The sequence below is a fragment of the Equus przewalskii genome, chromosome 9 (assembly GCF_037783145.1).
Source record: "Equus przewalskii isolate Varuska chromosome 9, EquPr2, whole genome shotgun sequence".
NCBI lineage: Eukaryota > Metazoa > Chordata > Mammalia > Perissodactyla > Equidae > Equus > Equus przewalskii.
The window spans coordinates 32,981,507-33,269,864 of NC_091839.1; the positions used below are offsets into that span (position 1 = coordinate 32,981,507).

Sequence of the window (288,358 nt, forward strand, 5' to 3'; positions counted from 1 at the left end):
GGTGTGAAGAGGAGATCTCTAAATAATTAAGGAGGCTTAGGAAAGTACAGTTGAAGTGACTGACTGTAGTATTCAATCCAAGTTGGAAGAAAGTGAAGCTAGAAGGAGGCTGATAGAGCAAAAGACTATATGAAACTGGATGTTTTAATGGGGTTAAAGGGAAAGTTGAGCAGGACTATTGGTGTCGAAATGGGAAAAAGATAGGAGGTTATGCTTATGGCGATGGCAGTATAATGTAGTGGTTAAGAGAGGGTTGTCTGGGTTTCAGTAGCAGCTCTGCTCCTTACCAGCCACATGGCATTAGGCAAGTTACTCACATTTTTTTCTGTGCCTCAGTCTCCTCACAGGATGCTTTGAGCTACCTTGAAGGATTTTTGTGATGACCGAATGAGTTGATATACATAAAGCTCTTAGGACAGTGCCTTGCGTGAAGTGTTCTATGGGTGTAAGTTGTTACAACGGCAGAATTTATGTGGCCGTGGAGACGGTTGTTGAGGTGTGAGGAGATGAGCACTGCAGATGGAAAAGAGGCTGAGAAACTGGAAGATGGGGGATTTGGTGAATCATCAACATGAGTGCTGGGCATTCGCAAGATGTGAGGAGAAACAGCAACAAAAAAGATCATGAGCCAGCATGATCTCCTCAGTTGATGTGGTGGGATCATAAGTAATGACCACGAGGATGGGAGAGGAGAGTGGCATAACTGTGGCATGAGCTTCAGAATTGGTAATTTAGTAGTCTAGAAAGCTTGTCTACCCCCACACCTTGTCGTTGAGACACAGAGGGCATGAGAAAATGAACACCTTCCCCTTTCAAGAGTTTTCAGAAAATTTTATCAAGAAAAAGCCACGTTTTTCTCAATGCAAAGAGGAGGAGAAAAGTGGAAGTTGCAATTAAGCAAAATCTTGGACACATATGAAGGAAGAGTCCCAAAGTCATTTTGGACAAGATTTCTTTATTTTTTTAAAAAGCAGAACCAGTAAGAGCAGGATGGGAGAAAGAAAAGGAAAGGGGCTTTGTAAAGGGGAATGGGAGAAGACACACCTTGAGCCGTTATCATGATGTAAGAGGAGTGGAGTGGAGATACCTTTGGTTTTCAGTTACCTCAGCTTGACATAGCCATTTTCTAGTCTACATTGACCATTCATAGTATTTTTAGAGTGATATTTTCTTATGTGTAATCAAGAGCTGACTGTGGGGCTCTTTTATTATGTATACAAAACATAAGTGAATTTAAAATTATCGAGGAAAAATAATTCCAATGTTATTTAAACTATTCCAAGTCATAGAAGATGATGTCGAGCTTGTTAATACATTCTATGAAGTTGGCATAATGTTAATAGTAAAGCTAGATAATAATAATAGAAAAAGAAAGTAATAGTCCACTTTCACTTAAGAATATAGATGCAAAATTATTAATAAAAAATTAGCAAAGTACAGCAGTCTTTCAGTAGTGACCTAGTATAGTTCATTGCCAAGATGCAAAGATGGTTTCATATCAGGATCTCTTTCTATACCATAATTTATTACACCAGCATATTAATGGATTGAAACTATATTAATAGATGCTGAAAAGGCATATGGTTAAATTCAGCACATTTCTTCTAAAACTTCAATTCAAATAGGAATAAAAGGAAACTATCTAAATACGATAAATACTACTTATGCAAAACCAACAGCAAACATTCTAGAACTTAACCCAAGAGATTCTATTTTAAAACTGTTATAAGGGCATTTGGTAACATGCCTATATACACAATATCTATTTTGAAAGCAACAGTGTGGCTCTATACAAAAAATAATCAGATAGAATTAGAGATGGAAAAATAATCCACATACAATAATAGGAAAAAGTTTAAAATATTTTGAAATAAATTTAATAAGAAATGTACAAAGCCTACAGAAAGAGAACCATAAAATTTTATTGAAGGAGCTGAACAAATGGAAAAACATACCCAGTTACTGCAAGGGAAGACTGAATTTTACAAATTTGTCAATTCTGCTTATATTGTTATATACATTTAATGAAATTCCAATTAAAATCTCAACGGTCTTAGAAAGTAGAATTATCTTATATTTTATACGGAAGAATAAATGTCTAAGAGAAGCTAAGAAATATATGAACATGAAAAATAATGACGAGGTCCTTGCCAGATATTAAAATGTTATAAATTTAGCTTAATCAAAGTTGTTAGCTATTAACGTGGGGATAAACTAATCGATTAATAGACCAAAACAAAAATTACAGAATGCATGGGAACTCAATATAGGATAAAGGTGGTATTTCACTTCAAAGGGGGAGAGAATGGTTTAGTAAATGAGCATATTTTATATTTTCATATTAGTAAATAGTAATTAGCTATTCATCTGAAAAAAGTTAAAGTTGGACCACTACCTCATATGATATATAGAAGCATTGCGTCCATCTTAAAGTTAAAAAGTAAAATAATAAAATTTTTAAAAGATAGAATTTAGGAGACCGTATGTTTAACCTATATGTTGGGGACACCTTTTAAAGCAAGTTAGCAACCCAGAAATTATTAAGAAAATACATGATTGACCCTTTGCAAATATTAAAGTCTTTCTTAGGGCAAAAAATACCTGTGTTAGTTAGGATGCATTCAGCTTCAGGTACCAAGGAGTGCAACTCATACAGGCTTAAACAATAAGGGAATTAATGGGCTCACATGCCTGGAAGGCCAGGGGCAGGGTGGTCTTCAACAATGGCTTAACCAAGTGTCTTTATCCAAAGCACTTCTCTGTGTTTCTCTCATCTTTGCCCAGTTTTTTGAATTGGCTTCCTCCTGAGGCTGGCATCAGGATGGCTGCAGCAGCTGTTCTGGAAATGGCATTTACACTTGACAATGGCCAGGAGAAAAAAAAAGCTGATTTCTCTCAGTGACTTATTCTTAGGAGTGAGGAGAAAACCTTTCCACAACTTTCTTCTCCCATCTCATTGACCCCAACTGGCTGCATCTCTGAGTCTCTGCGGCTAAGGAAACTAATGGATGCGCTCAGGCCTAGGTGTGTAGGCACAGAAGGATTGTCACAAAATTTGGTTTTCTCAGTGTGGGGGATTTTGTGTAATTTTTACTTTCTTTAATATCAGATTGAACTTTTAGAAGCAAACATTTGTTATTACTATAATGAGAAAAAAATGATAAAGGTTTTTTTTGTGGAAAAAAGTTATTTCATAATAACATGGCTGGAGAGAGTATGAATTTATATATATTTTCTCTTTATCATTTCATTTCTGTCTTTGTCCTGGAAGGGAGTCTCTTTATTTTTTTTTAATGTGATCTTCCTTTAAAAATGGTCCCCAAAATATTATGCATGTATGAGAAAAAATTTTCCTCCAACAATTTGCAATAAGTTTAATTATGTTTGTTAAACATTAGCAGTTCAATTAGCATTTATTCCTCATCGAATTTCTCTACTTAGTTGGGACAATGGTGTGGTTGACAGACAAGCTTGAATTATATTTCACCCTCAATGATTACACTTGTTTTATGCCCTTGAAACAATGATAAGTTATGCTACTCACATCTGAGAAGAGGAAACACGCCAGTTCCTTTGATCTCATCAAAAGTCCAAGAGTGACTATGAACATATTCCTGCAGAAGTCTGAGCATCTTAGCAGTGGGTGCGGGGCAGAAGTGTAGGGTGTCCCCACACTCGCAGAATTTGGTCATCTCATCTCACCAGTTGTTCTTACTGGGACTCTCATACCCCAGGAAATGCCACCGGTGCTACCACACATGATGGGCTATTTTTAGCCCTGAGCCCGCCTGGGGAAACTGGAGAACTAACACTCACTACGACGACGAGGAAGTTGAAGAGAGCAAAGGCTTACGAGAGAAAGATGAGATGCCTTTTCTTTTTTTCCTCCTGTGATTTTGTTTGGCAGCCAGTCATCCAGTTAGCAAGGTCTAGGAGATAACAGAGAGAAAGTGCTGAGTAGTGAGAGAAGGCTGGGAGAAGGGAAGATAGCTGGCAGTGGGAAGGAGCATGGAACATTTTACTTGGAGAAGAGGAAAAGCTATGGAATTGAGTTACTTAAACATAGAGGGAAGGTTAAGGGCAGACAGGCTGTTTCTGGAGAAGTCAGTAAAGACCTGAAGTGAAAATCTTTAGAAGTTTTGAAAGAGTGACTAAAAAAATTATATATGACTTATGATAGCTTTCCAGCCATGTGAATTTAGGCAAACTACTTAAACTCCTCTGAACCTCAGGTTTTTAATTTATAAAATGTGAGTATTTAAAACCTACCTCACAGGGTTATGAGGCTTAAATGGGCCAAATGTATGTAAAACACTCAGCATGGTGCCTAGAACATAGGAAGCACCTATAAAGAGCGGCTATTATTACTATTTTGTTTTAATTTCCATGTTCTGAATAACATTGCTCTAGTGTTCATAAAGACGCAAAAAATAATAAACTATATGGCAAGGGGGACATTCTTGTTTCTCATACACACACACACACACACACACAGGAAAACAAATTACAGATGCGTTCTTGGTAGCATAATCGATCCATCAGGAGGCAATGCTCCGAAGAGTTATTACACTACGCTATTCGGACACGATCCGCCTTTGTTTTGTAGTTGTTCAGAAAAGAGGGAAGAACTTCTGAACTATGATGAACACGGGTTAAGTGTAATATGAGTCTGAGGGCAAACCAAAGTAAATCCAAGTATCACCTCCATGCTGAGCAAAAGTAATAGATCCCGGGGCAAAATTAAAGAAAAGATTGAAATGCATCAATATTAACACAATCAAAGAACAAGAAAATGCCATGTACGGCACAGGGCCTCAAGTTCATATTTAGCAAAGATTATTAGTTAAACTTTAAATGAAGAAAATATAAAATTAATATTAGAAATATAAAGTAAAATAACTCACAGAAGATACTCCTGCACTGGCCAAGACTTTAGACTGTATGACTTCTCAGATCTTTCCAACTCTCAGGAGAAAGTAACATCACTCCTTTGCACTAAAAAAAGCAACCAATGTTTTCTCTTTTGATCTTACCTTTTCTTCAATTTAATTTTCTTCAGTTTTCCAGTGAAAAGCAATTGACACTAAAAGTCTTGGCATACATATTTCATAATCTGCATAACAAACAACCAGCTCTACTCTTCAAGATGACTTGTTATTTTGGTTTTTAGAGAATTTTATAAAATTTTATAATTTGCACTTAAAAATTGTCAGCAACTTTCATTTACACTTCTTATTTTTAATTCTACAAATGTTCCCAATGTATATACACAAAATCCTTCTCAATGCAATCTAGAAAGAAGTAAATGTGCAAAATTTTTTGTCTCCTTTTTCTTTTCCCTTTCCTTGCAAAAATATCCCCATTGAGTGTATCCAAAATCTAAGCCTAATAGAAATAAGCTATCATTCTTTTCCCAGGTGACTTGTTTGAAGGAAGACTCTAAGCAACTGGAAATTCTTTCTCCATAGGTTTCTGGAACTAGGAGATAGAATGATGGAAAAAAATGTAATCGCAGACAGAAGGAGTCTAAAGGTGGCTGCTGCACGACAAGCTTCCCAGGAAGTAGACTCTGAGACAGAGATGTGTGTGCAGAAAGTTTAGTGGGGACTGATCCTGGGGACGACACTGATGGGGGAAAGGAGGGGGGCAGGCTGCAACCAAGAAAATGGGCTGTAATGTAGTCACAACAAGACTTGAGCCAACTCCTCAGATTAGGTTAGCAGAAAGGGCTGGCCTTTATACTGGATATGAGATGCCTAAGGGAAGGGGCTGAAACCCAGGCAAGGAGGCTTTACAGCTGAGAGCAATTCCCAGGGAAAACTGAAAGCTGGTTCCTGTCAGCAGGCAAAATTCCTAGCTCCTGGGAGAATAAGACCTTTAGTCGTAGAGGGAGAATCTAGGCAGCGCAGCACAGGACCCAGGACGTCTGGAGAACAGACGTCACCCTTGGGTCAGGTGCTCCCTATGAATGTGAGGGGGACTGACAGTTGAGATAACATTTGTTTGGCCCCCTCCCCCACATACACATTCCTATACCCCATACTTTTCTGCCATTCCATCTGCCATTATCTTGGCAGAAAGATGAAACAGCAGGATATGGAGAACAAAGGGATCAATTCTTCACTTTTGAGTTTCAAAAACTTTGGCCTTGGCAAAGACAAAATATTTGGAAGAAAGCAGGAAGTGTAAGAAGAGAAGGTTTCTCAACCTCTCCCTGACTAGATAAAGATTCCCCGGGGCTTTGGTGAGGAGAAAAGCAGAAGGGAAAGTGAAAACACCGCGGAAGACTGTGGATTCCCGGGGAGAACTTGGGGAGCTGAGAGCACAGGAGAGAAGAAGACAAGACATTGTCCATGCCCTCAGGGAGTTCACAGATTCATTCAACAAATAAATGCAATAAAGCAAACTGACTATTATGATAGAACATACAGGAAGGGGACCTAACCTGGCTTACAAGTCTAGGAGTGACCTGCTGAACAAGAGATATTTAATTGGGAACCTACAGCACAAATAGATATTGTCTAAATGGAGAGTAGAGAGAAAAACTGTTTCAGGGAAAAGGAAGACGTGGAAAAGTGTGGAGGAGGAGGATGTGGCATATTTTAGAAATCAAGAGAAGTCCAAGATGATTGCTGGAACGCAGAAAGAAGAGGAATGGTAGGAAAGGTGGGTAAATCCATTGAGAGCATAGTGTTGTAATCATAAGGGAAGGGATGATTACAGAACTCAGGAGGAACCCTGGGAATCTAGGAAATCAGACGGATTGGAGAGATCTTTAGGAGGCAGCATTGATGAGACTTTGTGATCAATTGCTGTGGGAATGAGAAAGCGCTTGTGGCAAGAGTGAAAGATCTAGTAGGATTGTGGGGAAGTATCAAGGACCCAGTTTAGTATGATGACCAAGAACTTTATAGTAGCACAAATTATCTGGGAATATAACATATCTAATATCCATGTATTCATACATGCCTAAGAATCAGCTTATTTCAGAAGACCTCTCTGCCTTGGTCTTCCATTCCTATGGAGTTATTTTATGTTTCTTCATAGACCTAGAGAGAAAAAACTACCTCTATGAGTTTGCTTAGGGACCCAGCCTCCTGCAGCCACTTCCTAGAGGAAGGGATTTGCTGGAGGGAGATGGAAATAGGACAGAGGGAAGGGAAAGTTTTGGGTCCTAAGGAAACTTTCTGGCCTTCCAGGTTCCCCCCTTTTCTCCTCTACTCTTCTTACTGAGTAAGTCATGAAGGGAAGCAGAGGCCTGTAGCAGTCGGAGCTTGGCAGGAGTTGACCTCTCTCTTCAATTCTCCACTGGAAATACTTGAAGTCTTAGATCACCGAGATATGCAGAATTCTATTAGAAGAATAAAATATTGCAGTTAGCTTGCTCAGTCATTTGCGAGGTGTACGACTTCAGGTAAGTTCTCTCTCTAGCCTTGTATGTATAATTAAACTAACATGTGATTGATGAGTAGAGATGAATTTATTAAGAAGCCTATGAAGCTTACTTCAAGGCCCCTCATCTGCCCAGGTCCCTTTCCAACACCCTGTGAGTGGCCATGGGAATTTTGCATTGTTTTCTTAAAGATCTACCCACCCCCAAATTGTATAAACTTGAAGCCCCACCAAACCTAGCTCTGCCTGTACTGATAGGGTTTTGAGAGAAAGAAAGAAATAGTGCGTGTAAGGCACTTAAACACTGGCAGCTATTGCTGTCACTATTATCATTATTAATACTACCAAATTATTTATCTATAGAAAAGATAGTAAAAAGCTTAATCAAAATTTAAAAATCAAACTTCAAAAGCTGTTCAAACAAATGAAAATAGACATTTTTCCAGTTTTTATAAGGTTTTGTTTTGTAACAGTAACAATATTTTTCAAATATCTTCAAATTCATTTTTTAATTATAAAAAATAGTGTGCTTGTTATAAAAAGCCAAACAATATGGTTAAAAATAAAATTCTTGAGTTAAAAATAAGAATCTTTCTTTTTCTCCGTTCCCTCACCATTGCCCCTCCATCCCCAAAAACACTCTCCTCCCAGGGTAACTATGAATTACTAGTTTGGTGTATATTTTTCCAAATCTTAAAATGTACTTTACATTTAAAAGTAAAGATTTCAATTTTGCAAATAATAGAAGAGAAATTTTTTGTTTTTCTGGAGTCTTCCTTTAGTTGAAAATTGGCACAGAATAGCAACACCAAACAGATAACTAAATGGACCACACACACATTCTAGCAGTTTCCACAATCACAAAGCCCAGAATTTGAGGACTGTCTTCTTAAGGATTTTGCCAATTCATGAGAGAGAACATTTCGGTAAGTGTTTTCAGAGAGCGTTTGTTGAATGTCAACTCGTGCATCACCTCATTGTCAACCCTCGCTGGAGACCAGGGCTTTGGGTTCTACGCAGGTCAGGGAGTGAGAGGCAATGGAAAGCAGCCTCAGATGAGGGGAGGGAGCCGGTACCAGCCTCACGTCTCCCTTACCTTTCTTATAAATGTTATATACATAGCTCCCGTATTGAGGAAGAAGTAGAAACTAGTTGCCTTTGTGTGCGTATTTTTTTAATTCAGGAGTATGCCAAGCAGAGAGGGAGGCTGCCATATTAACTGTTGGAAAATTGCTTAGAATATGTGTACACGTATTATGCAAAATGTGTATTATGGGCAAATTCTTGGTAAATGTTTGCTACCATTATAAATACTGCCTTAGAATTATTTCCAGTGCTTGATGTAACATTCTCTCTGCGAAATATACATCCACCCAAGAAAGAGTTAAATAGATTACACCTTTTAAAACCTCACAATCAAAAAGGCAGATGGGCAAAGTCTCCAAATATTATTTCTTGAAGACCTTTGTGTCATATTCTTCCAAAAAATTATCTTTGAGAGAAAACGTAGATGATTGTTCTAAGGACTTTTCATAAAAACTTTTTTAAATGAACACTTTTTATGAACCTTCTAATTTAATTTATTAAGTGAAATTTAAAATTAGAGAACAGCTATACTTCATAGTAAAATCATTAACATAGGATTTACACAGAATTTTGCATATATCTATGTATTCATAAAATGTAATATTTTTTAGCTTAATATTAATAAATGTGAATACATTAAGCTACAATTACATATTATTTTCTCTAATTTATGAATTTGATTTGTTTTATTGTTTTACTATTACCTACATATATAAACCAGTTTAATTTAAATATTAAATTGTAAGGGAAATATACATTTGGTTAGTTAACAAAGAACCTAAATTTAAAAATGTATAGTATAGAGAAAAACCTGTAATATTGCATAATATGTTTTTAGAAAAGAGTTACGACAACTTTAAATATGCAAGGGAAGCTTTCAGTTGATAATTAAAATTCCAGACCATCTTAAGATACAGATTCCCACGGTAAAATCGTGGTTGGCCTGTTTTCCCTTTGTACACATTGGAGCTCAAAGTCTATTTTCTCTTGTGCAGTTATACACTTAGTAGGTCACACATGCACAACCTTTTCCACAGTTACTTCTTTTTCTGCTAGTTTGGTTTGCACCCACCACCATGGTTGAAGTCCAACCACCTCTAGGGTTTGACTGCAAGCAGTGAAAACAAACTCTGCCCAGTTAAATATAAAAAAAGTTTGTTGGAAGGACACGGGTTAGCTCACAGAATCGAAGGGAAAGCTGCTGAGGAGCCCTGGGAAGGAGGATCCCAGAGCAGTTCCGGGGATCTCGGTAGGAGGAATCGGGGGACAGCGTCCTCAGAAAGCTCGTTGGAATGGATCTACACCCACTGTTTTCTGTCTCAGCATCACTCTGCTCAGGATTCAGATTCCCAGGCAGAGAGTTCACAGGTCACACCTTGACTAGGGCGGTCTGGGTATCTTCACCGAAAGTATCATGAAGAAGGCAGGCAGCTGGGAAGACATAGATTCCCAAAGGAAAGTCAAGGTGTGGGTACCAAAAAGAGAAAACGATTCTGAGAAGCAAAGGCAGTACAGGTTCTTAGATTCTAAAATGTAGCATACCATAACAACTATAACATTTATTTGCATTTGCTATATATGGCTTTGATCATTAATAGTTGAAACATTCATATGGGAGGATATTGTAACCAGAAAGGCTTTCATTAAGAATAACGAATAAGAAAAACAAGGTCATTTCTTATTTATCCTATTTCTCTTCTCCATCCACTCCTAAGCTTTCAAAGGAACATGCAAACCTTATATGGAAAATTTCTTTGTACTTGAATAAGTATAGACTACAAGCCAGGAGACCTAGATTGCATTTCCAGTTTCTCTAAGATGCTAGGAGATCCTGATGAATTGAATCTTTTTAGGGTTCCATTTCTTCATTTGTAAAGTGAAGGTCTTAGAGTACAATAAATTCCAGCTACCGCTTTCCTTCTACGGTTAGATGACAGAAGGCAGAGCTCTCTGCTATTGGTTTCTGCCTGGGTCAGACCCTTTCCCAGGGTCAGGCCACTCGACAGAAGAGCCATGGGCCTTGCTTATATTTCCTGGAGGTTGACTAGCGGTGGGAGAATATCCAGCCCTTGCTGAGGAGTTGGGATGAGTTCATTCATTCATCCACTAATTCAGTCAATCAATCATTCGCCAAGCCTACAACATGCCAAGAAATAGGGGATGACGGTGAGAGCCACTGCTCTCAGGAAGTTCACAGATTTTAGTTCATAGTAATTCCTAAGTAAGAAACATGATCTTGTGAATTTGAAGAAACCTGAAGAAAAAAGAGAAAGAGTCATAGTGATTGGGTATTCATCAGGGCTTATGGGAGCAAGGAAGCACTCTCTCCCATAGGAGAGGCTCAGAGGACCAGGGATGGTTCTGAGGGAACTTAAAAAATAAAAAGGAGTTTGGTTCACTCATTCAACAGTTTTGGAGCACCTTTGTGAAGGCACTGTGTTAAGCAATGGAAATTGGCCAGGAAAATGAAAGATAGGCTAGAAGATGGGCGTGAAGGAGGAAGGAGGAGAGGAAAGAAAAGACGTTTTAGGCAGAAATGTCAAGAAACAGCACATCTGCAGTTATCACTACATAAAAACAGAATAATGCTAACACTTAGTGCCTGTTCTTTGCTAGGCACAAATTTAATTGCTTTCCATGTACCAATTTATTTTTGAGACTGGAATTGTTATTATTCCTTTTACAGCTGAGAAAACTGTAGAGAGTTTAAGCAGCCACCCAGGGTAACGTAGCAAGAATACAGAAGGTTTGGGATTTGAACCCAGACAAGTGAAAGTTTCCAGGGTCTGGGTGTTTAAACACCGTGCTGTACCACCTCTCTGCACATATGGAAGAGCTGAACAACCAGCCAGTGTAAATTTAGTAGGGCTGGTCTATTTTAGACCAATTCAAAGTACAGAGCCAGTTTAAAAGAATAAATTAGTACCCACAGCTATAAATATTCTTCTTAAAATTACACTATCATTTCCTTTATATAGCTTCTTCTTTTATCCTAGGTCTAAATGTCCCCCAAATTCAGCCTTTATGACAGAACCTATGGCCAGAAATTAATATTTGGCTAGAAGGGGGAAAAATCTGATCTATTTGGGTTTTCTTGAGTTAGAAAAAGAAAATTTCTTTTGAAAATTAAAAAGTGTGGTTATTTTGTTTGTATGAAGAATAGTAATTTGGGTTCATAATAATTCCTAAGTGAGAAACAAGATCTTATGAATTTGAAGAAAACCTGAAGGATAATAAATTAATGTACTATTGTAAGATAATCCAGTCACATTTTTTCTTTCAGATTTAAGTTGTAACATTATCATTGAGTTATAAACTTTTTTATTCAATTACAGGGTCTTTTGTTTTCTTAGTACCACCAGTTTTTATAACTACGAATTTATATAAATACATTATCTGGAGACACACAGTCATGCAACCAATTTTTTGGGTTTTGTTGGTTTTTAATTGGTAACTAAAAGAATTTAGGGACTAAAACCATTAAAAATTAAACAGCATGACATACCCAATCTCATAATAGAGTTACACGGCACAAACAAGTTTGAGTGCTCATAAAAGAGACAACTTTTTGGTCACTATAGAATTATTTTCCATTAAATAATGAGAATCTTAAGTCTAAAGCCTGAATTTTTCTCTCAGGATTCTTTCTAGACCCTGAAACCCACAGACATGTTTCCTTCCTCTGAACTTCCATGACATCCACTGCCTCTTCAGTATGTCTTTGGCCTTGTCATACCCTGCCTGAATGACACGTGACTGTTGTTTATGTTTATGGTGTTATTACCTGGCGGGAGTGTACGACTGGCCAAGATGGGGCCAGTGATTCGAATTCCTCTGTGCCCTCTAGGGCAACCTAGCACATGGTAGGCCCTGAGCGAATATGTGTTAATGAGATATTTGAGCAACAAGATACCACACTGGGTAACTTAGGCTAAAATATTTCATTTGAGAACATTATTTAAACAGTCTGGCAGTTTATGTTGAATCAAATGGGTGACTTCAAAGTGCCAGTTCACATTAACTGTCTACTCCACACACAAATATATCGGATTAAATGCACTAAGGAAGTCAGATTTAAATCAAACAGTTGTTTTAACTGTAAAAACAATGTTGACACATGTGGGCCATGTCATCTATTTCCTTTATGTATTTTTTTCTCAGCATCCAGTACACTCCCGGGAAAAGCCCGTTAAATGCTGTGTGATTTTGAATGTATAGCCATATGACTACAGCTTTGCAAAACTTGTTTAATCATGGTTTCCACAAATGTATTCTGATAGACTTCTACACCTCCTTTTAATACTCTGTTTCTCTCTCTTTTTTTGGTGAGGAAGATTGTCCCTGAGCTAACATCTGTAGCAATCTTCCTCTATTTTGTATGTGGGACCTTCCACAGCATGGCTTGATGAGCGGTGTGTAGCTCTGTGCCCGGGATTTGAATCCATGACCCTGGGCCACTGAAGCAGAGCATGTGAACTTAACCACCATACCACTGGCCCGGCTCCAACACTCTACTTTTAATAAATAATTTGAAGCAGAAAAAAATCAATAGTCCTCAACTAATGTTAGAAAGTAAAAAAAAAAAATCTCTTTTCTGATAAGTAAGTCTCATTTCTAATATGTCACTAAATTCCAATTCTTCTCTTTCTTTTTGGACTTTCTACTGGTTTTTGGAGTGTTGTATGAATGTGGCTGATGGATCTAGAAGTTAAGTTTTGCCATTAATACAACGTTTAATAATGTCAAAGTTTGTCTGGCATCTGGAATTAAAGTAAAACCTCCAAATAGTATTTTCATACCTATTTCATACCATTTCCATACAAATAGTTTTCCAAACTCACTTTTCACAAGTGACAAACACACTGGCCTTGATACAGAGTGCTCGCCCTCTGGGACTTTGCCAACCTATGAATATGTATGGTAGACAGGAACTTTGAGGCATTGGATCTGGTAAACAGATTTCAAATGCTTAGTTTATATCACAATTCCCTTGGAAGTTTTGTAACATTATGATAAAACAGAAACTCATACATGGCAAGACAATTGTCTTTTTATGAAAGGCAGCTCTCTGTCTAGCTCCAATGATTCCATTTGCATCGAATAAAAAGTCCACAGCGAACACAGAGCATGTTGTGCGGTGTTTTAACAAGAGCCTGACCTTGCAGACACCAGCCTCACAGCCAAGCAGCGCCAGCCTTGGGCAGGCAGTGATTGCACTGGGCCCTGTGGTCAGTCAGGGCTCGAGGCCTGGAGCCGGCTCTCCAGCCCATGTGGTTCTGTTGAGAGAAGGACAGTGATGAACATTTCAAAATCAAAGACATTTCTAAGAGTATGGCAGTTTGCTGAGCTTAAGCCACAAGTTACTACACAGCTGTAAATTAAGCCCCAGCTACACCAATCAAGGTTGTTCCATGGTAGTATTTTCCAAATTTATTGACAATGAAAGATGGTCAAAATTTTAGTGTTCTTGTATGCTTGGATGAAGGTACATGGTAAAGAAATGACCTCACATAGACCTTAAACTTACACAATGTTTTATATGTCAATTATATCTCAAGAAAAAAATATTAAAAATTTAAAAATTGGAAAAAGAAATGACCTCACGAATTGAATTCTGCAAGAAATGGTTAAAATTTGATTTATGGCTTTAAAAAAACTATACTCAGGCTCTAATAACAATAATAACAAATTAGAGAAATTAAATCATTTTAATTATGAGCAAAAAGAACAATATATAAAGTTAAAGTAAACATGCATTTTATAATTTTGTCAGAAAACATGTCATACAAAAAGACCCCAACATTTTAAATCAGTAAACTGATTTCTTTCTTAATTACCAAGTACTTATTTAATATTAGGAATAATATTCTTGATTCGTACTTTAAATATATTTCAAAACTTTGTTTTTATGATATGGAATTTGAAAAATAAAAGCCATTTTACACAGCTCTATTGAAGAAAAGAGAAGACTTGAACACTATTTTTCAATAGTCGGGAATCTCAAATCATGCTGATCTGCATCTTCAGCTGGGACCTTGTTTTAGAACTCCAGGCCCAAGCAGCCAACTGCTTCCCTGGGCTCCGCTTGGCTCTCTCTCGGGAATTTCAGATTCAGCACGCCCCCGCTGAACTCCGTGTGCTTTCACCCACACACGCTCGCTGGGTCTCCCAGGTAGCTTCTCAGGTAAATGGCCCCACCAGCTGCTCAAGCCAGAAACCTGGGCTGGTTCTGAACTCTTCCTCAGCCCTGAAGTCCACTCAGTCCCCAAGCCCCATCCCTTGTTCTTCCAAATAGCTCTTGCATCCATCCTCCCGCGCTGCTCCCTGGCCTCTGCTCACTTCTCCTGCCTTATCCACCACCTCTCCTCCCACCTGTCCTCAGGGCACAGTGAGCCTTGCCCAGACCCTTCAGTGTGCAGTTCTCTTCCGTTTCAGGGCCCTATCCATGCTGTTCCACCTGGAGCACCTTCACCACTGGTTTACCTAGCTACTGCCCACCCCTTCAGGTCTCAGTTAGATACTGCTGTTTTCAGGAAGCCTCTTCCGGCACGCCCATTCACTTCCATGTCCTCTAGGTCAAACTGCCACATGGTAGGCCCTAGGTAAATGTGCTCTGAGACATTTGTCAACTAGATAGCACAAAGCCTTGTTCAGGCTAGAAAACATCATTCTCTCTCTGTTCCTCCTCTGTGCTCCCCATATCTCCCCAATATTGTGCATTTGTTTTAAAGGTCTATTGACTTGTCTATGTTCCTACTGGATCATTAGCAAGGTCCTCTTTCTTACCTATCAAAGAACCTGGCACCTGTTAGGTACCATAAATATGAAGTAATTAACATATAGTCCATCAGAATCCCTGAACCTTTTTTACCCCACATTCTTGCAAAGACTTTATTTCCACAATTTGAAACTTTGAGGAAATTTTCCCACAAATTAATTATCCTAATCTCTTTTAGTTTTACGATTTAACCTTCTCGTATTTCTCTATCCTGACAAGATGATTCTTAATTTTAACTCACGGTTCCCTCTGTGAGCCCCACTCTATTGCACACCTTCAGTGAACCTGCTTTTAGATCTTCAGTATTCTACGTCATACATTTAACTAAGGACAACATCAGATAGCACCAGGTCCTGTGTCCTTCCTGGGGAACAGACCTCCAAGTTGCCTCCCCACCTAGGGAGCTTGTGCTCGCTTCTGGTCCTCTGCTGCCGCTTGGCTCCCTCTCCACAGCTTCTCTGCCGAATCTGCGCCTCTGGACTCCCAGCTTCTTCTACCTGGCACCTTGTAATTGGCTTGACTTTGGCTTCTTGTCTGTGTTCTCGCCTCCAGGCCCTGAGCTGAGGTGTGCGTGCTGCTTGTCTGCTCCCGATCCCACCACGCTCAGGGCAGGCGCCCAGCTGCCACCGTCCTTACTGCAGTGAGCGCTTCACTTTTCAGAGTTGCTCCCATCAACTGTCCCATCTGATCCTCCTGGCAGCCGGGGAGGGAAAGGCGTCCGTCATTTTCAAGTCCTCTCTTTGTGATAAGGTTGCAAATTTAGTATCTTTGTCTCTCATAAATGACTTACTCTTTCTCACCTACTGGGTAGAGAGTGTATTTTAAATTTATGGATTTACTATAACTGAGTTTTTGGTGGTTTAATCAGTCTCTTTTGGACATGTCAATTTCTTTTGGGAAAATGCTAATTATTTAAGATTTTCTCTTCTTCCCCTTCCTCAACTCCAAGACACTGTCATGATGTCATGTGAGGGAGTTGGTGATGGGGAGAGCAGTGGTATGGACGGGCTTTGGATTTGGACGGTGACCTCAGTGGACCCTTTCCGGTCTCTACAGTTGAGTGCCTGGTCTGGTTCCTGGACTTGTGACTGCCAGTAGCTCACAGTCCCATTTGCCCTGTGGGTCACTGTGTGAGCACCCACCACTGGATCATTTGCTTCTTTCCCTCATTCCTGGATCTTGTCAGGCCACTGGGCCTTCTTGGATCTTTGCTTCCCCCACCGGGACACACAGACACTTCTGGAGCCCCTGCTCACTGCACACCAGCCAGGAGAGCAAGGAGACCAGACTCTTTGGTCTAGGTAACTTCGCTCCACCTAGTGCCATTGCTGAGCCACTCGGCCCGTGTCTCCGCCCTGGTGCCACAGAGGAAGCAAAGCAAAGGCCCTCTGCTTTCAGGGTCCTCCTACATAGTAAAAGGAGCACGCCTTCGGGCAGGGCTCCTGCCTGCAAGGGGATGGTCAGGAGTGGGTCTACCATCCTCTCTCTGTTTCTCTTTGCTGAAAATCTCCCCTGAGCCAAGAGAGAGAGCCTGACCCCTCCTTCTCCTTCTCTGTGATCTTCCCAAGGTACGAGGTCTTCCTTCGGATCTCATCCTGAATTCTGTCTATCCGGGCATTTGATAACTTCCATGGACAAAGTCCACATGGAGCTAAAAAAAATTTAGAAAATTGTGGAGTCTTTTGACAAAGCCTGGATTTCAGGATTATTTTCTTGCTGCAAACTCAAAACTTCTGCTTTAGATATTAAAAGCTGAATATCAAAACTCTCTTTATTTTTGTGTTCCAGCTATAATACAATCCTAATGCCTTGGGCAGAATGAGCAAAGGTCACATGCTAAGAAACGCAAAGGAGAAAAACTCATTAATATATAAAAATATTCCCATTACAGCATTGATTTGGAGAAAACATATTAACTATAGCAAAATTTCACTAATTTGGACCGAATGGTGAAGACAGTCTGAATTAGCAAAATGTTTAAGTTATGGACTATTGCTAAAGAAAAGTAATATTAAAGTATATAGAAATAAAATAAAATACTTATAGATTAAAAAATACTTAAAATATTAAAGATAAGAAAGGGACAACTGTTATTGAACATTTGGAAGGGCTGGGCTCTAGATATTTTGTGTGTGTGTATATACATTACTCATACATGTAGATACACATACGTGTTACACATCCATGTAGATACGTATGTTACATATATGAACCAATTTATCTTAACAATTGATTTTACAGAGGAGAAAGCAACACAGAAAGATTGACTTTCCCAATGTCAAATAGCTGGTAAGTTGTTTTGCTACATTTGCCGGGCTTTGGAATCCCAATGGATGACTTTCATAAATCGATCTTTAAAAAATAAATTCTATGAAGAGAACTTTAACCAATAAATGAAAAAAATTCAAGTAATATATTTTCTATAGAAATGACAATTCTTGAAAATGTTTTATTCCAGTATTGGAGTTAAAAATTTCCATTTTTTATTTTCTTAAACACTTCATAAATTTTACAATAAAAATTTTAGCTTCTGGTTTACCTGGCTATTCAGAAAATCTGTCTTAGAAAGATTCGCCTTAATACATTTTTACTGTATGATTTCCAGAGAAATAAATGTAATCTTTTCTTATGATATTTGCCATTTTATCCACTTTCTCTGGGTATTTTGTAATTACAAGATGTCAAAATATTTAGTCAATTCACTAAAAATTTAAAAAAAGCAGTCAAAGGTCACAGACACGTAGCATCACTTAACCAAATAGCCACTTGAACTGACTGAATTGGCACTATGTAGAAAAATTCAAATTTTCAGACTCAAGATTTAATAGTAAGATACATAGAAACAAAATATGTGTGTAAATTACTTGCTTTAAAGAAAAGGCTTAATGTTCAATAGAGGCAGATGAGCCTATATTCTTAGACTAAAAATGACTTTTGAAAATTGGAACTATAAAAAAATCAAAATTTTATAATAGCAAGTTATAGCAAAAATAATTCTGAAATAGACAAAAAGGCAGGAAAAGAATGATTTAAAAATATTTTATTAAATTTGGTGCCCAGATCTTGGTTTCTAATATCATTCTCCAGTATAAGAAACCCAGAGATCCCTGGAGAAATGGCCGATTCTAGGATGGGGGCAGGGAATACACATGATGAGCTGGGGTAGCTTATATGCCAGAAAGTAAGGAAATGCTTAAAAACACGCACATACACTCACAACGATAAGTGTGTGACAAAGGGACACAGTAGCCAACTGAAAGGGCTCCTAATGGCCAAAGCTGGGACAATTTGAGCAACAAAATAAAATAGTGCTGTATAGGATTATATCCAAAGTGTAAAATAAATATCCATGAATCATACTGATAGAAGTAAATGATTGATTGAATGAATGAATGAATGAATAAATAAATAAATAAATAGAGGTGAAGAGACAGATCTCCCATGCAGAATTCAAAATAATTTCTGTAAATACTCCACCTGAAGGAGATGGAGCATAATTCTCCACTCTGTACAGAGTTTCAGACAGAGCTTTCCTTCCAAAGGGGACTGTATGGAAAGGAAGGAAACAGTAACTTCGTACTGGAGAAGCCTGACGAACACCGCCTCAGCCAGGGGGATCAGGGTTAACATCCACAGTGAGAAATCATGTGTGTACTCTGTACTTTTGATGTGATGGGAGGAAAACGGCACTTTACCTCTGTGATCTTCCTCCCCAAAGCCCTTAACCCGAGTTCAGTCATGAGAAAGACGTCAGACACGTCCCAATCGGGACACATTCTACAAAATAACTCACCAGTGCTCCTCAAAACTGTAAAGGTCATTAAAAACAAGGAAGGTCTGAGACACTGTCACAGCCAAGAGAAGCCTAAGGAGACCTGACAACTAAATGTGCCATGGGATCCTGGAAGGGATCCTGGAACAGGAGAAGGACACTAGGTAAGAACTAAGGACATCTAAATAAAGTACGGACATTACTTAATAATAGTGCATCAATGTTTGTTTATTAATTGTAACAGATGCACCATGCCAATTTCAGATGCTAATAATACGGGAAACTGGGGGTGAACCCTCTGTGCTATCTTCACACTTTTCTGCAAATCAAACTATTCTAAAATAAAAAGCATTCTAAAAAAGCTACATGTGGATATCACATTGGACAGCACAGTCTATATCCAACTACTAATATTCAGGAAGCACGTAGGACTGAAAAACATGTTAAACTCTACCACAGGATACACTCAGCGAAACCCGGGCTGTAGAAAAGACCACAGGACAAATGACCCAGTTTCTTCCGCAGATAAATTTCAAGGGGAAAAAAGAGAGAGCTGAAGATTAAAATAGAATTTAGAGACATTTCAACCAATTGTGATGTGTGGAACTTATTTGAATACTGATTGAAACAAGCTGCAAAAAATTATAATATTATAAAACAGTTGAAAATGTGAACACACACTGAATATTTGATGATATTAAGGAATTACTGTTAATTTTATTTTGGGTGTGCTAATGCCATTGTGGTTATTTTTTCAACATCTTTATCTTTTAGAGATACATATTGAAATATTTAAGGATAAAATTATGTGATCTCTGATGTTTGCTCCAAAATAATATGGAATAAGGGAGAGTTGGGGGGGCACAGGGAAGCTGAGTTAGATGTATGGGGACTCTTTATACTGTCTCATATGCCTGAGTACATGTTTAAAATTTTCCATAATAAAATGTTAAATGAAATAAAAACTACAAAGTGAAAATAACTGCCTAATAAGCTTTACTGTATAGTACTCTATTTCTAAATAGTAAAGTGTTTTCCACCTACACATCACCAATTCTCAAAATAGCAGCTTGAAGATAGAAAGTGACATTTAAGCTGTGTCTACAGAAGCCAAAAACCTACTGGTTGATTTGATTAATTCAGACAAAGAGCTAGTCAGTTTAGAAGAGGAAAAAAAAATCAAACTGCTCAGTTTGCTGAGTTTCCTGAATAGTATCTTGTATAGCGCTCTGCACATAATAAGAGAGTAGTATTTGCTGGTCAAGAAATCAGTGAATTTAGCATTTGCTCTGGCACCTTAATGAAGACATGATCTGGCAGTCAACAACAAACATAAGAGAACGCGGAGAGAAAGGTAGAAGGCTAGCTCTGGGCAAGAGTGTGCAGAAGGCAACATTTACCTCCCAAGTACTCCTGTGCGACGAACGTCACTGTAAACACACGAAGAGGATGACGAGAGCCAGATCACAAGACTAGCATTAGACTAAGTTTTGATCAAATTCTACCAAGGGTTATAACAACAGATACTTGTGCTGAATTGATGCTTCAACAATTTACATATTGCATATATTTTTAGGCCTAATGTAAGGACCCAAATGTAGAGAACCCTTTAAAATCTACAAAGCACGATCATATTGCAATATATCATGTTACCTCATTTGGTGAATCAGACAAAAATAGGTAACACTATCTCTGTTTTTCAGGCGGAGAACAGGCTCCAGGAGGGCTGCCAGCGTTGTCAGTGCCAGAAGCAAAGGAACGGGGGCTGGAACCCAGGTGTGCTGGCTCCCAGGCCCGCGCCTTCGTTACACTCAGCTGTCTCTCAAGGGGAGACTCGTAACACGTTCTTGTTGCTTCTACTCAGATTGTGGTGGAAAGAAAGTTGGCGTGAATAAAGATTGCTAGTTTAGGAACACAAATAATCTTCCCTTTCATCAATTTCTAGTATTTAAATCATATCTGTAAACTGGTGCTTCTTTTTTTTTTTTTAAAGATTGGCACCTGGGCTAACAAGTGTTGCCAATCTTCCTTTTTTTTTTTTCTGCTTTATCTCCCCAAAACCCCCCTGTACACAGTTGTATATCTTAGTTGCATGTCCTTCTAGTTGTGGGATGTGGGACGCCGCCTCAACATGGCCTGACGAGCGGCGCCATGTCTGCTCCCAGGATCCGAACCCTGGGCCACCGCAGCGGAGCGTGCGAACTTAACCACTCGGCCACGGAGCCGGCCCCTGGTGCTTCTTTTTAATGACTGTATTTATAAATAGTCAATATTCTGGGCAAAGTAATGCTCCATTAATATTACATTCTGTTTGTTCAGTGATGCACAGCTGAACCCCAGAAATTAAGCTCTGTGAGGATACTAAACTTTCTTCTCACGTTATTAAATTCTTTGATGTTGAAAAAGAATATGTATTAAAGTATATTAAAATATTTTATAATAACTTTATAATGTCAATTAATACAAAGCTCATTATTCTGGCCCATTATTTGGCCAAGGGTTTTATCCTTTCACGGCATCTTCCTCCGGAAGGACTGCAATTTGTCCTCCGTAGATTTAGTCCATTTATTTATCACGCCTTCACTGCTGCTTGAATCCATTTTCCACTCATAATAGCTTATGTGTGACTTTCTCACTGCCAGCCAATGATCATTTCCATTCAAACTATTTTAAACAATGTTTTAGAGTTAATCCATCCCTGGCCTTTGCACACATTCTACATCTTTTTCTAACTTTCCCCAATGACTCGCTTTTGCCTTTGTTTTTAATTAAAAGTTCCTCTTACGATTTCTTCCTGACTGGCCCCTTTGGAGCTAGACAGATGCTTGTTTTGCACAGCAGCACGTCCAGATGAGAACAAAAGTATAGACATGCGTTGCAACAAGGTTTAAGTGGATTTAATCAGAACGCAGTTCACCAGTTGAAATAGCTCCATGATTCAAGGCCCACATAAGAACTTCACATTGTATGTTCAGCAAAGTGAACAAACCAAGTCATCAAACACTGTACCAGTATACATGGAGGTACTTCCCACATCCTTTCCCCGATCCACTGCAAATAGTCTGATCACTCGAGAACACGCCCCGAGGGGACGCCAAAGTGTATTTTCCCACTTTCTCTCCTGCAGGATAATTAAGCCAGGAGGATCTGTGACGTCCCTTCACAAACACAAACTGAGGGAACTGAAGGAGCTGAACTAGGAAAGGCTGCTGGGTTGGAAAAAATGCCTGGTGGGCTGTGAAGAGCGGCAGTGTTTTTACCCGGGAGAGCCCCAGAAACTTGGGTGAAGGTCAAAGAAGAGGACTTGGTGCTGAGGTTTGGGGAATTTGATCTTCCTGGAGCATTCACACCAGGGAGTTAAGGACACCATCTGCCTATGTCATCAGGTGACTCACATCCCTGCTTCACCTAGAGTATTAGTTTTTGTTTTGTTTTTTCTTTCTTGGTGAGAAAGATTGGCCCTGAGCTAACATCTGTGCCCATCTTCCTCTATTTTGTATGTGGGATGCCACCTTGGCATGGCTGGACAAACTGTGCGTAGGTCCACCTGGGATCCGAACCCGCGAACCCTGAGACACCAAAGCGACGGGTGAGAACTTAACCTCTGCAGACACCAGGTCGGCCCTCAGGAATATCAGTTTTTTATTGCTGCAGTAACAAACTGACACAAACTTAGTGGCTTAAAGCAACACGAATTTATTATCTTACAGTTTTGTAGGTCAAAAGCCCAGTAAGAATCTCATTGGACTAAAATCAGTGTGTCAGCAGGGCTTTCGGAGGGCGGCAGAGCAGGCAGAATCTCTCCCACAAGTTTCACCCACCCTTCTTCTGTCACCACAGCTGACCACAGCCAGCAAATGTCTTTGCCTTTAAGGATTCATGTGATGAGTTGGGGCCCACCTGGACACTCCAGGATAATTTCCCCATCTCAAGGTTTGCAACCTTAATCATATCTGTAAAGTGCCAGGTTCTGAGGCTTAGGACATGGATTCCTTTGGGGGCCATTATCCTGCCTACCACACCAAGTGAAGAGCAGAGTGATAACGGCTGGAGGTGCTTGTTCTTTCTGGCCTGCCCTCTCCAACTTATCCCTATGTCTTAACCTGCTGACTGAATCTGGGCCTACCACCACGCACCCCAACATATTCTAACCCTATACCCTTCTTATTGTTTAGTTTCAGCTCACCTGGCTGGAAAACCATACCGTTTATAATTTCCCCCATTATTCTTAACAATATCTAGGAGCGTGGAAAATTTATAAGAAATAGATTCCTTTTTGTGTTAACTGAAAAAAATATGTTAATTCATTCTTAATAAACATCTTACACCTACACATCAGCTACCTTCTGGGGGGGGAGGGGGCCAGAACTGTTTTCCAAAATTAAACATATTCATTACACTAGCACCATGAAACACGTCATAATATATTTAACAATTGTATAGCCAATTTGTATTCTTTGAATAAATAAAACTGTGAATAGATGGGTTTCTTCAGATGAGGTTCTCCAGGGAATTCCCGCCTCCCTTTTTGTCTGTGACTTGTGGCCTCAGGAGGACAGAAGATTATCTTATTGTGCTCTTAAATCCAAATAAGTAAATATTAATATTTTAATACTTTTAAAAAAATTTAATTTAATAATTTTAATAATTAACAATATTTTCATAATTTTAATATTGCATATTAAAATTATGATATTTTATTTTTAAAGAACTGTGTTAATACAAGTCTTGAAGTGTAGGATATAAATTTTGCTACAATTTTATTGATGAATGGAATTGGATTTTTTTACATTATATAATCTGCAGGCAAAATCAAATTTACCTTGAAGATAAACTTAACCTTCAAGGCCTCTAATTTTGTAGTAGTATTATTTCATCATATTTTCTTTCTTTCATTTTTGTTTTTTTAGGAAGATTAGCCCTGAGCAAACATCTGCCACCAATCCTCCTACCTTTGCTGGGGAAGACTGGCCCTGAGCTAACATCCATGCCCATCCTCCTTCACTCTATGTGTGCGACGCCTGCCACAGCATGGCTTGTCAAGCGGTGCCATGTACGCACCCGGGATCCGAAGTGGCGAACCCTGGGCCGCCAAAGCGGAACGTGCGCTCTCAAGAGCTGCACCACCAGGTGGGCCCCTGATCATATTTTCTTAAAGAGGATCGCTAAAATTGCATATGTTTAGGACCTCATAAAACTTGGGTCCACCACTGACTGGAGGAGGTTTCTGTTTGAACTGCATAAGTGTTTAATAATCGTAATATTTTCTTAAAAATATATATATTTGGCCATATCATTTTGTTGTTTTCTACATTTTAAGTGTGATAGACTATTTTATTTGTCCACAATTTTTCATTTCTCTCCATCCCTGCCATGTTTCTTTGTAATGCAGCATCCTTTGTGGACCTACTGACTTTGAACTTGCTTTGCCAATGAATTGTGAGCAGATGATCAACGTGCCATGTCCCAGCAGAAAATTACAATGCCCTTGTGTGGTTTGGCTCCATCCCTCAACTTCTGCCCTCCACTATGACTGTTGCAGGTGGCTGCTGCTTCAACCTGAGTCCCAGAATAAGACACATAGAGCCCAGACAAACTCAACACAAGCCCTCATGTAATGAGAGCAAGAAATAAATGTCTGCAGTTGCACTGAGATTTGGTCATTACGTGTTACTGTAGCAAAAGCCAGAGTGATGATTATTCTGCCTACTTTTTATTTCACCATAAACTGTCTATTCTCTCTCTCTCTCTCCATCTCTATCCACACTAGTATTTTCCTGGATTTACAGTATGTATATTACACTCTTTAGTTGCCTTTAACTAGCATACTTATTGACGGTTGCCAAGGACTGAGTCATTAAATGCATACCTTCTCTTCCCCAGAGACAATCCTTTGTAAGTGTTTTTTTTCTTTTTTAAAGTAAATTAGCAGGTGTACACAAGGAAGGAAGCTTGCATCACTGGGGACTTCAGAAAATGCAAAATCCATCTCTGTCTGTTTTCTTGATGTTATTTTATAAAATATGTGAGGTTTTTTCCTAATTATCTTTAATTATGCCCCTATAGAATTAGTGCAAATTTCCGCTGCTTGTTTATCTGAAAACCCATTATGAGAAGCGAGGCTGTGTCCCCTGATGGGCACTATTTACATTTTAAAGCATCTAAACACGAGTTTCTTCTGCGGATCCTCTCCAATGTGGCCAAATTAATGTCATTTCAATTTTTACATTTCCACTAAATTTCCCCAATCAGTGATAACAGAAGTTGTTTGTGTGTGAGCTTATTAAATTTATTATTTCCTTAAACATACAAGATTATAAAAAAATCTATCCCTTATCTAAAAGGTGCTGTAATTCTAAAATATCAATCTCTCTTTTGACTCTCTGAAACGTATCGCTCTTGAGACACTGTAACATATATCTGTTGAAAACCTTTGTCAGAGGATGAGCTGTCTTTGAAAAGCAGCGAGATTTTCTCTTTATTTCACAGCTGCTTTGATGGGTCTGACTAAATGTGCACCCCTGGCCCTGTTTCAAACCACTCCTACATCTGAATTGTAAAAAAGTTTTATTTAAAAAAAATTTTTTTAGAAGTAGCCAGTTGCAGTTATGTAAATCCTTAACGCTATTTAAAACATCCTAAATTTAAGCGAAGGAAAAAAGTAAAACAAAAAGTTAACATTCAATAAATTAGGTTAAACAATAATTCAGGATGTAGAGAATGCCAGAAATCGTTATACCTTTTTTTTGTGGTTTGTGTGTGTGTGTGTGTGAGTTCAAATGTATCCATACTGTAAATAAAAATGTCCAAAATAGGGGAAGAAAGACTCCAAGGGAGGTTATACCATAAATTATAGTAGGTACTCAACAAATGTTAAGAGAATAAATTGGACTGAGCTAAAGAAATGTGCCTGTTTTTTTAGGAAATAAGAAAATGAAAGAAGGCACTTTTGGAACATTGTGTGAATATCTAACTTTAGGTTAGGCTGACACCTATTTGGAATTGATAGTGAGAAGAATACATTTTATCGCTGGGCTATGTGTGTTTTTTCTTATATTAGATTGAATGCTCCTTTATCAAAGAGAACTTCTTCTTTTAGGTCAGACCAGTGGCGTGTACGAGGTCACCTGTGAACACTGTTGTCTGAGGCTGACTTCTGCATTCGCAAGGACAGTGCCGTGTAACTGACCGGGCCCTGGGCAGCCCCCGTCAACACTGGTTCTGAGTGTCAGTGAGCCTCAGGGCCAATCTCAGCTGTGGCATAGGCCAGGATGCTTTGGCCAAGGACTTATTCTTTCTAAACTTCAATTTCTTTACTTGTAAACAAGGGTAATGATGACCCATGACAAGACTGCTAGAAAATTTAACAGGATTCTGGAAGTAAAGTGTAATGGGCTGAATGGTGGTCTCCCAAAAGATACCCACGTCTCAATCCTTGAAGTCTGTGAATGTTACCTTATCTGGAGAAAAGGTCTTTGGATATTTAATTAAGTTAAGCATCTTAAGATGAGGCGATCATCCTGCTTTGGCCAGGTGGGCCCTAATCTTACAAGGGTCCTTATAAGAGTGAGCAGAGGAGCCGGCCAGGTGGTGCAGCGGTTAAGTGCGCACATTCAGCTTCGGCGGCCCGGGGTTCGCTGGTTCAGATCCTGGGTTCAGACATGGCACCGCTTGTCAAGCCATGCTGTCGCAGGCATCCCACATAGAAAGTAGAGAAGAAAATAGAACCCAGTAGAGGAAAGTAGAGCACAGATGTTAGCTCAGGGCCAGTCTTCCTCAGAAAAAGGAGGAGGATTGGTGACAGATGTTAGCTCAGGGCTAATCTTCCTCAAAAAAAAAGAAAGCCTGAGGCAGAGGGATATTAGACAGGCAAAAAAGGAGAAGGTCATCGGAGGCAGAGATTGGAGGAAAGCAGCTACATGTCACAAGTTTGGGTTTGTCACAATCTTGACGACAGTCTTCCTCAAGCAAGAAGAGGAAGATTGGTAACAGATGTTAGCTAAGGGCCAATCTTCCTCACCAAAAGCAGAAAAAAGTCAACAAAAGAGTTCAACATTATAAAAAAATATAATTTATATATTTGTGTACTTAAAATTATATATATGCCATCTGAAAATGTAAGATGTAACGTAAATTCTTAAAAGATAGATATAATGTATCTCGAATGTATCTTCAATTAATATTTTTAAAAATTATGCTTTGCCAAATTAGAAATATGTGTCAAAGCCTTAATATTTATAATCTCTAACTCAGTTGTGCCATTTCTAGGGATCTCTCATAAGGAAAAAAATCTTAAATATGACCAAAGTAGTATACACAAAAATATGCATTGCAATATCGTTCATCATAATACAAATTTAGAACAACCTAAATGTCCAACAATAGAAGAATAAAGAATGGTCATGTAAATTATGCCACATCTAGATGACGGACTCATATGCAACAATTAAGAATGATCTTACAAAATATTTTTAATGATATCGGAAATACTTTTGAGAGTAAAAAATGGTATATAAAATTCATTCTGGGCAGAGGAACTGAATAGACATTTTTCCAAAGAAGAAATACAGATGGCCAACAGGTACATGAAAAGATGCTCAACATCACTAATCATCAGGGAGACGCAAATCAAAACCACAATGAGATATCACCTCACAACTATTGGAAAGGCTATCGTGAGAAAGACAAGAAATAACAAATGTTGGTGAGGATGTGGAGAAAAGGGAATGTTGATGGGAATATAAATTGGTGCAGCCACTATGGAAAACAGTATGGAAGCTCCTCAAAAAATTAGAAATAGAACTGCCATAAGATCCAGCAATTACACTTCTGGGTATTCATCTGAAGAGAACAAAAACACTAACTTGAAAAGATATTGGCACCCCTGTGTTCACTGCAGCAATATTCACAACAGCCAAAATATAGAAACAACTTGAGTGTCCACTGTTGGATGAATGGATAAAGAAAATCTAGTGTGTATATATACAATGGAATATTATTAAGCCATGAAAAAGAAGGAAATCCTGCCCTTTGCAACAAAATGGATGGAAATTGAGGCCATTATGCTAAGTGAAATAAGTCAAAGAAAGAAAGACAAATACTCTATGGTCTCACTTGTATGTGGGATCTAAAACAAGTGAACCCAGCAATACCGAGAACAGATTGGTGGTTGCCAGAGGCAGGGGGTCGGGGATGGGGGAAATGGGTGAAAGTGGTCAAAAGTACAAACTTCCAGTTATAAGATAAGTTCTGGAGATGTAATATACAGCATGGGGACTATAATTAACAATACTGTATTGTATATTTAAAAGTTGCTAAGAGAATAGATCTTAAAAGTTCTCATCACAAGAAAAAAAAATGTGTAACTATGTGAGGTGATGGATGTTAACTAAACTTATTGGAGGAATCATTTTGAGATATATCATTATGTTGTAAGACCAAAATGAATACAATGTTATATGTCAATTATATCTCAATAAAACAGGAAAATAATTTATTTTATTTATAAAGTGTTTATTGCATCCAAATCAGAAAAGAAGAAATAAAATTATCCTGTTTGCAGATGACATGATCTTATCTGTAGAAAACCCTAAAGATTCCACAAAAAACTGTTAGAACTAATGAACAAATTCAGCAAAGCTTCAGGATACAAAATCAACACACAAAAATCAGTTGTGTTTCTATATACTAACAATGAGTAACCTGAGAGAGAATTAAGAAAACAATTCCACTTACAATAGCATGCAAAAGAATAAAATATTTAGGAACAGATCTAACAAAGGAGGTGAAAGACTACTACACTGAAAACTACAAAATACTGCTGAAAGAAATTAAGGAAGACACAAATAAATGGAAAGACATCTAGTGTTCACAGATTGGAAGACAATGTTGTTAAGCTATCAATACTACTCAAACTGAAACTACAGATTCAGTGCAATCCCTATCAAAATCCCGATGGTGTTTTTTTGCAGAAATAGAAAAAAATTCATCCTAAAATTTACATGGAATCTCAAGGGACTCCAAATAGCCAAAACAATCTTGAAAAAGAACAAAGGTGCAGGTGTCACACTTCCTGATTTCAAAACATATTACAGAGCTACAGTAATTGAAATAGTGTGGCACTGGCATAAGGACAGATGTGTAGACCAGTGGAATAGAATAGACAGCCCAGAAATAAACCCTTGTGTATATGGTCAAATAAACGATCTCCGACAAGGAGTCCAAGACCATTCAAGGGAAAAAGGATGGTTTCATCTGCAAATGGAGCTGGGAAAAACTGTATATTCACATGCAAAAGAATGAAGTGAAACCCTCGTCTTACACCATGTATGAAAATTGACGCAAAATGGATTAAAGACCTAAACGTAAGACCCCAAACTATAAAACTCCTAGAAGAAAACATATCAGAAAAGCTTCACAACATTGGATTTGGCCATGATTTCTTGGTTGTGACACAAAAAGCACAGAAAACAAAAGCAAAAATAGACAAATGGAACTATATAAACCTTAAAAACTTCTGTGCATCAAAGGACACGTCAGCAAAGTGAAAAGGCAACCTATGGAATGGGAGAAATTATTTGCAAATCAGATACCTGATAAGGGGTTAATATCCAAAATATATAAAGAACTCCTGCACCCCAACAACAACAAAAAATGTGATAAAAAATGGGCTAACTTGAATAGCCATTTCTCTAAAAATGATATACAAATGGCCAAAAAATATGAAAAGGTGCTTAACAACACCAATCATTAGATAAATGCAAATCAAAACCACAGTGAGACAGCACCTCAAAACTGCTAGGATGGCTACTATCAGAAAACCAAAAAATAGCAAACGCTGGCGAGGATGCGGGGAAATCAAACCCTTGTGTGCTGCTGGTGAGATTGTAAAATGGTGCAACCGCGGTGGAAAACAGTATGGTGGTTCCTCAAAAATTAAAACTAGAGCTACCAAGGGATCCAGCAATTCCACTTTTGGCTATCTGTCCAAAAGAATTCAAAGCAGAGTCTCAAAGAGATGTTTGCACATCCCTATTCATAGCAACTTTATCACAATAGCTAAGAAGTGGAAGCAACCCAAATGCGCATCAATGGACGAACGGACAAACAAAATGCGATATACACATACAATGGAACATTACTCAGCTTTAAAAAAGAAGTAAATTCTGCATTATGCTACAACATGAGTGAACTTGAGGACATCACACTCAGTGAAATAAGCCAGTCACAAAAAGACAAATTTTACACGATTCCACTTATATGAGGTATCTAAAGTATTCAAATTCATGGAAACAGAAAGCAGAATGGTGATTCCCAGGGGCCAGAGGGAGGGGGAAGTGGGAGTTATTCAGCGGGTATAGTGTCTCAGTTTTGCAAGATTGCAATGTGAATATACTTAACACAACTCAACTGTACACCTAGAAATGGCTGTGATGGAAAAGATTATTTTGGAAGGACTTCAGAGTGGTTTATATAAATACACATTTCTAAAACAAGATTAAATATGGAAATAAGAGAATATGAAGAGGGTAAAAGAAATCTGAATAGAAAAACATAAAATTAAGCTAGAAGTGAGTTTTGTCCACCATATGAATGTTGTAAGGCCTTGTGCTCTGGACTCCAGGCTTTTTTGCAGCTATTGCCAACAAGAGACTAGTTACATGATTCCTGTAATCTACAAAACAATTTACTATATGATCTCAATTGAGTAAAGAAAAACCTATATATATATATAAAACCTTGGAAAGAAATATGTCAGAATGTTCAGAAAGGTTATTAGTAGGTAGTAGTTGTATTTTCTTCTTTATACTTTTATATATTTTCTGAAATTTTCACAATTGACTTACAACTTACAATTAGGAGAATGCTGTTGAGCCTCGTGAGGACTTCGGCAGAAATACGTTCAAAGCCTCAAAGGGAGAAAAGGAAAAAGGACCGAATGTGCAGATCTAGTGCCAGGTAAAACTGACTGCAGAGGGAAAAGGGAAAATTGCCAAGAAGGGGCACCAGCTTTGGTGTGGTTGACGGGCCACAGCCCTTATTCTCGGCACAGAAGTAAAGATGTGAGAAGCTCTCGGTCCTTTATGGGGACAGAGCACTGGGAGAAACAGCTCCTCCTGGGCCACTGTCTTATTCCACATCTTCCTGCCATGAGCAAGGAACGAGGTGCAGGAGAAGACCCAATGCAAGCGGGGAGAGAGGGCTGAGGTTCTAGCATTTCTCCTGAGGGAAGACATACAGTTATTGTTTGCTTTTTGTTTCTAAAGAACCCAACTTTACTCCCGGGCTGTAAGATTCCATTAATTCGGGCAAATTTTGGCAAAGTCAAATGGAAAGTTATGGAGTTCAGTTCATGATCTGAAAATTTTTAACAGTTTTATTGAAATATAATTTATATATCATAAAATTCAGCCAGTTACGTGTATAATTCAATGGTTTTTAGTATATATACAGAGTTGTGCAACAGTTACCATAATCTAAGTTTTCATCACTCCAAAAAGAATTCTCATGCCTATTAACCATCACTCCCCATTCTCCTTCATCCCAGCCGTAGGTAACCACTAATCTATTTCTGTCTCTACAGATTTGCATCTGTACACATTTCATAGAAATGGAAACATATAATGTACGGTCTTTTGTGACTGGCTTTTTTTCACTAAGCATAATGTTTTTTGAGGTTCATCCAGTTGTAGTATGTATTAGTATTTCATTCTTTTTTATGGTTGAATAATATTCCATTGTATGGCTATACCTTTTTTTATTTATCATTCATCAATTGATGAGCATTTGGGTTGTTTCCGTTGTTTGACTAGACTCTTAAACTGCTAATAATTTTTCCTCCATGGAGCCTATTTCTTAAAAGTTGTTTTTATGGAAGTCTTATTGGGTGATTAACTCATTTATATTAATCAAAGACTGTTATTCAGAGTTTCCAGATAGCATGAGATAATCAAATATCAATCAATTATCCTCTGAGATAATCAATTGTTATACTAAGCTGATGTTCAGTTCAATCAAAAAACAGAAGCTTGACATTTTAGTTAGCTCACACAGCTTTAAGTTCAATGCCCCATTTCTGGAAGGTTTTCTGATAGAAGGAGAATAATGCACAGCTTCCCATCACTACCTCGGAGGCCATCGAGGAGCCTGGACATAGGACCTGAGGTTGGGCGTCCCTGTTTCAAAGCACAGAAGAGTATACCAGGCACTTCGCTTGATTGTTCCCAATTACATAAAGTAACAAGGACTGATTTGCAAAGCATTGGCATAAACCTCCCCAGGGGATCTGGTTTAACGAACAGCAAAAAGTGATCTACAATGAACACATTTGCTGTTGTATAAAATGGTGCTTTGAAAGAGCTTTAGAGTTTTATTCCTACGGAGGTGAAATCTGTTTTAGCCTATTCGTGTTTGGGGTGCACAGAAGGGTCTCCCACCAGTGCAGTCCGTCTCAGTGCCCACTGTCATGGTCCCCAAAGGAGCGAGCACGAGTCCCCTCTCCCTGCCCTCTTTCTGTGCTGCTTGCTCCCAGCCCAGGTGGAGGGGCTGATCCCAGCGACCTGAGTTCATCTCAGGGAAGGGGCTACTCTTGCCAGGGGTGGAACTATCAAAGGGGTTTAAAGGTCCAGCAGTTGCTGATGGAGTCCCTTTTTTCCAACTCCATTTTAGCTCCCTTTTCTCTTCTCCATCATGGTGTCCAACTTCACTGCCCTGGTCTGAGAAGCAGAAGCAAAGCAAACAGAATGGGAACTCTTGAATGAATTTTTGAAAAATGGGTCTGATGTTGATGACAAGGTAGGTAAAACGTTGTGAAAAGAAGGCTATTCAGCGAGCGATGCCCTTTTTCTCACTCTCCTACCAATCCAACTAGGCCTGCCCCTGCCCACAGGCTAGGTCTCCTTGACCTGATTTTCTTTGCCTTCACTAAGACGATCTGTAGCAGAAGGTGCAGGTCAGCTGCGTGGGTCAGCCTAACTGCTGTAACAAACGGTCCCAGACCTCAGTGGCTTAACTCAATAAAAATGTATTGCCGCTCACATCACAGTCCAATGCAGTTGGCAGTCATTCAGGAGGAGCTCAGGCTCCTTCTGTCTCGTGACACCACCATTGTTAACACACGGCCTGGTCATCACAGAAGGGGTGCTCGTGCCTGTAGGTAACATACATCACGCTCTCCAATTTCCATTGGCCAGAACTCACGTGGCCCCAGCACAACTGCAAAGGGGCCTGAGAGGAAAGCCCAATGGGCTGGGTAAACACTTGGCAATGTCTCTGCCTCACCAGCTATGGCTTAGGGGAATGAAAGATATTTTCTATTGCTTTCTGGAGATCTGATTCCATCATCTCTGGAAGAGACTCCTTGTCACAATCTGGTAGTAAATTCTGAGTTTTGCTTTGAATTTAGCGATTAATGGGGATTCATCTGGGGCTGGATCCTTGGATATTCCTGCTTCTCCAGGCTGAAACACCCTCTCAGTAGCTTCTAATAGTACCTAAATCAGCAGTCAGAGATTCTGAAAAAGTAAAACTCAAGAGCCTTGCTGGATCCATGAGGTGAAGTGGATTTTGTTTATTACTGTAAAGGTAGGAAGAATCCAGAAATGCGCTAGTGCTTCAGCTCTCTCCTGATTTATCTTGCTGGATTTTTTTTTTTTTAAAGATTTCTTTTATTTTTTCCTTTTTCTCCCCAAAGTCCCCCGGTACATAGTTGTGTATTCTTCGTTGTGGGTTCTTCTAGTTGTGGCATGTGGGACGCTGCCGCAGCGTGGTCTGATGAGCAGTGCCATGTCCGCGCCCAGGATTCGAACTAACGAAACACTGGGCCGCCTGCAGCGGAGCGCGCGAACTTAACCACTCGGCCACGGGGCCAGCCCCTGGATTTTTTCATCATTGAAAAAAGTTTCGCCTTTGGCAAACAATGTTGTTGGGATTTTCATTTAGCCTGTGTGCACAAACAACCATAACCTGACTACAGGGAGGCAGTAAAGCCCAGTGGTCAGGAGCACAGGTTCTCAAGCAGACTGCTTTGGTGTGACCTTGGGCCATTTACTTAATTCTCTGTGCCTCAGTTTCCTTATCTACCAAAAGGGGGCAAGAAGATGGCAACGACAGTACCCACTTGGAACAGGAATGTGGACCGCCTTGCTTATCTTAAGTTCTACCTCCCTCCTTGGGTCCTTCCTCTCCTGCAGAAGTTGAAATGCTAAAAATCTGCATTTCTCAAGCCCCTTTGCAGCTCAGGGTTTGAATGTGATTTAGGACCTGTCATTTAGATGGATTTGTTTGAAATTTGGTAGCCAGACGTGAGGAGGCCATCCTCCCATCTCACTTGGCCATTTTTCTGCGGGCAAGCAAAATCCTGGAGACGTGAGGTGTCCTCTGCAGTGGGGTTCCAGTATCCTTTTTCCAGCTTCCTGGTTGTAACAGCTGTGGCAATGGTAGCAGCTTCTGGAATCTGGCTTCCTAGTCTGGGACGTATTCTTGAATTTACCATCTCTAGTGACATTTAAGGTAGTTGCTCTCTTAGTGGGCCACGTCTGTATTTCTCTGAGAATTACTTCCTTAGGCCCAGCCTAGAACCTACTCCTCCTGTCCATCTGACAATTTTGTAAACACCCAATTTCTTCTGTCAATTCCCATCTTGCTTAAAATACTTTGAGTAGTTCCTTTTTTCCTGTAATGAATCCTGATGGAATCAATTATCTCATAGGGTTATCATGAGAATAAAATAATAGCTGTAAAGCACTAAAGCCTGCTATATAGTAAGTACTAAATACCTGTGAGTTTTATTATTATGCAGACTAACGACCAAGAAAGTGAAATGAGCTCTTACCGGATCCTCCGACGAGTTCCATTTTTGGAGATGAATCTGGCTATAGCAGTATGTCAGCCAGCAGCAAATAAAGTGGAGTTTAGTCCTACACGGTCAATCTGCCCACATTTCCTTTCACATGCTAATTCGGGAAAAGCTATTTGGCCCTCTGCTGGCCCCATTACATTGGTAATTGCCATTTCACCCGGTTCTGAGAGGGCGCCACCCCAAATTTCTCTTTAGCTCTTGATCTCTGTGAGGACATTGTGGATGGAGATACAGATGCATCAGGAACAGAGCTATTTCATTAAAACAGCTCTCTTTTAACATCTATTTAATTTCAGAAACCAGCTAAGGAAAAACAACTGGCTATTCTAAAACAAATGCTCATATAAATGAAGAAAATTTGAAACAATAAAATTGTATTTGGTCATTCATTTTTTTTTTAAGATTGGCACCTGAGCTAACATCTGCTTTTATTCCTTCTTCTCCCCAAAGTTCCCCAGTACATAGTTGTAGGTCCCTCTGGTTGTGCTACGTGTGATGACACCTCAGCACAGCTTGTCCATGTCCGCGCCCGGGATCCAAACCGGCGAAACCCTGGGCTGCTGAAGCTGAGCACAGGAACTTAACCACTTGGCCACAGGGCTGGCCCCCGTATTTAGTCATTCTTTATGAAGCTTCCTTTAAGACTTTAAAGGACTAATTTAACATTCGTTACTTCATCTGGAAATTCATTCAGATAAAATAATAAATTACTTTACTTTCTTTTTTGGTGAAGAAGATGGGCCTTGAGTTAATATCTTTTGCCAATTTGCCTCTTTTTGCTTGAGGATGATTGTGGCTGAGCTAACATCTGTGCCAACCTTCCTCTATTGTCTATGTGGGACGCCTGCCACAGTGTGGCTTGATGGGTAGTGCATAGGTCCATGCCTGGGATCCGAACCCATGAACCCCAGGCTGCTGAAGTGGAACGCATGAACTTAACCACTACACCATGGGGCCAGCCCCATAAATGATCTTTTTAAAGATGCTCTTCATGGAAGCCACCAGAATTGTCTCTTTTTGCTGTTCCTCTTACTGAGCCCATATTTTTATTCCAAAGTGGCCATTAACTTGCCATTTATGAGGAATTTTCATAGCTCAACATCATTAATGAAAATTGGCTTCTTTTTGGCAGATGTTTGTCATCGGTTATGAGAATGGTGATGATTTTTCAACAAAAGAGAGTTTAATTAACTAGCTTTTCCAGAAATTATAATAATTCATTTTCACGTTGACACCTTTGCAGAACTTCACATGCATTCTCTATCATCCAAGAAGAATTGCTGCATGCCACATAGAAGAGGATGGGTAACCCAGAGGACCAGGCGGACTCTGATGAGATTCTCGCTACAACTTTTATTACCAACTTGGGGAAGAATTATTCCTAAATCCCTCTTTCTTCATCCACAAAATAAGAGTAATAGTTCCTGCTTAGATTTTTTTTTTTTCCCCGAGGAAGATTAGCTCTGAGCTAACAACCGCCAGTCCTCCTCTTTTTTGCTGAGGAAGCCTGACCCTGAGCTAACATCCGCGCCCATCTTCCTCTACTTTATACGTGGGACGCCTACCACAGCATGGCTGCCAAGTGGTGCCACGTCCGCACCTGGGATCCGAACTGGCGAATCCCTGCCGCTGGGAAGCAGAACGTGCGCACTTAACCACTGCGCCACCAGGCTGGCCCCCTCCTGCTTAGATTTATTATGAAGATTAAAGGTCATATTGTATATAAAATGCTTAGCACAGTGCCTCGTACTGCAAATCTATGAAGCTGCTCCCTGTGACCACAGGCAAATTGCTTTATTTTTCTCACTAAAACTTCTTTGCAGAATATTAAGACAAGTTTGTGTGAAGACTTAGCACATGTATGTAGCTATTATTATGCGTATTATTCTTCTTTACACGTAGTCAACTGTCTTGGAACCAGAGTATTTGCTTAACGCAGTACTCCTAAAATATGGCAAATAACAAAAGATTGCTGTATTTTTCATAAGTCTCTCAATATTTCTCAAAAATAATAGATTAAAAAACAACAAAATAAAGCTTAAATAAAAATGGCTATGGGCCAAAATGCCATAGAATCAGTTCATGAATTACATTGTTGCATTAAAAAAAAAGGAATATTTTTTTCCTGTCAAGCACCAGTTTATTTCAATCACCAAAGCATGGGAGATCGTATCTGAAAACTTTGCTTCTCAGCCCAGAATCTAAATTTACTCCATTGATAGTTTTCATGATATTTCCAGACAGGAAATACAAATTGCTCACAAAAGTATTAAATATTCTTGAGGTTGTTTCTGGGAACATTTTATGTTTACAGTTGTGATTTGAATTATAATTGTGTAGGGCTTTAAAAAGCCCAAGGCAGAGGGCCATTGGTGGGAATCCTGCCATTGAAATTTTTTTGTCCCCCCCGCTGAGGAAGATTTGCCCTGCACTAACATAGGTGCCAATCTTCCTCTATTTTTCAGTATGTGGGCTACCAGCACAGCTTGGCTGCTAATAGAGCAGTGTAGGTCCACACCCAGGAACCAGGCCTGGGCCGCTGAAGTGGAGCACACTGAACTTAACTACTAGGCCACTGGGGCTGGCTTGAAATTTTCTGCAATGATCGCTTGTAGATCCTTACGATTGCGTTTTCCTCTTTGTCTGCAATGACGGTGAGAGTTGTTGAGAGTTGACTGTTGTTCTGAGCGTTCTGTTTGTTTTGGACCAGGACACCTGTTCTGGTCCAAAGTGCTGATTGGGTCTTGGAAGTCAAGGAAGCAGTTTCTTTCCAAGTGCCCAGGGCCTCTTGTATCTGCAGGGTGTTGTGACCCACGCAACCCCGAGGAATAAGGATCCCGACCCCCCAGAACTGTCCTGACTGCCTGACTTCACCTTTCACTTCCCCTCCGTCACATTTGGTCACCAGGCTCCTCAGTGCTCTGCCAGATAAACAGCAACACGAGCGTGACTGCCCCAGTTCCACCTGCTGGTGTCAGCGAAGAGGTGGACGACACCGCTCACCTCACTTCTGCTCTGGAAATGGCCTAGAAATGCCCCAGCTGGGGCTCCACCCCTCAATGTTAGAGTATTTGACACCAGAGATTACAACATAGAAATTAGGAATAAATAATGAGTAAAATTCTCCTTTCATGGAAAAAATAATACCTTTTATGTCTTTTTGACATCCTCTAAATTTTAAAAACTTTATTGGAATACAATTTACCTACCATAAAATATATTCATTTTAAGTGTACAATTCAATGATTTTTTGGTAAATTTACTAAGTTCTGCAACCATTTTCAAAATCCAGTTTTAGAGCATTTTGGATTGTTCATTGCTAGTACATAGAAATACAGTGGATTTTTGTACATTGATCTTGTTTCCCAGGACGTTGTTGACTTTTTTCCTATTAGTTCTAAAAGCCTTTGTGTGTGTGTTGCCTAGGATTTTCTATACACAAGATCCTGTTGTCTGTGAATAAAGAAAGTTTTACTTCTCCTCCGATTTTTAATCCAACAATAGATGTCAACCCTAGTGTTGCATGGGAAGGAGGTGCTGGCAGGAGGTACCGGGCTTGGCCCGTACAGGCCTCTGGAGGGTGTCTGTGTGCCAGGCGATGAGAACCAAGAACCTAGTCCTTGGTTCCAGGAACAGGCCACCTCTTCATAGTTATTTCCTTGTAACTGTGGTTATAATTATTTATTGATATGTATTTATTTATAACTGTGTTTATTTACCGAAGTTAATGAGGATGTTTTCCTTCTTAGGTTGAAAGAGAAGAGAAATGCAAGACTGGTGATCAAACGCCTTTCCACGGCAGTTACAGACATAAGCTCTACATTGCAGACTGTGCTCTCTACCAGGTGTTCATTGCCATCAGTTCTTAACTGGACAATGAAGAATTCCTCACCTCCCTCTCCCCGAAAACACTGTCTCCTCTCTTTTCCTTCGTAATTTCTCAATAGCACTTGATCTGATAACTTCATAAACTCCCTTCAACTTCATGTCCATTACTAATTTATTGCTAAATCTTACACCTCCTCTCTTACCATATCGCTGCTGAAGGCTTGTCTCTTTCAACTGTTCCTCTCCCTTTTTCTCCTTGACCACCTAGAAAGTCAAAGATATTGTTAGAGCCATTCAATATTCTTGCAGATAAAATATCAATCCACACATTTACCATTTTCCATCTCAATTAATGTAAACTTCTGTTGGTCATATTTACAAATCATATCCAATCACCAAAAATCATTTTCCGTCTTTGTTCTTTTTCTTTACTGGCCTCCTCTTTTGTTAACTCCATTCTCCTCTCAGGATCTTTGTTATCTTATGAATCTAGTTTGTCCTCCATGGCTATCTCTTTCCATCTGTTTTGGCTAATGTTTTCAGTTTTAAGGTGCAAAGCAAGTCGAATCGGAGAGGACTTGGACTCTGTGGAGGGATCCTCCTAGAGCCGCTGCTCTCCTATCCATTCCGGAGAGCAGCGCTCCTGCGCTCACGGACTTACCAGAGCGGACGCTGGGTGGCCAGGGAGTGTGTTCTGTCCTAGTCGTCGGTGTCCTCCCAGCACTTAGCACAGCTCCCGGCACAAGGCCGCTTCTCACGTTCACATTCCCAGACCACCAGCACCTTCTATGTGCCTGATGACCTGCTGGGCTCCGGGGACAGAAAGAGGAAGCAGAAGCTGCCCAGGGCTTTGACGAGCTCGTGATCCAACTTCAGACAGCGTGAAAAGAACAACTACGATTCGCTGTGGTGAGTGCTACGATGGAGGTGTGGATGAACCTCTGGGGACTCAGAGAAGAGACCTGCCTGGGGAGGGTCAGCAAAGGTTTCCGGAAGAAGGTGCCATTGGAACGGGGCCTTGAAGGAATTTTTGCCAAAAGGGAATCCAAGGAGAATAGTCGTGTAGACACTTTAGCTGTTGAAACAAGGTTGAAATCAACAGTTGTTAAGAGCAGACATCCTGGGGTCTAGTCTTATCTTTGCTGTGTTAAAGTCATGTGACGTCGGGCACTTATCTGTGTTCTCATTTCCTATCTTTTTTTTTTTTTTAAAGATTTTATTTTTTTCCTTTTTCTCCCCAAAGCCCCCGGTACATAGTTGTGTATTCTTCGTTGTGGGTCCTTCTAGTTGTGGCATGTGGGACGCTGCCTCAGCGTGGTCTGATGAGCAGTGCCATGTCCGCGCCCAGGATTCGAACCAACGAAACACTGGGCCGCCTGCAGCGGAGCGCGCGAACTTAACCACTCGGCCACGGGGCCAGCCCCTCTCATTTCCTATCTTTTAAATAAGAACAACACTAATGATATCCCTCTCAAAACTTCTGTGAGGATCACATGTAATGATACATGTGAGAACTCACTTGTAAATTCTAAAACATTACATGAAAATAGCTTAATTTGAATATATGCTGTACATATGGTGTGAAATTTTATATTCCCTATATGAAAGCCAAAAGGTAATATTTATGATTACAAATTATTTTAACAATATATAATTTAAAATTATTATGATTTAAAAAAAATCAAGCCCTGGGGGGGAGAAAAGCATATTCTTTAGAATTACAGAAGCCAATACTGAGGAAACACCTGGGGGTATAGGCCTTCGGGGAGCCTGGGGGAGGAAAGTGGCAGGTAACTACTATGTACTGCTAGCCTCTCTAAACATTTGATTTAAAAAATTTTTTTAATTAAAATTAAAAAGTTAGAGTGGAGAAACACAGAGGAGGAAGTTTGCTTGTGACCTTGAACCCTCCGTTCCGTCGTTCTCCCCAAATGAGCCAAGACCCCACCCTTGGAGGCCTGACGTCACCCCCAGACTCCCACTCGACCTCACAGGGTTGGTGGCCCAGGTTCTGGAGGCTGTGTCATATGCGAGGGCAGCTGTACTGTACCCTCAGAGGGTGTTCTGGTCTTTTGTGGAGTCATCATTGTCACAATGACCGGAAGTGGGATGTGGGAGAAGGGGCTCTGGAAGAGGTTCCTGGCATTTTCTGGGCGGAAACCAGGGATGCTAGACGTCCTACGAGGTGTGAAGAGCCCCGCACAACGCAGCATCGTCCTGCCTCTCTCACGCCCTCTGCACGTCCCCCAAGCATTCATGGAGATTTAAAAATCCTGTTTCTAAGTTTCTAAGCCTAGAACCTAGCTCTGTTTTTACACATGCACACTGAATATTCGGAATACTTTTTGCACAGTTTTAAACACTGTGCTTGGTTTGGAACTTGAACGAATGTCATGCACCATTTCAGTAAACCACATTGTCAACAGCAACGTGTGAGGCGCCAGTGCGGCCCCAGCTGCTGCGTCACAGTGACTGGAAGTGGGAGGCCAGGTCCTTCTCCCTGGCCTGGAAGCTCCGCCGATGACCCTGCTGGTGTTCGAAACACCAGTGGCACAGCTTTCACCGTCACAGCAACATGCAGCCACCACAGTATGACACTGACAGGCGGTGGTGTGTTTCCCTGATGGGAGGTGACCGGGCGCAACGGTGAGAGCGCCAAGCTCACCCTCCAGAAGACCAGGGCCGGCTACACAGAAACATAGTTATCCCCCATTTCAAGGTTTCAAGTATAAAGGAGGCACGTTGAAAATTCACAGAATGTGTGTTATTTTTCTTAAATTCAAACTTATTTTGTGCATCTCTCTGCTCTGTTATGTCTTCTTGTGAAGTCATGCCCAAACATTTACATACCAAAATACATAGTATGTTACAAATTTCTTTTCTTTTAAATTCCTCTTTGTTTTGCAGTTAGAGCAGTGCACTGGGTTTTTGAAATTATGCCTGTAGGTATGTTATATTGTCTATGAGCTTTAGTTCAGGATAGGAAAAGGGATGTTAACAAACGTTTTTGAAACAAAGTGGGAGGGTCTGACCGGGCGAGTACAAAGGCTGTAAGAAGGCCTGGAAGTTTTTTGTGTTAGACCTGGGTCCCTTCTGTCACTGCTTAATGCCCTTTTCAATTCTCAGTCCTTTCCCCCGTCCCTGTTGAGATGGAAAAGAGCTACTCAGAACCACCTCAAAACTTTCTTTTCAAGGCCCCAAGTGTAAATGATGCAATATCTAATGCCCACTGCGTTTGGCATTACAAAGCCTTTTCTGGGTATAAATATAATTTTGCATGGCTCAGAGTTCACAATCCCCATTCCCATGGAATCAGCCAAAAGATGGCAGCAGCTTTTCTGCAGTCGCTTTCCTGAAGCCTTACTTGAGTGTCCTGACCAGCTGCAGGACTGGTCCTGCTTCGTGGTCTGTGGGGCCTCATGTGTCTCCACCCCCAGAGCTGGGGCCCCCTGCACTCGGCACTCGGGCCTTCGCACTGCTAATTCACCAAGCTAATTAGGCTGGTTAAGGGTCCAGAAAGGCAGAAATCTGTTGGAGTTTAGTCTCATTCATTTCTTTTAGAAAAACTTGCAAGGAAGCTCCTGTCAGCTTTTGGAACGGGAACAGAATCTCAAAGGCTTGGCATAAGAAACAGTGGAAGGCGCCAACCTTCCAGGCCAGAGATTCTAGTCACAAAGAGTCCCAATTCAACTTTTTCCCTTGAGGCTAAGTTCAAAGTATGCAGGAATCAAAAAACTCCTATAATGAAAATAAACCAAGGGATAACACACTTAGCTGGGACTTGCTGGGAACACATCTCTCCCACTGTACCTCATTCCTCTCTGCCCCAAGCTGCCTCACAGTACTTAATTACTTGTAAGGAGGACAAAGGCACGTTTTCTGATGTTCACCCGCTTTATTCCACTTGTGCCTGCAAAGAGGTTTTTACTTGTATTTGAAAAATTTTATTAAACAAAGTTATATAGTTTACTGTGTTCCAGGCACTGTTCTAAGCACTTTAAAAATATGAATTCATTTACTCTTCATGACAACCCTAGGAGACAGGCACTTTTATCATCCTTACTTTACGGAAGAGAAAACATATAAACACTATTTCCTATTTTCCTTTGGTGGTTTTGTCTTGTTTTGTTTGTCTTTTTTCTACATAAGGTTTTAGGACAGTGCATAACTATGTTGTGGAAGCAATTTTTTTTTTACTGATTGAAAAAAAATCAGAAAATGACTATAGTAGAGATCAGAGCAAAGCATGATCTCAAGATGCAATGCTTGGAGTTGTGAGGGGCTTTTTTTGTTTTAGGTGAAATATAAGCCACTTAAGGAATTCCATAGAAGGGCATAAACTAAAACCTCTTAGAGACCTGTTTGGCCATTAGGCTCAATTTTGCAGAATAAAGCAGCACCAGAGGTTTGATCTCTTGCATTTCTCTTGTTTTTATGTGCTCTCGGCATCGCCTAATTTCCGCCCCCCCCCCCCCCCAACTAGGGAATTGCTTACCCCCAGGCTTTCTGGGGGCGGTGAGAGAACAGCACCCTCGCAACCATGTAAGGGCGTTGTTCACACATCACTGCACGCATTCAAAGAGCAGAAGCCCAACTTCGTGACTACTGCCGAGGGTCATTCACACTTTTTGCTTGCACCTATGTAGTACTATTTATCTGGAAGCTTTTTGACGATTTGATTCAAACTTAATGCACATTCAGCTGGTTGGTGTAAATAATGACCAAAGTGCTTGCAAAGTCTTGAAACTTGTGTCCTGTTAAAATTAGATCTTTCCTATTAGAACATTTTGAATTTTGCAAAAGAATAGTATACAGGAGCTTGACTTGTTAGATGGATCTTCTTCCCTCATATCATTTCTTCCGGGTATTGAAATTTTTACCACCCCCGATTTTGATTTCTGAAGTACATGCCATTTAGATTTGGATTATTGTCAACTATCAATTAGTGGAGAGAGGTGTGGTTTCTCTTCTAAAGCATTTTTTCCATGCCACTGAAATTTTACAGCAAGGCTCCTATTAACTGGAATGGTCAGAGAATGTGGAGGTCTGGTTTCTTGGATAAGGGAAAAGTTTATGAGAAAGCCCATTCTGTTAGAACTCTTGGACTTTTTAATAAAATTAATTAGTCCACTTAATGGCCTTAAAAAAGTGTGTAGTATTAAGCATGACTGAATCTTCCTTCCAGGGCACAGTGTCTCACTGTCTTCATTCTGAAGGCCCATTGTTATTATACAGAATTGCAGTTAGAGAGTGGAATAGACAGGACTCAACCTGCATTGCTCCCTGGACCTACCTACTCTGGAATTTTTTTCACTTATACCTTGATATAAGCTTGTTTCCTTATCAGCAAGATGCATAAGCTTCGGAGCAGCCTGCCGGGGTTTAAATTCTGGTTCCACCATTCACTCACTGTATAACCATGGGCAAGATAGTTATGTGTTCCTAAGTTTCCTTATCTGTAAAGTAGACCAAATAGTGGGTCCTATCACAACTTATTAATGCTCGTGTTATGAGCATTGAATATTCATATGAAATTACTAAGGAGAAATACAGTTTATAATACTGTATTGCATATCTGAAAGTCGCTAAGAGAGTCAATCAAAAGTTCTCATCATAAAAACATTTGTAGCTATGTATGCTGACGGATGTTAACTAGACTTATTGTGGTGATCATTTCATCATATGCGCAAATATTGAATCATTTTGTTGTATACCTGAAACTAATATGATGTTATATGTCAATTATACCTCAACTGAAAAAAAGTACTAAGGAGAGTGCCTGTGCCGGGTGTTAGCCAAACGGCACAGTCTAAGGGCACAGTCCCAGGACTGTTCTAGCTTCTGACACAACTGCAAGTTCAGGGGGTTCTCAAAACCACCCCTAGGTTTGATAATGGGAGAAAACGGGAAGGACTCATAGACCCCACTGAAAGCTATTACACTCATGGCTACCTACAGTCTATCACAGGGAAAGGATACAAGTTACAGTAGGCGAAAGGAAGAGACACGGAGGGAAGAGTCTAGGAGCTGTCATTGTCCTCGGGACGTGTTACCTCCTTTTACTGACGTGTGACAATACACGCGGAGTACCCAGCCCGGGATGTTCACCACCCCTTTGGTGTCCAGAGCTTTTGTTGGGGCTTCATTCCACAGGCATGACTGATTGATTGCCCATGTGGTTGAACTGTCTCCAGTCTTCCCCAGAGTTTGGGCTGATACCACATGGCCCCAGGGGCCCACCATGAATAACAAAGACCCTCCTGTCACTTGGGAAATTCCAAGGGTTTAAAAGTTACCTTTCAGGAGCTGAGACAAAGGCCAGACTTCTCTTTGGGTCAGCCTGACACAAAGTACTCTTTACTACACAGCCTGGCACAAAGGAAGTACTCTCCTGATGTTTGCGATTATCATTCACTGTCCTTTTTCTCCTGTAAGAGTATCAAAGAGAAACATATTTTCCCACTTTTCCCCAAATTTTTATTATGAAAAATGCAAGCAAACAGAAAAGAATAATATAAGGAAGACCTGTATACTCACCACTAGATCCAACAATTAACATTTTGCCGTATTTGTTGTAATTATGTAGATGTATATATGGACATACATGTTTGTATAACATACATTAAATACATGTGAATTATTTGAAAATAAGGTGCGGCTATCACAACTCTTCATCCCTAAAAGACTTCAGCACACATTTCCTAAGAATAACTACAATACCATATTACACCTTAGAAACCTAATAATAATTCCCTAATATGTAATATCTAGATCATATTCTAATTAAAGGGAAAATATTAGTTAATCGAGGGATCCAGTTAGCTGCGATTCCCCTCCGCGGACACCATGCCTTTCCCTTGTGGAAGAATCGGGGGTGGCTCCGTGTTTCTGGCTGAATCATATCCAAACACTGGTGACTGCCAGTCAAGGCTTCTAGGACCATGTGGATCTCTGCCGGGCGCCGTGCTGAGTGCTTTACGTTCACAGCCTCGGTACCCGCCGCTTCCCACCATCAACCCTCCACGCCGGTCCTGGTGTCTCCCTGTCTTTCCACACAAACTGTTGTGGGGACCTGAAATTGGCCACCCCAAGATATGTCTCTTTGGCGTCAGGATTATTTGAGGCTGATTGCTTTTGATAAGCTGGGACAGGGAAAGAGGAATGGAACCTGCCCTTTGTTAGGACACATTTACGTTTGTAAGGTAAATCTCTGTCTGTAAAGGTGCCTCCCTCTCTGTACCAGGAAGAAGAAAGGAGATGACCTTCTCTCTAGAAACTCTTAATCAATACCAAAGGCAAGGACTTAAATCTGCATTTTATTGTGCTAGTCTGGTAACCTCCTGTAACTGACTTCCCTCCCCCTCCGAACGTTGGCATTTCTTTAAGGATTAAGCATCTTTCCTTAGGCTAGGAACTGATTGCTGAGCTCACCTGTGACCGCCCAGCTCCAGACAATCGACTAGCCTCCTGCTACGCCCTCTGAGATAGCAGACCATTACCTGCTGTGTCCATCAAGCGCTGTGCCGACAGGGCAATCTTGTGACTATTGTGGGAGGGACATTTCAATCACATGTGAAACACCCTGTTTGGGGGTATATAACCACTATGTGCACCCCACTTCTTTGGTGCCCTTTCTTCCTTCAGGAAGAATAGGCCCTGGGCCATGGTTCCTCATAAAGCTTTGTTTAATTTTCTCTTGCTATTCTGTCTCATGTGAATTTAATTCGTTCTCCGGCCAGACGAACCCCCATTTGGGAAGAGGAAATGTCTTCCTCCCCTACACTGTGCATGGTGATAGTTGGGAGGAGCCATCCCGTCACCCAGGCCTTCAGAGGTCCTCCCCTTCAGTAGTCTTCAAGTTGTGTCCCATGGGTTCAGCCGATGAGCCTTAGGAGCTGCTCCAAGCGGTGAGGCGATGGCCAAGGGGTGGGTCATACACATCCTGCAATTTCCCCAACCACCATCAAGAAAGAATTATTGGTAACCTACTGCTTTAAAAAAATAGTTTTAAAAGCCATTAATCAAATCCAACTTAATCATTTTACAGAAGAAACGGAAGCAGGAAACGATGAATTGAATTGCCCAGGTATCGGAAACAAGGTTTTGGGAGACAAACCTACTCCAGGTGTATTTAACTCCATGCTCTTCCCTCCAGGCTTTTCAACTGCCATTACCTTGTCGGACAGATCCTTCAGCTCCTCGGCAACTAATCTGTGCCTCCCTGAAAAATCAGGAGCATCTATGCTTTCTCTACCGTGAAATCTTTCCACAGCTGCTCAAGACGGTTCCCTCCTCTGGTCTCCTAGAGCCCATTTAGTCTAACAGCACACGTTTAACACTTAATTTTGTACCCTGAGTCTTTTTTCCTCTTTTATGTGTTTTAGTTTGGACTCCCTTCAAGGTCAGTAGTACTTTGAAAGTCAGGAGAACAACTTGGATTTTTAACTTAGTCCACCTAAACAGGTTAATAAACCTTCTTTGAGTAACTACCATGTACTGGCTCCAGGCAGGTGATTCGGAAAATGTAAGGATGAAAAGCTCTGCGATTCTAGAGGCTCAAATTCCACTTGAGGAACTAGATAAGGAAATATTGTTTTACGGTACCAGACAGAATGAAGTAAGTGCAAAATATAGGTCAAGAAAGGTACTATGAGAATGCAAGAGGAAAAGCAACTCATTGCAACAGATAATGCCAGTAAAGTTTCCATTTGTTTCTGTCCACCACGGGGCACATTGTGGACACTCACCAGTTGTTAACTGAGGATTTTACTCTATGTCACTTTGTGAATCAGTTATTCAACTTGCTGTAAAAAAATCCACAAGTGGATATGGCCAAAGGTCTGTCTTCTCTCACAAGAACAAACCCCAAAATGACATCTCTTCTCGGGATTGTTATGAATTCTGCAGCGAAGTTCTCAGAACATAGGAGCTGCTTAACAGTTGCTAGTTAAACGCAGCTCACGGGTTACTCTGCTGAGTAAACTGGTTTTTGAGAGTACCATTCATTATCAACTTCTCAAATTGAATTCCATCAAAGAGAGTGAATGCAGATTTTTAATCACTTTATGTTCATTTAGAGCCTACTATTACAAGACGTCAAAGATTTCACAGGAACAAAAGCAATTATTTTAGAATTCAAAGGAGACTCAGTTCTAAGAACAAACTATACCAGATATCCACAAAGGTCAATCCCAGTTCTGTGATTTCCAACTCTGAGGCCACCTTTCTCCCAGCCACCACTTCCCCTAAATTCTATTTTACCTGTCAAGTCATTCAAATTCCACAGGTCATTTGTGTGAGAGATGGGAGTATTATGGTCTAAAAAGATACCAGTAGAAGAGCTACAAGAAGTACCCAGGACTAATTATTTCCTGGAAGTACAATTAAACATTAATTATGCCAAGCCAAATTATGATTTTGTCACAGGCATTCTATAGAACCCAGGTGAATACTACTTTAAAAATGCTATTCAATAAATTATTTAGTTTTTTGTGGATTTGTTTGTGGCTAATGTATGTTAGGGTCACTGAGATACAGTTGTTAAAATGAAATCTATTAGAGGATTTATATGAAGAGTTTACTGTGGAAGACGTTAGGACTCGGTCATGGCTCTTATAAACATACATTTATTTGTGTTACTAAGTAATTAATGGTGGCTTCCCCACTAGACTCGTAAGAACAAGGATACTGACCTTCTCACCCCTGTATCCCTAATACCTTGCAAAATGCCCAGCATTTGGATGTTCAGTCTATTTCTAATGAATGGATGACCCTGGAAGACAGACTTTGGTGCAGTCCTGAAGTGCTCTTTGCCTGCTGAACATACTTAATAGAGGTCAAGATGGACTCACAGAAGATACACTAATCAGGGGCTGGCCCCGTGGCCGAGTGGTTAAGTTCGCGCGCTCCGCTGCAGGCGGCCCAGTGTTTCGTTGGTTCGAATCCTGGGCGCGGACATGGCACTGCTCATCAGACCACGCTGAGGCAGCGTCCCACATGCCACAACTAGAAGAACCCACAATGAAGAATACACAACTATGTACCGGGGGGCGTTGGGGAGAAAAAGGAAAAAAATAAAATCTTTAAAAAAAAAAAAAAAAGAAGATACACTAATCAAATTTGCAGAGTGGAGAAAAACCAGGGAAAAGTGTAGGTTGAACCACATGAAATTGCTGTTTTTGAAGGTGTAAAAGAGAAGATACAATGAGCATTTCACATAGTTCAACCTAATGTGATCATTTTGAAAAATTTCTGCTCTCATTTCTCAACTGTCTGAATTTATGAAACTAATTTGAATGCATTACCTTTTAAAGAGATCTATGTCCTAAGACCATAATCTATAAGGATAGGTGAGAGAAACCAAGGTATTTCTGACGGGTAACAGGTGTCCTCCGATGTTTGAAGCACTGCTGGGGGAAGAATCAGTTAGTTCTGTGTGTCCCTGATCCCAGCAGAACGGGGATCACTAGCTGGAAGCTGCCAGGAGATGGTTCTTGGCTCAACAATAAGAAAGTACTTTCTAACTCTCAGAGCGATTTGAGTGATAACTTCGTCATGACTGGAGGTATTCAGTAAGTGTGAGAAACTCTTTGCTGGTCCTGTTGTAAAAGGGAATCTAAGCCACATCAGAGAGGAACTAGATGACCTCAGAGGTTCGTCCCATTTTCAGAGTTGATGACTTGGCTTCAAGGAACTCAATGATACTCATTACTCTAGTGCAGGTGTATTTATCTCTAAGTGAACATCTCCTGTTCAACTGTTAAGTACTTTGTGATCTAGAAAGAAAGGTATTACAGATCATGGTGTAATTTTTCTAGAAAAGTGAGGTTAGGTCTAAATTAAAAGTAAATATGTGAGTACACACGTAGAAGACTATTGTCCGCAAAATAGTACCACAACCAACAGAAAAATGTTCCTGAAATTGTGGTATTAGTGTTTTAAAAGGCTTTGGGTTAAATACAAACTCAATGAAATAAAGATGGTTTAATTCTTGCATTAATTTCAAGGAATATTGCCTTCTAAGTGAAGCACACTTTTATTTGTTTTTTGAGGAAGATCAGCCCTGAGCTAACATCTGCTGCCAATCCTCCTCTTTTTGCTGAGGAAGACTGGCCCTGAGCTAACATCCATGCCCATCTTCCTCTACTTTCTATGTGGGACGCCTACCACTGCATGGCTTGTCAAGCGGAGCCATGTTCGCACCCGGGATCCGAACTGGCAAATCCCAGGCCACCAAAGGGGAATGTGCGAACTTAACCACGGCACCACCAGGCCAGCCCTAAGCACACTTCTTTTTGCACTGTTCAAAGAGACTCGCTGACCTGAGGCTGCCTGCCTATGACAAACACACACGATACACACTCAGCCGAGTACGTCTACCCAGCCCATTCCATCCCATCCGTATTCATCCAGTTTCAATTCAGCTGGCATTTATGGAAAACCTGCTGTATTTTAGACACTGCACTAGGAGATTTCACAGTGACCATGTCATCAATCCTAACAAATAAATATTGTCTCTATTTTAAGGATCAGAAAACTGAGAGGCACAAGTTAAAGGACCTGTCCGGATTCACGTAATTAGTGAGAAAAATAGTGCTGCAACTTAAACGCAGACCTGATTCTAAGCCCTGAGCCTTCAGTAGCCTCATAAATGTCATTTTCTTTAAGCGTACAAGTCAGTGGTCTTTAGTATATTCAAAGATTGTGCAACCATCACCACTAATTCTAGAACTTTTGATCATTCCCAAAAAGAAACTCTGTACCCATTATCAGTCACCTCTCCACTTTCCCCTCCTCTTAGCCTCTGCCACCACCAATCTACTTCCTGCCACTATGAATCTGCCCATTTTGGACATCTCATATACATGGAATTATACAATAAGTGATTTTTTGTGACTGCCTTCTTTCACTTAGCACGATTTCAAGGTTCATCCACGTGGTAATATGAATCAGTGCTTCATTTCTTTTTATGGTGAACAATATTCCATTGTACGGATAGACTATATTTTGTTTATCCACTCATCAGTGAAAGGACATCTGGATTGTCTCCACATTTTGGCTATTATAAATAATGCTGCTATAAACAGTCATGCACAAGTTTTTGTGTGATCACATGTATATACCCAGGAGTGGAGTTGCTGGGTCACAGATAACTCCATATTTAACTTTCTGAGGAGCTTCTAAACTGTTTAGGAGAGGCTGCACCGTTGTACATTCCCGCCAGCAATGAATAAGGGCTCCAACTCCTCCGCTTCCCCTCCAACACTTATTTTTTTAAATCGTCATCCTAGTGCACGTAAAGCATCTTATTACGGTTTTGGTTTGCATTTCCCTAATGATTAATGATGCTGAGCAGCCCTTCATTTACATATTGGTTATTGATATGAAACTGTTTTTGGAGAAATGTCTATTTTAAATGTCCCTTTTAAAATTGTTTTTCAAAAATTGCTTATTGTTGAATTGTAAAAGTTCCTTATATATTCTGAATATTTGACCCTTATCAAATATATGATTTGAATACTGTCTCCCATTCTATGGGTTTTCTCTTGACTTTCTTCAAGTTTTTAATTTTGACATTGGCCAATTTGTTGGTTGCTTGTGCTTTTGGTGTCATACCTAAGAAACTATTGCCTAATTCAAAGTCACGAAATTTATGTTATGTATCATTTTAAAACTGGGCTTTCAAAGACTTCTCTTCTCCCACTACAGAGATATGTAGGCAGTTGGCCCTCCGTATGGGCGGATTCTGTATCCGTGGATTCAACTGACCAAGGATGGAAAGGCTTTTGATGGTTGCATCTGTAGCGAACACGTACAGCATTTTCTTTTGTCATTCCTCCCTAAACAATGCAGTATAACAACTATTTACATTGTGTTAGGTGTTATAAGTAATCTAGAGATGATTCAAAGTATATACAAGGATGTGTGTAGGTTACATGCAAATACTATGCCATTTTATAGAAGAGACTTGAGCATCAGCAGATTTTGGTATCCATGCGGGGTCCTGGAACCAACTCCCTGAGGACACCAGCAGACGACTGAAATCACAAAGTTCCCTTTGCAGTTTTAAAGGAAGCTAAACCTGAATTCAGCATTGGAAAATTGGGCTTACTTTAACTAAAGGATGGGAACATTATATTAAAAGAAAGAATTTACAAATTTTCTCCCCAATTAATTTATGTAAAGTGCTTATTACAGGGCATCAAATAAATTGTGGCTATTTACTATGATTATCTTAATCATATAATTATTATAAAAGATTTTAAATCAATGCTCTGAATAAAATATTAAGTACAAAGTAGTAATAAAAGTGTGGAACTCATGATTAAGACAAAACAAAGAGAAACATTAGGATACTTGACAGCTAAAACCATGTGATGACATCCCTGTGCCTGCAAGATTGGCAACCTAAGGGACAGCACTTGCACCTCTAGCCAAGAGTGAAGCCTCCCAAAATCTGAGGACAGGAAAAAGCCTTGGTTTCATAACCTTGTTTCCAGCTCCTTAATCATGTACATGTGCATTCAGGATGCTATAGCACAGTTCACCTATCGCTGCACCAATGGATCTTGACCTTTGGTTCAGGTGATCTTCTCACAGAGTTTAAAAATGGGAATTTCCGGGCTTCTTTGTCCCTCAAAGCCCACTCTATACCACCACAATCCATGGGGCAGCCTCCAGGGAGAATTTAAGGACTACCACTCATGACGACAGGTGACGCCAATTGGCTCAAAGTCATCGTAGACTCAGGGTTCTTAGGATTTTGCAGCAGATTAGCAGACACGTGTTTTGGAGAAGGGGGCCCTTTTCCTAACATGTATAAATTCTCCAAAGGGGTAAGCAATGTGGCAGTAGTGGGTATTCCCAAACCCTCCATGTATCAGGTCTTCAAGTTCTGGGGAACCACTCTGAGTGTCCTGGGCTATTGTGGTAGCCGTCTGCTCTACAGTATTCCCTCACTTTGTCAATGCGGCAATGATAAAACTTTAGTAGACACATACCAACGGTTGACAGAATCTCTGATCTTTGCGTGTTTGAAATATAAGTAATGGCATCAATGGTCACTGCGAATAATGATTTAAAACACACTGACTCCCAAACAGAGTAACAGAAAGAAATCACAACTCACAGAGCAAATTCAAACAACCATCAAATACATGAAAAGCTCAGTTTCACTAGTAATGAAATAAATTTAAAATTAAAAGTGAGGCATTATTTTCCACTTATTAGACTGACCAAAATAAAAGTGGTGGTAAAGGTAAGAAGAGATGGCATTTATATGCTGTCATGCCACAGAGAACACGATATGCAGTGATTATCTCAGGGACATACAAATGGGAGAAAGGAGGACATTTTTCCACTTTGTATATTATTGTAATGTCTGATTTTTTTAAAATACCACCTGTAGCACTTTTGTAATTTTTGAAAAAGTAAACCTATGAAGTTTATACTCCCTTTCTGAACTGGAAGCTAGCCAGCAATGTACTTCAACTATGTACTAACTACATACTCACAATATTTTTGTGAAGTGTTCACAGGATACCAGCTAGTTTTCATCGGGGTAAAAGTGGATTTCAGCATGTCCAACAGGAACTAGGGTACATTTCATAATCAGAAGCCAAGGAAACTCTGAATGAGATTACTCTGTCTGTAATACGGTTGATATCTGCAGCACATTAATGACAGACTTGGGACAATCACCCAGGTGTACTCAGTTCTGAGGAACAACAGCCTTTCTGCGAGAGTCCCTGAGCAGTGCAGGCACCACTCTCCATCTTAAAAGATTCACTTCTTCATCTAAGAGGAATCCTCAGAATTCAGCCTCCCCAGGGTGCTCGTGCCATTACCAAACTTCTCAGGAATGCAAACCAAAAAATACATTTACAGAAGAGCTCCTCAGTTTCTGGCACCGCTACGTCCTTCCAGAAACAGAGAAACACTGCTACGGGCTGAACGTTTATGTCCCCCTAAAGTTTGTATGTTGAAATGCTAACCCCAAAAGGTGATGGTATTAGGAAACGGGGCCTTTGGGAGGTGCTGAAGTCATGAGGGTGGAGCCCTCACGAATGGGATAAGTGCTCTTATAAAAAAGGCCCAGAAAGCTCCCTAGCCCTTCAGCACGTGAGGATACAACGAGAAGTCTGCAACCTGAAGAGGGCCCTCACCCATCCACACCAGCACCCTGATGCTGGACTTCCAGCCTCCAGAACGGTGAGAAATAAATTTCTGTTGTTTATAAGCCACCCAGCCTGTGGTGTTTTGTTATAGCAGCCTGAACTGACTCAGACAGACACTATGTTTAAAACTGAGAAGACCAGGTTCAAGTCCTGGTTTCTCTCCCCCCTGTGGGCCTGATGTGAGTCACATACTCTCCATGCCCCTATTCTTTTGCCTGAAAAGGAGCGTTAACAACACCTGTGCCAATGCCTTTCTCAGGCTGATGCAAAGCTGAAATGTGGTTAACGTGGGCTGAGAGCTTTCAAAGCTGTGACGTCCTCAATGAATGGGACTTAGTAGGAGATTTTCAAGGATGACACCTAGTTTACGTTTTTTTCCCGAGCTCTGGTTTAGCAGAACACTATCCTGTTTATAAGGACTTCAAAAAAAAAGCAGAGTTTTATGAAGTTTTACTTTGCGGTAATCATTGCTGGGCACTCCCGATATAAAGTACGTTAGAGGTAATTCTTTTACACTGGTGCTCATAGGTGATTTTATTAAAACACTAACATTTTTAAAGGCAGGACAACTAAGAAGCAATACTATTTGATTTATTAGAGATACCGTTATGGCACAGACTAGAAATTCTTTACATCTTCTCCAACAATAAAATGAGAACACTGATTAAATTCAGTAAAGACATTACTAAGAGGCAGGTATTTTGCAGGCAAGAAAACCTTTTATTTTAAACCACAAATAGTCAGCAGGTGGCCACAACTATCCATGTTTCATTAAAACCACATAAAACCTAGGTACAAAAGCACCACTAATTATTGCTCTAGAAAAACTGCGTGAAAAATTCAAATATGCACCGTAAAAACACCACAGTATGCACAGGACTAAATTCTTAAACCAAGTGCATGGAATGCTCAATCAGTTTTACACACAGCTTCCAACATTAAATCTGTATTTATTTTCCTTGAGGATGACGGAAATTTCCAAAAAGCATGACTATGAGAAAGTAAAATGTCCATCCTTATATATTTTTGTATGCCAACTAGTAGAGTCCTAAAAAATTAGCATGTACAAAATACTTGGTAAAAATAGCTTTTAAAAGTTGTCCCAAGAGGTACACAAGAGCAACCCCAATTTTTCACGACAATTCATTCTCCCTCGTTATCTACAGATTCAGTTTTCTGTGCCTGTGAAAAAGGAAAAAAGAGATATAGTTACTATTAAAAGTTCTAGAAGCCAAAGAAAAGTCCACCCCATCAACACACACACTTCTGAACACCTGTTTTTAGCAGCTCTACTGCAAACCTATTTCACCTCTGAGTGTAAAACAGACAAGGCAGGATTTATTACGCATACACTTTGCTGCATTTGTTGCTTTCTGCTTTCCAAACGACCACAGAAGCTCCACCTGCACGCTCCCACTGTTCAGAATAAAGAACACCACACTACGATCTGATTCTAGTCACTGCAAACATGCAGAATTTTCTACTGTACCCTGAACTCTCACTGTTTCAATCTGCCCCTTTACTGACAGTGTGCTGGGTGGGGTACCTCTGGAGGCTGAGACATTAACGGTTGAGCGAGAGATGTGGATCTGCAATAACATTACAGGCAATAAGAAGAGACATTATGAACGTGCTATCACCGGCTGAAGGACTGAGCAATTTCTTTTGAGACACTGATTCAATCGGCGGGAGGTGTTTGCGGAAAAGTACCTCTTCAGCTTTGGTTTCACCATTTTCAGATGGTGCAGTACCTTCCTTTCCAGCTTCCTGCTTTTCCTCCTTCTTCCCTTTAGCACCTTTGTTAATCTTTGTCCCAGGTTCTTTCTGACAGAGGATCAAAGCACAGGCAAACAGAGCGTGTTACACGTGGTGCGATGTGGGCTGAAATCAGTCAGCCTCCCTCCAAACACGGGGAGAGGACCCCTGTGGCTGGTACGATGGCTTTTAGGGGAAATAGGAACCCAATTTTGCTGGGCTTCAAGTGCGTTACACTGAGTCTCTGTGAAAATGCAACAGGCTGCCCAGCAAGTCCACAGACTTTCCCTTCCAGGAAAGCCCGGAGTCCCGTCCCGCATGTGGGGGGCCTCCCTCCCGCCGCAGGGTTCTGCCGTGCAGAGGGTGACAGCGGCGTCAGGGAAGCACGAGGCTTCGTGGGCAGGAACCCAGAAGCGCAACACCTCACATGGGGACCCGGGGTTCGGGTGACTACAAAGCTGAGACAGCACTTGAAAATGAAGGACCAGATGGCGAAAAGTGCCTGCTTTTAAGACCACACTACAGAAGCGAGTCCTGCTTCAGGATCACCTACTCGTGCCACAAGACACACAGTTTCAAATAACTCACAACACGGGATCATGTTCTGAAGAGCAGAGTACAGAAAAGCCCTTTGGGGTTAAGCTCCTTAATAATTCTGTGCTTCAGTTTCCTCATCAGCAAAGCAGACTATCTGTACCTACCTTGGCAGGACTGATGCCAGGGTTCTAGGAGAAAAGCAATCAGAACGGACCTGGCATATATAAGGGCCATATAAATGTCTGTTGGTATTTTTGCTCGTATTAATCATTATATGATTATTATTAGTCATCATACTGGCCCACTAGGAGTAATTATGCGGAGTCAGAAGCCCCTGCCACTCATCGACCTGTGGGCGGGCGTGTCGCCCAGGCCCAGGCTCACCCCTCTGAGGGTCAAGTGGACGGCACGATCCCAAGGCAGCCACCAAGCCCCCCGGACATGAGGCTTCTCAGAGCAACATGCTCTGATCTCCTTTGCTTTACTGACCAAATGGAAGACACACTCCTGGTAAAGCATAAAACTGTGCTTTGTGCGTTTGCAGAAAGCCTGCAGCAGCGGTCACAGTTTTCTAGTCAGTATATTTAGCCTGAATCACTAAATGGGCTCTCTCCTTGGATGACTTTTGGACATGGAATTATAATTTACTCATGGTTTAAAAAGCCGAAGTGGGGGGCCAGCCCAGTGACGCAGCGGTTAAGTTCGCACGTTCCGCTTTGGAGGCCCAGGGTTTGTGCGCGAGGACCTAGCACTCCTTGTCAAGCCAGGCTGTGGCAGGTGTCCCACAAATAAATCAGAGGAAGATGGGCATGGATGTTAGCTCAGGGCCAGTCTTCCTCAGCCAAAAAAAAAAAAAAAGCACGCCAAAGTTGGGGAGGGAGCACCTCTTACCTTAGCAGACGTTTTTCTTGGTTTAGGTTCAGGCTTTGGTAGTGCGGGTTTCTGCAAAGATAAATCATACACGTACTGAAAAAAAACAGCCCTCAAGCACCAAAAGGAACACAAAGACTGCAAAAGACAACAGTCCGTTCTATGATTTCGTCATCTAAAAAATATTTCGTCCTGTTTTCAGCATCAAGTAACAGCATAAAGAAGTCTGTATTTTGTGACTGTTTTCATCCTGGGTTCTCAAGTGAACAGCAGGTGAGGTTTAAAAGCCAACTCATTATTCCCTGGTCCACAACAGCAATCCGGGAACAGGTTTAAGCTTCTCTCTCCGATGTCTCTGTACTTCCTTTTATCACAGCACAGCAGCAAGAGGAATGACTCAGGCCCTTGGTCAAATGACTCAACGAATTCGGTCACACTGGCCTTCCAACAGTCTAGAAATCACAGCACAATCACAGGCAAAGCCCGTCCGGTAATGAAGACAGCCGCCAGGGAAGGATTTCAAATCGGCCAGATCCTTCCAGCTCTGACGTGGATTTCCAGTTCTGAAGCCGAGCTTCTTCCAACCTTCATCCTCCAACACTAGCCCAAGGTGGAAGACGCCATCGCCCACCCAGACACTGGGCTCATTTGTCCCTAGAGCTTTTTATTAAGAACAGCATTATAATGAGAAAATGTCCAGGGTTAGCTCCCAAAGTTTAAGAGTTTTCACAGATCTTATTAGCCAAAGAGCCCACTAGGCAACTATTTCTCTCTTGCCTCGTGTGGTTCTCCTCCCGCTCCCGTGAGCAGTGCCCGCCTGCCCTGTGGCCCTGACCCGTCTACAGAGCCTCGGCCCTGGCCGCTTCCCCAGGGCCCGACCCTGCGTGGCACACGAGGACGCTGGGCAAGATAACCAGTTTAAACCACAGGTTTTCTATGGATATTCAGGGCAAATCTGTCTCTCATTGAGCTAGAAAAAAAATAAGTGTACATCTCTCCTGGCACTAGGAAGAATAGTTTTTAAATAGAGAACATGGGCCAGGGTCTCCCCAGTGCCTTGCGGTGGTTTGGGCTCATCTCGAAATCTGGCCCTTTTCATCAAGGGCTTGAAGTGAAATTGCAGATAGTTCAATTCTGGAACATTGGCTGTTACATATCACCTTTCAAATAAAAAAAGAAAACTGAACTTGAAAAGGAAGAAATGTTTTTATTAATCTTCTTATCACCTTAAATCTGTAGTCCGCTTCCCCAAAACAGGAGCTTGCATAGCTCCTCAATTTTTAGGATTTTAAAAATTTTGTTATTTTGCGCTTTGATATATTGTACTACCATACGCTTGTTTTTCCAATTTGCAGCAAATAATTTCCTTTTATATTATCTTCTGTAAAACAGCCACGTCCCCCCACCCCTCCTGGCGCAGCGTTTCCACGGGACAGGGAAGGCGAGGCCTCTCAGGAGGCCCTGCGGCAGCACCGCCAGCACGACCTCCGAGGAAGGTGCTTACGTTCCTGGCTCCCAGGGCTCAGGAAAGGCCTGGCTTTAAATTTTGGTTTCTGACTTACAAAGTCTACCCCCTTAACAGTTAGAGACTCATGGATACAATGGCTTTCAGTATAATCTGGAGTTAAATCTACAAAGAGTGAAAACCTAACCTCTGAAACGTGGTGAAATTTACTGCTGGACACGCACACCACCCCGGGGGGGTTTCGGCCGAATCGGGAGTCACTGTGCACGCACGCACCCGCTCCTCCCAGCTCTTAATCTTCCTGGGGGCTCTGATGTCGCCTCCTTAGGCTGGGACTCCGTGAAACAGCGGCTCACCCAGCCCAAAACTCAGCTATACTTCTGAGTTGTGAGCAGTCCTAACACCCATCTCTGCTGTGCCTCCCTCCACCATGCCGGGCACAGGCGCTGGCTGAGGATGGCATCCAAGCTTCCCCGCAGGCCAGAGTCACCCTGCGTATCCCAGCTTTGCAATCTAACGCTGCCCTGCCCGGCCAAGAGCGAGCCTCTGAGCGGCAAAACAGAATCACCACTTTTTCAAAGAATCTCTAGTTTCAAAATGAAGGTAAAGTACACGATTCAGACAACCTTCTGAACATTCTGACTGAAGCAGGAGTCCTGGACAGAGGAGCAGAACTGCTGTCCACTTGAGCACATCATATGTGGAACTGGAAGGCCAGGGCTTACTGCTCTTCTTTCACTGAGAGATCCAGCAACATCAAAGACCTCCCTGGGCTTCATATTCCCAGCAACGGGCTGGCCACGTTTTCACCAACACATCTCGTCAACAGAATTGCGTGGCAACACCGGTCAAATCTGCTAGAAGTTGTGAGCCAGGCAATTTCCAAAAAGTCAATACAACAACTCAAGGGAATCACCACCTTAATCTTCCTTTGGCTGCTGTGCTCTGGACAGAAGGAACGTGTGCTCCCAAGAACTCACACCAAGGGGTCTGAAGTACTCACCGCTGACAACCTGGCGGACCGTCTGGTGGGCTACAAAAGAAAAGGGAAAATATTCTTTTTGTGATTATACGCACCAAGTAGATTTAAAAAAAATCATTTTTAACATCTTACCTTGTTGAAAGAATATAACGTTTGACTCCCATCACCCTCTCCAGGTGAGCACTCTGAAAGATACCCCACGTCTCCCGGGCACCCTAAATCTCAAGAGGAAGTGTTTCCCAAGAGGGACAGGCACACGGCCCCAAGAAACGGCCTCCCACTTCAGGGTGTGGCAGGTAAGAAAAGGTAAGGAAGACGAATTTACGCTCTGACTCAAACCATAATCTACTTTTGCGACGAAACTGACAGCAAGAGCACTGAGGCCCTGTTTAAGATCTGGTTCCAGCCTGACTCTTGTTCCTTACAGATGCAGCCAAAGCTTATAAGTTAACACAAAGGACACGTATAATTGTGTAGAAACCAAAACTGCGGGAGTTCCCTGCCTTGTTACCATGTTAGAAAAGAAAGTGACTACAAATCTTAGGCAGTGAACAAGAAAGACTTCCTTTTACCTGTAACAAAATAAACACATTTATTTATCTACCAAATGCACAGGTTTAAAAATTTAAATAGAGTAAAAAGTTCACTAATCTTTTGGTTTGGAAGTTTAGAAAACTTAGAGAAACTGTTGAGACTGGTATTTCTCAGGGAATCTTTTCTTCAACGATGGTACAAGTTAACAGCAAATGAGACTGCAAGAGAATTTAAAATATCAGAACTGTTCTAGGCATTTCAGGAAGAAGCATACAGAACTGACAGGCTGCTTACCATCCGCAAAAGACGGCTCCCCAAAGGATTTCACATTCTCAAAGGACAACCGCCTTCCCCACAAGTGTTCCAGAAGTGAACACTCCACACTTTTTACCCGTTTATTCACCGTTCCTTCTTTAGTAGAAGAGTGTACCACCTAACATATAGTAGATGCTCAAGAATATTTGCTGAAAAAATGAACTCGAGCTTTTTTCTTATTCTTGCTGCCTTACACAGACTTTACTTGTTTTAAATAATTTTTTAAGGGAGTCAGCAAAAATGGTCAGTAGGAGCCCGGGCCCTGGCTGCCGGGAATCAGGAGATTCTTGAAGCCCGCTCGGGTGAGTCCACGTCAGCTGGGCAGGCCAAACTGGAAGAAATATTTCTTGCCATCTCCACATCTAAGAACTTTCTTGCTGAAAACAGCCAGAGGAAGGTGAACTTATCTTTCTTTAGACTATAGAAGGAAATAAAGGGCCAGAGGCTCCATGAATAATTTTAACTCTGGGGTCTCAAGGAAAGATCACAGCTGGACGTGAGGCCGGGCAGTAGAAGGTGCGGAGGCCAGGAGGCGTTGCAGGTTAAGTGGTGGCTGTGATATATTCACTGCGCTGGATAAGAGGATGCACAGCTCGGCACACAGGTGGGGAGGAGAGCCTGTATCAGATGCTCCACAGGAAGTGCCGCGGCCTCTGGATTATCGTGGGCGAATTCACAGCGATGCTCTCACGAGTCGTTGGGAACTAGAACCAAATCCTGTGAGGCCTGTTCAGTTGCGTGAACGGGTACCACTGAAGAAAAGGCAACCGTATCAAATTAAACTGGGCAGCAAGGGGCAACTTCTGCTTCTTCAGCATGCTTTCCAAGCGTGGAGGAGCAAAGGAACGCTGCCAGCTACCAAAAAGAGCTCAACCTGGAAGCTTCTGTGTGGCCTCAAGAACCATCCACAGCATCTCCCAAGTAAAGTGCAGCCAGCAGAAGACTGCCAAAAAGATGCCCTCCGAGAGGAAACAGAGGGGTGACTGGACCTCAACGAGCCCTCTCCACTCGGCGTCAACTTAGTGTACCATGGTGGCCTTACCTCACCGTTCACCTCATCTGTCTCATGTCTGTACCCTGACTGCACAGGGCCGTCTTTCTCATGCATTCCTGTAGCTCCAATGCCCAGCAGGGGCCCTCAGAAAATGCTGAGGTGAAGGCAACGGGTGGACACCAGAAATGAGCAGCAAGTGTGAACTGGGGGGAAACGCTCAGGCCACAATTCAGTCACCACCCAATTTGGGTCCAGAAAAGGAGCTAAACATTAACCATTACTCATAACTGCCTCCCTATCCGCCACTGGTTGTCCTGAGTAAAATCTCACTGAAGTGAGGCCAAAACGTGAAAAGTTCCTCAACTGCCCTCCTCTTGCTCCTCTCCTTTCCACCCAAACATGCCAAAGAGGGAGCGTGATGCCAGAGCGCCCTCAGATCTCCAGAGAGACATTCCATCCACGGCACCACTCCGCAGGGCCTGAGGCTGTGCTGATCCAAAGAGCTCACTACCGCCTTCTAATTCAGGACCCGCACAAGAGATTCGAGATAAAAAGCCGAGGAAATGAAGGCAAAAGCGAAGTTTGTCTCTCTAGGCTGCCTAAACCAACCAATCTCCAAAAAGCACATCCTTCTTATATTGTAAAATCATTTTATGACTTCCTGCCTAAAATTTACCAGCTCTTCTTTCTATGCCATAAAAAAAAAGACTTTTCTTAAATTTTCCTTTCCAGGAACCATGGTAAGAGAATTTCTTTTTCACTACAAACAGTGGAACGACCCTTGCCCTCAGTCAGTCAGTGGTACTGGTTATGCATGCAAGTGTGAACACCTTCCCGGAAAGTTCCAGCAGCTTTCACAGCCTGAAAACCTATGAACGACTGAACTATATTTACTGGATATAAAATAGACTAGACTGCTATTTTTTCCTTTTCCAAACACTAGAATTTGAGGTACTTACTTGGGATTCAGGCTGTTGGGTAGGATTACTACAAAAAAAGATAAGAACTTTCCTCCATTTGTGATTAAGTGTGAATTTTCAGGAAAAGTGGTCAAAAGAGTGATTCTCAGGGAAGGAAGGGAGACTTTCAGAACGGAAAGTCACCAGGAGAGCCACAGAAACAGGAATGCGAGGGTCTGTCAGGCAGCTTACAGGTGCTGGGCACAAAGGAATTTCTCAGCAAGAGTAAATGATCACCCCTGGACTGGAGAAAATTCTGGTGAAGCCTACTCTGAAAGACAGAGAGTCTTTTATTTTAATGTCCTGACTTCAAACGCAGCATGGAAGTCGAATCTCGCCAGGACAAAGTTCACCGGGATAGCGAGATTCAAGCAGAATCACTGGACTTTGCTGAATACGGGTTGATGCACGTGGGCTGTTCCATTGGAATTTGGAAGCATTTCTATTTTTACAAGATCTCTTATTGCTCCTAAGCCTGACCATGTACTTCCCTGCAAAACCCAAAAGTCAAGTTGCTTTTAATTCCCCCAAACAAATAAGGAGCTAAATAGAAATTATCTTCTTTGCAAAACTGGGAAGTGGGGAAAGATGTGTATCAGAGCCGTGGCAGGGAACAGGGAAGACAGAGAGAAAGCACCGGACAATCAGACTTATGACTACCACAAAGCGGGCATGAGCATGGAGGATTTCGAATCAGGAGACTCAGATATCTTTCTTGGTTCTGCAATTAACAGGTTGTGACACTGGGAAAATCATGTATTTTTCTGAGAACCTTGTTTGCATTAGTAAAAATGGGGATGATAATATCATCTGCCTATTTGTTATCAAAAATAGCACTTCTCTGACATTCGCTATTCCCTTTCCTCGCTTTATTTTTCTTCATAGCAAATATCCAGTTATTTTATTTTATGCCCCTTCTCCCCCCACTAAGATGGGAGCTCCACGCAGGCAGACTGTAGCTTCTTTTGATCCCTGTGGAATCAGCAGGGCCCAAAGCAGTGCTCAGCAGAGTACTGGTGCTCAATACACTGACTTCTCTTGAGGAATGAATCTGCTGTGCTCTCCTTTTAGGGTTATCCTAAGGATCAGATAAAACAATGGATGTGAAAGGGCTTTGTAAACTGCCGAGTGTAGTAATTGTAATATATTGTTTTGGCCATTTATTGTCCAAGTACTATACTCTGCACCACGCCCTTCAAATATCATGACAGTGGAAAAGGATTTTCAAAAGAGGATCCCCCTGGAACTGACATCTATTCAATACAATCAAGTCTGTGCATCCTTAATGACATAACTAGAAGAGTCAGTCACTTCAGTGGGGGAAAAAAATCAATCAACAGACTGTCTGACAGTTCTTATCCTAAACCAGCAGCTAACTGAACGACCTTTTCACTTTTCAAACAATTGGGCTGATGTCCTGAAGACCTATTACGAGTTTTAACCTGGTCTTGGCTTAAGTGAGAAGTAGTCTCATCTAGGAAAGGTTTTGTTGGCAATAAGATAAATTATTTTTGTTAGCAATAATACAAAATATTAAAAATAATTTAAAAATAGAAATCATTAAAACTCTGGGGCTAAAATAATATGTCTAAGACAGTTGCACAAGCGAAAATCTTTCACATATCTTCGTGTTTTCAGTGTAGAAGGACTGGAGAGACTTCGCCACCAAGATGTGCCGTGTGCGAGGGTTTGTCCGTCTTCTGAGTGAAAGGTCAATGTAAACGGCAGTCCTTATGGAGAAACCCAGATGCGTTTTGTGCCCAAATCTAAAAACATTAAGGCTCGTTACACTTAGCCAACTGCCCTACAAACTACAGTTTGCAATTTCCAAGAAAATTGAAGCATTTATCATTTTTTGCTTGGTTCTAGCATGTTTAGTGACTTGATTCTGGATCACAAACCTCACCTCCCAAATTGTTAGACACTGAAAGCTGGTAAATGGATGGTGGGGACTTGGTTACAGGCAGTTTTGTTTGTTTTGCTTTTAGCTTATTTCTTTTAGATACTGTTAAAGATTCTCCATGTGGCAGAATGAATTTCCTTGTACAAATCTTGTGTAGGGGGTTTTGCCATCGTGACAAATTCCTCTGAATTATTAACAATATGAACCACCCAATCAAAGAACCTGTAACTAGACATTGTTTCTGTCTCTCTCATGACCCTGTTTAGTTTATAATTTCAAGGGGAAGAGCTGCAGTTTTTCCACACACTGTAAAGCTCTGTGCAAAAGTGAATGGCTGTCATCACAGTTACCATGTCATTTGCTACTTTTTCATCCATCTCCTCTTAGAAGTTCACGATGCTACCACGGAGGGTCAAAGGCAAGCTTGTCTTCCATGTTCCCAGTGTTCAGAGGTCTCTGTATTTAGCACACATTTCCCTGAATTATTGCCTAAGCAATTATCTCAAGTCCTAAGAATTTTCTCGATTAAAAATATCCAACTTTAACATTTTGACATTTTGTGTATCCTTCTGTAGTTTTTGACTTCAGAGATGATTCCTCTTAGGCAAATATTCCGAACCTAAAAAGTAATTTATAATTCACTCACTGGAGCAGAGAATTTATTAAATCAACAGTCTTTCATTTCCTTGCTGTGAAAGGCAGACTTTGTTCTCCTTGATGAATTTACCTATTATCTTGCTTTTTGCCCAGAAGGAATTCAAAGTATCTGCTCTAACAGACAGCAGGACCAACAGGTAGAAATATAAACAACCTGGAAGTTGTAAGTGGAAAATGTCTCATCCATGTACCCCACTGAAACACACTAGGCCAAGCGAGACTACACAGCGACACTCCTGTCTGGTTTCTGCGGTCTCAACAGCCTTGTTTAGAAGAACGTTCATTCAGACGCAGACAATCATAACAATATCAAAAATTCCAGTTAAATCACTAAATACAGGATGTCAAAGATACACTCACCTCCTGTTTAGTTACTTTGGATCCATCCTTGCCCTCTGTACTCTCCGGAGACTAGAAAGAAAATATTTCAGTAAATTGTATTTAAATTGGAAAACACACATTAGAGGGAGATTTGAAAAAAAAAAAGCTATTTCAATTCTCTGGACCACATAAGCCAACAGATATTTTGTGGGGGAAAAAGTACGTTTGTAAAAGGATGTGTTTTTACACCTACACACGCGCACACACACTGCACTTATCTGCATAACTGCTCTAATTTTAGACCAGGAATATGAAAGAACTGAGATGAGCCCCTGTTCTCAAGGTACACTCTCCCTAAGGAATTTTCCTTGATCTTTGATGATTCTACCACCAGTTAAAGAACAGGGACCCAGCAGTCAGAGGCAGGGGTGCCTGGGATGCAGCGCACGTTCCAGTCACTTGGCTTCTCTAAGATGAGGGCAGGATGCTGGGAAAGCCCAAGCCAAGTGCAAAGCATGCTTTCATCCCAGACTCGCTGGCTTTGATTTCTAGCCCATTTCTTGATATGACCTGACAGTGTGTCATGGGTTACTGTATCTCCATTATCAACTCCAGCGTCTCTACCACGCTCCCAGCCTCTGCAGGATAGCTCAGGGCCCTGCCACCCCAGCTGATCTGTTTCCTCATTTTGATCCATCCCCTGAGGCAGCACCTGCCCACTCTCATGACAGCTCAAACCCAACTCCTTCACAGGCTGCACACAATGGGGAAAATATACCTAGATCTATATGACACATCAATTATCTCAATATATTTTTATTGGCTAAAGACAATAAATATGATTCAAACAATTAAATTAATTAGAAAATTAAAGTATTTAACACAAGATACAAATAGAGTTCCCACCAGGGAAAAATACAAATAGCAAACTGACATTGGGCAAAATGTTTGGCTCAGCAAAATAAAACAGCTATGTGGTAATACCTTATACGATAAAATGAGGAAAAAAGTTAAAAGATCATGGAACCCACTGCTTGGTGGGGCTGGTGACACTGTAAATTAACATCATATTTCCAAAGAACAACTTGGCAATATGAAAAAAACACAGAGGACTAATCAGACGACGACCCAGTAATTCCAATTTTGGAACCACAACTCAAAGAAAGAAACTGTAAAAGTATGGTTTTATTTGTACTGTTTCTAAAATGGAGTAACTGGAAACAACTCACTTGATCAATTAATAATAGAGAACTGTTTAAGCAAACTACTAACCATTAATGCAATGAGATTAAAAATAGTCTATGTGAATACATGGAAAGTCCACATAAAATAACGCTAAGTTAAAAAACTTAGATTACAAAATAAGATGTAAAACATAGGTCAGAAGTATACTAAGTCTTTGGGAAAGACAACAGCTCTTCTTCAAGGCAAAGGACACGGTGAACCTCCTCTTCTCCCCGAGGGCTGCCTGTTACCCACAGTCTATCATCTGCTCCTCTCCAGAACCTTCCAGGTCCACACAGTTCTCCCGTTTCCCAAATCAACCAACCACTTTCCCCTCCTCCATGGAACCTTCTCCATGAAGAGAAACAGAGCTTCCATTTTCTGTTCCCGACTCTCAGGCACAGGAATGTCTGTTTCACAGATCTCCTGTTCCAGAGGTCAGCTGAGTTAGACAGCAAAATCTTAGAAAGTCTGAGCACATGAAGACAACCCCTAGGTGGGCCTTCGGCTTTGCTCACTTCCAAGGCTATAAACTCGCGCCTCTGTTGTCCAGGAGCACTGGGCTCTTGTCCATACCTGTCAGGCCACTCGGTAGATTTCAACCTGGGAACCCTCCACCTGTAACTGACAGGCATTTAAAGAAGCAGCGCATAGCTATGGTTGATGTTAAGTGACATTTAAAAAAATAAAAAAACTTACGTTAACGACATTATTTTCAATATTCTCCTATGCAATGGATTAGTGATAGGGAATATGATCAAGACCTCACTCTCTAAACACTGATCTAATAATGTTTGTATTGGATGCAAATTATTGAAAAACAGAAACTTGGAACGACACCACATGAAAAAAGCAGGTATAACCAAAGGTGTTAATGCCTTCAGACGAATGAATGTAAGACTCTAGATGTGAACAGCTACAATTCCAGGCAAAGCTGGTTTCTCTGGCAATCTTTCCACAGCACTTTCTACTAACAAGTCAGGAACAAGCCAACTGATCTTTACCCTGGGGCCAGTGCAGCAGTGTGGCCTGAATGCAGGTCAGGACACCAGCCTGAACCCCGGCTCTCCACTTGGGAGCTGTGTGATCTGCGGCAGCGACTTGATCACAGTGGCTCAGTCTCTTCATCTGTGAGTGACAGATGGCAACGACATCTAACTGAAAGGGTGATGCTTACAATCAAGCAAGATGTCGGAGAGAGAATTTCATAGATTGTGAATTGTTATGCAGATGTTATGCAATAAAAGATACAAGATCTTAATGAGTCTTCTGAATTATCAAATATGAAATTATATTCAAGAGCCTTAAAGCTGAGCTCATTTCTTTACATCCAGATTCCCCACAATCTTGTCATCTGTTTTTGTTGGACAGAGGAATAGGTATACTACTCTTTCAGAAAGACCTACCATTTCAGGCTGGCTGATCACACACCCGGTCCACCATGCACACTTAGCCATCAGGCTGGGGGCAGGAAGGAGGGCATGGTATGAAGGGTTGAAAACAAAAGACCCCAGTTTTTGTCCTTAGGGATTGGGAGGAGTAAACACAAAGAAGAGGGGGAAACAAGGCTTGGGGGTGTGCACAGATGACCTCAGATGTGCTTCAACCTCTAGGGGGCTGATGGGAAAGATGAGGAATTCCAAGGCAGAGGGGTTCTTGCTCCACTCCCCAGGACAGGGCAAGCTCATGCCAAACCAGTTAGAACCCAGAATGGACAAGAGGGCAGAGAACCATGGTCAAACAACAGGGTCTCATTCCCATTATCTGAAGCTCCTTCAGCAACCAAATGGCATGGGTACTGAGTCGAGAGCCAGCAAAGGGGAGGGGGACACATATGGTGACCAGATGGAAGGCACAGCAGGAATTCTGGGGAGCCTGGAACACCACTGAGAGCTGACCTGAGGGCAAGTCAGCAGGCAGGTGGATCACTGAGCAACTGGTGACCGGATGGGGACAGAGAATTGGCCAAGAAGGCCCGAACTTCGGCAAAAAGCAACAGGAAGTTGAATTTTTTTTTCATTACAAATTCTGAAAATAAAAGTAGCCTCATGGAAATAAAAATACCTCAAAACGTAAACTCTAGAACAGCGATAGCAGAAGAAATAATGAACTGTCATAGACCGCTGAGGAATCAGCCCAGAATGCAACAAAGAGCAATAAAGAGATGAACAACATAAAAGAGAGGTTAGGACACGTGGTGGCTCATTGCGGGGCTCCACATATACCCTAACAGCCATTTCAGAAGCGGAGAACAGATGAACTAGTAGGAAGGAAAAGACATTAGTGGCTGAGAATTTTCCCAAACTGAAGTCATGAGCCTCCAGATGGAAAGCTCACACCAGGGAACAAACTGGAAACAAAACAAAACAAAACAAATACAATGAGACATACGGTAATAAAACTACAGAACGTCAAGAAACAGAAGAATCTTAAAAGTTATCAGTTAAGAGATGGACTATCTAGAAAGAATTACTTCTCACCAGCAACCACAAATGTAAGAAAATATGGAGTAACGTTCAAGGAGCTGAGGAAAACTGTCAACCTAGAATTCTATACCCAGCTATTATTCAGAGTGAAGGCAAAACAAAGACATTTCAGAATACAAATACTAAGCAAGTTTACCACTAACAGAGCCTTTCTTTCAACAAGGGTCTATTAGTAAGGGATCAAACTCAGAAATACAAAAATGAATTCAGATAGAAGGAAATTATATAAGCAGAAAGTATAAAAGACACAGGTAATCTAATTAACCATTACCTGTAGATAATAATAATACCTATTTTTTGTGTTTGTTTAAAATGTTTTAATAGAAATCCTATACCAGTGCTGCAGTATAGAAACACAACATGTAATTTCAGATTTTCTAACAGTCACCTTCAAAAAGTAAAAAATAGGGGCCAGACCGGCAGTGTAGCAGTTAAGTTCGCACACTCTGCTTCAGAGGCCTGGGGTTCACTGGTTCGGATCCTGGGTGCAGACCCACACACCACTCATCAAGCCATGCTGTGGCAAGTGTCCCACATATAAAATAGAGGAAGATGGTCATGGACATTAGCTCAGGGCCAATCCTCCTCAGCAAAAAGAGGAGGATTGGCAGCAGATGTTAGCTCAGGGCTAATCTTCCTCAAAAAAAAAAGTAAAAAAATAGGTGAGGGGGCTGGCCCCATGCCTGAGTGGTTAAGTTTGTGCACTCTGCTTCAGCGGCCCAGGGTTTCGCCGGTTCGGATCCTGGGCACAGACATGGCACTGCTCATCAAGCCATGCTGAGGCAGCATCTCACATGTCACAACTGGAAGGACCCACAACTAAAAATACACAACTATGTACCGGGGGGCCTTGGGGAGAAAAAGGAAAAATAAAATCTTTAAAAAAAATAGGTGAAATTAATTTTAATAATATATTTTATTTAACTGAACATATTGAAAATATTATTTCAACATATAATCAATACACAAATTATTAATAAGGTATTTCACAAACTTTTTTGTACTAAACCTTTAAAATCTGGCATGTATTTTACACTTATAGCACATCCCTATTCAAATGCTAAATTTTCACCAAGAATATCTGATCTGTAGTTAGTGTTCATAAGATATTTAGTAGTTTCACATACCCAAGTTGTTCCCAAAATATTTAAAATTTTCTAATATCTGAATCTAATATCAGGTTTTAAATTTAAATTGATTAAAATGAAATAAAATTGAAAAACTCAGTTCATCCTTTTCAAGTGCTTCAGAGTCGCAGGCAGCTAGTGGCTGCCATACTAGATAGCACAGTTTTAGACAATAGCCACCACAAAGGACGAGAGTAGGTGACCAGATCAGCAGTCAGAGCATGCTAGGGCCTGGTTTTGTTCTGGAGGATGACACAGACACAGAATAATTTTAGATTCTGTTAAAATAAAATTTAAAGATAGCTATTAAAAATGTTCAGAAGAAACTGGATCTATAAACTTCCAAATCAGGAAGAGTAGAATAAAGCAAACTTTACCAATAAAAGGCAGAGAAGGAAAGCACAAAACAAAGGCAAACATAGGATAAATAGAAACCACAAAATAAGAAAAGTCCCAGTGTATTAGTAATCACAGTATAGCTAAACAAATTATTCTCATTCATGATGATACCAAGTGACAGAAGCAGCAGAAGAATACACATGTATGATTCCACTTTTACAAATTTTAAGACAGGCACAAATCAGTATTAGGATTTATATATGACATACATATCGTAAAGGCTTAAAATCATGGACTGGAAGGATACTCATCAAATTCATGATAATGCTTATCTCTAGGGAGGCCGATAAGGGAAGGGAACCAAGACGGTTTTTCAAACTTGATTTGTAACTTTATTTTTTTAAAAGATTTGAAGCAAATATGATAAAATGTGCAAATCAGTGAATTCTGATTGGTGGGTAAATAGGTATGTTATATTATTTCCTGAGTTTTTCCGTATTTAAATTTTTTTCCAAATAAAAATATTATCAATATAGGAAAAAAAAAGACCAGCAGCAAACTTGCTCCACTAAGTCTAGTTTAACCATGCCCTAACATGAGCTCTGTGACTAGATTTACTCATGGCATTTTCTGTACGTCCTCAATGGCTTATAAATCTGGCTCATACACTGCCTCCTCCTTTCTGTTCAAGGCGTATAATTCATAATTGCTTCATCTGTGCCAATATGAAGAAACTGGAGTTGGGCAAGAAGGGAAGCCAAGAGCCCTCAGACGCAGATTCAGAACTCTCGCTCTGGCGCTGGTGGCAGGAGAGCTGGGCAGAGAGGGCAAGAATGTCCTCAGCAGCTCACGAATTGTACCGTACGCATTCTTTACACAAAGATGCCTGAGAACATGAAAATGGACCAAAGGGGATACAACTGTATTTTTCCTTAGGACTACAACAGGACCAGCAGTTCTTATCAGGAAACCAAGAAAAGAAACTCGGAGTTTTTATCTATAGACCACCCCTAAGGAATCAACAGGAAAAGCGACCCAACGCTGAACTTCTCTTTCAATATATGGCACTTACCACCATCCAGAGGGTCACTGTTGGGGTCATGAGCCCAATTTTCTCTCTCCAAACTGAGGAAGGTATCAGAGAAGACAGGAAAATCCTCACGACCTTCAACAGTTGGTTGGGAACAGCTCTAGATGGCATCAGCATGTGGATTTGTCACTTCAGAGAAAGACACAGGGTGTGGCAGGAGGCTGGGAAGAGTAAGGCTAGTACCTCCTGGCGCCATGTTTCTTAGCCACACAGGAGAAGAAACAGGGCAGCTCAGGCTTCTGAGTGCTGGACCTTATATTAAAGTTGAAAAAGTCTTTACTGGTAAGCGTAGGCTCTTAAGAGCTTTACTTTCAAGATTTTAAGTGACAAGAGTTATTACTTCATAACTTAAGTGAATTAGTTGAGAGCCTAGAGTATGTCTGAAATTCAAGTAATCATTTGCAGCAGCCATAGGACAACTCCAGTCTCAACTCCTGGATTATCCATGCTAACGTGGAAAAGCTGGGAGTAGATATAACACTGCAGATAAACCAACAATCATTTCTTCTTCTTTTTTTGGTAAGGAAGATTGTCACTGAGCTAACATCTCTGCCAATCTTCCTCCATTTCGTATGTGAGATGCCTCCACAGCACGGCTGGATGAGCGGTGTGTAGGTCTGTTCCCCGGATTGGGGGCCATTGAAGCGGAGAGTGAAAACTTAACCACACCACCACCAGGTCGTTCTCAGCAATCACTTCTTTTAACCTAGGGGACATATTACTTTGAGATGATTTTACTCTAACTTGCTGGTCAATATTTTAAAATTATTGGTTTTTCATTATTTAAAATTTCTTTTAAAAGTAATTTATATTTTCTGTTACAAACCGAAGACTGGAGAAAAGAAAGTAGTCCAACAGCGAGCTGGTTAGCAGAGGAAAAGCATTCTAGGACAAAAAATCCAAATAACCTATGCAGAGAAAGACCAAGACCTGTCTATAACTATGTCACTTTTCTGCTAAAATGAACACACAACTCAACTACTTGATTCACACAACATTAATTTCCCTCCACAGATGGGGGCAGTGTCTATGAAATTCTTATGCAGTTTTTCAAATAACACGTAGTTCCCTTAAATCCAAATACTCCTATGACACATGAAACAGACACCGAAAATTTTACTCAGAGCCACAGGACCACTGCTTAACATTGGCATGGCTGTGCTTCCTTCTTCCTGTGGGTGCAAGTTTGGGAGCCTCCAAAACTGCAACTGCTTTTTAAAAGAATCTTTAAAAATCCAATATTCAGAATTAAGAGATCACATGCAGAGGATTAATAATCAAACTGACGTTCAACTTCTTTGCTACCTCCTCCCCTGCCTGTGTCTATTAAGTTCATCAATGTCTAAAAACCCAAATTTTACTTATTACTGAGGTTATGGCTAGAATGTCTTCCCAAAATAATATTTTGCTGTTCACAATTTTATCAAAGATAAAAGTAACTGAGTAAGAATCCTGCTGTAAAAGACTCTGGATGAACTGAAATAAACAGCATCTCTCTTTTCTAAGGGATAGTTTTAAGAAAATATCTCACATTGTATTCAGATATAAAAGATCACCAAAAAAAAGAAAAAGCCATGGTCAAGGATATTCGGTGAAATTTTATTAGTGTAACTATACATAATTCAATAATGGGTGTATGACATCAATATGAAATAAAAAATTTAAAATATTTTGCACCTTCTTCCGGTCTGAGTTGCCTCTTTCATGAGCGTTCCCTTTTTCTAGGTGGTGTGGTTTGGGATGGATAGGATCACAGAGGATGCACTTGGCTGAGGTCAGAAGCCTGCATTCCAGCCTGGCTCATTTCTCGTGTCCCTGGGCCTGAGTTTCTTCACAAGTAACACGAAGAGGAGGGACCTGCAGATCTCACTCGCTGACTGATTTAGCTGCTGCTGTGTCCTTATTAATCACACTAGGAAGGGTCATGTGTATATCAGAGGGATGCCAGGTCCGGGGTCTTGGACAAGAGAAAAGGACAAGAGAAGAAACCCAGAGAAATAATCATAATCATAATCTTAATAAACATGTATACTGCACGTATGTGCAAGGCAATGATCTAAGCGAGTTAATCCTTACCACAATCCTCTGAGGTCGGTAAAATAGCATCATATCCATTTTATAAATGAGGAATCGAGGTCAGAGAGGTTAGGCAACTTGTCCAAGATTACCCAGTGGTAATGTTGCTGGTAAGTGGAAGAGCTGGGATTCAGACCCAGGTAGGCTGGCTCAGAGTTCATTCTCTTAACCACTACACCACTCTAAGTGGTTTGCGTTAGTTTTCCTAATTCCAAGACTGGGTGCAGATCTGGGACGACAGAAGAGCCAAGGGCTTCCAGTTTGGGGAACAGTTTAATCTGTAGACTTCGCCAAGGAGCACATAATATGCAATGCTCCCATTCCGTCTCACTCCTGTGCCTCTTGGAATAGTAATAAACAATTTCCCACAGGACAGCCTAATGCAAAAGAATGAAAGTGGACCATCACCTTACACCATGCACAAAAATCAACTCAGAATGGATTAAAGACTTGAATGTAAGACCTGAGACCAAAAACTTCTAGAAGAAAACATAGGCAGGACGCTCTTTGACATTGGCCTTATTAGCAGCATATTTTCAAGTCCCATGTCTGACCGGGCAAGGGAAACAAAAGAAAAAATGAACAAATGGGACTACATCAAACTAAAAAGCTTCTGCACAGCAAAGGAAACCATAAACAAAACGAAAAGACAACCTAACAATTGGGAGAAGATATTTGCAAACCCTACATCAGATAAGGGGTTAATATCCAAAATATACAAAGAACTCATACAGCTCAACAACAAAAAAACTAACCCAATTGAAAAATGGGCAGAAGATCTGAACAGAGATTCCTCCAAAGAAAATATACAGAAGGCCAACAGGCACAAGGAAAGATATTCAACATCATTAACTATCAAGGAATTGCCAATCAAAACTACAATGAGATACCTCACTCCTGTCACAATGGCTATAATTAACAAGACAGGAAATAAGTGTTGGAGAGGATGTGGAGAGAAGGGAACCCTCATACACTGCTGGTGGGAGTGTAAACTGGTGCAGCTACCATGGAAAACAGTATGGAGATTCCTCAAAAAATTAAAAATAGATCTATCATATGATCCAGCTATTCCACTGCTGGATATTTATCCAAAGAAGATGAAAACATGAATGCATAAAGATACATGCACCCCTGTGGTCATTGCAACACTACTCACAATAACCAAGACTTGGAAGCAACCTGGGCGCCCATCAGGAGATGAATGGATAAAGATGATGTGGTATATATACACAACGGAATACTACTCAGCCATAAGAAACGATGAAATCTGGCCATTTGTGACAATATGGATGGATCTTAAGGGTATTATGCTGAGTGAAATAAGTCAGATGGAGAAAGTCACATACCATATGGTCTCACTCATAAGTAGAAGATAAAAACAACGACAAACAAACACATAGAAAGAGACTGGACTGATGGTTACTAGAGGGAAAGAAAGAAAGAAACATTAATGGGAAATATTATGGAGTAACTGTTAAGAGTAAAATTCTTGAGTGAAAGAGGGCTGGCTTAGAATTCCTGGTTCTAGCACTTCCTAGCTTGTGACCCAGGGGAAATTCCTGAATCTCTCTAAGTCCCAATATTCTCACTGTGTGTGTGAAAGGCCACACAGGCTCAGTGGTTAAGAGAATGGGGTCTGGAGCCGGGCTGCCAGGCCTGCACTCTCCGCTCAGCCGTTCCCTGCCAGGGGGCGTCTGTAACACGGAGGAGTGAAGAGTATACACCTTACTGGGTGGCTGGGAGGATTCAGCTTATTAATGCGAAGTGCTCAGAACAGTGCCTGAGTCATAGAGAGACACCTAAATGTTCTTTACCGTGGCTGTCAATATTGTCTGTGAGATGAGCATAGTCTCATAGAATTGTTGTGAGAATAAAATGAAGTAATGAAATTATACCACAATACTTCCCATATATGTTTATTTCTAATAACTACGCGTATTTTCACTTACACTAAGGTGCCTAATGAATATAAAGCACACAGATCAGGCCTGGAACATCCAGGTGTTTATTAAATGGTAGCTATTTAAATTTTAATGGTAATAAATATATTTGTATGTTGTTACTAATATATTTCTCTTAAAATATTAAATTTTGAAACCAATTTTGAAATTTAATACCTTTTTCTCTATTTCCCTACTTCTGAATCTACATGTCATTTACCTTATGTGTAACTGAACATGCATCTGCCTTGGACCTATCTAAATGGCTGTGTTTCTGGACATGTCCACAAGATCTAAGAATACTGGACTCAATAAATACCTTGACTAGGAACCAATAGGTGATTTGACTGAACTCTTCTAAGAAGACAGTGAAATGTACAATAAATAAACAGCCGGTGAAAAAGGAATTCAACATTTTGATTTGATTTGTTATCTGCAACACTGATTTTTAAATTACTCAGGAGACTAACATCATGGTTCAACATACTAGGTACCATGAAAGCAGACAGCTTAAATGGTATCTATTTCAGTCACCATTTCCAAATTGTACCCTGCAGGAAAGTGGAATATATTTAACTCTGGTGTAAACGAAAGCAATGTTTTACCGGGAAAATACAGGAAAAGAGGATCACTTGATAACTGATTTGCCAAAGGAATTTTAATGTTATACAGAGATATTTTTAAACATATTTTTTTCCTGTGAGAAAAATCAACCATGTAAAAATGCACCAGATTAAAGCTTATGTTCTTTCAGAAACACGACCTGTGTTATTTGGTTGTTGAACGTCTACTCGTATAACTGCAGTGAATTAAACATCCAGGGTGAGCTCTGTTTGCTCCCTATCCACTGCATGTGCCATTCGTCCTCCTACAAAATGGAAGCTTAGTGCTTACTGCAAGCCTGTTATTTCACTGCAGTTCTCTTAATAATCATAAATATCAACAAGATAAGGAACATCCATTGACTGCTTTACACTGTGCTAAGTACTTGCATTCAGCATCTCACTTAATTTCCCCAACAACCCAATGAGGTACAAGATATTTTTCTCCCAGTTTTACAGATAAGAAAACTGAGTCTTACAGAATTAGGAATTTAGAAGTTCGGGGAGAAGTTAAGTAACACAGCTAGTAAACAGTAAACATCAGAACAATACCGGATCATCTCTCCAACAAGTATATGAAATAATTACACTTACTCCTTTCTTCTCTTGAAAACAACTCATTCATACACTTGCTCAAGTTACACTACCGTGCTAGGTGCTACAGGGGATAAAAGAGAGATCAGGGCCATCAAAGACTTCATGGGCAAGTTGAATTAGGAAGATCACACAGTTAATTCAAAATAGGTAATCACTCAAATATCATGTGCCAATTTAGAAACATGGTGCCAGACAACCACCTTTAAAACACAAGAGAGTGGTTAAAAGAAAGGGACCAAGAAGTCACTGAATCTTTCCTAAGGAGGGAAGGCAGCTACTGCACACGATCTGATCTCAACTGTTCTAACAGGCCTGGAATTGAACTTCCTGACAGTAGTTCAAAGAAAGCAAGACTTGACCGATCTCCTTCAGTTACAAACCAGCCCTGATCCTCTTGAGATTGAAAAAAAGAAAAAAGCTATAACCCCAAACCCTTTTAACCAAACAACTTTTTGTCAGTGTTTATTTCGGACATGCAGTCTGGTCAAACCTTTGAACGCTCATAGCTCATATCTTTTCTTTTGGCTCATGATCACTTCTTGCCATAAATTATAAATACTTGCATATGTATATTACCTACCCTGTCAGACTGAAAGATCCTTAAAAATAATGGCATTTACTCATTCACTTCAAAATGAGTTGGAAAAAAACAATAATTCACTTACTTTCCCAAGGTGATGGTATCTTGCATAAAGGTGATGCTCAATAAATGTGTATTTAACATGGAGTCAGTGAATTCATGGATGAATAAAATGTACAACCCTGCCACATTTGTCTTTACTTCAACCAGGTTTTATATCAGTATTAACTCAATTAAACTCAGCAAGCATTTATAAATGGCCTACTACATGTCAAGCCCTTTCATACGCAGACTGGTAAATTCAATACGGTTAAGAAGGGAATTCTCCCCAAACCAATTTATAGATTCAATTCAATTCCTATCAAAATCATGGCATGCGTTTTTGTAGAAATTTACAAGCTGATTCTAAAACGTATATGAAAACGCAAAGGATGCAACAGCCAAAACAATTCTGAAAAAGAATCTATTGGAGGACTGACACTATCAGACTTCAAATCTTACCATAAAACCACAGTAATCAAGATAATGTGGTATTGGTGTAATTAAGGATAGACAAAAAGACAATGGACCATGACTCAGAGCCCAGAAATCAACCCTTACAATTATGATGAATTGATTTTCGACAAAGGTACCTAGGCAATTCAGTGGGAAAACTATGGTCTTTTCAGCAATTGGTGCTGGAACAACTAGATATTCATATGCAAAAAAATGAATTTAAACCCTTATCTCACACTATATACAAAATTAACTAAAAATGGATCATAGATCTAAATATAAGAGCTAAAACTATGAAACTCCCAGAAGAAAATATCTGTGACCTTAAATTAGGCAAAGATTTATTAGATATGACACTAAATGGATTTCATCAAAGTTAAAAAACTTCCGTTCTTCAAAAAACATAAAGTCAAATTTTTTTAAAAAGCCACAGAATGGAGGACAATATCTACAAATCATATATCTGATAAAGGACTTGAATCCGGAATATATAAAGAACTCTTAGAACTCAATAACAAGACAAATAATCCAATTAAAAAATGGTCAAAATATCCGAATAGGCATCTCCCCTAAGATACACATTATGCTAGTAAGCACAGGAACAGTTGCCCATCATGGTTAGCTATTATGGAAATGTAAACTAAATTCATCAGAATGGCTATAAGCAAAAAAAACAAATACTAGGTATAAGCAAGGATGTGGAGAAACTGGAACCCTCGTGCATCCTGGTACAATCACGTAGGGAAACAGTTTGTAGTCTATTAAAATGTTAAAGACAGACTTTTAAATCACCCATCAGTACTACCCTTAGGAAACTTCCCAAGAGAAATGAAAATATGTTCATGCAAAGGCTTACATACAAATTTCTGGCAGCATTATTTATAATAACTGAAAACTGGAACAGTTCAAACTTCCATCACCATGTGAAACAATGAACAAAAAGCAGTCTATATGTACGATGGAGTATCAGTGGGCAATAAAAAAGAATGCAGCACAGACACAGGCTACAGCATGTATGGACCCTGAAACACTGCGCTGACCGGAAGAAACCAGACACTGAAGACTACATACTGCCTGATTCCCTTTATATAAGATTTCCTCAAAAGGCAAAGCGATAGAGACAGAAAGTAGATCAGTGGCTGCTGGGTCTGGGGTGGGAGGGGGGACTAGATATGGTTTAAAACTGGACTACAATAATGTTACACAACTCTACAATTTTATTAAAAGTCATTGACTTGTATACTTTGAATAGATGAATGGACTTTATGGTAAGTAGGTCAGACCCCAATGAAGCTTTGGTTTTTTTAAAGAAATTATACTGCCATCAACACCGCTTGACAGTGCTGAAGTGTCAGCACCCTCAGCACCAGGCAGTGATATTATCAACCTTTTTTTAAATCAGATTGGTTTAAAAAAATCACATCTTGTCATTCTTAACAGTACACATTGCTTTGATTTCTAGTTAAACTGAACATTTTCACCTATTTGAATCTGTTCTTTTCTTTTTTTTTTGAGGAAGATTAGCCCTGAGCTAACACCTGCAGACAATCTCCTCTTTTTTGCTGAGGAAGACTGGCCCTGAGCTAACATCCGGGCCCATCTTCCTCTTCTTTCTATGTGGGACGCCTACCACAGCATGGCTTGATGAGCGGTGCCATGTCTGCACCCAGGATCCGAACCAGCGAACTCCAGGCCGCCAAAGCGGAACGCGCGCACTTAACCGCTGCGCTACCGGGCCAGCCCCAGAATCTGTTCATTTCTTATCAGGATATACATCTTTTCCTTAAGGACATGTGAAACTACCTTTTGAAAATAGCAAACTTTCTTCAGTCATATGTGGTACAAATATTTTTCCCAGTTGTTCATTAAGTTTTAAAATACTGTTAACAGCGGTGTTTTTTGGGCCATATTGAAATATTCATTTTCATGTACGTAAATGTATCTACATTTTCATTTATCTATATTATCATTTTCATTTCAGCATCTGTCTCTGTGTTACGAGAAGCGATATTCCTTTGAAAGAGTAATCAGAAACTCTAAGTATTATTAGTCAGGCACCCTCAGCCCTACCGGCCTTTCCACTGTAAGAAAACAGATATAACTTAATTTCAAATTTCAAAGCTAGAGGCAGACAGCCTTTTCTTCCCTAAACTTTTATTTTAAGGTAAAGAGACACTACTATTTACTTCCCAAACTCAGGCAAATTGCCTCATTGGAGAATTTCTGATGTCATACGGTAGACATTTCCAATACTTCTAGTGATGAGGAACTGGAAAAATAAAAAGGATGTGCAAATGTGTTTGCTGTTGCTAACCATGCCAGGACCAGAGTCTCGGCCTCACTGCCGATGCCTTTGTAGCACATCGGATCACCACGTCACAAGGTGACCACTGCAAGCATCCGTGGACGGCTGACCAGAAGAGTCACTCACCAGCCCACCACCACCTGAGTCTGTGAATATTATCATTTTCCCTGCTATTCCAGTCACTATTAATGGTCATGACCCAGCCCTTAGGTAATAAATACAGGAACCTCAATTTTATTTAAATCTCACAAACTCAGAAAGTGATTTAACGCTACCTGAAGAACATCTCACTGCTGAGGGGTGTACTGCTTCAAAAATACTACAGCGGTCAGCAAAAACCATTTAGTTTAATGTAGCTGTAACCATCACACACAAAAACATAGATAAAACTCACACAGATGTGATTAAGAGCTGTCACAGGATGCTTTACATAGATGTGGATGCTACAGCCTTGAAGTTGGAAAACTGAGGGCTGGTCACCTTATGATACAATCAAAAGAGGCATCCAGATGCCTGATAACAGAAAATGACGTTTTTCCTCTTTGTTTATTTGAGTCCTTACCCATACTTTCGAGACCAGCGCAAATGCAACCTTCTTTCCTTATCTATCCTACAGCTTGTAGAATCTAGACTCTACATTCTGGAACATATGCACAGGCTCAATGTTATTCCGTTGTTTTGAGCCTGCTCGTCTTATCACCTCATTGAAGTAAATATAAGCTCCATGAGCTCAAACCGCACATGCCCCTGGCATGAAAGCAGTGCTAGGATTCCAGATGTTCTTTATCGACTTTGTTAGCGCCACTTCTAGCTCAAGAACAAACTAAACAGGTGCTCACTAAATAACATTTCTTGATTTCTGAGAAAAGGTGAAAAAATGGGCCAAGATGGCAAAAAGCATTGGGGGGAGCACTTTTAAAACTTATTATAATGTAGAACAAGCAGTCCTTTAGTCAAGAAAAATATAGTGGAGTAGCATGTAAATGTCCTGGCAGTTACCCCAGCTTTGTAGATCTCCAAGAGCTAGGCATGGATCGTTTCCAGTTTCTTTCTCTGCATCTAGGCAGGCTTTACCTAACGACAATGGTTTCCAAGGTAAGTCCCAGTGAACTGGAGAATTCCATGAGGCAACTCTAAGGTCTGACTGATAGATTGGATGGCCATGGTAGCCACGTTTATTTTGGGACTGCTTGTCCAGTACCAACCCAGGTCTTCGGCCTCCACGTATAGATGAAAACCCTTCCTATTAACCAAGGAGAGATCTTCCATCTCTGAAGAACCCTCGGATGTAGTGAGGAATGACACACAAGTGCCTGTATACAGGTCTGCCTCTAGTCCCACGATGCCTGGCTAGCTTCTTCATGGAGGCTCTGCCTTCCAGACAAATAAACTAATAATCAAAAGCCAGTTCCTTTACGGTTCTTTTCTCCCCTTCTATTTCCTTAAGAGAGGTGGACAATGAGGAGAAGTAAAAGGAATGGTTTCATCAGCTCTGGCCCTTGAACCACAAGGATTCCGCCAGACAGGGTTCATTATACCTAGAGCTCATGCACACTTAACCTACTGTTCATCTAACTTTGTTAATAATTCCCAGGAAAGGAGTTGGCACCAACTAACTCCGTAGCCCATTTCTTGATGACTAGTTCCTCTGACTCTACTAGAATTCCCAACCTTGTCATTAAACCTCAGAGAAAATGATGAAAACGGTAGCATGGTTTTAATATCCTCATTCTAGTACAACAAGGCTGAAAAAACAATACTTTCATAAAAATTAAGTTTAAATAATGAACCTCAAGTATCAGTTCTCTCAATACACCATCCATCCTCGTAGGCTGGAAGTCTCTTTGGAGTTTCTAAATTCCTCTCGACCCATTCCCTACTAAATGAAGAGAATGAGTAAATAATGTGTGAAAGTAAGGACTGTGGACCTACGGTATCTAATTAAATCTCTGGTACTAGCTATTGGTTGACGAGATGTTGGGTAACTCACCTCTCGAAGCCCCAGTTCAATGGAGGGAACACTTCTGAAGGTGCTCTGATTAAATGAGACAACGGAACTCAACTCTTCCCACAGTCAGAGGCACATAGTACGTGCACAACAAACTCTAAGAAAGGCAAAAGCTCCTGTATTTTTAAAATTTCTGAATAATATATTCCCTTACACACACAAATCAGTCTACAGTCTATAACTGATAAAACTATACAGACATTACTTGTAATTCTGCTTCAGATGTAATACCCTCGCTGGTTGACACAGTTGGAGACACCGGGCCAGGCGGTGGGAGATTGCCAGGCACCTTCTTAGGCACAGCGGCCGCACACCGGTTTCCTTAGGGTGGAGCAAAGCCTTCCCTTCCCTCCGCAGCCGGACTCGGAGGGAAACCCGCGTCCCCGTGCCAAACACTTGGCGTCCGCGCCCGCGCGGAAGGGGCCGTAACAGTCCGCAAGGAGCGGCAGGTGAGCCTAACAGGACCCCAGCCGGCCCGGCGCAGCGGGGGGCGCGGAGAGCGCGGAGCCCGCCTTCCCCGCGCGGGCGCGGTCCGGGGCCCTGCCCTGGCAGCCACAGTGGGCGCCCGGCCGCCGCCGACCCCGCCGCTCCGGCCGCGAGCTGCCGGCAGGTCCCGGCCCCGCCCGCGCCGCCCGCAGCCCTGATTGACACCCGAGTGGGTACATACGGGTCTGCGGCGGCGCCGAGCGGGGGGTGAGCGCTATTTTAAACATGGCTTTCCTCCTGCCTGAGCCTCGGGGCCATCGCGGCGCACCCGGCGGGGCCACGGCCCACACGGGAATAACCCAACATCTGTCCGACTTTTTCCGATCTCCGTCTGCGCGTACTTGTTTCCCCCCTCTCCCTGCTTTCCCTCCACACGAATCACAACCTGGCAGTTTGCAGAGGAAACTCCCCTCCTGGAAAGGGGAATGGAAAGCGCTTTTGCCTCTTGTTGGAGGTGGAAACCATTCCAGAGAGAATGAGTTCCAAAAAGAGGGGGAGCCGCGCCCCTGGAGGGAAAGTAATCGGAGATCGATGAAGACGGAGAGAAGGAGGGAGAAATGTCTGCAACAGGCATCTGAAAACAAGCGTCGCCCAGTTACTACCGAGCGCGTTCCGCGCAATCCATGGCAGTGACAAGATTTGCAGTAAGCACAATCTGAAGGCCTGTGAAATCTTTTTTGGTAAGACTTACCTTTCTCTTCGGCATAATGACCACGTTCGTGCAGCTAAAAAGTAAAGCAACGTGCTGGAAGCGCTGGCACGGCCGCTGGATCCTGCCGCCGCCGCTCACGCGCAGGGCACGGCGCACCCGGCCTCTCCGACCTGCACCTCCCGGCTCCCCCCAGGGGCCCTCTACTCGCTCGCCGCTCACTCCTCCAATGAGGAGCCCCGGCAGCCGGCCGCGAGGCCCCATTGGTTGCGGCAACGTTCTAAATTCCACGGGGGCGCGCCCTTCTCCGCGCGCACGGTACGCGCTGTTGTAGTTTCCACTTGACCGAAAAAAAAAATCTGCCTGGCGACTGAGCATGCTCAGTTCAACTAGTGACCCGCCCCCCCCCCCCCCCCCCCCCCCCCCCGCCAAAACCACGCGATCTTGGAGTTTCATTGTTTTGCTGCTCCTTCTTTCGATTGTATAAATAGGAGCAGTGTGGGCCTTCCTAAGGAGGAAGAAGAGTGCAGGGACACATTAACTTTAAAACGTAAGTATATACATAGCAGGCGCTTTATATGCTTCCTACCCATATATGACAGAGACCTGTAAGAGTGGGAAGGTTCTGTTCTGGAAGAGTCTGGCAGTCTCTAAGGGTCTTGGTTTCCCCCCTCTAGATATCTCACAACAATAATCCCTAAAATTGCTTAGGTCGAATTTCCTAAAAATCTGTGATTACAAGTCATTCACTAATTCAGTGTACTTCAAACTAGGCTTGAAGATGAATAGAGTATGTTTGTTATGGAAATTAGAAAAACAAACAAGGTCAGAAGAGATTATTTTATATTTTAAACATGTATTTAAATATACATCATTTAAATATGCATAATTTAATATTTCCCAAAGTACTGCAAGGCATTAAAACTGGCATTGCAATAACACTTCTGAATTTATTTTATCAGATCAGTTTTATCCTGATACTAAAACAGTGAAAGACCTGGAAAGAAGAGAGAGCTACGGACCAATCTCCTTCATGAACATAGATGCAAAAATTTTGAACAAAATGTAAGTAAATCAAACCCAACAACATTTAAAAGGATTAGACATCATCACCAGTGATGTTTATCCTAGGAATGCAAAGTTGGTTTAACACCTGAAAATCAATCAGTGTAATTCATCATATTAATAGAATAAAGGAAAAAACCCAATATGATCATTTTAACAGACACAGGAAAAGCACTAGTGAATGGCTAAGCAAATTGTGGTAAATACATGCAATGGAATACTACTCAGCAATAAAAAAACAAAATATTTCTACAGGGATGAATGTCAGAAACAGAATGCTATGTGAAAGAGTTCAAATACAAAAGACATGCTGGATAATTCCATTCATATAAAATTATAGAAAAAGTGAAAGTAGGCAAGGTTAGTATTTTTTTATTATTTTTTTTAACGTTGGCCCTGAGCTAACATCTATTGCCGATCTTTTTTTTTTTCTTTTTTCTTCTCTCCAAAGTCCCTCAGTACATAGTTGTATATTCTAGTTGTAGGTCCTTCTAGTTCTGCTCTGTGGGACACTGCCTCAGCGTGGCCTGATGAGCCGTGCTAGGTCTTTGGCCAGGATCCAAACAGGCAAAACCCTGAACCGCGGAAGCAGAGTGTGGGAACTTAACTACTCAGCCATGGGGCTGGCCCCAAGGTTAGTTTCACACTCGCATTAGAAGGCAAAAGTTTTCATCTTAGGAAAATGTACTAAAGACATTACAAATATTGCCAAATCTAGTTTGGTTACACAGAGGCTGCAAATATATATTAAAGAATGTCATCAAGTAATTAATTTTAGTGGTTGACTTTTTCTTTATTAATTTTCAGAATAATGAATTGGTATCCTAGCAAACTCTAAGTGGCAGTGACTTTCTGTTTTGGAATATCTTTAGGAACTCATGGATTTTTATGTGCTTGGTGTGCTTTAACTTACTGCAATTATTACAGTTCTTTTTTTGACGCTCATATTGCCCTGCTGTGAAAGCCTTTTTGAATTAGTGCCTATGCCCTTCTGGCATGATGTCAATTGTCTTGATAGATTCCTTGCTTTCAGGCATTCAGTGCATCACAGTATACTCAAAAGAACTGGGATAAAACCAGTTATTTGCTTTAGAGCTGGATAAAAACTTAGAGGTTAACAATTTTACCATTAAAAGTAATGTTTAGAATAAAGATAGCTTAGAAAAGAGTTAATTTGTAAAGTGCCTGATGGTTTTTTAAAAAAAAGCTGGTGAAGACCTTTTTAATAAGAAGATCTGTGTGGGACAGATGCGGGGCAGTGTGTGAAATCTGGGTTGGATTGTTTCTCTTTATGGAGATAAAAAGGTGTCACAACGAAGGTGGGACTACGGTGAATTTTTTCCTTCTGTGATGAAAAATAACTCGTAAAGTTGGCTTCTTTAGTTGATATTTTTCAAGGCTAAACACTTTCAACAACAGCGAACAAAATTGTGAGTGTTTTTACTGCGCAAAATAATAAAACAGCTATGATGAAAGTACAGCTTGCTAGTTGTATGAAGAAGTTGATTGTGGGGACCGTGGGTCCCTTGAGTCTCTTAGTTCATTTACAAGTGATGAAGATAACAGCTTTAGTTGCAAAATAGATAACAGCATTGGTTTTCTTCCCTTTGAAGAGGATTGCACCTGCCTGAGCAGGACTCTGGGCAAAGGAGGGTTCTGCCTGTACCTTCAGGAGCTTTGGAGGTCTCGGGGAATAACCACAGCCCTCTGCTGGCAGCCCTGGGGTAATAGGAGTAGGCACAGAGAATGATTTGGTTGGGTGGCTAGAATTCCAGGTTAGGAGATAAAGACACCTGAGCAGAAAGGAGCAGAAGACAGTCAAGTCTTCTCTACAGGATGTGGATACTATCCTAGCCAAGACAGACAAGGGGTACATTCAGGGAGTTACTGCCTGAGGAAGAAGGGAGGACAAATTAGTGAACAAACTTCTTTTCCAATTCCAACTCCTCTTCCCTTCTTTCCTACTCAAAACTGTTGGAATCCTACACCAACCCCAGCATTTTTCACACAGCAGGGCAAAACCATTTATGGTGTCATGACTGTCATTAAGAAAAAGGAGAGAGAGAGAAGGAGAAAAAGGAAAAGAAAAGAAAGGGCAGAGCATAGAAAATGTCAGAGTGCATTTCACATGGTAAAGTAAGTAGTGCTTATAAAATGTTTCCATTTCCCATACATTTGCACATAAACACACACGTACATATGTATGGTGTGTGTGTTTGTGTGTATGTGTGTGTTCTAGGTTTTGACTTGAAATGTATTTTTAGGATGGGTCTTAGTGAAAAAACTTTAAAGGTACTGCACAGCCCTAATGAATCTTGTGGATCTTTGGGGCTCCAGCACTTTCTTCCTCTGGAAGAAAGGTGCTTAATTTTCAAATCTCGAAGGGAAATTTTGAAAGGAAAGGATCACTTGCAAATCACCGCCTTGTTGATGTGTCCCTCCTTCCCTCTTTCAGCAGGCACGGGCAGGCTTGCTTCGGCTGTTGCTCTAAGTGATGGCGGATTGCTGGAGAAGTCATGTCTAGAATCTGTGCTGTTGCCTCTGACAGCACTGTGATTCCAGGTTCGGTTACTGTTCTTCAGTAAATAGGCCAAAGAATTCCAAAGGTGAATGAATTCAGAAATGTAAGAAAGCAACATCGAAAACAACACACAGGAGGTGGCAAAGGAGTACTCTATTTTGTTTGTATTTTTATTAGCCAAGTCTCTTATTTAATTGGATGCCAACTTTTGAAGAGACCACGTTTAGCTTTTACTAGGTAACGAGGATAGTCCAAGAGATCCTACATCACAGAGCTGCCTGATAATAATGCAGATTCCCGGACTCCAACCCCCAACCTACTGAATCAGAATCTTTTATGGTGGGACCTGGGAATCTGCATTTCAAACTAGCTTCTCATGTGATTCTTATACTAGAATTTGAGAATTCTAGACTAGGCCTTAACTTTCAACAAATAATTGCTGAATGCTGGTACTTAGATTCTAATGACATATGTCTGTAAAAGCCTGTTGACCTGTTAACCCACTTCCAAAGCAGGAAGTGGGTTAATAAGTGTGAGTGCAACTTCCCCTATAGACCTCACCTTGTGCTTTGTGCTCCATCTCTCCTCAGGTGGTGCTTGGCACTAACTGCTTCCTTCACTTTCCTCTTCTCTACGTGCAAGGAGCCTGAAGGGTGACTAAAAACGGCACACCTCCAGATTCCTGGTGTGAAAATTAATAAAGGAAACCTCAACTAAGAGTGGAGTGGGGGAGGCCTCTAGAGGGAGCCCTCATGCCCTACCACTTGTGCCAGTCAGCCCAGATGGGAAGCGTTATCCCTAACATCTCCGACAGGAAAGTCTCTCTACTACCCTGGCGGGAGAAAGGGAGATTTCTGTTAGCCCAGCAACAAGCGCAGCCAATGGAAAACACCCCAGCTCAGCCAATGGGCAGCCGTTGTCACCCTGAGCTCTTACTTTCCTCAAGGAACTTTCATTTTTCCTTTGTTAATGACTTCCTTTCCCCACTGTCCTTTCTATAAAAGCTTTCCATTTTGCGTAACTCCTTGGGGCATCTCTGCTTGCTAGATTCCTGAATCATTTGGTAAAGACAATTAGATCTTCCAGTATACTCAGTTGAATTTTGTTTTTTGACACTAGAAAAGCACTTCCTCCCATCTTCCCTGGTAGTGCTCTAGGCAGCTCCTGGAGCCCCTGGCAAGATGAAATCCCCCACAGCCTCAAAGGGAACCCGACTTGCACAAAGCCCACAAGCCCCACCCTTTCAAGGCTTTATTATTTCAATGATTATACAAGCATACCTTGTAACTACATTAACAGCAAGACCGTCCAGGGCATTCTCTGATCTTCCAACAGGAACCCAGTTTTTGTTTTTCCCAGCTTTCAATCAAATTTAATCTGTGTGCAGATTCTTTACCCCAAGTACGTTTTAGACAGTTTTCCCACCCCCAAGTCCTTTTCAGGTTTAATCTCTGTGTTATTTTCCTCTCCTTCTTCTTGTTATTGCTGCTTAAACTCACAAGAGTGTAATTAATTTGGTCTTTGTAGCTCCCAAATGACTATTTGGGGGTGAATTAGCCATGCTCAGTAGCTAGAACTGGGGATTGAGCTACGTTCATTCAGCCATCCCTTTCTGCCAGATCGTTAGTTAGCATGTCCGGTGCCAGAGCCAGCCAGGTTCAAGGAGGCCAGAGCTGAGGGAGGGGAATCCCCAAGGTTCATGGGGAGGACACCGCAAAGTAGGGACACATCCCATCCCCTTAGGGGAAAACCACAAGCTGCAAGGTGCCAAAAGCAGTGAGGGGTTGTGGCAGAGCCCTCGGCTGCGTTACACATCCTTGTAGACTACTGCCATTGCTAGCACACTCTCACGCAGGGCCACTCCTGCCCTCTAAGGGGGGAGGTTGGTCACCCAGGTGTAATGTCTTCTGCATTTCTTTCAAACCGTGGGCGCTTTAAAAAACATCCAATAGGGGCCGGCTCCGTGGCTGAGTGGTTAAGTTCACGCGCTCCGCTGCGACGGCCCAGTGTTCGGATCCTGGGCACGGACATGGCACCATTCATCAGGCCACGTTGAGGCAGCGTCCCACATCCCACAACTAGAAGGACCTGCAACTAAGATATACAACTGTGTACAGGGAGGGTTGGGGAGATAAAGCAGAAAAAAAAAAAACATCCAATAGCTCATCCATTCACATCTGTGAATGTGTCACTATTCACGGGGTCCTGCCTTTCAGGGTAGATCAGACCACTTCCTTTTCTCAAAGAAAGCAAAAAATTCTGGGTTTAGGAAAATGAGAATCAAATGAGTCATTCCAGAAAACACCTTATGACAGTTGGAGAGGATTTTCAGGTTAGCTTGGTTAATAACTATTAGAATTCTCAAACACTAGGTAAGAGTTAATAGAGGCAGTAAAATGAGTTTGACAGGTCAGAATGAATTCCAGCCACAAGGCCATAAGTTCTTACCCAGCAGTGGAAAACTAGCCTGAAAATGCGCCATAATCTTTAAGGCTGCTTTTAAGCACAGAGGCTTTTTTGAGTTTATTGTTGTTTTTAAGCAGGGGATTGTGCTATTTCCACAGAAGATCTCATCCTTTCCCCTTTTCTCATTGCTGTTCCCACTTCTGTGCTCCAGAATCTTTAGCCAATTTGCCTCTTTATATGTCAAAAAATTTTTTTTAAAGTTTTAGCTATTTAAATAAATGCCTTGAATTTGCCGTCAGAATTCAAATCCCAAGTCATTCAGCTACGATCCATTACTTAACCTCTTTGGACCCTGGTTTCGTTGTTGTAAAATGATGATGATAATGTTTTTCCAAGGCAGACTCTGCTAGTTGTCTCCCTGTATTCATGCTTGCCTTCTTCCTTACTCACAGGATTCTGACTTGGGTGATAGTCCTGGCCTAAAACACTTTAGTTCCCCAGTTCCCCTGCAGAGAGAGGTTGCTGTGTGACACTGTTTTGGGGACTGAGACGTGAGTGGAAGTCAGGAGGTAGGAGCGTAAACACCACTGTTGCGGGGCAGACCCAGCCCAGCAGCTGCCTTCGGCCTCTGTTTTTCCCTTTCTTCCATCCTGGAAGGTGATGATAATGTCTGGAAGTAGAAGAGCTATCTTATGTCTGTGAGGATGAGGGCCACAAGTTTAGGAGGAGAAAGACAGAAGTCTGGGTCCCTGTACTGGCCCTGGATTGCCCCAGTCCAGGCTACTTGTTAGGTATGGAAAAGAAACACTGTTCTTGACCAAGCCACGGCAGATGGATGTCTGTGACATACCGCTGAATACAATCCCTGACCGATACACTGCCTGATAGAATCGGTGTTAAAATTGAAGACACTAAACTATGGGAATGCATGTGTGCCCGAAGCCTAGTACTGAACATATTTTGTTTGAACAAAGTATATTATATTCCTCCATAGATTATAAAGGAGAGCACAGGAAAAGTTTAACTTTTCTTGAATCCCTAGGGGCCTGATTAGGAGCATTTAGTGTAAACCTCTTAAAATTGATGTAGGCTGGGATAAAAATTATAACCTTTACGTTTTATACTTAAGTTCTACAGCTTTGCTGTTGCCATGGAATGTGCTGCCCCGCACCGTGGCCTACTGCCATGTGTGAGGTGATGGATGTGTTGGCTGTTGCTCAGCCCCGTCTTTGTAGCGTGCCTCCCTGCACTGTAGATGTTGGAGTTGAAAAACCGTATTCCAGAGCCCACAGCAGCCCGGGTTCTGGGTGTGATTTGGATTTGGTGAATCAGATGCACTAGCATGAGATTTGGAAAGTTGATTAGGAGAAGGCCACACTTAGCCATGTCTACTGTGTCTGCTGCTTTCTGTTTCCCTCTGGCAACACCAGCAGAACTCCCAGGCACGAGCTTTGTGGGTTTTGAGAGGCAGGGCTCCCCGCATCCACTCTGTAGACGTACACTGTAGCAGGAGTGGTATGGTCTGGAACCGGCAGCGAGAGTGGCTTCCTGATTGAGAAAGTGTTTTTATTTTCATGGAGTCCTGACACTAGTGGATTCCTGCTTGCAGAAGGAGCACAGCCCCGTTGATGACCTGCTTCTGGGGTGTGACTTGGGAGAGTTTTCTGAAAGCTCACCTAGAGTCTATTTCTTTAGTCCTCCCAGCTATCCCATAAGCCACTGAATCCTTGAGTCAATCCCTTCCTCCTTAAATTAGACACAGTGGGTTCTGTTTTCTGCAACTGAACCCAGAGCTTTAGAGCTTCTATCAGTGTTGCTTACCAAATATTTCCAGCTTTAAGGAGCACCCTGCCTTCCCCTTGAAGCTATGAGAATGGAAGCAGATGCTGAGATGGAGACTGTCTGTGTCCCTGAGGGACCACGGTGAACAGAGCCTTTGGAAGACCCCACTAGCAGACAAGTGAAAATAACCCTTTTATTTAAGCTGTTGGTATTTGGGGGAAATTTGTTACCACAGGATTATCTATCTTATCCTGAAATGATACAGAACTTGGAACCCAAGAGTAGGATGCTGCTTTAATAATGAAATAAACCCTAAAATATGTGGCATTGACATAACAGCTGGTCAGGGTGAGTCAAAGAAATTAGTAGTGAAGACTGGAGGAATGGAAATCCACATTTTCTAGTGGTGAAACGTTTGGTAAAAGTGTTGCCTGCAGTAAATTGGAAGGCAAAAGACACACCTAATTTTAGGGAAGAGGTTGGAAACAAATTATTATTACTGTTTATTGGTTGCTATTGGTATAGCTGCATTTGGTAAGATCTTACAAGAAAGAGATATGTTCAGAGAAGAATTGGTCAATTAGTAAGAATAAAAGAGACGAGAGAGTCTACAAATTCAGAGACTTTTAAGGTTGGAAAAGGCACTGGTTCCACACAAACATAGAAGATAAAATTGCTACTTGGAGCAACAAAGGCCTATTAAAACTCAGCTTTGCAGCACCGATAAGATCACTGAGCGTGGATTAGGACGTGGGACCCTAAAATTCCTTTCAATTGGACCAAAAGACTCAAAATGACCTAAACAGGGGAAAAAGTGTTGCTCCCACTGCTAGGTTCAAGGAACCTACAATTAGGGAGGGAAGGAGGGTCAGACAGACAGACAGTCAGTCACTGGGGCAAGAGAGCACAGAAATACAGCAAAAAAATATGCAAGAATATGGGAGAAAGAAAACATGGGGGTAGGTACAAGTCAGCCAAGTTTAAGTTTGGAAGAGTTTTACCGCTAAAAGAGGCACCAACCGGGATTAAATGTGATTGTGACTATTTGAGCCTTAAAATGACCCTCGGACCCCCTAGGATCTATAGGTGGGTAGTAGGCTGATAAAGCAGCTCCACCTCTGAGGCAGCTGTCTCCTCCAACACCTACCTCAGACAAGGCCAAGAAGGATGATGGGAAACGAAGAGCCTCCCAAAGGGAAAATCCAAGAACTGTGGAGCTCAATAGGCAGAGGAGCCCCTGCTAGGAAACCCACATGGAGCTATTCAGAGAACGTTTCTCACCTTCGGGGTAGGGGGTCTAAAGTTTTGCCCAGTCTAACATCAGAATTGTAACAGGTCAGTGACTGTCACGTTTCCGTTCTTCCTTTTGTTTTTGTTTTTCTGAGGAAGATTGGCCCTGAGCTAACATCTGTTGCCAATCTTCCTCTTTTTGCTTGAGGAAGATTGTCACTGAGCTAACGTATGTACCAGTCCTCCTCCTCTTTATGTGGGATGCCGCCACAGCATGGCTTGACAAGCAGTGCTAGGTCTGTGCCAGGATCCATACTGGTGAAACCCTGGGTGGCCGCAGCAGAACGTGCGAACTTAACCACTACGCCACCAGGCCGGTTCCCCTGTTCTTCCTATTTGTAATGTGAACGTTTATCAGTTATGCTGATCCTGCTCCCCCTCTGGATAATGTGTGTGTGTGTGTGTGTGTGTGTTTGGGGAGGGCGCATCTCTGGATCAAGAGGAGACGGACCTGCTGCAGAGGCCCCTTGCCCGTTATCCCCTGATGGGAGGACCACCCAGAGACTCCAGGCTTCGGGCTTGATGCCATCACTGGGACTTTTGAGTTATCCTCCCTGGAAAGGGAGTGAGTGAATGCATTTCGTATGCAGAAAGGAAGGTGAGAGAAATGCTTCGTGCCCAGGAGAGGAGATTGTGATAAAAATTAGTGCTGTTCACCAGTACATCTGCCATGCTCCTTATGGGTCCTTGCTAGGACTGTCCTTTCCCTCCCCCCGCTTTCGAAGTTAGGCATAGCTATGTAACTTGCTTTGGCTAATTAAATGTGAACAAGTGACATTTGTCTTTCCTGAGCACCGTTGTTTTTTTTTTTCATTGCGGTAGAAACCACACAGCATAACATTTACCATCTTAACCACTTTTAAGTGTATAATTCTGTAGTGTTAAGCATATTCACATGAATGTGCTTGTGAAATAGATCTCTAGAACTTTTTTATCTTGCAAAACTGAAACTCTGTACCCATTAAACAACTTTCCTTTTCTCCCTCCCCCAACCCCTGGTAACCACCATTCTACTTTCTGTCTTTATGAATTTGACTACTCTAGGTACCTCTGGTAAGTGGAATTAATCGGACAGTATTTGTCTTTTTGTGACTGCCTCTTTCATTTAGCATAACGTCCTCAAGTTTCATCCATGTTGTAGCATGACAGGATTTCCTTCCTTTTAAAGCCTGAATAATATTCTGTTGTATGAGTAACCTACCTTTGGTTTGTCCATTCATTCATTAGTGGACGTTTGAGTTGCTTCCACCTCTTGGCTATTGAGAATAGCGCTGTTTTGCTGAGCACTGTTCTAAAGAGCCGGGGTGTGACTCACTATGTTCCCTTTCTCCTGCTGCTGTGAGCGGGAGGTGCACATTAAGATGAGCTTCTTGCAGCCTGGGTCCCTGCATTAGCAAAAGGAGCAGAGCTCACTCCTGACCCTTGTTGGACATGAACAGTGAGCAAGAAATAAACTTTTGTTGTTTAAAGCCACTGAGATTTTAGTTCTTTTTTTCCCCAGTGAAAACTGATAAGATCTTAACTTTTTAAATTAAAATTTGACTCTTCCAAAGTTCGCAGAGACAAACACTTGATCAAAGACTCCCATAGTGAGGAAGGCTGCCGTATTTGAGTCCTATGCTTCTGTTGTGTCCCCTTGGTTACACCTTCTTCTTGAGGTTTTTCTTGTTTTGTTTTGTTTTGTTTTGTTTTTTGTGGCCATGGCCATACCGGTCACTTCTCCTCCTTTAGCTGGCCAAAGCCTGGAGAAATCCCAAATCCCTTTTTTTCATTCCCTGTCCATTTGTCTCGTTTTCTCCACTTTGGATTGGCAACATCACTGTACCTTGTATGTTTGGTAGGAGTGGGATTGACTCTGAGCCAAAACTCCCGAATAACAGAAGCTTAGAAGCTAATTGTTTTCCTTCACATTAAAAACACAGAGTTGATATGGTGGTTCCACGACCAAGTGGGAGGCAGTCTCCTATCTCATTACTCTGTCACCCTCATTATGCAGCTTCTTTGTATGTCATGGTCCAAGATACCTGGTCCAGCTTTATTCCTCGTGTGCGCATGTTGGCCAGCAGGAAGAGAAAGAGAAAGAAATGCATCTCTCTTTAAGGCAACTTCCAGAAGCTGAATATACTCTTTCCACTTAAATTCCATGGTAGAATTTAATCACATCAAACATCAAAGGAAACTGGGAAACACGGTCTTTATTTTGGGCAGTGATGTTCTCTGCTTTCAGTAAATAACATGGAGATTCTACTTTTGAAGAAGAGAAAAACAGTCATGGAGGTATAACTAGCTATGGTAGGCAGAATGATTGTCCCCCAAGGATATCCACATGCTAATTCCCAGAATATTCCTGTGAACATATTACCTTTCATGGAAAAAGGACTTTGCAGAAGTGATTAAGGTAATGACCTTGAGATGGGGAGATTATCCTGGTGGACCCAATCTAATCATGTGGATTCTTTCTTTTCTTTTTTCTTTTGCTTGAGGAAGATTGTCCCTGAGCTAACATCTGTGCCAATCTTCCTCTATTTTATGTGTGGGTCACTGCCACAGCATGGTTTGATGAGTGGTCTGTAGGTCCATGCCCGGAATCTGAACCTGTGAACCCTGGGCCACTGAAGCAGAGCACATGAACTTAACCACTCTGCCACCAGGCTGGCCCATGTGGATTCTTAAAAGTGGAGAACTTTTCCTGGCTGTGGTCAGAAAGCAGATGTGACTACAGGAGAGTCAATGAGATTCCGTGAGGAAAAGACTCACTCACCACTTCTGGCTTTATAAAGGAAGAAAGGGGATCATGAGCCAAAAAATGCAGGTGGCCTCTAGAAACTGGGAAAGGCAGGGGACGAATCCTCCTGTAGAGCCTCCAGAAAGGAGCACTGCCCAGCCCACACCTTAATCCTAGCCCACTGAGACCTGTGTTGGCCTTCTGACCTATAGAACAGTAAGATAATACATTTTTTTGTTTTAAGCCACTAAACTTATGATAATTTGCTAGAACAGCATTGGAAAATGAATGCACTAAGATTTCAGCCACAGTGCTCCCCTTTGGCCACCCAAGTATCTGTGCATACTCTTTTTTTCACACATAGAACAGACTTACCTATCCAAGGGAGAGACACCTCAAATCCCATCCATCTCTTCCATTTATAGTGTGCAGCTCAAAGTCCAGGCCTGCCAGGACGGATTCAGTCCTGTCCATCAGATCTGGATGGAGCCAAGTTACCTGCTCTCCAAACACCGAGTATATTGTGATGGGTGGATGAGGCTTCTTCTCCAGCACTGAGTTCCTTGACTGGCTCATCTGGCAGCCTTGATGGCAGGCCATCCTCATCAGGAGGATGCCCACTTTCCTGCATACTCTCTAACTCTGCCTTCTGGGAAGTCTGCCTTGTGCTGCATCCTCCAGGGCCAATATGAAGTGGGCATTGAAGAGTCCATTGCATTTAAAAGCTGCTAAACTTTACTATCCTGCTTCTTCCTGCTATGAGTTTGAGTGCCCAAGGATCGCTTTGAAGGTTAAACAGTTTTGGATTTTCAAAGTTTGCAGTTTCTTGGCAATATACTTTTCCAAATGCTTGGTAGGCTTCCGATTTATTTACTTGCAGCCAGTTCATTGGCAATTAACAATAGTAGATGTTGTCTATATATAATTTTTTTTCTTTGGTGAGGAAGTTTGGCCCTGAGCTAACATCTGTTGCCAATCTTCCTCTTTTTCCTTGAGGAAGATTGTCACTGAGCTAACAGCTGTGCCAATCTTCCTCTATTTTGTATGTGGGATGCTGCCACAGCATGGCTTGATCAACAGTGTGTGGGTCCACGCCTGGGATCTGAACCCGCAAACCCTGGGCCACCAAAGCAGAGCACATGAACTTAACCATTACACCATCGTGCCAGCCCCTATGATTTTTAAGCCTTAAGATTATTCTTTTAAATACTGACCTCCATGCTCTTCCCATCTCTCCCTCTCAACAAAATGACAGCTACCTAGAGGGCATATGGAACAATAGGCTTAGGTAGGAAGAAAATATTTTTATTCTGATATTTGCTGCTGGACTGGCTCTCATTGTCTGACAGATAATTCTTAATAGAAATAGCTTGCAAAACACTTGGGGCCACAGTCTTATTTCCAGCTATGACTGTTGATTCAGAGCATACCACCTTTCTTAGCCCTGCAAAACCCCACGTTACCAGACTTTTTGTGAAGTTAGTTTGCAGGCTGCAGGCAGATATCCCTCTGTTAGCCGAGCTATCTTCTTTACTTTCTCTGCTTTCACGCTATTCAGTTCCTTCCTGAGATGATCTTTTCCTTGAAGGCAGCAAGAATCATCCAGTACACACCTACGTTCTGAATTTCTCCTGCCGTTGACCCTGCCTGTCAAGGTTTCTATGGTCACTTTACTACCAAATATTTGCCACAGAATAGCAAGCATCACTGGTTTTCCGGTGTGCTTGTCTTTCACTGCTTGAGCGCTTTCATTAAGTCATGTCTAGTTCTGTTACTTGTAGAACCAGACTTCTGGGTACCAAATTCTAATTAGATTTGATTGTGAGCATCAGCTACTCCAAAATAACAGAGGGTTAAACAGGGTAGAAGTTTTTTTCCTACTTCAAGTGAAAGTCAGATCTGGGGCTGATGGGAAGCTGCACGATGATCAGATTCCCAGGGTTCGTCATCCTCACCATGTAGATCCCATTTTGGGGTCCACACTGCTTGCTCCACCTTTGCCCTCATACCTGCATTCTAGCCAGTAGATAGAAGAAAGAAGAGGAAAAGAGAAGGAAAAGGGCTTTCAGTCTCCCTTTAAAGGCAACTTCCAGAAGTCACATCTATTGTCCCATTAGTGAAAAATTATTGACATTGCTACACCAAGCTACAAGGGAGAATGTCGTCTTTATTTTGGGGTTCCATATGCCTAGCTAACATTTGGGGCTTCCATTGCTGAGGGAGAAGTATAAATAGATAGTAGGTGGCAGCTAGCTGCAGTCTCTGCTTTACTCTGCTTTGCTTTGTAGACATCAGAGAATTTGGTGAGGTGAACTACGTGGAGCTGCATTGTAATGGATGATGCTGCATTTCTGAACTGGATCATTGAGTGGTGAATCTTGTCATTCAAACGTAGAGAGAGCTCATAGTAACAAAACCAAGGAAAGAACTGGAGGAGGCATGGCTGGCATGTCCCAGTCCTTTATTATTAGCATTCTGGGTACCTTGACTCTTTTCTGTATTGGCTATCTGATGGGCAAGTGGAAATATAGAGGTACTGGGCTATGCCTGTCAGCTTCCCAAAGATGCTGATGGGTTTTGCCTTAGCTGTCTACCTCGTGAAAACTGGATAGTGTGCATCGTAGATTACAAAGTTCTACAAAACCGAGGGACCAGAGTCAGTGACCTTCACCATGGCCAGCTGTGACACAAATACATCCTTTTGGTCATAAGGGGGGACCAGATGCCAGGGCAGTTCCTTTGTCTCGGGTCTAACCATGTAACAGTAGAATAACAGAACAAGCTGTTTGCCTCTCTTAATGATGGGAAGAGCTTTGAACGTTTTGATTAAGTTTGGAACTGCTTTTTGTATTTTGGACTCTGAACAAATTGGGAGTTTCACTGGCCTCTGTTTCCCAAAGCCAGGGGGAAGGAGCTTAGCGGCTTTACTTATAACCTTGGCCTTGAAAGGAAGCTTCGAGAAATGATCAGTGGTTTCCAAAGAAGTATTTTAAAGCTTTAGGATGAATGGGGTTATAAATAAATCAAATCTTATTACACAGCAAAATGTTATATTTTTTTCTATTCAGATTTTTTACATTCAGTTTTCAGCTAACTCATCACTTCCTTTACTTGGTGTACAAGAACCCCTCAATTGAGGAAAATGATCACTTTTCAGAACTCAGAACTTCAGAAGGATACATGCTCTGATTAGCTCCAGGCTTCCATAGTCTGTGCCCCACACAGGGTCACCACACAGGGAATCAGAAACTAGAACTCCTCTCTCGATCTTCGATCTAGTCTGGCATTTACACTGTTTTGACCAACATCTCTTGCTAGACCAAAGAAAAAGCCAATGAGGCTTCACATATGCTTGTGATGCTAAAAGGAAACCATGAGAAACTTTAGTCTGAAGGTGAGGACCAAGTGACTTTACATAAGAAGGGCTTGAAGAGCTTTAGCCCCACAGTCTGAGAATCAGCATTGTCCCCAGTCTTGTGGCCCATTTCTAAAAATTTCATTTGGCTCCTTCCCTGTACTGAGACTCCCTTCAGAGTAAATTGCCTAGTGTGTCTTTGGACTGGAGAAATTCTCATCACAGATGCTGCCATGCCCTTATGTCCTTAAAAGTTTAAATCAAATATAAAATCCCTGTATACTATTGGCTTTTCCCCTTTATCAAAATGGCAAAATTAAAATAAATGGCATTCTGCTCCAGTTAGAATGTAGAAAGTTGTGACAGAGAATCACTTCCATCCTTTTCTTTTTTAAAGATTTTATTTTTCCTTTTTCTCCCCAAAGCCTCCCAGGACATAGTTGTATATTTTAGTTGTGGGTCCCTCTAGTTGTGACATGTGGGACGCCGCCTCAGCGTGACCTGATGAGCGGTGCCATGTCCACGCCCAGGATCCGAACCAGTGAAACCCTGGGCCACCGAAGCGGAGCACGGGAACTTAACCACTTGGCCACGGGGCCAGCCCCACTTCCATCCTTAAATGAGGAAAAATTAGACAAACTAAGAAAATCATATTTCAAAAAAAACCAGAGGGCTGTGGAACGCAAAGAAGTCTAACGGAACTAAATTCCAGAAAGGGGACAAATTCTAGCAATGTATATAAATACATAATAATGATAGTAATGTAACCAAATTTTTAAAAAAATCACTCAAAAGTGTTATTTTTCTGGCAAGAGTGAAGCTATTGAAAAATTAATTTCTTAATTACTTTTAGTAAACTTAACTTTAGACTTTTGCTCGATGTGAGAACATAGCTTTTAATTTAGCTACTAGATACGCAGATTTTGTTGACCTTTTTCTTTTCAGCACTTGTCATAACTGATAATGTATCAAGTAATTTTTGTAGAGTTAAATAATAAAATGTAAACTATTTTTATTTAATTCTCAAAGTCCACTCACACACAGAAACGTGAAGAACAAACATCAACAGCCTTCAGCAGGCCAGCAGCAGCCCAGAGCCATGTGCAGGCCATCTCTTGAAATGTGACTCTGAGATGGAACCGTCGAGCAAGAGCAGGTCCTTGATTCTCAGTCTTCTGTTAGCGGGGGTTCTGTAGACCTGATCTGGCATACATTTTGTGTACCTTCCCTGATTTCAGTGTCAATGCTACTCATGTGATACGCCTAAAAACCCAAAACCCAACAGGAGGAATTAAATACTAAGGAATAAGGTTTTATTAGGTAGGGTTGAGCTTCAGAGGGCTATATAACATTGCAATATTAAGATTTTTTTTAACACTCCCCAAGGAACAATTTTTGTCCTGTTTGGTGTAGTAGTGCCCCACTGAGAATGCGTAATGTAAATAAATTTAAAGCACTGACAGAAAATATTTATAAAGTAAATATTTGCAAGAAAGATATATTTTCCTTTCAGTTGTGTAATTTCATTGTTGGAGGGTTCTTACATGTGATTTCTATGTACAAGGGATAACTACCCCCCTCTAAAAAAACATTCCTTAATTTGACTGTAGAAGGCCGGGACCCCAAAGCTCAGTGAATAGAAATTCATCCTGGAGCACACTTTTCCTAGGGACTTCTGGGATGTCCTGTGTGGTGGTGTCCAGCCTGAGATCTTTGAATAATTACGAAGATAGTAATGGAGTGTTGTGAGCTGTTTTCAAGATTTCAAAATCCCTAGACTAAATCATACTCTTGCTGGGCTTTTTCCCTTAATGTGTTCAGTTTTATAGGTCTTTGTTCCATAAAAACAGGACATCAAATTGTTGCTGAATTACTCGGTGAGATTGACACCTCCCTCCAGCCCAGTCACCTGCACTGCTCTCTGCCTACTACAGCTTCCCTCATTTGTGTCACCACCATTCCTAATCCCCCTTAGAGATTTGTCAGAATTTTTCACAAAACAGAAAGTGAAACACTTAATTATTGCTCACTAAGTGACTTTTTCTAGACATAATATTTTGAAGCACAAGGTCCATGGTTAAAAATTGTTAACAGGAGAGCTTACTGAAAATGTTTCAACGACTTATCTGGCTTAATGTTCTACAGAGGTCAAATGCATTTTCCAAGGTCATGCAACTGGTAATGATGGAGGCAGGATTAAGTCCCTCCCAAGTTTCTGACAAAACCTGTCATACTTCCCACTACATTAATGCTGTCATTAGCATGGATAACATCAAACACTTGTGCCACTAGTGGCGGGAAGGCCGTTTTCTGGGGAAAGGGTTAGTGGCTGCCCTCATACCCTAAGGATTGTAAGAGCTACTTCTGCCTGCTTGCTTTATGCCGGGGCATTGTCTCTCTCAGCCCAGAGCATAGCAGAAGGCTGGGAGGCCCAATGCTGGTGCAGCATTTTTGACAGATCCCTGAAAGCAAGCCTGTGTTGTCTGTAACCGCTGAGTTGTGCTGCGATAATTGTAGTTTGCTGTGATGTCCCTAAGGCACTGCACGTTCCCAGGATGTGATCTGAAGTATCCAAGAATTATCATATTTGGAACAGTTTTAATATTTACTACCCGTGATAGCGTTCTAAGATGACACTATGGCAACTCTCACTCAAATACAATTTGTTTAATTGGACTTTAAAATAAGATTTCTGGAATGCAATTCAATGGAAGACTCAAGGTCTAGAGTCATACTGCTTGTTTTTATGATTTATAACTTGTTATAACAGTTTTACTTTTGCCTCATCAGGCCTTTGCTGACTATTATGGTATGGTTCTCATTGATTTCTTTTTACTTCTTTGAACTACGCAATCCTTTGAGTTCTTTAAAACACAATTAATTCATCAATTCGTTCATTCACTTCAATTCAATTCAATGAAATTATTTATTCAATAAATTCGTTGACTATCTACTATGTGCCAGATTTATGCTAGATACTGGGGAGATACTGGTGGGAAAAAAGACACAAAACATAGAGACTATAAAACTTAGCACAAATAAACATAAAACTACAATTGTGATGAGTGTTATTGAAGGGAGGGTTTAGTGGTGTCACAGCTTATTAAAGGCAGATTTGATGAAATTGAGGATAAGAGAAAAGGATCCTTTGAGGAAGGAATGACTAAGCAATCGTTTTGGTGTTGTTTTGGAGCATCACATGAGCAGCATCAGCATTGAATTCATGGAAGATACACAAAATGTATGCCAGATCAGTGCTGCATAACTATAGGGAAGAGGTGGATTAGGAAGCTTATAGTGAAATAATATAAATAGTGATATGCCAACAAATTAGATTCCCTAGATGAACTGGACAAATTCTTACAAAGACACAAATTACCATCACTGACTCAAGAAGACGTCGAAAATGTGTATTGACCTATATAACAAGTAAGGAGATTGAATCAGTAATCAAAAACCTTCCATCAAAGAAAAGCTCAGGACCAGATGGCTTCACTGGTGAGTTCTACAATGTATTTAAAGAAGAATTAGCACCAATCCTTCACAACTCTTCCAAAAGTAGAAGAGAAAAGAACACTTCCTAACTCATTCTGTGAGGCCACTATGACCCTGATACCAAAGCCAGAAAAGTATATCATAAGAAAGAAAACTACAGACCAATATGTCTTATGAATCTTCAACAAAATATCAGTAAACCAAATTCAGCAACATGTAAAAGGATTATACACCTTTTTAATGGAATAAATCAAGTGGTATTTATTCCAGGAATCCGAGGTTATTTCAACAGACGAAATGAATCAATGAAATATACTATATTATAGAATAAAGGAAAAAACCCCACATGATCATTTCAATAGAAGCAGAAAAAGCATTTGACTAAATCCAATACCCTTTCATAATAAAAATACTCAACAAACTAGAGGCAGAAGGGAACTTCCTCAAACTAATAAAGGGCATCTGTGAAAAACCTACAGCTAACATCATACTTAATGATGAAAGACTTAAAGTTTTTCCCTAAGATCAGGAACAAGCAAAGGACTTCTGCTCCTAATACTTCTATTCAACAGGACAACAAACAAACAAACAAATAACAAAAACCAGTCACCCAGATTGGAGAGGAAGAAATAAAACTCTCTCTACTTGCATATGACATGATCTTATATAGAGAAAACCCTAAAGAAGCTACAAAAAAAGCTATTATAGCTCATAAGTTCAGCAAATTTGCAGGATGCAAGATCAATATACAAAAGTGAGGTGTGTTGTATACATTATAAGGAACAATCCAAAAATGAAATCAAGAAAACTTCATTTACAACAACTTAAACAAGAAGAAAATACTCAGGAATAAATTTAACCAAAGAGGTGCAAAGCTTGAACACTGAAAACTGCAGGACGTTGCTGAAAAGAATTAAAGAATACCTAAATAAATGGAAAGATGTCCTGTGGTCTTGGATTGGAAAACTTAATATTGTTAAGATGGCAATACCACCCAAATTGATCTACAGATGCAATGCAATCCCTGTCAAAATTCCAACTGCCATTTTTACAGAAACGGGCGAGCTGATGCTAAAATTCACATGGAACTGCAAGGAACCCAGAATAGTGAAAACCATCTTCAGAAGGAAGAACAAAGTGGGAGAACTCACATTTCCTGATTTCAAAACTTACTTCAAAGAAACAGCAGTGTGGTACTGGCATTAAGATAAATATAAAGATCAATGGCATAGAAGGTAGAGTCCAGAAATTAACTCATACATCTATGACCAATCGACTTTTTTCTTTTCTTTTTTTAATTGAGGTATAATTGACATATAGCGTTATTATAAGTCTAATTTATATCTGTCACCATACAGAGTTACAAAACATTTTTTTCTTGTGATGAGAACTTCTGAGATTTACTCTCTTTGCAACTTTCAAATATGCAATACAGTATTATTAACTATAGTCACCATGCTGTCCATTACATCCCCAGGACTTATTTATTTCATACTTGGAAGTTTGTACCTTTTGACTTCTTTCATCCATTTCACTCATCCCCGCTCCTCACCCCCACCTCTGGCAACCACCAGTCTGTTCTCTGTATCTATGAGCTTGGTGGAGTTTGTGTTGTTATTGTTTTAGATTCCAAGTATAAATGAGATCATACAGCATCTGTCTTTTTCTGTCTGACTTATTTCACTTAGCATCATGCGCTCAAGGTCCATCCATCTTGTCACAAATGGCAGGATTTCCTTCTTTTTGTGACTCAATTATATTCCACTGTGTATATATACCACATCTTTTTTATCCACTCATCCCTTGATGGAAACAGGTTGTTTCTGTATCTTGGCTATTGTAAACAATGCTGCAATGAACATGAGGTGCATATATCTTTTTGAATTAGTGTTTTCATTTTCTTTGAATGAATACCCAGAAGTGGAATTGCTGGATATGGTAGATGTATTTTTAATTTTTCGAGGGAACTCCATACTGTTTTCCATAGTGGCTCCACCAGTTTACATTCCCACCAACAGGGCACAAGGGTTTCCTTTTCTCCACATCCTCGCCAACACTTGTTATTTCTTGGTTTTTTTTTTTTTTGTAATAGCTATTCTAACCGATGTGAGGTGATATCTCATTGTGGTTTTGATTTGCGTTTCCCTGATGATTAGTGATGCTGAGCATCTTTTCATGTACCTGTTGGCCACTTGTGTCTCTTCTTTGGAAAAATACTTATTCAAATCCTCTGCCCATTTTTTAATTGAATTGTTTGCTTTTTTGCTATTGAGTTGTGATGAGTTTTCATATATTTTGGATATTAATCTCTTATCAGAATATGATTTGCAAATATTTTCTACCATTCAGTAGGTTGCCTTTTCATTTTTTTGATGATTTCCTTTGCTGTACAGAAGCTTTTAAGTTTGATGTAGTCCAATTTGTTTATTTTTGATTTGTTGCCTTTGCTTTTGGTGTCGAATCAAAAAATCATGACCAAGACCAATGTGAAGGAGCTTACCTTATGGCCAGTTGATTTTTGACAAGGGTGCCAGGACTATTGAATGGGGAAGAAATAGTCTTTTCAACAGCTAGAGCTGGGACAACTTGGTATCCACATGTGAAATAATGGATTTGGACCCCCTCCTTGCACCATATACAAACATTAACTCAAAATGGATCAAAAAACCTAAATGTAAGAGCTAAAACTATAAAACTCTTAGAAGAAAGCATAAGTGTAAATCTTCATGAACTTTGAGTAGGTAATGGCTTCCTAGACATGACATCAAAAGCACAAGCAACCAAGGAAAAATAGATATATTAAAAACTTTTGTCCATCAAAGCACACTATCAAAAAAGTGAAAAGACAGCCCACAGTATGGGAGAAAATATTTACACATAATGTATCTGAGAAGGGTGTAATATCCAGACAAGAAACTCAATTAAAAAAGAGCAAAAGATTTGAGTAGACATTTCTCCAAAGAAGATACATAAATGGCCAATAAGCATATGAAAAGATTACCAACATCATCAGTCATTAGGAAAATGCAAATCAAAACCACAGTGAGATACCACTTCATAGCCACTAGGATGGCTATAGAAATAAAAAAGAAAAAGACAAAGACAATAGTGTTGATTAGAATTTGAAGAAATTGAAATCCTCATACACTACTGTTTGGAATGTAAAATGGTTCAGTCACTTTGGAAAACAGTTTGGCAGTTCCTGAAAAGATTAAACATAGTGTTACAATATGATTCTACTCCTAGATATGTACCCAAGAGAATTAAAAACACATGTTAATATAAAAACTTGTACATGAATGTTCATAACAGCATTATCCATAGTAGCCAAAAGGTGGAAACAACCCAGATATCCATCAAGTGATAAATAGATAAACAGCATGTGGTGTATCCATACAATGGAGTATTTTCAGCCATAAAAAGGAATGAAATACTGATACATGATACATGCTACCACATGGATGAACCTTGAAAACATACTAAGTGAAAGAAGTGAAAAGAAGCCAGACATAAAAGGCCACATACTGTATGCTTCCATTTATGTGAAATGTCCATAATAGGCAAATCCATACAGACACAAAGGAGATTAGTGGTTCCCAGGGGCTGGGCAGGGAGGACTGAGGAGGGACAGCTGGGGGTATGGGATGTCTTTTTGGGGTGATGGAAATGTTCTGGAATTAGTGGAATGCTTGTATAACTTTGTAAATATACTAACCACCACTGGATTTTACACTTTAAAATAGTGAATTTCATAGTATGTGAATTACACCTCAATTAAAAAAATATGGGGGGCAGAAGAGACTCAGAGAGAGGATGCAATGTTGCTGGCTTTGAAGATGGGGAAAGGGGCCCATAACCCAAGGAATGCAGGTGGCCTTTAGAACCTGGAAAAGGCAAGGAAACTGATTCCACTCTTGAGCCTCCAGAAAGGAAATCAGCCCTACCAATACCTTGATTTTAGTTCATTGAGACCCACGCCAAACTTCCATCCTTCAGAACTATAAGATAATAAATTTAAGTTGTTTTAAGCCACTAAGTTTGACGTACTTTATTATAGCAATAATAGAAAACTAATACAGTACCTCTGAGACATCCAAGTGGAAATGTCCAGGATGCAGTTCAATATGTGAGTCCAGGGTTCAGAATAAAGATTTGGGCTAAACATATAATAGTGGTTTCTAGGCTTGTCCTAACTAATTTATATGTGTATGTGAAAGACTCAATTCATTTGATCCCTAAAGGTCTTTGAGGTTAGTTCTTACTTATTATTTACATTTTTTAAATGAGGAAACCACAGCTTTGAGAGGTTCAGGAAATTCTCTGAGGCATAGAAGTATTAAGTGGTAGAGATATGACTCAAATGTGAGGAGTCTGGCTTCAGAGTTGGAGTCATTTCTCACAAATAGATCTGTGAATTATTGTTATGTAAGTGATAATTGAAGCTATCTGAAGACAACAAATGACTTTAGCCTCATGGAGTGCGTCAGTCACATTTGCTAGAGCTCTTTTGCTGGAGTGATGGGGCAGAAGCCAGACTGGATTGGTGAGTGAACGAGAGTTGAGGAAATGGACACTGCATGTGTAGGCAACGTTTCTGCAAAATATGCCTGTGAAGGGGGAGAGTCTCTGTGTGGGGGAATGCAACTTGCAATTTTTAAATGGAAGTCTTGAAGATGTTTAAAAACTGTTAGGAAATTCTGATGGAGAAAGTAAGAAAATGGTGAAAAAAGCCATGAGAGAGAATAGTTGTCCCTATTTAAGAATTCTGAGAATGAAAGGAGCGGAGGGATCCCTCACACTGTGGATGGATTGACCTTACATAGGAAAGGGGTGATTTGTGTATTATATTAGAATGGAGTGAAAGGGATGGGGGTAGGTGGATATTTTTGGCATCAGGAGGATGAGGAAGTTTGTGTGTTGTTTTCTCTCCTGTGAATGTGAGCCAAGGTTACCCCTCTGAGGGTGGGGGAGCTGGAAGGAGGGAGAGGGAAGGAGTGTGAGTGGAGGGTAGTGGTTGAGGTGGTGGCAGCCACAGCACTGAATCAGAAGTTCAAGGAGAGTGGAGAAGGCTTGAATACGCACGTTGGAGAAGGGGAGAATAGATTGACTAGAGGGTTGTGATAGTATTTTGGTCAGTTTTGAAGGCGCATTCGAGGATTTATCTGTTCTACCACTATCATCTTGAATTGTTCACAAATTACTACATGTGTCTTAGACTTTTCAGCCCCAACTGTACTTTAAAATTCTTCGAATTTTCCCTGGATGTCTAGGACAGTGCTGAGAAAGCATTTAAGAAACGTTTTTGGGTTGATTAGAGTATCCAGCTAATCAGGATATCTCAGTTCCCAACATTTCCAGATAAAGCAAGTTTACTATAACATGTTTGTAAAAGGCAAATAATCTAGATGTCTTTCCCAAATTCTCATGTTAGTAGAAGTCTTTCATTAAAAAAAATCAGTTATAGAGTATGTTTTAAAGTTTAAAAGGAAAACAACAACAAAAGGCTTTATCCCACAAAAGCTAGAAAAAACCTTCAGCTTTCTCATTTTTGTTTTGAGGTTAATAAACCTCTTCATTTTTTAAGTTCATAGATTCATTACCACGGAATAAACATTCAAACCAGAGTGTTGAATGTTGGGAAAGTGCAATCCTTTTGGAGGAGGCAGACAGTGAAATAAGACACATGGGATGACTTTGGGTAGAGATAAGGAGACTCCTGCCAAACTCCTTTCCTGCCTGTTAGAGTCCACAAATATGTGTGCGGTTGCAATTCAGCTTCTCTGAAGCCCTATTCCATTCCAGAGGTTGATAAAAAATGTGAACCATTTAGCTACAAATGGAAATCTCAGAGTATGTGAAGCATAGCAACCAGGAGAGAGTCCCAAGGAAATCACCCAGCAACAATCAGGAAGTTGAAAACAAAGCAACCCAGTAACCAAAACACAACCCAGACATATTAAGAAGCCAAGGAAAGAAGGCAACACTCCAGGCAGAGCAGAGATGCTCTGTGTCAAGTTCAAGTCAGCAGCGTCACAAGACTTGTACTTGCTCACTCATATTTAGTGGGTGTTTCCTGTGCACCAGTGCTTTGCCAGGAGCTTGGAACTCTAAGTTGAATACGAAAGAGTCCCTGTCTTCAATAAAATGATGATAATGTATTTTTAAGCCCCAGCAGTGTAGTGTGATGTTAGGACAAGTCATCAGCACAGTGCCATTGGAGCACAGAGGGGTGGGGAGGTTAGGGCTATGTCTTTGGGACACTTGACAGTTGGGTTTCCAGGTGAGAGGCTGGAGCAGACAACCCGAATGGTGCTATAGGTATAGGAATGTATATAGATAGGAGTGAAAGCTGTGAGTTCGGAGAAAGGCATGGAGAAACTCCTGAAAATGAGTGAAGAGCTTTGGGGAGCACCAACACCTAAACGGGGAACCAGAGAAGAGGAAGATGGAAGGAGGTAGGGGTAAACCAGGAAAGAGAAGTGGCAGAGGGGGAGAAGAGAGAGCTCCAAGAAGTATCCAGTGCTGCACAGAACTCCCAAGTGTACCTTGAGCTTGGAACCGAGAAGGTCATTGGTGACATTCATCAGACCAGCTCAGAGCAGTGCTGGGAGTAAGCCAAGTTACCTTTGTTGAGAAGACATGCTGGCTGAGGAAGGAGGGAGAGCACACATAAATATTCTCATTGTGTTGTAAAGGAAAACATAGCGACCTTTGCATTTGAGTGGCACCGTTTGACACAAACTTGCTAGCGGCTATTCTAAGGCTCTATCCAATAATGATTTTCTTCCAACTGGAAAAATGTTCTCTGAGCAGCTAGCTTAAATCACTCTCCTGCTGCTCATATCCCCATTTCATATCAGGTTGGACTGTGTGAAACTGCCATTTTTGGAGGTCAGAAAAATTAAATGCCAGAAATTCCATACAGGCTTTTGGCAATCACTTGAGCTTCATGGAGGAAGGGATGGAATAGTCACTCTTGGTACTTTAATTTGATGTTTACGCAGTGGTTCTGTACTTTAGTTCTATTTTAAATTTTATATTATTTATGTAATTAGCAAAGTCAATCTATTATTTTAATGTCTAGGAGAAATACTTTTATAGAACAGGTCCCCAAAATGGTATAGATTAACTGAGGAACCTGCTTAAAGCTCTATATTGTTTAGAGAGTACATATCTAAAAAGGTGAGTTTTTATAGTACAGTTTTTGAAATAAGAAACTGTCAAGAACCGGTCTTCACAGCCCACCTGTGAACAGCCCGAGGCACTTTCATCAGGTCTCTGTGTTACTGGCTAATGTACTGATAAATAAATGACAAGCAATAGGATGTATTGGAGGATATGAGGAAGCCATTTGGGTTAAAACTAATTTGGCCTGACCTTGTGTTTCCAAAAGGGCCTGACATGGCCTGTTGAGCATGCATTGTACATCTGCTTTAAATATTTACTGTGTCCCTGGTGCTGGGAAAACTGGAAAGCCTCATGTAAAAGAATGAAAATTGACCATTCTTTCTCACCATTCACCAAAATAAACTCAAAATGGATCAAAGACCTAAAGGTGAGACTTGAAACCATAAGGCTTCTAGAGGAAAATGTAGGCAGTACACTCTTTGACATCAGTATTAAAAGGATCTTTTCGGACACCAAGTCTTCTCAGAGAAGGGAAACAATAGAAAGAATAAACAAATGGGACTTCATCAGACTAAAGAGCTTCTTCAAGGCAAATGAAAACAGGATTGAAACAAAAAAACAACCCACTAACTGGGAAAAAATATTTTCAAGTCATACATCTGACAAAGGCTTAATATCCATAAGATATAAAGAACTCACACAACTCAACAACAAAAAATTAAACAACCTGATCAAAAAATGGGGAGGAGAAATGGACAGACATTTCTCCAAAGAAGATATACAGATGGCCAATAGGCACATGAAAAGATGTTCATCATCACTGATCATCAGGGAAATGCAAATCAAACCTACACTAAGATATCACCTTACACCCATAAGAATGACAAAAATATCTAAAACTAATAGTAACAAATGTTGGAGAGGTTATGGAGAAAAAGGAACACTTATACAGTGCTGGTGGGAATGCAAACTGGTGCAGCCACTATGGAAAACAGTATGGAGATTCCTCAAAAAATTAAAAATAGAACTACCATACAACCCAGCTATCCCACTACTGGGTATCTATCCAAAGAGCTTGAAGTCAGCAATTCCAAAAATCCCATGCATCCCAATGTTCATTGCCCCATTATTTGCAATAGCCAAGATGTGGAAGCAACCTAAGTGCCCATCAACAGATGATTGGATAAAGAAGATGTGGTATATATGTATATACACAATGGAATACTACTCAGCCATAAAGAAAGAAGAAAATCGTCCCATTTGCAACAACATGGATGGACCTTGAGGGATTTATGTTAAGTGAGATAAGCAAATTAGAGAAGGACAATCTCTGTGTGACTCCACTCATATGAGGAGTTTAAAAATGTAGACAAAGAGAACAGATTAGTGGCTACCAGGGGAAAGGGGGGGATGAGGGGTGGGCACAAAGAGTGAAGGGGTGCGCCTACAACACGACTGACAAACAATGTACAACAGAAATTTCACAAGATTGTAGCTTATCGGTAACTCAATAAAAATTAAAAAAAAATTTACTGTGTCCCAAAGACAAGAATGATCCCCCTAAAGATAGAGATGTAACCTCCCCCATATTGACATTTCCTTTAGGATAAACAGCTCTTCCTAAACTAAGGATTAATTACTGACCTGCGGTGATCACCTTGTGACCACTCATTTTGTGACCACTGACCTGCTGACCACCGATCTGCTGTGCCAGCTAAGCATCTCATGACAATTGTAAAAGGGACATTCCTTTCATATGTGATGTATGCTCTTTGTTCCAAGACAGTATATAACCACTCTGTACACCCCAATTCTTTGGTGTCCTTCCTTCCTTGGGGAAGGAAGGCCCTGGGCTAGTCTTCAGATCTGGCTCATAACAAACTCACCCAAATTTTGATTTATAAGTTGGTTATGGACTATTTGTGTCAAAATTCTTTTGCGCAATTGGCAGGGTTTCAGAGAAACCCACCAGAGACCACCTGGAATCTACACTGAACTGGCATTCGGTACCAATAGGGGCCCATTGAGCACCCCCCACCCCAGGTCACTGCATTCTTCAGGTGTCCCTGGTGAGTTCTCCTGAAACCCAGATCTCCTTATTTTAAGCAATGGTCCAGAGTTTATGTGAGCTGTTTCAAACCTTAAGACTCGGTGTCTTAAGGGGTTACTGGTACATACCCTAGGTAAGAGGAAGTTAGGGGGAATTCCTAGAAAAGAGAACCCTGGGGGAATGTCCTTGGCCAGGGGAGCCTAGGGGGAACTTTGGAGTGAATGAGACAGGCTCACCTTTTAATTTGAGTTTAAATTGGAAAGAATTGTGTTTATAAAGTCTGAGAAAACTGCTTGATAGAGAAATGAAAGACTGAATGTGTTCAGCTCCAAAGAATAGGGACACAGATCCTCCCAGCTGAAGGACATTCTCAGGTGACCTAGAAGCTTAGTGGCAGTGTTGGAGGGTCAAATTCCTCACTATGGATAGTGGTCCTATAGGGAACTCCACTGTCATTCATGTTAATTAATTAAAGGCTCATCTGGGGAAGCACATATGCGGGTTGGTCACTCAAGCTCTGAGCCCCCATGGTGGTCTTATACAGCCGGTTGGAGAAACTGAGGCATGTAAGAGAGTGTTTATAACATTTCTTTAGGGAGTAACACTCACAAGCAGCACAATTCTGACCCACTAAGGACACTGTCCTTAGAAATTCTTCAAACTTTATAGCAAAACGAAACTAAAAGAAAAGTAGGAAATTGAACCTCTAAAAGCTGACCAGTTTCCGAATGGGCAGCCTCATCTCTTAACTCCAGCTGGCTTCATGCTGAAACTTGCAAGTGCTTAACAAAATGAGGGTAGTTGTAAAAGGCTGGCAAGATAACCTGGGGGGGCTGGCCCCATGGCAGAGTGGTTGAGTTCATGCACTCTACTTCGGTGGCCCGGGGTTTCACTGGTTCAGGTCCTGGGCACAGACGTGGCACTGCTCATTGGACTGTGCTGGGGTGGTGTCCCATGTGGCATGGTCGGAGGCACTCACAACTAGAATATAGCACTATATACCAGGGGGCCTTGGGGAGAAGAAGAAGAAGAAAAAAGAAGATTGGCAACAGATGTTAGCTCAGGTGCCAATCTTTAAAAAAAAAAATAACCTATGATAATTTAAAATTCCAGTGGCCACTGTGGGGCTCCTTTTTAGGAGCCGGATAACAGAGAAACTTTTAAAGAGTTGAGCTCGCCAACTTCCGGCACAATTGCTCAAACTAAAGGTTCTGGAAGCTGTAAATATTTACAAAGAACAACAACAACAAAATCTTACCAAGCTCGTTTCATATCCTCAGGGCTTTGCTTAATAATTGTCAGGTTGGAGGTCCCAAAATACAGTCAGACAAAATGTGGTTGCACCCCATTTTGTCATCAGAGATAGTCAGACAGAAATGTGGGCTGCACTCCATTCATGGCTAAGGGTCCCACCAAACTGCCACCAGCTTCAGGGGAATTCCATTGGCCTTTAGAAGGAATGTTCCAATTAGATAAGATCATTTGAGAAGTGCACTTAAAAGCAAAGATTTCAAAACTCCAAAATAACCTTATTGAAAGCTTGCTTGCAAAGCTAATATAAATTGTTATAAAAGATAACTAAAGGAAAATATTAGCCCATGGCTTTACAGACACCTGCATAATCTACTCCTAGAGTTAATGAGACTCTGAGAGATTTTCTGGGAAGCTGCTACGTTAAAGATTACTAGAAGTGTTCAGTACTACCAGGTAGTTACTGTTTGTCTAGGCTGAAACCTGACAAGGTGTTTGAAAGGATTTAGCAACTTCTGATCAGAAATTCAGCCAGATTGGAAGCTGATATTCAGAGCCTGATAGGAATTTTCTTTCCAGGCCTTCTTCCCTAAGTTAAAATAAAACTAAGCACCTAGAGGGAAAAAAACAAATTAGGGTGATGCAGTTGGACAGGTAGTGCAACTGTTCCCATCTTACAAACCCTTGCAAAACTAAAAAGCAGCTCTCAAGGCAGTTCAGATTCCACTCAGTTCCTTTATCTCAAGAAGGATTATGGTCTTGCCTCTCTGGGAACTGTTTTCTAGCCCATCACCAATTCCTAAGACTGAAGAAATAAAAAGGAAAGAAAAATGGCCATAAGAGTGCCCTTGCCACATCTAATGTCTTGAGTGTCTTCTCCACAAATATTAGTAGAAAAGTCTTACAACAAAATTTGGATTCATAACTAGGAAGCTTTGTGTTACTGTACCTGATTCATGGCAGTAATTTGAAGACAATAGCTGTGAAGTCTCTGTGTATGTGTGTCTATGTATGTTATATGTGTGTAATATCTTACCTCCTGATGATATGGCCAAAATTAAGAGCTTCATTTAATTGGCTTAAAGTAACCACTGCCACAAATTATTTCTAAATGTATTAGAAACTAACCCAAATGTCTTTTAGGTTAACATGATGAAATTAATCTTTGGTAGGGGCCAGCCCTGTGGCTGAGTTCGCACACTCCGCTTTGGCAGCCCAGGGTTTCGCTGGTTTGGATCCTGGGCATGGACATGGCACTGCTCATCAGGCCACGCTGAGGTGGCATCCCACATGCCACAACTAGAAGGACCCACAACTAAAATATACAACTACGTACTGGGGGGATTTGAGGAGAAAAAGCAGGAAAAAAAAAGATTGGCAAGAGTTGTTAGCTCAGGTGCCAAAAAAGAAGAAGAAGAAAAATTAATCTTTGGTAGATGAAAGCCTATTTAAGATTATTGGTTTGATTAAAATAGGCATGTCCTCAAACCTATCAGCATTGGTTATGATGCAGACATGCAGCCTTTATTCTACATTTATTGGTCAAATAATCTGGTGTTATCTCAATTACAAAACCGGTTAACAAAAAGTAATAACTTAAAATGATGGCTAATTTTGCCTAATGTCTCATAAAGCCTTGTGGACAATGTAAATAATTATTTGGAATAAGTAACTAAATAGATGTGAAAAAGATGAGTGTTGGGTGAACTTTTAATGATAATTATGTGTTATGGTTTAAGTATTTAAAACAGCTTCCAAAATCTCTTTGGTAACTTGAAACTTTGAAGTTTTGCTAGGTTAATTTAAATGATAAAAATTCATTGAGTATCTAGATCATTTACAAATAAGAGAAAATATTAGAGAGTAATTATTAAATATAGGTTTTTCTACTTTTGGCATCTTATTACAGGGAAACTAAAGGGTGTTTGAGTCTAATGGTAAATATATCTTGTGGGGTTTTTTTGGTTTTTTTTTGAGGAAGATTAGCCCTGAGCTAACTACTGTCAATCCTCCTCCTTTTGCTGAGGAAGACCAGCCCTGAGCCAACATCCATGCCCATTGTCCTCCACCTTATATGTGGGACGCCCACCACAGCATGGCTTTTGCCAAGTGGTGCCATGTCCACACGTGGAATCCGAACCGGCAAACCCAGGGCCGCCGAGAAGAGGAACGTGCGCACTCAACAGCTGTGCCGCTGGGCCAGCCCCCATGTTTTGTGTTTTATTAAAAACTTGTACTATAAAGTAACATGTTTCTAGAAATTATAAAAGATACATTTAAATTTTCCAAGCCACAAAATGCTAATGTAAAAGAAAGTTTATAACTGCTTACTTCTTGGTTTTCACTAAAAATTAAGGTTTCTAAGGGTTAAAAATTCTAATATATGTGATCAAAGCTACTAAAAATTAAGGAAAATATATTTCTTTTCAAGGAAAGATGTATATTTTCAGTAAAGAAGTTATAAAGAATGGAAATATTTTTGTTTGTTTTAAGAAAGATAAATTTGTCCCAAAGTACTATGAGGAAAAAAGAAAGGCATGGGACAAATTCTGAATGCAAAAAGAAAGGTATAGAAGGTTTGTTGAAGAGGAATCCTGAGGAAAGAGTTTTATGCATGGTCAATTTGGCTAAGATTGAAGTAAATCTAATTAAGTAAATGAGTTTTAATGTCAGAACTAAGCTGGTACAAAAATTAGAATTTGGTTTTCTCTTAAAAAGGATAAGTTTCTAGAACTACCATATGACCCAGCTATCCCACTACTGGGTATCTACCCAAACAACTTAAAACCAATATCCAAAGTAACATATGTACTCTTATGTTCACTGCAGCACTATTCACAATAGCCAAGACATGGAAACAATCCAAGTGCCGTCAACTGATGATTGGATAAAGAAGATGTCGTATATATATATATACAATGGAATACTACTCAGCCATAAAAAAGACAAAATCATCCCATTTGCAACAACATGGATGGACCTGGAGGGAATTATGCTAAGCAAAATAAGCCAGATTGAGAAAGAGAAACACCAGATGATTTCACTCATATGTGGAATATAAACAAACCCACGGAGAAAGAGAAAAGTTCAGTGGTTACCAGGGGAAGGGGGTAGGAGGATGGGCACAGGGAGTGAAGGGGAGCACTTATGTGGTGACAGACAAGAAATAATGTACAACTGAAATTTCACAATGATGTAAACTATTATGAACTCAATTTAAAAAAAAAGATCCATGAGGAAAGGCAAAAAAAAAAAGGTAATTTTCCTGAACTTTTAGTCTGTTTTTGATAGAGGTTATAACAGGTTTTCTTTACTTTTGAGTGAGTCTTACTTTGGTTGAATGGATAACTAAGCATTGTTTTACAGCGACCTTTGTTTCTCGGCAACATCAGCAACCCCTTGATCTTGTTTGACCAAGTGCTTTAAAACTTTTTGATATTTCTGACAAGCCCCCCCAAAATTCATATCCTAAATGAAGTTTTTATTTGGACTTCAAAAAAATTTCTCTGAGAATTTTCAGAGGGCCCCTGGAACTTAAAGAAATTTGTTCTCTCTTCCTATAAAGGGGGAGGTACTTATTAGGCTTGTTTGGTATGCTAAATTGCATGTGAAGCATTGTCAAGTAAATGATGATAAACCTTCTCAGGTTGTATTACATAGGTAAATATTATTCACTATCTTAAGCCTGCTACCTTCTTTCCAACATCACGAGAGGAAAAGACCATGACTGTATTCTTTTATCTAATTCAGCTTAGAGATGGGTCTTACTTAAACAATAAGTAAGGATGCTATCAAGTTGGATATGCTGTCCAGCCTCGAGAATGCCCACTACTTTCTTTTAACTCTGCTAACCCAGTAAAAGATTTCCTTCTAAATATTCAAAAAAGTCACCACAGAAGGAGAAATAAAGGTGACAATAAAAGGGGGAAAACAATACTTTTGGATACTTTCTCCCACAGTGACCCATAAAGCCTGTACTTGTTGCACTATATGGCCAAAGTAAAATTCAGGGAAACTATTTCATGAATCACAAGGCCACTTTCCCCTTTCTAAGGGAGCCTTTGAGGTATAGCAATTAGACTTTGTTCAAATGCCACCATCTCAAGGATAAATATATCTTGTAGTGACCTGTATGTTCTCATGTTGGGTTGAGGCCTTTCCTTGCAGAAGAGTGATGGGTTTAGGTAAATTATCGTTGGAGAGAATAGTTCCTGTGTGGAGAATTCCTATGGAGTCCCATAGTGACTGGGGAACTCATTTCTCCAGACAAATAATTAAATCTATTTGTAACATTTGGCCAATAACGCAGCATTTCTACTATGCTTACTATCTCCAATCCTCAGGATTGGTGGAAAGAGCTAATGGCAAAATCAAAACCCAATTGGCAAAGCTTTCAGAAGCATTTAATCTCTCATGGCCAAAAGCTCTCCTGCTCGTGCTCCTCAATCTTAGATCTACACCCTTTGGTGAACATCGGCTGTCCCTCTGGAGATAATAATGGAATGGCCTATGCAATTAGATGAAGGAATGTGTGAACTAACTTTGCTTAAAGGAGAGAGCTTAATTATTGTCAAGGTGTCATCGAGACACTTACAAGAATTGAGAGGTTGGTAGCTGATTCTTTTCACAGAGAGCTCCTGGTAGATGAAGACCTTAAGGATCATGGACTATAACCTGGAGAATTTATTTCTTGGAAGTGGCATCAAATAAAAGACTCTCTGCAGCCATGTTGGAAAGGACCATACTGGGTACTTTTAACCAATTCATGCGCTGCAGAATCAAAAGGCATATGCGCTGCAGAATCAAACGGCATAGACTCATGGATTCACATTTTTCATTTAAAAAAGGCTTCTGCACCTGAGTGGCTTTCAGTTCCTGTTTCTGATACTTGACTTCAACTGACCAATGCAAATATTTCCAAACCAGGATGAAAAGAAGACAGCCTCTGTTGTAGACAGCTGTCCCAAGACTCTGGACCAGGCCTGTATTCCCAACCTTATATCTCCTCATTTAAACCTTTGTAGTGCTTAAACTGTACCTATTTTATAACTGTTCCTTTTAAGGTTTTCAGAATACTATTATACTTAGAGAAAGTGATTGATTTGGAACAGACTGGTCTCAAAGGCAGGCATTTTTTGAGTGGCTCCTAATGGAACTCAGTGGTTGTGTAGAACAAATCTCTGGCCTTGGCTACTGTCTGGATGGCTAAAACACTGCACCCTGAGCTTCCCTTGGATGCAGGGAAGGAGTCACACTGAGCTAACACCTGCAACAATCTTCCTCTCTTTAAGGCCAGGTGGGCTCATTCAGTGTTCCACTGGTGTGGCCACCTAGTGGCTATATTTGTTCCTTCCTTGGGGCTAGAAGATGTCATTATCACATATAGAAGCCCTGACTAAATTAAGTCAACAAGCCCTTAATGACAGTCAATCAGGAATAGCCTTATTAAATACTGAAATGTCCTTAATGAAAAAGGCTGTCCTTTAAAACAGAATGGCTTTAGATATTTTAACTGCATCCCAAGGTGGTACATATACAATCGTTCAGACTGAATGCTGTGTTTTCATACCAGATGAATCTTCCAATGTGTCATCTCTGCTAAAGCACGTGAAACAGCAGGTGAATGTCTTAAATGAATCTTTCGTAATTGTAAACAATGTGAACATAAGGAGTCCATTATATAACATTAAAGCCTCTTAAAGGCTTCCTCTGTTAAGGTATACCTCTATGCTTGTCTGACTGTTTCCCCCCAACATGGATAACTAGGCAAATAAGTGAGGGAAAAGCCTAGCACTGAGGTGGCAGCAACCACCCTGGCACTGAGGGATAGTATTTTGATCATCAGTGCTTTCTATCAAAAGATTATAGATCAAAAGGGGGAAAATGTGAAATGAATGGCAAGCAATAGGATATATTGGAATATTTGAGGAAGCCATTTGGGTTAAAACTAATCTGGCCTGACCTTGTGTTTCCAAAAAATGCCTGGCGTGGCCTATTGAGCATGTGTTGTACATCTGCTTTAAATATTTACTCTGTCTCAATGACAAGAATGATGCACCCAAAGATGGGAATGTAACCTCCCTCATGTTGGCGTTTCCTTTAGGATAAGCATCTCTCCCTAAACTAAGGATGCGTTACTGACCTGCTGTGCTCACCTTGTGACCACTCACTTTGTGACCACTGACCTGCTGACCACCGATCTGCTGTGCCAGCTAAACATCTCATGACAATCGTAAATGGGACATTCCTATCATTTGTGATGTATGCTCTTTGTTCCAAGACAGTATATAACTACTCTGCACACCCCAATTCTTTGGTGCCCTTCCTTCCTTGGGGAAGGAAGGCCCTGGGCTAGTCCTCAGATCTGGCTCATAATATACTCACCCCAATTTTGATTTATAGATTGATTATGGATTATTTGCATTGACATTTCCTTATACAAGTTCAAATCTAAAGCTTGAGCCATTTTCAATTTCTCAAGAAACATGTGAACAGAAACCATATTAACTTTAAATATCAAGCTATGTGTTCATGTTGACAAAAAATATTAAGATTTAATCACATAAACTAAATACCTACTTTTTATTTGGTTTAACAGTTCATTTAAATACATTCTTATTTCCTAGAGGCTTAGACTCTTAGATCAGAAAGCGTATCCTTTGTTATACTCTGAAATCAAGTTATTAGATTTAAACAGTTCACCAAACACTAGCAGAATGCTAACACCACCTGCATATGATTCTGGAGTAGAAGAAAAGAACCTCAAACTGGAAAGTCATCAAATTTAAATCCCATCCCTTTATACTTGAAGAACCTATAAAACAGCCTCCTTATAATAGTTAATGTAAATATAAACTCGTATGTTTAAAAAATATGACTTTAACTTCAATTCATTTGTTTAAACTGTAGTCTCTGGTTCCATTATAAACATATCTAATCTACTTCCAACTGACAATCCTTCTGATTTTTTAGGAAAACTGTGATATCTTTTCTCAGGTCAGCTTCATTGGATGATTTCGATGTGCAGTGTTGTTTTTTGAGAAAGAACGCTATCCTTCCAGCCTCGCGTTTCCAGTCATAAGTTCTCCTTGGCCCTGTTGAAGCACGTCCTGGAGGAAGCATTGCAAGCTGAGGGGGGAGAGATTCCAAAGGCTTCAGAGGAGACCCAGGGAGGGCAAGCCCTGGCCCTCATGTCTGGGACCTTATCATAGAGTGGTCTCATCAGAGGATGTGAGAGCCGGAAGTGACCTTGAGAACCTCTGCTTCTACTGTCTCAATTTCAGAGAACAAATTGAGCTTAGAGAAAACCTATCTGGTGCTAGAACTGGGATTTGAACTGAGAAACTGTCCCCAGTCTTGGGAAAACATTTATGTTATTCAAAATCACCTGATATGTTCTCATTAGTTATTGCTAAGGTATTCTTATAATAAAAGTGATATTGTGGATGCATGTAAATGCATAAAAATGAGCAGCAGCAGCAGCATCACTTTTCACGGAGTATTTGAAAAGAAAACTCTGGCATCCGCCCCAGATAAAAGACTTGAATAATTTTCTAGAAGCCTGAGGACCAGATTCTAGATCAAATTTCTAAACTGGCTTGAATCCTAGTCCAGTTTCTGGCCTCCAACTTTCCTGGTGGGAAATGATTATTGACCCTCCCCATGAGGGTGTGTGGACAGAGCGTAGATTTTTGCCCCTCCTTTGGATGTTGCATGGAGAATTGGGGCCAACACTCTTCTTTGCAAGCAAGAGGCCATAATGGGAAGACAGAATCAGAAAGCCTGAATATTTGGATTTCCCCAGTGCCCCTTCTGTAAGCAACCCTCCCTGCCTGTGTGGTCAGCAGGTCCTTGGGGCAGAACACTACCAAGCGTCGTGACAGAGCTCTTGTCAGCAGCGGTGCCAGCTCCCAGGAGCTAATCCAGTTAGTGGGCTCCCCTCTTTGTTCCTCATGACAGGGCCTTCCAGGGGCTGCTCCATTGGCCAACCACAGTTCCTGAGGAGGGACTTTCTTCCAGAGTCTTCCAAGTTCCAAACTCCAGCTCCTTCAGTAACAAGATAGTTCTCTATTATTCTTTCTAAAGGCGCCCCACAGCACAGTTCCTGCTTTGTTGCAGTGTTTTCTGACCTGTGGGCTTCATATTCCTAAGAAGCCATTGAATTATTGCAAGAACATATGAATCACTGTTACACCAAGTATGTCTGTAACCTGAATGAACAATGTTAATGACGAGTTATATTCTGCACTGTGCCAAGCCCATTGCATGCATTATCTCATTTAATCCTCACAAAAATGCTGTGAGGTAAGCAGAACGATAACCCCATCTTACAGGTGAGCAAACAGCCTCAGAGAGGTTAAATAAGTTGCTCAAGATCAGGAAGCTAGCAAATGGGTAAACTGTGTTCAATCCAGCTAATGCAATCTCAGAGTCTACAGTCTTAACCATGCTATGTCTCTTACAAATGTGTGATCACTTTTTTACAAATATTTCTATGTGTTTTGATTAAAAAGTTATAAATAGATTTTAAAGTATTATATAATTTATCGTAGATTTTTATTATGTTGTCTTTTCATTTTTTTCCTACATTGATAGTACCTCAACTACCACATACTTGGTACATGATACAGTATTTTTTTTTTTTGAGGAAGATTAGCCCTGAGCTAACATCTGTCACCAATCCTTCTCTTTTCGCTGAGGAAGACTGGCCCTGAGCTAACATCGGTGCCCATCTTCCTCTACTTTATACGTGGGACGCCTACCACAGCATAGCTTTTGCCAAGTGGTGCCGTGTCCGCACCCGGGATCCAAACTGGCGAACCCCAGGCCACCAAGAAGTGGAACGTGCGAACTTAACTGCTGCACCACCAGGCCGACCCCATATATTCATATTTTACATACGCTCATCTAAAAGGAATTCACTTAGCAAATGTGAAACTTAATATAGGTAAGTTAGAATTGTGGTCTACAGAATCAGCAGGCCCGCCACACCCGCGCCCCAGGCGTCTGAAATCTCACTGCCCATGGTCATTCTACAGGACGTTAAACACCATGGCCGCTGGCATCCTACCGTGCGGGTCCTCTGCTTGGGCATGAAAGGGGATTATAGGGAAAGTTCTCAAAGAGGCCTTACTTCTGCTTTTGATTCTAAAGAAAAATTCTGACTAATAATGTTTTAGGAAATTCTATTTCAAATTTTTAGGTTAGAATCAAGAGCTAAGTTAGATAGGAGGAATTTAAGGAACTTTTGCCCATGTGGAAATCAGCAGCTTCAAGATGGCTCTGCTCCTGTTCCCAGTGACACAGCCCAGATCTAAGAATTGGGTTTGCCGTTGCCCCTGGGCCTGAAACCCACTGTGAGTGAAGCTGCCATGTACAGCATGCTTTTCAGACCGAGCCCTTCCTTGCTCCGTAGGACACTTCTGTCCCAGAGTCTGCATTTCTATCCCTAAGCCCTTGGCAGTGAGGAAGCCCTGCTGCCTGCCGGCGGACTCAGCTGGTGCTGTCTGTTCAAGTGTCCTGTCCTGGATCCTCCACAATCAGGCCCCGCCTCCCTATTAGAATCTCGGGTTATGTGGTGGTAAATTCTCTGATGTTTGGCTTAAGTATCACCTGTATGTTGCTCTGTTCACTGATAACCATTTTTCATTTATTCAACAAATATTTATTAAGTGCCAGGCATTTTTCTAGGACCTGGAAATATAACAGTGGACAAAATAGAAAAACGAAAAACCATGCCTTCATGGAGCTTCACATTCTAGTAGCTACCAAGGAGGTTTACCCCCTCGTCCAGCACAGCTGGGTACTTTTCCCTGCGCCTGAAAACCCTATTTCCAGGTCCTAATTCTCTGGCTGTCTCACTGCAGTGAAGGGAACACTCCTGTTACAGGATAAAGAGTATCATATGAAGAAAGCGCACACCACCAAAAGCAAGTACATAGGGGTATCACAAACCTAGAAATCAAAATGTGTTGAGGTTTGCAAAAGTACAGGGAACAATAAATACAACTTTCCAAGTTTGATTGAGAAAGAGGAACAAAGAGGCAGCGGGCGCTTTGGGTGGAGTCCAGGCAGCAGTGATCTATTGTTGAAAGATTACTTAGGAAAAACCATGCTGTTCAAGGTCGGTTTTACTTCTGTCTTCTTAGTGAGGAGAGTAGGGAGGGGCGTGGAGGACAGGAGAGACACATCAGCAAGAGAAAGAGAAGCCCAAGGCGGGAGAACCCAGTTACTCTAAATAGCCTCCCAGCTCTAATAAATTGCCTCCCACTATTCTGTGAAAAATGGTCAAATTACATTGCTGATCTAATCTGTAAAGAAGTAGAACTACAAGGAATGGTAGAAATGCTGGTTTCCTGGAGATGGGTAAGTACCATCCCTATTTTCAAGAAGAGATATGTCAGTGGCAGGTAGGTCTGCTGTGGGAGAAAGATGTTGGATTTTTAAAGAGTTGGCTTGGAAGCTTCTGAGTAAGGAGTGGGCAAACTGTGGCCCATAGGCCAAATCTGGCCCACTGATTATTTTTGTAAATAAAGTTTTATTGTAGTGAAGCCATGCTCATTTGTTTACAACTGTTTTCACGCTACAAAACATTTTTGAGAAGTTACAACACAGATTATACAGTCTGCAAAGGCCTATTTTTACGTGTGTAATTTTTCTGAAGAAGATGATTAGCCCTGAGCTAACATCTGCTGCCAATCCTCCTCTTTTTGCTGAGGAAGACTGGCCCTGAGCTAACATCCGTGCCCATCTTCCTCTACTTTATATGTGGGATGCCTACCACAGCATGGCTTGCCAAGCGGTGCCATGTCCACACCCAGAATCCGAACCGGCGAACCCCAGGCCGCTGAAGCAGAACATGTGAACTTAACTGCTGCGCCACCAGGCCGGCCCCCAATATGTGTAATTTACTATATTTACTGTGTGTCCCTTTATAGAAAAAGCTTGCTGATCCTTGTTCTAGGTAAAGAAGCATTGCACACTAGGACTTGAGAGTGCTGAGAACAGTTATGGCCAATGAAACAATATTTTTTTGATCGGGTTTACTGGATATACAGATCAGGGAAATGTTCACACTGAACACCTGGTCTTCACTAAAAATTCAACCACCATGTTTTGAGTACTTAATATAAGCCAAACACTGGGAGTGTAAAGATGAATGATTGTCTGGTAGAGGAGGCACATACATAAAAGGATAATTCAAAAAGCAGTAGTACTTACTATGAGGAGTATGTCCAGAATGGTGAGCGAGCTTCCAGGGGGAGTTTACCAATTAGAAGAAGACAAGGTCCAAGTTGAATACTGAAGCCTGAGCAGGAATCAGCTCCTTGAAGCATGGTATTAGAAGCAGAGAGACCCGCTTCAGCAGTGGTCCAGGGCACAAGGTAGCATGCTTAGTGGGAGAATAAAACTTGGTGTAATAGTGTTATAAAGTGAAAAGTGAGAAATGGCACAGGATGAAGGTTGAGGCCAGGTTCAGAGAAAAACATTTTGCTATGCTGATGAGCTTGGGCTTGATTATAGAACTAAAGAAAAGCTATTGAAGCATTTTAATTGCTGGAGTAAAACTGTCAGATTTGCAAATTAGATGAGCCCGTCTGGCAATGGTGTGAGTCAAAAGAGGAAACCAGGAACCCAAGTTGGGGGTTATTGATAGAATCCAATCGAGAAGAGGGTAGTGCCTGGATTGGGTGGTGATGGTATGGGTTGAGAGGAGGAGCAGATCTGAGACATAGAGGTTACAAGGTAGGCGTAATTTAGTGACATTGGATCTAGTGATAAAGAGTATGATAAATCAAGAATAACTCATGGATTTCTGGCACGGTACCTTCATAAATGATGTTATCAGTAGCTGATATGGGGAAATCAGAAGGAGAATCAGGTTTGGGCAGGGGAGAGACGATCAATTCACTTCTGAACTTGTGGGTTATCTATTTGGAGATCTCCAGCAAGCAGTTATAATATATGATTTTGAAACTTAGGGGGAAGATGGGGCCAGTTAGCCATCAGTGTACAAGTAGTGGTTAAAAATGTAGTAGAAAGCATGTGGATTAAAAAAGCATGGCTCCGACAAAGGGTTAATCTCCATAATATATAAAGAACTCACACAGCTCAACAACAAAAAATCAAACAACCCAATCACAAAATGGGCAGGGGACATGAACAGATATTTCTCCAAAGAAGATATAAGGATGGCCAATAGACACATGAAAAGATGCTCATCATCACTAATCATCAGGGAAATGCAAATCAAAACTACACTAAGATATCACCTTACACCCGTTAGATTGGCAAAAATATCCAAAACCAAGAGTGACAAATGTTGGAGAGGCTGTGGAGAAAAAGGAAGCCTCATACATTGTTGGTGGGAATGCAAACTGGTGCAGCCACTATGGAAAACAGTATGGAGATTTCTCAAAAAGTTAAAAATAGAAATACCTTATGAGCCAGCCATCCCACTACTGAATATCTATCCTAAGAACCTGAAATCAGCAATTCCAAGAGCCCCATACACCCCTATGTTCATTGCAGCATTATTTACAATAGCCAAGACATGGAACCAACCTAAGTGCCCAGTAACTGATGATTGGATAAAGAAGATATGGTGTATATATATATATATATATATATATATATACACATATATATATATATATATATACACACACAATGGAATACTACTCAGCCATAAAAAAGGACAAAATCATCCCATGCACAACAACATGGATGGACCTTGAGGGTACTATGTTAAGCGAAATAAGCCAGACAGAGAAAGACGAACTCTGTATGACTCCACTCATAGGTAGAAGTTAACATATAGACAAGGAGAACTGATCGGTGGTTACCAGGGGAAAGGGGGGTTGGGGGGAGGGCACAAAGGGTAACCTATACAGGATACCAAGAAGGAACTGTTAAAAAGTCAGGAAGGGGGCCCGTTTTCCATAAATTGCTTATGAAAGTGGATAAATATGGTCTGGATACATGTAAAATAAGGTAAATTGAAACCATTTGAGTGAGCATCTCTAAAGGTGCTGATGAATGCCCAGTGTCAGCCTGCAGGGAGGACCCTAGTGGAGTAGCAAGACTCTCCTCTGTATTCAACATTTCCATCAAGGTCTTAGATTAAAGACACCCTCCTTAAACGTTTGGACTGTGGGAAGCTAACAGGAACAGAAAATATATCAGATAAAAGAATTAAGATGTGAGAGAATTTTGACTGACCAAAGCCACAGGCTCTATCTAATGAAATAAAATTTAAAAAGGATTCAAGTTTCCACAGCATAAGTACAGGATGGGGTAATGTGCCTTAGCAATTGCTTGTAGAAAGAAAAAACTTATAGGAACTAGTTGATATTTAACTTAGTATCAGTCAACAGCATGAAATGGCCACTAAGCAGAGGTAGGGAGAGTTTAGACTGATTAAATTGGATCAGAGTATCTACAACAGTGGTCCTCAAACTTTACTGTGCATGAGAATCAACTGGGGGATTTTTACAACTCCTTCTGCTCAAGCCACACTCCATACCAAATAAGTCAGAATCTTAGGGGGTGCGACCTAGACATCAGTATTTTTTAAAACTTCCTAGATGATTCCAATGTGCAGTTAAATTGGAGAACAAGTAAATAGAATTGAGAGCAAAAAAATAGAATAATGGTTTCTAACTGGGAGCAGGAGACATTAGAAACACCTGAGAGTATGTTTTTCAAAATACGCACGGCAGAGGCCCTTCTTCCCAAGGTTGTGATAAGCCTTTGGGGTTGAGGTCCTCATGTACCACACGCCTCTACCCGGGTTGAGAACCATTGGTCTAGAATAGCTCTACCTTGCACTGCTCAGATCACACCTAACGTCCTGAATCTGTTCTGGCTGCTTCTCTTTAAAAAGGCTGTAGACTAGAAGTCTCAAACTGGTGGCCACAGGCTGGATCTTTGGTCCTGGGGGACAGGAGGAATGGTGCGGGTGTGGAGGGGTGGTAGCTAAAAAGTGAAATATTGCCAATATTTTAAAAATCAAGAAATTTCATATAATCTTGGTTTTCAGGTTCTCTTAAAAACTGGTAAGATCTGGCAAATCTGAGCCCATCTTCCCCTTGCAATAATCATTTGGAGATGAGTAGCTGCCAGCCCTTTTAGAGGCCTGTACCCTCCAGCCTTCAGCTCACTTATTTACATTTTCAGACAAGCTCTCATAGATGTTTGAGTTGGCTACCCATCCTATAGACCAATGGATCAGGTTCTAGGAAAGGGAGCAGGAAGGTGGAAAAACCTATAAATCATGTCATGTAAGGAGGGCTTTTAAATATCTGGGATATTAGATAAAAGAGAAAACTCAGGAGGGTTCTTCACATTCTTAGAGCATCGAAATGTGGAAGAGGACTCGGACTTGCCCAGGCCCAAGGGGAAGAAATAGGACTGATGAGGATCAAGGCTGCCCCAGGGAGAGAAGCCCAAGGCGTCCTGCCCTACATACCGATCTATATCATCCTCCCGGAAGCGTAGGACATCCTCCTGACCTGATCCGATCTGAGTCTTATCTAAAGTTATAGGACCACCCAATAATCAGACTCCACCTGCACCTGCACTGATACCATTTTAATGACTTTTTTACATAATCTTTCCTTTGTCTTGTAAAGAGATAACTCACATACCTAAGCCTTAAATTTAGTCCTACCCTCAACCCATGTTTGCAGCTCTTCAGTGCCCATGGGTCTTGTCCCCATGCTACTCCATGCTATTCTCTGAATAAAACAGCACTATTGCCAGGCCTTTAAAGATTTTATTTTTCATTTTTCTCCCAAAGCCCCCTGGTACATAGTTGTGTATTTTCAGTTGTGGTCCTTCTAGTTGTGGCATGTGGGACATGGCTTGGTGAGTGGTGCCATGTCTGCACCCAGGATTCAAACCAGTGACACCCTGGACAACCGAAGTGGAGCGTGAACTTAACCACTTGGCCACGGGGCTGGCCCCACTGCCAGACCTTGAGAGTCCAAGAAATCGTTCTTGTAACTCCTCAGCTCATGGAGCCCACATCATGTCTTCTGGTGGCCAGTATGGGGATCTTGCTTCATCAGCTTGTGAGCTTAAGTTCTGGCAAGTGCCCTTTTCTTCCTTGTGCCTTCCTCTTTTTCAGGGATGGATCTAAATTCACTTTTCTATCGGGAACCTTCTCGGACAGCTGTATGAATCCAAGTTTGCTGCCCATGGCTACTCTATGGGGCAAATCTTGGCATTCAGCCCAAAGAGCATCAGTACCTTAAGCCTGAGGGTGATGGAGAATGAATCAATCCATTCCTTCCTAATCCTATCTCTAATATATAAATTTTACATGGGGGCGGGTTGACCACTTAAGTCATTAGGACGGTCACCAATCTCCAAGACTCCCGTGACAGGTTTCTTTTCCTAAGGCTGGATTGGCTTCCCTCCCTATGGCTCCTGACCACACTCTGAACCGTGGGAAAGTCCCAATTTGGACTCTGGTTCATGGAAAGTACCAAATTCTAACCTTTGGTTGAGTATGGGAACCCCTTGGGAGAATGGCTCCAGGATGCAATTGGGTGGAATGTCCCCCAGCTGGCAGAAAATTCTTCACTGTTTTTCTCTATCCTTTTCTCTGTGACCATTCACCAGGCACCTATTACTGCTAGGCATAATGGGGAAGGTATACAAGGGATGCAATGCTGGAGGATGCCCCCATCACCCCTTGCTATAGGAACCCCACAGGAGGAACAATTGGTAGGACGATGCCGTAGCTTCAGGGGGATTTCAAGGTAATGGACCCTTTTCTTTTATCTCAAAGTTACAGTGGCCATTTTCGGTTCCTTTTGAGCTTCACAACCCAGAAACAAAAATCTTTAAGGAGTCAAAGCCTCCACCCCTGGGAGCCCCCCACTCTGGCTTTCCGGGCCTGATCACCCCAGCAACCCCGAGTGAGGTGCCCTCTCTTGGCAGTTGACTTGTTGAGTATTTTAGGCACCTGCTGAATCGGTTATGCAGATAGGAAACCTGTGATTCATTCTGTGAACTGTCCTGCTGGGCTGTGTGCCCCAGCACAGGAAATGTTGTATGACTCTTATCTTGATAACCCTCTGGAAGAGGCCATGAGAGCGAGGCCTCATCTCCTCTTTTCCTTTCTTTGTCTGTCTTGTTCATCACCTCCTCTGTTGTCACCAAGTTCTAGGTTAAATTCAGGCTGGACCTGAGCAGAACCTGGACCTTCTGTAAGAACAAAAACTTGAAAACCTTTTGCCAGGAACTTAACCCTCAACCCCAGTGCTTGGAGCCTCAGCCTCCAGCCAACTCCAGGCCTTTGCTTGCTCCTTTCTGGCTTGCTTTGTGCTGGCTGAGGGACTAAGTGCCCTGGCTGAGCCGGACTTGACTAAATCTTATAACTATATTGACTCCCACAATTTGCCTCTACACCCTTTCTCCAGCCACTGTCAGACACCAGCTTTACTGCCATGGGGAACTCCCCAAGCATCCCTGGCGACTCACCACCTGGGTGCATTTTAACTAGTTGGAAGTGTTTTCAATTGGATGGTTTGTGCCCCAGAAACTCCATCTGGGAGAAAACTTGAGTGCTTTCTCTGTGCTGTTGTGATGTAGTTAACTCCAAGAACTGAAGAAAAAAAATGGAAAAAGGAAAAAACAGCCATAAGCATGCCCTTGAAAAAAAAAAATCTAGCATCTTAAATGTCTTCTCCACAAATATTGGTAAAAAGGCTTACAACAAAATTTGGATTCATAACTAGGGAGCTTTATGTTACTGTACCTGATTTGGTAGTAATTTTTAAAACAATAGCTGTGGAGATTCTGTGTATGTGTGTCTGTATGTATGTTATATGTGTGAGGCATTTTACCTCCTGATGGTATGGCCAAAATCAAGAGCTCTGTTTAATTGGCTTAAAGTAAGCACTTACATAAATTCTAAATGTAATAGAAATTAACCCGATGTCTTTCAAGTTAACATGATATAGATTAATCTTTGGTAAATGAAAGCTGTTTAAGTTTGTTGGTTGGATTGAAATAGGCATGTCCTCTGAGTTGTTGGTATTTGGATACGATGCAGCCATGCAGCCTGGGTTTACTAGTCAAACAAGCTCACGTTGTCTATTAGAAATTAGTCAGTAAAACAATAGCTTTAAATGATGGCTAATTTTGTCTAATGTCTCATGAAGTTTTCATGGGTAATCTGAACATAATGGTTGGAAACGTGATTTAAATGGACAAAAATGGGTACGAGTTTTGGGGTACAATAATTATATTTTATGTTCTGTAGACTTGGGGAAAAAAACAGCTTCCCAGTTCTTTTTAGTAACTTAAAACATTAGAGTTTTGCTAAATTAAGTTAAATGATAAAAAAATCTGAGAATCTGAGGCATTTTTGGATAGGACGGAACACAAACATTATTGCTAAACGTGTCTAAGTTTTCTACTTTTGGCTTCTTATTGCGGAGAGGCTAAAGGATGTTTGGGTCTATTAGCATACATAGCTGTGTTTTATTACCATGAAGTAACATATTTCTGGAAATTATGAAAAGTGTTTAGAATGCTGATATAAAAGGCAGTTCATAATTGCTTGTTTTTTTTAGTCTTTACTAGGGTCTGTTAGGGTTTAAAAATTGTAATTAATATATGTAATTAAAGCTACTGGAAATTAATAAGGAAAACAGCTCTGTATTCAAGGAAAGTAAAAATGTATGTTTTCAATAAAGAGGGTATAAAGAATGGAAGTTTTTTTGTTTGTTGGGTTAAGAAAGACAAATTTGTCCTAAAGCACTAGAAGGGAAGAAAGAAAGCATGGGACAAATTCTGAATCTAAAAATAAAATTGTGGAAGGTTTGTGAAAGAGAAATTCAGAAAGGAGTTTTATGCCTGGTCAAGTTGGCTAAGATTAAAATAAATCCAATTAAGTAAATGAGTTTTAATGTTAAAAATAAGCTGGTGTAGACATTAAAATTTGGTTTTCTCTCAAAGGGTAATTTTCTTGAACTTTTGGCCTGCTGTAACTCTACCTAAAAGACAGAAAATCTATGTTTTGCTAAAATAATTTCCCATGTGCAGAAAGAAAGAGGTCTCTCTTAAGATTTTTTGATTGTTTTAACTGCTCTTGACTGTTTCTGTTGTCACTTTGAATAGACACCTGAGCATTGTTTCACAATGAGCATTGTTTCTTATTTGAACAGGTGTTTTAAAATCTTTTGACATTTTTGACAAGCTTCTCCCTCAAAAAATACTCAAATCCTGAATGAAGGACCTTATAAATCAGCTAAGAGAATATTAAGATCAAGATCCAATTATATAGACTGTATGAACTGATAAGGATGATTATAATTTTTTATGACTTTTGTGTAAAACATTGTTGATTTTGATGTTTTGTTTTCTCAGATTTAAGGAAATCTTTTTCTCTTTTCTCTTATGCTCACTACTTATAGCAATTTGGTGAAATTATACCTTTGTAAGTAGAGCTGAAACATTTATCTTTTTCTCCCTACCCGATCCCTCCAGAATTTGGAAACTCAGTGAGTGAGTGAGTATGGTTATTTCCTGGCAATATAGTTATTTGCATAAATTCAATAGGAATCTGTTCTCCTTATAACAGGACACATTGGTTATATTACCAAGGCTTTGACTGGAATGTCATATTTGAGAGAAACATACAGACTCAGATATGACAAGACAGCTTTTCAGGAACAAAGATTGGACTTTCTGGAATAAAGCCATTTGGAAATATTGGCCTGGTACCTTGTTTACAGAGATTCTGGCAATCTTACCTGGTAGGTAAGGAAGCTCACTTAGCTGGCAGGTGCAAAGAACCTCAAAATATTTTGGGGGACCTCGAGAAGAGAGGAGTCTACCCAAATCTGTGGGTACTGCAGGCAAAATCTGACAGCAAGTCCTTGGCTGGGCTTTTCTGGCCTTGAGAGACCTTTAAAGTTCAATCCGTGATTCCTTATTTTAAAATTCCAGCAAAGCAGATTTGAAAGAGCCTATATGATTAATTGCTATCCTTGCTGCACTTATGTGAATACTTGGACCAAGTTGTATTGAAACTACATTTATTTTGCGAACCAGTTTATCTTAATTTGGCTAGTTTTTGTAAAAGTGAGGGTGATTTTAGAGACAAAAATTATGTTTCAGCAGAAGCTATAGTACACATTCATGGATATTAGATTCTAGCTCTTCTCTTCTACAAGATTCGTCTATTACTAACCATAATGTCTCCTTGTGGCCATCCATCTCTGATACCTGGGAGTTCCCTGGCCACAATCAAATCTTTTCTTTTGACTCTACGGCCCAAATACTAACTAAATTTGCCTTGTCACAGGTGGATCATAAACGACAAGTTCCAAAGGTAAAGTCCCCAACCTATCAATACACAGGATGGACTATATCAAATTTGGGCCGAATATATTTGGCTCACTCCTACTAGTCATCAACTCAGTCAAAAGGGCACTCTATGTTGGGAACAAACCAATCACACTTGTGTTACGTGGCCTAATAGCACCTGACCTATGCGACAAATTCCCCATTGCATGTGTTCTCATATCATAGCCTTAAAAAATACTGATTGGTTTGTGACTAACTGGGATAGACAGCCCAGCACACGTTGGTTAGCCCCTAACGGCACTCAACAGTTATGTGGCTCCAACTTATGGCCTTGGCTGCCGCCTGGATGGATTGGATGATGCACCCTAGGCTTTGTCTGCATGCAAGGTAGAACTACATTTACTATATCTCCTCCTGCTAACCTACCCAACCTGCAACAGTGCTGGACACATTCTGTCTTCCACTGGTATGATCACCTTGCCTCAATTTTCCTTCCCCACTTAGGAATCGAAAGTGTCGTCTGGCACCTGGAAGCCCTAAACAAATTTCCTATCTGATATGAGCCACCAAATTAAATCCATGTTTGACCCCAGCCTATCCCGAAATGATTGGTTGAACTCCTGGTCAGGACCAGGTCTCTGGACTACTACCAAAGTCTTATTCATTAGGTTAATCATATTGCTTGTATTTCTTATTATAATTTGTTGTCTATTGTTTATCTTCCACATGTCAACAAAGTTTCGCCTCCTGGACCACTTCTGATCAAATGATTCTCTCATCTCCAGAGGATCTGTAACCTTGTCAGCCTTGGACTCCCTGGGCACAACATTCCCGTCCACTGAACTTCCTGCCTGTACCTTATGGCCCCCATTTAGGGACAGCTCTACGACCTTGCACAGCTGGAAGTAGTTACAAAAGATTGACCATTGTCCATATCCCCAAAAGTTTTCAGGGCCAAATGGGTTCAGGGGGTGTTTTATAATGAGAATCAAGCCTGCCCCAGGGAAAAAAGCCCAAGGCGTCCTGCGCTACATACTGATCTATGTCATCCTCCGGGAAGCATAGGAGGTCCTGACCTGATCTGATCTGAGTCTTATCTAAAGTTATAGGACCACCCAATAACCAGACCCCACCTGCACTGATACCATTTTAACGACTTTTTTACATAATCTTTCCTTTGTCTTGTAAAGAGATAACTCACATACCTATGCCTTAAATTTAGTCCTACCCTCAACCCATGTTTGCAGCTCTTCACTGCCTGTGGGTCCTGTCCCCATGCTGCAGCTCTTCAGTGCCCATGGGTCCTGTCCCCATGCTACTCCATGCTATTCTCTCAATAAAAGAGCACTACTACCAGACCTTGAGAGTCTAAGAAATCTTTCGACTCTTCAGCTCGCTGAGCCCACGCCAGGACTACAGGGTAGCAACTACTGGGAGACAGATCTGAACGTCATATCCCAACTCATTTTCTAACAGGCAGAACTGTTTAAAGAGAAAGGGATGCCTTTAGCGATAGTGAGTTCTCAGTCATGGAGATGTGTTGGGCTAAATTTCTGACACCTCTGCTGGAATAAGGCAGGCTTGGGAGGGCGTGGGGGTAGGAACAACAGCTGAGCCTAGAGCTGGGAGTGGAACCTGACGTCATCTGACCAGGGTCCTTGATGTCTGGAACCAAGTGGCAGCGGCTGAAAACCACCTCTTGAAATGTTGGATCTCAACTAAAGGGTCAGTTTGAGTTCAAACTGCCAATCCAAAGAGAGTAAGGCAGGATTAAATGGGTGGGGATCTGGGAGAGCAGTTTGGAGCAGACAGTGGTGAGAGGACGATCCAGCAGTTCCTGAGATCGGGGAAGGAAAGGGCGGGAGTGGTGGTATTGTTAGACTAACTCTGGTCTTTCCATCTTAGGCACAGCTGGGTCCAGAGCTAAAGGGTCAGCCAGCCCTGAGGTGGAATGCAAGGAGTACCAAGCACTATATGAGGTGTGTCTTTTAATGTGCTTTCCAACCTTGGTAGGTTCTGATTCCAGCCTTGAAAACCACCACACCTGCGAGCCAAGAATAATTTCCATAAATCCTGCCTTTCCTGGTTATGAATTTGTGTTTGGGGATGAAGTTAGAGCACTTGGCTATCTTTAGACGTTTGTAATCTTTTTGAATTGTATGAAGAATAAGGTTAGGGATGAATTTGGCAATGGCTAGTAAACTCATTTCAAAATTGATGAACCCATATTCACGTGACAATAGGACTTTTTCTTTAAAATACTTTAAATTTTTTTCTAATTGTAAAATACATGCTCTTTGTTAAAAAAAATGTCACAAAGAAGAAAATTAAAGTCACCCACAATTGTATCACCTAGACATAACATGGTACATAATTTGAAACATACTCTTCTACTCTTTCCTTGTGCATTTTTTTAAATATTAAAAATGGAATATATTAAATGAACTGTTTCATAACTTTTTTTCACTTAAGATATCTCTAACTTCTTCTACATAATTAAATATGGGTGGGGGGTGCGTGGAAGGGTGGTTCTGGAGTTAGACTGCTTGAGTCTTGAGTCCCCTGTATAGCCTTTCTGTGCTTCAGTTTTTCATCTATAGAATGAAGAAAACCATAGTTCTATGGCATCAGGTAGGATTGTGAGGATTAAGTGACATAATCCATGTGCAGTTCTTAGAAGAGAGTATTTGGAATAAGTTTAATAAAAAGTTTAATATACAATTATGTAAATACATCATAATACATTGAAGCAATTTTATTGATTATGCATTTAGATTTCTCCCAATTCTAGCTGTTATCACAAGCTTGATTTTTTAATATACTGACAAAAATTGCCCGAAAGTCACATCAATAAATAATTGCTAATTCTGTGTTCTTATAACTTTTATGTTCTTATATTTCTCCACATTAGAGGGACTTGGTAATTCAGAACTGCCCTCTCTGCATGGGCTGGTATCTAGCTCTCTGACGTCAACCCATTGTTCAGCATATTATTTAGAAACTACGAATAATGCTTTGTACTTTGCCAGCATGGGAAATCCACAAAACAAGCATTTATTTCAAAGAAAACTGTTAGAAAGAAATTATTTTTCTAAAAGAGATGGCACAAAAATCTTCAGTAGTTTTTATAAATGGTCTCAAAATCTAATGATGAATGGCCAATTAAAACTTATGTAGGGAAATGTATTGATCACTGCATCCAACAAAAGCAGAATATATATTCTTTTCAAGTTGCAAACATAGCATTTACCAAGGTAGACCATATTCTGGGTAATAAAAATGTCTCGATAAACTTAAAAGTATTCAGTTCACATAAAGCATGTTGTCTGACCACAATGGAATTAAGTTAGAAATCAATAACAGAAAGATATGTGACAGATCTGCAGATATTTGCCTGGTATCAATAATCCATAGTCTGAAGAAATCAAAAGGAACATCAGAAATTATTTTGAACTGATCGAAAAAGAAACAAACATATCAAAATTTGTGGGATGCCTTTAAAGCAACTTGTAAGGGGAAAATTTATGAAACTAAACATCTACCTTAAAAAAAAGAAAGGTCTCAAATCAGTGTAAAGATCTAGAGTTGCCAAAACAATTTTTAAAAGGAACAAATGTGGAGGATTAATACTACCTGATTACAAGACTTATTCTAAAGCTACAGTAACCAAAACTGTGGTATGACACCAAAATTATGATCCATAAAATAAAAAATTAATAAATTAAACTTCATCAAAATTAAAAACTTTTGTTCTTCAAAAGACACCACTAAGATAATAAAAAGATAATCCACAAGCTGGGAGAAAATATTTGCAAATCATATTCCTGATAAAGGGCTAAGTCCAGAATATATATATGGAACTCTTAAAACTCAATAGTAAGAAAACAACAACCTAAGAAAAACATGGGTGAAAAATTTGAATACACATTTCACCAAAGAAGATAGGTAATGGCTAGTAAGCACATGAAAAGATGCTCAACATAATTACTCATTAAAGAAATGCACATTAAAACCACAATGAGATACCACTACGCACCTATTTAGATGGCTAAAATTAAAGATTGATCATATCCAGTGTTGGCGAGTGTGTAGGTAAACTGGAACTCTCACAGATTACTGCAGGGAAAATGGTGTAACCATTTTGGAAATAGTTTGGTGGTTTGTTAAGTTAAACCTACTCCTAGCACAGATCTAGTCATTTTCCTCTTATTTATCCAAGAAAAAAGAAAGCATATGTCCATACAAAGATGTGTACGTGAATGTTCATAATAGTTTTATTTGTACTATCCAAAATATCCATCAAGAGGTGAATGGATAAACAAATCATGGTCTACACATACAACGAACTGTTCAGAATAAATAGGAGTGAACTGGGCCGGCCCCATGGCTGAGTGGTTAAGTTTGTGCACTCCGCTTTGGTGGCCCATGGTTTCACTGGTTTGAATCCCTGGCATGGATGTGGCGCTGCTCATTAGGCCACGCTGAGGTGGCATCCCACATGCCACAACTAGAAGGACCCACAACTAAAATATACAACTATGTACTCGGGGGATTTGGGGAGAAAAAGCAGAAAAAAAAGAAGATTGGCAACAGTTGTACAGTTGTTAGCTCAGGTGCCAATCTTTAAAAAACAAAGAAGTGAACTTTTCTTTTCTTTTTGAGGAAGATTGGTCCTGAGTTAACATCTGCTGCCAATCCTCCTCTTTTTGCTGAGGAAGACTGGCCCTGAGCTAACATCCCTGCCATCTTCCTCTATTCTTCCTCTGCTTTCTGTGGGACGCCTGCGACAGCATGGCTTGCCAAGTGGTGCCATGTCTGCACCCGGGATTCGAACTGGCGAACCCTGGGCCACCGAAGTGGAATGCTGCACCACCAGGGGGCCCCAGGAGTGAACTATTGCTCCACCCGTCAACACTGGTAAATTTCTAAACAATAATGCTGATCGAGAAACCCAGACAAAAAAGAGTACATATGTATGATTCTGTTTACATGAAATTCTAAAAATTACAAGCTAATTTGTAGTGATAGCAGATAAGCGGTTGCTTTAGAATGGAGAAAGGGGTAGAGGGAGGGATTAAAAAGAGGGAACTTTTGGGGGTGATGGGAATGTTTATTATCTTGAATGTGGTGATGGTTTCAAAGGAGCATCAAAATTGTCAGATTGTACATTCAATATGTACAGTTGATTGTGTGTCATTATGGCTCAGTAAGCCTGTTAAAGGAACAAACTCACGTGTGCCTCCTTTTGAGCTCTGTGCTCAGGTCTCATACACATGCTTTTGGGACCGCAGGGGTTGGTTGACGTAACTGTTTAACATGTGGAATACCACGATCATGAGCTCACCTCATGGAAACATCTTCCATGGCTGAAGACAGTCTCCCAACCATGCTTGCTCTCTCCCTCAGGACTGAACCCAGTGTAGCCAAGCCTCCCTCATGCTTTCTCCAGGCAACGGCAGAAAGTACGCCGCCAGATTGTGAGCCCCCTGGGGCAGAAACCACTTGTTGTCACAGAAGCATTACCCAGGGCCTGGTAAGTGTCAAGGATGGATTTGTACGCTGAAATGAATTGAGTGGAATCAGTGCTCTTATCTATGCCTATTGCATCCACTTATAGGTCTACTTTGGCCCAGAATTTTCTAAGGAGCCTGTTAACTCAGGTAACTTTATCTTTCAGATCCAAGGTGCACAGTCCCATAGCAAATAAATTATCTACTCAAATTCCTGATGGTTTTGCAAGTCCCTGACAAACGATACTGGAGTGTTTGGCAACTGAATGTGACTGTCCAGAATCTTGGCCAGTAGCCTACGTCTTACTTTTCTATAAGTGCAATCTCCTAACTGTCTAGGTTATAAACCTACAGTCAGGTTGGTCGTCGGAATCTTTTGCAGCCATCCTTGTCATCCTGCCTTACCTCTCCCACATGCCCAACATAATAGTTCTTGACTCCGTCTACCAGCAACTCCCCCCAAACAAACGAAACACAGCTAAAGGGAGCACAGGCTAAAATCACCTTCTCAGTGGTTCTCAACCCTGGCTGCATGTCAGGAATGCCTGGAGAGATTTTAAAAACATCATGGGTCCCACCTCAGACCAATTAAGTCAGAATCCATAGTGGTGACCCCTGGGCACAAGGGGATTTTCCTTTTTAACTCCCACAGAGAATTCTAAAGAGCAGCCGGCTGAGAGCTGCGGCCAGGCCTCCACAACTACGTTTTCCTGAAAGGCCGAGTTCTCTCGTTGGTTATATACAGGTCATGATAATTATGGGAAGATTTATCCTATAATTAAGAATAAAATGAAACAATTTCTGTAGGAAATTACATTGTATCATACAGTAATTTTCACTTTTCGTTGGGAAATTATGAAGAAAGAATTTGGCATTGGCTAGAATAATATAATGTTTAATTTTTTAATTACATAATTAAAAGATAATTAGCTGAATAGGTAATAATCTAACTGCAGTGATTAAATGATTGCTTCCATAATGTAAATTACTTTCCACCATCGTCAGTGATCTAAAATATTTTCTAAACATCTAGTGGTATTTTAAACGTTCAGTCGTTGTGTGAGGAAATGGCCTGCATTTGATTGATGGTCCCCTGTGACCAAAGTGTGGGCTCCACCAGGGAAGAGGCCAGACCAGTCGTCCAGGGCTGCAAGGGGCTGTCAGGATCTGAGTCTCAGCTAAGCAGGTTCGTCCTAGGCATAGCTCCAATGTGGCGGGGCAAGGGTGCCCGGGGCTCATCACTGGTGTCCTAGATATTGTCTTTGGATCTTAAAAAACACTGAGTCTCAGTTTCTTCATCTGTGAGGAGGGGTAGTAAAATCTGCCTTGCAGGAATGTTGCTACTATATGCCTAGTAATAAAGCTCTCAGCATAATATCTGGCATATAGTTAATGCTCAAGAAATGAGGGTAGTTATTATTTTTTTAATTATTTTCTTTGTACTAGAGCTTTCTTATGCTGCTCCCGCCCTTTATTGGGCTGGTCATAGAGAAGCCTCTGGAGACAGAGTGGCACTGCAGAGTTGTTTAGGTCCCTGGATTCTGGAAGACAGTTCCGGGTGCTGCAAGATGGAACAGCAGGGGCGGTGAGGCTGAGTTTGTTGCTGTGGGTCCCCCCTCCATTAAGGAAGTTTGGGAAGGGGCGCAAGCCTTTGTCTGTAGGGAGAGTCGGCCTTGCACGCAGCGCTGAGGGAGAGCCTCGACTCCCTAAGGTCACCCGCACAGATCCGAACCCAGAGAGTGATGCCTGCAGATGTGAGAGGAGAAATCCAGCCTATGGAACAAACGTTCCTACAGAGATTTAAAGTCTATTTTCTGCTGTCTGTTAGGAAAAGAGGGTTTTCCTTTTTTATATTTTGCAACGTTTTTTCTTCCTGACTTTCCCTTTCTCTGACATTATACACACAAATTGAAATGGAGCCAGATGCTCTGCATCCAAGTGGAGAAGAGTGAGGTCACTGGTCATTGAGTCACAGAATTTCAGTCTGGAAAGGCTCATTTAGCTCTGTGCTTTATCATAAGTTCTCAGTCTCCTGAGTGAGGGGACCAGGGGCGCACGCAGCAGAGTGGAGGGAGAGCACAGGATCTCATGGGCAGGGCTCCGCACGCCACCGCCTTTCCTCACTTCACACTAAGGGAGTCCGCTTTCATCTGCTTTGTGTGTTGGCGTTTTTGAATAAAATTCTACTTGCAAATAAGGATTCTAGTAGTAAAAAAAAGTTTTAAAAAACTGGAGAATTACTGACTCTTCCATTTTATAAATGGAGCTTCTGATGGCAAACAGACTTGTTTGAAGTTACACATATAAAAAAATAATAGAACTAGGATTAGCAATTAGTTCTTCTGATTTTCAGTCCAAGGACATGGTCCCCGATATCATGCTGCCTCTTAAAAGGTAGAGAAAGGCAGGTCGGGAAACCTGACACACTTTCCAGGCCACAGCTGTGAACACATGGCAAGAGAAATCTTCCAGCAAAGTGAGAGGAAAGTGGCAAAAATCACAGCATCTTAATAGTGGAGTCACCCTGACAGAAAACCATATAAAAAAGGGACACAGAAGGGCATATTTTCTCTTCATTTCTCTCTTCCAATGAAATTTTTCTATTGTATTGCCAATTAAGCAACATAACTTAGGATAAGACACTCTGGAAGCTGTACAAAGGTTTATGTGTCCTAAGTAGAAATGGGGGACACATTCATTTCACCACAGATCCTCAGGACAGTGTTACAGAGAAGCTCAAATGGGCCTATTTCTCACCCCTGAGGCTTAGGAGTCCTCATTTATGGCATCCCCCCTGTGGGGTACTCAGCTGCAGCGTTAGTGGGCAATCAATATCTGCTCAAAGGGTGCGCGTGGCTCAAAGGGATTTAGTGGAACCCTGTGGTTCCCATCAGCCGTGCTCCATGCCCTCCTTCCCTTTCCCTGGCTGTGGCCCTGCACTTGATCTGTATTCTACCCTGGTAGTCTCACTTCAAAGTGCGACAGGATTCCTGCTCTTCCTAGTCCCGGTAAGGCCTCTCTTCTTTCAGCACCCTCCACCGTACTCCCAGCCGCTCCCACAAACCCACCTTCAATTAACATACAACTAAGTAAAACAGAGTGTGCGCTTCTCCCCTTTCCCGGTCCCAAGCAACTGCTGTCCGGAAGTTCCTCCTATAGACAAATTCTAGCGCTAGAAGGAGAAATCCCCTATATTCGTAGCGTGGGTGAAAGGAATGAGTGTCGAATGTAAAGAACATGGGCAAAATATCTGCACAAGTGGAAAGAAAAATAGTCAGTTTTGGCAAAGAAATAAAACCAGCCATTGGTGAGTTTTGAATGATCGGGACTGATAAAAAGATCTCTCTCCCTGGCTCTTTGTGGCTGTGCAGGTAGAGCCACGGAACGCCTGCCAGGGCAGGACTGCAGGCAGAAGCCAGAACGGACTAATTACTCTCTTTAGTGCCAAATAGCATTTGAGAAGCTTGCAAAGCACTATCGCTAAACCTCCATCTAGATTCTCCTCCCTTAATTCAATGCCACTTAGCATTATTCTAATTGGCAATGTGAGGGTGTGTTTTTTTTTTAAGATTGGCGTCTAAGCTAACAACTGTTGCCAATCTTTTTTTTTTTTTTTTGCTTTTTCTCCCCAAATCCCCCCAGTACATAGTTGTATATTTTAGTTGTGGGTCCTTCTAGTTGTGCTATGTGGGACGCCGCCTGCCTCAGCATGGCTTGATGAGTGGTGCTATGTCCGTGCCCAGGATGCGAACCAGTGAAACCCTGGACTGCTGAAGCAGAGCGTGGGAATTTAACCACTAGGCCACAGGCCAGCCCCTGGGTTTTTTTTTTTTTTTTTTATAGGAATAAAATAAAGACAAAAGGCAATCATGTTGTTAGCATAATGCATTCAATACAACGTGCTTTGACTTGTTTTAACATTACAACTTAACTAAATTTACCTTGGTTATTAGAAGAGTTGAATAGAGACTTACTACTCTGATTTAAGAAAGGGATGAAAGAATAATGAAAACATAAAATGTATGCAGTCACCATCTAACTTCCTCCCTATAGTTAAATGTAATTACAGTTTTCCAGCAAAGAATTTGTGGAGAATTAAAATGAAAAGAAAGTCTTGGGAAAGTAGCCCCAACTGGTTGGAAAATATGAAATTAATTATCTCAGCGTCCAAAAAGAATGTGTTTCTTATAAAGAATCGGAGATCTGTTGAACTTCAGAATTATTTACATTTCTTCAGCAATGTTCTCACTGTCAGTGGAACAGCAACATGTGAAGAAGTAATTTTGTCACATGATCCGTGTAATCCAGAGCCGGGACAGCGTCCACGGAGCTCGTCCGGGCCAGCCCTCCGTTTCGTCGGAGGACGCCCCAACTGCTTGAAGTAATTGGTTCCTGTCTGCTTTTGCTAGCTCGTCCTTTTATGTAAAAACAAGCAAACGACTGAACGGAAAGTGAAGACCTGTTTTTCTCCTTGTCTTAAAATTTCTTTAAAGAACAATTTACCCCAAACATTACAAATTTCAGACACAGTTTTAGGTCTGTTTTGTTCTGTTTCACGTAATATCAATACTAAGAAAAAGATTATCAACAATTTACTAAAATTTTCCCAAGAGATGTTAAAATTTAGTTTTACATACATAGAAAAAGAGTGGACCGCTTTGAAGGGGGATTAGTTAGAATTAAAGGCATTGAAAAAGGAAAATTGTAGAAGAAAATCTTAGTGGTGCTCATTCAGCTGCCATCCAGAGGAAGCGGGGTGTTAGTCATCAGACCTGAAGTATTCAGATCACATTGGGCGTCTCATGTCAACTTTGAGGTCAGTCTATCAGGACAGCTTAGCTTGCAGACATCAAACTGGAAATTCAATTGGCCCCTTGATTTAATACTTACTAAGAAAAGTTCTATTTGGATTTCCATGAAGCTTTGCCGACAAAAGGAAAATAAACTCTACCCTGGACAGACCATAAGGTGCTTAGCTGGAGCCATATCTAGAGACTCATTCTGGGAGAGAGCAGCCTCTAGAAATTCTTTTGGTTTGAGGTTGCCGCGGCTTATGCACATGAAACAGGTGAAATCAATTCTGCTCCCTAACTGCAGCTGGTGGTCCTAGGCACCCACACCTGGGCTGAGGCATGTGCAAACAGATCAGGGAGCCAAATGCTAAACCACCCCAGCCATTCAGTCTTTTCCAGAGAGTACATCTCTGAGATGCCCCCAGAGTGGGTGGACTCCCGAGGCATTGGTGAATCCTATAGATGAAGAGCCATGGTTCCAGCAATCTTTGAGGCCAGATGTGCTTTTCAGTCTTAGAAGCGCTGAGTTCTCCCGGTGATTGGAATTCTCCATCTATAAACCACCAGGTGGAATCTGCAAAGTTAAGGATCCAGGTTGATTTCTGATATGTGTTGTATATCTGCAAGAGACCTAGATTCTATATGTTTTTTCATATTTATGATTTTACACTTTTAAAAATCTCTTATAGGCAGAGGAGGGGGTGTTTTGGGGGGTCTATTTGCCACTAATAAAGGTAGATTGGCTGGGAATTTCTAAATGGATACCTATAGTTCTCCTACTAAGATACGTGCTTTCTGTTTGGATATATGGCCACACTTTGACGATATTTCTAGCTTTTACTTATTGTTATTTATATCCTGGCAGAATTAATTATCTTCAGGGAATACTGGTGGTGTTTTCAGTGGAGAGAGAGAGAATGGTTCTGGAGATACACGTTTAATTAAAAATTCTCCAACACATGCCTATATAAAAGGGAGCCTGTAGTGCAGGATGCTTGTTCCTGAAACAAATCTGGGACAAATTTCAATCTGTATCTACTCAGAGCCAGTACATTAGAGTTGTTTCTTTTCTGCTCACTGTATTGGGGTTGATGTGGGTGGAGAGAGAGAGGGAAAACCAAGAAAGAAAAAAGACTACACACACGCAAATCAGAATATGATGTATTCACATGTCTGCAATATGTAAAACTATAGTCAGAAATGACTGATGAACTAATGAATTTTTCAAATGCCTCATTTAGCATCTAATAATTATGTGATCTTAATAGTTTTTTTAAGTTTGATGCAAAGGATTATAATGATAGATTCCTTGATATCAAACCACGCTTGGAATCAGGAACAAATTCTACTTGTTCATATTGTATCCTTTGAAACTCTAGTCACCTGAGTCTAATGGATGCTGTGGGGTGCTGCTCAGATGCCACCCTCAGCAGGATGCACTTACATTCTCCTGGCTGTCTGGAGCATTGAGGATGCTGATGGCTCACAGCTGAGTTTATCGTCAGGGAGCAGCCCACCCCTATGACTGGTACAGAGCTCTCGGTGGATTAGGCTGAAGCCACTATTGTAATTATATTGCATTTCAACTTCTCTCTCTACCCCAATCCCAGCCTCTCACTTCCTTAAAGATGTTGTTCCTGAGAGCGCTCCCCTAAAACCCTTAGGCATGCATATTTCTACCTCAGAGTCTCTGGGGAACCTGACCTCAGACAGAAGCAAGCTGCATATTATTTGCTAATATTTTATTTAAAATTCTTGTATCTGCAATTTTAAGTAAAATGTCGAGCATTTTAAAAAATACCATCCGGCTTTGGAATTATAATTAATCTGGCTTTGTAAAATGAGTTAGAATTTTTTTTTTTTCCCGTGGCCTGGAAATGTTTAAACAACATTGGAATCATCTGTTATTTAAAAATTAAACCCATCTGGTCTTTGTGCCTTTTTCCATGATAGATTCTTAATCACCAGCCTGCCATCTTCTACATGATTGGCAATTTAAGTAATTTCTATTTTGTTAGGAAATCATTCACTTCCTCTGTGTTTTAAAATTTGCAGCCCTAGAATTGCAAGCAGTAATCTCTTATAATTCTTTTAATCACGCCTGTATCTGTGGTTTGTCTCCTTCTTTTTAATCCTGCATATTTTCCAAGTGCCCTCGTGTGTGTGTGTGTGTGTGTGTGTGTGTGTGCGCGCGCGCGCTTGCCACGGGCACTTTCTCCTTTAATCAGGTTCACCGAGAGGTTATCTGCTTCATTGGTCTTAGGTTTTTTTTTAGCTTTTGGATTTATTTATCATTTCTGCTTCATTTTGGTTTGTTTTTGATTTCTAGCTTATTAATTTCAGCTTTTATTATAATTAATCCTTCTTAGTTTCTTTTGGATTCTTTTTTATTGATTTCCTAATTTCTGGTAATGAGTACTAAATTTGTTTTTCTTTTTTCTTTAATAATAAAGATGTTTAAGGCAATAAATTCAGAGTGTAACTTTTGCTGTTCCATGTCATTGCTTTCTCAATAGTTTCTAATTTTAATTTCTTTTTGATTCATGGCTCAACTTTCCAAAACTTAAAACTTTTATAATTCATGTTTAATTTCATTGGGATATGATCAAGTAAGATAACTTGAAAAAACTTATTCTCTATTTCGTTTTTTTGAAACTTCAACTTGTTAAGATCTTTTTTGCTTTGGTCAAATACATGATTGATTTTGTCACTGTTTCATGAACCTGTGGGGGAACATGTGTATATTCTCTGCTAGAAGGGATTTAAGCATCTACATACATCTATTAAATAAAATGACTAATTTGTCTAGTAGGTGTAGTCGACTCTGGAAGACCTCTATTTAAGTTTCTCTCTAGTAGTAATTTTATCCAGTTCTTTGTGTTTCTAATAATTTTTGCGTTATATTTTTTAGCTGCCATATTACGTAAAGCTGACTCTCACTGACGTTTTGGGACGGATTATGGAGGGGGATTACACGGCTAAATGTTGCCGATTCCTGTTCTTAGAAAGCATTTGTCACCCACTGTTAGAAATTCCTCACAGTCCGTTCTCTGAGGGCACAGCCTCCGTTAGGCTCTTTCGGCTCCTTAACCACTTCTTCCTGCTTTCCTTCCTCATCAAGCTAGTAGCTCGCCTCCGTTTTTCTCGTTTGTCTTCTACCCAGGTGTCTTTTCTGCAAACCAAAGCCCAATAGCCACCATATTGTATTGAGCCTTTAATCATTGCCTAATGTCCTTCTTCATTCTTAAGTGACTAACTTTTTTTTTAATTTTAAGATGCTTTTTAAATTTTCCACAAATTAAACATTTACAATCTCAACCAACTTTTACTGAGAATGTTTACAACCCAGGGATTCTCAAATGTGGTAAATTTAGCAAGGATAGTTTTTGAGAAGAAAACAAAGTATCAATACATTTTGTATTCCATGGCATTGCTTCTGTGGAAAATAGTTGATACCTATTTTATTTTTTAATTTGTTGAAGTATAGTCGACATACAGTATTGTGTTAGTTTCAGGTGTACAACATGGTGATTCAACATTTATTTACATTACAAAATGATCACCCTGATAAGACTAGTTACCACTGGTCATCATACAAAGGGTATTCATTTTAAATGTAAACTTCTGACCTTATTCCATTGTGTGGCTGGAAAATAATAAATTAGAAACAAATTAGTGTAACTAAGGAGGGAAGTTAATTTTCATAGAAAGCAGCCTAATGACTGCGATGAGTATTTAATTTTAATGTACATCAGAATCACCTGGAGGCCTTATTTCAACAGCCTGCTGGGCCGCTCAGCCAGAGTTTTTATAAGTCTAGGGTGGGGCCCTAAAATTTGTATTTCTAACAAGTTCTGAAGTGATGCTAAAGCTGCTGAAGACCACACTAAATTAGATACTATTTGATTTTGCTTATTTCCTTGGAAGTACCAAGGTTTTAAAATAAACGTTCTCAACTTTAATTAGATTTGAACCAAAATTAACCTACTGAAGTCACTGCTTAGTATTCTTTCTTCCTCTATCCAATCTTATTCCTTTCTTCCATTCTCCAATTTGTTAAAATTAGCTTCTAAAAAGCAAATTTACCATATGGCAAATCAAGCTTGTCTGATATTAACGCCATCACTCTTGCCTTCTTTTCATTTGCAGTTGCTTGATATTTTTGTCTATCCCTTTATCTTCAACATTTATCGCTTTGTTTTGAGTTATTTGCAGTTGGGTTTTGTATTTTAATCAATCTGACAATCTCTGACTTTTTTTTTTGGAGGAAGATTACCCCTGAGCTAACTGCTGCCAATCCTCCTCTTTTTACTGAGGAAGACTGGCCCTGAGCTAACATCCGTGCCCATCTTCCTCTACTTTATATGTGGGACGCCTGCCACAGCATGACATGACAAGTGGTGCCATGTCCGCAGCCAGGATTCTAACTGGTGAACTCCAGGCCGCCAAAGCGGAATGTGCGCACTTAACCGCTGTGCCACCGGGCTGGCCCCTAATCTCTGACTTTTAACGAAAGAAATCAGCCCATTCATATTTAATGTAATGATTGATATACTTCATTGAATCTTTTCTGTCTTACTCTGCTTCTTTACAATGATTTTTGCTTCTGTTTTCTGTATTTTTGTTGTTTGGTCAACTAACTTTTCATGCCATTTCCTCGCTTGTTAATGTGCGTGTTCTACTCTATTCTTCTGTCACATTTGTTCTGTTAATTGATTCTATTTATTGTTGTCTTCTCTTTTCCTGTGCTATCATTTTTCAGGTAGATAATAACTTGCTTTTTCTGCCTGGAAATCTGTACAATTCAGGAATTGACCTGGCTATATCCAGGTGCCCGTCCTTTTCTCACCAATCGTGCCTAATACTCAGCAATTCCTTTCAGTCTGCAGACTCAGGTCTTATTTCAGCTTACAGAAAATTTTTTCTATTATTAGTTTCATAATTTATTTCTCTTTCAGGGATTCCAACTAGATGTTACATCTACTAAATCTGTCCTCAAATTGTCTTATCTGTCTTTTCATGATTTCACATAGTTGTGCTTTGAACTATTGCTTCTATAATCTTCTAGGCCATTCTTTTTGGCCTCGATAATGATCATCCTCTTCAAAACGTGCTGAATTGTTTCATAGGAAAATTATGGCTTGCTTTAGCTCCAGAAAGTGTGTGTGCATGTGTGTATGTGCTTCATCTGAATCTTCTTGAACATCTTTTCCCTTGTCTTTCTCTTACAGCAATTTTGTTTCACCAGGAGCATTGTATTTGCCCTGACTGATCTCTCTCTCTCTGGTTCTTAGGCCCTTAGCTGGGTTTTACATCACTGACTTGTTCTGGGCTGGTTGATGGGACCTCCCAAGTTGTGGCAGTATGGTGAGTGATGGATGGTGGCAAGCCCACATGGGCTGGCAGGTTGCCAGTTTCCAGGTCAGCTACCAACAGTAGCCTCCAGGCTCTCGATCTTTTCTTACCTCCAGCCTCAGGAGTAGAGGACATGGCACACCCATTCAGTACTCACTTGGCTTATTTATGGGGGGGATCTGATATCTTAATGTGGGCATATAATGACCTTTTCTCCATGGTAAACAGATCCCTTGGAGACAAGTTTTTCCAAAACTTCCTCTTCCTGATTCCTGTCCCGGGCAGTCTGATGCCAGCCCCAGGGGAAAGCCTCACGTGGGTCTCTACCCTGGGTGCCCGCAGGGCCCAAGCCTATTCTAACACCCAGCTAAATGTGGTCTAAGCCGCTGGTCACAATAGGAATGTAGCCTGGAATTGGGAGTAGAGAGAGGCAGCAGCAATCATTTCCTAGAATCCTCTCGTAGTGTAAAAGATGTTCATTTTAGTACGGTGAAACAGGGAAATGTTTTTCTTCTAATCCCTTCTTTTTGTACCCAGTGGCCTAGTGATTTTTATCCCACTTTTATATGAACCCCCTGTGATATATGCGAATGATGTTTTATTTTCTTGAACTGTCAGTGGCCTCAAAGAAAACTGGTATGATAGCCCACTATTTCCAATCATAATGGTTTAATTTGACTAGGTCAAATGAAAATCATCATTTTTGGCAGTTGGCCTACAGCACTTAATTGGTTTATTTCAAATAACTTTGAATCACTGATCACTGTGTTTAATTACCTAGGACAATAGTTTGCACACAGTTCACCTTGCAAGTTTTTCCAAGAAGTTAAATTGCTTGAAAATAGACTTGAGGGGCCGGCCCGGTGGTGCAGCGGTTAAGTTTGCACATTCTGCTTCGGCAGCCCAGGTTTGCCAGTTCGGATCCCAGGTGTGGACGTGGCACCGCTTGGCAAGCCATGCTGGGGCAGGCATCCCACGTATAAAAGTAGAGGAAGATGGGCACGGATGTTAGCTCAGGGCCAGTCTTCCTCATCAAAAAGAGGAGGATTGGCAGCAGATGTTAGCTCAGGGCTAATCTTCCTCAAAAAAAAAAAAAAACATAGATGTGCCATACACCATATAGATAGGTACATCTATAACTGTAGACACAGATATGTATCTGGTAACCCTAACATAAATATTAGGATTGCCAGATTTAGCTCAAAACAACAACAACAACCAGGACATTCCACTAAACTTGAATTTCAGATAAACAATAAATAAAAATTTCAATGTAAGTGTGTCCCATGGAATATTTGGAACATACGTATACTAAAATTTTCTTCATTGTTTATCTGAAATTCAAATTGGGGTAGAAGTCCTGTGTTTTATCTGGCAACCCTAAAATATTATAAATACGTATGCAAATATATATCGATTGTGTGTTTGTGTGTGTGTGTGTGTGTGTGTAAGAGAGAGGGAGAAAGGAATTAAGACTGGTAATTGGTTATTCTTGTTTTGAAAATTTTCGAGGCTAAAATCTCCATAGCCGTGCTTTTTGGCAGAGATTCCAGACCACGCTGGAGGGAAACTGCATGCAGGTGTGAATCTCTCTTGCTCACTGTTGTATCCCTCTCATTTATCATAGTGCTTGACACAAGCTGTTTTCAAAATAATTGAATGAACAAGTTCTTTCTGAATTCTAGAGCCCAGATGGTAACTCAAATGTGAGCAATAATACACATTTTCTGCTAAAATATGAAAATTTAAACTTAACTAAAGCCCCTGCCCAGCATTTTTATCTGTTTTGTTTATTGATATTTCATCATAAGGAGAATTTGCTAAGAGTTTCAAAACTATTATCCTAGGAGCTAGAATTTCTTCATCCATTTGTTTTTCATGTACACCATGATTTTCTGAGGAAACCCTGTTTGCAACTGGATGTGTCCTGGGTGGGCTCCTTATCTTGCACAAGGTAATACACACTGTCTGCCTTCCAGGTTCTTGCATTTAACTCTCAGCTGTTTAATGCTTATCACAAGAATTGTTGTAAGAAATAATATTTGTTGAGGAATTGCCTAGGGATAAGCAGTCTGCTCATTCTTCTAGGTACCAGAAATTCTCTTTGGAACAAGTAAGGTCATCGTTACTCTCAGATCTCTGGTTTTTTTTTTAACTCCCAAATTTTGCCTTTTCTGAATTATACTTTGGTATTATTTTATAGGCCAGCATTAAGGAAAAAAGTGAGAAAAAGTAATGAATATTTTAGATTCTTTCTTGTTTATTAAAACTGAATTTTCTTTTATTTCTGATACACACAAAGGATCTATCAATTTACTTATTGAACGCTTATTTTAAGCTATACTATCATAGAGGCAATCCAGTTCTGTGAGTTTTGACAAATAGTGGGTAACATTCCTACAACAATCAAGATACAAAGCAGTTCTACCACTCCAAACGATTTCCACTTGCTACTCCTTTGTAGTCAGCCCCGCAGCAGCTCCACCCCAGGCAACCACTGACCTGATTCCTGTCACTATGAATTAGTTTGCATTTTCTAGAGTTTTGTATAAAGAGATTCATAGTATGGACTCTTTTTTGTCTGGCTTCTTTCACTCAGCATAATTATTTTGAAATTCATCACAGTTGTTGCATGCGTCAATAGCTCATTCTTTTTTACTGCTGATTAGTTTTCCATCACATGGATATACCACAATTTGTTTCACCACTCATTTGAGTTGTTTGAAGTTTGGAGTTATTAAAAATAAGGTTGCTATGAGCACTCATGTGCAAGTCTTTGTTTGAACACACACTTTCATTTCTTTTGAAAAAAATATCCAAGAGTGGAATAGCTGGATCATGTGGTACGTGGATGCTTTTTAAGAAATTGTCCAACGGTTTTCCAAGTTGTTGTACCACTTTATTCCTACCAGCAGTTGCTCCACCTCCTTGCTAACATTTGGCATGGTCAGTCGTCTAAATTCTACGTGTTCTGATAGGTTTGTAATGATATCATGTTGTGGTTTTCATTTGTAGTTCCCTAAGAACTAATGTTGTCGAGTATCTTTTCCCATGCTTATTTACCATCGTTGCTGACGTGTCTGTTCACATCTTTTCCTCTCCTCCCCCAACCCTCCACCCCCACCTCCCCGCCTTTTAAATTGGGTTGTTTTCTTATTATTGAGTTTTGAGGATTCTTTATACATTCTGGAAACAAGTGCTGTATCAGATATATAATTTGCAAATGTTTTCTCTCAGCCTGGTTTGTCTCTTCATTCTCTTAACTGTGACTTTGGAAGAGCAGCTGTTTTTAAGTTTGAAGTCCAATTTACCACTTTATTCTTTTATGAATTACGCTTTTGATAATTTAGGTCTATGATCCATTTTGAGTTGATTTTTGTATGTGATGTGAGGTAATAATCAAAGTCCATTTTCCTGCATATGTATATTCAATTGTATTGGAACCACTTATTGAAAATACTATCCTTTCTCCACTCAATTGCCTTTACACCTTTGTTGAAAATCAGTTGTTTATATATGTATGGGTCTATTTCTAGATTCTTATTCAGTTCCAGTGACCCAATTGACACCACTTTGTCTTGACTACTGTAGCTTGACGATAAGACTTGAAATCAGGTAGTGGTCATGCTCCAACTTTGCTCTTTTTCAGTTTGTCTTGGCTGTTATGGGTCCTTCGCATTTCCGTGTGAGTTTCAGAATCAGCTTGTCAATGTCTGTAGCAAAGCCTGTTGAGATTTTGATTAGGACTGCATCGACTTGTGAAATGAGTATTACAGATCAATTTGTGAAATGAGTATTAATTGTTGATGACTACTGCAGTTGTGCCTTCCTGATGGATGCTCGATGATGCTATTGGAGCGTGAGGATCACTGCTGTCAGGGATTGCTGCTTGTTAAATGCATCCACATCCCTGATGCCAACAAAGAAATGTAAACGTATACTGTCTTGCCTTTTTTAGTCAAAATAGTACACCACTGAATATGAAGAAAAAACCGCCTAAGATTATCATCCTACCCCCACATAGGTGTATTAGAAACTTGTATTTTGAGTTAATCTGGAGTCAGATTGACGCTTGTTGGAACATAGGGGAATAGGAATTCGCAAGTGAGAATAATAGAGGAAAATATACAGAGGTAAGAGAGGGAAATACTGAAAAAGAGAATGGCAAGAAATCTGATGTGGGTCAGTGTGGACATAAGATCTAACCCAGGGAGGACTTTTCAACAGACTCAGGGCTTTGACAGTGAAACAAAAACATGAGGACAGGCAAAGTCAGGTTGTAAGAAACAGAAATGTATCCACCTCAGAAGGAAGAAGTGTGGTTTGGTGGCACCTTGTGTGTAAGTTTGTGCCCAGGATGGATAGTTGTCTCACACTATTGGTTTCCTTCTCCTTTCACAATACAATTTAAGCTGGCCCCCTAACTAATGACTATATTCCCTAGACTACCATCTACCTAGGTGTGGCTATTTGGTTAAGTTATTGTTAATGAGATATGAATGAAATTAGTGCGTGAAACTTCAGGACCATACCTTTCAAGGGAAGGGTAAGTTTTCCTTCCTTCCTCTCCATCCTGTGCCTGGATTGCAGAAGTGGTGGCAAGCCAACTTATACCACGGAGATGAGAGTATCACTCTAGGGCAGCGGAAAAAGATGAAAAGAACCTGGGAGCTGACCACTTGGAACCACTATGGCAGCTGTAGACTTATTTCTAGAGTATTCTGTGAAGAGAAATACATTTCTAATGTGTTTGAGCCACTGTTAATTTGGGTCTCTGTCAAACTAATGCAAGGAAGAGTGACTGCTCCCTGGGAGGCTGGTAAGAGAAGACTCTTTTTAAGGTCTGCATTTTTAAGCTTGAAATATTTGTGTTATGAACCAATATCCCCCCATTGAATATTTTTCTCATTTTGTAGAGAGGTGGCATATGTCTAAGAAAATGTGGTGAAATTGATAAAATGTAGATTTTTTTTCAGTCGCAAAGACCTGGCGTTGGATAGTTGCCCTACCACTTAGCAATTGTTTAGCATCAAGTAAGTTGCTTTACTTCCCTTAACTTCGCTTTCCTAGTCTGTAACCTGTCTACCTGCTGAGCTTATTGTGAGGTTCAAATTAGCTAATATCTAAAGTTCTAAGTCACAGGTGCGATTTTAATGATAACCTCTTCCTTTCCCACCCTAGTCAAGATACAAGGACCATCCACGCTGTGGTAAAGTGTAATTTATTACTTGAATAAGTTTACTAAGCATTGGACATAGCTGTGTAGAGCTGCCAATTAATGGATGATACATATATCAAGTAGATTTGTGTGGGATGTAGCTAATATATTTGTCCGAATGAAGGTTGTCTTGGTGCCAACTGTGGAACGAGTATATATTTTTTAACTTATTGAGGTCACATTGGTTTATAACATTGTGTAAATTTCAGGTATACATCATCATATTTCGACTTCTGTATAGACTGCATCACGTTCATCACCAAAAGTTTAGTTTCCATCTGTCACTGAACACGTGCACCCCTTTACCCCTTTTGCCCTCCCCCTGCACCTTCCCCTTCCCTTCTGGTAACCACCAATCTATTCTCTTTATCTATGTGTCTGTTTATCTTCCACTTATGAGTGAAATCGTATGGTATTTGTCTTTATCTGTCTGACTTATTTCATTTAACATAGTACCCTCAAGGTCCATCCATGTTGTTGCAAATGCATGATTTTGTCTTTTTCATGGCTGAGTAGTATTCTGTTGTATATATATACCACATCTCCTTTATCCATTTGTCTCTTAATGAATGCTTGGGTTGCTTCCAAATCTTGGCTATTGTGAATAATGCTGCAATGAACATAAGGGTGCATATATCTTTTCAAATTAGCATTTTCATGTTCTCCGGAAAAATACCCAGAAGCGGAATAGCTGGATCATATGGTACTTCTGTTTTTAATTTTTTGAGAAATCTGGAATGAGTGTGTAAGTGTTTTAATTCCTAGTTTTCTGCTTTAATCTCTGCATTAGTGGTGCCAGACTCAAGTGTTACAGGGGTCAGGCAGGGAATACAAATGACGCCGATGGGGCTGAATCCACATGCATGTACCGTTAGCAATGGAGAGGCTGCTGCTCTCAGCTCCCGTGGATTTGGAATGAGGCTCCCTGTTGCTAGTTGTTGTAAATTTTCAAGAGAATCGCAAGTCTGAATTTTTATGTGAAATCTCCTGTTTTTAAAATGTGGGTTTAGTTTTTTAAAAAAGCGTTCGAGTTGAATAAACCATATCTTTGGCCACCAGCTTGCTGCCTCAGCTCTCCATGCCGCCCACTTTGACGGAGACACGCTCTCTGCCGCAGCAGATGCCTCTTGAGAAATCCATTGATTACAGAGATGCTTAACGTCAGCATATTCACCTCTTCATGTAGATCTGTATGCTCAGAACTGGTGCTTGCTCCAAATAAGACACTAAAAGTTCAACGTGAAAGTGCGATTATCGTAAACTAAACACAAGGAAGATGCTTTAGTGCTACACTAGTCTAAGGGGGACCTGGAGCTAATTCCATGGTGTTTTTTCCCCACTCTGGGGAAGAAGATGATGCAATAAATATTTCTGTGTTTATTTGGTGTGTGAAGCCAAATACTCAAATGCTGAGTGCATTTAAAAAAATCAAAATCAGCAATTCAATTATTTTTCTTTATTAGAACAGCCAGGAGTGAGCATGTTAAGATGGATCTGCTTTGCTGTAGCTTGCTCTGCTGGCAATGTCTAAATGAATTAAGTGAATCAGAGTCAAAGAAACCTCACAGGTGGCTTGAATCTCCTGTCAGGAAGAATAGCTAACTGAGTCACACGTCAGTGTTTTTTTTTTTCCTTGGCTCATCTTAGAAGCTTGTGTTCTTAGCTACGTATTTGTGGACTTAGCATTTCAACCTTAAAATTTAACCTAATAGATACTTAAGTTTGGGAATTTGGGTGTCCAGTCTTCTAAGGTAGTGATTTGTTAGTTCTTAAAAGTCACCCACATAAAAATGCCATCTGTCCTCTGAAACTTGTGAGAGGCAATTTCTTTATCACTCAGTTCTACCAGAACCCATTTCTATTGTGGTAAGACCAGAAAGTTTCCAAATTTCCATTTTGAGATTTTTCATTTCTAGTGCGCATAATGGAAAAGTCTATATAATATGTCACAGCATGAACCTCTGTTGAGGTCAAATGGGGGGCAAGGGGATGTGGTTCTCTTGTGCATCATGTAAAATTCTCTAAAATATCCTAAGGCTGAGAAATTTTTGTCAGAGAGCAATTCAGAAATGAGGTCAGCCTTTTCTCTACTGGGGAGGCCATTGAGCTCTTGGGAATTTGTGTTGCTACTGTTCCAGTCAGTTCCTCTTTTACGAACTAACTGGTAGATTAAGCTCCACTGGGCAGGAAGGGGAGCATCTTTCTGTTAATAAAAATACCCTCTTTTACAAGGATGGGTCTTTCCAAAAGTGTAAAAAAAAGTAATAATAAAAATAAAAAAATCAGGAGTCGTCGGGTGTTTAGTAGGTTGAAGGCTGCAATGATGAAGAAATAACAATTGCTGACTCAAGAGTCTCTGAGGACCCAAAGTTCTACCTAGGAAAACTAAAATATTCAGTCTCATTTTAGGAACATCTCAGAGTATAGCAAGTTGGGCATCGTGGGCTCTGGCATTGGTGGCTTATTAATTACATGCAGATTACACCACACACAGAGCAATAGCCCTGTGGAATTATAAAGGTCAGACAGCGTTTCTAGAAAGTGTCACGGTCCCATAAATAGACTTCTACTGACTTCTATAGGTATCTATAACAGGTTTCTAGTTTCATGTCAAGCTTTTTCTCTCTACCTGAATGCTCCACTCAACCTAGAAAAAAGATACATGTATCTTACCAGCAGAGTTATAGATTTCTATATTTTGGTAAGCATTTTCTGTTTTCCCTGCAAATGGGGATCTCCAATCTTCCAACAGTGAATTAAGTAGAACAAATCTAATCCTTTACCTATTTGTGTTTAGTTTCATTTTGACCATAAAAAATGTAGAGATAAACCCACGAACTTACTAACTAGCTTGAGAAATTAAACCTTATAAACTGCAGTTCCTACATATCCCTTCTTTATTCCATTCTCTTTCCCTCCCCAGGGGCAACCATTGTTCTGATTTTTTAATAGAATATTATATATAGTCCTTCAAAACATATTTTATATATTTTCATCCAAATAAAAATGATATCATATTCATGTGTCCTCCTGAAAGACTTGTACATGTATTACTCGAATCATTTCTCCTTCAAAGGTAAAGAGAAACTTTTCCTATGGATCTAAAAATCCTTTGTGAGGATTTTCAATGTACATACCCTTATGACCAGAAACGTTGTTCTTGACCAGTTAAGTACTCACATATATGTACAAGTAGAAGTGAATTTGTTGCAGCTTGTTTTAATAACAAAACCAATACTTAAATAAACTGTAGTCCAAACTATGAGTCAATAAGGAATGAGGTAGGTATATATTTACTGATCATAGGTAAAGCTTTAAGACATATTGTTAAATAAAACAATTGCAAAACAAAATTAACAGTTACCATTTATGTTTTAAAACTGTATATTTCTATGTGATCTTCTATAGCCTTATAGATATATAGAAAAAATTTTGTGAGCAAACACTGAAAGCTGGTGATAGGGATCATCTCTAGGATGGAAGTGGGAGGTCAAGGAGGTCTTTGTATTACCGGTATTAGTTGGATTTTTACAACCAATTCATTTGTTAATTGATTAATTAGAAATGTAAATAGAACTTGAAGTACATAAAAAAGGTCAATGTAACATTTTCAGGGCAGGTAATAACACTGTGGCCTGAAGCAAGAGATTAAACTAAACCAGCAAATGATTAGCTTAAATGGCTTCAAAGAGAATAAATAAACTGGAGAACTGAACTCAATGTCTGTCTAAATACCCACCCCAAATCCCTTAAACACGGAAAATGGTGAAATGGACAAAAATGTACCAGCAAAATGTGATCTCTAAAAGTGATGCAGAGGATTCTGGGAAGACGGTGGAGGGGGAGCAGTGGGAATCTCCCCACTTAGATGGCAGACTCTGTCTGACATAACTATTTTGGAACTCTGGAGTCAATTGAAGGTGTCAAAGGTTTTATATAACTTGTTAGTTAATGAGGGAATGGGTAAAATGTTAGAACTGGTTCAAAGGAAAATTCAAAGAGAAGGCAAATATACAGTCATACTGAGAACTGACAAATGGATGCAAACTGGCAAAAGCGCATTATCCACAGGGCAACAATCGTGGCATTCCTCTGGACACTGTGCATTTCTAAAAGGAAGGCTCATTTGCACTACTATCAGTTTTCTAGTTTTCTACAACTTTCAAAATTGTAAAATAGTTCAAAGACCATGACAGGCTAAAATAACTCTGAAGAGTACGTTAGACAGGACATCCAGTAGGATTTTTGTCTCCCTGTACCAATCTATGCCACCTCTTCCCAACCCCTGCCTTCCAAGAGAATATTAGAATGTGACACTTTAATTTTTGGTTTATTTATTTGTGAGGAAGACTGGCCCTTAGCTAACATCTGTGCCAATCTTCCTCTCTTTTATGTGGGATGCTGCCACAGCATGGCTTGACAAGTGGCCAGGATCTGGGCCTGTGATCCCCAGGCAGTAGAAGTGGAGTGCTTGAACTTAACCACTACGCCACCTGGCCAGCCCCAGAATGTGACACTTTAAAGGTCAAAGTTTAGCATGTCTGAAATGATCTCCATTGTAGAGGCAGAAGGCACTTGAAGCTGGGGGTGGGGATGGGGCTTTAGTATGCAGAACCGTGCCCCCTACAAAGACATGCATGTTCTGATCCCCAGAACTTGTGAATACGTTATGTTTTGTGGCCAAAGAAAATTAAGGCAGTAGATGGAATTAAGGTTGCTAATCAGCTAACCTTAAAATAGGGAGATGACTTTGGATTTTCTGGATCTGTCCAAGGGTCCTTCAATATAAAAGAGGAAGTCAGCATGACAGGCTGTGAGAAGAGCTCCACCCCCGCTGCTGGCTCAGAAGATGGAAAGGGACCAAGAGCCCAGGGATGTGGGTGGCCTCTAGAAGATGGCAAGGGCAAAGAAATGGATTTTTCCCTAGAGAATCCTCCAGAAAGGAATGCAGCCCTGCTGACTCCTTGATTTCAGCTCAATGAGACCCATTTTGGACTTCTGACCTATAGAACCGTAAGATAATACATGTGTGTTTTAAGCCTCTGACTCTCCTTCCTGGCTCCTGCACACACCAGGATCCTTGTGATGACACTGGGGTGATCCAGGATAACCTCCTCGTCTCAAAATCCCGAGTCTAATCACATCTGCAGAGCCCCTTTGGTCATGTAAGGTGGCATGTTCACAGGTTCTGGGGAGGCGGAAACCTCCGTGGGACCGTTATTCTGCCCATCACAGAACTTCTGACTCTATCTCAACACTTTTTTCTTATATTTTTATGCCCTTGCCTTTACATAACATCTTGAGGGAATTCGTTAGTCTTTCAGTTCACTAATTTGATCTTTTATGTTCATTCTGCTATACAGTTAATCAATTTTTAATCTCAGTAACCATGTTTTTAATTTCCAAGAAGTCTGACTTGTGTAGTTTGTGTGAACACAACCCTGTATCTCTCTGAAAATATGAATCATGCTTTTAATATTTTATTCTATTTTCTATATTAACTCTTGGGAGTTAATTTTCTCCTTTGTTGGCCTTTATGCTTTCTCTGCTGTAGGTTCTTCTCAAATATTGGTGATTCTTCGTTTCCAGGTTGTTCTTTTAGACAAACATTTGGATAACGCAGTGTTTATGTTTAGGGTGGTTTTTTCCCCTCCAAAGTGAGGCTTTTCACTTCCGTGGCTGGAATCCATGCTCTGCTTTTGGGAGTGCTGGTGGCTGCAAGAAGCGGGGAGCAAATGGTCTTCCAGGCTGTGCAGCAGAGCACAGGTGAAGGGTGGGCCCTCATATCGGGTCAACCGGAGTCAAATCCTGGGTCTGCCACATACAGTTATGTGACTTCGGAAAATTTACCTAACCACTCTGTGCCTAGTTTCCCTAGGTCTAAAATGGTGATGAGTAGTACCTACCTCATAGAGTTGTTATGAGGATTAAACTAATCAGCACATAGAAAGCTCTTAGAACAGTGCCTGGCATACAGTAAGAGTTCAACGCATGTTTGCTACTGTTTTGTAGTAATACTCAATTTGTGAACATGTGTGTTACTGAAACCAAAGTGGGCTCCCTCCTGGTGAGTTAAATCAGACTCCCCACCAGAAGTAGTTGTCTCACAAAGTAAAGTGTATTTGCAGCAAATAGGAGACCACGCGGAATCATTTCCAAAGTGGTGGCGTCCTGAACCAAGGGAAGCAGGGACATATATTTCAGATGGGGACGAATATTCAAAAGGGGAGGTAGGCATTCGCTTGCACAGGCTCGGTTGGAAACATGCTTCCACACACACTGCAGGTTACAGTAATAAGGCCTAAGCTGCTCCTGGAGAGATCTGAGCATTAAAAATAAGGCAAAGGTCATTGGCGTAGCTCTGGTGGTGAGGCTTGGTCTGTTGCATCTCTTTAATAAAAGGAAAAAAACAATTTGGAAAAATAGTTAAATGCTTCCAAACCCATCCTTGAGTTCCTCAGGGCAACTAGACAGTGACATGTGCGCCTGTGGTCTTATTTTTGAGCAAATGCTGGAGTCAGCTGGGCCTAGCCAACCTTATCAGATATATGATTTGCAAATATTTTCTCCAGTTCAGTAGGTTGCCTTTTCATTTTGTTGATGATTTCCTTTGCTGTGCAGAAGCTTTCTAGTTTGATGTAGTCCCACTTGTTTACTTTTGCCTTTGTTGCTTTTGCTTTTGGAGTCAGGTTAAAAAAAATCATCACCAAGACCAATGTCAAGGAGCTTACCACTTATGTTTTCTTCTTGGAATTTTACGGTTTCAGGTCTTATGTTCAAGTCTTTAATCCAATTTTTTTTTTTTTTTTTTGAGGAAGATTAGCCCTGAGCCAACATCTGCCGCCAATCCTCCTCTTTTTGCTGAGGATGACTGGCCCTGAGCCAACATTCATGCCTATCTTCCTCTACTTTATATGTGGGATGCCTGCCGCAGCATGGCTTGCCAAGCGGTGCCATATATGCACCCGGGATCCCAACCGGCAAACCCCAGGCCGTCGAAGCAGAACTTGCGCACTTAATTGCTGTGCCACCGGGCCAGCCCCTTTAATCTATTTTGAGTTAATTATCGTGTATGGTTTAAGAAAGTGGTTCAGTTTCATTCTTCTGCATGTGACTGTCCAGGTTTCCCAACACCATTTATTGAAGAGACTTTCCTTTCCCCATTGTATGTTCTTGGCTCCTTTGTTGTACATTAATTGACCATATATGCATGAAATGACAGTATATATTTTAAAAATAAAATACATAGCAACTCTGGAAATCCAGGAGGACTCCATCTGCCGTCCAGGGCAGCAAGAGGTTTCTAGAACACATGAAGGAAAGGCAAACAGATCAATCCTGAGACAACAGAGCTGAGGGCCTGGTATGGAGGCAAAAGAAGATCCTCCAACACACTGAATTTGCCGAGGAGAACGGCAGGGGCTCCCAAGCCGGAGGCTGTGTGGCCCAGCACAACGAGTGGCCTGAAGAGAGTTGGCTGAAGACCCGGGTCAGGACTCAGCATTGAGCTTGGAGAAAAGCGCAGGTGCACTCCTGTAAACCGGGATTCTGACTAGGGGGACTCAGGAACCTCCAGTCACTAAGTGCTGTGCTGGGGATGGGCATGGAGAGTCCCTGTCATAACACTGTCATTGGAAATAACCGCTAGTAAGTATTTAATTAATGATATTTTTTGTCGGTTCCACACTGATGTGTTCAGTTTAACTTTATAACATGTTTAATAGCTTGTGAATTAATCTCCCCCTAACTGCAAGTTTTTGAAACTTTCTTAGAGATTTTCGCTGTTTTTTCAATTTCGTGTTTACGAGTTTTCTTATTCCACATTTTGAAAATAGTGCATAAAGTCAATTCCAATTTGGCTTTTTAAAGATTGAGAGAGAGAAGATAAAATTGCCTCTGGAAATACTTTTTTGTAATCAAATAAGATTTTAGAATTTTACCAGAAAAATCAAGAGTCAAAAATAGTCCTATTTCACTAAAGCATGACTTCTTATATCATTTAAGTTAATTGGATCAGAAGACAAGTTACTGTGAGACATTTATGCTTCTGAAATACACTTGTGTTACTTACCAGTGGGGACACATTCTGAGAGATGCATCGTTAGGAGATTTCATCATTGTGCGAACATCGTAGAGTGTACTTACATGAACCTAGATGGTATAGCTGCTGCACACATAGGCTATACGGTACTAATCTTATGGGACCAGTGTCAGATATGCAGTCCATGTTGATCGAAATGTCATTATGAGGTGCATGATTGTAAATGTAAATCCTGAATATGCCTTAATGACTCAGATTCCTCCTAAGTTTGAAACAAGGCGGCCACTTTCAGTTTAGGTTCCAATCAAGGTTCAGTTAGGTCGATGGCAGCAACAAAAGGGCTGTGTCCAGAGTCCTCACAGCCAGAGAGTTCCACTGTGGGTTTGGGAACATCAAGGCAATATTTTGGGAGTTCAAAGGACTTGTACAAGTCCCAGAAGTGTGAAGGTAGCAATGAACCCTAGTTTGTATCTGGTGAAGTTTCTAATTAAATTTATGTATGTCCGTGTAATTATTTTGAAAGGAATTCAATGAGGCAGACTTTTAATGGTGCAAGGTGCGTGTGTGTGCGCGTGTGAGAGAGAGAGATTGACAATGAGTTCAGGCTATCTAAAGCTTGGAACACATGTACTTATAGCTAGAAGATGTATTATTGAAACTGCCTTTCTTTGTTCTAGAGAAAACACATTTTTTTTAAAATTTTTGAGCAAGATTAGCCCTGAGCTAACATCTGCTGCCAATCCTCCTCTTTTTGCTGAGGAAGGCTGGCCCTGAGCTAACATCCATGCCCATCTTCCTCTACTTTATATGTGGGACACCTACCTTAGCATGGTGTGCCAAGAGGTGCCATGTCCTCACCCAGGATCCCAACCAGCGAACCCCAGGCCGCCGAGAAGCGGAATGTGCAAACTTAACTGCTGCGCCACTGGGTCAGCCCCAGGGAAAACACATTTTAATGGCCCATTTCATTATATAAGTTAAACAGGCATTGATTTCTGTGAAGGAAAGGTACAAGGAGACAATTTTCTCCCTTAGTCTTGTAAGGCCTGGAACTTTAGCTCTGAAGGTAGATGGCTTCTGGCTGTCTGCCCTTCAAAACTGTGACACCGGAAGGTTCCTGAGAAAAAAGGAGTTGGTAATATTTGCATAAAGGCCAAGGAGCCTTTTGGGAGGAGTAGGAATGAGACTCTGACCCTCTGAGTTTCAATGTCACTACAATGTGTCTGATTACCGAAACCCTCTAGTCTAAGGCCAGTTGGCAGTATGAACCACAGAGGACTCTGAGAGGAAACCTTCTAGAAGAGAAAAGGTTGGAACTGGTGCCTGGCACTCCACACCAGACCCTGGGTTGATGTGGGAACCAGGGCTTCATATCACAGCTTGTAGGTGATGACCTAGGCATTTTCCACGAGGCCAGCGCACGATTCCTGCATTTGTCCACAGTTAAACTCCACTGCTGTCATTAAAGAGTTGTAGCTGAGACGCCCAAGTCTGCCATAGTGTGGCACAACCCAAACTGGACAGAGACCCTGGGGGCTGCTTGCTCCCTCCCCAGTGTGGAGAGCCCACTCTCAGAGCAGCGGTGGGGCTGTGGGTGAGGGCCAATCAAGGTGATATTGAACCTGAACTTATAAAATGTTGGGTTCCTCCTTTAAGAATAGAGGAATAAAAAACTCCCATTACAAACTTGCTGAGTACCCTTCCCAGGACCATAGAAGAGGCCCCTGTGACTGAGGGGCCCTTAAGCTTCGACTTGGTTAGTTTCAGGAGGCGGGCCCCTGTGGGGGCTTCCCTCACTGTGGGGGAGGCCTGCCCTTCTAGAGCGACTCAGCGAGGCAGAGAAGGGGGCCTCTGGTAGACTAGTGAGATGACTCATTTTTCCCTCGGCAAAGGCTGGAAGAAGGACAGATCCCTAGACCTCAGTAATGAGCAGGAAAAGTAGACATTCACAGGACAAGGAGGATGGGGAGGAGCTCAGTCATATTATTTTGAATATTAGAAGTTTCCTCAGCTCTAAGCTGGTAAAGCAGAACCCACCTATCCATTCTCTTGTATCTCAGTGACTGAGGTTAATGATGTACGTATTAAATAATAGAAATCAGTTAGACTGTTGTAATAGCAATTTGTCGATTAGTATAACTGTGTTTCCACAAAGTTTTTAAAATGCTACTCGTTCTAAGATGTGAGGTCCACTGCTACGATTTCAACTGTTGCCTTCGTGCCATGATGTGACATTTTCCACTGAGTGCGAGTCTATTGTGTCTCTCTTTCCAAGGCATTCTCTTCTTCCTGTTTTCTCATCTCCCAATCAGTGCGTCCCACAGCTTGTCCACTGTCCATCCAGGGCTCTGTAAAGTTTAAGTGATCTTCCCAGCTTCACTTCTTCCTTTTTAACTTTCCATAGCCCAGGAGTTATGAAGCCCAGCTGAATTTGTCTCCTAATGTCGTGTCTATTCATTGCCTCCAGTATTCCAGGGTCACTGTCAGATTCTTGAATATTGCAGTGGCTGCAACCTCTTCCTTAGTGTCTTTCCCTTCTAATAATTTTTTTTATAATGCTGCCAGAGGGGGCCTTTCTAGGCCACAAATATGATGGTGTCACATCCACACAAAAACTTTCTCCCAACTACGTTTTGGTATCGTTTCCCTTTCTCCTTCAGCCCATATGTTCCAGCCACGGGGGATGACATGCTGTTTCCTGAAGGCACATTCATTTTCATGCCTCCTTACTATTTCCTCCTTTTTCTACCAATGAATTTCTACTCATTTCAAGGCCCAAATTAAATTTTAACTCTTATATGATGATTTTCCTAATCCCCCTTAATTTGAATTAATTATTCCCACCTTTATGCGCCCAGAGCACTTTTAAAAAATATTTCTATTTCCTCAGCTTGGGCATTTCTGTCATTCTGATTTCTATAACACTGTGTGGTGTACACACATGTCTCCCTAATCAGGCTGTGATCGAGACAGGGGCCTGTTCATTGTTATCCCTGTTCCTTCACACATGACTGGCCCAAGGGGGGCTTATGGGGACACAGCCACTTTTGCTAGCAAAGTCTTACTTTTGTCTAATATGTCCTCAATGCCTACAGGAAAAAAGTCTGAGCTGCAAATGGACTTCCAAAACCAATTCTTTTCTTTCTTCTTCTTGCATGTACTCTACATGCAAATACCATTAATCTTTTCTTAATTGTTTGCTTTCCTTTCTGGTGATCAACTCGACTCTGTTTTTATTCTTTTTCCAGAGGTCTTACCTCTCATTCTAATAATATTTAGCTTCTAGGGCTCTTCTTCTTAAATTTTGTTTTTAATAAGAAAAAAATCTAGTTCTGGATATTAGCCTCTCACTCCGTTTCATTTTCAATGGTCTTTATGTTCCAGAGAAGCATGGGCAATTTGAGTCCAGTGAAAATAAGAAACGGCTTTTGACATAACATAGAATCTACTTATAGTCAACTTAAAGAACTAAATAAGAGGTGAGCTATTTTCTGAATTGTAAGTGATTTTTAAATTGCTCATGAAAAATAGAGTCTTGGCAGAGAAACCAGATGCCTTTGAGTGGATAATGGGTGAGAAAGCTTCTGTCCTGTGGGATAGTTATCAGGAGATTATAATTCAGCTGTAGTTACTGGCGATTGAAGGATATCTGTGCAGTGAAATGCAGGTTGATAGCTTGAGTTCGTTTTCCAATAGAGGAATGTCAGAATTTAAATGGGCCCCAAAGGGCTGCAGGAGCTGTGTCTTCTAAAGGAAAAGTATTGAATGGGGAAATCTGACTTGTCTCTGGATTACCAACAGAATTATTATCCTGGAGGCTTACTCTTCATTTCCCTCATGATGTACCGCTGGATGTGGTGCTTAGACAAAGCTGACCAGCGCTGGAGCAGCAGACAAGAAGGAGCAGGGAAGGGGCCAGCAGCGGTTAAGTGCGCACTTTCCACTTTGGCGGCTCAGGGTTCGCCGGTTTGGATCCTGGGTGCGGACGTGGCACCGCTTGGCAAGCCATGCTGTGGCAGGAGTCCCACGTATGAAGTAGAGGAAGATGGGCACAGATGTTAGCTCAGGGCCAGTCTTCCTCAGCAAAAAGAGGAGGATTGGCAGCAGTTAGCTGAGGGCTAATCTTCCTCAAAAAAAAAAAAAAAAACAGGGAAGAGACATTCCAATCTAATACGTAAAACCTGCTTGGTTTAGATGTTGTCATTTTCTGAAATTTTAATCGTCAAATGAATATTTTCTTAACTTTTTAACTCAGGGATGTGTTGGTTGTATACAAATGAAAACGTGAAAGCATTCAAAACTTTCTTTCCCTCTCAACTACTTTAGAGCAAATAAAAATTCAGGGAATTGGCAACATTTTAATGGAATCCACACTACCCAGTTTTAATTTTAACTAAACTTAAAAATATTTTTGAAAGCTTATTGTACACAAAGTATTACATGTGGTGCTGATAAGAATGCAAAACTATCACAGGGCTTTTGTGAAAGAAAGATTGTTTGTAAACTCTATAAGAATGTTTAAATTCAGTTATAATTATCATCATTATTATTAAACAGACGTCCTATGTCCCAGAACTTATCTAATGGGGGATATAGATTTCTAAAAAATTAATACTAAGCAGGCTAGAATGAGTATACAACCAAATTTTATAGGAATCATGAGGTAGGACAAAATTTGTTTAGAAAAGTCTGGAAGGCATTCTTAGAAGAGGTAACATGGCTACTTTATGCAAATGACAGTAAAAAACGTATTCTGATGCTCTGTGTTTTTTTTCATTTACTTGTTTTCATGTCATTTCATCAATATTGGTTTTTAAATGTACCAAATCAAGAGATGCCAAGAATTATTTTCTGTTACTTTTTATAAAACTGTCAAGTCATTTACCTTTAGAATATGAATACTCCTTCCCCAAAGAGAAAGCCAGAAGAATTTTGTGTTCGTTCTTAAAATATTTCTAGACAGATACACACGTACAGATATATATATATGTATGTATATAGCTGTGTTATATGTGTGTTTGTGTATATATATTTTACATAAATATATATATAATACATAGATGTATAACACCTTATCAAAGCTAGAGAAGCATTTGAACCTGTATGGGACAATTAATTCTTAAATGTTACCCATTCCTTCTGGTCTACCAAAGGCTGAGAAGATAGAAACATCTGCCTATGATAATAGCTAACATTTATTAACTGCTTACTAATTCTAATCACTTTCTAATGCAATTCATCAAGTTCTCATTTCAGCTTATGAGGTGGGCATCGTTATCATTGCTCCTTTTTTAGAAAGTGGCTGGGCTGGAATTTGAACTGAAGATAAACGGCTCCAGTGCCTGTGTTCGCCGTCACAATGCTATATTCCTCTCTGCAAGTGATGATGATTCTTGGATCTCTATTCTTCCTGATGCTTAAATCATTCTCTGGATATTAATTAGCCACTTGGGGAGACACGGTTTTCTGTCCAGTTCATTACCATAGTATTTCAAAGCAAAGTAGATGCGTTCTCGCAAAGTGAATTTCCATAAAGTGAATCAAATTTTTGACTATCATTATAAAATCGGAGGTGTGTTTCTATAGAGAAAAATATTTCTCCACAAGTAAGGATAAAGTTTTGACAAAGGAGAGGGTTAAGATTTTAGCTAGCCCAGATTCATTTGGAACCAACAAATCATTACTTAGTTACTGTCTCCAGATGGCGGTATACTTTTTCTTTGTGGTACCCTGTTGACCCTAGAATGGCTCCTTTGTCTCTGGTTGCTCACCTTATCATTCCTGCTGGGTCCTGGTTAATATGTCATAAATATCCAAACACGGCTCGGCCCCAATTACCTCCACATTTATAGTTCTCAGAATTTTTGTACTCATCTCAGAATTTTTGTACTCATTTCTCTGGCATTTACAGTGTCTGATTCAGTTGGACTCCTACCACACACTTCAACTATAACTGCCACCATCGTCATTCATTTGTCTAACCACTGTTTATGGAGAACTGTGGAGGATTAAATAAACGTGCTCAATTCTTCACTCCCTGTCCTACTATTGCACATCCACACTCTTGGCGTGGGCTCGGGTGGGCAGAGTATACAGTACTTCCCTGCCTCTTGAATTTGCGTTTGGCCATATGACTTGCTTTAACCAATGGGATGTTAGTAGATATGATGTAAACAATGGCTTGATATGGGTTTCTACTCCTGACTTTGTCATGAGAAAAGTGCGCTTTGGGTAGTGTTATAAATATACGTTTGGTCTTTGTCCCCAGTTCCTGACACAGAGCTTCTAAAATCCTTGGAATTTCTGAAAAATAGGAGTAATAGGAGCATCTTATATTGTTCATGACAATCTCCTTCCCACCATACCTGAGTTTATGCTGATAAGGGGACTCTTGGCTGAGGGGCTTCTAGATAGCTTCAAGATAGGGCTAATCACCAGAAAGACCAAGGCACGATTAGAGGGCTAGAACTTTCAGCTCCACCCCTGACCTCCGGGAAGGGAAGGGAGGCTAGATATTGATCATTAATCATTAATCACCAATAGCCAATGATTTGATCAGTTGTTCCTATCTAATGAAACTTCCATAAAAACACCTGAATGATAGGGATCAGAGAGCTTTCGAGTTGAGAAACACATCGAGGTGCTGGGAAGTTGTCACACCTAGAGAAGGCATGGAAGCTCCCTGCTGGCCCCTTACATATATTGCCCTGTACCCTATGCATCGCCTCCTTTTGGCTATTCTTTTTTTTTTTTTTTTAAGATTTTATTTTTTCCTTTTTCTCCCCAAAGCCCCCCAGTACATAGTTGTATATTCTTCGTTGTGGGTCCTTCTAGTTGTGGCATTGGCTATTCTTGAGTTGTATCCTTTATAATAAATAAAAAATAGTAAGTAAAGTGTTTTTCCAAGTTTTGTGAGCTATTCTAGCAAACCAGCAAACCTGAGGAGGGAGTTCTGGGAACCCTGATTTATTGCCAGTTGGTTGGAAGTACAGGTGGCAATCTGAGACTTGAGGCTGGTGTCTGAAGTGGAGGCAATTTTGTAGAACTGAGCCCTTAACCTGTGTGGTCTGTGCTAACTCCAGGTGGTTAGTGTCCGAATTGAACTGAATGGCAGGACACCCACTTGGAGAGTTGGCAAACGGGTTCTCGGTGTGGAAAAAAGTCTCATATTTGGTGTTAGAAGCGTTGTGAGTAAAAACGGTTCAGATGTAGCATCTGATCCAAGAAAGATGAGACACACACAGAACAGACCTGGACCAAACCTGAAGCTTAGAGCCACGCCCAGACTAAATCAGTTGAAACCCAGCCAACCCACCAATGCAGGAGAAAGAAATAAATACTTGTTTTTGAAAGCCACTGAGTTTTAATATGGTTTGTTACACAGCATACACTGATTCAAGAAGCAACTGTGTGCCAGGTATTGTTTTAATCAGTGGATGGCTCTTATCTTAAAATTTTGTAGGTTTTTGGCTTCATAAGATGAAAAATGAGTTATAATTTGCTTTATAAAGTATGGAATGTTATATATTGAACATATATAGAATTCTACATGTGAATATTGTAGGAGCAAATGTACAGTTTGTTGAGAGAATTTGATAATATAAAGATGAAAGAGAAAGAAAAAGCAGCTAATCAACTGGGCAAGACCTCCTAGGTTCCTCTCAGTTTTACAGAACTCCCAAATTCACTTTTTCAGGGCTGTTAAGAATTGATGAGTCTCTCAGGAACTGATACACAATGGCAGATTCAAAAGAAACTAATGCGCCCACTGGAGAACATTTTCTGCTTCTATTATGGGAGATATTCCTTTCTAGTGACCATAATACATATGTCCACTTCATTTATTTACTTATTTTTTTCGAGGAAGATTAGCCCTGAGCTAACTACTGCCAGTCCTCCTCTTTTTGCGGAGGAAGCCTGGCCCTGAGCTAACATCCGTGCCCATCTTCCTCTACTTTCTATGTGGGACGCCTACCACAGCTTGGCGTGCCAAGCGGTGCCATGTCCGCACCCGGGATCCGAACCGGCGAACCCTGGGCAGCCGCGAAGCGGAACGTGGGCACTTAACCGCTGTGCCATCGGTCGGCCCCTATGTCCACTTTCTAAGATATCCGCTTCTGGTACCAGGTACCAGGGAAGTAGAATCATCCCGTATACTGGTTAGGATGGGTTTGGCTGCAGATAGCAGACAACTATCAAATATAGGGGCTTATACAAGGTAGAAATGTATGTTCTTCTCACAGTAAACAAATTTGAGGGTACACAGTCCAGCATGGCTGTGGAGTATCAGGGACCGACCCTCTTATCTTTTTGTTCTACCATTTTCAACATGTAGCTTCCATCTTCAAAATTATTTGGAAGTTCAAGATGCTAAAACTCCAGCCATTGCTTCCATATTCCAGGGAGCACAAAAGAGGGAGGAAGGAAGGCAAAGAGGAAGGAAACAAATCTTTACTGGATTTCACTTATATCACATTCCCTACAATTTATGATCGTAACTGGTGCAAGAGAGCCTTAAAATTTTAATCTTGAAATGCATGCACGCATGCCTTGCTGTCCTGAATTAAATTAGTATTTTGCTACTAAGCAGAAAGGGGACAATGGATGTCGGAGGAAGAAGGCAGCAATCTCTGCTCACAGTCTCTCTCATCTTGTCGTCTGTTTCGTATTTCAATCTTTCTTAAATCAGATGCATTGTACTATCATTGATATATGCACTACTTTTTTCTTGAAAAACCATTGTTAAATTGATAGAATGTCTCATTGATTTTTTTAAAAATATGGCAGTGATATCAAATTTTTTAGAATAAAATCAGCACAATGAGTTTTGTAGGATGTGGTAAAGACTTGTGAATTACCCCGACCCACAAAATGAAATAAGCTTTTCAGGATTAAAATATTTGTGTCCGCCAGACTCAGAGTGTCTATTCCATGACAGAGAAACCATCCAAATTTTCCCTTTGGGCTTCCCTTTTCTGAGGCCTCTCATCTCGCCTCCTAAGAGGCATCCAGTTCTGGAAACCTTTGGTTTGGGCCATCTCTGTTCTGGTCCTACCCCCGTGATTACTCTCTAGTCACCTTGATTGGACTTATCTATTGCTGAAGTTTTCCAGCGAGAATGACTTAAGTCATCTCTTAGGATAAATGACTTCTACAGACAGCTACTTTCATCCATTTTGTGTTAATTTTAACTAGTTTAATTACCAAGGTTTGCCTCACTTCCTCGTTCTGAGAACACCTGTCTCTTTCAAGTACTTGTAACGTAGGCCACAGCCCTTAGCCCAAAGAGAGGTTGTCTGTGTATGTAATTTGGAGAAAACTCCCAGTCATTGTTTAATTTCTGAAGATGCATAATTCACAAAGTCAGAGCTTCAGGTGTGAAGGCAAAAGTTTACATTAAACTTTGTGGTCTATTTCATAGAATTGCTTATGAAATAAAGTATTATGTTTTTCTATATTATCCCTAGAAGATTTAAATACAGAAATTTGTTGAATTCTTTCTTCATTTCTCTTATAAGCAAATTCTTTATGTGTTAAATAATGTATTTTGCTATATATGTGGCATGTTTTAGATATAGTGTTTGAGATCCTTTGTAGTTGCTTAGGGTTACTACTGATATGAATAAAGCTATTACATTTCGTTAAAAATAAGATATCGCCAGTTTGAAGACAGTCTTGATTTCTGCCATGTGAAAATGTGGAGAGAAACGTGCATCTTAGAATCACTGAAATATGATAATTTAGTGGCATTTTTAATGACAATCACTAGTGCAGAATATAAACTATAGGCTGTGAAGGCCGTAGGTGGAGGAGGATGCAAGAGCATGGGGTCTGGAGGCTGGAATTAAAGATATTAGAGTCAACTCTAGAAAATAGAAAATGTTTGTACATAGCTCATGTGCATCAAAACATTATTAACGGGGGCTGGCCTGGTGGTGCAGCGGTTAAGTGCGCACGTTCCGCTTCAGCGGCCCTGGGTTTGCTGGTTTGGATCCCGGGTGCGGACATGGCACGGCTTGGCAAGCCATGCCATGGTAGGTGTCCCATGTATAAAGTAGAGGAAGATGGGCACGGATGTTAGCTCAGGGCCAGTTTTCCTCAGCAAAAAGAGGAGGATTGGCAGATGTTAGCTCAGGGCTAATCTTCCTCAAAACAAAGCAAAACAAAATAAAAAAATTATTAAGGAAATCCACAATCTTTATACTCATCAGAGACTGTAGGATGAGAATGGCTGAAAGTAAAATGAAACATTCTTAACGGCATTGAGTTAACTAACAGGTATTTAACTGCACTTCCCATGCCCTCAGAGCTACAAAAGAGAAGGACATGAGGCTGCTGTCTGTTACAGCCCTTGAGCTTCCCAGGCTCTCCCTTTAATTGATCCTGGAACAGAGGAATTTACCAATGCACCCAGTAAAGTGTCTGCTGTAGGCAACGTGGCTCTCTATAACTCTTGAAGGCTGTTATACTGTGTGTTAATTTCATTATCTCTCTACAATTCATGTCGTTTTCAAAATTCAGTCACTTCCCCAAATCCTGTGAACTCTCTCTGAGCACACAAGAATTATTGAGCATTTACTCCGTGCCGGGCCTCTACTGCGAAGTGGGGATAAACTACGAAATTCTCCTTGCCATCAAGGGAGCAGTAATCTCACAGGGGAGACAGTCTCAGTCATCTGCAACAGCACTTCCACAGCAGGTATATTTCACAGTGAGTCCAAATAACCTCCCAGAGGAGGAAACAGTCAACTCTACTGTAGGAGGTTAGGAGGAGTAGAAGCGGCAACTGGGTCTTGGAAATAAAAGGAAGGAATTTAGTGGGGCTGCACAGTGCAGGGGGTAATGGAGGCATTTCAAGCGGAGTGAACACCATGGGCATGGATTTGTTTTCATGTTTGTCTCCCCTCCCAGACCGGCAAGAGTGAAGACCTCAAATTGGTAATACCCACCACGCAATTGAATGTAAGTCAGTGTTTAACAAGCGTGCTTTCAGTGAAAATGAGTATTCTGGTCTAGGGAATGCTGAGAATGGTCAAGAAGCAGATCAGTGCTTCTCAAACTTTGATAAGCATGAGGATCACTTGGGGTGCTTGTTCTGTTCCCATGCCCAGAGTTTCTGCTCCAGTAGGTCTGCAGCGGGGGCCAGAAATGTGCATTTTCAATAAGTCCTACCAACTCCCAGCCCCCTCTTGCCTCTGCTGTAGGTGGTCACTGAGCGCAGAGATGGAGGTGGAACGGCATTCGTGGATACTTGTATCCTGGTTCTTATCAACTACCTGCAGCTCGCTGAATATACCTGGAGGTGGACCCCTGTCAACCATCAGAAAGCTTTTTAATCAACCTTAACCTGTGCCGCTCAGACCTGTGAGTTAATTTTCTGGCAAATATTCCGAGAGAAAAATAAATCTGCCTCCTGAGACTTAACAGGTCTTCTTGATTTTTAAGTATTAGCATGTTTTTCAAGTGCTGTGAAGCTGAAAAGTGCTAAAAAAGCTCCAGGATTAGTCATTTCTCTAAAAAAAAAAAAAGTTTCCAATAGTACAATACTTACCTTGAAAGATGAAAATTTCCACCTAAGGCATTTTTTCTGTACTTTGTAATCATAGATGAGAATTTATGCCAACTCTACCTTTTTTAACCATTGAATGAAACATTTCTAAACTGAGGTGAAAATAATTGCGACATGCCTTTAACACCCACTTCCTCTAATTTAACTCCATTTGTCTCTTCCTTACTCACTCTTTAGTTTCTTGAGCATTCCAGCTGTTAACGTTAAATCTAATTTTTGGATGTCAGCCCATGTCAAAGCAAGTCTTAATCCTTTTAATGTTAACCTATCACCAGCTCGAAGCTGCTTTTTATCATCAGATACAACTGCATTTCCAGGCTTGCAGGCATGGAGTGTGATTCTGCACGCACACACTCCGGAGCTTCCCTGTGCTACTGCTTGGTGTGGACTGGAAGGCTGTGTGGGGCGGGTAGGGATAGAACTCCATCCAAAGCGCTGTGGGTACAGAAACAGGAAAAGCCTTTGTTACGAGGTGGCAACGCGGCAGCATTGGAAAGGACGCTGGCCGGCATCTAGTCCTACAGCTTTACTTTTTTGTCTGAGATTAAAATGTCATGGACAAAAGCATACAGTTAATGACAGAGGTGTTGAGATTGGAACCAGACAGGAAACCTGAAGATCCACAGCCTAACGCTTTGTTAATGGAGCTATTTGTCATTTGCTTTCTTGTCTTCCTTGAATGAAATGCAATTTAAAAAATCCCCAAAACTCACTACTGTTCTTACTCTTTCCGTGTAGACAGTTTTTGAGGTGTAAAACAGTCAACTGTGTCTTGAAAGTCTGGCACGGGTAGATTTTTCTCTGATGCTTTTCGACCAGATACACTTGAAATTTAGAAAAACTGGTCAATAAAACAGCCCATCATCATGGGCTAGGTCCTGTGTAGAAGCAACTTGTAGTAAGTACAGGTGAGCTTGTTTGTTTATTGCACTGGGACATTTAGCTTGATGTAGTAATATTTTAATAAAGAATTCTCTGTCTACGAGAAAGACCACCAAATGAAAACAGAAATCATTGCCATTTTATTTTATGGCTCTTGGTGCAATGTAATTAGAATTTTAGAAAGAGATTATATCTTAATTACATGAAAGAAGTGATAAATATATTTTTAAATGAAGGTGAATAGACATTATAAATAAACCACACAAGTTAAATGTCCAGTTAAATGTTCACCTTAAAAAGCCAATAATTAATGAAAAAGGATAAAAAAGAAAATATTCTTTTACTCATATTATGTACCTTGACACTGAGGCTAAAAGAAGAGCACAATTGTTTCCTAGAGGAGCTCACAGCCTCAGAGGGAAGAACACCAAAAACGCTAACTATAAGTGCTGCAAGAAAAGGAAGTCCGAAGGCCTCTGAGACCCTAAGGGGCAAATAATTAATTTTGTTTTGGCGGTTGGAAAAGGCTTCAAGTAGGGTATGATGTTCGAAACAAGTGCAAATTCAATAAAAAATGCCAAGCAGATGATTTTTAAAGGTATAAATACAGCAGCACACCATTTCTTTTTCTTTCTGAGCATGAAAATCTTTGAGTGCATTTAAAACACTTATTTCTATGAAATAAACTTTCCACTTCCCATTTCTCCAACCAAGACTGTAACACCTGCCTCTTATTTTTGTTTACCGTTCTGTCAGTCTTTCTGGTAAGCTGTTTTATGTAGCTCATGATGATTTTTCCTACATCGCTTATTGGAATAGAAGCTTCTTGAAAAAGTCTGCCTACATTTTTCTCTAGAAAAGTCACTTTACATTCTTTTATATACATAGTTCACATTGTTCTTTTTCTCCCTTTTATTTTCTTTCTCATAATATTTCAGTACTCAGATATCAAGCACTGGGAACAATAATATAAATGATATCTTTATCTTCCTGTACACACTCCTTTATTTATAAAGATAAAGGTACTGATTATAAATATTATTTTCATTCACAAGAGGAGAAAAACTGGGGTTAAGGTGTTTTCCGAGGACAGGGCACCTGGGATAAATTTAGAAGCAAAGCCCTGGCCTCTTAGATCAGCGGCCATTAGATCAATTGTGCAGCCTTTAGAATGTTGCCCAGGACTTGCTGTGGGCTCTGCTGACAGGCGGTGAGCGAAAGCTTCGTGATTCGAGGTCCCGAGAAGGAATGAGTTAAAGGGAAGAAAATCTTAGAGGATTAGATTGATCTCAAGCGATTTGGACACTAGGCAGAGGGTCTGAAGATGAAAGGAGAGATTTGATTCTGTGCTGAATCACAAGTTTTGAAGGAAATTAGAGTGTAATTTCATTCAGCTATAGAAAAGGATCCACAGCGTAAATTAGTAAAGTTCTTATAACGATTATGTTTTAAAATCACGATTAGAAAGTATTTCTAGGGGCCGGCTCAGTGGCACAATGGTCAAGTCCACATTCCACTTCAGCCGCCCAGGTTCTCGGCTCGGATCCCGGGCGCCAACCTACGCACCGCTTGTCGAGCCATGCTGAGGGGGCATCCCACATATAAAGTAGAGGAAGATGGGCTTGGATGTTAGCTCAGGGCCAGTCTTCCTCAGCAAATAGAGGAGGATTGGTGGTGGATGTTAGCTCAGGGCTAACCTTCCTCACACACACACACACACACACACAAAGTATTTCTAAAACTGTGTTAATTGTGAGCAATCACCTTGAGGTCCATGTGTAACATGAAAAACCCGAAGAAGAGCAGTGGGGCAAAGAGAGCATATTAAACATGGGTCACAGAGGGAAATCTAAAAGGCACGTCAGCGCGTTGAACCTTTTCTTCTCAGTCTCGGGAAGAAGGGAAGGGACGGATCACTGGGGTCAGGCCTTATTTACGCACCTTACAAAAGCAGCCGATGTACTAGTCAACTTGAAAGGGGATTTTTGAGGGGGCTAGTCAGGTGCCTAGGTTCTCTCACCTCCTCCTGAGAGGAAGGCCACATTTAACTGGGCCCCAAGAACAACATTTTGGCTTCCCCGACCCCCAGCTATTTGTTAGACTTGACCCCAACTCAGCCACTGGTAATAACCCTCAACCTAGGCTAAATCAACTTGGCATGTTGGCCAAGCCAATTAATGTGATTGCTGCCCACTGGTCAGAGTTTCTAGGAACTATCTGCCCTGCTGCAGAAAAGTTTCCTCAGTTACCGAGTAAATACCAGATTTCTCGGATTTCCAAGTGCATGTCTATTTCCCACAGGGATGTGCTCATAGAAAGGGCCTCAGGCGAAGAACGGTGAATTGAATACACACAGTCACGTCCATGTTCTTCGGGGGCCTCTTGCAAACAACAGTAAAGGTATTTGGCGGGGTGCGGGGTGTGGGGGGGGGGGGGGCGGGAAGGGGAGTATAAACCCTCCAGTACAAAGAGAATGAGAAAGGAGAAGATAGTGGAATCTGACTGGTAGGTGGATATGTGGTAATAGATTTCACAGATCCAAGAAAGCTGAATATAAACCATTAGTGGAATTAGAAACACAGTAGTTTGCTTGCAGAATCGGCAAAGGTTCAAGATTCATGACCGTAGCAATTCTGAAAGCAGGATACGGGGAGGGCTGAAGAAAGGCTTGGTCGACAGTCTGTTTAAGAAGTATCCATTTACCTCCACTCCCTTCTCAAACTCTACTTAAATGACAGGTTAGGATTCTGTTTGTTTTGTTTTAAGGCATAACCCAAATGACCAAAACAAACAAAAATATGCTTTTTTGCAAACTTTCTGTTAGAATCTGGGTACTTTTTAATATTTTACTGTTATAAATAGTATATTCTTAAATTCTCATTTTCTAGCTCTTTATTGCTGGTTTACAAAAATGCCAGTGACTTTTGGTTATTGATCTTGTAACTGCTAACTTTGCTAAAAGCTATGATTAATTAATATTGGGTAGATTCCTTTGGGTTTTCCATTTTATAGAAAATCATGTCATCTCTGAACAATAGCAACTTACCTTCTTTCCAATCTTTAGAGCTTTTCTTTCTCTTTCTCTTTTATTATTGTACTAACTATGATATTTAGTCCAATGTTGTATTGAAACAGTTATATTGGGAATGACTATAATGGTTCACTATTGATTACAATGTTTGCTATAAGTTTTTTGTATGTATTCCCATTCAGGTTAAAGAAATTCCTTTTTATACCTTTCCGCTGAAAATTTGTATCAAAAATGATTAGTAAATGTTATCAACTGCTTATTCTGCCTCTATTGAAATTATTGTATACTTTTTCTCCTTTTATACATTAACATGATATATTACTTAAGAAATTTTCTTTTTATTGAAGTATGGTTGACGTACAATATTAGTTTCAGGTGTACAACAGAGTGATTCAACGTTTATTTACATTACAAAATGATCACCCTGATAAGACTAGTTAGCGTCTGTCATCGTACAAAATGATTAGAATATTGTTGGTTATATTCCCTGTGCTGTATATTACATCCCCATGGCTTATTTATTCTATGACTGCAAGTTTGTGCCTCTTACCTCCTTCGCGTGTGTCACCCTTCCCCTCAGGCCCCTCCCTCTGGCAACGGCCAGTTGTTCTCTGTATCTGTGAGTCTGTTTCTGTTTTGTTTGTTCATTTGTTTTGCTTTTTTTAGATTCTACACGTAAGTGAAATTGAACAGTATTCTTCTTTCTCTGTCTACCTTATTTCACTTAGCATAATAGCCTCTGGGGCCATCCATGTCCTTGCAAATGGGAGGATTTCATTCTTTTTATGGCTGAGTAGTATTCCATCGTAAATATAGACCACGTCTTCTTTATCCAGTCACCTACCGATGGACACTTAGGTTGCTTCCATATCTTGGCTACTGTAAATAATGCTGCAGTGAGCATACAGATGCATGTATCTTTTTGAATTGGTGTTTTCATTTTCTTCAGATAAATACCCAGAAGTGGTACTGCTGGATCATATAGTTCTATTTTTAATTTTCTGAGGAACCTCTATGTTATTTTCCATAGTAGTTGCACTAATTTACAATCCCAACAACAGCGCACAAGGGTTCCCTTTTCTCCACAACCTTACCAACACCTACTCGTTGTCCTTTTTCTTTGCTGAGGAAGATTTGCCCTGAGCTAACATCTGTTGCAGCTCTTCCTCTATTTTGTATGTGGGCTGCCACGACAGCATGGCCGTGACCTGCAGTGTAGATCCATGCCCAGGAATTGAACCCAGGCCGCCAAAGCAGAGTTCGGCGAACTTAACCACTCAGCCACGGGGCCAGCCCCACTTTTATTCTCTTTTAATAACAAAAGAAATTAGATACATAAACTGAATTGGGTCTTTCCTTTTATTGTGTTGACTGGAAGTTGAGTCTTGGAGTTCCTGCTTCTTTGAATGCCTCATTGAACTCTCCTGTAAAATCGCTTGGTCCTGCTATTTTCTTTGAGGGGGAATTTTGAACTATTGATAACCATTTTGATTTTTATTTCTTGACCAATTTTGAGTCAATTTTGGTCTCTTTTAAAAGTATTTTGTCCATTTCACCTGATTTTTCAAATGTGTTAACAAAGTTATTTATATTTCCTTATTTTGATCTCCGCTGCCTTTTTAGTTATGCTCTCTTTTCTATTCCTAATATTTTGTGCCGTCTCTTTTGTTTCCTTAATCAATCTTGCCTGAGGCTTGTCAATTTCATTAGTATTTTCAAAGAACCACCTCTGGTTTTGCTAATCCTCACATATCTTTTTTACTTCCTACTTTCTGCTCTTGTCTTTATTATTTTATTCCTTCTCTGTTTTCTGGGTTTATCTTGCTCTTCTTTTCCTAACGCCTTAAGATAAATGCTTATACAATCGATTCTGAATTTTGCTTTTTTCTAATATAAGCGTTTTAGGCTTTAAGTTTCCCTCTAAAGACTTTCGGCTCTATTCCGGAAGTTTTGCCCTGTGGTGTTTTGTTGATGCACAGCGGCTTCTGTCGTCGTACTTCATTCTGGCTATGGTTCATGGTTGCTTGCTTCCTTGTGTGTTAATCATTTTTCCCTGTGGTTTCATGATCCTTGAGTTTCTATCTCTGGGAATTCTTTGAGATATGTGTTTAAAGCGCATTTCTCCATCACAGTGGTACCTGAGGGGTTACCAACCTAGGATCCCTTTACACTCCATTTTCAGTTTGGGTTTTATTCAGGCAGTATAAAGTTCAGTGGCAAACCCAAGTGAAGATGGCTTGTGGCCTGGAAATCTCAAGGGGAAGTTTTTCCTTTACTGTTGCTCCATCCAGAGAGGTTGAGACAGGCATCTTTCCTTCGGCGAGTCATTTGTTTCCTTATTCACCCACTGTGGGAACCGCTCATCAAGTGATCCTGGCTCCATGCAGGTGTCTCTGATCCTAACTTCTACTCTGCTCTGGCCCCAGGTTTCAGCATCTGTTCCGTAAACACATGGCCAGTTAAAACCCAGATGAGGCTACTATAATTGGCAGGTAGCCTCAGGGATGACGCCAGCTCCAGTGCTCACCTCATCCTAATGGAATCACACTTTCTCATTGCTTGTCTCCTCTATTTCCACGTCTTAACTTCCAGCTCAGCTCAGCTATGCTCTGAGGAGGATTGTAAAAAATATTTCACTTTGTATTATTTTTCTTATTCCTGACAGGATTTCTTTGCACATGTAGTCTCCCATACTCCTGGAAACTGAAGAGCCGATTTATGACACTTTTTGTTGTAACTTATGGAACACCCAGATCAGTATGCCTTAAACAAGAGACATAAATGGAAACTCCACAAAAATGGTGATTTTTCTGTTTAGTTTGATTTGGCAGATAAATTATATCATCAAAGCCATAGATTATTTCTGTGTCTTCCTTCTGCCTTTCATGATGTCAGCTTCAATCCAAAGCCGTCTATCTCCCTGACATGGCCCCAAAATGGCTGCCAGCTACTTGCAGAGCCACACACTTCCTCATCCACATTTACATAGAGAGAGTCAGTCCCTTCCTGAACCATCAAATGAGTTCCCTTAATTTTTTCCAGCGGGCACTGAACCAAATCCTGCAGCCAGAGAAACGTCATGTTCTGATTGACTTAGTTACTTGAAACACTTAACACCTGTCTTTTGTTTAATGACGAATTCCTTCCTGAAACTCCTGAAACTAAGTGAAAAGACATTAAATGGAAAACATATTTCCTTTAATTTTAAGAGAGAAATTGTGATGCTTTTCATCCCAACTCAAGCTATCTGATTATTTTATATAGCAATGAGCAATGCAAATTAGTTCACATAATTTTTGAAAATCTAATAATTTGAATGTAAATATGTTTATATATAAAATAGGATGTAATAAGAGTTTATTTATTCTTTTTCTTATGTACCATTTTCTTCACCAAGTTTTCAACCTTTTGGGGCTCAGTTGATCTTGCATTCCAACTGTACTTAAAAGTGTCTTTCTGGGGCCGGCCCTGTGGCCGAGTGGTTATGTTCGCGTGCTTTGCTGCAGCAGCCCAGGGTTTCACTAGTTCAGATCCTCGGCGCGGACATGGCACCGCTCATCAGGCCATGCTGAGGCGGCATCCCACATGCCACTAGAAGGATCCACAACTGAAATATGCAACTATGTACTGGGGGGCTTTGGGGAGAAAAAGGAAAAATCTTAAAAAAAAAAAACTACTTTTCTGTGATATAACTTTTAGGATAAAGTAAAAGCTAAGCAAAAGAATGCTTTGAAACACATGGAAACAGCATATGTTCACAACATATTGAGTTGTGGAAAATGGAAACCTTTTATCCCTGTCATTTGACATAATAAGCAAAGTCAATTGTTTTAGGTTTGTTTAAACATTGCGTGCAGTTCAAATCAGATCCAGATGATATTGTCTGACTAGAAAATATTGTGATGAGTAAATTGAGAATGTCTTTGCCTGAAACCCATAATCTCAAAAATATTACTTTTATTATTTATTTTTTAAAATTTATTACAGCCACTATTATTTCTATTGTTTGTTTAGTGTGTTTTAGGGTAAAAAGGAAAAGCCTCATATAGGAAAAAGGAATGAAAATAGTATGATGTTTCAAGAACTATCATAGCTAAAAGCAGAACATTTTCTGAGAGGCGGGTTTGTACTGAGGCAACGGAGACGGATTTACTCTGATTGACTGAGACTGACCAGGACTTGTTCTTGGTGGTCAGTATTCCCCAACGGCTTGGCCACTACACAAAGGAGGAGGAAGAGAATGAATGTCAGTGAGACAATCATAATGCCCTCTTCAGCCAGCTTTATTGCAGAATTACACTAAGTCAAATTTAGCCAACACCAAGATCCCACTTGCATCAGTGACGGGACATTTAATTTCTGCAGTCATTGGGGCTCCCTCCTTCTCTCTATGTGATCGCGCAAATTCAGAAAACCAGAGGAGGTGCTGGTTAGGCATGGTTGTCACCAGTGTTGATGCTGCTCCTTCTGCTCCCTAATGATGCGATGACCGTTAAACTTCCAGAACCCATTAGGCATTCAGCTCTGGGCAGACTTAGGGCTGAACCTCTCAGCCATCACTCCACCAATCCCAGACCTTGCATTTGCTCACCAGGCCACAGTGTTCTTAAACTTCCAGAACCCATTAGGCATTCAGCTCTGGGCAGACTTAGGGCTGAACCTCTCAGCCATCACTCCACCAATCCCAGACCTTGCATTTGCTCACCAGGCCACAGTGTTCAATGCCCAGCTTCCTGTCTCACTCCTGCCCTCTTTCCTACTCTTTTCTGGTTCCTCTTGTTTCCTCTCCTAAGGCTTTGCTTCCCATTTTCTCACTTAAAAAAATAAAAACAGCTCTATTGCGATATGATTCACATACTATACTTTTCACCCATTCAGAGTGTATAATTCAGTGGTGTGGTTTTCAGTATATTCAGAGTTGTTCAGCCAACACTACAATCAGTTTTACAATGTTTTTATCATACCCAAAAGAAATCTCCTACCCATTATCAGTCATTCTCCATTTTGCTCCAGCTCCCCGAATCTCTGAAGCCCTGGGTAATTACTGATCTACTTTCTGTCAGTGTACTTTGTCTAATTCTGGACATTTTGTATAAACAAACATATAAAACATGTAGTCTTTTGCGTCTGGCTTCTTTCACTTAGCATAATGATTTGCATTTCATTCACACTATAGTGTATATCAGTAGGTCATTCCTTTCTATGGTTGAGTAATAATATTGTATGGTTGAGTAATATTCCATTATGTGGATATACTACATTTTGCTTATTAATTCACCAGTTAATGGACATTTGAGTTGTTTCCAGTTTGGGGCTATTATAAATAATGCTGACATAAACTTTTGCAAAAATGCTTTTGTGCGGACATATGGTTTCATTTCTCTTAGATAAATTCCTAGGAATAGAATTACTGGCTTGTATGTTAAATTTATGTTTAACCTTTTTTTTTTTAAAGATTGGCACCTGGGCTAACAACTATTGCCAATATTTTTTTTTTTTTTTGCTGCTTTATCTTCCCAAACCCCGCCCCCCCGTACACAGTTGTATACCTTAGTTGCATGTCCTTCTAGTTGTGGGATGTGGGACGCTGCCTCAACGTGGCCTGACGAGCGGTGACATGTCCATGCCCAGGATCCAAAACTTGGGCCGCTGCGGCGGAGCATGCGAACTTAACCACTCGGCCACGGAGCCGGCCCCTATGTTTAACTTTTTAAGAAACTGCTAAATTGTTTTCCAAAGTAGCTGTACTATTTTATAGTCCTACCAGCAATGTTTTGAGGGTTCCGGTTTCTCCACATCCTCACCAACACTTGTTACTATCTTTTGAAATATAGTGCTCCTAATGGTTTTTAGTGGTGTGTATTATATTTAAAAGTTTTTAATTAGCCAGCTACTTTTAAAACTTGGGGGAAAAAATCTAGATATCTGGCTTTCCTGGAACCCTTCAGATGTTCTCGCAACACTGGGTCTCCGTACTATAAGGCAGCAATTGGCTGTGTAATTGCCATTCTCTTCAGACTGGCACACGCTCTCCAGTTTATGAGAGACGTATCTTATTTTATGAGCCTGACACTGAGGGTAAAAGTCACTTCTCATTTTTTATCATGGTTGTGCTGTTGTTTTCCTGGAAGTAAGAAGTGTTTTGTGTCTCGTGTCTCTACCGTAAGTGGAAAATGAGACGGAGACTAGCGGGCAATATAACTCAAGAAGAGTAGGAGAGAGCAGAGCTCTTTGTGGAATTAGAGACTGCTGTTACATGTTTGATGCACAAGGGATATCTGTGTCAAAACAATGCAATTTAAGACATCATGAAAAAACTATAGAAAGGCAATGTGTAACAGAAATTTTAATGAACCGAGAAAAAGAATAGAATTTCAATGGTGTTCTATTTTGAAAGCAAATAAAATAAATAATGCTACCATGAAAAGTTATCTATCAATAAAAATGCAAAGAAGCTTATAAATTTAAAATGTATGTTTTGATTATTCCTTACCAAAGAAAAAATTTTCTTAAAAATAAGGTAATCTACTATGCTTAATCTAAAATCAATTTTCAGTATTGGAAATTATAGGAATTCCTCAGTTGAAGATCCATTCCAAACATGGTTCTCTACTTCAAACTTTTTGAGAATAAACTAATGTTGTTGACTTTGCTGTTGCAATTAATACTGATAGATTGAATGAAGAGTTATCAAATAAAATCATATAGCAGTACAATATGGTACTGAAAGCTAATATGATGGTGTTGGAAAATTAGATTTCCTCAAATGTCTCCAGAGTAGTTACTCTAAATATAAATCCAAACTATGTTTGGAAGTCCCTACATTTGGGTACATCTGTTCTCCATTATGGATGGGAATAAAACTAAATATTGTTCCCAATTAAGGGATTTAAGAACAAATTCTGGACTGTCCATTTATATCTTGTGCAGAAAAAAAATGTTAGCTTTCTAATTCCAAATCAGAAGAATTGGGATTAGAAATTTTTGTCTTCTTATTTTGAATTCAATCTAAAACCCAAAATATCATACATGTTTAAATTTTGCAATGAACTTCTAACTTAGTAAAAGTAAAGAATGTTGATTCTATTTCTGCAAGTTAAATGTTCTCGTAGTTGGGCTACGGCACACACCTACGTCACCCACCTGGAATTTTCAGACTTTTGGTTTTTGAGCACCTGTGTAAGATGAAAGTGTTCAGGAATCCTTTGTAATTCTTCATGGTCCATCCCAGACCAGCAGAATGGGAGAATGCATAGGAATTCTGAGCTCAGAAATAGGGAATCTTCATTTGTTGTAGGTAAGAGAAGAATGAACAAGCAAGAAGCATCTACACAGCCAGTGAAAGGGGAGACTCAACATTTATTGTAGTCAGCAGTGTGGGAGCCCAGGATGAAAGCGTTTAAGCCTGGTGGAATAAGTAACTAAGGATGGCAAGAGCAAAGTCTTAACTTTTGTTTGCTTGTTTGTTGTGAGTAGCTCACGGGTTGTGGAAGCTCACACAGGCACCTCACTGACCATCTTGCATGCTTAATTCCACAGCAGCCCCTCTCCTGGGGCTGCTACTGCAGGGGGCAATACCTATCTCTAGGAGAGAAGCAAAAATGCTTCCTGTGTTCTGTACCGCTAATTATTTATCACTGTTTAGAAGGGCAAGGTCCCTGCTTCTGACCCCTGCGGCAATTGGCCTGTGCTCTCAAATATGTACATTGATTACCTCTTTTATCTTAGTATGAAGAGCTGGAACTGGCATTTCTTTGTCACAAAGTTATTCATTCTGCTTGAAATCCAAAGAGAGTGTTCAGCTCCATGACCTCCTGTGGCAGAGGGTTTCACAGGTTGGCTAAATGTGGTACAAAGTAATCGTTTCTTCAACTTGCTCTAAATTTATCAGCCATTAATTCCACCAGATGACATTTTCTTCTTCAGCAGCATTATGGAACATTCAGTTCTTTGGCGGAGAGTACAAATAAAACCCTCTGTCAGGATCTCAGACGCTAAATAATCACCACTTGCCATTTTCCCCTTACATATGGTAGCCTGGTTTGATTGATTGGGAGAAAATATTAGATTTTTCTAATTTGCCATAATTGTGGTCAGATTTTATTCTCCTCTCCAGTCTGTCTCAGGAATCATTTCAAACGTATACTTATTATTAGGTATACACCTAAGTTGGTCTATTTGGTAGGATTTGGATTAATTTGTGTGAATAGTGCACTGAGGGCTCCTAAAAAAAAGAAAAAAGTATCAAGCATTTTGTGATGACAAAGACTCACAATAAATTGCCTGTGGCCAGCACTTCAGCCAGGAAACAGGTGACAGGATGTACGACATGATTTTAGAGCCACTGAATTGATTCTCTGCCTGCCCCCACCTCCCTCCCTGGCCAGTTCTTCCGCTTGCTCTGATTCAGGAAATTCTTCCACCGAGCCTCGGTCCCTTTGAGCCCTAGTCCAATGAAAACTCCTTCAGACAGAGCTGTTACTGGAGCGACTGTCAGCCATTTTCTCCTGGGTACAAACTGTGATGCTGTATGCTGCGTTTTCTCCTTTAACCCAGTCGTTCTCAAATTGTGTCCTGCAGACTCCTAGAGTCCCAAGGGTAACGTAAGGATCGTTGCAGGGTAAGAAGAGATCTGATGGGCTAGGTTTCAACAAAGCAACTCTGCTGCTACCTGCTGTAGACGTGTAGCTTCTGTGTAAGGTTTCATGTGATGAGAAAGTTTCATATCATTGTTATTACTATTTTTACATCGCTGCTCTTGGCTCTCAGGTTAGACCCCTTAGCATGAGGCTGAGAGTGAGCCCCCAATACTTGGTCTTTACCTTTAGTTAACCCTCGCACGCTCTACATCCTCCTGCGCAGCCCTTGCTCCTGGTTTGCACACTCGTCACAGCAGAGGCCTTCGCTCCCCTCCAGCTTATAATCCAGAGCCACCCTCCTGCCTCCTCCATGATTCTCATCCCTGCTGCACTGGAAAGAAACAGAAGAAATGACACCGGAAAGAAACAGAAAAAATGAGACTAGGAAGAGAGATGGGAAATGGCTATGCACATGCTTCCACTACTTCCTTCCTCCCTAAAATGTACAGCACGTCAGATCCTCAGGAGCTCTGGCAAGGATGCCTCCACACGTGGACAGTATTGCACCCTAAAATCCTACACTTTCACAGCCCGGGGAGCCGGAGCTACATAAAAATATATTAAACAACCCAAAGTCACTTGCTACTAGGAATGTGAAAAAATGACATATTCAGGAATAATGCAAAATTGAGCAGAAATTAGAACAATTTAGATACAATCAAAATAGAAAGTGAAGAGATTAATTAGTGACTGGTGGAGAGAAGCTAATCTTTTAGCTTTGAAGCCATTGAAAAAGAAGTCTTATAAAGATTTAGAGATTTAATTCTACAAAATTGAAGTTTTCTAAACAGTGGAAAAAATAATAAAACTAAAATTTAAAAGAAGTCAATGAAGTGGGAAAAATTTTATACAAAATTTGATTAAGGATTAAATAATACAGATGTTCTATCGTCTGATTATAAACAATAGAAATGAACTTTAGCTAAGAATTTTTTTGAAAAAGGAATTTTATTGGAATTATGATACAGCTTGCAAAACTAAACACTGGAAAAAAATCAGGTCTCATTATGAATGAGATGGGGGAAGTGTGTCAATATGGGTAACAGAAACTCGAACGGCTGGGCAGTCTTTTCAGAAAGCCGTGAGCATCATAATGCAGCTGTCCTCATTTTCTATTCTCATTTCATCCTTCTCAAAATTCAAATTGCAGGGAGCACCTAATTGGTCAGGGAGTGGGGACATACTTGATGCTCCACCAGGGTAGCCCGCAGCAGAAGAAGGGTAGTTCCCAAAGGAAAATCCAGGTAAGAAAGGGAACAGACTCTTGGCAGGCAAAAGGAACAGATGTCCACCAGGAGCCTCATTCAGATTTTTAGAAAAACATTGAGAAAATCAATAAAGGGACAGACAACATGAACTGATAATTCACAGAAGATGCAATACAAAGCAATACAGGTGAAGAAAATATTCAAATCTTATAAATAAAATTTATGTTAAGTAAGACAAATGAAGAACTTTTTTGAACCATTAAAAGAATAGCACCCCTCAACAGTTAAGTATAAAATTGCCAAATGACCCAGCCAATTCTACTTCTCAGTATACATCCAAAAGAATTGAAAGCAAGGACTCAGATACTTGTACGCCAATGTTCACAGCGGTACTATTCACAATAGCCAAAAGGTTGAAGCAACTGAAATGTCCATCGATAGATGAATGGGTAAACAAAATGTGGTATACAAATATAATGGAATATTATTCAGCCTTGAAAAGGAATGAAATTCTGATACATGCTATAACATGGGTGAACCTTGAAACATTTTGCTAAGTGAAATAAGCCAAACACCTAAGAACAAATATTGTATGATTCCACTTATATGAGGTACCGAGAATAGGTCTCATAGAGACAGAAAGTAGAATATAGGATAGCAGGTGTTGAGGGGAGGGAGGAATGAGAAATTATCGTTTCATGGATACAGAGTTTCTGTGCAGGATAATGAAAAAGTTCTGGAAGAGGATAGTGGTGATGATTGCATAATATTGTGAATGTAATTAATACCACTGAATTGTACACTTAAAAAATGGTTAATAGGGTAAATTTATGTTATAGATGTATTTGACCATAATCTTTTAAAATACCGGTAACTGCTTAAGGTAAGGTTGTGTTTACATAGTGCATTTATACTGAGGGTGGGAATGTAACTTTATACAACTCATTTTGGAAAGGAATAATGATAATTTTTGTCAGAAACACCCCAAAATGTTTCTATCTTTTGACTTAGCTCTCCTATCCTAAGGATATGATCTTAAAAAGCTATTTGCATGAAGATGTTCACAGCAGTATCAAAACACTTAAAAAATAGATAAACTTAAATGTGCAAAAAAAAGGGAAATATGTCACACAAACTCAGTGAAACATTAGGCAACCATTAAAAATTATAATGAGGGGCTGGCCCAGTGGTGCAATGGTTAAGTTCACACATAGCACTTTGGCGGCCCAAGGTTCACCGGTTCGGACCCCAGGTATGGACTTCTGCACCGCTTGGTAAGCCATGCTGTGGCAGGCATCCTACATATAAAGTAGAGGAAGAAGGGCACAGATGTTAGCCAATCTTCCTCAGCAAAAAGAAGAGGATTGGTAGCAGATGTTAGCTCAGGGCTAATCTTCCTCAAAAAAAAAATTATAACGATTATGAGACAATGTTTAATCATTAGCAAGTAAAAAAGATTACAAAATGCCATTATGCTATGAATGTAACTTTGTTAAAATATTCATGTCAACAACACGTGTGAATGAAGACTTCCGTGGTAAATTGAGGGAATTGTGGTAAATATTTTTCCTTTTAAATTTTTCTTTAGCTTTTGTTATTTTGCCTTAATAATAAAAAGTAATAATATTTAATATCAAAGTTAAATAAACTAAACATTTAAAATGTATTATGTTACAAAAGATAGAAAAAGTTACAGCTCTTAAATACTTGCAGCAGAAATTATAAAGAAAATTTGAAAAGTAATCTTCTTGCTTATTATCATTTCTACTGTAAAAGTAAAGATACTTAAATGATGCCTATATATCAACTAGACTAATAATAGGAATCTATTTACAAAAACCTTAGTTACAAAACTATGCACATTCTTTTAGGGCTGGAAGGAGCCTGGGGACTTGTATAATGTGTATATTATGAAATGCACATTTTACAGAGCAATGGAAAAGAAAAATAAATTGTGAGATGAAGTGGAAAATGGTTTTATAGATACTGGCAAAAAGAAGACCGGATAATAAAGCAGAATAATTCAGGAAGATTCTCAGATGCAAAAATATTCAAAGAAGACACTTCTCACAAGAAGTGGCAGAAAGGAATATGAGTGCGCTAACAAGTTTCAGAATAACTACATATAACATTGAACAGTATTGCCTCTCATTTGTAAGGGGTTTAAAACAGTGGAGAAAATATGGAAAAAGAGTTTTTAAATGAAGGAATAATTTGAAATTAGAAAAAGAAAGCTGAGAACAGAGGTACTGACAACTGTCACAGCCAGGAAATGCTTCCTTTGAGTAACACTAGTCTTTCTGGTAGCCTTCCCGGATACGAGTGAATGCCCAGACTGTAGCATCAGGAGGGACTTGAGAGATCATGCCATAAAATTCCCTTTCCTAGTTGGGCACGCTAAGGTCCAGAGAAGGGACACTCCCAGGTCACACAGCAGGGAAGGGCAGAACCCGTCCCGGGACGCGGGGCTCTGCGGGCCCGCACTGCCTGGGCTTTGCTTCTGTAGAGGCACCAAGGAAGGCGAAGGCAACGCTGCCCACATGCCAGCGCTTCCTTCATTGAATGTCTGCTTTCTCTCAGGGCATCTCTCTCCAGTCACCTTCCAGTCTATAAATAACTCCATTCTTTTGCCACGAGAGACTGTCTGTTCCGTGGACATTCCATGCCAGTCTTATTTAATGTCTATTGTACATCACTATAACATCATTTCAGACACGGGTTCGTCCCGGAGTGTTCAGTAGAGGACAGAACTGAGACAGTATCACATGAAATAAACAACAACGCAAGAAGATAAACTATTCAGGGCTGAATCAGAGGTCAATTTATCACTCTAGAGTCCAAGGAAGACATCAGTATGGGTAGCATCTGTCAGAAGGCTTCATCAGGGAGGCGGGAATGGGGAAGAAAGCTGTGTTTATTCAAGTAGAATCCAAGGGTTACCTGCAACTGAACAGCTGGGCGAACTAATTTTAAAATGTAAAACCAGGAGTCAGCATTTTAACAAGATCTCGTGATTTTTGTGCATGGAAAGGTTTGAGACCCGCTTCCAGGCATTTGGGAGTTGGTGTAGAAAATGGCCCGAACCTGCAGCAAGGAGCATGGTGTGTTCTGGAACCGTCCATGGAGGCACTGCGCATGGAAGACAACGTGGGAACGAATATAAAAAGAGGCCTCAGCAGGGGGAGCAGAATAAAGTTGAACTGTTTAAACAGAAGAAAAGAATGACGACGTTTAACCTGCGTCACTACTGATGCGGGGACAAGGGTCCATGGGAGAAAAGAATGCAGGATGCGTTCTATGACGTTGAGCTGAGATGACACATTTCATGGTATTTTGTAGAATTAAATAAACTCCTCTAGGCGCAACTCTTAATTCAGATGATTCACTGTTAGAGGGAAAAAAGTGCAAATGATTTAGTAACTAGACTTAGGATTTCCCATTGTTTTTGCCTCACATGGGAGCTTTAAAAGATGGTTTTCTTTTACATCTTATAGTTCAACTCACCAGGCTGTACTCTAACATCTGGACATCTCGCAGAAATGATTCAATCATAGTCTCGTTATAGCAGTTCAACTGAAAAAAATAAGTGCGTAAGTTCGAATCAGTTATTTTGACAGTCAGAACCCACGTGGGATCTCTTTTGGGTAGAAATCCTGGGCCCACTGCTCCCTCACGAGTAGGCTTTCCCACGGCCTCTGAGGAGTCCCAGAGCTCAGGGATGGGCCTGATGCTCTGCCCTCCCTCTAGCTGCTCTCACTCTCAACACTCAATATGTAATTAGGACACAATCTCCGTAGCTTTCTGGCTTTTCTTCGACCTGGAATTAAGAGATCCCCCAGTCTTTTTATTTTAGGGTTTTGCTACTAAATAATGTATGAAACAGAGAGAGGAACAAAGGCAATGGACATTGGAGTGTTGAAAGCTTCAAGAAATCTAAAGCTCTCAGAATAATTAGTCTGGTCCCACCCTAGCCTGCAAATGTGGCTGGTCTCCTTTTCCTGCCTTCTTCACAGAAACCCTCTTTGCCTCAACCTGATGAAGTCTCTGTATAGTATCATCCACATTTTTAAACATTTGGGGGCACAGGGCTGACATCAGTGCTCCCTCTCCCCTTCTTCACAGGTACGGTTCTCACTCACAGGGACTCTCTTTCTAGGTAGATGTCCTGAAGATTCAGGGGTGAGATGATAGAAGGGAACTCAGAGGCCCTTCTGTTTCTCTGTGTTTGTCTCCAGGCAGCCTTCCACCAGCCTTCGGTCTCCATGTCCTCCAGGTTTGCGTAAGAACGTGTGAATTAGGTGACACCTAGACATTGATCATCCATCCTTTTCAGCGCTATGGAAACTTCTAATCACCTTGGAGCTCGTGAGAGACACTTTCCTTCTGATCATGAAGTCATCTTTGTTCTCTCCAGGATTTCAATTCCCTTCAGTTGGGCCTTTCTGTTGTCCTTGGCTCATCTTTATTCACCTTGCCTCAGAGTCTCACCGTGTTCCTGAAATGCTGACCCTGTAACGTTCCCCTGGCTTCCTCCTCTAATCACACACACAGCTCCTAAAACTCTATTCTGGGGCTGTGAGGAAGACAAAAGGCAAGCAGGCCTGTAACTCCCGGCACCTGGCATTCCTACAACCCTTCTTCAATTACCACCTCACCTAGGGCCTTTCCCACTCTGTACACAGCGAATGTAGTCCTATTCCATGCAGGATGGATTTGGTTGCGTGGCAGGAATATTAATGTTTCTGTTGTCATTCATTAGTTACAAGCCCCTGTCTGTTTCCCAGGAGCGCCTGCCTGGTGCTGGGCATAAGAGGGTGGGCAGCCAGTGCTCCGCGTGGGAGAAGCTGCTCTGCGCATCTTGTTTCTCTACTTCAGCGACGCCTAATGATTAAGTACTGAGTGGGGTTTGTATTTACTTCACACATGCCCTCAAATTCCCGAAGGTATTGTGCTCTTAATAAATACGACACAGACAGAACAAGAAAGCCAAACAGTGCTCTAGGACAGAGCTTCGGAAGAAAGAAGTAGAGAAGCATATTTTTCCCGTTGCAGGCACATCCTCTTCCGTAAAGATGATAGCTGTTTCTCTAAGTCTAGCCAGAAATCTATAGGAAATTATAGAAACAATGATAATAGTTTGCAGCACCAAAAGTTAAAATTTAGGGAGAAATTTCTCAACTCATGGTAATAGAAGTTAATTTAGAAATATATGATCAATATAGATTCAAAATATGATTAATAAGAACTTGTATATACATATTTTGAGGAAATAACCTAATTTGAAATTTTGAAGTGGCTTTTATTTTAAGAGCCATACAATTTTTTTTTTTCTGCTTTATCTCCCCAAAGCCCTCCGGTACACAGTTGCACATCTTAGTTGCAGGTCCTTTTAGTTGTGGCACGTGGGACGCTGCCTCAGCATGGCCTGATGAGCGATGCCATGTCCACACCCAGGATCCAAACCGGGAAAACCCTGGGCCACTGCAGCAGAGTGCGCTAACTTAACCACTCGGCCATGGGGCCGGCCCCAAGCCATACAATTTTGAAGTTTCACCAGAACACCAAATATTTGCACCAATAGTTGCTACTTTAATTCAGGAGACTATTTTGAACTCTTTAGATTTCTATTTTAGTAAACTAGATTTTTTTTCCCTCTATCAGTCAGCTTTTTTTCCATAGAGACAATTTTAAATATTCAAACAATTCCATTTTTTATCTTTACATTTAGTGAGATTGAAAATCACGACTTTTTAAAATTGTGGTAAAATACACATAACATAAAATTTACTGTCAACCATTTTTAAGTGTACAATTCAGTAGTGTTAAGTAAATTCACATTGGTGTGCAACCACCTCCAGAACTTTCTCATCTTGCAAAACCGAAACTATACCCATTAAATGCCAGCTCCCTGCCTCCACCTGCCCCTCCGGCCCGAGCTGCCACTCTACTTCCTATGAGTTTAACTACTTGGAATCATACAGTTCACACAAACTTAATTTTGTAAGCTATAAACCATGTGCGTTATGATAAGCCAGATTTCATAACCATACTCCAACCAAAACCATGTAAACTCATTTAGTGTAGCTATGTTGGTATGAAAATTCTATAAAATAGGAATTTGCCTGGATTTTGCCTATTAACTTCTGAAATGAAGGCTTTTTAAGATGAAGTTTTAAAGCTCTAATGAGAAAAATTGAAAAAGAGAAAGAAAAATCCCCCCAATTTTCATTGTGAAAATGACAAAGTAAAGCAACCCCAGGCAGGGCAAAGTTCTTGGGTGCTAACATATCCCCCACACAGCGCTTGTCCCCAAAGACGTCCCATGGAAACGTGTGTCTGTGCTCAGGACGTTTGGAGAGCTGCGTGATCTCTCTCATGGAAGTTCAAACGGCAAAGTAGCAGACTAAAGGTTCTGAGAAGTTCTGGGCATTGTTTTCCTGTGTTTGAGCCAGCTGTTTCTCAAACTTCCTTGACTAAAGAATCCTTTTTTCTCCCCGTTAACCCTGTAAACATGGTGAGGGAAAACGCAGGGCCTCTCAGCACGTGAGCCGGCAGCCTCAACGACGGCTGGGCGCAGAGGACTGGTTTTAGACGTAGAGTCTTCATCTGACACTCGATTGCCCTTCTTTCCACATTTTCATATTGACTTTTAGATAGAGATTGCTGTATGCTCCATAAACGCGGTCACCAAGACACTCCTTACTGTAAATGTCAAGTTGATTAAACTTTCATTTAAAAGAATAGTAAAGCAAGTCTGACAATACGTTTTTCTTAGCTCGGGGTTTGAAATGATGGCATAAATCCCAGGAGGCAGGTCTCTGATCCTCCAGGCTAAAATAAAAACTGTTTAGCTCTCATGCCTCCACTATCTGGGAGCTATAAGCCTGTCTCACACCATGATGGGAACGACGGCTCAGCTGCAAACTGCTTTTAAAGTACTAGAACAGAAACAGCAAAGACAGGTAAATGAGAACATTTCTATGCACATACAACATTAATGCGGCGTTGAAAATCTGAGTCTGTGTGGACTGTATTTAGAGATACAAACAATGATTCCAGAAAAGACTGCAGAAAATACGAGGGGCATCATTGTTACTACACAAAAGCCTCTGAAATTAGGCATGAATCTGCGTGGTAAGGGCTGGGGTAATAACTGGGAAAGGACTGATTTTCCACTGGAGGTATTTTGTTAATTACTTCAAGGCTCTATAGGCAATTTTAACACCTTGCGAGGCTGTCGTTATGATCCATTTACAATAACAGCAATTTCTCTCTGAATATTTGACAGCGCATAAATTAACTCCTTCCTTATGATATGTTTTCCCCAGTTATGGCTGAATATGTGTGTTCATGTCATACCTCTTTCACTAAATTTAAGCTCCTTGAGGGCAGCACTGATATTCAAATCAACTTGGCATTCCCTTCAGAACCTGGCCCGGTATTTAGTACAGTTTTAATACATTTTGTGGGAATTGAATTGTATAGCTGGCCCCATTCAGTGTATAGCAACATTTTCTAGAGAAAGAACCCTATTTGCCCATTATCATTGAAGAAGGGCCAAAGGCTAAATTCTCTCACTTGAAAAAAGTGATGATATGCACAAATTAAGGGCTCGACACATATTTGGTACTCTTGGTTTGATCTGGTTCCTTAAAAATAAAGCATTAAAATGTGTAGACTAATCCAGGGGAAGGTGAAAGAAACACAGAAGATAGGAAGAGGAGAAATGGCACGTTTGGGTAAAATGCATAGATTCATTAAATATTAAACTTAGAAGGTTTCCTGCATTTCTGGGCACCAGAGCTCTCACAAGTCAGAGTGAAATTCTTTCTCACTGTCGGTGTTTCACTCTCCCTTGGTGCCTGACGCCCCCGTCACAGTGACTCTTCAGCCAGGAGCCCTCCTGGGGGAGGACTTGCCAGCTCCTGCCAGAGGCTTCTGCTGCCTGCCCGGCACAGCGCCTGGTACAGAGCAGAGCAGAGTCTGTTTAATGAAAGAGTGAAAGAAACCAGCACCGTCATTTGTATAGCTCGTTAATGTTGGAACGTTGTTGCCACACACATAATTTACTTTCCTTTAATTTGTTCATTTTTCTCATTTGGCAGATATTGTTGAAATATATATCACCAGACAGTAGGTATTAATCACTCAAAGAAATTTGGTCATAGTTCTTACACACAAAGGACACAAAATCCATTGGGGAAAATATCATAGCCAAGGGAAGTTAGAATTTTTGGGAAAAGTGAACAAAATTTGTCATGCATTAACAAGTATTAGAAATAGCAATTATTACAAATAGATCTTTTAATCTTTACAACCACCCATTAGGTTGGCAGAAATTACTGTTGGCAGACCAAGGTCCCCAGAAGTTGAATGACTTGCCCTCAGTCTTGTAACTAAAACAGAGACAACTGGGCCTGGCCTGGAGCCTTTGTCTTGTAGGACAGTGCTGATGGCTCTTCCCTCCCCTGATCAAGTAGGGGGCTATTCTCTTTTTGCTTCAGGCAAGTTCAGGCTGGATGTGAGCTCAGATCTGAGAAAGCCTTGAGATGCAAAGCGCCAGACCGTTCATAGAGGGAACACTGGTAGTGAAAAGCAGAGGAGAAAAAGGTGGGACAGGGCAGCATAAAGCAGAGACTCTGAGGGAGAGGTTTCCTTGATGGTGGAGGAGCATGGAGGAAAAGACCAGGGGAGGAGGTCAGGATGGTCTGGAGGCTGACACGCAGACCCCTGCACACTAGAGTAAATGACCCGTGGGGAGGGGGGAGGGGGCGTGGTGTATGAAAGAGGGTGAGAGAGGGAGATAAAATTATAAATGGTAGCAATAGCAAAGAAACACAATTTTGTCTGGGCTTCCCTTGGGCAGTCAGTATTCACGTTTGTGCGGAGAAACCTTCCTGTAAGATATTTTTCCTACCTCCTGATCTCCAGTCAAACCCAATTGAAAGCAGAAACCAGTGAAAAAAGAAACTATTGCAGATCTGAAACTCTCGGCAAAGGTTGTAAAAACCCATCAGTTATTTGGGGATTCCTATATCAGAAAAACTTCCCTGCAAAGCAGAAAGCACGTATCCTCCATTTCTACAGCTGATTTAATAAACTTTCAAGTACTTTGTGACATAAAATATGTCTAAGCAATATATGTTACTAAAAATGTTTAGCATTTTTCAATTCATTTTTCTTGCTCTCTCCCAGCCCTTCCCTCCCACGTGATGAGGAAGCTGATAAATATAGCAGCTTAAAATTTTCTAATTTATACTATTGTTGGACCCAGGTGGAGAGTTTACCTAATTGAATTGACATTGATGTTGTGTGACTAAGTTTATGCTGAGTAAATTTGGTTTTGCTTTGGTTCTGTAAATTACCATAGCTCTCAACTCTTAGACATGGTACTTTATTTTGCGTTAAATTAATATAGATTATTTTCATGTGTACTATAAGGCTATTACATCTATATTAACAAAGAAAAAAATGAAAAATGCTCAAAATTCTCCATGTCAATAGAACATGCTTAGGGCACTGAAAGTGTGGGTTCTTATGCTGAAGGTCTTCAAACCATGTGTGTCATGCTTTGCATAATTGAAAAGCAAAGCAAACAGAAAACAAAGCCAAAATGAAACAAAGTAACGGTAATTTGAAGCTCCGATTTTTATAGAAGCCACAGTGAAAATCATTGAACTTCTGGGCAGTCCTAACATCCCACACATAGTTGAATTCTTATTCTGAAAGTGATATCATATCTGTGGATACAAATGAAGCTTTACTAAGGGTGGATTGTGTTGTGTCCCATTTAAGAAGATTAGCCATGTGCTGCTGCACAGATAGGATCAACTTAATTCAAAGAAAAATAAAGTTAAAACACTGATGACTAAATATTAAAGTAAAAATTATTTTGCTTGCTCAACAGAAAATGAATTAGAAATCTGAATAAAAGTCATAAATTATAAAAATAGTGAAATGTTTAGTTAACAAAACTTATTCTCAATAACACGAGTTTGGCTATTTAAAGTTTTCTTGACCTGTGGGCCACTAGGTCCTATTTACCAATTCAAGAGTAGGTCAGTCCACTGATTGGACTGATTTATCAAGATTAAAAACACGACTTTCTCAGAGGAACAAGTGCTTACTGCACTGACATAGTCAAATTAATATGGTGAATTTCTCTCCACGTCAAGAACCAGATGCTCATGAGCTGAAGCTGAGTATAAATGCACGAGATGATGTGTGAAACAGTCCAGACTGGCTGTCCAGGCCTGTTCTACAGGCCGTCGTCTTTCAGCGTAGAGGTGGGCTTCAAACTCTTCCACAAACATCACAAAGATGTTCTGACTCCTGTGTCTTGTTCTAGGTATTGCCATATTATTCTCCTCTTCATTCTTTATTAGTTCACTAGGGCTGCCGTCACACAGTATCACAGACCGGGTGCCTTCAACGACAGAAATTTATTTCCTTACAGTTCCGGAAGTTGGAAGTCCAAGATCAAGATGCTGTGAGGTTCGGTTTCTTCTGAGGCCACTCTCCTTGCTTTGCAGATGCTGCCTTCTTGCTGTGTCTTCACATGGTTGACCCCCTGTCTGTGTTCTAATCTCTTCTTAGAAGGACACAAGTCATATTGGATTAGGGCACACTCCAGTGACCTAATTTAATGCTAATTACCTATTTAAAGACCCTGTCTACAATTATAGTCACTGTCTGAGAGACTGAGCATTAGGACGTCAACATATGAATTTGCTGGGGACACAAATGAGCCCATAACACAGTTAAGTATTTTTCTTGCACATTTCCTTTTTAAAAGAAAATTTTTTTACTGAAGTATAATTGACATATGACAGTAGTTTCAACATAAGTGTACAACATAATGATTTGATATTTGTATATATTGCAAAATGATTGTCACAATAAGTCTGGTTAACATCTGTCACCATACATAGTTACAAAAAAGTATTCTTGTGATGAGAACTTTTAAGATTTACTCTTTTAGCAACTTTCAAATAGGCAGTGTCGTATTATGAACTATAGTCGCCATGTTGTACATTCCATCTCCATGACTTACTCATAACTGGAAGTTTGTACCTTTTTGACCCCTTTCACCCATTTTGCCCACCCCTCATCCTCTGCCTCTGCCAACCACCAATCTGTTCTCTGTGTCTATAAGCTTGGGGTTTTTTGTTTTTGTTTTCTTTTAGATTCCACATATAAGAGAGATCATACAATATTTGTCTTTCTCTGACTTATTTCATTTAGCATAATGCCCTCGAGGTCCATCCATGTTATCACAAATGACAGGATTTACTTCTTTTTTATGACCAAATGATATTCCCTTGAGTATATATGTATATCACATTTTCTTTATCCATTCATCTATCAATGGACATTTAGGTTGTTTCCATGTCTTGGCTATTGTAAATAATGCTGCAATAAACATGGTGTTGCACGTATCTTTTTGAATTAGTGTTTTTGTTTTTTTCAGATAAATACCCATAAGTGGGATTGCTGGATCATATTGTAGTTCTATTTTTAACTTTTTGAGGAATCTCTATACTGTTTTCCATAGTGACTGCACCAATTTACATTCCCACCAGCAGTGCACAAGAGTTCCCTTTTCTCCACATCCTAGCCAACACTTATTATTTCTTGCCTTTTTGATAATAGCCATTCTGACAGGTGATATCTCATTGTAGTTTTAATTTGCATTTCCCTAATGGCTAGAAATGCTGAGCATTTTTTTGAGTGTCTGTTGGTCATTTGCATATCCTCTTTAAAATGTCTATTCAGATCCTCTGCCCCTTTTTTAATTGGATTGTTTTTCTGCTATTTTGTTGTATGTGTTCTTTGTATATTTTGAATATTAACCCCTGATCAGATACATGATTTGCAAATATTTTCTCCCATTCAGCAGGTTGCCTTTTCACCTGGTCGATGGTTTTCTTTGCTGTGCAGAAGCTTTTGAGTTTGATGTAGTCCTGCTTGTTTATTTTTGCTTTTAGTGTCAGATCCAAAAAAATCATCACCAAGACCAATGTTAAGAAGCTTACCACCTATCTTTTCTTCTAGGGTTCTACGGTTTCAGGTCTTACATTTGAGTCTTTAATCCATTTTGAGTTAATTTTTGTGTATGGTGTAAGAGATAGTGGTCCAGTTTCATTCTTTTGCATGTGGCTGTCCAGTTTTTCCAACACCATTTATTGAAAAGACTGTCCTTTCCCCATTATATAATCTTGGCTCCTTTGTAGTAAATTAATTGATTATATATGTGGAGTCTATTTCTGGGCTCTCCATTCTGTTCCATTGGTCTATGTGTCTGTTTTCATGCCAATACCATATTGTTTTGATTACTATAGCTTTGTAATATAGTTTGAAATTGGGGAGTGTGATGACTCCTGCTTTGTTCTTTCTCAAGATTGCTTTGGCTACTCGTACTTGAGTATTTTTCAAGATCCCTCCTGCAGGCATAGGTGTAGGCCGCAACAGAGGTGTCAAGGCCACCATGGCGAATGGTGGGGGGCTGGGCCCCTGTTACATTTGGGTCCTGTGGCTCCCCCACTGTCCGATCTCAGATGTACCACTGTCATCCAACAGCAGATTTCTACTGGGCCTGCCCAACCTGTGACTTGGTGGACCCCAAGTCTCCTAGTAGGGCTTACTGTTAACCCCTCATGGCATCTTTTCCCACTGCAGCCTCTTCTGGTACCTGAGAGTCTGCCAAATCCTAGGGCCCAAGCAGCAGGACTGTGCCCGGGACATGCTTGCTCTGGGCCCCACTCAGAGCCAGCAGCCTTCTGTGTCTCTTGGTAAATGAGTTGATAGTATTTATTCCCAAGTACTAAATATGCTGCTTCCAGAACCTGTTGAGGCCTACCAAGAGCTTCACTTCTTTCTTAGTGATAAGAAGAACAAGATGTAAGAATTTATTCTTTACTTTGGAGGAGATATTCTGGCATGACCAGACCACTGTGCCCCCAAAAGTTCCTTGATATGACAGGCTCTTGAATCTTTGTAGGGTACCTTTCTCAGGGTGGGGAAGGCGGGCCATTATCTTCCCAAAAGGGGAAAGTCGGCCACTTCTGTAGCCCCAGTGGGTTCAGGGGTGTCTGGTATTTCAAGGTCCTCATGGGCATTTACCCAGCTGTCCTTCGATCTCAGGGTCCGAGTCCTTCCCTATTAGGGCCCTGGCTTTGCTATAGGGTATTTGCGCAGGCTAAAATTAACTTTCTCTGAAGCTTCTCTAATCTTTCAATTAAGTCCTGAGCTTGGTCCTCCTCTAGGTCTGCCCTCTGGCTATAGAAGAATAGGGTTTATTAAATGCTACCAGTGAAGCCTCTGGCTTTCATAATTTGCCTTGAATGCATGATTAATCTTGCTGATCTTCTCATTCACTCTTTTTGATAAATCTCTGGCACTCAGCAACAGCCAACCAATGCCACAGTCTTTTAGTTACCATTTCCTCCATACTTCTGAAGCACAGAGGTATTTCTCCCTCCGGTACATACCTCCCCACCAGCATCCATCCCCGTTCACCATCGATGAAAGTTTTAACAGTTGCATCCCAAAGCATCTCAGAGCTTCTATCTCTCACCAGTGATGAGGTTCTGCTTGCCAGCCTGTGGGTGAGTAATCTGCTTTCTAGGATCCCCACTAGAACCAATTATCTCCAGTTTGGAGACAGATGGTGAGTCAGAGCGTGGCACGCAGGTTTTTTTGGAAATGTCATGAGAGAGACACATTTAGGGAAGTGAGAATGGTGACAGTGGGCATGGAGAAAAGCTAACCAGCACTGCAGTTGGAACTGGGGCTCAGTCAGCCCTGCAGAAACCTCGGGGGCTGTGTGGAGGGTCAAGTACATGCACGTAAGACAAGGCCACAGGCCAGAGCCTGACTGATCCCGCCGGTAAACATGCAGTGAGCCACATTAGATTTAGACAACTGACTACTTTTATAGACAGCAAGAGGAAGAATAAGCCAAAGGTGCTGGTCCCCATGGTCCTTGTCCCACACACCAAAAAGGATGACACTGAAGTGAAAGGAGCCGGATGACTGATGCATAAGTCGTGGGATACCCAGTGGCTGGGGAGCCAATTTTAAACTGCAGCAAAGTGGCTTTGAAGTCTGCAACTCTACTCTGAGGGGTGTGGGGCAGAAAGCCTCATACCTCAACAGAACCTCAATTCCTGACAGTCTCCCAGGGGACGTGGGGAGGCGAGTAGGAGATGGCCTGAGAGCAGCCCCTGCAGGCCTCCCTTCCTCTGGAGTTCCAGGAGGGTCACAAGGCTTTCCTCTAAGACTCAGATAAGCTGCCATCCAAGCCTTAACTATACAGATATGTGCGAGGTCGCCAGGATGCCCTGGATAGCCATTTTCCTACAGATAGCCCTTCAGAATTGTCCCACATTAAGAGAACAGGGCTAGGTCTTTGTATCTCCACATCAGCCACCCCCTTGTTGGGGCTGTAACCTGAGGTGAGGCAATTCCCCATCACAGCTGTGAGCCATCAGCAGCCTATATTCCCAGCAGCTGGAGGATGGGGGCCTCGGATGGAAGAGTGGATATGGGCGGAGCATCACAGCATCCGTTACACTTACAAAGGTTATATTGTTTTGAGCCAAACTGCATTAATGATTGTATCAAGACATATTCAGCTACAAGGAAGAGAAATCCTTACAGGCTTAACTGATAAGAACATTTATTATTACCGTGAAAGGAAATCCAGAGAAGGCAGCCCCGTGATTAGTTTGGCGGTTCAACAAGGTCATCAAAGGCCCAGACACTTTGCATTCTTCTGTCCCACCATTGTGAGGTGTTAGCTGTCATCCTCACATCTGTAACCTCGCGGTCACAGATAGATGCTCCACCTTCAGAAATCAAGTCCTTATCTTATTGTGTCTAAAACGGAAAAGGAGGAAAGGAAGCAAAATGGACTTTTCCGCACATGCATCTCTCTCAAGGGAAATCAAAGTCTTTCTTGGAAACTCCCGGCTGACTTCCTTTGATTCATCAGCCAGAACTGGGTCGCCTGAGCATCCCTAGAACAACGGCAGGAGCAGGGGACCAGGGTTGCCATGGTTACCTTAGACCAATCATTCACCCCCTGGAGTGTGAGGCATTGCCACCACCCCAAATCCAGGTTCTGTTAGCAAAGGAGGAGGAGGGAAATATTTGGCGTGGGGTAGGCAAACCACCATATCCACTGCCAAAAAAGAGCCGTCAAAAGTCCTTAGAGCTCTAAAGGTAACAAATACAAATAAAGACACTTCTTTGCTTGCCACCTGCTCAGAACTTTCAGAGACTCCTGAAAGGGCCCATACCTGCATTTTTAAGCTTAGTAGAACCAGTAAAATATAGGAAAGAAAGGTGTGTCTGTAGGCTAAAGAAAAGAAAGAATGAAAATATATCTAATTAAAATAATACAAAGAGTTCCCTGCGTGTCCCCATGGGTATTCATGAATACGTGTGTGCAGACTGAACTTCTTAGAGGAAGCATATAATTGCACTACAGATGTCTTTGTCAAAAATCAAGAGTCAGAGATTGACGAATGAAAGTTCATTTAAAAATGAGGGAAAATAACTGAAAGAAGCTCTACTGATAAATTCAACAAATTAGAGTGTTTTTCTCTATGAATCTTGATGCTTAAAATCCTTATTTAGACAAATAATGGAGAACTTACTTGGCAAAATTCAATTTTCTATTTTTTTTAAGATTTTATTCTTTCCTTTTTCTCCCCAAAGCCCCCCGGTACACAGTTGCGTACTCTTCGCTGTGGGTTCCTCTAGTTGTGGCATGTGGGACGCCGCCTCAGCGTGGTCTGACGAGCAGTGCCATGTCCGCGCCCAGGATTCGAACTAACGAAACACTGGGCCGCCTGCAGCGGAGCACGCGAACTTAACCACTCGGCCATGGGGCCAGCCCGGCAAAATTCAATTTTTGATAGTCATTGTTGAGATGCGTGGACGTTAGTTGTCTTTAGGGTATAAGAAACATAAAATACGTCTACGGCCATACCACCCTGAATGCGCCCGATCTCGTCTGATCTTGGAATCTAAGCAGGGTCAGGCCTGGTTAGTACTTGGACGGAAGAAACATAAAATATGGTATTATAGAAAGCACACACAAAACTCTAACTACAGTAATAACTAATACTAAATAAAACACAAAGACCGTGAAAACCTCATACGAAATTCCAGAAGAGTCCTTGGGATGTGGATAAACTGCGTTATCTCCTTCATCATCTTTTCTCTATTCTGGAATGCACCCTGGTGCTTTCTGCTTCCAGAAAGTTCATTGAATGAGCCCCTGAAAATGGCATTAAATAAGAGCTTATAGGAAAGACTTGATCATAAGTACAGGGCACAGTAAAGAGGGAGCAGGGGATCCCGCAAGAAAACCTCCAGTTTGGTGATTGGTTAGAAAAACTCAAGGGACTCAGCACGGACTTGTCTCCTGGCTGTAATTTATTACAGCAGAAGGATACAAAGCAAAATCAGCAAAGGGAGAAAGGCACATGGGGCGAAGTGTGGAGGAACCAGGCACCAGCTTCCAAGAGTCTTCTCCCAGTGGAGACACACAGGACGTGCTGAATTACTCCAGCAAAAAGATACAAACCATGCATGAAATGTCTAGTAGGGAAGCTCGTCAGAGACGCAGTGCCCGATGCTTTCAGTGGACAGGGTCGTGGAGGCACCCTCTGCCTAGCACATACCAGAACTCCAGACTCCCAGAAAGAAAGCAGGTGTTCAGTGTAAACGACATTGTTTGTGCAAACAATTTAGCCACATTAAACCACACTTATCAGGGAATGATGGAAACACTTCCAAAACCCAAATTCCCAGACACAAGCCCAGGGCCAAACTTGCAAGCATGCCTTTCCAGGGAGGGCCTTCTCAGGCCGGCTCTATTAACTGTTTCCTACACAGACGCAAAAGCAGATGCCTGCTCCGTGGAGGGACCCATGCTGGGTCCTTTCAAACATGTCATTTTGCTTGCCATTTTTGTCTCAAACTTTGCACTTTATCTAGCACCTATTTTGTTGAATAAATGAGTGAGTGTTGCTTCCTTTCCCTCCCCTGCCCTTTTTGCCCTACAGAAACAGGAGCAGTGCTTTATCCAGAAAACCATATTGAAACTCACAGAGAGTTAGTGTAGTAACAGCCATCACACAGCAGGGGCACCGTAGAGCTCCAGGGCTGCTGGAGGGAAATGCCGCCCTGGTCTGGGCGAGGCCTCAGCCTGGAGCTGTGGTGGAGAGCTAGCCTGTGTCTCCCAAGGAGTGGCGCTCGGCGGCTGCTCAGCGCAATTCCAGCTGCTTAGATTCTAATGTTTGCTGCAAAAGTCTAATCTCGCTATGTTATAGTTATAATTATCCAGTTTTCAACTTTGAGCTAAACAGAACATAAGCAATGTGTCTTTTCAGGTGATAAAAGGAGGAAACTTTCCTGTTTTATAGCTGGACTCTGAAGAAATCAGACATGAATTCAGCTACCTATAAAGTCACATGGATTAAAAAAATATATTTTTTTGAAGTTTATTTCCTTGTTTTAAGTAGAAACCTTCGTGTTTGTTGTTGTTCTGTCAAGGCCCTTGCCTGAAGCAGGCCCACCACGTCGCTCCTCCCTCCTCCCGTGGATACTCCAGTATTTCTCCTTGGTGGCTGTAGTTGGCCACCAGAGCTGCATGCATTACTCTGCCAAATGCTGTCACTGGAATTTGACAGCAGAAAGTGGTCCCTGGAGTTTATTAGTATAAAGAGCTTCTAATTCTTCATGTCCTCTTCAGTCAAAACAGTAAACGTTTCCTTTGACACAGATTTTATTTATTTCCTCTCTGCAGTGCGTAGGAAAGAGAGCTGCAGCCAACGGGACGGGCTCATTTGGTGCAACAGGCCTCAGGAACTTCCTGCTTTGGTAACTCAGGCTTTTGCTTATGTTTCTAAATTCTCTTTTCCTCTTTCTATCCACAGCTCTGTTCATTAGAATATTGAAGGCTCTCCCTATTTCCTGCTTACTAATATTATCTTAAATGAGCAAAGGTCTTTCATCATTCCACAGTTTTCTTGAACCCATGTCCTTGCTAAGCAGCAAACGTGAGTAGCAGGCATGCAGGTCAGTAGTATTTCATGCGTAGATGAAAGAAAGAAGACGTCCTGGGAAACAGGGAATGGGGCGATCTTTGCCTTTAGCTACACAGCCTCCTATTTATTCTCGCTTCTTTCCTTTCGATGGTGCTCACCTCCTTCTCTCTCTCACCATCCCCTAAAGAAAAGAGCTGAACCGTTCCCCAGGAATACGGATGCTGATAAAAACGTGTTGTCTTCCCTCTATTTATTCTTACTATGATGCTTTTTCTGCCAACTGCATCAAGTGTGATCTGATTTGGGTAGTTTTATATGTCCCCCTCTCATATCTTGCCTATTTGAAGAGTTTCTTAACTGTTCTTCCTTCCATGCTCCAACCAGCTCTGATAATATCGTTAGTTGCACAACAATTTTAGTGTTTTCCCACTGTCCTCAGAATAAGTCCAAGTATCTGAGTCTGGCTTTCACAGTTGTCTACAGTTGAGTACCAACCCCCTTTTCATTTATTTATGTATTACTATTTATTCATTTATTTTTATCTCACATTTGATTAGTTCATTAATTGGCAAATTCATTTATTAAACAAAATTTTTGGATTGTTTGTTTTTGTTTTGAGTACTAGGCCCAGCAGATGTAAAAAGAAAAGAAAAATTGGGGGCCGGCCCTGTGGCGCAGCAGTTAAGTTCGCACGTTCTGCTTCAGTGGCCTGGGGTTCGCTGGTTCAGATCCCGGGTACGGACATGGCATCACTTGTCAAGCCATGCTGTGGTAGGCATCCCACATATAAGGTAGAGGAAGATGGGCACAGATGTTAGCTCAGGGCCGGTCTTCCTCAGCAAAAAGAGGAGGATTGGCAGCAGATGTTAGCTCAGGGCTAATCTTCCTCAAAAAAAAAAAAAGAAAGAAAAGAAAAGAAAATGACTTGTCCCCAAAAGACTTACAGTCAAGCAGGGGAGACAATTGTAGTGGAATGTAATGCGTACTGTGATAGAGGTGTGCACAGGACACTATGCATTAAATAATGAATGGTAATTTAGTTCACCTGGTCCACAAATACTTATCGAGCAGCTAGGATAATGCAAGCAATGGGCAAGCACATACAAGAGCTCAGTCACAGGGGAGAGCCACGGAGAGTTTCTCAGAGAGGCTAATGCTTCGGTTCTGTGCTTCGGGACTTCCTGAGCACCAGGCCCTGTCAGTGGTCGTCAGACGCTCCTGCAGAATGCACAGCATGCTCTCTGTTCACTCCATTTCCTCATCTGGAATGCTTCTGATTTAACAACAGCCCTGATCCTTTGAGGCCTAACCCTAAATGTCCCTCTGCATCTGCTGTGATTTCCCCAGGCCAGAAGGAATCTGTTATTTTTCCGAATTCCCACAGCATGCTGTGCTTTTCTCACGGCACAACTTTTAAGTTATTTTAAATGAATATCCAAGGAAATAAAAAACAATTTAAATTACATAGAGATGTGTAGAGTAGAAAGTGGAAGACCACCTTTACCCAACTCTATATCGTACTCCTGTCTCCAGAAGGATGTCCTATTGGTAATTTGTTGTGCGTCCACCCAGAGCGTTCTCTTGGCATTTACGCACATGTGCACGTGTGCACAGACACACGTATTAGAGGTTAAGGTTTGCCATAAATGAAATCATACTCTGCATTGTTTGGGGTTACACGTGAAGACAATACTTGGACAGTTATTCATGTCCGTGCATAAAAATGTAATTTGTTCTTTTCAATGTAATACTTAGATGAGCATTTAATTATTTTCTGACATTCCACTGTTAAAAACAAACGTGCCATGCACATTTAAATTTATCTTCGTGTGTGTATGTGAGCACGTCTTTGGATAGATTTATGGTCGTGAAATCCCTGTATCACAGCGTGTACACAGTTAAAATGTGCTATCTGCCAAAGGGCCCCCAAACAGGCTTTCCAGGTTAGACTGCCACGAGTTCTCGGACCCTCGCTTAAGGGCATTTTGCTCATGTCTGATCTCCCTCGCTGATGAGAACGGAAGTTCCTTAGGGCCGGGGCTATGCCCGCTACCTTTGAGCATCCCTGTGACTTCTGGCGCAGAGCAGCGCTTGCACACAATATAGGCGCGATAAATATTTGTGGAAACAAAATGAACCGCACGGATGTAGAACGCCCGGTTCCTCCTGGAGGCAGGGAGGGGGTCTCTGGTCTCCATGGAGGATCTCTGATCTGGCCCGGATAGGTTGACATCCTATTGCTAGTCCCTGACTAAGTGCCTATATTTTACCAATGGCACAGTCTAGCTAGGTGTGTTGTTATCATGAAGATCTTAGATGATGTTTTTGGAGGCATTAACAGGAAGTTCTGTCAGTAAAGCCCCCTGGACAGGGACAGGGGTAGATGAGAAGGCTGGGAGCTCTCAGGTCTCCTGTCGGCACTGTCGAAACGTGGCTGGCAATCCCAAGGGTGCATGAAGGACATGGGGTCAAGTAACCTGCCAATCGAGCCAGGAAGCTCGAACAGGAAACAGCACCTGGCACCTAAGTGTGTTAAAGTACAACATTTGTGCACTTTATTTAAGCTAGAAGGTCTGAGTTAAACCCTAATTCCATGACCTTTGTCATGGACTTAGTCTTTTTGAAAGTCCCTTTGCTTTTTTATAAAATGGAAAGAACAGTCTCCCTGGGTTATTGTGAGAATTAGGAATGATCAGGTGAGAGGAACCAGCAAATGCCCGCTCCACGTAAGAGCCCCTGCCACTGAGAGGGCACCGAGCCGCCTGCCCCATGGGCTGCGTGGGGCTCACTGAGCGACACCGGCTCTGGAGACCTACTTTGGGATAGTTGGTTTGTCCATTTTATGCATGAATTTCAAAGCCACCTCCTCTGAAAAATCCAGAAACCCGTGTAACTATTTTTTACTTCTGTTTTTATAGTTGTTAAATTCTTTTCAATAGTTAAGGACCAACTTTTGTTCTTAACTCAAAAAGTCCCATATGGATGTCATGCCCAAAACAATGAAAAGGGGCAGATGTCGTGACTAGGAGGAATATGATGTCCCACTGTGTTCTAGAGAGGGGATCTCAGACAAGGAGATTCTGTGACCATGAGTCATTTCTCAGCCTTCAGGAAGGAGCGAGTAAGCCCTGACAGCCAGCTCGGGTGCCCAGGGCAAGCCATTCCCAGAGAATCTAAGCTGGTGCAGTGCGGGCTGCCCCAGCAAAGGGCACATGAATGTCCCCCAAACAGTGACGTGATATCTTCTTTTGTTTTGTGTCCCCTTTGTTCATGTTATTCCTTCCAACTTTCCTTCTCATTTCCACCTGGCAAGGTCCCTTCATCATTTAAGGCCCATTGTAAAGCCTTCTTACATGGTTCGTAGCATTCCCCCTGTGTGGCATTTTTCAGAGTACGGTTTCCTGTTAATATGTCTGTTTTCCCCTCATAGACCATAAACACCTCAAAGGTATCATTTTCATATTTCAAACTCTCTTCCCCATGCCCTGAGCTTTCTACAATGCCTTGTACAAGTACTTTTCCAGTAACACTTCTTAAAGAACGAATAAATGGAAAGAAGGAGAAATGTGGGCTTGGTAATAGTGGGCGGATTTGTGGCTAGTAAAATGAGTCTCCTAAAGACGGTCGAGAATGTTCAGGACCCACTTCTTTTATAAGGTAATTCTCAGAAATTAAAACATGACTCTCTCACAAATAGAGAATAAACACGAGCCAATGCTTTTATCCAACTCACTAATTAATGACAGAAAAAGCAAAATGGTAAAGCTGACTTTAAGGAGATTTAAGGAATTGGGGTTTATGTAGTTCTTTTAAGGCAAGAAAGAGTAAGATTGCTGTTTGGCTATAAAATTGGTTAATAGTCTTACTAGCTTTGAAATTTTCTGCTGGATAGAAATCATTTGCATCTCTAGCAAAAATAAACAAGTAAATGGAACTTCACAGAGTAAACCCTTAATTAATAGTGAAAAGAAGCAAAGTTAAATGGTCTATTTTCTAGAAAATTAAATAACCCATGGCTGTTCTGATAAACAGTGACTCAGGGAGCGTTGAAAAGACCTGCAGTCATCCCTTGGCCTTGTTTACAGATTGTGAATAGCCTTCCTATGCCAATGTTCGGCTCTTTTTACTCTCTGCTATCTTTCTGGAACAGTTTCCTCCATACCCGTAGCTTGCCAATGATTCTCAAGTTTATAACTTTAGTCCAGACCTTTCTTCTCGGCTCCACACTTACTTATTAAACTCTCTCCTGAGTCACACTAGCTGTGTGACTCTGGGAGGATTACTTAACCCTTCTGTGCCTGTTTCCTCTTCTATCAAATGGGATTAATAACAGTACCTACTGCATAGGGTTACTGTAAAGAGTAAATGAATTCATATGTCCAAAATGCTTTGAATAGTGCCTGACATGATGTAAGTGCTTGCTGTTATTGTTCTCAGCATCTCCATCTGGATGTGTCAGTGGTACCTGAACACCACATGTCGAAAATCAAAGTTATCCTGTCCCCTCCCCAAACAGTATTTCCCGTCACAGCAAGAGCACTACCGTTTACGTAGTTATAAAACTGGGCAAACAGGGGCATCCTTTATATCTCTTCTCCTTCTCCTCATACCTACACTATCAATACACCCCGTCTATTTCATTCCTAAGTACCTCTTGAATCCATCAATTTCTCTCCATCTCTGCTGCGGGCACCCTAGTCCAAACTGCTTTCATCTCTTGCCTGAATTACTGCGACAGCCTCCTGAATGGTCTCCCCATAAGCACTCTTGCCTTTCTCTAAACCGCTCTCCACACTGAGTGATCTTTTAAGAATGAATGTCTTACTATGCCATTTCCCTGCTTAGAGTCCTACAGAGCTTTCCACTGCTCCCTCAATCAAGGCCCGACTTCTAACGGGCCCCTTGTCTCTTGCCACTCCTTTCAGTGTCTGAGTCCAGTGATGCTGGCCTTCATTTGCTTCCCGACTACGCAGGCTCCATCGCGAGGCTTTGCCTGTGCCATGCCCTCTGCCTGCAGCGCCCTCTCCTCTTTCCCTCATTACTTTCCAGCTCAAACAGCACCTCCTCAGGGAACTCTCTCGAATCCTCAGACCAGGTCAGATTCTCTTCTTGGCACCCTCTATTTTTCCTCCAAAATATTTATCACCTCTTACAATTACACATTTATATGTGTGATTGTATGATCAATATGTATTTCACCCACTAAACTGCTCGTCCCATGAAGGTAGGGACCATGGCTGTTTCTCTCACCACTGTCTCCCTAGTACCTTGCAGGTAGACTGATATTTAGTATATGCTTAACATGTTGTTGACAGTTGAATGAAAGAACCTAGGGAACAGACTTCTGTGGTCTCCTGCAGGATTTTTTGCCCTGCTCAACAAATTTATTAGTGATTTGGATGAAATCCTAAAGATACACTCATCAAAATTACAGAAGTAAAACCTCAAAAACTTAAAAATAGAACTATCATATAATCTAGCAATCCCACTCCAGGGTATATATCCTATATATGTAGGATCTTGAGAGACATCTGCACTCCCATGTTCATTGCAGCCTTATTCATAGCTAAGACATGGAAACAACCAGTATCTATTGACAGACAAGTGGATAAAGAAAATGTGGTGGATACATACAATGGAGTATTATTCGGCCTTAAAAAAGAAGGAAACCTACCATTTGCAACAATGTGGATGGATCTGGAAGATAAGTTAAGTGGAATAAGTTGGTCACAGAAGGACAAATATCACATGATTCCACTTACACGAGGTATACAAAATAGTTAAACTTATAGAAGCAGAAAATAGAATGGTGGCTGCCTAGAGATGGGGGAAGGGGAAATAGGGAGCTGTCCTTCAATGGGTATAAAAATACAGTCATACAAGATGATAAGTTCTGGAGATCTACGTATGACATAGTGCCTATAGTTAACAATATGGTGTAAAAAATTTTAGAAGTTAAAAAAAGAAAAAAACTGGGAGAAGTACAACAGACTCAGGATTCTGAGTGGTGGTTCTCCTTGCCACTCTCCTGCCTTGGGCTCCACTTTGTGTGGCTGTGTGGGGGCGGAGAAGGAAGCTGAGTGAATGCCCAGAGCTGACGGGCTGGCCTTGTTTACACCGTAACATAGCCTTGAGGCTGATGGCCTTCAAGGAACTATCAGGGTTTTTTTCTCTTTGTCCTTGAAACAACAGAAGGGGAGACTGAGCTGTAGTCCCATAATGTGCCCCTCCCTCCGGGGTCTCCTGGGAGTTTGTCATACACCATTCTTGCTCTGTCCTTACTTAAGTAATAACACTTGGGCAGATCCACCAGGGTATGAAAGGGGCTTCTTCATTTTGGGGCCTCAAGTTTTGAGTTCATTTTCTATTTTTCTCTGAGGAATTCATTCAGGAAGGTTTTTAAAGGAAGGAAAAATCCACTTCTGCCCTCGTTCTACCTTCTGAGCAAGCAGTAACCAGCCTGGGCTTCCAAAGGCCAGAGCTGGGCATGGGGATCGAGGGAGAGGGAACGGACCATCAGCTGAGTTGAAAGGCAGAACCAGGAGCAAAACAGGAGGGACAAGCCCAGAGATTCCCAAAGGCAGTCCCTGGGGCTTTCTCTATGTCACCTGTGGCCTCTCCATGAACTAGTGGTCCTTTTGATGCGGGCTCGGGGAGCCAAGGAGTCGAAAGAAAGATTTCTTGGACTCTCAAGGTCTGGTAGTAGTGCTCTTTTATTCAGAGAATAGCCCGGGGACAGGACCCGTGGGCAGTGGAGAGCTGCAATGGGTTGAGGGTAGGGCTAAATTTATAAGGCATAGGTATATGAGTTATTTCTTTACAAGACAAAGGAAAGATCATGTAAAAAGGTAGTTAAAATGGTATCAGTGCAGGTGGGGTCTGTATTAGGTGGTTGTATAACTTTAGATACGAATCAGGTGGGATCAGGTCAGGACGTCCTGGAGGGTGATATGGATGGCATGTAGGCCAGGACACCTTGGGCTTCTCTCCTTGGTGCAGCCTTGATCCTCATGGCTTTCAGTCACTTCTCCTCTAAAGCCTTAATTCTGAAATGGCTTGTGCCAGCTTTCTCTGGGAACCCTCTCACCTCAGGGTTGCACATGGCCTATGAAAGCAGAAGGGGAAGAAAGGGTGCACACGAATGCCAATATGAGAAACATTCCCTTTACAATTGGAGAGAGGGAACAAGCAGCACCCCTCAGAGCTGCAGGAATCCGGCCTGGCTTTTAGCCCTGCATCTCTGTTTGCTTTCCCTGAGGCCCCGGAATACTAAGATTCTTCAGCAAAAGAGACAAGAGAACAATTAGATGAGTAAAGAGTCTAAGTTACTGGGAAAGGAGGGAGAGAGCAATCCGTGTGCATAAGGAAGATAGGGAAGAAAGATAACGAGGAGAATAACATGGGCCGGACAGCATGCCAGTAGCTGACCATGCCGTTCCTCACTCAGTTCTCACAGCGGTCCTTTATTAACCCCTCTGATACAGAAATAAGGAAACTGAGATAAAAGAGAAGTCCAGTAACTTGCTTAAGACCCCACAGCTAGTTAGTTGGAGAGCTGGAAGGAGAACCCAAGTAGAACTAGGATTAGAACCCAGATCTGCCTCTAGAAAGTGGGAGAAAGAATGAATATCATTCAGACCTAACCCTTCACACAGACGTTCAAATGTTAGATGATCTGAGAGACCAAAAAAGGCCCACTTCTCCAAAATGGATCCTCCACTGACTTAACCTGATGCCTAGATTTCCACTGGTATATTTCCCTTTCATTGGGCTAAGTCCACGTTTGTCCACCTGGCTTAGCACAGCTGGGCAGGAGCATGGCAGCGTGCCTGGAGATTCTGTTACCGGAGAATCATGGTACGTCATTCGACAACAGTGGTTTAGTGCCAAAATTTGAGAGAAAAAGTTATATCAAAACAAACATTAATGTTTTACCTGAACTGAGTTTAAAAGCTCGACTGTAAGAAATTTGATTTTTGCTTTGTTCTGTGATCCCAGAACCCCAAACATATGAAGTCTTTCTATGCTAAGGGCTGCGCTGTTGGAAAAGCTTGAGAAGTGCGAGCTGAAGGCACCCTGTCCCTAGGAAGCCTCTGGAAAAATGAAAACGTATTGACTGGCAGTGGTGAGGAAACGTTTACACACCCTGCCAAGTATGAACCTTGAGGACAGATGAATTTATGAGCTCAGAGTCACCTAGCACAGAGAGAATACTTGAAGTAATGAGACGCCAGCAGCGTAAGTTTCATTGAATTCTGGGAGCACAGAAATCATTTCCGTTGAGCAATAGTGGGAAAGTGCCTCAGTGGGACGTCAGCATATTGTATATGAGGGGTTGGGCCGTTAAAGAGGCCACTTTTTCCTCCATCAGCCGTTTAGTCTCCACCCCACACCGCTCATGAGAGAAGGCGCACAGAGACCTGCAGGGGAGCAAACCCCGTGACACCCCCTTTCCTCCCCAGTCACGGCTGACTTAACCGTAGGTGGATACTAGACCCAAGGCAATGTATTTGGAATGTATCTGTGTGCATGAAAAAACCCAGAGATCCTTTTTTCCTAGAATATGGAAGTCGGAGTTAAAGATCTGACTTTAGTCAATGTGAACTGAAGATAGTACAAAGCTGGAGGCACCGGCGGCTGAGGAGCGTGCTAAAGCGGGGAAAGCCGGGCTGCTCAAAGGGCAAAGACGAACCCAAGCGCGCCCAGGGGCAACTCAGAACGTGCGTCTCTGGGGAGACCAGCCGGGCCTCCCGACCCGAGTCCTGCGCTCGTGAAGCATGGCTGTCTTGTGAGCTGTCTCTGCACCTGTCCCACAAATTCCCCTCTCTGCTTACGCTGGCTGAAGGGTTTCATTCTTTGCCACTAAAGTTCTCTGACGAACACAGAGGGATGTGATCAAAACCCAACTTGACCTGGGTGTAGAGAAACCATGTAATTTGTCATCCTAACTGGGACACGGGGCACCATTGTTAATTATCCTAACACAACAGAAAAACCAGGATGTGAGGCCATCCTTGCTATGCGGCCAAGAAGGGAAATGAGGACTTCACTGCTTAGGTTCCCAGGCGCTGTCAGCTGCTTGAATCCAGGCTCTCTCATCTGATTCTCACGACAGTCCTATCAAGCTTGTCCTCTCTTTGACCAGGAACGAGAGCTGGAGAGAGTAAACAATTTACTGAAGCCACACAGGAACCTGGTGGAAGAGTCAGGACGGGAACCAGGTCCGGGTGAATGCAGACTCGGTTCTCTTGTCCCCAGGCTCTTTTCTTCCATCAGAGTTTTGCGAGGGCTCAAGCTGTAAGCCCATGGTCCTCGCATCGGCCATCTGGGCTGTTTGAGAGCAATGATCAGTGACGAGCAACACATGCACTCACACCACTCTCTCAGAAAACCCACCCCGCACCACCGACACAAGGATAATGTTTAGCCGCATTCTTGTTTGAAACGCCTTTCAGCTGAAAAAGCACAAAGCAACAAAATCTCCATTAGCGAAGAAGGAAATTGAAGCAATTTTGAGACAATGTAGGAGAAGCCCCATTTTCACCTGAGTTATCTGAGCAGCGCAGGACGCAGAAGATGAGGGTCAGGATTTTTCAGATAATGGGTTGTTTTCCTGGTCCAGCAGGTTGAACTCTCAGGCTTTCTCTGCTGAGCGTGTTTCGTCCTCATGACACATGGAATACGCACCAATTTCTCAGTGCGGGCTGTGTGGTGCTGCGAGAGGAGAACCTGATATTCTGATTATGACCCAGGTGAAAAGTCTCTTCATCAAAATTCTAATGCAATCTAGTTTTATTTCTACTGACATGCCAAATACAACAAGAACATAATTGGTTCCAAATGCTGTATCCCTTTTCTTATCTCAGGCCCTTCCCGCCCCCAGGACTAATCCAGTCACCATCAAGCAATTACCTGAGGGTTGGGGCTTCTGGGATTTGCTAACTATTGCGGGCAGTGTGCCAGGTTCTTAGTCGGAAAAAGGGATCAATTACTGCCAACTGCACCCACCTGTTTACCCTTAGTAAGGGGTAGACTGCCAGGCTAGTAATTACATCTTAATTCAAAGCGACATGACCTAGACAGGCAGCGAGCTTTCCCGCCATGCTGATCTAGCTTGAGAAGGGGCTCCAGCACCAGGCTGAGAAGCAGGGCTTGTTATCCCATTCAGGCGTCCCAGCTGTTTTTTCTGACACCACATTCAGAACCACTGATGAGTCTGCCCTTGAATGGTTTGCTCACAGCATGTGTTTCCAATGCAACCTCTGACTTTGGGAGAAGGTGAAGGGATGACAGAAGATTTTGGAAAGATGCTGTAGTATGAATTTGGGTGGAGGAACTATTACAACCACACAGTACTATGCATTCGAGGTCCAAGATCTGACCTCAAAAACTGATTCTGATCACCTATGGCTAAGACCATGTAAAAAACATTGCTGGGGGGCCGGCCCGGTGGCGCAGCGGTTGGATGCGCACGTTCTGCTTTAGCAGCCCGGGGTTCGCCGGTTCGGATCCCGGGTGTGGACGTGGCACCACTTGGCAAGCCATGCTGTGGCAGGCATCCCACATACGGGGTGGAGGAGGATGGGTGTGGATGTTGGCTTAGGGCCCGTCTTCCTCAGCAAAGGGAGGAGGATTGGCAGCGGATGTTAGCTCAGGGCTAATCTTCCTCAAAAAAAAAATTTTACAAAAAACATTGCTGGCATTTCACAAGTTACTTAGAAGCCAGAAAAATAGATTTGACACAAAGCAAACCTCATTGAACCTTGTAAAATGGAAATGTGAATTGTTTTTTACTGAAAAAATCTCTTTAAGAAAAGAAGGAGCATAACACATGATTGGTTTTCCGAGAACTTTTATGGACTATTTATTGCAGCGTTGGTGCTGTGTCACAGCTATCCAGTATTTCACTGGCTTTTTTTCGTGCACACAGAGTTCTATCACCACAGTTAAGGGACCTCACAATTTCCCTTTCGAATGGTTTAAATCCTTGAGAATTATTCAAGGGCTCACATTATTCTCCGTCCTCTTTCCCCATCCAACTCCCAATTGAGAGAAACAATTTTTTAAAATTGCCCAAATGCACACCCGCCATGTGTGTATGCACACAAAGTGTCTACACTTAAAAAATCGTTCATCTACAGCTGAATAGATGAATAGCCCTGATTGGTGCTAAGTAATCAGTGTCATCCATTCTAGCAGCATAAAAAATAATCAGATTAGGAGTAGAGTGCCATAAAACAGCAGTCAGACATGGAGGTGAGTGAATGTACAGCGGAACCCATCCCTGGAAAAAGGGAATGGAAAAAGGATGGAAAAAAACCCATCCCATGACCTGACCTGTGATTGCTCTTTATTACTATCTCAGCAATAGTTTTACTTTTTTCCTTTTACCAACCTACTTTTCTTAATTATTTCTATGGGGCCTCAAATATAAACTATCATTTTATTTAAAGATGCAATAATGGCTTCTATACAGAGTAATCATGAAAGAGTTTTTCCTGAGAACTTTAAAAATTTTATTTTCCTGGAAATTATTGTTTTGAATCTAGTTTTCTTCATGGTGGTCAGAATGCAAACATCATAGAAATGTCTGTCTTTTGTTCCAGTTTTCTACACTAATATCAACTATGACCTTTAAATTGGATAAAAATCGTATTAAAATAGATGACTTTCTTTTTTAAAAAAAAGCATTTTATGTATTGGTTGTAATTGTATAGTTGTGTGAGGGTATCAATTGCCCTCAAGGGCCTGCGTTTTGTTTTGGAATCATATACGGTGATTTCCTAAAAGTGTGGTGTTACTGCATTTTCTGGATCTTAAAGGTATTCTTTTCATTCACTATTTATACACAATGCCTCAAATTTTCAATTTTGGTCCTAGAACTGAACTGATTGCTTTGTTGGGAGAAGAGGGAGAAAGAAAAAGAAGCAATTAGAGCAAAAATATGATGATAAATATTTTATGTAGCTTTGTTAAGAATTAAAGACAGGTCCAAGCTGGGGTTGAGCAGCTTTAACAGCCGACCTTTATGTTTTATCACCGCATTTGGGCCGTCACTTGGCTGCACCTATTTATACTCAGTCTGTCTGCAGCCATTAACAGCTGGCAGAAAATGCACTTTTGCCCCAGGATGTTTAGCCAAGCAGGGGTGGTTATCTGTAATGCCTTTTAAAAGAATCATGACTAAAACAATACTTTACAAATCCTTTGAAAAACAAAGATATTCAAATAAATTGGCTGACATTTCTGGCCTTTGATTCCTGGTATTAGAGATAGACCTCTATTAAACTCGAAGAATGCAGTCAGCTCCCCAAGCGCTGACCCTTTCTGCAGCTATGGTTTGGCCAAGGCCCTGGAGAGTCTAGTCTAGAAGGCCACATGTCCTGAGCGGCTACTTTCCTCCTTAGCAGCAGCTAAACACCATGTCGAGCATCACACAGAGGCCGGAATCCAGCCGTCTCTTCCTCCCACTCAGACACATTGTCTAGTGTGAAATTGCTCCCCAGGGAACCAGACACAAGGTCGCAGTCATTCATTGAAATACTGCTCCATAAAACACCACCTCCACTCTGCTGGACCAGGCACATGTGCGCATACCTAACTTCTCTGGGCTGGAAAGTTGCTAAGCAAAGGCAGAGAGGCAGGAGCTGGAAGCTCCAGGTTCCAAGGTTTCTAAGAAGAAATGTTTGACAGCACAACACATTTTCTGTCTCGTTGGTTTCTATCATCAATTTTTTTAATGCATATATTATTCGAAGTCAGCGAAGGAATTTTTCAACCAGGATGAGATTATATTTCTGAGAAAGCAAGTAAAACTTTAAACTTCAGTGAGGAAATGCAACTTGAGTTCTAAGTCAAAAAACTTAAGTTTTGTGTTTGTGTTAGTAAACTTGGCTAGGAGCCTGAGCATGGGAAGCGAGAGTGTGGGTCAAGCTCAGGGGTGGGGTGAGGGGCTTCCTCTAGAGGCTGGGACTGACAAGGCTTGTCCAGGCAAGGACAGATGCCAAGGGTGGCTCTGGGAGAGCATAGCCCGAGTTCTGGACTTTTCAAAGTGAAGTCAGAGCCTCAAAGAAGAAATGACGTAAATGTCAATAGCTGGCTTCCAGACCCAGGAAGAAGAGGGTCCTGCACACAGATTGACAGGCCTTTGAGGGCTGGAGGGTGCTTCCTAATGTTACAGACTAAGACACTGAGATGCACGGAGGACAGCGACTTCTTTTATCCAGATCAATTACATGAGGGAAGAAAAAGCAAAGAGGCAAGAGGTAGGCTGGGATTTTTAAAAAATCTATTTTTCTCTTTATCAATTTCACAAGTTCAACATCATCTGGCCAGGTTTATTGGCCATTTTGTGCCATACAGATGATGTATTCCAGTGTGCAAATATTATTGTACACTGTGAGAACCAGTCATCTTAATCCAGGCCTTCACAGTGCACAACAGTTCCCCACACGCAGGGAGTGAAACACTGCTTCCCTGAAGACACTAGAAAAAAAGCACGTTAGTCCTGAAGCTATTCAAATAGCTATTCTGCCTTGACTGCGATGGCTCAGTAGAGAAAAAGTCATTTAAAAGGCAAAACAAAAGTATTTCAAAGCTGATATTTGAAAATAAGCTCTTGCAGGACAACGTTTACCCGGTTCAAAGACAATCCGCAGAGGTATTGTTCACTTGTAAAGAAGGCTCAACACAATTAAAACAAGCCAGCACTGTTCTGCTAAGGATTTCTAAAATAGCAGATTAAAAAGTGGTGGAAAGATTGGGAATCTTTGCCATCCATCCAGGCCACTTCCCCAGTGCTGGCAGGCACAGGCAAGAAAAAATGTCTACTCTCAGGTGAGGATTATTTTGAAATATAGTTTGGGTTCAGAGACCAAACAGGTGTTGGGACTCTTTCTCCAATTATAGGTTCTGCAAGGGTGAGCAGAAAGAGAAGAGAAGCTCTGCGGTGGAGTCACAGCCTACCCAATGGACTTTGTCCTGGCTTCTGGTATGCAGAGTAACTCGACAGAAGCCAGAAAGAGGAGGAAATTAACCTCCTCCTCAATGATTAAAAAAAAAAAGAACCATTAAATATTATTAAGCCAGGAGACTTTCTTACATAAATCACCAAGCTGTATGTCTTGGTATTTCCAGGCTAACAATTCTTCTAACTGCTATGCATTCTAGACACACCAAAGTTAACATGTGGCAAAGGAGAGGGAGAGGAGAGGCTCCAGTCATCCTGCCCTACTCACCCCTCAGTGTTGAAGGTTAACCTCTTTTTGACCTCTGCAGTTCAGTGTTTTGCCCCATGATGTCTGTAGTAGACAGAATAATGGCTCCGCAAAGATATCCAGATCCTAATTCCCAAAACCTTACATAGCAAGAGGGACTTGGCAGATATGATAAAGTTAAGGATTTCTTGGTGGGGAGATTATCCTGGATTATCTGGGTGGGCCCATTATAATCACAAGGGCCATTATGAGGAATAGTGTGAGGCAGGAGAGTCAGAGAAAGAGACGTGACAATGGAAGCAGAGGTCAAGTGATGTGATTACTGGCTTGCAAGATGGAAGAGGGTCACAGCCAAGGAATGCAGGCAGCTTCTAGAAGTTGGAAAAGGCAAGGAAATGGATTCTCCCCTGGAGCTTTTAGAGGGAATGTGGCCATGCCAATGCCTTGATTTTAGCCCATAAGACAAATTTTCTGACTTCTAGATCTTTAAGAGAAAAAAATTTGTATTATTTAAGCCACTAATCTTGTGGTAATTTGTTATGAGCCACAGAAAACTAGCTCAGTGTCTCACAATGTACCTGTGAACAGAGGAAGACACTCATAGAGCTCTTCTCAGCACCTCTGGTGGTTGGTGCCTGGAGGTTGCAGCTCTAAAGGCACTAGGGAATCGCTGAGGTTTCATCCAGAGCCCAGGATGCAGCCATTTCCTCTGGAGCTGCAATAACCTTGCCTTGGACTCTGTGGGACACTTCTGCTTCTAAACTTATGGCTCTTGGGAGATGCACAGATAAGCTAGCATTCTCAATTTCCTCACACTCCTCACATACCATCAGTGGTATCAAGAGCACCTGGCATGTTGTGTGTAACTTCTTCGCTCACAGAGAGGATCTGAGAAAGTTTCTTATGCCAAAATATGGGTTTTGAGTCAGCATTGGAAATATTTGCCATGGTGGCATTCTGAACTTGGTGACAGACCACACGATCCACCTACATTGTCACTGAATGCTTGGTAAACTCCTCCTCAGATAGAATATCCAATGAAATAGTTCTCATGTCTACTTTGATCAAGCTATCTTTCTTGGCAAGATAAAGAACAAATAAGTTCTTTGGCTCTTCGTTATAAAACGTGGCCCAATCTGAAGATTATGATTCTGCCATATTCTTTTAGGATATTTATGCACATCTATATTGACATGGGGAAGTTATGACTGGTCAAAATCCACCTGCAAGTTCCAGCCACTACTGGTCTCTTCTTGAGGGAGTTGGGAAAAGCCAGACTTGAAAGTCCTCATTACGACACTGTTAGTCAGCTCTCAGAGCCCAAGTCATTGTTCTCACTTCACCAGAGTTGTAATACTAAAGAATGCATTGATATTTTTACAAAGCTCTCTGGGTGATTCTAACATGCAGCGAAGGTTACAAACCACCATTCCAAGCACTTTCTGTATTAAGAGTCTTACAATAATTACATATTTTAATCCTCAAAACATCTCTATGAGGTAAGTACCATTAATGTCCTCATTTAACTGAAGAAGAAAGCAAAGCTTGGAAAAGTCACATAAATTTGCGCAAGGTCACACAATAAGCAAGGAACAAAGCCAGGATTCAAACCCAGACTCCAGAGCATGAGACACATGACTTCCCAGCTGCTGCGTGCAGAGCTGAGTCCTCAGCTCCCAGCAGAATCCTGTTACTTGACAAAAACTTGTTGAATTAGTCAGTGAAGGAACAAGTGGATGACAACCCCTATTCGTGAAATGTTTTCAATTAGAATATTAGTGGGTGTGGATCTAGTATTCTTAATTTACAAAGTGCTTTCACATGCTGTTTTTTAAATATGTTCATCTGTGAAAATTTTTTTCTAGATCTTAACTTTTTATTTTAATTCTTAAAATACAAGTCTAGCATTAAAAAATGAAATACTAAGAGAAAAAATAGTAGTACTTTCATCCCCAAATTCCTAAAAAATTTAACATTGAGTGCTGCTATATTCTAGGATTCTTACATATATAAGTCTAAAAATTATGAATTTATTTTGAACAGCTATATATCTTATCTTAAATTGATTTTTAGACCAGTTTTTGGAAGATGGTGGCATAGAAGGATCCTGAGCTCACCTCCTCCCACAGACATGGCAAACCTATAACTACCTGTGGAACAATTTCCTCTAAGAGAGATCTGGAAACTGGATGAAAAGAACTTCCACAACAAAGGATAACACAGAGAAGTGGGGAAGAGGCAGAGATACAGTCCAGCTGAGGAAAATAACACACCTTAGTCACTGCGAGGCACACTCAGGAGCCATCTCAAAGGAATGAAATCCTGAAAAGCGGGATTTGAGTTCCACAGTAGGCACTGCAGCCCTTAGACCCAGCACAAGAGAGATGAGAACCCAAAACACCAAGCTTTGAAAAACAACTGGGAATATGCCCAGGAAAACCATAGATCTTCAGGAAAAGGAAAACCTGCTCTTAAAGGGACCAAACAGACTCAGTCTATCTTGAAACCAGCACAGATAGAAAAGTGTATATTCTATTGGTAAAAGAGACTCACTTACTAAACTCAGAGCATATCCTGGAGAGGCAGGAGGTGGCTTGGGCCACCCCCAGGGACTGAGACACTGGTGGCAGCCATTTTTGTGACCTAGTTCAGCTGTGCTGACACAGACACTGGCAGGCGCTGTTTGGAATCCTCGCTCTAGCCTGTTAGCACAAGGGCCTGCCCTGCCCGCTAGACAACCCAGGCAATTGAGTGCAGCTAGACAGCACAGGCAGCCTGCCCCAGGGACCTGCCCCATCCATTAGCACACCTGAAACAGTTGTACAGGAAGACTGACACGCCCACTAGTGAGCCCAAGGAAGTAGTGCACTGCCTGGTCACATAGTTAGCCTGCACTGGAGGCCTGCTCTGCCCAAGAGTGAGCTAGAAACAGCTGCATTGCTGGAGCTGCAAACCCAGTTGCACTGGGCACTGGCCCAGCCTACCCTCAGACTCACAGTAATAGCAGTCTTGTGAAAACAGGAGGGTACACATAGCCCACACAGGAGACATCCCTGGTGCATGTGGCATGGGTGACAACAGAGGAACATGCTCCATAAAACATCTCCTACATAAAACAAAATTTCCAAGATAGGAAGATGTAGCTTATCTACCTAATACATAGAAATAAGCACAGAGAAATAGGCAAAAGGAGGAGAAAAGGAATAGGTCCCAAATAAAAGAACAAGACAAATCCTCAGAAAAAGAATGAAACGAGACAGAGATAAACAATCCACCTGATAAAGAGTACAAACTAATGGTCATAAGGATGCTCACTAAACTCGAGAGAAGAACAGATGAAAACAGTGAGAACTTCAGAAAAGAATTAGAAAATATAAAAAAGAACCAAGCAGAGCTGAAGAATACAATAATGGAAAATAAAAATTCACTAGAGGGGATCAACAGCAGAGTAGATGACACAGAAGAACAGATCAGCAATCTGGATGACAGAGTAGAGGAAATCACCCAAGCTGAACAGAAAAAAGAAAAAGAACAAGGACAATTTAAGGAAGTCCTGGAACAATATCAAGCATACCAACATTTGCATTATAGGTGTTCCAGAAGAAGAAGAGATAAAGGGGCAGAGAACTTATTTGAAGAAATAATAGCTGAAAATTTCCCTATTCTGGGGAAAGAAACAGATATCCAGGTACAGGAAGCACAGAGAGTACCAAACAAAAAGAACCTGAAGAGTCCCGGTCCAAGATAAATTATAATGAAATGTCAAGAATTAAAGATAAAGAGAGAATCCTAAAAGTTGCAAGAGAAAGGCAACAAGTTACATACAAGGGAAACCCCAAGGGTTATCAGCTGACTTTTCAGCAGACACCTAACAGGCTAAAAGGAAGTAGTATGATATATTCAAAGTGCTGAAAGGAAAAAACCTACAACCAAGAATACTTTACCTGACAAGGTTATCTTTCAGAATGGAAGAAGAGGTAAAGAGTTTTCCAAACAAGCAAAACTGAAAGAATTCATCATCACTAAACTATCCTTACAAGAAATTTTAAAGGGACTACTTTAAGTGGAAAAGAAAAGGCCACAAATAGAAATAAGAAAATTATCAAAGAAAAAATATAACTGATAAAGGAAAATTTATAGTATAGATAGTGCATCAACCACCTAATATGAAGGTCAAAAGAGAAGAGTACTAAAATCATCTAAATCTACAATAAGAGGATAAAGGATACACAAAATCAAAAGAGGGTAAATATGTCAAAACCATAAAACATGGGGAAGGGGTACAAGTGTAGGGCTTTTAGTATGAGGTTGAACTTAAGAGACCATCAACCTAATATAGAATGCTATATACATAGGTAATTACATATGAATTGCATGGTCACCACATAACAAAAACCTACAATGAATGCAAATAAATAAATAAATAAAAAAGAACCCTAATATAACACTAAAGAAAGTCATCAAATCACAAGAGAAGACAGCAGGAAAAGAAGAAAAGAACAGAGAAGAACTACAAAAACATAAAAAAAAATACAAAATGGCAATAAGTACCTAACTATCAATAATTACTTTACATTTAGATGAACTAAACGCTTCAATCAAAGGACATAGGGTGGCTGAATGGATGAAAAACAAGACCCATATATATGTTGAACACAAGAGGCACACTTCAGATCTAAAGACACTCACGGACTGAAAGTGAAAGGATGGAAAGACATTCCATGCAAATAGAAACAAAAAGAAAGCTGGGGTAGCAATACTTATATCAGACAAAATAGACTTTAAAACAAAAACTGTAACAAGAGTCAAAGAAGGGCACTACATAATGATAAACGGAACAATCCAACAAGAGGAGATAACACTTGTAAATATCTATGTACCCACCATAGGAGCACCCAAATACATAAAGCAAATATTAACAGACATAAAAGGAGAAATTAACAGTGACACAATAATAGTAGGGGATTTTAACACCCCACTTACATCAATGGATAGATCACCCAGATAGAAAATCAATTAGGAAATATTGGCCTTAAATGACACATTAGGCCCAATGGACTTAATAGATACATACAGAACATTCCAGACCAAAACTGCAGAATACACATTCTGAATGCACATGGAACATTCTCCAGGATAGATCACATATTAGGTCACAAAATAAGTCTCAATAAATTTAAGAAGATTGAAATAATACCAAGCATCTTTTCTAAACACAATAGTGTGAAACTAGAATCAACTACAAGAAGAAAACTGGAAAAGTCACAAATACGTGGAGATTAAACAAAATGCTACTGAACATCTATTGGGTTAATGAAGAAATCAAAGGAGATATTAAAAACAGCTGGAGACAAATGAAAATGAAAATATACCAAAGTCTGTGGGATACAGCAAAAGTGGTCCTAAGAGAGAAGTTTATACTAATACACACCTACCTTAAGAAACAAGAAAAATCTCAAATAAACAATCTAATGTTACGCCTAAAGGAACTAGAAAAAGAACAAACCCCCAATCAGTAGAAGGAAGGAAATAATAAAAATCAGAGTGGAAATAAATGATACAGAGATTAAAAAGACAATAGAAAAGATCAGTGAAACCAAGAGTTGATTCTTTGAAAACATAAACAAAATTGACAAACTTTTAGCTAGCCTCACTAAGAAAAAATAAATCAGAACAAATCAGAAACAAAAGAGGATAAATTACAATGGCTACCACAGAAATACAAAGAATTATGAGAATATTATGAAAAGCTATACGCCAACAAATTGGATAACTAAAAGAAATGGATAAATTCTTAGAATCATACAACCTCCCAAAACTGAATCAAGAAATAGAGAATCTGAATACATCAATCAGAAATAAAGAGGTAGAAACAGTAATCAAAAACCTCCACCAAAATAAAAGTCCAGGACCAGATGGCTTCTCTGGTGAATTCTACCAAACATTCAAAGACGATTTCAGACCTATCCTTCTCAAACTCTTGCAAAAATTGAAGAGGACAGGACACTTCCTAACTCATTTTACAAGGCCAACATTATCCTGATACAAAACCAAACAAGGACAACACAAAAAAAGAAAATTACAGGCCAATATCACTGATGAACATAGATGCAAGATTCCTCAACAAGATATTAGCAAATCAAATACAACAATGCATTAAAAGGATCATATACCACAGTCAGGTGGAGCTTATCCCAGGGATGCAAGGATGGTTCAATATCTGCAGATAAATCAATGTGATCCGCCATATTAACAAAATGAAGAAAAATTACATGATCACTTCAATAGATGCAGAGAAAACATTCAACAAGATACAGCATCCTAGGGTCAACCCACTGGCGCAGTGGTTAAGTGTGTATGTCCCACTTTGGCGGCCCGGGGTTCACTGGTTCAGATCCCAGGTGTGGACATGGCACCGCTTGGCAAGCCATGCTGTGGTAGGCATCCCACATATGAAAAGTAGAGGAAGGTGGGCACAGACGTTAGCTCAGGGACAGTCTTCCTCAGCAAAAAGAGGAGGATTGCAGCAGATGTTTGCTCAGGGCTAATCTTCCTCAAAAAAAAAAAAAAAGAGATATGGCATCCATTTATGATAAAAACTCTGAAGAAAATGAGTATAGAAGGAACGTAGCTCAACATAACAAAAGCCATATATGACAAACCCATAGCTGACATCATACTCAATGGTAAAAAACTGAAAGCTATCCCTCTAAGAACAGGAACAAGACAATGATAACCCCTTTCACCATTCTTATTTAACATAGCATTGTAAGTGCTAGTCAGAGGAATTAGGCAAGAAAAAGAAATAAAAGGGATCCAAATTGGAAAGGAAGAAGTAAAACTGTCACTATTTGCAGATGACAAGATTTTATATATAGAAAACTATAAAGAATCCACCAAAAAAACTATTAGAAATAATATACTAATACAGTAAAGCTTCAGGGTAAAAAATCAACATACAAAAATCAATTGCATTTCTATACACTAACAACAAAATAGCAGAAAGATAAAACAGGACTACAATCCCATTTACAATCACAACTAAAAGAATAAAATACCTAGGAATAAATTTAACCAAAGAGGTGAAAGACTTGTACACTGGAAACTGTGAAACATTGTTGAAAGAAATTGAAGAAGACACAAAGAAATGCAAAAATAGTCCATGCTCATGGATTAGAAGAATTAACATAGTTAAAATGTCCATACTACCTAAAGCAATCTACAGATTCAATGCAATCCTTATAAAAGACCCAATGACATTTTTCACAAAAATAGAACAAAGAATCCTAAAATTTATATGGAAAAACAAACAACCCCAACAAGACAAAGCAATCCTGAGAAAAAAGAAGAAAGCTGGAGGTATCACACTCCCTGATTTCAAAATGTACTCAAACCTACAGTAATCAAAACAGCATGGTACTGGCAGAGAAAAAAAAAAAACAGATCAATGGAATAGAATTGAGAGCCCAGAAATAAAACCACACATCTATGGACAGTTAATCTTCAACAAAGGAACCAAGAACATACAATGGAGAAAGGAGAGTCTCTTCAATAAATGGTGTTGGGAAAACTGGACAGCCACATGCAAAAGAATGAAAGTAGTCCATTATCTTACATCACACACAAAAATTAATGCAAGATGGAAGTTTCCAAACCTGGGGAGAGAGATGGAACTTCATGTGACAGAGGCCAATAGATCTCCAAACTTTATCAATGTAAGAAGACCAACCCCAAGGCATATAGTAGTGAAGCTATCAAAAGTCAACGACAAAGAGAAAATACTAAGGGGAGCTAGGCAGAAGAAAATAACCTACAAAGGAACCCCCATAAGGCTATTAGCAGATTTCTCAGCAGATACCATACAGGCTAGAAGAGAGTGGAATGATATATTCAAAACTCTGAAGGACAAAATCCTGCAGCCAAGAATACTCTACCCAGCAAAAATATCCTTCAAATATGATGGAGAAATAAAAACTTTCCCAGATAAACAAGTTAAGGGAGTTCATCGCCACAAGACCTCCTCTTCAAGAAATGCTCAGGAAGACCCTCATACCTGAAAAATCAAAAAAAGGAAAGGGGTTACAAAACCCAGAACAAAGGAGATAAGTAGAGGGACACTAAGCTCTCCATCAGAACAGGTTAGCAAAAGTTAAATAAAACATTAAAGATAAAAGGAAGGGAAATACCAAGAATAAATATAATCTTGCCATTTTAACCACAAACTCACAACACAAGAAGGAAGAGGAAAAAAAATCTGACAATAACAACCTAGAAGAGGAAGAAAAAAGGGATGGAACGTTTTAATTCAAGGAAATAAGAGGCTATCAGAAAAAGGACTATCTCATCTATGAGATGTGTTATACAAACCATCTGGTAACCACTAAACAAATAACAAGAATAAAGAAACAAATCACAAATAAGAAGAAAGCCAATACAGAAATTTACCTACCTGAATTAGGAATCCAAAAATCATGGGACGAGAAACAAAGGGAATGCAAGAGAACTGGAAAACAAGTGATAAAATGGCAGCGGTAGGCCCCCATGTTTCAATAATCACTCTAAATGTAAATGGATTGAACTCTCCAATCAAAAGACACAGAGTGGCAGGATGGATCAAAGAACAAGACCCAACAATATGCTGCCTCCAGGAAACACACCTCAGCCCCAAAGACAAACACAGACTCAGAGTGAAGGGATGGAAGACAATACTCCAAGCTAATAATGAACAAAAGAAAGCAGGTGCCGCTTTGCTAATATCAGACAAAGTAGACTTCAAAGCAAAACAGATAAAGAAAGACAAAGAGGGGCAGTATATAATGATAAAAGGGACACTCCACCAAGATGGCATAACACTTATAAATATATACGCACCCAACACAGGAGCACCAAAATTTGTAAAGCAACTCTTAACAAAACTAAAAGGAGACATCAACAACAATACAATAATAGTAGGGGACATCAACACCCCATTAACACCAATGGATAGATCATCCAGACAGAAAATCAACTAGGAAATTATAGAATTAAATGAAAAATTAGACCAGATGGACTTAATAGATATATAGAGAGAGCACTTCATCCAAAAACAGCAGGTTACACATTCTTCTCAAGTGCGCATGGAACATTCTCAAGGATAGATCATATCTTGGGAAACAAAGCAAGCATCAATAAATTCAAGAGGGTTGAAATAATCTCGAGCATCTTGTCTGATCATAATGCTATGAAACTAGAAATCAACTACAAGAATAAAGCTGGGAAAGGGGCAAACATGTGGAGACTAAACAACATGCTACTGAACAAACAATGGATTATTGAAGAAATTAAACAAGAAATCAAATATTATCTGGAGACAAATGAAAATGAAAACACACCATACCAAATCATTTGGGATGCAGCAAAAGCAGTCTTAAGAGGGAAATTCATTGCAATACAGGCTCACCTCAATAAGCAAGAAAAATCTCACATGAACAACCTCAAATGACACCTAACAGAATTAGAAAAAGAAGAACAAACAAAGCGCAAAGTCAGTAGAAGGGGGGAAATAATAAAAATTAGAGCAGAAATAAATGATATTGAAACAAAAAAGACAGTAGAAAGGATCAATGAAACAAAGAGCTGGTTCTTTGAAAAAATTAACAAAATTGATAAACCCTTAGCCAGACTCACTAAGAAAAAAAGAGAGAAGTCTCAAATAAATAAAATTAGAAATGAGAGAGGAGAAATCACAACAGATACTGAAGAAATACAAAGGATCATAAGAGAATACTGTGAAAAACTATATACCAACAATTGAAGAACTTCGAAAAAATGGATAAATTCCTAGACTCTTACAACCTCCCCAAACTGAATCAGTAAGAAATAGAGATTCTGAATAGACCAATCACAAGTAAAGAAATAGAAACAGTAATCAGAAACCTCCTCCCAAAATAAGAGTCCAGGACTAGACGGCTTCTCTGGAGAATTCTACCAAACATTCGAAGAAGATTTAATACCTATCCTTCTCAAATCTTTCCAGAAAATTGAGGAAGATGGAGCACTCCCTAACACATTCTGTGAAGCCAACATCACCCTGATCCCCAAACCTGACAAGGACAACACAAAGAAGGAAAACTACAGGCCAATATCACTGATGAACATAGATGCAAAAATCCTCAACAAAATTTTGGCAAACCGAATACAGCAATACATCAAAAAGATTATACACCATGATCAAGTGGGATTTATACCAGGGACACAGGGAGGGTTCAACATCCACAAGTCAATCAACATGATTCACTGCATTAACAAAATGAGAAACAAAAACCACATGATCATCTCAATAGATGCAGAGAAAGCATTCAACAAGATCCAACATCCATTTATGATAAAAACTCTCAATAAAATAGGTATAGAAGGAAAGTGCCTCAACATAATAAAGGCCATATATGACAAACCCACAGCCAACATCATACTCAATGGACAAAAACTGAAAGCTATCCCTCTCAGAACAGGAACAAGACAAGGGTGCCCACTTTCACCACTCCTATTCAACATAGTACTGGAGGTGTTGGCCAGAGCAATTTGGCAGGAAAAAGAAATAAATGGAATCCAAATAGGCAAAGAAGAAGTAAAACTCTCACTGTTTGCAGATGACATGATCTTATATATAGACAACCCCAAAGAATCCATAGGAAAACTATTAGAAACAATCAACAGCTACAGCAAAGTTGCAGGGTATAAAATCAACATATATATAGCAGTAGCATTTCTATACGCTAACAATGAACTAACAGAAAAAGAACTCAAGAACTCAATCCCATTCACAATCGCAACGAAAAGAATAAAATACCTTGGGATAAATTTAACCAAGGAAGTGACAGATCTATACAACGAAAACTACAAGACTTTCTTGAAAGAAATTGATGACGACATAAAGAGATGGAAAGACATTCCATGCACATGGACTGGAAGAATAAACATAGTTAAAATGTCCATACGACCTAAAGCAATCTACAGATTCAATGCTATCCCAATCAGAATCCCAATGACATTCTTTACAGAAAGTGAACAAAGAATCCTAAAATTCATATGGGGCAACAAAAGACCCCGAATTGCTAAAGCAATCCTGAGAAAGAAGAACAAAGCCAGAGGCATTACAATCCCTGATTTCAAAGCATACTACAAAGCTGCAGTAATCAAAACAGCATGGTACTGGTACAAAAACAGGTGCACAGATCAATGGAACAGAAGTGAAAGTCCAGAAATAAAACCACACATCTATGGACGGCTAATCTTCAACAAAGGAGCTGAGGGCCTACAATGGAGAAAAGAAAGTCTCTTCAACAAATGGTGCTGGGAAAACCGGACAGCCACATGTAAAAGAATGAAAATCGACCATTCTTTTTCACCATTCACAAAAATGAACTCAAAATGGATCAAAGACCTAAAGATTAGGCCTGAAACAATAAGTCTTCTAGAAGAGAATATAGGCAGTACACTCTTTGACATCAGTTTCAAAAGAATCTTTTCAGACACCATAACCCCTCAGACGAGGGAAACAATAGAAAGAATAAACAAATGGGACTTCATCAGACTAAAGAGCTTCTTCAAGGCAAGGGAAAACAGGATTGAAACCAAAAACAGCCCACTAATTGGGAAAAAATATTTATAAGTTATTTATCTGACAAAGGGTTAATCTCTATAATATATAAAGAACTCACACAGCTCAACAACAAAAAATCAAACAACCCAATCAAAAAATGGGCAGGGTACATGAACAGACATTTCTCCAAAGAAGATATACGGATGGCCAATAGACACATGAAAAGATGCTCATCATCACTAATCATCAGGGAAATGCAAATCAAAACTACACTAAGATATCAGCTTACACTTGTTAGAATGGCAAAAATATCCAAAACCAAGAGTGACAAATGTTGGAAAGGCTGTGGAGAAAAAGGAACCCTCATACACTGTTGGTGGGAATGCAACTGGTGCAGCCACTATGGAGAACAGTATGGAGATTTCTCAAAAAGTTAAAAATGGAAATACTTTATGAGCCAGCCATCCCACTACTGGGTATCTATCCTAAGAACCTGAAATCAGCAATTCCAAAAGTCCCATGCACCCCTATGTTCATCACAGCATTGTTCACAATAGCCAAGATGTGGAACCAACCTAAGTGCCCAGCAACTGATGATTGGCTAAAGAAGATATGGTATATATATACAATGGAATACTACTCAGCCATAAAAAAGGACAAAGTCGTCCCATTCACAAAAACATGGATGGACCTTGAGGGTATTATGTTGAGTGAAATAAGCCAGACAGAGAAAGACGAGCTCCGTATGACTCCACTCATGGGTGGTAGTTAACGTATAGACAAAGAGAACTGATCTGTGGTTACCAGGGCAAAGGGGGCGTTGGGGGAAGGCACAAAGGGTGAAGTGGTGTACCTACAACATGACTAACAATAATGTACAACTGAAATTTCACAAGGTTGTTAACTATCATAATTTTAATTAAAAAAATTTTTAAAAATTAAGTCAAGATGGATTAAAAACTTGAATGTAAGACCTGAAGCCTTAAAAATTCTGGAAGAAAATATAGGCAATGCGTTCTTTGACACAGATCTTAGTGGTATCTTTCTGAGTATGTCTCCTCAGGCAAGGGAAATAAAAGAAAAAGTAAACAAATGGTACTACATCAAGTTAAAAGCTTCTGCATGGCAAAAGAAACCATCAACAAAACGAAATGACAGCCCATCAACTGGGAGAAGATATTTGCAAATCAGGTATCTGATAAGGGGTTAATATTCAAAATATATAAAGAACTCTTATAACTCAACAACAACAACAAAACCCAATCAAAAAATGGGCTGAGGATTTCAACAGACATTTTTCCAAAAAAGATAACAGATGGCCACAGGCACATGAAAAATGTTCCAACATCACTAATTTTTAGGGAAACGCAAATCAAAACTACAATGAGATATCACCTTATGCCCATCAGAATGGTTATTATGAAAAAGACAAGAAATAAGAAGCATTGGAGAGAATATGGAGAAAAGGGAACACTTGGGCACTGTTGGTGGGAATGTAAACTGGTGCAGCCACTATGAGAAACAATATTAAATTTCCTCAAAAACTTAAAAATAGACCTAAAATATGATGCAGCTATTCCACTTCTGGGTATTTATCCAAAGAACAGAAAAACACTAATTTGAAAAGGTATACGCACCCTTATGTTCATTGCAGTTTTATTCTACAATTTCTAAGACTTGGAAACAACATGAGTGCCCATCAACAGATGAGTGGATAAAGAAGCTATGGTATATGTATACACAATGGAGTACTACTCAGTCATAAAAAAGATGAGATCTTGCCATTTGTGACAACATGGATAGACTCTGAGGGTATTATGCTAAGCGAAATAAGTCAGATGGGGAACCCAAATACCATGTGACTTCACTCATATGTTGAAGATAAAACAACAATGAACAAACAAACGTAGACACTGAGAATAGATTGGTGGTTTCCAGCAGGGACGTAGGGGCGAAAGGGATAAAGTGCACATGTGTACAGTGACAGATGGCAACTAGACTTTTAGTGGTGAACACAGTGTAGTCTATACAGAAGTCTAAATATAACGATGTACACCTGAAATTTATATAATTTTATAAACCAATGTTCACTTTTAGATTGCCCAGAGCTAAATTAATCTGAAAGGATTAAAATAAATTTGATTGATTCTACTTTTAAAATACTGATTTCCTAGAAAAAAAAAAAGGCTTCTTCGCTTTTATAATGTAGCACAAATATACATTTCTTTAAAATAACGATGTCACCAGCCTGATCATTTAATGATAGAAGGAAAGAATTTGCTTCTCATTCTATGTAAATCTGAAACCCCCTTTTGTATTAGTGGAAGTAAGGAGGCCAGAAAGGAGACTCATTCTTTTAAACTTAGAGCAATTTGTTACACGGTGGCGCTTTTTTTTTCTGTAAAAATATAAGAAATCCAGGCGATACAAAAGCTGGTTTTGCCACAAACTGCTTGTGCACTAAAATAAGAATGGAAAGTGGAGGAAAAGTAGAACAGTAATTGCAAATTGCCTTTTATATTGTGGTTGAAGACACTTTCCTGTTCAACAATTTTAATAAAGAAATGTCGTCCCCTGACCAGCTTGAACATAATTCCAGCATTATACACATCGTTCCCTTGAGTTTATGCCTTCATGGTTTCAGATTATGTCTATGCCTAGACTTAGATCAGTCCGCCAGAGTTAAAAATTAGACTCCAAAGAAACTAGAAATTCATGTTTTTCCTCTTTCAAAACAAAATTCTATTTACAGTCAACCCATAATTATTTTAATTTTTAAATTCAGTAAGTCTTTAGTAAAATTATAGACCACTCAAAAAGATACAGTTCAAATTAACTTTATGATATTTTCTTCTCCAAATTCTCAGTTAAATATCGTTAAGACGCTGGTTCCCAGCCTGTAGGATGAGGGTCTCTGAGATGCCAGGATGTTAACACAAGGGGTCCTCGGCTTCCTGGAGGGCTGTCCACTCACCAGCTAAGATGTCATGCACGGAAATGCACTACTACCCTCCAAATGTTTGTAGTTGTTAATGTGATTACTATAACTCCAATTTATTTAAAAGCCTTAAGTCACTGTAACTGTTTTTCATAAAATACCTCCTCAGTCAATGGACAATTGCTTTTGGGGTGGGATGATACTAGGTAATATTTCTTGAAATTAAAAAGAGGTCCCCATGATTAAAAATTAGAGCAGATACTAATGGGAGAAAACAGCCACACCAGTGGTCACCTCTACTGATAAAAGCACGTGAAGGGGGACGTAAAGGCCTACCCCACTAATTGTCAGAAGATCCGTGGGCTCCTCTCAGCTCACAGTGATAGCCCCGGGCAGAAAACACCAAATATGTGTTTAAAAAATGATTAAAGAAGACAATTTAGGTGATACGAACAAACTTTAACGCTTCGTGAAGCGCATAGTCTCGTTTTGGAGAACTGCAAATCGGGGTGGAAGGCAGGGAGCTTTCATAGGATAGAGAATAAAGAATAAGAAAGAGAAAAACAGAAAATGTCAGACTGACGGGGCCGCATAGTCACTCTTGTTTGGGGCGAGAAGGCCCAGAGTCGGCTCGGCGTCTGGGGCCTGGCTGACTGGTACACCGAGTTTCTGGCCAAGCGGAGCATCTACAGGAAGACTGAAGTTGTAGTTTCCGTTTGCTCACGTGGCATCCCCTGGCAGGAGTGGCTCCATCTCGGGCCTATCTCAAGCCTCAAATGTATTCCCAGAGAAGTTTGAAAGTATATTGTAAACTCCTTCTTCTTTGCAGAGCAGAGGGCTTGCACTCCCTCAAAAAGGCCGTTCCCTTTTGGGATCTCACTGCGTGTCCAGCAGCATTGGCAAGAGACAAGAAGAGTTTCGAGAGAGGTCAGACAGAAGCGAACTGTGTTGTTCAGCAGACGGCGGACCAACGACACTGGGTGGAAGCCAGACCAGAGCAGGCTGGAGACAGAGGAGAGCCGGGGCATGTCCTTGGGTCATAACCAATCTCTCTCCTCCGGATCGTTGCTACCATTTATTTAGAATTTATCAAGAGTCAGCAATTATTCTAAATTATTTCACATCCTTGTTTCATCTAAATCTTGCAATAACCCTTAGAAGACAGCAGATGAAGAAGCAGATCGTGAGAAGTTAGGTGACCTAACCCAGGTGCGGGCCTGTAGACTCAGGTACAGAACGCAGATTTAATCTCGGCGCCTGTGCTTTAGCAGATGCTGCCGGCAAGGCCAGTATCTCTTGTTTATTTACCGCTGTTTACTCGAGACACCCTTCAGGGCACCCCAGTCCCCACTCGGTATGTTGGGAACCAGTATAATTTAGTGGCTCAATGTGAAGGCTTTGGAGTCACACGCAGCTGAATTCAGGTCTGCCTTCTGTTACTTGCTAGTTACGTTGTCTTGTGCAACTTACTTAACCCATCAAATCTTGTCTCATAAGGTCCTTATGATGAAATCACACAGTACCAGCATTCATTCGATGAATTTTAATGGGAAGCCCATGGTCTGCCAGCAATCTGGGTACGGGTTAACGACACAGATTTCTATCCTGAGGAAGCTCACATTTTAGTTTGGGAGTGTGATATTGTGATTTATAATAAGATATATATATATTTATTTGGTCTTCATCCCTGTTTCTGGTAGGGAGCTCCGAAAACCCTTGTAATTTCCTAAGCGATGAGAGTGGTAAAGGTGTCTTTTGTTATGTTAACGAGGTAACTTTTAGAGGGCTGGTTGCCAGTGCAGCCCCAACTATGTGATTAGAAGTTTGAACTTTCCATCCTGCTAACCCTCCCTCCCTATCTCCAGGTGGGTGAGGGGCTGGAGATTGAGTTCAATCACCAACGGCCGATGATTTACTCAGTTATGCCTATGTAACGAAGTCTCCATAAAACCCCCAAAGGATGGGTTCAAACCAGTTGATAAACACATGGCGGTGCTGGGAAAGTGGTATGCTCCTTCCCACATTCCTTGCCCTAGGCATCTCTTCCATCTGGATGTTCATCTGTATCCTCTATCGTAACTTTTATAATAAATGGTAAATGTAAGTAGGTGTCTCCCTGAGTTCTGCAAACCACTCTAGCAAATAATCAATTCAATCAGGGTCATAGGAACCTCCGATTTGTAGCCAAGTCAGACAGAAGTTGTGGGTAACTTGGGGGCCTCCTCCTTGTGATTGGCATCTGAAGTAGGGGGGGCAGCATCGTGGGACTGAGCCCTTAACCTGCTGGATCTGATACTATCTCCAGGTAGCTCGTGTCAGAATTGAGTTAAATTGTAGAACACTCAGCTGGTGTTACAGAGAATTGCCTGGTGGGGAAACCCCCATACGTTTGGTGACCAGAAGTATCAGAAGTGAAATATTCTGTGTAAAACTAAAGGAGACATACAGGAGGGAAAACTGTGTTTTTTCCAATATATGGAGTCAGGTAACAAAAAAGGAAACAAATATATAATGTAATTTGGCAGTGGTGCATGCTATGGAGAAACAGAAAGCCTCGTTAAGGGAATGAGAATGCTGTTCTAATGTACGTTAATGGCAACTCTTAACATAGGACCTGACACATCGAAGGACTCAATAACTGTTGTCTGCTGTTGTCGTCACGCCCATTACTGACCTGGGTGTTTGGGCAGCTCCCTAAAACTGGAAGTTCTAGGGGGAGTGATTTCAGTGTGTGGCATTTCAGATCCTAGGGGAGGCATGTAGGGCGGTGCACATGGCCCTGCCCAGGTGCTGAGCCACTCTGCCTACAGTTGGGCCTGAGTTTTCCTCTAGTCTCATTGAGGGAATGCTGGGCGAATACATCTAATTGGTCACATCTGAGAGAGCTGAAATGTCTCGCTATTGAGCAACATAAAGCCCCTACTGTTCTTTCCTGACTGGGGTCTTGGTTGGGGTCATTCATGTCCACCTCAACAAGTTTTCCTAAATATGACTCTCTGGGAGCAAGTGTTGGGTCTCAACTTCTTTCTTTCCAGAAAGCATTGGGCTCCTTTTGTTGGGTTGGTTCACAGGATTCTACAAAGTCAGAGCCTCAGGGATCCCCAAAGTATCTGTTTTATTTTCCCCCCAGGAATTGTTGATTACTCTTCATTTACATAACGGAGGGGGCATCACTTTACTGACTTTTCCCAGAAAAAGATCTCATCCAAGGTGACTTTCTGCCAGTGCCTATATAGAAAAGGTGTTTCTTTCACTTAAAAAATGATACAATGACATCTATTCCCTCCACAAAACCTCTAGTAACCACGAAGAGTCGGCCTTACGAGCTTTGACGCCATGCCTCAGCCGTGCTTTGTTCGAGCAGCCGCCTGGTTCTGCGAGATGCTCACAGCATGAGAGGTACTGGGAAACTGAGACCAGCCGAGGGAGAGGGACTCTTCCATAATTTACTAAGCCTATTCCAGGTATGATCTCCACAGGAGTGTTGATTCATTCATTAAAATGCTGGGTGAGTCATCAGAATTCTTAAATGAATAGATACATATTTTTATAAATATACATATATTTTATGTAAATATATACATAATTGTAAAACATATATACATAATTTAAAAGAAAAAATATACATGCGATTATACATTTTCTCTCCCTTCTCTTCCTGAGCTCATACCCTTGAATACAAGTACCCATCAGTACACGAGGGCCTATGACTGTTTGAGAACGCACCCAGCGCGGCGACTGGAACTTACCAGGTGCAGAACCCGAATCTCTCCCTTCTTCAGGACAGCTCGTACTCATGCAGCTAGCCTTTCTGCTCCTTGCGGCTTTCTCTGGGAATGACGGGGCTGTTTCAAAGATAATCAGAGAGCTCTCAAAATTCTGAGTGTCAGAAAAAGTAGGAGAAGGATTTTTAACGTGTTTCTACTCATGATTTGGCAGCTCCCCAAAGCCACTCTGGATCTGTTCTTATTTCTCTGCAACTGCATCTTTTCTCAAGCTAAATTTTCAATTATTACTAGTGGCATCTCCCACATTTCATGCACATATATATGATTCATTTGAATGAAAATAAAGGCACTCCCAACATTCCAGTCTATGGGCGGGAAAGCTCTGAAATACAATGATGGAAAACGTGCATTTCCTGTTTGTGTTGCGATTCAGACAGCCTCAGAACAGTATGTTTTATAACATAGCCGTTGCATGCCTAAAAACGCCCCTGTGAACACATCATCTACTTCTAATTCTTTTACTCAGCCTGAAGTCTGAAGAGAAACTAAAACTGATATATACAGGGCAATAGTATACATTTAATACAAGAAGGAATCTTGTTGTCAGCAATTAGTAGACTATTAATTTTGCTAGAGAAATGTGGGGCCTAACCTGTCCGAGAGAGAACCTTTCCTAGCGGGGCTTTTTCCAGAGACATTTACTTATCATTATCTTCAGGCGCTTTGTTTTTGGATCATCAGGCTGAGCATTTTCAGGAGAGCTTGGGGACTTAAAGAAATAAACTGACTTTTTTTTTTTTCACCATTTCATTGGAAGTGAGACTTCATTTGCTGAATAATGAACACGGCATATTCCACTTAATTACTTTACCAGACTCTTCTGTCTCATGTCTGAATCAAGGTTTCTCTGAAGTATAATTAAAACCTTCAGAGTATATCGCAAGGGAAAAAAAGGATTGAGACATGTTTAACTCTTCCTAAAATTATAGAAATGAATATTGATGCTTTAAAACTGTATTTCAGAAGTGCTAGGACCTAGCACGTTGGACTTAGCATCCAGGTCACACACGCCCTCAGCAGGCGCAGTTTTAGGAGGATGGTGAGAGGGGAGCTGGACAGCCTTGGGTTAAGAACAAACAGGAACTGAGGAATAGGGCAACCTAACTGCGGTCCCCTGCTTCAAGTAGCTGGACTTTTTACAGGGAAGGTGTTTTGTGGTCTGTAATTTACTTTAAAATACTTCAGCAGACGTTCAGTGTGCAAATACATGTTTTAGTTCATTTTCATCCAGACCCAACTAAGGCAGGCGGTTACTCTAATTGGAAATACGTACTCCAGTGGTGGTTAGTGGTGGCATCAAATCAAAATGCCACACTTAGAGGGCAGCTGCAGGTGCCTCGGCTATCTTCATCTCTAACAGCAGAGGTTTTGATAATTAGCATAATGAATATCAGAAGTGGGTTTTCATTTGTGAAATTCCAGGTAGTGGAGAGGTGTGTATTAGAAATGCTTTGGAGGCATTCTCACTTTCGTATTAACAAGCTGTAATAATATGGCGCTTCCTAGGTTTGATTTTTGTGCAGCCACATGTCCAGGAATAATGAATGGAATAAGGTCTCAGAGGAGGAAGGAGCTGGAAGAGATGGAATCCAGAACGGAGGCGGCAGGCTGAGTCACGGACGAGAGGAGGACACCTGAGGGTTGGACATGAAAGCTGTAGTTTGCTTTCAGCCGTTCCAAGTTTGACTAATTAGTAGCTCCGGGATCTACGGGTGACCTCGCCACGGGCTTCTCATCCTCTCTCCCCGTGCTGGGGAAGTGCCCGGTTTCTGCCTGTTCAGACCCTTTTCTTTCAAACGGGTACAGCCTTTTCTCTGAAGCAGATTCAGAGGAACTCTTAAGACTATTAATGGACTTTATATTTTTGTGAATGACTGATACACTATCTAGAGTAAAGCTTAGAAATTACCTGTTTATAATTGTTGTTAATTAATATGTATAGTCGTGGATATTATATATTTGATTGGCATACAAACGCTTTCAGAGTAGTGGCTGTTTAATAAATGTGGACCTTTACATTAGCAGATTTTTCTTTCTTAAAATGATAATATAACAAATTTAAGACATAAAAGAGGATGGCAATTAACCAAAAAAGAGGTCAGCTTCTGTGTTAATGCTAAGATAGAACTGTCAGTAAGGTCAATGAGCTAAGACAGATTGTGATAAAATTAACAGCATGCAGTGACACCTCACTGGGAACTTGACACTAAAATTTGCTTATTTTTTGTGCTCACTATATTAGCCATAAACTGACTTTTTCTAATCAAAGGTAACTGAAAGAACTGTCCCCAGAAGGTGAATAAATGGTTTAACTTTTTTCTCGTCTCAATAAATGATTAAAGGTATTAGAAAGACCAATATTTTGTTGCATCAAGCAGTATCGTTGAAGAAAACTACTACTTGAGATCTAAACAATAAAATGAAATTATCATGCCAGTCAGTAAACAGCAGAAAAATTGATGTTTTTTACACTGGGACATTAAACTCAGATTTTTCAGAAAGAAAGCCCAATAACATAATTGTGGTTACTAGTACGCTGTCCCGGTCTAATCCCAATGAAGGTACATATAATTAGCAAAACACAGGACGCTGGAAGCACAAGAGGAGGCGTAGGAGCAGAGCAATGGAAATCAGTTAACTGATCTCCGAGGGCTCCTCTCAGGATGCACAGAGTCCTCTCCATGTGAAGAGAAAAGCTGAGCCAGTGCCTAAAAGGCCAGGAGCTCACAGTTTAGGGACCACAAAACAAAGGCCGTCTGGAGAATCCTTGGAGTAAACCCAGAACGTGAGGCAACGTGCTCTGTACCACTCCACGTGGCGTTAAATGCATAAGCATTGGTTTAAAAAAAAAAGATTCCTAAGCATGGAAAACAAACATTTAATAAATTACAGGTGGAAAAGGGAATACACAATCAACACCTTTCTGATTGGAGCATTACTTATAGAATGAGAGAGTCCAAATGTGTCATGACTTCATCAGTTCAGAACTAACTATTAGGCCACAGGACATAGTTTGGGAACTGTATTCTAACCAGATCACAGGAATGCACCAGTCCTAACGCTTGCTGCAGTCCCACACAAGAGTTCACTGCTGGGTACCAGTCCTCTCTCACTCTCCTCTGATGGAGGAGCCTTTGGTTTTGAAAAATGCATTGGTTTAGGGGCCAGAAATGGCATAGAAAGCGCTACTCCAAGGGGGACACAGGAACCCATTCCAGTCCACTAACTGTTACTGGTCTACAATGAAATAAGTGCAGAAATTAAAAGTTGGCATTTAGAAAATTTTATAGCAATTTACATAGTAATTTTGTATCTGCTAAACATAATAATAAAAAATTGGGCTTTTTTTGTGTGTTTGTTTTCATTTAATTTTTCTATTAGTCCATTTTTATTATATTTTACAGAAATGTTTCTTTGCAGATTGGAAAAAATAACTGGTTCTTCACCACGGATAGTTTGAGGAACACTGGCATAGACCATAACTGACCCATAATTATTTTAAGAAATAGATATTAAAATCCAAGGTCTGTAGCCCTGTTCAGAAGAATTTTTGGATTAAGAAGAGACATGGTGGCCTCTGAGGCTCTTTAAGCTCCTCACTCCAGAATGCTCGGGCTGGAGCCCTCCAGGACAAGAAAGAGTCCTGCAAAAAACGTTTCGTGAGCCGTTAACTGACTAATCCTAAATTTTAGTCAAAAATCTGTGTCTATTCTGGGTGATTTACCTCTGCCAAACTTCCTTTAATCCTTTTTGTCTTCTGATTCATAGTCTATGAAACCATACCAGAGTGCCTGCTTCAGAGAAACAACATGTGGAGTTCATTTTTTCAAGTACTTTATTCAGCTTTCCATTACTTGTAATCATTAAAGAGCGTAATGCACAGATAACTAGATGGTGGAAGTTTCAAGACTCACTTGTAGTTAGCCCTGTGAAACATTTGTATATCTTTAAAAAACTGTCCTTCCAAGCTGACTCATGTAAAGTTAATGTTAGCTGGCATTTCTGAGCAGAGCCCAATGGAAAGTAGTGTGAGGAGCCCAGGCTGAGAATGTTTTTTTTTTTTTTTAGTCTGGTTTTTTATTTTGTTGATCTCCAAAGTTGGTTATCTATGGGATGGTAATTAAGAGTTGACTGTACAGGGGCCGGCCACGTGGCGCAGCAGTTATGTTCATGGGCTCCACTTCGGTGGCCCAGGGTTTGCCAGCTCGGATCCTGGGTGCAGACCTACGCACCACTTGTCAAGCCATGCTGTGGCTGGCGTCCCACATATAAAGTAGAGGAACATGGGCACGGATGTTAGCTCAGGGCAAATCTTCCCCAGCAAAAAGAAGAGGCTTGGTGGTGGATGTTAGCTCAGGGCTATTCTTCCTCAAAAAATAAAAAAGGAGTTGACTGTATAGACAGATTTCTCTCTTAAACGACTCTATAAGACAAGGAGGGGTGTGGCTTCAGTCAAGTCAGGCTCCAATGAGAGAGGTACACATCCTCAACAGATCCTTTCATCAGAGCAGAGAATAATAAATGGTTTGGGATAACTAGCAAACACTTTAGAAAAGTTCTACCTCTACCTCTATCAATGCTCTATAAACTAATTAAATTATAAATGGGTGGCAAAGGCTTTTCTAAGCAAACGACAATGTAGGAACCTTAAGGAAAAAGAAGGATAGTTTTCACTTTAACAAAACAATCACCAAAAACTCCACTCGCAATTATCATTGAAAGAAAGCATAAATTAGAAAAACATATATGTGACAAGGATGACATGAAAAGAAATAAGGAGACAGATCTTTATCAGACACATTTGGAAATAAAAAAGCTATAAAGGAAAGGCTAGATATATTTTACTGCATGAAAACAGTACCATAAATAAAGTCAAAAGACAAATAACAGGCAGGAAAAAATATCTGTAACGTATGTGATAGATTAATGATAATAATAGCAAACACATATAGCACTTACTATGCACGAGGTGCTGTTCAAGACACATGACACATATTAACTCATTTAATCCTCACAAGGATTAATAGGAACCAAGGAGGTAGGTACTATTATTACCCGCTTGTACAGATAAGGAGACTGAGACACAGAGGTCATAACAGCAATACATGGACAAGGTGGAATCCAGATCCAGGCAGTGTGGCTTTAGGGTATGTGCTATCAATTTCTATGCGATCGTACCTCCTCAAGTCAGGACTGACCCAGTAAAGCCAGTCAATTATGGCCATCAAAAGCAAAGCATGAGAAATGGGAGGGAAAAGAGGGAGAGAAGGGAGCGATGAGAGAAAAGGAAGGGAGGGAGGGAGAGAAGGAGGGAGGAAGGAAATAAAGAAAAGAAGGGAAATAGAACAAGAGAAGGAGGTTCACAATTTTTCAAAAGGCAAATGTAATATCTTTTCTGTGGAATATCTCTGTGTAGAGAGTCGTATGAAAAGGTGGTCAACAAAAGACTAGTGGTGATTACCTCTGGTGACTTTTTTTTACATTCCTCACTCATCTTTTCTCTATTGTTTGAATACTTTATTTTGTTTATGAAAAGCTTTGAAATGATAATACTGTATGCAATGTTAGCAGTGGTGTAGGTGATGGCATGGAGATGAGAGTATAAACTGAACAACTTCTCAAGGTCAACTTGACGATACTTAATGAAAACCTTTAGAATTTTGTATGCCATTTGACCCAGAAATTCTACTTGTTTTTATGACACCGATTTAAAGTGGATCTTTATTTGTTGAGACATAAATGTTACTTTTCACTCATAACACTGCTGAAGTGCGATGAAACTCTCTGAAGTATATGAAATATGACCCAATTGAAACAACTGCAGACTGCGAGCTGTTCCCTGTCCTCCCCACCAATCTCTTGTCCCTACTCTTTGGGAACACAATTGGACGACGTAGGCCAGCCTTCCTGCAGTTAGATCGTGTGACTGAGTTTTGGTGATGAACATCATTTCTGAGACAAGGCTTTAAAGCAGCAGGCGTGCCCCTCTCTCTCTCACTTCTCGTCTATTGACTGGAGGCAGCTGATGAGGATGAGGCCCTGGTGGAGAGAAGACAAAATGAGCCTGGGTCATTCCCTGAGTCACCGTGTGGAGAAGAACCATCCATCAGCCAGGAACACCTGCCTTGGACTGTTAAGTGAGCAGGAAATGAACTTCTATTTTAGTTGAGCTATTACACATATTCAGAACTGTTTATCTCCACAGCTTAATTCATAGTTTAAAATCAACCTTTGAAACTGACTTAGTGAACTGACTGGGCCACATATGTAAACTCTGCGACAGATCTGTGGAATATGCTTTCTTCTGGTCAGCATGGTCACCTTCTTCGATAGTGGGTATCTCTCTCTGACAAGACACACTGTGGCAGTGGAGCTCTGCCCCTGCGAGGGCTTGTTGTCAGCTCCCTGGTACAGCTTGTGACGATCAACTTGCAGAATTTTGGAATTCTTCAGTATTCCTGATGACACTCAAATTCTTCCTTATCAGCAGGCTAGTTCTTGTTCAGCCAGCTGATGGCCTTACTGAATCTCCTGTTTGCCCTCCATGATTGCTTTTGCCTTGAATTTTTCTGTTTTCCATTTTGTCCTGAGTAAAGACAGTGGACTCAAGAGAGTTCTTAGGAGATACCAACCATGTTTCTCTGCTTCTCATTTTTCTGCTTTGAACTTCTCAGCATTCTGGATCATGTATAATCAAAAGCTTTCTTAACCGATACAGTCTTCCACTTTGTGACTCAATACTGTCCTTTTGGCCTGTCCTCTTTATCCATAACAGCCACCTTGAAGATGCTGTGGACACTGATGTCCATGGTTACTTCACCCTGAGGACTATTATGGTGTGCAGGGGGATGCCAAGCAGGTTGCTGTCTTTAGCTGTTCTCTCTCCCATTTGTGGGCCTGGATGCTGACAGCAAGCAGTGTCTGTCTAAGAAGTGAAGGTGTGTATCTGGTGGTGGAAATGGTGGAATTACAGATGATCAGAACAGCTGAGGTTCCATTGACTCTCTCAACAACCAGAGAAATTACTGCGACCTACAAGAAGAAAATGTTGAACATGTTTGGATTTCATCAGCACCATAGTGACAGCCTCCCTGGGGGAGATGCTTGTGTTCAGTTCTCGGCTGTTACAAAAGTCTGGCAAGGCAACAATTTAAATGTTCCATAAGAATGGAACTATTAAAATATCGCCTAAGAATATTTAATAACATAGAAAAATGTTTATGATACATATTTTGATGAACAATAAGCAGGTTATAAAAGTTCATATAATATGAGCCCATATTTGTACACAAAATATATACTAATTCATTCAGCAAATTAATATGGAGCCTCTCCTATGCATGCACCAGGCATTGCAGATATTGGTATTCATGTTTGTGTGTGTTATAGCAGATTTTAATTTTCTTATTTTATATTTTCCAATTTATCTACAATGAATATGTATCAATTTTCTAACAAAATATTACTATTAAAATGAGACTTTTTGAATTTTAAGAAAAGGCTAACATTATAACAATAAGATTGTATAAAATAAACTGACAACACGTAAGTTATTTTGGCCCTGTGTTCCACAGTGACTCACCAAATATACCCTGAACTGTTTATTTTATCTTTTTCTATTTCCCTGTTGAAATGAGCAGATGCATTTCACATCACACGGATCTCGTGGAAGCATGCCAACCATTTTCTTAGCAACCATTTTCCTGTCTTCTGTGCTGTGCATGATTAACTGAAACAGCCTGTTGACGGCTTAAAATAAACCTGCCTTTTTCCATTTAGCATTTTATCAAATGAATGTAATTTCATTTGCTGATGAATTTAGTTCAGCTTCAAGGGAATTTTTCTCTTCTTCATGGGGAGGCTGAAGAATCAGAACTGTCATGCCAAAGAAAGCAAAGCAAGCCTAGGGAGAAAAAACAGACTGATGTTTACATGGTAAAGTAGAAGTCTCTTTGTCGATTTCACTCCCGCCGTTCTGTTCTTTATGGGGTGGAATGTTGATTTAAATTTAAGTTCTATTTCTGCTTTTGCATTACGCTGTTTAGGTTGCTTGATTAAAAGTGTTAATTTAAATGACTTCTCTGATGATTACTATTGTTCTTATGCGTGAGCCCTTGTCTTATTTTTGTTTATTTCTAGCGTTTGAATATGCCTTAAAATTTAATTAGACTCATGGCACAGGATAGTAGACCCTTTGTGGGGGTTCAGAAGTAATAGGACTGGACAGTATATAATCTGGCAAGAGGGGAGGGGTGTCCATTATCAGGAACGAGGAGAGTCAACATTTTCTTAGAGGAAGTGACTCTGTAACTTGGAATAAATTGTTGTCCTGTTTGGTGAATATGAAATACGTCTTTGTGTCTATATGCATATGTAGACATTTTGCATCCGATGACTATAAGAATATTTGCTAAACAAGGAAAGTTTAAAGGTTCTTTAAAGACGACTAATAGCTTAAAAACAAAGCTGTCTATGTACTTTAAGCAGTATGTATCTACAGAATCAATAAAAGAAAGAGGGTTTGACTGAATATAATATAGTCCGAGCAGGTTCCCTATTGTCTTTCACTTGTGTCCTTATTTGGAAATAGACAGTGAAAACCCACACTAATGGCAAGTTGCAACACTATTTAAATTTCCACTTTATTTCCCCCAGGGCGAATTCTTAAATGTTAACCATCATCAAGCAATCAAGCTGATGCTTTAGCTGCACAGAATTTTACGTTCTTCCCTGGAGAATAAAGACATAAATATATAACATGTTTCTGATAAATGCACTTTTTCTGGTTCCTGCTCTATTTATATTTCGAAAATGAATCCTGATTTGTTGTGTTTTACATTAGATATAACCCATATAAGATTGATAGTTTACATTAAACATTAAAATACCTGCTCCCATATTTTAATACTCTCTTGCTATAAATTTGAATTCTTCATTGCTTAAATCAGGTCCTGATGCTAGTCAGCTACTTGAGAAAATGGCATTATCTCTTTCACGTTAGTGTTTGAAAGAGTTAATACACTTTCAAAACTGTCCAATTTTGTTTCCAGGTTAAAATCTGACTCAAATGTGTCACCCCGTGTTTTTCAGGCTAATCCTATGGGTGGCATTACTTCTTTATTGTGGGAAGACTTGATGATTAGCACCTTCCTCTGCCTCTAGTCTGTAGAGAGGATCCCTGAAACCACACTGAGAGCTTCCTGTGGGACCCATTGCTCAGAGAGGCAGGTGCCTTAGAGCTTTAGGAATGAATATACCCTAATTGGGCTGAGGGAAACTGGAGATGAAATCCAGGTGAAATTCCAGGGTCTGGCACATGATCAACCACACACATCCTATGGCAATCTCAGAGTGCCTCAGCTTTCCTTCTTCACATTCTCTCATTGGCTTCCTTTTCTCAGATGACTAAAGGTCAAGGCTCATCATGCCTAGCTTGTCTGTAGAAGGGATCTGATCTTTAACTTATAGTCATCCCATCATACAGACGGTCCCTGACTTACAACGGTTCAACTTACAACTTCTTGACTTTATGATGGTGTGAAAGCAATACACATTCAGTAGAAACTGTACTTTGAATTTTGATCTTTTCCCCGGGCTAGTAATATGTGGTAGGATACCCTCTTGTAATGCTGGGCAGTGGCAGCAAGCAGCAGTTCCCTGTCAGCCACGCCATATACTTACACTCATTCTGGACCTACACAACCATTCCACTTTTCATTTTCAGTACAGTATTCAATAAATTACATGAGCTATTCAACACTTTATTATAAAACAGGCTTTCTGTTAGATGATGCTGCCCAACTGTATGCAGTGTTCTGAGCATGTTTAAGGTAGGCTAGGCGAAGATACGATGTTAGGTAGGCGAGGTGTATTCAATGCATTTTCAACTTACGATATTTTCAACTTACAATGGGTTTATCTGGATGTAACCCCACAGTAAGTCGAGGAAGATCTGTACTTTGTTTTTTAATAGAAAACTATAAAGCCTTGCATTTGAGGGTAATTTGGTGTCAACATACTCGGTACAGCACCATCTCTTTCTATTGAATAGTCTTTCTCTTTATTCCAACAGATCTTATGCTTCTTAGAAGCTTTTTTGTTATTTGAGTAAGATTACATTTTAATTTTAGAACTCAGTAAGAAACAAACACACCAATAGTCATTCATCGGGAGCATGATAGTAGTTAGTTGCCACACAGTAAGTCCTACAGATGAATTCATTCTCGCACTGTCACTAGGAAGTAAAGCCAGGTCTTTCTGCAGCTCTCCAATTAAGGGAAAGAGAACACACTACACCCTCATTAAGGATAGATTGAATGTCTTAGTTAATTAGCCAAAGATAAAGAATCTCTCAGAGGCAGTGACCAATGTGGCCTGTCTTGGCAAGGATTTCCCTGGCCTCTTCTCCCTGAGAAAGTCCACCAGGAAGGCCACAGCCACAGAAAGGGAAAAGAATCAGTGTCCAAGTGTCCCTAAAAATACATCTGCCTCCAGCCTTCCGAAATAATTATATCCTCACAGTCAGGAATTATTATTTTCCAAATCCTGTGGGCTTAACAATGACCAAAGATCCAAAATATTATATCTTTGCGGTGATATGAGTCCTCTGAAAATGGAGAAAATAAATTCCTTTTTTAATTATATAGTGAGATGAAAATATAGCTCAGTTTTAATTCAATGACTGGGGCAGCTAAAATCTGGTTCTTTGAGGAACTTGGGAGTCTAATTTTCAGTATGTATAAAGATGAAAAGCTAAAGTATAGAGATTTGGAAGTATAATATCAGAAATTGTCAGGATAATTTGGGAGGGGTTCTTTCTAGATCAATGGATGGACTAAATAATGTCTTTGACTTATGATTCTAGGATGTGGTACTATTCATTTGCATATTGAGACTGTCTTGGAGCAATGCTTTCTTGTAAGATTTGCTCCATAAAGCTAGCTTGGATCTCTATTGAGAGTACCTGCATGAGTCTGAAACAGAACAGGCGGTACTTTCTTGGATCTGCAGTGATGTGACTGCTGAACATGAAAGGGTGAGGTTGTCTGGTACTTCCCTAGACAGAGAGAGAACTAGATACACGTAGATATGTACATGTACAGATACATGCACACATACACGTAAACATACATGTGAGTTCCTTAGTGACAAATATAGTAACATGAAAGAGTACTTCAATTATTAGGAAAAGATACTCTTCCAATGTAGGGTCTAAGGTGCATTGTATAATTCAGTAGCTACTAGCTCTATGTGGTTATTTAAATATAAATTAAATTAACTAAATTTAAAATTCAGCTTCTGAGTTGTACTAGCACATTTCAAGTGCTCAATAGCCGCGTGTGGCTGGCAGATACCATATTGGACAGCACAGATATAGAATTCTTCTGTCATTACAGAAAGTCCTATTGGACAGTGCTGATCCAGAAGTTAGGAAGATATTTTTTCAAGTAAAGTTAATTAGAGCTTTTTAATCTTATCCTTTCAATAAAGTCTTCCCTGAACCAATTTCTGTCGTAGATTACTAAAAGCAGGCTATTTTTTTATGCCATCCACATAGTGATTCAATTTCTAATTAGAAGCTGATGAAGTTCTTTCATTTACTACAGTATCATTTGCACCACGTTTTCCAACTGCATTAAGAAGTTAAATCACCTCTCAGAAGATAACAAAAGACAGGGGAATTTACTCAACAGTCTAGAAAAAATAAATATATTTGAGAAGTATGTGTGTGTGTGCACATTTGCGTTGACTGAAAACCAAACTTGAGGACAGTGAGTTCCTACATTCTAAAATGAAATGCTAGATGTACTGTGCTTACCTTTGCAGCATTGCCAAGACCAGGCCAGGCAAGTCCAGTGACCTTCACTTACCGCTGGCACACGTCAGGCAATCATTAGATAGGATTCTTTGAAGAAAGAGCTAAGAATTACCAGTGCCTCTTAAACCTTCTGTTTGGAAGTGGCATACTGCTCACATTTCATTGGCCAAATCAAGTCACATGAAAGTTGCTGTTAATGAGGTGGAAGAGTATAGTCGCCTCACAGAGAGGAGCAGCAAATGATTGGGGACAATAATACAACCTACCACAAGGCCCTTTGCTAGTGGTTGAATATACAGCTCACCCACTCTCTTCTATGTATTCTGTTACAATGCAGCTGGTTCCTGGGTAGTATTTTTATCTCTGACTAGAAAAAGAGATACCATTTTTAGAACATCTGAGGTATTTTGTTCTTCAGCATTATCAACAATAGGCCACTGTGGTTCCTAGAGTCTGTTCTCAGCCTCTACCTAGGCTCAGCTGCACTGGATGACCTCTACCGTAACCTGAGTCTGTAGAGTAAATGCAAAGCAGAGAAAATTTGTTCCTAAGTCTACCTATTCTAATCGCGGAGAACCTCACCTACAGGAAAAAGTCTGCTCCTGAATGATTTGAGTAAGAGGTGTCATTTACGGCCATGGGGACAGATCTAGAGTAACTACCCCTGGGAGACTTTAGAAAATGATGGTCATGTTTCCTTTCTCACTACTGGAGTATTCTAGAGAAAAATGGATGGTGGTCACCTTATTCTATAGATACAAATACAGCCTGACACTTATCTTTTCGAAGAAGCTTGTGTTAAACAACACAGCACCCAGAAGCGACACCTGTGAGACAGGTGTTTTCATCCCCCTTTTGTGAAAGAGCCAACAGAGAAATTAAACATCTTGCCCAGGGTCTTGCAACTCTTCGGAGCTGGATCTGGGATTTGAAAGAGTCTCTCTGATTCCAGATTTATGCATGGATTGGCAAGCACCCTCCTACTCATATCAGTAAGTAGCGTTTGTCAGATGATATTACTACATTTCTAGGCCCTTTGCCAACAACGTTACCTACATTCGCTCACTTATCCTTAAAATCACCCTGTGAAATAAGTATGATTTCTTCCTATTTCATGACTGAGGAGATTGAAACTTAGAGAGGTAAATAGCACGTGCAAGTCACACTGCTACTAAGTGTTGGAGCCAGAATTTGAAATCAAGTCTAATTGAAGCCAGTGTTCATAACTACTTACTAACTTCTCCTGTTGGGGCTTATCTGCAATGCTTAGCATCTGCATCCGGAACTTGGGGTGCCCTGAAGACGGGAGAGGCAGTAAACCTGAAGTCATACCAGAAAGGTAAATAAAAGCAAGTAAAAAGGAAACTAAATTAGTTGAGAAATAATGTGTAGGATTGGATGATGGCGTAGGTTTATGTGGAAATGAGAATATTGAAATAAGAATTAGAGAAGAAAATCACTTAATCATGAAATAAAAATGGACTCCTGTCTCAGAAGCTCAATTACTAATTTCGCCTTTCAGATCTACTTTTTGTCCTAAGCATGCTTATTTTGATTCTAATCCAGTTGGAGCAAGCTTATAATTAAAGTGGCATTTACTATGTTGGATGTTTTTCATACTGATTAGATCAGAATGTCTAGGACAGAGAAAGGTCCTTGGGATCCGGGCACATCCAATATCTTGATCACACGATAAAAACAAGCAGCTGAAAGCCAGCCTTGGCAGGAGACTGTCTTAGTCACAGGCATTTTTAGATGGTAAGCCAAGGCAGAAGCCAGGAAGCTGGGTTCCCTGGGACACAGTCATTGCTGGGAGCTCTGTGTTGATTATGTTTTCATCAGTGACCATTAAAAGAGACAGAACAGGAAAAATGAATAAAAGATTATTAAGATGACTGAATCATACAACAATTGTGTGCAGTTCAAACACATCTAGTACTAAAATATGGGATATACCATGCAGAAAGCTGACATGAGTTGTCATTACTAAGTGCCTTAGAGCCAATCTCTTTTTAAAGAACTGCCACCCAAAATGGTAGGATACGAAAATGAAGCCCTTGCTAGGCCTACTCTAAGAGGTGGTTGGTATATAATTTCTTAGCATTTCGACTAGAAATATGTACCAGGATATGTAGCTGATGTCCAAATGACACCTCCAATACTTAGAAATTCCTCTTAAAGAGAATCATTTGCAATTCCTAAATTTATGGAATAGTGCCCAGAATTTAAAATAATAGTCCTGTGTCTTTCTACTCATTTTAACAGAGAATGTAAATGTCCTTGATATTGGCTAGCTGGAAAAATGGCAGAAAAACTGATAAAGTTTTCTCTGTAAGACACCAGTCCTACAGATCTCCAGCTCTGCCAGAATGGAGATGCTTATTTATTGGTGAAGCAGTTGGAGTCAGGGTTCTGGGCTTAACGAAGATACTTTTCTGGCCATGAGGACTTAAAAAGTGCTGCTTGAACAACTGATCTTCCAGAATACTCACCATACTCTGCAGCCACAGAAAAGAATATGAAAGCTTCCAGGTGTCAGATTCCACATGGGAGGACTCTGTCCTTCCTGAGAGGAGGAAACAACCAAGTTCCAGAGTGAAATCACCAAGATCGTGGAGTAGGAGACCCCAGCCTCCAGCCTCCCACAGAGATCAACAATTAGATAGCTATCCCTGAACAAAACCAGCTCTGAGAGAGCTCTGGAGTCCACTTAAGAAACTTTAGCAACATGGCGGAACAACTTGGAATAACAGCACAAAAAGAGAAAAAAGAACAACTTCATTTTGCCTCCATTATCGCAGCTCCCTAGCCAGCATTGCTCAGCACCAAGAGGGGACTCCCCAGCTAGAAAGGGTGCCCCCGCAGGGAAAAGAAGAGCAGAGTGAGCAAACAGTTTCCTCAGCCTATCGGGGCACTGCCCAGAGATCTCACTTCAGTTTCACCTGACTGGCAAAGATGAGACATTCCTAGAGATGGCTAGGAACAAGGAAGAAAAAGAGGGGCTACCAGTGTTAGCCCAATAGCAGGAGCAACTAAGATTCCCAGTGATCGCTTCTATAAATGACCTCAGCAGCTTTTGCCACTGAAGAAACCAACAACCAGCAAAGCTGCTGTGGGTCCCCTGCAGATTTCATCAGCTTTTACCCCACAGGAATTTGTGTTCACTGACACCAGCCACTTGAGTCCCACCCTGCTCCCTCCTCTCCTCTGGCCCTGCCAGATCCTGGGAACCACACTGGCAACCCAGGCCTCTGTGACTGTGTGAGTGCAACATGCCAGCTTAGACCCCTGTAGCTGACCCCACCACTATGTGTGCACTTGGGGCTAGTCCCTCCAGCTGTGCATTTGCACACCACCAGTCTGACACCTGTCACTGGCCTCTACTGCCATGTGCATGCCCAGGAAAGACTGTGAAGCCACAGTAGTACATGCCAAGAGCCAAGGTCCCCACAGCTGCCAGTGCACTCACAGTTGACCCTGGCCCTGCTGCCCACCTTGGCCCCTACCACTATGTGCATGTGCGCGATCAGCCCCTATCACTACACAGGCACCTGCAATTGGCCCCCATGGCCAAGCATGTGCACACCACAAGCTCTGTCCACTATCACTGCTTGCCCGTGTCCCTAGCCACTGGACCTTAAGGCACTGCTGAGGACCCCAACAGCCCTTCCACACTCTGTGGATCTCCCACACTGCTCACCAAGGACCATGCAATTGTCAATGATGTGGACCCCAAAAGCCTGAGCCAGTGAGTTATCATGCCCCCTAGACCTGGTGCTGCTACATACCCCAGCACTTGGTGCCCTGCACCACTAAACTCAGGATCACAGAATGCTCCAACATGCCCCTACCCACAGGTAAAAGTCATGTCTTATCAAAGGCAGTCCAGAAAGTCTAGAAGAGGTGACTGCTTCTTCAAATGTGCAGACACCTATGCAAGGCTACAAGGATCATGGAGAACCAGGGAAACATGGCTCCACCAAAGGAATATGGTAAACCTCCTGTAACTGGTCCCAAAGAAATGGAGATACAGGAATTACCCACAAAGAATTAAAAATAATTATTCTAAAGGTGCTCAGAGAGCTACAAGAGAACACAGATAAACAATCTGATGATATCAGGAAAACAATATAAGAACAAAATAGAAAGTTCAACAAAGAGAAAACATGAAAAAGAGTCAAACAGAGATTTTGCAGCTGAAGAATAGAATTACTGAAGTAATCAATAGAAAGCCTCAACAACAGAGCAGATCAAGCAGAAGAAAGAATCACGGAGCTTGAGGACAGATGATTTGAAATCATCCAGTCAGAGAAGCATAAAGCTAAAAGAACGAAAAGGAAAAAAGAAAGCCTGCAGGTCTTCTTATCATTAAGAAAAACAATCTATGTATCATTGGAGTCCAAGAGGAAGAGAGGGAGAAAGGGGTAGAAGGTTTATCTAAAGAAATAACAGCTGAGAACTTCTCAAACCTGAGGAGCGATTTGGACATCCAAGTTCATGAAGCTAATAGGTCAACCCAAAATTTCAATCCAAAATTATCATAATAATACCTTTTAAAATCAAAGACAAAGAGAGAAATTTACAAGTAGCAAAAGCAAAAAATTTCTCTCATGCAAGAGAACACCCATAAGGCTACCAGCACATTTCTCAGCAGAGACCTTGCAGGCCAAGAAAGAATGGGATGATATATTCAAAGTGTTGAAAGAAAGAAACTGCCAACCAAGAATAGTTTACCCAGGAGATTGTCCTTCAGAAATGAAATGAGATAAAGCCTTTCCCAAAGAAACAAGAGCTGAGGGAGTTCATCACCACTAAGTCCGCCTTACAAGAAATGGTGAAAGGAGTTCTTCAAGCTGAAATAAAAGTAAACTAAGTGGTAATATAAAAAAACCACTGGCAAAGGCAAGCATACAGCCAAATTTAGATTGCTCTAATAATGCTATATGGTAGTGTGTTAACAACTTTAATATAAAGGTTGAAGTATAGCAGTATTAAGAATAGATATAGCTACAATAATTTGTTAATGGATACATAATATAAAATGATGTAAAGTATGACATCAAAAACTTAAAATTTAGGAAGGGGGAATAAAAGGGAAGAGTTTTCATGTGTGATCAAAGTTAAATTATCAGTTTAAAAGAGACTGTTATATCTATCTATAAGATGTTTCAAGTAAGCTAGAGGGTAACCACAAAACAAAAACCTATAGTAAATACACACAAGATAAAGAGAAGGGAATCAAAGAATACCAATATGGAAAATCATCATTTCATGAAGGAATACAGTAAGATTGGGAGAAAAGAAGAAGGGAGCTACAAAACAGCCAGAAAATAATTAACGAGATAACAATAGTAAGTCCTTACCCACCAATAATTACTTTAAATTTAAATAGATACAATTTCCCAATCAAGCGGCATAGAGTAAATGAATGAACTTAAAAAAAAAAAAAGACCCAAATATATGCTGCCTATAACAGACTCACTTCAGCTTCAAGGACACACACACTCAAAGTGAATGGCTAGAAAAATATATTCCACACAAATGAAAACCAAAAGACAGCAGGAGTAGCTATACTCATATCAGACAAAGTAGACTTTCAGTTAAGACCTGTAAGAAGAGACAAAGAAGGTCATTATATAATGATAAAGGAGACAATTCATCAAGAGGATATAACAACTGTAAATATATATGCACCAAAGATCAGAGCACATAAATATATTGAACGAGTACTAACAGATCTGAAAGGAGTGATAGACAACAATACAATAAGGGTAGGGGACTTCAATACTCTGCTTTCAACAATGGATAGATCATCCAGACAGAAAATCAATAAGGAAACAATAAACTTGAACAACCCCATAGAACAAATGGACCTAAAAGACATATACAGAACATTCCATCAAACAGGAGCAGAATATACATTCTTCTCAGGTACACACAGAAAATTCTCTAGGATAAATGATATGTTATGTCACAAAACAAAGTCTCATCAAATTTTAAGAGACTGAAATTATACCAATTGTTTTTTCCAACCACAATGGTACAAAAACAGCAACCAATAACAGGGAAAACCAATAATCCACAAACATATGGAAATAATTCACAAATATATGGAAATCACACAACACACTTCCGAACAACCAATGGGTCAAAGATGAAATCAAAAGGGAAATCAAGACATATCTTGAAACAAATAAAAATGGAAACACAGCATAACAAAACTTATGGGATGCAGCAAAAGCAGTGCTGAGAGACGTTTATAGTGATAAATGTCTACATTAAGAAAAAAGAAAGATGAAAGATCTCAAATATACAACCTCACTTTACACCCCAATTAACTAGAAAAACAAGAACAAACTAAATTCTAAGTTAGCAGCAGGAAGGAGGTAAAAAAGGTCAGAGAAGAACTAAATGAAATAGAGAATAGAAAAACAATAGAAAAAACCAACAAACTGAGTTAATTTTTTAAAAGAGAAACAAAATTGATAAATCTTTAACTAGACTTACCAAGAGAAAAAGAAGGAGGACTCAAAAAAATTAAATTATAAATGAAGGAGGAGACATTAAAACTGGTACCACAGAAATACAAAAGATAATAAGAGACTCTGTGAAAAAATATATGCCAACAAATTGGACAACTTAGAAAAAATGGATAAATTCCTAGAAAGATACACCCTACCAAGACTGAATAACAAAGAAATAGAAAATCTGAACAGACCAATAATTAGTAAAGAGATTGGGCCAGTAATTAAAAACCTCTCAACAAAAAATGCTTAGGGCCAGATGGCTTCACAGTTGAACTCTACCAAACGTTTAAAACAAGAAGTAATTTCAATTCTTCTCAAACTCTTCCAAAAGTTAAAGAAGAGGAAACACTTCCAAATTTGTTGTACAAGACCAGCATTACCCTGATACCAAAGCATGTAAAGGGACTAAGAGAAAAGAAAATTCTCAACAAAATATTAGCAAACCAAATTCAACAGTACATTAAAAGGATCACACACCATGTATATAATAAAGGCCATATATAAATCCATAACTAACATCATACTCAACGATGAAAGGTTGAAAGCTTTCCCTGTCAGGTCAGGAACAAGACAAGGGTGCCTACTCTCACCACTCCTATTCAGTAGAGCACTGGAAATCCTAGCTGGAGCAATTAGACAAGAAAAAGAAATAAAAGCCATCCAAATGAGAAAGGAAGAAGTAGAACTATCTCTGCTGATGAGATGTTCTTGTATATAGAAAACCCTAAAGCCTCCATCAACAAAACCATTATACGTAGTAAAAGAATTCAATCACGTTTCAGGATACAAAATCAACATACAAAAATCAGTAGTGGTTCTATACACTAACAATGAACTGTCTGAAAAAGAAATGAAGAAAAATATTCCATTTACAATAGAATGCAAAAGAATAAAATACCTAAGAACAAATTTAACCAAGGAAGTGAAAGATATATACACCTAAACTATAAGATACTGATGATAAAAGTTGAAGAAGACACAAGTAAATAGAAAGATATCCCATGTTCATGGATTGGAAGAGTTAATATTGTTAAAATGTTCATATTACCCAAAGCCATCTATAGATTCAATGCAATCCCTATCAAAATTCCAAATGGCATTTTTCAAAGAAATAGAAAAAAAATCCTAAAATTTGTATGGCAAACAAAAGATCCCGAACAGCCAAAGCAATCTTGAGAAAGAAAAAAGCTGGAAACATCACACTTGCTAATTTCAAACTATATTACAAAGCTATAGCAATGAAAACAGTATGGTACCAGAATAAAAACAGATACATAGACCAAAGGAACAGAATAGAGTCCCCAGAAATAAATCTGCACATATATGGTCAACTAATATTTGACAAGGGAGGCTTGGAAAGAATACTAAATGGAAAAAGGATAGTCTTTTCAATAAATGGTATTAGGAAAACTGGCTATCCACATGCAAAGAATGAAATTGGACCCCTATCTTACACCACTCACAAAAATTAACTCAAAATGGAGTAAGGGCTTAAATGCAAGACCTGAAACCATAAAACTCCTAGAAGAAAACATAGGGGAAAAGCTCTTTGACGTCAGTCTTGGCGATGATTTTTTGGATGTGACACCAAAAGCATAGGCAACAAAACCAAATCAACAAGCGAGACTACATCGAACAACAAGGCTTCTGCACAGTAAAGGAAACTCAACAAAATGAAAATGCAATCTACAAAATGGGAGAAAATATTTGCAAACCATATATCTGATAAGGAATTAATATCAAAAATATATAAGAAATTTATAACACTCAATAGCAAAACAAACAAAGAAAGAACCTAGTTAAAAATGGCCAGAGGACTTGAATAGATATTTTACCAAAAAGGCATACAACTGGCCAACAAGTATGTGAAAAGGTGCTCGTGCTAATCATCAGGAAAATGCAAATCAAACCCATAACGAGATATCTCACACCTGTTAGAATGGCTATCCCAAAAGATAAGAGATAAATGCTGGGGAGGATGTGGAGAAAAGGGATCCCTTGTGCACTGTTAGTGGGAATCTAAACTGGTGCAGCCACTATGGAAAACAGTACGCAGCTTCCTCAAAAAATTAAAGATAGAACTACTATATGATCCAGCAATTGCAGTTCTGGGTATACACCTGAAGGACATGAAATCACTGTCCTGAAGAGAGAACTGCACCCTCTTGTTCATTGCAGCATTATTTACAATAGCTAAGACCATGGAAACAAACCTGTGTCCATCAACAGATGAATGGATAGAGAAAATGTGAGATATATAACACAAATTATCGTACATGTGAATAAAATGGAATATTATCCGTAAAAAAGAAGGAAATCCTGCCATTTGCAACAACATGGATGGACCTTGAGGGCATTGTGCTAAGCGAAATAATTCAGAGAAAGACAAATTCTGTATGATCTCACTTTTTTGTGGAATCTAAAAACATCAAACTCACAGAAACAGAGAGTAGAATGGTGGTAACCAGGGGCTGAGGGGTGGGAGGGAAAAGGGAGATGTTGGTCAAAGGGTACAAACTTTCAGTTAGAAGATGAATAAGTTCTGGAGATCTGATGTACAGCATGGTGACTATAATTAAAAATTGTCCTGTTAAGGGGCTGGCCCCGTGGCCGAGTGGTTAAGTTCGCGCGCTCCGCAGCAGGCGGCCCGGTGTTTCGTTAGTTCGAATCCTGGGGCGGACATGGCACTGCTCATCAGACCACGCTGAGGCAGCGTCCCACATGCCACAACTAGAAGGACCCACAACGAAGAATACACAACTATGTATCGGGGGGCTTTGGGGATAAAAAGGAAAAAAATAAAATCTTTAAAAAAAAAAAAAATTGTCCTGTTAATTATTGGATAAGTAACTGTATTGTATATTGGAAAATTGCTGTAGAGTAGAGCTTTACTGTTCTCACCATAACAACAAGAACGACAAAATGGTAATCATGTGAAGTAGATTATGTGATAACTAATCTTATTGTGGTAAACATTTTGCAATACATACATGTATCAAATCATCACATTATACACTTTAAATTTACATAAAGTTATATGTCATTTAGACCTCAATAAAGCTGGAAAAAAGAATACAAAGGATTCTGGGTTAATTTTTAAGATAGAGTGAATGTTCATCCTCATTTACTCCTCCAAATTACAGTATCAAGTAGCGAATTAAATAAAGTCTTCTCTCTAATACTATCCTTCTATTCATTCCAGTCTTGGAGCCTGATTGTCGAACTCGGTAAGCACACCAACGGACTGGGACATTAAGAATCTCCCCTCCCATAATCTGTTGCTACCTTATCTAAAGAACGACCCCAATCATAGATTCTTATAGGTATTTAGGAGAAAATTTAAAACTAAAGGGAAAACAGTAATTTTGTCCCACCACAAAGAAATCAATCTGTGATTTGTGTATTGAGACTTCCCCAGAGAGATTTAGGCAATTAAGAATTGGAAGCCCTTCATTAGGATGAAAAAGACTCAGCGATGGTGGATGCAGATGCTGATGAGTTCCAGAAGGGCTCTGCAAGGGAAGAATTGGGTAGTCAACACAAAGTAGCATCTAAAGTAGTGTGGAACCTTTCATTACCAAACACTTTAATCAAGCCCAGAGCTTCCCTGGAGCGGCTCTCCACGTGCCCTGATCGCAGGGGTCTGTTTCTTCTGGTGTGTTTTTGAGTGCATTCAGTGGGTGAATGCCCTGCTTTCCCCCAGTGGAACTGAAGAGGGCAAGTCAAATACAACACCTTCCAGAGCTTGCACTGGATTTTGCTGGCAATATGGGTTTTGTAACCATCGATCATAGCAAAGAAAAATTGTTTCGACCCCCCTCTCTGCCAAGCCTCCCTCTAGTGTCCCAGTTTCTCCTCCACAGCTGAGTGGTTTACATACCATCCTTTCTGTTTGGAGCAGCCTCCTCTGTCTCGACATCTAAATCCCTCCTGCTCTTTAACAGGGAGCTTGAACTTCACCTCCTCCAGGCAGGTATGTGCATGTCAGCCACCACTGTTTTTTTAAATTACTTGTGAATTCCTTGATTGTATGATATTGTAACTCCCTGGGTACTGAACAGGGATCCTTCAATGAAAATGGAGAGGTGGTGAGGCATACATGAGATACTCACTGATTTGGGATTTAGGGAAGCAAACGCCTAAGGGAAAACAGGAAAGTAGGATGCGACTTCGAGACTTTTTAATGATAAAGACTCCAAATAAAGGACTGCATTTAGGAAATTTAAAATACTGCTAATCATAAATAGAAATCTAAAAATAAGTTTGGATGGGTACATGTGGGAAAGAGTGTAAGAGAATAAGAATTAAGATTCCTGGGGCTTGCCCCACGGCCGAGTGGTTAAGTTTGTGCCCTCCAATTTGGCAGCCCAGGGTTTTGGTGGTTCGGATCCTGGGCGCAGACCTAGTACCGCTCATCAGGCCATGCTGAGGCAGCGTCCCACATAGCACAACCAGAGGCGCTCACAGCTAGAATATACAACTATGTACTGGGGGGCTTTGGGGAGAAGAAGAAGGAAAAAAAAGAAAAAGAAGATTGGCAACAGATGTTAGCTCAGGGCCAATCTTAAAAAAAAAAAGATTTCTGCAAAGTGACACAGGAAATAGAGAAAATAATCTGAATAATTCAGGCCAACAACAACAACAAAACACCTAACAATTCTTTGTGGTGTGCTGGGAAAATAAACAGAAACTTTCAGTTCCTGGGCAATATCAGCAAATTTTATCCTACTGTTGGATATTCTCTCTGCTAACTTCCTAAAATCATCTGGAAATATTACTGACTTTTCTAACTTTATTTCTTGTGCTACTGTTATTTTATATATTTCTCTGTAGGCATCTTACTTATTTTCTTGCCTAAAGGGAATAATTTTACTTAAATATTAACGTTAGTCAACTGAGCATAGTAGTTCACGAACATTTTTATCCCTCTGTTTTTAAGATCACCCCCTACATTTATTCTGTTTCCTGCATTGACATTTTTCATGCTATTTGCAATAATTTTCAATCGTTTAAATTTTCTTCCTCTTTATTGAGATCATTTTCTTCATTGTTTCTTAATGTCAGCTCACCTAAATATACGATTTTAGCATGTTTTCTGGTTGGATTCCTGAGATGGCAACATCAGACAGCCTTATTTCGCTGCGTGATGAACAGAACTGCAGAAAGCCAGCTAAGGCTGTTAGCCAGCCAGGAGGAAATCTTTTAAAGCATGATGAGCTGTGTCACGCACGCTAAGGACACAAAGAAATTGCATTTTGCACCCTCCATGGAGGTATTGATGGTAGGTGGTAGAATGTGGAGGAGCCAGAGCGCTCGTGGAGGATCAGCGCTGCAGCGCGCAGGTGAGAGAGAGCGGAGGACGCCGGAGCCGCCTGGACCACCACGACCGACAGTGCAGGACCACCGCCCCCAGGCTCAAGCTGTTCCTGCAGCTTGGGAACTCTGCGAAGCTAGCCTCGAGTAAGAGAATTTTTTTAAAAGCTGAAGGGAGACAGCTCCTTTAGGGCACGGGTATTCTGATCATCAGATCCAAAGAGCAGCTCAGTTGCAATTCCAAAAAAATAGCAGATAGCTGCAGGGTTAGCTCTTCCCCCTGACAGCTATCCACATTGATTTGCTTCATAGATTGATTGCCTTCGGCATTTGCAACCCTCCTGAACAACAGGGGAAAGAAATCCAGTGGCTGGACCAAATTCACAAGTGATGAATGAATGTGGAAGACACATTTGGTGTCACATTGACTTGCTTTGGATAACAGCACTTAAAGGTTGTAACAGCTGGATTCGAGTTTTTAAAATTAGGGCTGTATTATTATTGAGGGAATTGGGATGGTGGGAGCCTGAGAGGGGGAGAAAAGCTTATTTGGAATGAATGGGCTTGATGCCGTACAGGATGGCAGCCTCCAGGCGGACATGACACCCTGCTCTGGCCCTTGTTGGAGGCCTTGCTCACCTGGAGTCAGCACTATGCCTGAGCTTACAACGAGGCCACTCTCATCAGCACAGCACAGAGCCTCTTTTGTATTTATTGTGGGGGTTTTGTAAAGTACGTTGCCCAATAACTCTCACGCTACCTTCTTCATGAAGACACCCAGGAGAAATTCCTCAGCGACCTTAGAAACAGGAAAAGCTATGTCTCCAGAGGAATGGTGCGATTTCTCCTTCACGCACACTGCATCTGGCGACTGCCAGGGCTTCCCTCCCGCGTTGGCCCCTGAGAAGCAGGGGCTGGGTTAGGGTTAGGATAGGACCTTCCATGTGTCTTGTTCAATACTTATATTCCTGACTTCATTTTGCTGCCTTTCTCTTATTTTCTTTTTAGTTTTTTTTTTTTTTTAAGATTGGCACCTGACCTAACATCTGTTGCCAATCTTTTTTTTTGTCTTCTTCTCCCTAAAGCCCCCCAGTACATAGCTGTATATTCAAGTTGTAGGTCCTTCTGGCTGTGCTATGTGGGACGCTACCTCAGCATGGCCTGATGAGTGGTGCCAGGTCTGTGCCCAGGGTCTGAACTGGTGAAACCCTGGGCCACTGAAGCAGAGCGCCTGAACTTAACCACTTGACCACAGGGCCAGCCCCCTATTTTATTTTTAGTTTTATCTCTTTTTCTCATATTATATGCATTTTTGGCAATGTAGCAGAGTATAAATGAACAGTAAATACAATTTTTTTTAGCTTTTCTTTTTTTTTTTTTTTGAGGAAGATTAGCCCTGAGCTAACTACTGTCAAGCCTCCTCTTTTTGCTGAGGAAAACTGGGTGTGAGCTAACATCTGTGCCCATCTTCCTCTACTTTATATGTGGGATGCCTACCACAGCATGGCTTTTGCCAAGCAGTGCCATGTCCACACCCGGGATCCGAACCAGCAAACCCTAGGCAGCTGAGAATCGGAACGTGTGAACTTAACCGCTGTGCCACCGGGCTGGCCCCTAAATTTTATGTTTTAAGTGACAAATTGTCATTTAAAATTTTGCCCAAGTGGCCTTGTAGTTATGGAAAACATACCCTTAAGTTTTAAGAGATGCATACTGAAGTATATATGGGAGTAAAATGATGTGGGGCTGTGATTTGCTTTAAAATACTTCAACAACAATAAAAAGGATAGATAAACAAGAATGGAAAAATTTGGAAAAGTGTTGAATCGAGGTAGTTTGTTTACTATTCTCTCAATTCCTGTGTATATTTAAAATTTTTAATTAGAAAATGTTTTCCATTTGGATCAAATTTTTGATGTAGCAGAAAGCCAAGCTGTTAACTTTTGTTTCCATCAGAAAAACCTTAGTTTATTAGTTGTTCATATATTTCTCTGAACTTGGTTTGATTGTTGTTTTTTTTCTGCGTACTCAGTTGAAGCTTCAAGTGATAAAATTCAAGACAGACTGAAGGCAGCAAATCTAAAATTCAAGGCTAAATAAGATGTGCGAAATTGAACATGGAAACGCTCATATGGGCTTAGAAACACTCTCTGCTTTCCTCCTTGATTAACCAGATAAGTAGTTCTGAGCTTCCATTTCTCCTCGCCTCCCAGTCCAGATCCAGATCTGGAAATTTAAAATATAAAGAAGAAGAAGACTCGTGACAAAAGTGTTGCCCTAACTTGCAAAGTTTAAAGCACGCGTCATACTTGTGCTCTTCGTGTCATTGATGCTATTGAGTTTGGTTACTTTCTCTGTCTCTGTGTGGTTTCCCCCTGTATAAGAGGTAAGATTTGAGATAAAGACTGGAATTTAAACGAGTGTTGGGAAAGAACGCATCTTGGCTTAAATATGAGTCTGAAAACTCTGTCATGGGCACTAGGCTGCCTACCAGGGGAATTGGGGATGCTAAGAGAAATTCATCACATGGTTTCAGAGTATTGTCTGGCAAGTGATGAAAACAGGAGGGGTAACACAGCATCTGCTTTCTTTCCATCCCACCCTGATAAAATTGTTGAATAAACGCACTCTGCTTATGGCCATGAGGAGCACAGGGGACTTCATCATCCAAGTGCTTTCATACAGTGCTCAGTACTATTCTTCCGGTCCTGATGTTGTATTTCTTAACACCTCTGGATCAATAAGCACCCCTAGGATTTTCTCTCAAGATTGTCTGAAAGGATTCTGAGTATGAACCATGATCTCAGTGCAACTCCTTAGGCCGCTAAAAATAAAATGTTCTGATCATTTTTAGCTTTATCCATTAAATTTACTTTCTAATTCCATATTCTTCATTCCAGGTGTACTTTTTAAAGAGTCTGAAAGTGCTATTTTTATTGATTCACAGTGGTAATATTTCACTTAAAAACCAGTGCTATGCACATTGTTGGTTAATAAGCTTTGGGGAAATAATAGGTTGAACGATAGAAATTGCCATTTTTATACTTCAAAAATGGCCAAATATTAAAAATGTTATATGGTTCAACTTAACAATGATCTTTCTGACACACAAATTACTCTGTTTGTTATTTTAGTTTTCATGACTTTATTTCTTAGGCCAACCTCAGGCAGTTTCTATCAGTCACGGCCCTATGGGCACATGCTGGTTTCCAGCGTGTTATCAGCATTCCTGGGCTGTGAGGCTAGAGCTGCAGGAGCCAAGACATACACTTTGTCACTGGCCAGGTGGGAGGCAAGGAATGGAGTTCCCTAAAATTTTCAGTGAACTCTTCGGTACCCATGTTTCCTAACTTTATTCCCTCTCTTTGTGTTTGAGAAAGATCTAATAGCCACATAGGATGCCAAAGCAATTAATCCCTAAGGATATTACCTACCTCACATCTTAAAATTCCTGTCATCATAGGCCACGTTTCTCAAACTAGCATAAACGTATGTGTCATGAAAAACCAGAAGATACTTGGTAAACATGGTTAATTTTACTCAATGAATGATTTAAATCACCATTTTTCTGTATTAAAGGAAACATAAATATACTACGGAGTAAAATGCAAAAGTCACATGAATTTTTAAGATGAAATATGACACTTGAACGACATGTTATGCTTTTAGAGCTACTGCCAGCTCGAGAACGATGGGATGGGAGTTCACTGTACTCTGCTAGTAGACGGACATTAGTGGGAGGTTAGAGATCCTGAGGAAGGAAATGAATAGATGTAACAGCAAGTCCCATGCCACACTCTGAGAGCTACACTGTAAAATTAACACTCAATAGGGTCTAAAATCCTTTGTGGAACGAGTAAGTGTATATATAATGATGATGATGATAAAAAAAAAAAAGCTAATATTTACTGAGTTCTTACAATGGGCCAGGCAAAGCATTGGCGTACAAGTGTCTCAGACGTCAGCAAAACACGTCCTGCAAGCCAATCAGCCTACTGCCTGTTTTAGTAAATAAAGTTTTATTGGAACCTAGCCGTGCCAAATCATTTCCGTATTTCTATGGCTGCTTTCACTCTAGAATGTCACAGTTGAGCAGCTGCAACAGAGGCTACATGTCCTGCGAAGCCTAAACTATTTATAATCTGGCTTTTCACAGAAAAAGTTTGCCAATATGTTTATTAGTGCACTTAATCCTCAAAGCAAGTTTATGAGGGAAATTCTATTATTAACTTCATTACTGATGGGAAAACTAAGGCACAGAGAGGTAATTTAACTTACCCAAGGTGATAGAGCAATTAAGTGGTAGGGCAGGGATTTGAGTCCAACAGTCTGATTCCAAAGCCCACATGTCTTAACTCATTTTAGAGATCCTTCTAGATAAGAGGAAGAGTATTCAAGGTCACCTGAAAAAACAGACCCTAAGTTGATAGCTCCCTAGTAGATGATGTTAATATATCCATAAGTAAAAAAGATGGTACCAAATCATGAGGATGGTCAGCAAGAAATCTAGAAAATAGAAATAATAACATCTAAGAAGAGCTCACAGCCCCACCCACTTGATGTCCATTCCTTGTGTGTCAGTGGCAAGGTCAGAGTCTGAGACACCTGATCAGAGCCCTGTCGAAACCACTGCTCCAGTCATAGTCATCTCTTCCTGCCTACGGTTCGTAAATCCCAATTCAATGCTTGTGCATCCCCAAGTCGTTCTTTTCCACTGTAAGGCTCTCTAAGTATCCACAATGAAAGAGGCAGGAAATGCAGACTTTATCTAGGAAAATGTTAATAATGGTGAGGCGTGTCAGGTTTACACTGGGATGGTCATGACAATGGCGTCCTTTAACTTAACATTAGAGGTTCCCAGAAGGCAAAGGGTATGACGACTTTGTAAAATTCTTAGGATCCTGCAACGTGCATGTGAATACATCATAAATAGACCAAGTGATCTTACAGACTGGCTTCTGTGAGTTGTGATGTTCTGTTAATTGGTATTCCCGTACTTCTATAATGATGATCTCCGGAACTGTTGAGGTTGCTTCTTAATATTTCAAAACCTGTGTTCATCATAGTTTCAAAGTTAAACGCATCTGACTCTGCCTGATTCTTTTAAAAAGGTACAATACATATATTGTACTATGTTATTTTAAACTGGAAACAGGTTACTTAAAAATCGTTGGCAGTTTTCTGTCTCTCATGATGAAAATGTCAGCTCACCTTTGCAGCTGGCTTCCTTTTTGGGGAAAAAAAAATCCCAGAATAGTCCCTTGTGTGATATAAATGTAAAGGAAATAGCCAGCCAGGTGCTGAGAGGAGGAGATAACTGGATCTTGCGGGGCCCGGCCCCAGGCTCTGGCTCTGGGGATAGATGGGGTCTTAGCCCTCTAAGCCTGTCAATGACCAACTCAGACTCCTCCACTTTCAGGTTCAGAGTTGTCAAAACGGCCTGAAGGGCCTCAAAAGCCCTGGTTAAGGCCAGATGGCCAGCAAGGGTTATTAAGTCCTAAGATACAGTTTGTACTGGATCTTGCAATGGCGACCCTGATTCAACGCCAGAGCCTTAATCAGCTGGGTGGAACACTGACCCTAGACTCAGTGCGTGGCCTAGACGGAACCTCTTTGGACCAGTACCCCTGTGCTGTGGGTGTGTCCTGGGTGGGAATGGCTGAGGGTGTGATTAGACACAGCCTATTTCTAAAGGACTTGAAGTCCAGGCCATATCTGTTGTGGGACCCCTGTGGCTGAAGGAGTATTCCTCATTGCTTCCCAAGGAGCTCTGCATGGAAGAGGGACCATGACAGTGAATACAGTGAACTGCACTGTCCACCTGACTTTCCGTCAGGGACTCAGGAAGTGGGGATGTCCGGTGTTGAGGGTGAGGGGTGGTGGAGATGAGGGAAGGTGGTCACAGGAGCCCCCCCTACAGGTGGACACAGATCTTAACAACCTCTGACTTGGAGCAATGAGCAGATTCGCTCATTATAACTGTCTAAGTGGTACTATTTTCTCAGCCACTGTACTGCAAACACTTCTGCCTACATGCACTCACTGGTGCACTGCGCCCTATTCATTACTCGCAATCTTTGCTGCTCCCTTCCTTCCGAAAAACCCCGCATAATCTGTTCTTTTAAAATGCTTGAGTCATGGGTCTACAGTTGTTTTGAGGGACTTTAAAATATAAAATTTATATTAAATAGAGTTTGAGGATAATTGTTCCTTTCCATTGACATGGTGTGTATGTATGTGTGTGTAAGTTAGGTTGACAAAGGGATCTTATTGAAATAGTTAAGCGAAATCTTGAGCAGATAAACCTTTTCATGTACAAACCACTAATAATCTAAAATATGTGCCCCCTCTACAAAAAATTATATATATATATAGGTATATATATATACAAAATCTATGTTTAGTTGAATGCCTAGCAGTGTAATCCAGTTTCTCTCTGATTATCTGATATGCCACCAGAATGAACACGTGACCACACCTTCAGCCGGGTAGTTCTGTTAACACTCTCTGGCTCCGGCTGTCTCTCTCTCTTCAAGGATTGCTGCCTAAGGCTGTCATTTAAATAATAACAGCACTTCTCCTTCTTCACGTCTAAAAAGAAAATTTTATTAAAGTGCTAGCTATTTCTCTAGGAGTTAAGAAATTATAGTAACAATACACAACCAGGATTCTCTCCTGTCTTTTCCCCTTACCCACACAAGTCTTTATAAAAGGACATCTTGCTTAGAAAAAACAGAGATTCCATAGTTGTCGGTAGGAGGGTAGAAATAAGTTCACGTGTTTGGAGCAGCATCCTTTTGCAGAGAAGCCCTGATTTATTGATCCCTGGGTGTCCCTAGGGCCCAGCAGAGTGCCCCGCACACAGAAGGCTCTCGCATCTGACAAACTGTCCCATTCTGAACATGATCACAGCTGGGTAGATTTTGTCTTAGAATTGATTTAACGGCAAGTGACAGAAAAACCCAACTCATACTGAGTTAAGGAATGAATTTCTGGCTCATGTAATTAAAATTCCCAAGACCAGGTCTGCTCTCTCTGTTTCTGTCTCTGTCTCTCTGTCTCTCCTTCTCTCCCTCTCTCCCCCTCTCTCTCCACTACCCTCTTTCCCCGACCCCTGCCATATCTCAGCTCCACTTTCCTTTTGGATGTTATCTCGGTGTGTAACTCCAGCAGTTTCTGGTCAAGATAATTTTTCTCTTTTCCTAACAGTTCTATAAAAGTCCCCAGATTTAGTTCCCTTCGACCAATTTGCAGCACGTGTCCTGCCTAAACCAATCACAGTGAGTAGAGGAATTTGATTCTCTGACTGGCCAACCTGCATCACGGGCCCAGCCCTGGAGCTGTCAATCTCACTTGGAAACGGAAAAGGACTGGTTCCCCACGCAAAATATGGGTTATTTCACTAGACAAAAGACAAATGGAAAGCAGGCAAACACAACTGATTCCACCGTAAATGTTGAAACAGTGCCCTCCGCCACCCCCCGCTTTTACAACAAGTAAACAAATGTTTATGCCTTTCCCAAGTTTAAGAACGATTACAATCATTCTTGCATTTCCAAAAGAAGGAGACTGTTCTCGTGGAGCCTGTACAGAAAAGGGAAAATCGAGGCAGGTGAGAGCAGTGCCAGGCTGGCGGCGCGTGCACCCGGGCTGCCCGATTCAAACGGAAAAGCCCTGGAAAGTTCAAGAACTGATATTTGGCTCAGGTTACGTATTTCAACTACGTATTGTTTGTTTTTAATTTCCAGGTTAGTAATATTAATGCAAAAAGACCATCTTGGAAAACTTTTTTTTTCTGTCCAATGTAGGTTCTTTATGGATAAGCAAAAATGTTAATTATTTAAACAGAAATGTTTTTTATATGGAGCTGCAACAATCTGTTCAATAAGGAGTTCCATCACTGTGCTGTCCGCTTCTAGGCTCAGAAAAACAGAAGCAGATTGCTTTGTATTCCTGAGGAAGGTGTGGAGGTCATTGCTAGAAGTGAATTTTAAAATTTGCCCCAAATATTAATCTATAAGTACCATTCTTTGTTATTGAGATTTGATATAGGAGAAAAAAACCCCTCAGGAAACCCTTTCAAATGATCTTTCATAAGATTCTAAAATTTCTTAAAATATTTTTAGATTAAGAAAGCCACACATTCACAATATTAACTGGGAAAGGGGAATTTTAAAAAAATAATTCTTCACACTAACATATTGGCATAATTAAATTAGATGAATTCTGGTAATTACTAAGGAATAAAACACCTGGATTCAATAAATCTTCAAGCATTTAAGCATGTAGTAAAGCACAGAGAGACGGGGTAAAATGTGTAAATTTGAATTCTTATCCAATTTAAAGTCAGAAAAATAGGGATCACACAAAATACTTTTGGCTTCCTGGGCAGAAATGAGTACATCAACACTACAGGCTATGGCAGGGTAGTACATATTAACCCATTAGGGATACCCAGTTAAAGGGCTTGATTAGCAAATATAAGGCTATGTAAAGCAGCGCTCTTCACACTGGGGCTGTGCGTATAGCAGAGTTCTCGGAGACTGCCCTCTGAGAGCTGGAGCAGTGGTTTTAAGGATCCAGGTCCCCACCCTTCAAATGAACTCTTACCTAAACCCCATGTGCCTATAGGGGCACACCTTGCACGTGCTCCTCTCCTACCTCTCATGCCTGTTATCTTTCTCCCAGTTTACGAAAGAAGAATAAACTTCCCTTCTTGAATCCGACCATGTTGCATTCTCCCAGGGTAGAAAAATCTTTCATCAAACCAAAGGGACTATTTCACATATAAAACATTGCCAGAGAGAAAGGAAGAGCATCAGTGAGAAATACTGAAGGCCTAGATCCTTTATTACATCCAAGTGACACACTTAGGAAATGATTTTTTCATCAAAGGTTTTTACCTACTTATCATAGAATTAGAATATTTAACTGTGAAAAGCATGCTGGGAAGTTTCAGTTGGGTAGCAGTGTGTTCTCTGTGCATGTTCATGATTCTCAGTAGTGAGAATGAACTTGCTGATTTGCGTTATTGACCTGCGTCTCAACCTGTGTCTACAGTCGCATATTTTGCTCAGTTTCAAGGAAGAGATAAAAATGTCCATGTTTATTTACTTCAACTTTTTTCAAAAGATTATTGTATAACAGAAACCTGTTTTCCTTTTTACATAGACACAAATCTCTAGCTCATTGTCACTCATCAGTCATTCTGTTTATTTATGTACTTAACGTTGCTCTGCTGTAAATGCACTTAACATCAATCATTAACTCACTTTTCATAAATTTTATATTTACAAGGGACTCAATACCTTCTCTTTTCTTTGCTGTTAATTTCCCATACAGTAAACTGTATTCTTCAAAGTAGAACAGCTACTTAGGTATGGCTGTATAACAAATATTCTTAAAATGCAATCTAGGATGTAATACCCTGAACTTTAGAAAATGATCTTTATTTAATTAGGATTAGCTTCTTCCACTCAGAGGTTATTTTAATACTGTCAAATGTATAATTATAAACTTAATAATTTTCAACCATAAAATGAAATTACTAAGTAATCCGTATGTAATAATTCTCAAGTGTCTGTCTTTAGAGCCATCTGTCACACCTTTTTAAGGTGCTTCAAGTCAACCTAGAATATTGAAATTGGCAGAAAATAGGTCTTTGTTCATGGGAGAAGGAAGAAATTTTTGTAATTTCCAGTTTTATGAAGTTGTTTTTATTAGGTTTTGTCCAAATCCAGCTCCATAAACAAGATGCCTCTATGAGAAAGCATAGCAGGTGTAACTAACCATCAATTGTTAAGTCTTGATATAGCTTTAAGGTATGTTTACCAGAAAGGGAAAACCGAATGTCTCTTAGTTTGCCTGGCAAAATACTAGATTATAGTCTCAGTATCCCATCCAGTTTAGGATTTATCCTGGAGATTTTAATATTTTACCTAAATATTATTATCAGTGGTTGCATTAAAGTCACCTGAAATGGGTTTGTGGACCTCCACTTTGTACCTTCAACTTCTGAGAGGCATGGGCAGTGAAGAGATCCGTCAGTTCAACACAGGTTAAATCTGAGAGATGCCCACAAATGATCCATTCTCTCTCTTCTTAACACTTTTCACACTCAACACAACTAACATTTACCTATCAAAGACAACATGCGGAGTATTACCTGATAAAGTGCTCTAGGACAGGAGAGATTTAGGGACAACAGACTCCCTGTAGCTTCAGGTGATGGTTAGGAGAAATATTTGGTGCTGATGCTCCCAGCTAACCACTCAATTTTCCAGCAAGTTGTGCCATAATCTGTGCCACGGCCTGGAGGATGCAGGAAACCTAGTCTACCAGTCAGCAAAGTCAGTGGCAAATGTGGTGTCTTAGTCAGCTTGGGCCGCCATAACAAAATACCATAGACTGGGTGGCTTAAACAACAAACATTTATTTCTCACAGTCTGTAGGCTGCGAGGTTCAAGATCAAGGTTCCAGCTGATTTGGTTCCTGGTGAAGACTCTCTTCTAGGCGAGCAGATGACCGGCTTCATCACTTCATCCCCACATGACCTTTCTTCTGCGCTCATGTGGAGAGAGTCCTCTGGTGTCTCTTATAAGGACACTAATCCTGTTGGGCCAGGGCCCACTCATATGACCTTCTTCAACCTTAATTACTTCCTCAGAAGCCCTCCTCCAAATACAGCCATCCTAGGGGCACTGGGGCTTCAACATAAGAATTTGGGGGGGACTCAGACATTCAGTCTGTGACACATGGGAAATGATAATTAGGTGTATGTCAAAAACATGCAAAACAGGGACTGAGCAGTCTGGCAGAACAAACCACTGCAAACCTATTGACTTAAAATAACTATTTAATGCTCACAATTCTGTTGTTCAGAAATTCAAATAGTACTCAGAAAGGAAAGCTCATTTCTGCAAAATGTGGTGTTGGCTGGAGAATCACGTGCCTGCTTTCTTAGCTGGTTGACTGGAATGGCTGGGCCTCTCTCTCTCTTCCCCTTCAAAGGCTCTTGTTCTCCAGGGCATCTTTTTCTCCACATGCCCTCTCTTCACATGGACTCTTTAGGTAGTTGCTGGTTTCCCCCATGATAAAAAGCAGGAGCTATACCACCTTTGCAGGCGTAGGCTCAGAAATCCCTGACTGTCACTTCTGTTGCACTCAATTTTTCAAAACAACCACAAGTCCAGTGCAGACGCAAGGTATGAGGAGACAGACTTGCCTTCTTGGTCAGAGAAGCGGCATCAGTGCACGAGGATGAGAGTAATTGTTATGGGTTCTAGTGGCAGACAAGTTTACCAGTCTGCCCTCAGGCCACAACAGTTTACATCACTTCCACAGGCTAACCATGGTCAGCTCCTCCAAAGGCTCCCAAAGGCTCCTCCAATTCTGACAAGAGGTTCCATGACAAGTATTTCTTTATCTACATTGATAATATATTATTTTTTTTTAAAATTTTATTTTTGGGAATAGTTTTTGAATTAAATGATTTTATAGGTCAAGAAATATAAGAAAAATAATTCTCAGTTCATAAACGAATATTTTTCAAAAGCTATAAATGTCCTAGTATAGATTTTTAATTTCATAGTCACCATTGAATAATTCTCTTACATCGCTTTCTGCAATGATGGAAATGTTCTATGTCTGCACTGTCCAATGCTGTAGCAATAGCCATATGTTAATACTGAGCACTTTAAGTATGGTTTATGTGACTGAGAAATTGAATTTGAAATTTTATTTAATTGTAATTAACTTAAACTTAGCCAAATGTGACTAGTGGCTACTGTACTGGACAGTGCAGGTCTAACAAGTCCTTCTGTGAGTTAGGTGGTATAAAATTCTTTTCTTTCAACAGACTTGAAGGAGAATAATTGTATTGTCCACTGATAGACTGAATGAGTCATGGCAACCACCCATGGCCACATAGCAGGAAACATACGGCATATGCACATTAGGAGAATAGTTCAAGGAGGGTTTAATAAATGGACTGTTTATAAATGTGAGCAGGATGTAGGGAAAGGCAAAGATAGTACAATACCCTAGGGATAATAACAGGAAGGTTGTTCCCATCTTTGGGCCTGAAGGGATAAGAAGGAGAGTTTATCAGGACCCAGAAGGAGACAGTCAACGTAGAGAGGGTCACCTTGAAAGAATAGGTAACTTGGCAGGGCAGGAGCTAGGAGGATAAATATCCTTCTCTTCTCTTCCTATCATCTCCTGCCAAGGGATCTTCATTGGTCAAATCCAACTGGAAGCAGGAAGGCAAGTAAGCACCTTGATGTAGTCTATACAGGTTAGCTTCCAGATAGAAAGAAGGGTAGAAGAGCATGGCATAGATGTAGAAGGATAAGTAGAAGATACTCAATACATAAATAACTAAAATAAAATAATTTTTATTAGAAATTATTATGTTTTTTTGGCATCCAACTCAGATGGAACTCAAAGAATTGAGTGACATTGCTGTAGTTAGACTCTTTATATTGTTTACTTATCTATGTGAATAAGATTTTCTCAATCTGAACTCTGTCTCATTTGAGCAATAAATGACTCTTCCAAAGTACATGAACTGAGTGGAAGGGAAATCCCCATCCATCTCAGATGTGTTTACAAAAGTGTGATTAGAATTATCAAATGTTTAATATATTTACATATTTAAATCAATGATGAGTTGTAATAATTATAATTACAATTTAATCCAGAGGAAACTTTTCAACAGCAAGAGCATACAGTCAGAGAATTTTTTAACTTAATGTATGTATATTCAAAGAGAGATTATATAGTAATCAATAAAAGACTTTTAAAGTAGAAATAATGTCAGAAAACTCCCTAAATCTGGGAAAGGAAATGAACATCAAGATCCACGAAACCCAAAGAACTCCAAATAGATTGAATATAAAGAAGGCTTTACCAAGAAACATTACACTCAAACTGACAAAAGTCAATAGCAAAGAGAGAATTTTGAAAGCAGTGAGAAAATAGCAACTCATCACAAACAGGAGAATACCCCTCACCACCTACATAAGACTATCAGCAGGTTTCTTTTTGGGGTGGTGAAAGTGTTCAGAAATGTTCATGGTGGTGATAGATGCACAACATTGTGAATATACTAAAAGCCACTGAACTGTACAGTTTTTTCCAGTTTTATTGAGAAATAATTGACATACATCACTGTGTAAGTTTAAAGTGTACAGCATGATGGTTTGAGTTACATATATTGTGAAATGATTACCACAATATGTTTAGTTAATATTCATCATCTTATACAGATATAAATAAAAAAAAATTTTCTCCTTGTGATGAAAACTCTTAGGATCTACTCTCTTAATTTTCCTGTATATCATACAGCAGTGTTAACTATAGTCGTCATGTTGTACATTACATCCCTAGTACTTATTTATCTTGTAATTGGAAGTTTGTACTTTTTGATCACAGTTCTCCAATTCCCTCTTCCCTTACCTCCCACCTCTCTAACCACAAATCTGACCTCTTTTTCTGAGTTTGGTTTTTGTTTTTGTTTTAGATTTCACATATAAGTGAGATCATATAGTATTTGTCTTTCTCTGCCTGACCTATTTCACTTAGCAAAATGCCCTCAAGTTTCATCCATGTTGTTGCTAATGGAAGGATTTACTTGTGTTTTTATGGCTGAATAATATCCCATTGTATATATATGTAGATAGATATAAATATATATCAAAACTTCTTTATCCATTCATCCACTGATGGACCCTTAGGTTGTTTCCATGTCTTGGATATTGTGAATAATGCTGTAATGAACATGTAGGTGCAGATATCTTTTCAACTTAGTATTTTTGTTTCCTTTGGATAATTTCCAGAAGTGGAATTGCTAGATCATATGGTACTTCTACTTTAAATTTTTTGAGGCTCTTCCACACTGTTTTCCATAGTGGCTCTACCAGTTTACAATCCCACCGACAGTGCACAAGAGTCCCCTTTTTCTTCACATCCTCCCCAGCATTTGTTCTCTCTCATCTTTTTGATAATGGTCATTCTAACAGGCATGAGGTGATATCTCATTGTAGTTTGGTTTGCATTTCCCTAATGACGAGTGATGTTGAGCATCTTTTTATGTACCTATTAGCGTTTTGTATATAGTCATGCACTGCATAATGACATTTCAGTCAACGACAGACTGCAGATACAATGGTGGTCTTATAAGATTAGTACCATATAGCCTAGGTATGTAGTGGTCTATGCCATCTAAGTTTTATAAGCACACTCTATGATGTTCACACAATGACAAAATTGCCTCATGACACATTTCTCAGAACATATCCCCACCGTTAAGTGATGCATGACTGTATCTTCTTTGGAAAAATGTCTATTCAGGTCTTCTGCCCATTTTTTAAACTGGATTACTTGTTTTTTTGCTATTGAGTTATATGAATTCTTTATATATTTTGTATACTAGCCCCTTATCAGATGTATGGTTTGCAAATATTTTTTGCCATTCAGTAGGTTGTCTTTTCACTTCGTTGACTGTTTCTTTTTCTGTGCAGAAACTTTTTAGTTTGATATAGTCCCACTTGTTTTAGATTTTGTTGCTTGTGCTTTAGGTGTCATATCCAAAAAATCATTGCCAAGACCCCATGTCAAAGAGCTTTCTTCTAGCAGTTGCATAGTTTCAGGTCTCAGTTTAAGCTTATAATTCATCTCTAGTCAAGTTTTTGAGTGGTGTAAGAGGGGGTCATTCTTTTACCTGTGAATATCCAGTTTTCCCAGCACCATTTATTGAAGAAACTGTCTTTTCTCCATTGAGTATTCTTGGCTCCCTTGTCAAATATTAGTTGACCATGTATGCTTGGGTTTATTTCTGGGCTCTCAATTCTGTTTCATTGATCTATTTGTCTGTTTTTATGCCAGTACCATACTGTTTTGATTACTACAGCTTTATAGTATAGCTTGAAATCAGGAAGTGTATTGCCTTCTACTTTGTTCTTTCTCAGGATTGCTTTGGCTATTTGGGGGTTTTTGTGGTTCCATATACATTTTAGGATTGTTTTTTCTCCTGCTCTAGAAAATGCCATTGAAATCTTGACAGGGATTGTATTGAATGTATAGATGGTTTTGGGTGTGGACATTTTAACGATATTAATTCTTACAATTCGTGAACTCGGGGTACCTTTCCATTTATTTATGTCTTCTTTGATTTCTTTCATCCATGTTGTGTAGTTTTCAGAGTAGAGACCTTTCACCTCCTTGGTTAAATTTATTCCTAAATATTTTATTGTTTTTGTTTGTTTATTTTGTTTTGTTTTGAGGAAGAGCTAACATCCACCACCAATCCTCCTCTTTCTTTCTTTCTTTCTTTTTTTTTTTTTTTGCTGAGGAAGATTGACCCTGAACTAATATCCATGCCCATCTTCCTCTATTTTATATGTGGGACGCCTGCCACAGCATGGCTTGATAAGTGGTGTGTGTGTAGGTCCGTGCCTGGGATCTAACTGGCAAACCCTGGGCCACGAATGCAGTGTGTGAACTTAACTGCTGTGCCACTAGGCTAGCCCCAATATTTTATTGTTTTTGATGCTATTGTAAATGGAATCAATTTCTTTATTTCTTTTTCAGAAAATTTGTTAGTGTATAGAAATGCTATTGATTTTTGTATGTCGATTTTGTATTCTGCAACTTTACCGAATTTGCTTATTGGTTTTAATAGTTCTTTTTGTTGAACTTTAGGACTTTCTCTATATAAAATTCTGTCATCTGCAAATAGAGACAGTTTTACTTCTTCCTTTCCAATTTTGATGCATTTTATTTCTTTTTCTTGTCTAATTGTTCTAGCCTGGCCTTCTAGTACCATGTTAAATAGTAGTGGTGAGAGTCTTGCTCCCGATCTTAGAGGAAAAGTTTCCAACCTTTCACCACTGAGCATGATGTTAGCTGTAGACTTGTCATACATGGCCTTTTTATGTTGAGATATGTTCCTTCTCTGTCTAATTTGTTGTGTTTTTTTCATGAACAGATACTGAATTCTGTCAAATGCTTTACTGTGTCTATTGAAATGATCATATGATTCTTTTCTTCCATGCTCTTAATGTGATGTATCACATTGATTGATTTGCATATGTTGAGCTATCCTTGCACCTCAGGGATAAATCCCACTTATCATGGTGAATGATCTTTCTAATGTGCTCCTGAATTTGGCTTACTAGTATTTTGTTGAGAATTTTTGTATCTATATGCATCAGGAATATTGGCCTATAGTTTTCTTTTCTAGTACTGTCCTTATCTGGCTTTGGTGTCAGTATAATGCTGATCTTGTAAAAAGAGTTTGGGAGTGTTCTCTCTTCTTTGCTTTTTAGGAAGAGTTGGAGAAAGATTGGTGTTAATTCTTCTTTAAATATTTGGTAAAATTCACCAGTGAAGCCATCTGGTCCTGGAGTTTTTTTCATTGGGAGTTTTTTATTACTAACTCAATCTCCTTACTAGTAATTGTTCTAATCAGATTTTCTATTTCTTCTTGATTCAGTCTTGGTAGGTTCTATGTTTCTAAGAATTTTTCCATTTCTTCTAGTTGTCCAGTTTGTTGGTATATAGTTGTTCATAGAACTGCATACTTTAAAATGCTATAAATGTTATGTGAATTTTACCTCAATAAAAAAATTACTATGGTACTTAGATTCCTTGGATAAGTTAACACTGATAAACTTTTATTTTACAATTTGATATTTTCGGGGGCCGGCCCTGTGGCACAGTGGTTAAGTGTGCACGTTCTGCTTCAGTGGCCCGGGGTTCGGTGGTTCAGATCCCGGGTGTGCACATGGCACCACTTGGCAAGCCATGCTGTGGTAGGTGTCCCACATATAAAGTAGAGGAAGATGGGCACAGATGTTAGCTCAGGGCCAGTCTTCCTCAGCAAAAAGAGGAGAATTGGCAGCAGATGTTACCTCAGGGCTAATCTTCCTAAAAAAAAAATTGATATTTTCAGTATTCTTAAAATTAATCTTTGTTACAATTTAAACTAGAATGAAAAAAATTTAGATGTTACTTAAAAAACATATGAAAGGGTGGGTTCAATCAGATGAGACTGCTGATATTTGACCATTTTTCACCTACAAAAATGACAGTTTCTTATGATTCAATTTAATAGTTTTCAAATTCTGTTAGAAAGTACATGCAAAATAAGTTTGGAGACCACTGATGTAAAGGATCTGAGAAGGAGGGTAAGTTTAGCTCCTGCTAAGTTAGAGGGAAAAGTTAGTTTCAGATGAATAAGAATGTTTTTTTTTTTGGTGAGGAAGAATGGCCCTGAGCTAATACTTGTTGCCAATTGTCCTCTTTTTGCTTGAGGAAGATTGTCACTGAGCTAACATCTGTGCCAGTCTTCCCCTGTTTAATATGTGGGATGCTGCCACAGCATGGCTTGATGAGTGGTATGTAGGTCTGCACCTGGGATCTGAACCTGTGAACCCTGGGCTGCTGAAGCAGAATGCGTGAACTTAACCACTACACCATGGGGCCAGCCCTGAGTGAGACATTTTAAAGGGGGTGAATGGAAGCATAAGCAGTCTGTAGTGAAGGCAGCATGTAAAAATTCAGATTCTGGGGCCAGGTGGCATGGGATCAAATATTCCACCACTTGCTTGCTATGCACCTCAGCTTCCTGAACTGTAAAATGGTGATGACATTTTACAAAACTTACTGATAGGGTTGTTTTGAGGATTAAATGACCTAATGAATGTAAAGAGCCTAAAGCAGTACTCTTTAAATAAATATTGTTGTCGGTCAGCCATTGTCACAATAACATTGCACAACAAACAACCATAAAATCTCAATGGCATAAAACAATAAGCATTAATGTCTCACTCTGCCCCTGTGGATTGATTAGAGTCGCCTCAGGCTTCAGGTTGGACCCAGGTCTGCTCCAAGAGTCTCTCCTCTTTGGACCAACAGCTAACCAAAGCATGTTCTTCTCATGCAAAAAGCAGGAACACAAGGAGATGTTAAGTCTCCTTTGAAGTAAAGCTTTTTTCTGAGGTTTTTAATTTTCTTTTGTTTCATATGTCTTTCTAAAATCTTGTCTTTTTATTGGAATTTCAATAGAGAATATATTATTATCTATAAAAAAAATTCCTTGATTGTGAACCAAATTCATGCTTTAGTCAAAAATACTGGTCTACTCCATTCTTTCAAACAGCTTGCTCCCCTTCCGCAGCAAACAAGCTACAAAAGCCCTGGACAACGTGGATACAGGAAAATGCAGAGAATTCGTTTTCCTTGCATTCTGAATTTGTTTTGAGTATAATTTTATGTCCCTTTCTTTTGACAAGCCTATCTTGTATCCTGTCTGAGCAATTTCATACATCTACTGAAGACAAATAATGTGGAAAACACATTCCACATGCTAGCTAAGAGATTCATCTTGCCGCCGAGCAGGCAAGGCAGGGTTCAAGGGGCATTTACATCTCCTCCCATAGTTTGGCCTTTATGTTTTACTATCAGAAGCCAACAAAGTTTTAATTTCATCTTCTTCTATTTTCTAGTGAACAAACAAAGGAAGATTCTTTTGATGAAGAGACTTAGTGGGAGAAGTTGATGTATTACATCTTTGCGGATAACTCAAATTTACGAGCTTAGGCGAACAATTTACCAATTCCTTCCTCTTGAATAGTCTGTTTCGCTTGTGAGAGTCTGGTAACAAAGTACATAAAATCAACACTTTTGTTCATCTACTACTGCTATAAATTGTGTGTAAAGTTATCTTATGTACCTGGCCAGGCTGAAAAACCTATTGAGATCAAGTCTTTGCCACCACTGTGGAAAACGGTAGAGACTCGGCTGAAGAGCTAGGAGCACCATTCTCAGCGTGCCTACTGTGGCTTTCAAACACTGATGGGGCTGTACTTGTTTCTAGAAAGAAAATTCTAATTAGCAATGGCTGAGTGTGAACAATAAATACCCTTAGGTTTGTTGACAGCTGTTCTTGTTAATTCCAGTTTAAATGCTTCATATGGTGGTTGTATTTCCTTAGAGGGAGGGAGCTGTGGCCTAGCCCTGAAAAGCCATAAGCTGTGGTTATGTTGCAGGAAGTCCCTCTGAAATTCAAATAGAAATCATTAAGCCTCTTTGACCTCATGTTTGACTTCTCAGTTTTAAGGAATGTGTGTATAAGTACTATGCACTCATTCAGTATGGTACTTGCTTATAATCTTTAATGACATGAGAAAATTCTCATGGGAAAATCATACAATTTCAGAATGAGAAAAAAGAGAATATAAAACGTTTTTTTCTTTTAGGGAATATATCTTTTTTCTTTTTAAAAGATTGACATCTGAGCTCATAACTGTTGCCAATCTTCTTTTATTTATTTGTTTATTTCCTTCTTCTCCCCAAAACCCCCCAGTACATAGTTGTAGATTCTAGTTGTGAGTGCTTCTGGTTGTGCTGTGTGGGACCCCACTTCAGCATGGCCTGATGAGCGGTGCCATGTCTGTGCCCAGGAGCCAAACTGGGAAACCCTGGGCCACTGAAGCAGAGCGCACGAACTTAACCACTCGGCCATGGGGCCGGCCCCACAAAACTTTTTAAGTTGTGTAATTTCCACTGAGATAGAAATACATGGTTATTTGGAAGGAAATACGTCTAAATGTTATTAGTGGGGTTTGGGATGATTATGATTCCTCCTCTGTACTTTCCTCTATTTATGAATTATTTACAGTGAGCAAGTTTTATTTTTACAAGTTGAAACATTCCTAAAATTCATGATATAGTTTCCTCCCTCCCCATTCTTGTAATATACTGAGAGGATAACATTTTATACATTAAAACTAGCTATAAAAGGGACTTTTCTAGCCTTCCCGAAATTCCTGTCCCCTGTCATCTTTGTTCTTCACTCTTTTCCACGATCTCAGTCAATGGCACAGCTGCTTCTCACCACATAAACACCTCAGTCCCGTGTATCCAGCCCTTGCCTTGATCTTCAGATCTAGTCCTGCAATGCTGACCACTGCCAGGTAGTCAGGTGAGCCGGAAGCTCCATATGGATGCCTTGTCAGCACACTCAGTGTACCCCAAACAAACTCGGGAATGGTCCTCCAGGTCTGCTTATCCTCCTCTGTCTGTTTCTGTTAATGACACCGTTTTCTCTAGGTCATTAAGAAGGGGTTTCTCACTGCAATCCTTACCTTCTCTTATCTATTACATACAAACAGTTGTCATCATGGTCTATCTTCATGTTTCTCACATTTAATTGTTCCTTTCCATTCCCTCTGGCAAAATCCTAATTCCAGCTCTCCCTTGGGCAATAGCACTGTACTTACCAAGCACTTCTTGTTTATTAACCTTAATCCTCACAACAGCCCTAAGAGGTAGGTACTCTTCTTATCTTCCCTATTTTATATTACCTTACCAGAGGTCATAGAGTTTGTACCTGAGGTCACAGAGTTTATGAGGAGAGCTGGAGTGGAGCCCAGGCAGTCTAAGGCCAGAGACTGTACATGTACCTTCCAGCCACACAGCTTCTAGAGCAGCAATGGCAACAATAGCTTCTCATTAGTTCTCACTACATCCTTATGTTGGTACTATGCCTATTGTAGAGATAGGAAAACAAAGGCTTGGAGAGGTTCGGAACAGAAACACCTCATGAGCTAATCTGCCTCCTCACCCGCCTACCTCCATCAAGATTAATCTTCTAAATGCACCTTTCTGATCATTCCTTTAAAAAGGAAAATAAAACCCAATGCTCCTCATTTCCCAGAGAATAAAATCTGAATTGTCTAGTTGGTCATTCTGGGACTCCCCACCTGATGCCCTCTCACCTTTCAGCTTTATCTGCCACTCTCTACTTCTGCTGGATGGGTCTCCTGGCTGCCCCTCAGCCGTGCCCCCAGGTCCTGCCTCCATTCCTTTGAGCTCAAACTTCTATTTTCACTTCTTAACACCCATTTCAACTGCCATGTAAATATTCTCCCTTGTAAAGGAGCATTTGGAATTTTCACTCAATGGGAGCCATGCATTAGGCACATTCTAAAGGCTATCAAGACTTCTCTGCCATTAGACAGACCCTGGAAAGAGAAAACCATATTTAGTTTTTCCAAAGTGCAAAAACTAGGCTTGACAGAGCAATCCTGTTGCTTTCTTTTCTGCAATGGTGCCCCATGGTGCATATTATCAGTTCAACTATCTATCTATCTATATAAAGTAATAAAATAAAAGAGCAGGATTGTTAGTGAGTGTAGTGGAAGCAAGAGGCAGATTGAGTGTCCTTTAGCTATTAACCTTGAGAATGATGACTTGCGTAGTCCCAGCCTTGAGACCTCTTGCGCCTGCAGCGCTCTTTCATGTTGATCTTCCACTGTGGCTAGCGCAGTGGTTTTGACCTCCACCTCCTCCTCCTTCTTCCTGTTCTTGTTCTTCTTCCAGATCTTTCTTCTTCCAAATCCTTTTGTCAAAGAAAGTCTTACCAGGAGGTTCGATGTGAACAATAGTTTTAAAACAGGGCTGCTCCGCTGGAGGTGGAGCGGGGGGCCTGAAGCCCTCTTCATTCGTCCCCCACTTCCCAGTGCCCCTCACTGTGCCTGAGGAATTCGCATGGACCAGTTTTCAAGGGCCGTGTGGTTGTGTGTGGGCGTGCAGGCCTGTTTAGAGGTGGGGTCGGGAGGAAGGCGATTCTCTGGTTCATAAAAATTTAACATGTTCCAACCTCTCCTCCCTTTCTTTCTAAATTAATTGCTTTTATATTCTGGGCTCCCTAGGACTTGGGTTGAATTGTAATCCAACAACTACTTGTTTCGGGCTTGCCAAGCTGCTTCCATGATGCGAGGTTTCAGAGAGACATACGGAGCGGTCCCCACCTCCAGAAATTGTGTAATCTACTTGCGAGGCCAGGACTGTCACCTTCCTGAGAATGGCTCTGCATTTTCAGATATTCTGTTCTGCTTTCTCGCTCAAACCTCAGCTCTAACACTTTCCCTATCTGCCTGCCTCCCGGACAGTCCCTGCTCACTTCTCCCCCTCTCACCTCAGCTCCACATACTCCCCGACTCTAAACCCGAAACTAGGCTCTTTCTCAGAAAACCCAGAAAGTTCGCAGCATCAACATCAGAGTTGTCTGGTAAAAGAACAAAACCATGATGAACAGTGAGAGGTGGCGGGGATCAGCCGAGTGACAAAAGTATCACAAATAATTGGGGAGAGTTGTGGCTTTCGATGAAATCTGTGAAGCCCCTCATGTACGAGGGGAGTAGATGTGTCCTGGAGGCAACTCATACTCACATTATCTTGACTGATCACAGTTCCTTGATGCCTCTGGTCTTGTGAGCATCTCTCTATATTAATGTGATTGCAGTATTAAAAAACAGGTATTTTATATATAAAAGGCCTTTTATTGCAAGTTAACAACTACATGTGTAGTTCAGCCAAAAAAAAAAAATAGAAATCTGTTCCAAAAATGGAGAAATGTTTCAAAAATGGAGGAAAAAACTAGCTGTGATAGATGTTCTAAAAGAAGGGACTATATACATAAAACCATATTTACTATAATTTCTGGATGATGACTGGGATTTCCAAGGGTAATACTGACCTCACCTTGTCTGCCTGCTTTAACAACAAATCCCTGCATGGATTGTGGCTTTATTGTACTTGATCGTGCTGTAGAGGACGAGCCGAGTTGCAGGGTAGCAGACTGTTGCCCAGTGTAAGGGACAACACCTAACGAGAGAGCCATCCAAAGTCAGCCTGGTGGTCTGGGAGAGCAGCGTGCGTCCCTTCCCAACTCAGACACGGGCTGGCGTGAGTTCCTGCATTTGGAGGGAGATTGAATTGAAAGGCCTCTAAAGTCCCTTCCAACTGAACATTTTATGAGTGTATGGATATAAGTCCATTGGGAGGTCAGGGAGGTGAGCAACTATAATTAGAAGGAGTTTTAGCAGAGGGCCTTCCTAATGGAGGAGGTTGTTGGGGCTTGCTTTAAAGAACTGCTAGGTTTTGGAGATGGGGTGAGGAAAAGGCATCATTCTGGGGGGTGGAAATATTATGTTAAAGGTGTAGAAGAGGCTGGGCAAGTGCAGGGGAATGAAGAGGGCAGCTGATGTTGATGGAGGAAAAAGGAAACAGGATAGAAAGAGCCTCTGGAGAGAGAACAGGAGTTGACATGTTTGAGGCAGTGGTGAGCTTAGCAAACACCTGACAGCTGTTCCTGCATTATCTGACAAAGCTGACAGCTGCCTAAGGACATGTGGACTTTGCAGCAGCTCTGAAGTGAAGGGAGGTGGAAAAGCTGGGTGAGTACTGAAGCTTCTTCCCCAGTGCCGAAGAACGGGATTTTGCTAAATGCAAGGGTGGGGCTACCAATCAGAACTCCCAACAGCTCCACGCAAAGTAATCTGCTGTCTTAGGGTGTCTCTTGTCTGTATCGAGATGAAAGGGCAGCAAGAAAAATCTGTAAACGTCCGACTAAAGTCAGGACAGGACGTTGTAAGAACTTGCATTTCCCCACAGAGGTGAAAAAAGACTTAAAAAAAATATTATAAAGATCCTTTGTTAGTGAACAAACAATTACCAAGATGGGACAAGGAATTGAAACAGTGGAAGCAAGCCTGTCATGGAATTGTTTCAAAAGGATTTTTAAGTGACTATCCATTTTGTAACTCTACTATTATAATTATTATATAACTTATGTTATATATTTATATATAAATCATAATATAAAACCATTACAGGATGGTTTGCAGTAGTGTGCAGCTTGGAGTGAGGGTGTATCCCCTGGATTCCAAGTGACCAACGTCTGATGTCACCGCCCCACCTGAGCCCTGGGGAATCGGGCTGTGCATGTTATGGCAGGTAGCCAAAGAAATACCATGGTGGTCCCATCAGTATCTCGAAAGCTCTGATGCTTCCAGGGAGTTTGCATGTTTCTATGTTTTGGCATCAGAGGCTTATTACTGTGTAAATCTGTATTTTTATTTTGTTCCTTAAATCTAAGTAAAGAAAAGGGAAAAAGGCAAAGAATGCATTCAGAAAATTGGTAGTGGGACAAATTATGTTTCAATCAATTCGTACTTTTGTAATAAAGAGACCTCGAATCCAGAAATATCACTAACCTAGAGCAGGTGAAGTCCCAAACTGTCTAGCACTGCCATCCACTGTTGGGGTGGGAGGAAGATGCTGGTTGTGGGCACAGAGGACTCATCGCAACGCTCGTCATTTGGGTAATGAGAATTCCCAGTAGGATAAAATATCAGCAACTTATGCCCATTCTGAAAAACAGACAAAAGACTTGTGGCTTGGATTCTGGTGATACCAGTGTTGTTTCTATTTGTACCTACCCCTGTAGACTATTCTCTCTCCCTGGATCCTGCCAGTTTATAACGGACCCTGAATTTATCGCAAATAAATTTTCCAAGACATTGTAGTTTTTCCCTCACTTTTAAAATGTTTATACAGGTAAGATTTGGATGAGATGAGGGGAAGGGGACATTCAAGGCAAGAGAACCAGCCTGAGTAAAGACAACGTATTCATGAAGGAGGGAAACCTGAGTGGGAGCAGCCAGGCTGGAACAGACGATTTCTCCCAGGGAGGGCACAGTGGAAGGTTATGGAGTGATATTTTGGGGGGACAATCTTCTATAGTAGCGGACATGCTAGGCTATAGAGTGGCGGGGAGAAGGTGACATAGCTCACAAGTGGGCCTTTATGAGGAACAATGGAGGGTACTGGGTTGCGGCTGAGTGCAAAGTCAGGGAGCAGCCCACAAAACCACCCGCACTTCTGACACCAGGTGCAAGTTTAGGGGTCCCCAAGAACTCCCTCAGTTTCAATAATTTGCTAGAAGGACTCATGGAACTCACTGAAAGCATAACTATCATACGCGTGGGTATGGTTTATTACAGCGAAACAGTGCAGATTAAAATGAGCCAAGGGTCCACTCACAACTAGAATATACAACTATGTACTGGGGGCCGTCGGGGAGAAGAAGAAGAAAAAAAAAGAAGAAGAAGATTGGCAACAGTTGTTAGCTCAGGTGCCAATCTTTAAAAAAGAAAAAAAAGAGCCAAGGGAAGAAATGCATGGAGCAGAGTCCAGGAGAGCGCTGAACTCAGTTTCCAGTTCGTCTCTCTCAGTGGAGAATGGGCAGTGTTAACATATTTCAAGATAATATGCAGAAAGTATTGCCAATCGGGAAAGCTCACCCGAGCCTTGACGTCCAGAGTTTTCATCAGGGCTGAGTTACACAGACCCGACTGGCCACCCACATCACTGACCTCAGTGTCCAGCCCCTCTGGAGGGCTAGCTGATGCCAGATGACCCAAAGTCCCCCCCTAAGTCACACTGTTAGACTATCGGTGTGACCCAAGGCCCTCAGACATCTTGGCAGGGAAGATATTCCAAGGGTTTAGAGATCACCTCCCAGGGACCAAGGGCAAAAGCCAGACCCCTGTTTGGGTAAAGTTAATTCTTTACTACACACTGAAGCAACACCATTTTGCCCTTTTTTTCCTTTTCCCTCTCACTTCTGTCCCTTCCCCAAATCTTTTAAGGTACGAAACAATCTGTGTCCTGAACACCCTCTTCTCAGCTGCTGTTGAGTCAGGCCACCGTCCTAGTGACTGGGCTCTAAGAAATGGGAGCAGGGTCAGTGGCATGTCTTCATCCCACAGAGTGCCCTGGGCACACCTCGTGGGGCCAGCTCCCTGGAGAGTGTTGTTTGCAAGGACGGCTTCTGCTCATGTGGAAAATTACAACAAATACAATTCACCTCAGAGGCCAAGGACTGAAAGTCTAATCTCCATGGTGACATAGGGACCACTCCTCTCCACTGAGGATGGAGTAGTTGAAGACTTATTCGGGGGCATATATTCTCAAACAATGAGGTTTCTAAAGAATACTAAATTACCCCAAAGAAAGTAACTACAGGATCCAAGCAAGGCCGTCTCAAAGCCTTAGCCCAGGTCCTTTGAAAGCTCTCTCAGGTGGCCTTGTGTTTGACTTGAGATTCCTTTCATTGCCAACCTGCTTCCCTCAGTGAGTGCTTAGCAGAGAAGCCCGCTCAGAAGACGTTTCATTTCTCGAGAGTTTGCTGCCTGGAGTCATAGCTCATCTTCAGTCTTCCTTAATCATCTTGAGAGATTTCTGTAAGGGTTGCCTGCCTTAAAATGTTTTTGAATTCTTTGGAAAAAGCAGATTGGGCCCAGCTTTGGGCTTATGCATACATTATAAATGCTAAAGGGTTTTATTTGCAAATAAATTATTTTCCACCAGCACTTGTCTAACTAAATCATACAGCAAAAAATAAAAGGGCTTGACTTTATGAAAACAATCATTATTTGCAAAGAGAAACCCTTCCAAATGTGCTCATACCTACCCACATCTGCTTTTTGACATTGGGGCCAAAACGCGCTTGAATTTAGTGTTTTGCTTCCAGTGCACTTATCTCAGAATTATGAAATGAAATAAATAGGGAAAGTAAACAGCGTTATTTTAAAATAACGCAATTTGTATCTAATGTGGCCATGTGTGGTACTCTAACTTGTTATGCTGAACTGTAATTTGAATTCATATCCTACATTTTAAAAACTAACCTAGGGTTTTCTCCTGCATTTTCAAAAGTCACTATTATATTTTCATATTATCATTGGCATTGATTAAGCTATCATACTAGTGTTCTGCTTTATATATTTTAATTACATGTTTTATATTTTGTACTTGTACCCTGAGGCAATTTTAACATGAAGGGGACAATTTTATAAATGGAAAAAATATAGATATATAAAATGAATGCTGTATTCTCTGCTGCATGAAACATTTAAAAGCCAGAATTCCTGCCCCCAAATTTTTATAGGCAAAGTAAAATTATAAGGAAAATTCGATGCTTTAAATATGTCAAGAGTAAGTTGTCTCATTTGGTTTGATTTTTTGGTTTGTTTGATATAGTTATGAAACCTCCTTAAAGATGAGTCCATTTTTGCTGAACAGAAGGTATGAAGGTTTATTACATGGTTATTTACAATCATTAAAAAATTGGAGATGGGCCGGCCCGGTGGCGCAGCAGTTAAGTTTGCACATTCTGCTTCTTGGCGGCCCAGGGTTTGCCGGTTCGGATCCCGGGTGCGGACATGGCACTGCTTGGCTAAAGCCATGCTGTGGTAGGCGTCCCACGTATAAAGTAGAGGAAGATGGGCATGGATGTTAGCTCAGGGCCAGTCTTCCTCAGCAAAAAGAGGAGGATTGGCAGTAGTTAGCTCAGGGCTAATCTTCCTCAAAAAAAAAAAAAAAATTGGAGACAATGGAAGTGTCCAAAAATAGGTGGCTAGTTGCACAATTATGTAGCATCCACACCATGTGAACTATACAAATCAGATCATAAAATATTATTTAATGACATAGAAAAACGTTTACTATACGTTAAGAGAAAAAACTCAGATTATAATCAGTATACAAAGAATAGTCATTATTTTATTAAGAAAAAATATGTAGATTATGAGTAGATAATATGTGTAAATGTGCATAGGAAACCCTGAAACACTTTTTATCTCAAGTTAGTAGTGGTTCTCTCTGCATGAACTAGACATGGTTTGGAAGATCATAAATCATTAAATATTGTTGAAGAGACTTTGAGATCATTTAATTCAGTTACTCATTACTTCACCAGATAACTCACTCCATTTACAGATTGATCCAAATATTTGGGAGTTCTTTCTTAAATGGAACACCTATCTGCCTCCCTGTAGATTCCACCTACTGGTGCCACCTCTGCCCTCGGAGAAGTGTGGAATAAATCCAGTTCCTTATGCATCACTGATCTTTAGCTGTTTGAAGACCGCTCCTCCTTCTTCCGAAATCTTGTCTTCGGGGTAGCAGCCCTAGTTTATTTGATCTTTCTTTGCGGTTTCCCAACTCCTCCCATAGCCCTGCCACATTTATCTGGAGGTCCTTGAGTTGTCGGCATTCCTCTTAAGATGGGTCACCCAGAGTGGACCCCGTGTTCCCAGTGTGCTCAGGCCAGCCAGAATCCAGTGACCTGGTGCTCCTTTGACCTCTAACCAGCAAAGGCTGTGATTCATATCAACTTGAAGCCAACTAGAACTTTTCCAGAGAATTTCTACATGAGCAACCATGAAGGGCCATCTTCCCCAAGCTGAATTCATTCTATTAATTCTCTGAATCCAAAGCAGGATCTATACAGTGATAACAATCTGTAATTCAGCTTCCGGCCTTTCTATTAATCCTTACTAAGCCATATCTCATTTGTTTTACTTCAAGTCTATCAAACTCATTTTAAATCTTGATTCTATCCAGCAATATATTACCTCTTTTTCAGTTTTTT

At 40.6% G+C, this 288,358-nt stretch overlaps 1 protein-coding gene and 4 long non-coding RNA genes across 12 annotated transcripts; 2 read left to right on the forward strand and 3 right to left on the reverse strand.

The window, feature by feature from the left end:
* Nucleotides 1-1,905: 1,905 nt before the first annotated feature.
* Nucleotides 1,906-34,973, reverse strand: LOC139073611 (uncharacterized). The gene is made up of 5 exons (XR_011522526.1): nucleotides 34,861-34,973; nucleotides 13,637-13,754; nucleotides 9,661-9,909; nucleotides 7,231-7,351; nucleotides 1,906-3,929 (listed from the first exon to the last, which is right to left on the reverse strand). It is a non-coding gene; the product is annotated as an uncharacterized lncRNA (long non-coding RNA).
* LOC139073612 (uncharacterized) lies at nucleotides 20,727-24,681 on the forward strand. Its single transcript, XR_011522527.1, has 5 exons — nucleotides 20,727-20,804; nucleotides 22,156-22,414; nucleotides 22,570-22,617; nucleotides 23,939-24,158; nucleotides 24,421-24,681. It is a non-coding gene; the product is annotated as an uncharacterized lncRNA (long non-coding RNA).
* A 19,617-nt stretch (nucleotides 34,974-54,590) lies between the features above and the next one.
* Nucleotides 54,591-83,572, reverse strand: HMGN3 (high mobility group nucleosomal binding domain 3). 8 transcript variants are annotated; one of them, XM_070559010.1, is made up of 7 exons: nucleotides 83,230-83,572; nucleotides 65,223-65,273; nucleotides 59,522-59,551; nucleotides 57,075-57,125; nucleotides 55,602-55,715; nucleotides 55,438-55,480; nucleotides 54,591-55,073 (listed from the first exon to the last, which is right to left on the reverse strand). In XM_070559010.1, the coding sequence occupies exons 1-7, from the start codon at nucleotides 83,563-83,565 to the stop codon at nucleotides 55,060-55,062; spliced, it is 639 nt and encodes a 212-aa protein (XP_070415111.1). In that variant the 5' UTR covers nucleotides 83,566-83,572; the 3' UTR covers nucleotides 54,591-55,059. The 8 variants fall into 8 exon arrangements, 6 of the variants coding, with proteins under 6 accessions (XP_070415111.1, XP_070415110.1, XP_070415113.1 ...); XM_070559009.1 differs by having other exon boundaries at nucleotides 55,381-55,480; XR_011522528.1 differs by having other exon boundaries at nucleotides 55,381-55,715.
* A 35-nt stretch (nucleotides 83,573-83,607) lies between these two features.
* LOC139073613 (uncharacterized) lies at nucleotides 83,608-120,797 on the forward strand. The gene is made up of 6 exons (XR_011522530.1): nucleotides 83,608-83,737; nucleotides 84,150-84,252; nucleotides 115,085-115,511; nucleotides 117,103-117,235; nucleotides 118,359-118,516; nucleotides 119,252-120,797. It is a non-coding gene; the product is annotated as an uncharacterized lncRNA (long non-coding RNA).
* A 68,350-nt stretch (nucleotides 120,798-189,147) lies between these two features.
* On the reverse strand, nucleotides 189,148-236,480 carry LOC139073614 (uncharacterized). Its single transcript, XR_011522531.1, has 3 exons — nucleotides 236,374-236,480; nucleotides 189,332-189,400; nucleotides 189,148-189,212 (listed from the first exon to the last, which is right to left on the reverse strand). It is a non-coding gene; the product is annotated as an uncharacterized lncRNA (long non-coding RNA).
* Between the last annotated feature and the right edge of the window lie 51,878 nt (nucleotides 236,481-288,358).

What these genes read in the sequence shown, in the direction of transcription:
- HMGN3 (XM_070559007.1), bottom strand. Translation starts at nt 83,565, where the DNA reads ATGCTCAGTCGCCAGGCAGATTTTTTTTTTCGGTCAAGTGGAAACTAC. An exon ending in TCATTATGCCGAAGAGAAAG is followed by an intron (nt 65,274 to 83,229) that starts GTAAGTCTTACC and finishes TTTTCTTTCTAG; the next exon opens with TCTCCGGAGAGTACAGAGGG. An exon ending in CCAAAGTAACTAAACAGGAG is followed by an intron (nt 59,552 to 65,222) that starts GTGAGTGTATCT and finishes TTTCTTTTGTAG; the next exon opens with CCCACCAGACGGTCCGCCAG.